The sequence below is a fragment of the Phycodurus eques genome, chromosome 10 (genome assembly GCF_024500275.1).
Source record: "Phycodurus eques isolate BA_2022a chromosome 10, UOR_Pequ_1.1, whole genome shotgun sequence".
NCBI lineage: Eukaryota > Metazoa > Chordata > Actinopteri > Syngnathiformes > Syngnathidae > Phycodurus > Phycodurus eques.
In genome coordinates this window covers 19,816,558-20,018,702 of record NC_084534.1, presented here as the reverse complement: position 1 = coordinate 20,018,702, position 202,145 = coordinate 19,816,558, and the positions used below count along the sequence as shown (strand labels likewise).

Genomic DNA, 202,145 nt, shown 5'->3' with positions numbered 1-202,145 from the left:
CGCAAAACACGCAAGTTACTGTAGGTTCATTCAAGACTCCAAAATATCCAAAGGTTTGAATGGCTGTTTCATCTTCAATTTTCTTCTGTCTACTGTCATCTTCTGTCCTCTCTCGTCTTCTGTCTTCAGGCTTCTTCTGTCATCTTCTGTCTTCGTCGTCTGTCATCAGGCTTCCTCTTCTGTCTTCTCCTGTTGTCTTCTGTTGTCTTCTGTCGTCTTTTGTCTGCTGTCTTCCTCTTATGTCTTCTGTCTTCTTCTGACATCTGTCTTCTTTTGTCGTCTTCCGTCTTTTTCTGTCTTCTTTGTCTGTCTTCAGGCTTCCTCTTCTATCTTCTTCTGTTGTCTTCTGCCTTTTTCTGTCTTCTGTCTTCTTTGTCTGTCTTCAGGCTTTCTCTTCTGTCTGCTGTCATCTTCTGTCTTCTTCTGTTGTCTTCTTTCTTCTTTTGTCTTCTGTTGTCTTCTGTCTTCCTTTTCTGTCTTCAGGGTCCCTTCTCTATCTTCTCTCATCTTTTGTCTTCTTCTGTCCTGTTTTGTCTTCTGTTGTCTTCTGTCTTCTTCGTCTGTCTCCAGGCTTCCTCTTTTGACTTCTTCTGTCTTTTTCTGTCTTCTTTGTCTGTTTTTTGGCTTCCTCTTCTCTCTTCTGTCGTCATCTGTCTTCTTCATCTGTCTTCAGGCATCCTCTTCTGCCTTCTTCTGTCTTAATTATCTGTCTTCTTTATTCTTAATTTTCTTCTGTCTTCATCTTTTTTCATCATTCTCTTCTCCTGTCTTCATTTTGGAGCTTATTTTTTCTTCTTGTCTTCTGGGTTTTTTGTCTTCTTCAGAATGGCCTCTTAGCGAAAACGCCTGCAGACTTAATGCTTTGATGCTTGTTGAACTGAGGTAAACTGACGTCTCGTGCAGCATGTGGATGTCACACATATTGATAGTTAACTTTACTTGATTTATATAGCATCTTTATTAAAAACAAAACGTGACACTATAGCACAGTAAAGTGTACGTGACAAATGACACACAATCCTAAGCATAAAAACCCAAACAAACATAAATACATACGGACTGCCATAGGACCATATAAAACTGATCGAGGAACCCAGGGAAGACAAAAACCCAATGAAATGGACGTAGACCGGGGAGCTAAATCCAAAAGGCGTCCAAGAGTTCTCAAGGTTCCACTGTAATCGCAAAGTTGCTCATGGGTCACTGAGGTTATATGAAAAGGTTGAACAGGTGCCATGTGAGGACACGCAAAGGCCTCAACCTCCAGCTTCTTCATCCGAGTAGCTCACGTGCGCAAAAAGGGGGGTTTGCTTAAAACAGCTGTGTCCAGATGGCAGAGTCCTTCCGCGCAGTGTACAGTATCTTCTGGGCCAGCTGCCGACTCTTCCTTCACTCCTTCAACAGCATCCTCAGCCTGTCCTCAATTAGACCTTGAAAGCACTCCAGCATCAGTGGATCATCCAATCCATAGGCAGCAGCCAGCATCTGCTTCTTAACATTCAGAGGACACACACAACAACCCAAATGCAGATGTTGCCATACACAACTTGAAGTGTTGTTAAAGGTCAATGGGTTGAAATTCTGCAGCAACACAAACAACAAATTTAATTTAATTTAATTTATTTATTTCATTTAATTTTTTCCCATCATTTTGGGCCTGAAATATAATTGTTTCCTTGTGCCATTTATTTATTTTCCATAGAAATTCAAGATCAAAATGTATGAATCCAAACTCTTTGATCATATCCAGTGCATTTGTTTTTGTTCATTGACTCATTGAGAGTTTATGAACCTCTAGATGAGGACTTTGAGAAAGGTAAGACACTTGAGACTGAATGCAATACAACAGACTATTAGAAAAATATAGAAAAATAAGACAATCCACCAATACATTTTTGGAGTTGTTTCCCCCTCATAAAAAAAATAAATAAATAAAAAAAATCTAAACAAATTAAAAAACAAAATGTTTTTTGTTTTGTTTTAAATCCATGGATAGGTGAATCCACTGTACCCGTACAAATTATTTGCATAAAATAAATAACATATAATCACAATATATTAAAAAAAACTTTCCAAATAAATGTCTGTTATCAAGTCATGATATATAATTAAGATTATTCTAAAGTTGTAAAATAAAATAATAGTTGGATTTATAAAATAATTCAGTAGGAAACCAAAAACTGTAAAATACACAGTGCACGTGTAAAATATTGTATGCTACCCAAAATAATGAAACATTAGATTAGATTTGTTTTTTGTTAGATTCATTGGCATTTTATTGTTAGGGTGTATTTTAATGACATTAACTGTGGTTACTTAAAAATTGTTGTTTAGCTAGATTTGTGGGGAATCTCCTAATTAAAGAGTTACTTTTTGTGCAAAACTCTGCTGAAGTGAGGAGATCTCTCAATCATTTTTATTTGAAATCCCAGTAAAGTGAAAATAAAAATGTCTTCTAAATTAGACACAGCAAAGAGAAGAGTTTTGTGTTGTTGACAACCCTGGCAAATTTTAATGATAAAAAAGAAAAATCGGCAAGAATATCAAATGAGGAATCAAAATCTTTCGTTCACAACATTTGCAATCAATATGGTGTTGAAGATATTTGTTGTTTTACCTATTGTTTACCAAGAGTTTCTCCTTATTACCACACTACACACTACACTACAATTTAGTACTATATAGGTCCTAGTCTTTACACGTTTTAAGCAATTACTGTTTCTTCAATCATGTACATATAATGTATTTAGACATAAATCTCTGAATTCCCACTACAGGGTCTTTATAATGTATTCCATGCCAGCTGTGTATACAGTACAGTTCTAGTGTCTCTCCCTGTGCCCCAAAGTCAGGAAGCGAGGGGCGAGCCGTGTACAGGATGTGATTGGCTGGTGGAGGGGGCATTTGTCGTGTGGGCCTGCTGTGCGCCAAGCACAACAGCGGCTCTCCAGAGACGTTAAGCTCGACAACACACACGGCACACAACCCTCACACGCTACTTTGCTACAATCTAAACACAATACGCAGAGATTTCACTTGAAAAATGCAACTCCGAACATGATTTTAACATTTCTTTGTGATTGTGGAATCCTACAATCCCACAGTTTCCATATTTTGCAATGATGACAATATCATTCTTTTCAAATAGCCCGAGGCTTCCACGATTAGCAAAAGGTCCCACTAATCTCCATCGGTCTACAACAAACACTGGGAAACCTGAGGAGGAGCATTCTCAATGATCAGGGCCCACTGATGCTTGTTTGTGTGTGTGTGTGTGTGTGTGTGTGTGTGTTATCAAATTCAGCGGAGGAAACACCTCACTCATCCTGCCATTAGATTTGACCCAAACAAAGCGCTGTTTACTGTTTGTGCCTCCAGTGGCGTCCTTGTTTAAAAAATCCTCTGCCTCCTCCTCCTTCTCCTTAGATGGGATATTCGAACTATGTTTTCCTTTCTCATAAGCCAATAATTCTCTTACAATCGGAATGCAAACACCAGGCAGGCAGCGCAGAGCCACGGGCAGCAGTGAATGGAGGCACGCCAAACAGAGGAAAAGGTCTGGCAATGGCCTGTGACCTCAAACAGCGGTGGCCTCTGCAAACACACTGCAGCTACCTGGGCTGTCAAAGGTCAACATAGCCTGAGAACAAATGCCGTCAGGTTCGATGGGTGTGTGACGAGTTTTCTGCAAAAATAGCCTGAAGAAAGACATGAACTGTGCATATAATACATGCAAAAATGTTGCTTGAATAGGTCAATTGAGACTGTGAACTACTCCAGATAATGTATGTGATGCAATGGTGCTGTGCCCAGGTACCAATTGCACAGCCTGCCATTTTTATATTATATACAAATAAAAAATGTAATATAGCTATACATATAGTATATAAAATAACCTTCAGTCGTCTGGGAGAGTGATTCTGCACCAAACTCATCCAGTCATGGCTTTATAGACTTTTGTGCATTGGGAAACAAGAAAAGTGCCTTCACCTTACTGTTTCCACAAACTGCAATGCAGAGAATTGTCCGAAAGAAGAATTAAGATTAGATAAACAGACTGATTGATCAATTGACAGGTTGCTCCTAATACTACTAAGAGATGGTTTGAAAATTGTCCTGGTAGGTGTAAAGTGGACATTCACTTCAAACAATGGCTATTGTGTGTGCTGGAGGAAGGTGAGCAGGTTTAAGGGGGGGAAAATATGCAGCCAGTGAGTTATCCTCACTGAGAGTGGGGGAGAGACAACGATTCCACTTTTGGAGCTGCTGGATGACTCGCCAAGGTCACTTCCTGCCAGCCTTCCTGTCCATCCCTCAACGAGGAAGTCGTGGTGTAAGGTGCGTTCGTTCCCTGCAAGCTGCTGATAGACACGATGCATCCAGCATGCACTCGCACAGACGCAAAGAGTTGACAGATGGAGAACGTGTGTGTAGGATATGAAGATTTCAGTTCCACCATTACTAAGGCTGTAACAGCTTAACAAGCTGCGAAAGGTCAAAAGGGGCCTTCCTCATTGAGTAAATGTACTGTACATATACAGTATACAAAACATCCTTTTCAGTGTAATAGTCATCCTATACTGACAACAAATCTACGGCAGTAGGATGACGATGTTGTGATAAAAAAAGAAAAAGAGGATGTTGCTGAGGTAGAAGGCTGTCCAGATGATGACCTTTGGCCAAATAATCTTTATTGTCCCTAAAAATAAATGATTACATTACTACATTTAAGTGTAAAATTCAAAGAAGCACATTTTGAGCAAATTATTGAAATTCATCCATCCATCCATTTTCAAAACCACCTATCCTGGTTAGGGTCGCGGGGCGCTGGAGCCTATCGTAGCTGACTTTGGTCGAAAGGCAGACTACACCCTGAACTGGTCGCCAGTCAGTCGCAGGGCACTTATAGACACGGGCAACCAATCGCACTCACACTCACACCGTCACTGAGTGGGAACTGAACCCATGGTGCCCACACCAAAGTCAGGCGAGTGTACCACTACACCATCAGTGACATTAAAATCATTTTTGAAAATAATATTTATTATTCCTATTACATTACCTGTAGGGCGGTACCGTGGTGGGCTGGTTAACACATCTGCCTCACATTTCTGAGGACCGGGGTTCAAATCCGGCCTCACCTGTGTGAAGATTTTTTCATGTTCTCACCCAGCCTGTGTGGGTTTTCTCCAGGAACTCCGGTTTCCTCCTAAATCCCAAAAACGCGCATGGTAGGATAACTGAAGAATCTAAATTGCCTGTAGGTGTGAATGTGAGTGCGAATGGTTGTTTGCCTATATGTGGGATTGGCTGGCGACCAGTTCAGGGTGCACCCTGCCTTTCGCCCAAAGACAGTTGGGATAGGCTCCTATATATATATATATATATATATATATATATATATATATATATATATATATATATATATATATATATATCCTATATGTATATATATATATATATCAACTGATATTTGTACAGTACCAGTGTTTTTAAATAACACTTTTACTTCACTTTCATAGTGTTAATAATATTAACTCATCCAATATGGTGTCAATATTTTACACTATCGGATATGTTTAGTAACACTCCCACAGTGTTAATAATGTTACTTTCAAAAGTGTTGATTTAACTATGAACCAGTGGTTTCCATATAAACTCTGAGCGAGTGTTGAATTCAACACTGACGGTGTTAAATTTGTGTTTCAAATTTGCTGTGCACTAACATAACATAACATAATAATATAATACAGGAGTGACCTATGATAAACCAATCCACAATGTAACATAAAGGCAGATCAATCAGACCACCTGTTTCCATGCAGACTCTGGCAAGTGTGTGGGCCAGACATCACATGACATTACATGTTGACCCTAAACATCATCATGCACACGCGTGTAACATCACATGACTTGAATCAAGTCAGAGTTGCTCCCATGCAGAAAAAAAACGTCAAAATATGACACTCGAGTGTGCTTTCTGCTGTACAAGAAGTGCACGACTTGGCTCTTCTGTGGAGGATTCTGGTCCAATTAGTACAGTATGACTGCTCTGGCGGCCAAGCATTTAGATCAGGGGTGGGCAAACCCACATTTGATTTTTATAAAGGACAGATGGGCCAGGTCATTCATAGATGAGAGAGAAAAAAATAGGTAAAATGTGTATGTCAATCAATATATTTTAACAATCGATTATATATATAATTTGGGGAATATTTTTATTCATATAATTTTATATATAATAAAATAATTCATTATTTTAAAAAGAATAATAATAAAGAAAATACTTTGTTCTATTTTTAATTGTGACATTCATAATTAATGTAATTGTAATTGACTAAACAATTATTTTGTAAAAAATAAAAATAAATGTTTATCATTGCAGGCTCCAGCACGCCCGCAACCCATGTGAGGATAAAGCGGTACAGAAAACGGATGGATGGATGTTTATCATCGCTGTTGGGCAGTATCCTCGTATGTCCCAATATAGTCAACTTGATCTTTTTTCACAAATCGATAATAATGGTCTGTCTCCACACCGTCATTTTTACCCATTATTAACCAATTTAAAGTGTTAGAAATAGCTTGAGAACAACTCTATTAACTCTCTTACATGTTCAACTGTCTGTGAAGTGTTGTAAGACTGTCTCTTCTCTCACAGAGCAGGAGCCGTGCGACAGTATGTCGTCTCAAGATTTAAAATTTAAAGTGAAAATAATTAGGTTCGATAGATTTCAGTACGCCTGTTTTGTTAAAAATGGATCGCTGTAATGCTTCGGTGCCGATTCAAACCCTAACCCTAACCTTATCCCCCTATTAAACTGCTTAGTCAGCTCATTGTTTTATTTATTGCATCACGCGATGGTTTTAAGACATTTGAGAAAGAGTTTGGGGAAGGTGTTACCGCATCTGTTTATTTTTTGTGAACTATTAAAGGCCTTATGTCTGGTCAACGTGATCACAGACTTTGATGTGGACGGCTGGGACTGACGACGTGCTGAATATGTGTCCCACCATTTTAATCAATGACAGCGTAATCAATTTGCAATTTTTTTTAGCATATCAAATTAGCAATTGAACATGATTTGGGGGTTGTTTTGTGCTGATGTTGGTGCATAATGTATATGATAGCAATATAGGGTATGATACCAACTTCAACAATGTGTTTTTTTGTTTGTTTGTTTTTAATTTGGTGAAAAGTAGTCATTTTGGAATTACATGGATTTCGCTCGACAGCGACGAAATGTAAAATTGTCTATTTTACTATTTTTATAATTCACTATTTCCCCAAAAAACTATTCACCAATTTTATAAGATTAAAAAAAAAATCATACAAAGCCTTGTAATCAATTTTTTGGAGGAAAAAATGGCTTTAATAAAGCAACACATTTCAAATTCCAGAACTGTTGCTAATGTAAATGCTCACCGGGCCATACTTTACCCACCCATGATATAAATGTTGCGAATGTCCAACATGGCTTTAACCTTACAAAAACACACTCAATCTTAAATAAGCCGGGCATTTTGTTTGCAGAGTTCATGTGAGCTCACTAGTTTCCCAGATTGATGAAGTCTAGGAGCATTCTCTTCACTTATCTCGTAAATCCAAAACTCATTGTTGGAACTGCTGCTCCATTTTTTTTTGTCACACTTTGTTTTGTTTGTGCACATTTTCCACACAAGCCGGGCCTATTTTTGTTCTCTCCGCTCCCTTCCGCTCACTCATATCAGCCTCATAACCTTTGGCAGGAACCTGAAGCCAATCAATGCCTCCCCATCATCGGTCTGCATGAAGGGTGATGTCAGCTATTCAACACCAGAGCAGAGCAGGAGAGAAAAAAAAACAACAACAGAAGAACAAGAACGGCAACTAACTTCTGGAAACAATTACAAATGTTAGCCACAAGTTGGGCTTTTGTAACCAGTTTAGCAGTATTCTTCCATATGGAAGACCCATTTGCGCCCAAGCTTTAACTTCCTTGCTACAGTATTTCCACATCATGTCATTTCCTCATGATGCCTTCTTTTTTGTGAAATGCACCAGTCCCTCCTGTAGCAAACAAGCCCGCAACATGATGCTGCCACCCCCCTATTTCACAGTTGGGATGGTGTTCTCAGGCTTGCAAGCTTCCCCCATAATGTGCACATTATGGCCAAACAGTTGAATTTAAGTTTTGTCAGACCACAGGACATGTCTCTAAAAATTAAGGTATTTGTCCCTGAGTGCATTTGCTAATTGTAATCTGTCTTTTTTATGTTTCCTTTGTCATAATGGCTTCTTCCTGGCAGAGTGGCCTTTCAGCTCATGTCGGTGCAATGCTTGTTTCCCTGTGGATACTGACACACTCTTACCAGCCAGCTACAACCAGCATCTTCACATGGTTTTTTGCTTTTGTTCTATGCAACTTCATTGATTCTTGCAACATTATAATGAAAAAGACAACTATTGGTATTTATTATGGAAATGCTGTAAAGAAATATTCACAATACACCCTCATGCAGTTGAATAACGTAACCTCAATATTAAAAAGGTCTCTGTTTGTTTCTAGTGCAGTTTTACACCGCTTTAAACTACAACCATGATAATAAACATTGCTAATAGGGAAATGAAAACTGTGTGTGCTGTATGAAGAACTTTCAAAAGAGAAATTATATAATCACATGAACAAGTGCCTAAAAGGTCATCCGCTAAATTCCTTAAAATGGAGGAATGGCCTAATCCCAAATCTAATCACAGTTGAAAATCATCTTGGTGTCGTGGTCTGCATGTGCATCTCAACGGTGAGGTTTGAGCTATTCTGGCTCAGCGTATGAAGATAAACTTGAAACAATGTTACGTTTGCAACAAATACTGTATGCAGTACAATGAGGCTAAATTAGAATGAGGTTGAATGAGGATGCAGGAGATGAGGATAAACATGTTAGGGTCAGTAGGATTGAAACCTTAAAGGGTGACGTCCAAGCCTTAAAGTTTGACGTAGAGGATGTGCAATTTGCAGCCAATACGCTCTTCTCTAATCCACACATCATCTTCTTCAATCGTTCTGCATCTGCTTTTGAACACATGCTATGGATTAACGGAATTAACGGAAGTTTCAACCCTCATCCATCTATTTTCTGATCTTCATTATGGTTGCGGGTGTGCTGCAGCCTATCCCGGCAGACCAACTGACAACTTACCATCCTAATCCTCTCTCGGCTTCTCAGTACTACAGTAATATTAGTCGTTCTTTGCAGAGGATAAAGAATATGTGCCTGTAACTTTTGTTACATTATCTGTCTTCATGTGTTGTTGCACCATTTCTGTTCAGATATCCATTGCTTAAAAGGTAATCCGCCACATAGATGCTAATTGTTAGCCTGTGGGCCTATAGAGTTTCCTCATTGTATGTCAGCATCAAGGTAGCGGAGACTACGTGGTTAATCTTATGTTTAGTTAGACAGTAACCTTCAGGGGAGAGTAGCAATAAACAGCTTGAAGCCTCTTTTTTGAAGAATATTTAGTCAATACATCCGCCAAGCTGTTGTGAAGTAAGATGACTGACCTGCCACCATGCAGCGCTTGTATCTCAAGTTTGCGATCGCATGTCAAATATATAGACTGAAAGAAAAGTACATTATACCAATGTATCATTTTATATATCATTTGTGGTTTTTCATTTTTTTTCAGTGAGTGCCAAATAAATGTTTTAAGTCTATAAAATGTACAACTGCCTTATTTACAACTTTAGTAAAACCACTTCTTTGGTTGTTGTTTTCTTCATAAAATTCATTATAAAAAGCTAATTTGCAAAATCCAATTCAAACTTCACCACAGACAGGAGATGAGCCACAATAAACTGTTTAATGTCCACAAAGGTTGCTGAGTGATGTCTTAACCCAAAAAAATAGAAAAGCCAAAAGAAGTTGAACCTGCCAAGAAACCAGAATGACTCAGTCAAGTCAAGTCAAGGAACGAACAGCAGTAAATCATACATTCACTTGGATTGTGAGTCAGCTTGTGCTTTAGGACGACAAACGATTTTGTAGGCAGGTAGGTTGGCCAACTAAAGAGACTTTCCGCAAAAAAAGAGGTTCTCTCTTGCCATTGCTTCATTATCTTGGCCAGAATCCCAACAGTGGAAATATTTTTACAAGCCATGTGGCTGCAGGCCTGCTTCTTCAAAGGCAATTCTCCTGGTTTGCAGGGCATCAAAGTGAACTTTAGGGGAGGCACACGCAGCATCTGTGTGGTCTTTTGGATCATATTTTTTGTGTTACCGGTAATCTCCTTTAAGCTTTCTTTTTGTGTCCACGATTTGGTTAGTCTTTACTAAACTGAGCCTCGCTGTCGAGCATCACCTCTAAATAACTAGTTTGAGATGACTATACACTTTTGACAAATAATTAAAAACTATACAATACACTAACATTCAAAAGTTTGGGGTCTCTAAACAAATGTATAATAATTTTTGTTAGAGAAAGTTGTACTGTAATATTTGATACAAATTATTATATATTATATACCCTTTAGAAATTACTCCCTTCGCCGTTAATTTGTAATAATAATAATAATAATAATAATAATAAAAACGTTTGACAACTTTCAGATGAGTTAAATAACAGACTGTGTGATCACCAGGCAGTGTGAAAGTAGGAACAGTTGGCCGTGACAATAAATGGAAACATAAATGTCAAACAATCAATTTCCTCTTCTTCTTTTTTTTTTGTTTTAATTGACTTCATGCATCAACCAACCACAGTGACAAATATGTTAACGTCATAGCAGGACAGGACCGATGAACGTCATTGATGTTGCCTGTGACATAAGGACATGCAAGCCCAGGGAAAGCACGCTACATTCCAGCAAATGAGGACATTTGACCCATGTTACACACCCTTATTGTTATATAAACTCTCATTGATGGTGATTAATGGGCTGAAATTAGCAACTTTAAGAGAATTTTGAAGGAATACAGTCAACGACCACAGAATTATGTACACCTACAGTATATAATCTCCCCAACCCCCCACCCCACCAGCAGCATGGTGATGATGATGTTCAGTTCTTCAGTTCTTCCCTGGCTAAACAGTAGCAGAATCATCCAGTGTAGTCACTGGTGGGCCGTGCACTTGGTACCTGGGCCTTGAGGGGGACTTACCCAACTTAATGCACCTCTTATGATCACTTGTCAATTATACAAACTTCCATAACTAAACAAAAATTGATTATAGCAGCATGCAACAGTGCCCTCATACATCATCCGGAGCAGTTCAGAATCAGTATTTATGTAAAAACATGACAAAAACATAGTTACCAGAGATGCTGATTATTAAATGTAATAATGTGTGCAAATCGCTGCAGACTGGTTTTGCATGCATGTACTGTAAAGTGTCTTTGAGTACATTGCTAATATAGTTTAGGTTATATCAGCAAGCACTACTGATTCTGAAGGCCCTGGGCAGATTTGACTGATATGGAAGCACATAGAGGCTGAAATGTGATTGGAAAAAAACAAAAATCAAACATCCCCATTCACTACTGGAAGCAGTGCAGCTAAGAGAAATTCTAAAGAAATGGAGTAGATTGTAAGGAATAAATGAATATAATTTCAGGGACTAAATATTGGAATTTAGGTTGAGTGGTTCTGATCGTGTTTAGGCCACCAGAGAAGGTCTCACTAGCCATGATGGTCCCCCACAGAGCGGCAGGCAGGACGAGCATGCAAGTTGCGAGGGTTGTGTGCTGACGGGGGAATTGAACGATCTCATTCACTCAGTTGTGGAATAAATTCAAAGAAAGAAAGCACGCGTTGCCTCTCAGAACACCTGCACTCACACACTCAGAGTACAATTAGGTTGTCAGATTGATTTTCCAAACGCAGCCTAGATTTAAAGTATGGACGGTTGTCAGATGAGGACAAAGACAAGGAGAGAAGCCAGGAAATGTCAGTGCAAATATCTAGGTGTGCTCACGTGATTAACTCATTCACTGCCAGCCTTCCCAGTTAACATGGATATTTGACTTCTAAAGCCGTCAATGGCAGTGAATGTGTTAAATGACAAATTAATGAAACATTAGGTTTACAAACAGGAGTGGACACTCAGTCGACATGCTAATGCAGCTAATGAGCCGTCTCAATTGGGTTCATTGTGCTTTCTAGGCTACTTTGTGTCAAATTTTACTTAATGATGCAATAGCGTGACGCGACTTGACATGAAGTGGATTAATTGTCTAACTCGCTCCCTGAAAGTAAAACCAACTTAATTTGTTTCATTTTTGGGGGGCAAAGATGATGCGGGTGGTTTGGCTAGTTAACATGTCATGCTAATGGTAAACACCACAGCTTGCTGTTATTTGTGTTGGCAAAGCCAAATAACTGATTAAATAGACTATCAAATCGTAATCTGTTGTCGCTAATTACTGTTAACACCTAAATGGGGCTTGTAGAACTGTTGTATAAATGCAACCTATAACCGAATCACAGCCATGATGACATACAGTAGGCTACAGGGTACATCACAAACTTGTGGGTGAGTAAAGGAAAACACTGAAACACTGGACTAAACTACTACAAGAGTCTTAAAAAATCAACAGTGACAATAGCAGTGTCATCTAGAAAGTGCTCTTTGTGTGATGGGGAGTGTCATCTGCTACCTGATCACTATTGATCAAATGGGTAAAGATAAACAGATGGCCAGACCGCCAACTGTTCCCTGCAACCCACCGCAATTATCCAGCACACACCAGGGAGGCTGGTCAGCGCAGCCGCTTTCCAAAACACAACCAGCCGAGGCACTTCTCAGGAGAGTGCGAGCTTTGACATGCTGACCCTCTGCCTTTTCAATGGCTTCCATTGAGGTGTAAAACAGCAAACACGAGCTCAATGTGATTGTCTTTCAAATGTGAAGATAACAGCACTTCACCTGACTGAAAAGGACCCGAGGCCTGATGGCCGAGAGTCAATAAAACACTCCCCTAAAAAATAAAGCAAAGGGCTGCGGACATGCTGGAGCCTGCAGAGCGGTGAGCAAATGGCTGATGAGTGGTAATTATTATGGATAGTTGTGCCTTTTTATTCATATCCACTTCCATATGCAATATAAGACATGAAGTCTAAATACAGTATATGCGTCAACAGCGACATTTCATGTCCAAAAATTAAACATTACATTGAAAACAGGGGCGGCACAGTTGTTGATTGGTTAGAGCGTCTGCCTCACAGTTCTGAAGTCCGGGATTCAATCCCCGGCCCGCCAGTGTGGAGTTTGCATGTTTTCTCGTGCCTGCGTGGGTTTTCTCCGGGCACTCCGGTTTCCTCCCACATCCCAAAAAACATGCGTGGTAGGTTAATTGATGACTCTAAATTGCCCATAGGTGTGAATGTGAGTGTGACTGGTGGTTGTTTATATGTGCCCTGCGATTGGCTGGCAACCAGTTCAGGGTGTAGCCCACCTCCTGCCCGATGATAGCTGGGATAGGCTCCAGCACTCCCGTGACCCTTGTGAGGATAAGCGGCTCAGAAAATGGATGAATGGATGGATGGATGGATGGATTGAAAACAGGATGAACAGGGTGATGCAATTGACAAAAGGGGTCGTGCACTCTTGGTACTTATTATCAAAAAGAGCTTTTATCACTGCATGCAGAATTGATTAATCAAATGCTTTAAGCAGAGGTCATATTGTCTGAGTGACAAAACACAATGGACTTTTCCGCGTATCGGCCACTGGAGCAACTTATTGACGTGTGGTTAAATATGAGCTTGGATTCCTGTCAACAGTTGAATTGGTGCTTATTTGACACATGCTCATCCTACAAATTACTCAACTTGTACTGAAAATTTTAAGCTAATTAGTCCAACAAATTCACTTCTAATTTATATTAATAATTATAATAAATGCTGTTGTTAATAATGTTGGTGCTCTCAGCGCAAAATAAGTAAAAAAAGTGCTCTCAGCGCAAAATTAAAAAAAAAAAAAGGCAGTTGCATCACAATACAACTTGGCATAGATCAAATTGGACATAAGATAATATTAAAATGATTATAATCGATAAATACAAAGGCTAAAAACTCCAATTAAAAAAAACTTGAATAGAAGATATGAAAATGAGCATTCAAATGAATGACACCCTTAGTAGTCACACAAGTGTCAACTGTATTCATATGCCCCCCCCCCCACCCCCACCCCCAATTCACATTTAACATCAATATGTAACCTTACAATTGCATTGCAATGTTTGAGCCAAATTGCACATAGAAAGCAAAAGTGCTCACAGGTTGTCCAAATGGTCAGTCAGGAAAACACAACACGGCCTTTCATTATGGCTGTTGACAAAATATATAGAACTGTCCAAACCATGCTTATATGACCACACAAACTTTGTTTCATACATACGTTTTCTCCATGCAATCTACAGGCATAAATGGGAATATGTGATAAATGTTTGTGTGAGGGGGGTGCATTATACTTGGTGCTGCATACACCAGACCTGACCTGACCACAGCTAAACAACCCCCTCCTCCCCTTTTATGCAGACACATTGCTGCTTCTTGTGTTTAACAGGAGGCCCGTGTTCTTTGTAGTTGTGCAAACCCAATAATAATCGCTGCACTATTTGCATATCTGTTGTTGACCAATACTTGCCCCTCATGCCAGAGTAGCATCTGCTCCATTTGCACACTGATTGAGGAGTATCAGCAACATTTTCACAACCATTGTCCCAGATTATCGCACTACTTGTCACTTTAAACCGCATACACTCCTTGAAGTCTCGTCGCCCTTTTCACAATGGTCATTGCACCGGACTATTGCAATATTAGTCATTCGAACTGCTCTAAGTGCTAGAGGACTCTGCATCTTTTTGCACAATTGTCAAAAAGAAAAATGTACCGGCATTCCCAGATAACTAGCAACCCTTTACTGCTCAGTGACTGTTTTTTTTTTTTTTTTTTTTTTTTTTGTCAATGTCTTTATGTCTCAAGTGTTCTCTGTCAATTGACTGTCTGTTGTTGTACTAGAGCGGCTCCAACTACCGGAGAAAAATTCCTTGTGTTTTTTGGACATACTTGGCAAATAAAGATGATTGTGATTCTAATTCTGATTCTGATAAGTGGCATCTCATGGATGTAAACATGGCAGATAATCAGAACCACTCCGCTGTGAAGCATGAGCCCTCTTTCCATCGAGCACTATGGTTCAGTTCACTCTGGAGCTGTATACAAAGTGACTGAGGATGGTAGGATAACTGTTTTCAGTGACTTGAGTACAAACGTGATGGTGAAATTGTCAACTATAGTATTCTTTTTGTTTTAAAATAACATCTGACACTTATAAAGTACAAAAAAAAAAAAAAAAAAAAAAAAAAAAACATCAAGTCATTAGGTAAGAGTCTTTGGCCAAGCATCTGTTAGACACGTAAGACATCTGGAATGGCCGTCACACTAAGCTCACTAATGAGAAACCGGCTGCCCTTTCGCCCGCCAGCATTGCCACATTAATTAGAAAATAATGAAACAGAAGGTAAGACACTTTTAATCACTTCCACGTGGTGGGAAAAAAGTTCAAAAGCAAAAGGGTGCACGTAACGGAAAGTTTTATTATTGTCAGTCAGGGAGTGTATTTACACCAACACAGTAAAAAAAAAAAAAAAAAAAAAAAAAAATATATATATATATATATATATATATATATATATATATATATATATATATATATATATATATATATATATACAGGGGCCCTTGTTTTTTTTGCCGAAAGAGCTCCTTTCCTACAGCGGCAATGAAACCTGAAGTCATAACTACAATAAATATTTATATGAAAAACACTTGAAGGCCATGAATATTAAACAATAAAATGCAAAATATTAAATACAGCGGTGCTTCTTGTGCTGAGTGACAACATATTCTTAGGGTGCTTGGGAATATAGTTGCTTGTGACTCGTTCGGAGCCTCAAAACGTCGTGTGCAGGGACCATCCTAAACCGAACCGAAAAACTGTAATGCGTGTAGTTGGCAATGTCACTTTGTAAAAGAAACACCGCAAACATGCACACCAAATGCTAGAAATGTTCTAGGACTGGTGTTTCACCTGCCGTCACAAACTACCCACAACTTTACTATTCAAACACTATGTTCCCAATATGCTATAGATAGAATAAGGAATAAAAAAAGGTTATTTCATGGTTGATGTCACAAATCATCATCGTATCATAATTTTGTCATATTTTTCCATTTTCCCTCGCACACACTGAGTCATATGGATAGGTTGTAAATGCTATGCTATAATGCTATAAAACTAGACAGCACAATGGTGGTGGTTGGATTTGGTTACGGACTACATTTTAACACGTAGCTAGTCAACAGTATTTTTAAAGTAACCCTCCCAACCCTACACGTCTCGTAATGAGTCTGACTTAAAGGAGTAGGAAGAAAACAAACATACTGTGATTCACTAGAGAAGGAGGATTCAAAACTGTTTCTTGTTTACAGTAAACATTAACACAACTGGCGAGTTTCAGACTGTCTGATATGATAAAGATAACTAGAGATGATAGACAGACAGACAGACCTCTTGTTGCAACACAATCACTTCTACACAATCGAGCAAATTCCTAACGGTCAAGCAATCTTACTGAGCGAGAACAGAAAAACTGGCTTTTGAGACCCTTTTTTAAGTATTAACTTAAATTAAATTAAACTTCAAAATAAGAGTTCTGCTTTTACAATCACTGCAACAGATGAACCTTATAAATGTTTGATATGTTCTTGCTGTGTAGCTGGATAAAGAAGACTTGGGAGATTCAATCTAGTTACTTTCATCATTTAGTTTTGGTGTAGCTCTGTTCCATATTGCGTTTATATCTTTCTATAAAATAGTTTGGTGTATTACTCATACTCTTTCTGCTTAATATAGCCTGGAGTGGTTACTTAGCCCCCTCTCATGTCTGCAGCAATGTAGACACCGATGCCATGAAAGGTCATGATTAAGGGAAAATACAGACAGCAAGGCTGTAAAAAACAACCAAGTTAACTATCTTGATAAAACAAGACCAAGCACACAATAACACCGCAATCAACAAACAGAGGCTGGCAGACAACGGGAGGCACAAGCCATCGATGCTGACAGCTGATTAGTCACCAACCTGTGAGCACTATTCATGAGTGATGTCTCCGTCTTCAGTTACAAAGTGAACAATGGTCCAAGCAGGAGCTCCCGGTGGAGCACTGAGGGCCTTGGATCATGTTCTCCCCGTCCCTCTGCTGGCACAGCGCAGGCAGACCACGGATTGAACCACATGTGAGGCAAATCTGTTCCTTTGTTGAATCCCTCTTTCTTTTCCTAAGCCTGTCATTATATGTGCGGCAGATGTGTGACCTTGTGAACATGGGCTCATATCACAAAGAAAGTGGATTTACTTTCTGCGAGTGTCTGACCAACACTGTCCAAAGTATTCCTGTTAACTAAACTTGGGTTTATACTGGATGGTTCAAGTAACACAATTGGGATATGGCAGTTTAAAGAGAAAGAAAAAAAATAGGGTTGACTATCTTCAGATAGGAATCAGCGTGGAAACAAAGCTGATGAGTATTGAATATGTGCCGATGTGAGCGCAGCATACAGTAAATAGATCGGCTATACCAATGTGAACTGCTGTAATCGACAGTAAATACACAGATTAGTGAGAGGTTGTATACACACTCACGTCTGCCCAAACAACAACAAACAATAAACACAGCAGTAAACCTAAAATAAAATATTGACCATTACATGAGTACTTTGCAGTGTTAAAACTGCTAGCAAGAGTTGAATGTAGCCTCACTTCACTAGCTGCCCCATCCCCTTGAATCTCTGACCAAAGCCACACCATTTACTAACGTGTCAAAGCATGATTTAAAAAAATAATGGCATGTGATTAGGAAAGAGTGTAGTCATGATAAATAGTCACGAGGAATGCATATGCGGCTTCAACAAAATAGCAGCGCTAGCAATACTAAGCTAGCATTAGCACAGTAAACAAGTCGGCGTTAGCCACAGATGGATTGTTGGTTAGCATGGTTATTCGTAACGGGGTGTTACTATAAGACTGTTGGTGGATTTGAAGTTGTATTTTTGGGAATGGACAATCAATTAAATCAAATAGAGTTGATAAAACTACCTGTTAAGCAGAAATGTTTCTAGTTCTGCATCAATTCTGAATCCTCTCAGCTGCATGAAGTCCCTTTGCTCTGCTTCTATTTGTTTATGCCCAGTTGTTGGCAAACAAGGGATGGTCATTATTTTTTTTATTTTCCGGAGGTGGATATTCTGCTAGTAGTTTCATCAAACCTCCTGAAGCCCAAGGTAACAAGTCAACGTGAGTGCACAACAAATGATTTGACACCTCGCCAGTCACGCCTTCTGTCTCTAATTGATTGTTTTTCCTGTGAGTGGAGGATTTTTTTGCAAATCAAAGTAGATGCACAAAATATGGACAGACAGGGATGATTTTCTTTCCCAGATCATTTTATCCATGTACTACTATCAAGTCATACTGACAGTTTTAAGAAATATGACAAAAAAGTGATTTTGGGGGGAGGACATTGCCACCTTACTCTTTAAATATAGATATGTGTCACTTAAAATGCACATTTAAATAGACAGTCCAGCCTAAATGTGCACCCCTTTTCATTTAGATTCAACGGGAAAAATATTTTCTGACATGCTGAGCAGAGGAAAACAAAATCCTTGTGGGTGCTCTGCAGACTCCTCTCTTACTGACTATACATAGCCTCCCGGAAAGGCAGGAAATAGCCAGCATTTCTACAAGGGTTGAACAAAGAAACCAGTGTAAGAGTTGACCTTGGTCCCTCCCTCCAACATGGCTAATTCAATAAGAGAGTGAAAGGACAAGCTTGGAAAGAGGGGCATCGGGAAAGCGTGAAAGGCCACCTAGTTAAGGTCAGGTTGTGGAGGATGTGTGAAGATGCTGGTGGCTGTACAGAACTACAGTATAAGTGTAAGAGAGATACAATGTTGCTGTGAAGCTGTAATGGTGGAGCTACATGAACTGAGTAGGTATCAAGCCATAACACACCCTCCTCCATTATGGCCTTGGGTGAAGTTTCTGTGCAGTCACAGCTGTACGGACGCACCATTCATTGGTCTTTGCTGCGCTTGAAACATCCTTTGTGCTCTTTTACATTTAATTATCTACAGTGTGAAGCAAGACCAAGCAATGGAATATTTCAAAATGAAATATAATCAGTATTAACCACCCGGGTTCATTGGTTGTGTAATGGTTCACACAATGTTTATAAAAGTCCATCAAGTGACAGGAGACAGGGTGAGTCCGCTGTGATATGCTTCACTCTTAGCAGGATTTTATGCAAAAATCAATGCACTCTAAATTTGTTGAAATCTGACATATTTTGGGGTTAGGTTTCAAAAAGCCCTTTTTTTTCAGTAATTCATTTTGTGAAAATAATTAGCTTAAGCATGTAATGTAGATCTTAATACTTCATATAGTTTCACACAGTATGTTGTTGCCATAGTTTACAAAGCAAAAAATGGAAAACAAAGCTTTTGGCATGCATTTTGATTGTATTTAGATTTTCTAAACATTGAATACATAAGTTGTTCAAAATACAACAAATTTTACTACTGATTAATGGGAGTTGATCCAGTAGCATGTGTGAATATTGTCGTGACCCATGCAAAAAAAAACACCCACCAAAGATATTTAACATTACCCCACAAAATTATATATATATATATATATATATATATATATATATATATATATATATATATATATATATATATATATATATATATATATATATAGTATTCATGAACTTAGCTTTTTGTACAAATACTGTCCTATTAAACTCTTGTAAACAGCAGCATACCAACTTCCTTCATCTAACAGTATAAATTTATAGAAAAAAATACCGTGTTAAGCCTTTTCCACTCACTGCTCCATGAAGTGATGTTGATCGATATAACACGTAGTTTGTACAATTGTTGAATTAATAAACAGTGTATTTAATTGTAATGTTTTAGTACTCTTCCTCTTTCTTCAATATCCATTTATTGCAAGTGATATGGGATGTTATTCTCCAAACTCCACAAAAAAGAATATCATCCCAACCGATTAAACTGTTGCACAGATGAGGACAGTCTCTCCCTTATTTGTTGACATTACTTCTGCCTGAATACAAATGATAGGAGCAATGAAGGAAAGTCAAATGAGAGTGGTGAGGGGAAACATCTGCTTTAAAGCAATAGTAGTGCAAAGCAGTGCAAAAGTACTTTTTTCCAAAATCAATCAGCTCACTATGGTATCGTGGGGGTGGGGCAGGTTTATGATGGTCTGCGATGGGTGACCAACATCTGGCTGCGCTCCGCGGGTGAACATTGCACCACGACGGCTATGGAGGCTGTTACTTGATAGGAATCAACCGAGACTGGTGAGGGCAGACGTCTGAGTGGTGGTAAAGTGATCCCTTCATACTGCATGTCTGATCACTGATATTTAACAGCTGCACGTCTGTAGCTGCTTAAAACAGGGTCGGGTAATATCTTCTATAAACTCTGGAGAGAATGAGAGCGAAAACAGCTAAACTTGAAAATAAGGGTGTTGCTTTAATTTCTGCAGGATCTAATAATAGCTAACAATCATTTAGTTACTTCCAATGGCGCACAAAATGTCCAATAATAAAGGGGTAGTCCGACATCCGCTCAGCTGAGGCCTTGTGTTGCCACTTTATCAGGTGAGATCATGTCTAGACCAAGCGTCAGACACAAGACCACCAGAGCTTTGGAGAAGATATGCACTCTGTTCACCATCCATGTAACTGCAGAGTACATTTAGCCAGACAACAAATGGCTCATGTTTCATGTGTAATATAGTCAATCTTACAAATGTCAACAGAGGAGCACAGCAAGGATGATAACTTGCAGTTTACACGGCACCGCGTTGATAATAATTTTGTTTTGGGTGTTTGTTTACATGAGAGCAACATTTTGGGAGCCTGAAAATGGGTCTCTAATCCCTCAAATGTAGGAACATGTGTTATGGTCAGATGAAACCACATATGAACTCTTTGGCCATAATTCCAAAAGGAATGATGTAAATTCAACATTGCTCGTCACCAAAGGAACAGCATACCGACAGTGAAGCATGCTTTGGGAGATTTCTTTCTTCAACTGGATGTTTCTGTATGTTGGACGATAGGTATTCTCTATCAAATATATTTTTGTTAATATTTTTGGTTGTCTGAAACAGAGTAATTGGATTTCCATTATTTGATAGGGGAAATATTGCTTTGGATTCATATGATTTGGCTTTAGTCAGACTTTTTGGAACCGATTAATCACGAAAACGAAGATTCCGTTGTGCGTACTCAATGTAATGGCCTCGCCAATGCACTTTTTTCTGCATACAGCTGACTGAATGATTTAGTGGTTGAATATACTGTATACAGTAGCTCTTGGCCGCTATGGCAATTCATAGTCATTCTCACATCCCGTGCCGGCAAATATTGACGACATGAACAGTTGATACGAATAAATAAAATTACAAGTGCGAGCTTATGAAGGCTTTTTGTACACAGGTGTACAGCGAGCTTGCACCATCCCAAATGGCTCCGTCATCGCTGCAGCCATTGTATGCAGCTGCAATATTTTTGTCTTTGCCTGGAACCAAAGTTGAAACCAGAGCTCCACTGTCTCTGAGTTGTCTGTCACTGCTGCCACACATCCCTCCAGACAGACGCCCCACCCCCACCACCACCACCGAACAACGGCCCCTGGCTGACCCTCGCTCACCTCTGAGTCTCGGCGAGTCAATGCCCCGAGTGAGGAAAGAAGCTAAAGGCAGCTCCAGTGTCTCACTCCCTGCTGAGGTGAACCGCTGAGAGACAGACAAGCACTCCTTTGAAAAGATACATTCGCTGACTTATCCTCTTAAAATGAACCTATAAAACATTGCTTTGCTTTCTAATCTGGCTATATTTGTCTTTTGAAGCTGAGGCAATATAGCATAATGACTAAAGCATGGCCACAATCTGCAATAAGATCACCCATTGAGATGGATGTTATTTATCAAAAGAATAAAGTTATTTCTGTCTTGAACGTTGCCCTTAAACTGACTTCATTTTTACAAGCACACACTCAGGCTAAGCGTTTTTTTCCAAAGCAATTTACAAAGCACTGGTAGGCAGGTACAGTGAGACGGCTCATTCATGCTCCCTAGCCAGAGAGGAAGGACGTAAATCTACAGATTTATCCCCAAAGTGGACAGGCTTAAATAATGAATACCGCCAGACTGAATTAAGTGCACCTCACAGGACCTGTCGAATGCGGATAAAAGCTTTGTGAATCTTTTCTCTAAAACCCCCACAATCACTTAGTGTAACTGTAGATGGCTGCGGGCATATAAAACTGTTACTCCCCCTAAAAGGAGGAGTGGTTGGCCCAGCGGGGGAAATATTATTGGACAGTACCAATGGAAAGTGTGCAGGTAGAGTTGCTACAAAATAGCACTGTTACTAGCATTGCACACTGTATGATAATTATGCTTTTGGTAATATACGTCACAGTTTTGAGGTTAGTGGTTCAAAACCCAGCTCCACTCTTCCTGTAGGAGAGTTTAGATGTTCTTCCTGTGCTTGTGTGGGTTTTCTTCAGGTACTCTGGCTTCCTCCCACATTCTAAAAACATGGATGTTATGTTCATTGAACACTCTAAAAGGTCCATAAGTGTAAATTATTGTTTGTCTATACATGCCCCGCGATTGGCTGGTGACCATTCAAGGCTGTACCCCACATCTTGCCCAAAATCAGCTGGGATAGGCTCTAGATCACCCAAAACCGTAATGAGGACAATCACTATTAAAAAAAATGATGGATGAATTGTTTACATACTGTAAAATTAATACTTGTCTAACAGTGTTAGACAAACTACGGCCTTATTTTCTTTATAAAGGCAAATTTTTCTTAATACTGCTCTTGTATTGGATCTCCTGAGATCATACAGATGTACCTGATGTAACGGCTTGCGAGTACACAGATCATAACATCATTCATGAGCATAATAATTAAGTTTACATAAAATTTACAGGCAGAGAAGATGGCACACGTGGAGGAATACCCAAGTTTAAGCCTGTTTTGTCACCACCCTCCCACCCCCCAGATTGTCCGAGGCTCGGGTCAGGTGTCACCTCTTGGGTGACAGGTAAAGTGTTGTGATTAGTTCTGCTTGGGGGGACAAAGAGAGGGGAGGAGCTTTGTGTGTGTTTGTGTGTGTGTGTGTGTGTGTGTGTGTGTGTGTGTTTGTATGTCGGCTAACAGAGTGAGGACAAACTAAAGTGATTTTCGTATTTTCCACTGTGCCGCAGAATGATCATCAACATTATCAGCGTTTGAAAAAAAAAAAAAAAAAGACAACAGCAGATTTAGTGTTCAATCACATTTGCATGCTTCTAGAGAGCTATTACGAAGTATAACATGATGCACATGGTGAAAGATTTAACGTGCAGGGATGTTGTACTTTTTTGGTTTCAGGGATGTTGTACTTTTTTGGTTTTAGGTTAGAGGCAGAGTAATAATGTCCTTGACGTCACATGTGGAACTATTTTACTCACCTCATCATCCAAAGAGGAAGCTGACAGATCACGACCAAAGTCCAATGAAAAACACTGAGCTTATTCTTCTTTTTATGCATACTTGGACTGTATAATATTGAGAACTTGGAGGAGTTTCTTTGCCAAAGCTATTTAAAAACGATTGTTGAAATATGTTCATATCATTATCAAGATACTTCAATCACAGCCATTTTCAAAACTTGCGAAAAAAAAATATTTTGTACGAAATAATAAAAGAAAGTCTTTTTTTCCCCACTTTTACACAAGTTAGGAACAATAAAGAACATGAATTGTTCACAATTCATATTTTTAAACAGAACTACTCATGCTTACGTTTAAAGTGCCTTTCAGAGCACCTTATTAAGTAAACGAGGATGAACATAAGTGCATCTACAAAAATCCACATCTTTGAACTGATCTTCTTAGAAGCAATGGAGGGAACATCCATAGTTTGTCCTCTTTGTAGGAAATGAAGGCTTCAGACCAAAGTGACTTTAACAGTTTTAACAGTGAGAATTATTATGCTACAAATGTTTTACTACCTGCCCGCGGCCCACCCAAAGTGACTCCGTGACCCACTTTGAGAACAACAACTGAATATATGTCTGGCCCACGCAATAATAGTTACAATAGCATCCTTATTGGATGGTCTATTTATTTATTATTTGTTTGTTTGGTTGGTTAGTTGGTTAGTTGTGTGTGTTTTTATTTGAGATCTGTGCATATATTTTACATCAAAATGTCTCAGATTGAGTATAATTGAATGGAACAGATTGTTCATTTTGATATCGTCTCATGCGTCAAATACTAAACAATTAAACGCAGCGCATCCCTTTGGGCGGTTAATTTACAATGTTAATCGCATACATGAAAAGCTTTTTAAGGTCATTATTTGGTGCTAGTATATAGCTAACTACTTAACCTTGATGCCTCCTCGCATATAATAAGTGATGTGGTGCCAAAGTCGTTGTTGCTGTATCGGTCTTCCAGTTCGAATGTGATGGACGTGGCCAGTGAGGTCATCCTTCCGCCTTGGCGGCCCTACAAAGGCGAACCATGCGACCGCTGCTCGGCGACGGCCGCGGGCCTTGTTAGCAAACTCCGTGGTGGCAATCCGATGCCTCTGAAAGCCTCCTACACACATTCCAGCCATCCACAACACCACCAAGTTACAAATGAGGAGAAGATGAAATGCAGCGGTGACATTCATAAGATGACATTCGATATGCACCCGAATTACCTCATATGCCTTCATATTCTGCTCTAGTGGCCCTCATTCAGGCTTTTGGAACTTAGTGTTTTAAGAGCTGGAGCGTGTCCGACTAGAGTCCCTCAAGGGGTCTGATAAAAGTTATTTTTCTGCATGCTTTTCACGCCAACCCCTTCCAGAGCCCCATTGTGAGACAAATTTTTTTTTTAAATAAAAAAAAACAGGTCAAACTATTTAACATACAGTGGATATAAAGTTCACATGCCCCTGTTCAAATGCCAGGTTTATGTGATATAAAAAATGAGACAGAGATAAATCATCATTGACTCCAACTATTGCAAAATAACAGAAGCTCCAGCCCACACTAAATAACTAACTCAATTTGGCGATGAGTGAGGTTGTGTTTGAACACACCTTTTTGAATTAAGGCCAAAAAGTTCAACCTTGGTTTCATTGGACTATAACCCATTTTCCCAGGAGATTTTGCAATGGTCTAATGTCAGGAAAAGCCTCCTAGAACAACTGAACTAATCTTCAGTCAATCAAAAGTGCTTTAAATGATGGCAGGTGTGTGCTGACTCCCATTTACAATGGGTTTTAATGGGATTATTTACTTCTAAACACAGACAAATCCCAGTTATACTGCAAGAGGGTGTGCGCACTTGGGCAAACATGTTATCTAAGTTGTTTATTTTGTTATTATTGGCATTTGAATAGGGGTCAGTATACTTTTTATATGCACTGTATGTATAATTATTTTTTTGTATGAATCCAAAGAAACAAGCAATGACAATGGTTACTGGGTGATTAAAATGTATAGATTTGTTCTTTCTGTGCATTTTAACACGTGGAGTAACATCAAACTCAAGTCAAAGAACATGGTTTGGAAGAAATTGTTTTGTTTTTCTCACCCTAAACATATAATCAGAATTTTTGGACTTCTCAGTAGGGGGATTGTGGAAAAAGGAATGATTCCGTGTCATTGCTTGTAAGAATTTATTCTCTAATGAGGACACACAGGTCTTATAAACATGTTTCCTGGGGATTGAAATTTGGAAATAATAATTTCTGAGAGATTGCAATTTGTAGCTTTCCGTACTCTTCAAAATATTTATGACTCAGTCTCCGGCATACTCACAGAACGCGACTGTTTTCTTCAACTGGTGTCTTTTCCACAAGTTAGAGTGGATTTCAATCCAAAATCCGCAACCTCCCAATGGAAAAAGTTAGCGACTTGGTGGAATTTCAGCTATTATTGTCCCCCTCCTCCCCCCCTCCAAGCTTTCACTGGGAACCTCTGGGACACTGTGGAGGGTCAATAGGTAATTATAGGTCTTAACCCCCCCCCCCCCCCCCCCCCAAAAAAAAAAAAACAACTAAAGATGGCTGTGTTATACCATCACCACTAAGGTGTTACATGCAAAATATTTCCACGTAGGCCCATAAAGCGGCCCTTAAGTGTTGCTACAATGCTCAAATCAAATCAAGACAGTAGAAACATAACAAGAAGCCAGCTAGCTTTGGCAGGAGAAGGTGTCTGGGCATAGCTCGGTTTCAGGTCAGTGAGGACACAGATGTGGTTCTGAAAGCACTCACAGATCTGAGTGCAGCTCCCCTGCTAGGACTCGGCCGCCGTTCTGTCTGAGGCTTAGGCAGAGATGTCGCCGCACCTTTTATTTTTACGCTCACCTTCCTAAAGGCGCTGGACTGTCCACGGAGGCCAAGATTTGTTCTGCAGACGCAGCGATGTGAGAGGTAAGAAAACGGGAAGGAAAGTGAGGGCCTACTGAACCGTCCCTTTGTTGGAGCAGATAAGTGGAAGAATCGCTCAAATGGTGGCCGCTGGCTGTGCAGAATTCCAAGATGGGGAGCGCAAAATCCAAGCTGTCCGTCCAAAAGTTTTTTTTTGTTTTTTTTTTCCGAAACACCAAATGCGTTGATTTTTAAGCAGCATAAATGTATAAATGTTGAATATAAATTTGGTTATTGCGGATATTTTTGTTACCAAAGTGCATGTCTGTATCTACGAGTGTTGCAGTTCTTGGCAGATAAGGTACTTTACAGACTCGGGAGAGCAAAGAAAATAGGTTTACAAGTTAAAACTTTGAAAATGTTGCTTTCATGATGTATATAAATATATTCAAATTATAAATATAGCCATTGTGGACATTTTGGTTTTAAAAGCATGTCTGTAGCTTCTATAGTTCTTGAGAAACAGTATGCACTACGTACCTCTGAAGGTCTACGTATGGTTACCAAAAATGGGGTTATCAGTCATGACTGGACATAAAACTGGACGTTTTGGTCTGTATCTGTTACAGTTCTGGAGAAATTGACATACCAAATGAACTTTAAGTTAGAGAATTTCATATAACCCAATGTAAAAGAAGAACCTATTGATGGCATGTAGGAAACAGTTATAGATGTGTTCAGTGCCTCCAAAAATAAGATCACAAGAGTGTTAAGTTAGGATTTAATTTGAGCTGTTGAGCCATTTTTTCTTTTGCGTTCTCACTCACATATGGCTGCAATTTGCAATACAAGGTGATGAGCTGACTATGGGGAGCCATTGAGGTTAATGTTTCTGGCCTGAGGACACTTCTACAAATGGACATGAGGAATTGGTGATGTCAGTGATGAGCTTCGACAACTCCTAAAAACTAAACTCTTTTGTGTTTGTGTTTAAAAAAAAAAAAAATCAGCTTCAATGGATAACCATAAAAGACAACGTTTCATTGAATAAAGAAAGAGCATACTTTCTGAGCAATATTTGCCTTGGGATACGACCAACCGGCCTCACGGCTCCATCTGACACAACAGGAAGCCCTGTGACCTTCCTGTGGCACGGCCTCACTAATATTGCTATCAGCTGTGTGTTGACTACACAATTTGTACGCCTGATAAAGAAACAAAAGACCAGGGGAGCTTTGAAGCGACCAAATGGTGCAAATTCTCGGGAGAAGAGCGTCTCCCGCTAACCAATTGTCGCTGCGAGACCGCCAAAAGGCACGAGTAAAGTCCTCGTCTCCAGAATCTCACTGCAGTTGGCATCACCGATCCTTTGTCCTTTCTCTAACCTTCCGGGGGCCACTACTGAGTGAGATTTGAGGGACCATGTTTAGGACCCCTAAAATACAAATATTTTAACCAGAATACCCATTCCTGCACAAATTGGTGAGTTTTCAGACACTTTGAGGTCCCCCCAAAGGCAATTGGAGCAAGAAAACACAATACAATGGTGCATTGAAACATTCATATCTTAAATCATCTTTCCCCACTGAACTGAACTGAACTGAAACACCATTAGTCCGTTCATGCAAATTTGTGTGGTTGTTTTAAAGATACGACGGCAAATTCTCTTTTGTTGTTTTGTTTGACAGTAAATATCAACTAGGAGTGGTATTAAAGAGTTTGATGCTTCTTTTGAAGAATTGTTCATGAATTGCCAGACCGCTGCTTGTGGTGAAGTGAGTTGAGTTCACTGCCACCATACAGCGCTCGTATCTCAAATTATTGCTTGCAAGTCAAAGTGAAACATCATCCAAAAGACGTCTCGTATCTTGGGTCACTCATATCTCAAGTCACCAGTGTCATTACAAATATATTCCAATGAACACAAAAGCATGTTTTATATGGAAAAACAACAACTACTAAGGTAGCATACAATCCATAAAAAACTACAGCACTTTTTTATTGTCGATGTACTTGAGAAAAACCTCAATTTGTCGTTCAATATCAAAGTTGAAAACACAGTCAATCAATTACCAGTACAATTATTTAGCAGACAGAATTGCTCAGGTTCAGCCTTTACAGGTCATGTCATATGTTCGGGCCACTTGTTGCTATAGGCAGAATTATTGGCGCGCCATTATTTGTGGAGGGTTTGGTAGCTTGTGCCATGGCACCAGACAGTGCTGAGTCACAAGCAAATCAGTCTAGATTTTCTGTCCCATTAGTGGTTTCCACCTAATCCTTTATGGACTAGTGCTGCCTAATATTAATATTTCCTGATGCACCCATTTACTCTCTGAGGTATCCTTTAAAATGAAGTTAATTGTGATTACCCCATCCATCCATTCATTTTTTTGTACCACTTGCCTCAATTAGGGTGTCAGGTAAGCAGGAGCCTTTTCTTGACTTTGGGCAAGAGGCAGGGCACACCCTGGACTGGTCGCCAGCCAATCACAGGGCACAATTAGACAAACATCCAATCACCTTCACACCTACTGTATGGACAATTTAGTGTCTTCAGTGAAGCTAACATGTATGTTTTTGAAGTGTGGGAGGAAGCCCACGCAGACACGGCAAGAACATGCAAAATCCACACACAGGAGGTCCCAAGCTGGGCTTCAAACCCAGAGCCTCGACTGTGAGGCAGACTTGGTAACCACTAGCACACTGTGCTGCCTCTGATTACATCATGTAAGAAAAAATCCAGTGGTTCCTTTCTAGTAAGAAATAATCGGACGTTGACTTAAATAACAAATTAATCAATGTGGACTGTATTGTATGAGGCCCAGACACGTAGCCGTTAGGTCAACTAGGTCAAAACATTTGCATATCAGCCAGGTTATGACCTTTAACTGACGTGTAACTGTTTGGCCTTATCACAGTTACTCAGTAAGTCTGTGGTCATGAGTGACGCTCTAAAAAGCGTAACAGTATCAAGACAAAGAGAAATGTTGAAGTGAAAAAAGAGAAGTAGAAATTCATCAAACGGCACGAGTTTCCCATTTTCTGTTTCGCCAATCAAAGCTATGACATAATGTATGCGTCAGGCTTGAGTGCACAAATCAGGCATGAATAGAACATTTTTTGGGGGGTTATTATCGAGGGTCTCTTTGGTTCAAAACTGATCCTTGCGCCTCCAGGTGTGACTGTAGCGTGTGACATCACTGTGTGTGCATGCTTGAGCAGATTACAAACCGTAAGAGGTGCTAAGAGATATTCATCAGCGGCGGCTTTCAGGGCTTTGGGTTTTAGACGTGCCCTAGCGCCGGGAGACACGCCGCCGTACTGCAATGGCTGAAACGTGACAGGTGGAAAAAAGGTTGCCAGATTGGAAATTTAGGGGTTTGAAACAGTGGAGATGACATATATGCACTATCGTACTGTTCTGTTGTGGTAACTAAATAACTATTACAAGCCTGCATCTTTGGAAGAGTTGCGCTTGCATTTGTTTGACTGTTACCAGTAAAACTAAAAAAATGACTGGTATTTGATTATATTGGACAGTATTTCGCAATCTTTATGGAACTCATTTTACATACAGAAAAATCTCATGGCATACCACCAAATAAAAATGTTCAAGTTACTCATACATGTCCACAAGTTGTATATATGATGCAGCAAAGTGGGGGTGAAAAATACATTTGAGCTTCACGTTAGATCACCTGAACCAACATCGTAATGATGGCGGTTATCTCCCTCCCTCCATTGCCTATTGCTAAATGAGATCAAGCATATATTTCCACGGGATCTAGTACAAACTGGAGTTTTTCTTCCTTTCACTTCATTAAAGTTTCCACACATACTGTAGATGGCGTCCTGGTCAAAATAATCCTGTTGACATTTACCATAAAAAAAATAAAAAATAAATAAAAACACTGCAATGTCCTGCATGCTGGACCATTAGTTATGCTCATGCCAACCAACTGCTTCTCCTCTCAAGCCTTATCCAAACAGCTATTTAGAATTTATGTTGTTTAATGTAGAAGAGCATAAACTTCGCTTTCACCAGTCATGTTTACCTTTAAAAAGAAATCCAAAAGGCCTTTGTTGTGCAAATGAACACCCACAATACACCTACAGGTAAAAACAAACTTCATGTAAATGGTCCCTTGATTGGGACCATTTACATTGGGACCACTAACCCTAAACCATTGCTGTCGTTTGCACTCCAAATGTACAGTAAAAGTGTAAGTTCTAATGAAGTAAAGTGGTAAGATCGTGGTCTTTCCTGTGTGAGGGAACTTTCTCTCCCGCTCTCCTGACTTTTATGACTAAGAGGCTGCTTCACACCCACTCCCATGACGCCGCCTGTGGGGGTCATGCAACAAACTCAGTATTCTGCAAGAAATCAGAACAATTTATTCAGTTTGATTTGCATAGGTTTTCTACTTATTTAAACAAGAGGCCATAATGACAGTCATCCAATAGAGCCATGTCCAAAATAAAACAAATAAAAATAAGTACATAAATAAAAACACACAGACGTCTGCTCCTCTAGGGGAATACCATTCTTGCATGAGACATTCATTTACTTATCTAGTGATGATTTTGCAAACTTCTGTCATCTTTTAAGTCTGACTATGTGTGGACTCATAGGGAGAAGAATGAAGTGCTGTAGTCACCCTCCAATGTTCTGCTCCACCCGTTTGCCTCACTGCGCTGTGATACAGTGCAGACTCACTGTACACAGCACTACACCGTGGAAACAGGAACCGTCCCCACACTCATACAAGCCTGGACAGGAACATGAGAGTCATGCATCGGGTTGCATGCGAGCAGGGGGAAAAAACACAACAAAATGTGACCGCCACCTTTCCAAACGCTTATTAGGACATGCAGCAGAAAGGTTTTCCATGCAACCCCTGTGCAAAGAAGCATGTTGAGGATCCCTATGGGGGCAATTCTTTGCACGTTACACAACGTGAGCGTAATATGAGCAATTTCGGACGGCTGCTAGAAATAAAGACGAACGAAAAAGTGTAAGCACTGTTTGGTCATTGTGTTCAATCTCGGAAAAAAACTAACAGCTGGATTAGGAGGGCTCCGATGCAATCAGCTCAGACCCCGTTTGAACTTCTTTGATTCACGTTCCTGTTATAGTAAAGCTGAGCAAACCCTCCAGGTTAAGCTCAGCGGTCTACATTAAAATAAACACAAGAAGACTCACTGAAATGACAAATGGCGGCAATAAATTAGAAGTTTTTATCTATAGTGAGCTTTAGTGGCAGGGTAAAATACATTCCGGGGCCTTGACAAGATTAGTCGCTGCATTTTACTGATTAAAGTCAAACGTGTTCCTGTTTGGTAAACAAAATAATGACTTAATACACTAATAAAAATGGAGGCATATTGTAAAATACTAATAGTGGCCATTAGGAACAAATTTATAGCTGATTGGATTACATCACATCCTACCACAGGAAAAGTCAAGTTAAATGGGAAGTATGCGCAACCCAAATAAAACAAACTTGTGTTCAAAAAACACAATTTTAATGACTGGCTCATAATTAATAGAAATACAATGTTAGAAAGCCCTTTAAATGAATGTCTAAGCAGGTTATTTGTGCAAAAATCGTGTGTCTGCTCACTTCTGTACTCAGTGACTCAACTTATCTCTGCATGCATACACTTATTAGCATGCGCTGTTCACGTTTCATTTTGGGGTATAAAGGAACAGATTCAGTGACAATTGTGCATCCGGCGTAAATGGGTCAGTGCCCCAACTGAACCAGCCGGCAGAAATGTTTGTTTCCCTTGCAAAAATTCAACAAAAACAAAGGAAAAACAAACAAACAACAAAAAAACAGCAACAGCTTAGTGAACATGACAGGTGTATGCCAATTGCATCAAGCCCATTGCCATCACCCAAATTCTGTATCCAAGTCAATATCAAGACTTTAAACCCAATAGAGTATGCATTTCACCTGCTGAAGAGGCGTCTGAAGGGAGTCAAGCCCAAAAAAAAAAAAAAAATGAAAGTGGCTGCGATTGATAAGCCTGGAAAAGCAACACAAAAGAAGAATGCTAAAGTTTGGTGATGTGATTGTGTCAAGTCGGTGGAGTTATTGCAACTAAATGATTTGAAACTAAATATTAAGGCCCAGTCACTTTAATATGCTTTAAATGTATCTGTTCCAGTACTTTTGCGCAACAAAATAAATGTGGTGTTGCATTAAAAATAAAAATGCAATGCTTTGGTGCCGATATGAATCAATATAAAGCAGCCACTCAACTTCAAATTGGGGAATGCATGTTTAGGTGTAGCTGTTTATTCAGACATGAATGTGAAATGTTTGCCTCGAAATCTCAGAGGAGGTTGTGGGATGCTTATCTAATAGCACATAAATGTTTTGTTTAATTGCGTGACTCGAAGGGACAGATTGACCAGTCACATGGTTTGATTTCCAATACATATGTCACAAACAAACACAAAGTAAGGGAGAATATTGTTGAGCAATGCAGGAAATGCCGCCTGAATCACAACCATTTCCTGCATGTGGCATCAGGCTCAACACCAGAAGAGAACAAGCGCTCAACTGCAACGCCCACTTTGCCTGGTGTAGTACGCCCTCTGCTGGATATTTTGTGTAGCGCACACTTCATTGCGCAAGGATTAACTGGGTACATTTTGAACTCTTATTTAAAAGAAACAGATCATGCATTTCCCCCCCTACAATTTAATAACATGCCTGTGACATGCTTTTGTCAAAACACCCCAAGGATAAGTCATTGTAACATATCCTTACACCATATTTTTGTCTTGCTGAAAATAGAACATTTGAAAGAGCCATCGTGTCTCACGCAAGTGAGCGATCCCTCATCCGCTGCGCCAATGGCGAGAATTTATTGTGTTTCTATGACGACTAGGGGCGGAGCTCGAGGTGGCTAACTGTGAAGCACATCGGGGATTAGGGTTTCTCTTGCCACGAAATTACACTTGGTCAGTTACTGTGCAGAACCACGTATGTGGCGCATGCAGCAGACACTTTGCCAAACACAAATACGCATGTCGCCCCCATCCGCACCGCGTCACCAACTTCAACCGAGCAACCTGTGCGTTTGACAAAACTCAATGCAGCTCTGCTTAACTTCTGGCTTTGATGTCGTGTTTCCCTCCCCCTTCGTCCACACTGCAAATGAATGGCCTTTGCATGAAGTCACAAGTGGCTAATTTAACCAAGACAGCAGGTAAAAGATTTTCTTGGTTGTTTTAATTTCACACTTGATGGGCGGACAGGAACTAGAGACCCAACTATTGGCATACAAACAATTAAAGAGTAATTTTTTTTTTCATAAAATTTCCTCTTTAGATCATACCTGAAATATTTAAACATACTGAATTGCAAAAATCTGTTGTTGCAGTTTCAAAAAGAAAAAAAAACTCCTGTTACATGTTGCTATCCAACTAAATCTCAACAGCTGCTTCCATCAGGTCCTTCATCGACAAGCAGGAAAAAAGCACAAATTCAGAAATGCATGATGGATCGTGACTTTTGCGGTTTAGCTATGATTATAAGCGTCTTCATGGTGACAAACAGCAACAACAATGAACTGATTGTCATGAGCATCAAACAGTCTCAGCCTGGCAAAGGCTCGATTCAAGCTCAAGCAGTGAGAGATTCAGAGATGAATTCTAGAATGTCAGATGACTGAACATGAAATATGTAAATGTGTAGGAAGAAAAAGTATTATTGTTGCACACATGCTTGATGAAAACTGTGAGGGTAATATCTTTTTTTTTTTACCCCTGCCAAGTGTGAAAGCGCAATAATAGGTATTGTTTTGACCACTGTTGAGTAGTAAATTCCTTTTTTTAATTATTATTATTATTTCCACTAACCAATGTAGCCGAGTCGTGCCTGTGCTGAGCAAGAACCCATTACAACAATCCACACAAAGGTGCAGTTACAATAAATTACTTTTTTTTTTTTTTACATTTCGCATTTACAGGGGGTCCTTGGTTTACGACGGGGGTCCGTTTCTACATTGGCAATGTTACCCGAATTTGCGCCGTACCTAGCCTTTTTTATTATTATTTTTTATTATTTTGCACCGTAACTAGTCTTAGTCAAGTCATACAATATGAAAAGCACTTCTAGGCCGTAAATATAAAACAATTAAATGAAAAACAGTAAGTGAGTGAGTGTGTCTTCTTGTGCCGCCTAACGCCGCATTCTTACAAACTACTTCTGGTTCTACGACACGTATGTATGTCGGGGCGGTCATAAACCGAGAACCCTCTGTACAGTCCACTTGCATTGGGGCCAAAAGGCTGCTGTGACTAACCATATCCAGCAGATGGTGCTGAAGCCGGGTGGGAGTGGAAGCATGTTTGTTGTTCTAGTTATCTGCTCTCTCATGCATCCATTTTTGAGAGCGTTGATCCTCATTTGGGTTGACTGGAGCCTATCCCGGTTGACTGGGTTGGTCACCAGTCAATCGCAGGGCACATAAACAAGACACATATTCAGTCTCACATTCACACCAGCGGACAATTTAGAGTACCTGTGTCAAACTCAAGGCCTGGGGGGGGCAAATCCAGCCCACAACATAATTTTTTTTGTGGCCCACGGAAGCAAATGATATGTGTCCACTTCATCATTCTTGCCATTTTTCCTTCACTTTTTAAAGATATTTTCGCGGCTCAAACATGTAGGGATGTGTAGACATAAAAAAGATGCTAGCCGAAGTAGCATCCATTTTTCAGGGGGGTGTCGTTTCACGCATTCTACTAGACACAGGCATACCGGTCCTCTGAGGGAAATGAAATGAAACAAAATGTTTGACACCCTTGGTTTAACGTCTTCAATTAACCTAACAAGCCTAGTTTATGCCAGAGATTTTGGTTAGGTCTGGACGTACTAAATCACACATTTTTCAAGTTTCTGCCAGACCCACTTTTAGGTCCAGAAGTAGTGGGAAATTTCCACAAACACCAGCAGGGGCTCCATAAAATAGCACAAAAAAAAAAAAAAAAAAAATCATAAAAACAGCACCTTTCTGGGGAATTGATTTTCGGCCATTTTGACTGGTCTGCCTTGCAGACACGACAACTAATATAATCATATAAAAATTGCCCATATGAGTCGTCAGTGCTATAGCAGTTAAGGCAAACAAAATAAAAAAAAACAATTGTAGTCCTTGTCACAGGCTACATCACCATAGTCCCATATGCATTACAATCGCTATATATGCTTCGAATACTCCCCGATGGCTGTGCAGTCACTCCGTGTGTCTTACGTGCTCAAGATCCAGTCTTCGGCAACGTGCACGCGTGAACGCTTCCTCAGTTTGTTTGAGTTCCAAAAAATTAGTGATACGCTCAAAAGGAGGAGGGGTGTTGCAGGTGGTTGGCGGGAGGGATTATGAAGTCCCGTCGCTCCAGTGCGTGGCCCATTCCTTTTTATGGACGCCGGATTTCTCTGTCTGGAACTGGGGCCGCTCCTGGCGGGGGATCTTCACCGCGTGGTACTGAGGCAGTTTGTCTTTGAGTTGGGCCCGTTGGAAGAAACCACACTGGGGTCACAGTCAGAGGGGAAAAAGAAAGAAATACACACAATTAACATGTTGAATGTGTTATTTTTGAGAGTGGTGGTGTCTGCTTTTTCCATGCCTTTTTGAAAGCACCATTCTTAACGAGCCACCCTGACCAACAATGGAGGATAACGAAATTTTACAAAAACAGCCGCAAAGTCAAGAACGCGGAGTATAATACTGCAGCGTCCAGTGTATGCTGTCATTAGCGTAGCATGTGTTCACTTGTATTCTCTAATGTTACGATAATCTAATGGTAAAAAAAAAAAAAAAAAGAAAAAAAACGCACTCCTGCAACAAAGCGGAGACTATCGAGTACAACACAACAGCATCCAGAGGTAAGGCACAGCGACAGCGCACGCTAGCATTAGCATGTTTGTCTTTTTTTATCATTTCTAGCCGAGTATCCTCTAGTGTTACAATGACATAGTGGAACGAAAAACAGACTACTGCAACAAAGTGGAGACTGTGGAGCACAACACAAGAGCGGCCAGCGCTAATGCACAGCAACAGTGCAAGCTAGCACGTGTTTATTTTCGTCATATTCTATGGATGAGCTAGCTTGGGAATGTGTGTTGATTTCTAAATGTGCATCCTCAAATGTTACAATAGTGCAAGCTAACATGAGTATGTATCTTTATATTTGTCATTTATTATTTTTATACAGATAATTGCTGTCTCCATTGTCTCCTCTGGCTCCTAAATGGATCGTCTTTGTTTGAGGTCGCAACGTGACAAATGCAAGTTACTCACAAACTAACTTGTCCATGTAACACGTAAACAAACACATCAGTGTTACGACATGTCAATTATTATTTGATCATTTAAATAATAAGTGGCTGGCTATTTTAAAGCCTCACTTCACGGGTGGTTTAAAGTTCATTTAATGCTGCGAGGTGAAACTCTCATCAAACACGAAAAGCATCCCCAGCCTTTGTAAATCAGTGCTGTTATTCCACACACTAACACATTAAGCACCTGTTGATTGTGGCACCCACACAAACACACGCGCAGGTAAAAGTGTAATTGAGTTGTGAAGCGTGACAGGCCAAGCAAGTGTGTGACAAGTGCAGACAGTTTACAGCAACACACAGCACAGCAGGCATCTCGAAAGCCCACGGCTGCGTGGTGTTCACAAGACGAAATACACTCAATAGTGACGCAGTAATGCTCCATGTTAACAGCAACCTCTGTGATTTTTGTTTTTACTTTGCTTATGAGACTCCTCCCCTAATAAGCGACTGTCCAATAATTGCAGGACTTCTGAATACAACAGTCCATTTTTTTAGGCATTGTCATACTCCGTTGTATAGCAAAGTATGTGTTTTTTTATTTCAAGGTGACTACAAAAAATTGACTACAACTGTGGATCCATTTATTAAATTGTGCATTAATTAATTAGAATGTACCATAATTTTATTCATTTTTAATTTATTGATATATTGTGTAAAAAATGTTATTAGGAAATGAAAATGAATTCAGTTGAAATAATAACAATAACATAATGGCATGTTGGGGTGTCTTTTATCATCTGAATACTTAAGACATTTTTCACTTTATACAATATTTTGTTTTTACCAAAAAAAGATTAAAGTCTCAATTCAAATGTTGATCTGTGTATATAATTGTACAATAATGAAAAATATCATCTGAAATAATTGTATTTACTTGAGTTGGAATTGTCTAAAATTTTGACATCATTGATCTATTATTAAAAATTGTTTTTAAACATAATAATAATAACAATCCCCTGGTTTGAGGGCACAGTATAATGCAAACATAGATTTACAGTTTTAATTCATATGTTGCTCCATATATTGTGCGTAAATTGATTAAAATGTAATTTAATTTTAGTTTCTTGGTTCTTTAATCTATGTATTGATTTATTAGTGCAAAACAAATAACATTTCGGATTCATTTTTAAACATTATCCTACTCATTGTGTGCTGTTTAGCGAGGAAATGTGTCATTTTCACTTTAAATAATAATTTTTTTAAAAATTCCGTCCATAAATTTAAACTGAATGCTGATGTGCATAAATGTGCTAATAATTGATTGAAATTACATTTTCCTTTTTAAAGATGCAATATGAAGCTAACAATGTGTCGTTATGTGGCCAGGCTCTTTAGTAAGCAATTCGACTCTACAGTACCACAGTACAATCAGCCCAAACATTTGGTAAACCCTTATGAAATATCCATCCATCCATCCATCCATCCATCCATCCATCCATCCATCCATCCATCCATCCATCCATTTTCTGAGCCGCTTCTCCTCACTAGGGTCGCGGGTGTGCTGGAGCCTATCCCAGCTGTCATCGGGCAGGAGGCGGGGTACACCCTGAACTGGTTGCCAGCCAATCGCAGGGCATATAGAAACAAACAACCATTCGCACTCACAGTCACACCTACGGGCAATTTGGAGTCTCCAATTAATGCATGTTTTTGGGATGTGGGAAGAAACCGGAGTGCCCGGAGAAAACCCACGCAGGCACAGGGAGAACATGCAAACTCCACACAGGCGGGGCCGGGGATTGAACCCGGGTCCTCAGAACTGTGAGGCTGATGCTCTAACCAGTCGTCCACCGTGACGCCCTTATGAAATATAATCTCAAAATTATTTATTTAACATTAGCTTTATTACTGTGGTTGTAAAACGGTACTGCTTTACCATCAAGTAAAGGGTAGGCTACTTCAGAGGTGAGAACGGTTAGACCATTGCTGTAACATCACTTATTACAGTATTTTTTAAATTTATGTTGTCCTTGAGAACACCAGGCCCCCGTAAACGCAGGCGAGCGTGAAGTAACAGCAACCGTGTGGCAGCCATCTTTACCGCTTAAAGGGAGGGAGAGGGAGGGGAGCGAGCGGGCCCAACTGAAATGTGCTGTCATTACAGTTCCGAGGCCTGCTTCTCCACCTCCGAGGGCTGGATGCCCAAATGGGCGCGGTAGTACTCCGTGTCATAGTGTTGGCGCCTCTCGCTGCGCTTGAAGAAGCCACACTGGTGTGCCAAAGATGGATGGCGCACAGGGAGGAGGTGAAAAAGAGGAAGGAAGAATTTAAAATAGGTGAAAAGGAAACAATGGCTATGATTTCCACCAAGCAACCATTTCGATTCAACACGCCGTTTTGTATCTCACAATCATGATGATCTCTCTGCTTTTGGGCACTCTTCATCTATAAACTTCATAAAGTGGAATGATGGACGTGTTTTCTTTATGGTTGTAAGTAGCTGTATATGATGTCATTACCTTCCACAATATGCAGACCAGAAGCGTTAGCAGGAGGATGCCTGCCAGGATGGCGATGAGGATGATCCACCAAGGGATCGAGTACTGATCCACAAGACCGGGCTCGGGATAAATCATCACTGGAACCTGCAAATCATGAAGACCTTTCAGAGAGGACACCTTGTGAGATCTGATATTGTGTAAATTGCTAGCAACGTGAAAAGGTGATATTCATTTCGTAAAATGTTTCTTTTTAAATATGCAGTTGCCATATAATTAAAAAACTAATTTACAATATATAGAGTTCACTAATTCCTAAATTCAGAATATACAGTATTTCACATTTGAGGCTTGATGTAATACCCCTTCCCTGATTGAATTTTTTTTTTTTATCAATATAAAGTACAGTATATAAAGTAAAGGATTATATTCAAATGTGGATTCTTATATTAAATTGAGCATTATTAAAATGTAAACTATTATTGAACATATTTATTTGTCTATTAGGCAGCAGGCATTGGATTTTTAAAGAATAATTCTAATATAATTTTAAAGGAACTACATTTATAACTCAAACTTTATGCCCTACAAAAATAGCTTATACATAGAGTATATGGTAAATAAAAATAAATTGTTTGAATTGTAATAAGGATTCATATGTACATTCATTAAAATATAATGTAAAATAATTGTTTTATTTTGTTTTTATTGTTATTATCCAGTGACCATAGGGTAATCGAACAAACATTTTCCAATGGACATTTATTTCAATAATTCAAAAAATAATTCACATTACATTTTACAGTAAAATAATAAAGCCGTTAAAAAAATAATGAATTCAGATTTTAATTAGTTGATTGATTCATTTATTTGGCTCATGATTAATTTTATTTTTGCACCACAAAAAAAAGAAGACGCTGTCTATGGGCAAGAGGTGGGGTACACCCTGGACTGGTTGTCAACCAATCTCAAGACAACTCTAAAGATTTTGACATTTGGTACATTTCACAAAAAAACAACAACAACAAAAACAATGATGGTGGCCAAATACAATTATACTTCTGGGTGTATATAAACCTTCATGATATGGGAATTACTGTATATAAACCCACACACGTTTGTGGAAGCTACCTGCGCTGCAGCATCCCTCAGGAGCAGATGTTTGATGGTGGACTTGACGGTGATTTCTGCTCTGACCAGCAGCTCCAGAGCGCTGACTGCCGGGAACTCCTGAGAACACTATAGCCGGGTGGGCACTCGCATGAGGGAATAGCAAAGTGATGTTTCGGCTTTTTGGCCGCCAGAACATCCACGCAAACGCTACCTCGAGGAAAGTGCTGTTCCACAACCTGCCGTGGATCCTGAGCACAGCCTGTCCAGAGAAGCTGTGGAGGGGGCACTGCAAGAGCATGCAACGCGCTGACCCCAGGAGACAATCCTGTCACACCAAAACGAGAGTCAATAATCCTAAAAGTTAGGATTTATATTGTTCCTCCTTCTCCTCTCACCAGCTTGAGCGACTTGCGCCTCTCGGAAGCGGCCACAGCCGGAGAGGTTCGTCTCACGTTGCCCCCGCTCGTCTCTTGGCCTTCGAGATCCGGGTGGGAGCGGCGTGCTCGTCCGGTTTGCTGACAAGCCGAGCAGACAAACATGGAAGCCTTTATTATTTATGACTTCACTTATGTGCCTGTGAATATTCTAATTGATCCAGGTAATTTCATTCTCAGGGCATTAAATCGATCGCAACTGGACTGTTCTGTTTGTTTTAAAAACAGCACTCTTTTGAGGACAAAAATGTGTATATTCTGGACAGGGAAGACGGGTGGTTTGAAAGAGGGGAGAGAGAGGCCATCTACACTTAGGTGGAAGAACCATCGTTTGACAGAGGAGGCAGCTTACGACATCACCTATCTCCCACTTACAATGCTGTCCTTTGGTCCATTCCAAAGAGTCTCAATAATTCTGCTTCTGACAAACAGCACTGTCTCCTTGACCGTTCGGTAAATCCACTACCACTTTACAACTGAATGGAATGTTAATGAAGGAGTTTACACACTACGAGTCTTGTGGAATGACAACGGCTCTCCTCCTTTCTTGCATTTCTAACGAATGATACCGTACATGGTTTGGGGCGTGCCCCTAAATTGGAGCATAAATAGTTGAGTTTTCCACACAAACACTGGATTAGTGCGTCCTAACTAAGCCTTGTTGTATGAACTGATGAAGCTCATTTTGTATTTGTGTGTTCGACTTTTTGTCCTATTCAATGAACAGGGGTGGATATACAGTTGAACCTCGTTCAACTGTATATCCATGATGGACTTCCTCCCATCTTTCCACACTCACCGTTTGATTGACAGGTTGCGTAGGTGAGGGGCCAAGCAGACTCAAAGGGTTGATAGCCCCTGCCGGAGTACAGTGGGATGCCAAATGTCCGTCAAAGTTCAGGCTAGCCGGGTACAGGAGCCACTTGCCATTGGCCAGCTCGTATGGCCACATGATGTTGAGGAAGGCGGAGCCAAGTGTTTGCAGAGCTTGCCCGGGATTGGCCACCTAGGAGGAGGACATATCCTTTAGCCACAGACGAAGAAACTTTGGTTACCTTTTAACTAACTTTTTAAACCACACACCCCTTTCAACATCGAGACAGAAAAGGAAAAATTATACTTAGTATTAGATGTGCGTATTTCAGGCTGAAGTGGTTTTAAGATTGACTCAGTTAAAGTGGAAATGTTGGTTTTCCTCACCACAAACTCAAAGTCCACGGGGCCTGCCGACGTCCTCCAGACTGCTCATGGCGCTCTCGCCCTTAACAGCACCGCTGAAGAAGAGCTGGTGAGGACGAGCCAGCCTGCAGTAACACACAATCGCAAAAGCTGTACACAAACACACACAAACACTTACCCTTGCATGGCTGAAAGATGTTTATTTAGTATAATAATAATAATAGTATAAGTTCGTGTTCTATGGTTATCATCATTCTGGATACATGATACCACCCTGACCATTATATTATCTTTGTAAAAGCAGATTTTTTTTTTCAGATGGTCTCTTCCATTGGGGCTGGTGAGTGTAAAGTAGATGTTACTCACCCGCTGACCGACAGAGGGAGCTCTATCACAACTTTAGCCATCGCTGTGATCGGTGCCAGGTTAGGCTGCTCACTGATGCTGAACGCAAATAAAAATAATAATCAAATCAATACCTGCCTCACTATAACGTGTGGCCATTTTGAAAATGTCTCAATACTACTAAAAGGTACTTGCGTAGTCAGTTGGAGGTCAGCGGTCAACTCAGTGGTTTCTATAGTGATGTTGGCTGTGCTCAAGTTGATGGAGAATTGTAACTTCAAAAAGTGATTAAAAAAACAATTGAAATGTTATTAGGATATCATATATTATTAAAATATATTTTATTGTGTTCTTAAAATCATTTAAAAATACATTATTACTGCTTTTTTTGCATGTTTTTAATTGTATTTTCTGTACACCTGACTGAGAAGTCTACTGTACTACAAATACATACAGACATTATTATTGTTATTATTATTATTATACAAAGTCAAATTATTTTGAAAAATATATACGTAAATATTGAACGTGGAAATAAATGTTACTGTGCTACATTTAAACCATTATTATAGACCACATTCTAATATTGTGTACAGTATTAAAACAAAACCAAATACATTTATTGAGTTAGTTTAAAAAACTTTATCTATATAATTGGGGTTATTTAAAAAATACATTTGTGTTTTTGTTTTCTTCCCAGTTAACAGGCAATCAATTCAGTCACATAGAGAATTCTATTTCATTTAAATGTTTGGATTATAATTACAAATATATAGTTAAAAGCATTAAAAGCAATTCAAGCACTAATTTTGCAAGCATTTTACAGAATTTGAATAAGAATAAATAAGTAAATATAATATAATAATCAATAATACATGCATTCAATCCAAATGACTGAGCTCACCTTGGTGTTTCTTTTCACGGGATTTCCCAGGTCGCATTCCACGTCGGAGCCATTTTGGTTGGCTTGACATCTCATCTGGAAGCGAGTCATCAAAATCAGCAGAAGTAAGCGAAAATGTCAACATATTGCATCCCACTGAACATCTTTAATGATGGCCGCCCCCAAAGCACCTGAGCGGGCACCCTGGAGCCGGCGTAGGAGAGCGTTTTCGGAAGGGAGATGAGCAGCTGAGCGGCGTGGGCGTCGTCGCCGTCCTCCTCGGGGCGCTGCGGGTTGGAGGGCGCGTTGGTCACGGTGATCTCCAACACCACCACGCGCTGGTCGGACAAGGAGAACACCTGCACGTCATCCTCGTCCCTGAGGCGCACGGGCAGGGCGAAGATTAACACCACATATGATAATTTGTGGGAAAACTGCGCACCGCAAACCCCTGCACACACCATTGGTCAGTTGTAGGGCAGTCACTTAGGGCAGCCTTTCTCAAACTTTTTAAACCACACCCCCGTTCGACACCTCGACAGACACGATTCACCTTTTTACCACCATTAAATCCCAATTCAGAATCCTGGCTTGGATTTAACCAAGATGGCTGCAGAGTGGCAAGGGCCATTCATACTTTGGGCTACCTGTTGCTAGGCAGCAGCCAACATCATCCACACCACCCCACTCTGAGTGCATGTTACACACACTAACTTTGGCAGGGGGGTGAACAGGTCAGAGGTTGGAGGTCGCGTTCCAAAGCGGTAGCTCAGCTTCAGGTTGCTCTGGCAGATTTTGTCCAGGCCGCATCCCTCGCGCAGGAAGTTCACCTTCAAGAAGGAAACAGGACATGATGGTGAGTACATATTAAAGACTCTGGACATGAAATGCTGCAAGTGGGACGTTTCAATGTTAACTTCATTGAGTAGAGTAGTAGTAGAAGGCAGTAACCCTGACCTCTGAGTGCATCGTGTTAGAAGGCGACACGTTGAGCACAGGAGCCAGTTTCTCCAGCCGCTTGTCTCCAGAGTGCCTGCGCGGGGGCACAGGTTTGATGGTGTGGGTGATGGCCAATGAGATGGGCCGCAGTTTGTCCCGGATGTTCTCCTGTACATATTACAGAATTGCTCAATTTCATGAATTACTTTGCGCGAAAGGCAAACTACACCCTGGACTGCGCCAGTCAATCACACATTTTGAGACACAACCAACAAAAATATTTTGTCACAGCTCAAGGTGGTTGCCTTGATTCCCTTTAATCATTTCAAGTATATTTTCATAGACTCCGTGCATTCTGAATCTACATGCACCTTTTTAAAAATGTGGGTTTGTAATCATATTATTTTATTGCTTGTTACACCTTGCATTTACATGTTTTAATTGTTTTAATAACTTGTTTGTAATCAGGGCATCATTGGAAAAGAAAGCTTGCTCTCACCTGTCTCTGAATAAATAAAGTTTGAAATGAAAACCATTCACACTCACAGCGTCACTGAGTGGGAATTTAACCAGCAGCGTAAGCCGCACAGAATTCAGGTGAGTGAACCACAACACCGGCAGTGATTTCATTTAGTTATTATTTTTGATTCATTTGATTTTTTCAATTCAAAAGGTTAGAGTATGTTAAAATATGTTTGACATTCCCAGATTGACCACATCATGACATACATTACATTTACCTGATCCCCAAAAGGATTCCAATTTAATTCAATTTAATTTGATTTTTGAATTCTAAAAGGTAGCATACATTAAAAGATTCTTTTTAAGTCACCAGATTCACCAATTCATGACATATTACATTTACATGCCCCAAATTGATTCCAATTTAATTGTATATTTTTTAAATATAATTTAATTTGTCAGCTTCAAAGGTTGGAGTGCATTGAAATATGTTTTTAAATCATCAGATTCACCCAGTCATGACATACATTACATTTACATAACCCAAAATGATTCCAATTTTGTTTTATTTTATTTCTTGTAATTTATTTTAATCACAGCTTGGCTGCACAGCTTCTATTTTCAAATTCCGATCATAATCATACAATATTATACCTTGAAAAAAAATCTAATTCCCCAAGTCAGCCCAACATTACACTATACAGTCAGTCCTAAGAGCTTATCTCCTATGGACTGCAATGATGCTGTTACGCCACAAAATGTAAATTTGGCATTTAATTTAATATTATAACAGTAATACCGCCACCTTTTTGAATGTTTTATTCTATTTTATTACACCGTATCATTATCTCATGAACAGAAAAGCAATGCCAATATGGTATTGTCTCAGACACTTAAAGATTGTCCAATTAGATTGCTCTGATGTCATCCCCTTTTACAGCACACAGCCACTAGGGGTCATATTGGATTGCTATATTGTATGTGATGATAGGCTACGTTGTCCTAACCAGCAGGATAGTCGTTAAGTCTTACTGACATGGAGCTGGAAGGCAGCGGTGGTGCACGCCGGGTGCTTCTGGCGATGCAGCTCCACCTCCTCAGTCTGCGTGTACTCCGGCTCCAGGGAACTGCGGCCTAGGAAGTTGACGCGGTGCGGCAGGCCCAGCTTCCTGCGCTCCGAGTCGGCTTCAAAGCGCACCAGAAGGGCTTGAAGGTGGGTGGTGCGCAGCGAGGGGGAGAGATTGAAATGTGGAAATGTCACGACGTACAATGGGGGAGAAGGACTTAACATTCTCAAAATGGACACTTAGCGAGATCAGGTATTAGAAATTCTGCTTATGCGTAGATTTAAAAAAAATTCAGTTAAAATATCATATTAACCAACAATTATTGGGGTTGCATTGGAGTTTGTTGTGTTGTACTGTATCATACTGCCATGTGTATAATATTATAATAATACTATGCTCTGCACGCACCACAGGTGAGTTACAGAACGGTCACTTAGAGCAGATTTTCAGAAAGTTTGGATGCTATGCATCAGTGCCGTGCAACAGGGGGGAAGGGGTAGGACGGGGGGGTGCGGCCCCAGGCATCCACCTTTGTGCAGGTGTGCCTAATATTGTGGTTGAAAAGAGGCCAGACTCACTTATATGTGGTGAGTAGTGCACCGGGTGGGCCGTGTAGACGAAGCAGGTCTTGACCTCAATGCTACAATGGAAGAGCAACAGAGGAGACCAAAGAGATTAGGAACACACGAGGAGTGAACGTTACAATGTGGCTTGGATCTGTTCTTACCAAACGCCATCACGGCCCTTACAGTTATGCTGGGCCAGATCGATGTATTGTGGGTCAATGGATATTTCCCGAATCACGTGGATGACTGGACGAGACCTTTGTGGACGAAAAGGAATAATCAAAAGAATGTTAAGAGAAGGGTCAGCGGATCTGCTTTTTATACCTGAAGAGCACCACTGAATTATTGAGCGAGCCCACAGCGATGTCTGGATAGTGGTTCTCATCCACGTCCAGGCCACCTGAGATGGAGTATCCAAAACGCTTCACATCAAAGTCTTGGCCATCCAGCACCTAAGATCGATATAAAGAATAACCAATCAGCTGTTCCCTTCCTGAAATTTCCATGATCTGCTTTGGACTCACCTGAGCAGGTTTGGTTTCAATTCCCGAATCTGAACCTCTGTAAATGAACACCTTGCCGTCCCCATCGAATGGAGCTCCAACGGCGATGTCTGCACAATAATTAGATCGAGTTTTATATTTTGTGTAAGTCAGCAGTGAGGGTGCTAGAGCAGAGGTTCTCAAACTTTTTGGGTTCAGGGATCCACACAGGGAGGACATGTCTTTTCCAAGGACGCACTAATAAATTGCCAGCAACATAATGCCAGTTAAACATTTAGTAACTAACACGCGTATTCCTAAATATCCTAGTAGTTAAAAAGTTGCCTATTTTCAAGAAGAATGTCGTAATGGTATAATAACAAATTCATATATTTTTTAGACAAAAAATTGCAAAGTTATGAGCATAGTCATATGTTTTACAAATTGCTGAAATATTCACAACAAAGACTTAATTTGTTGGAGTAAAAATCTTGCCAGATTAAAGTAGAATTTTTCCAAAATAATCTTTTCATATTCTGATAATAAAGTCAACGTTTAACAAGGGAAGAAAGTCATATCTTAACAAGCCAATTTAAAAAATACAGTACAACTTAACATTATACCTTTTTATTCTGGAGAAGATGCCATTATTGTCAAAAAATCGGATTCTATTCTTGAAAAAAAAATACTCCTTTTGTTTTTTGTATTCTTGTAATAATACAACTTTTTTTTTACGACTTTATTCATGCGGGGATGTCAGATTTATGAGATAATATGCCACAATCATATCAGAGGTTTTGATGGCCCCAAAGCTAAGGTGGGAAGGAATAATTGGTTTATGTTTATTTTATCAGCGGATGGTACCCATATTGCATGTATATAAAACTCTTTGTATCAGTTTCAATCGAAGATTTGATCATCTTTTGTAACAGCATGACAGTTTTATACTGTGATGAAAAAAAGTTATGCCTCCCAAGTTGTTCCATCACTTTAATACACACTGTCTGAAAATAGTAGCGTAGATTCTATATCGGACTCTGGAAATGGATTTCTGTATACCCCAAACATGATTGACCCTCACCTCCATATCCGTCCTGGTCCAGGTCGCCTATGTTGCTGACCGTCATGCCAAACATGGAGTCGTATGTCCCATTGAGACGGATGGGCCGGGCCTGATCGTCCCAGTGACCAAAAGGGTTGAGGTACACGTAGACAGCGCCGCCGATCTCTGCCTTACGGTCAAAGAAATTGGGCGCTCCCACGATCAGGTCAGTCCAGCTAAGGACACGAACAATGATTAAAAACCCTCTCAAGACATTCTGGAATAGCCTCAATCAGTCAGTTTCCATCAAGTGGTTTGGTTCAGTTTGTTACCAATCCTTCACTCACTCCGTTTGTTTCTTTTTTTTTTAGACACTCACCACTGCACTGTCGTGTTTTGCATTATTTCACCATCATTGTTTTACCTGATCCCAAACTTACTGCCGCAAACTGAACCATAACGCTTGGTGGAAAGGCAATTTAAGGACAAAAGAGATCCGGCCCCCTAGCTCCTCACCCATCGTTGTTAAGATCGGTGGTCGCCACCGAGTAGCCGAAGGAAGATGCGAGCTCCTCTCCCCAGAAAATGTGCTCGGGGACAAGCCGATAAATGTTGTCCTTGCGTAGCAGCACCACGGCCCCCGTGTGATTAGCCCGCGGTGCACCCGCCACAAAGGTCAGCTCACCGAGGCTCATTATTCCCATGGCCGAGTCCACAGAGAAGCCTGGCCGAGGAGGTGGAAGGGGGTAGTTAGGCTCAGAATTTAGTAGTATTGACCGTGGGGACCTGCTCTACCCTCATCTTCTTCCTAATGAAATGTATGCCTAAAGTGACTATTGATTTTATGTCCAACTCCTTATGGGGCCAGCCAGTGCTTGTCGGTCTGCCGGTATGCGGGGTAATCTATTGAGTTTTAGCTCATGTCTCATGAGGTCTGCATCACTTACTTTTAGTCAAGGCATTTAAACATACTGACTAGACATTAATCCGATTTATAGCCTTCAGCAGGGAGGGGGGAAATTCAGGTGCGACATTAATGGTATAATAATTACACATTTAGATTGTTTTTGTTTTGTTTTTTTTCTTCAAAAATAAAAAGTCAATAGCTTTAAATGGGCTTTGTTTTGACTTGTTATGTGTGGGTAAGAGGGGGTGCACCAACTTTTGGGAACTGTGGTCCCACATTAACAATACAATAACACAATTACATAGGTTTTTACCAAAATAAAAAGGTTGTGGCTACAAATTGGCTTTGTTTTGAAAAGGAAATCAGGACCCGCTGTGGGATGAGTGACATTAATTGGCTACTACTAGTTACACATTGTATACGTACTGTATATATTTTCATTTGTGTGTGGGGGAGAGAGGGTTCACTATGACATGAATTGATTCATAATTACATATTTACCCCACAAAACACTTTTATGGCTAGAAATGAGCTTTGTATAAGTTTAGGAATGGCTCACCTCAAGCATCTACTGGTTGTATACAGTATAGAAATGGGATTTTATGTAAAACAGTTGGCAAAGAGTAGAAGTGTGGTGTGTCAAAACATCATAACAAACGATACAAACAGAAGCAAGCACATGCATTTGCAACCACATGCAAGGGGTGTGAGTGACAAAAAGGGGGATGGCTTGTCAAACACTAAACAGGCTAAAAAAATAAAATGGAAAAAAGGAGGTGACGAGGCCGAGACAAACAGCGAGCAGCTCCAGGACAGCAGGTGTGGAATGTCTGCAGTGAAACGTGATGGGCGTCAGAGGCGCTACTTTTGCCACACATGGTGGCTTTTAACGCAAGCTGGTTACAATGTCAACGACGTAAAACTGGGGAATGGACAAGGATTAGAAATGCTGGTCTTTAAAGTGCATCTGTGTCAAGACCATGCATATGTCTACATTTCTCTTAACTAATTAAACTTCACTTCTTATTCCTGTTATTTTTACCGTTCGTTTACATAGCTATTTTCTATTTTTATTTGCTCCTTGAAGTTAGATTTATGTTTATTTATTCATAAATCATTAGCATCATGTTATTTACAGTATATCATTATATCCTGGCAAGTTGCAATTTGTTTAACACATTGAAATGATTTGATGTAATTTAAAAAAGAATTCAAATGGACAACTTTGAAACATACGTCTTATTTTTTCCATTAATAATAATCATCATCCCTGTCATTATCATCATCATAATTGTTAAATATCAATTAATATAAACTAGATCCACTTGGGATCCAGTAAGTGGTATTAAAAAAAAAAAAGCTACGGCTTGTCGCTTGTATTTCAGTCAAGTGCTATATGAGAATTTAGTGGAAAATCGTACATATATTTATATCATATGTTTATATTAATCACTCTATGTTGACAAGCATGGGATTTTTTTTATTTCAAAACGGTTCAGGTTAGGACGTCATGATCTTATCGCAGAAATTGTAAAAATAAAAACTTTTAAAATAAACTTTCAACTAATGCCTTTTTGTAAATTCTCGTGAGAACCGGCTCTATTTATCAGGCATGCAGGTGTGACATATCATCTTGTTAAGATCAAGGGAGTCATGTGAGTTATTTTTGAAAAATAACGGCTAAAATGTCACATGGGAATTAGTGCTGTCAAGGAGACGACTAAATAAGGAGTGGGGCGGGCGAGAGGGAGAGCAGGCCTGGAGGGTATGTGAATTAGGAGATTTACGGGAGATCCACGCAGTCAGTGAGACGTAAAACCACCGCAATCCAACGTTAACGATGAAAAGGTCCTGTTAAGTCGACAATTGGTCATTAAGCTTGAACGGGACACAGGCAGAAAAATACCGTGAAACAAGGTGATGCTCTTCAAGAAAATTCATAAATTTTTTTGTTTTTAAAAAAACACCTGATACACCAACCCTTGTTAGGGAACACGCTCAAAGAAGCGATGCCAGTTACGCACTGTAAAACCGGGAGAGTCGACGAGAAGCCCAACATTAAGATAGCCAGGAAAAGTCTCTTTTTTTGGACACCACATGCAAACTTCAGATGACAAAGACCTACAGACACAAGAGACAAACTCACTGTTGCTCCAAAGAGACAACCACCCACTGGTGGTGTACTGTAGTGGTTAACTTGATTTCCGTGGGTTCAAATCCCACTCAGCGATGGTGTGAATGTGAGTGTGAATGGTTAGTGGAGGGTGTACTCAGTTTCTTTTGCCAAACGTCAGCTTGGATGGACTTAAGCTAACAGGATAAGTGATATCTAAATGATTGGTGGCTTAAATGTTGCCAAGTTTTGGGTGGTTGTCTCTTAACAGTCAAGGACACAAAAGTCCAACAAAGATCAAAATCCAAACAGTTGCTATTAGCAGAAAGGATTAACACCAAGACGAAGAAAAGGATTTTAGGGCTGCTTCTACATCAGAAAAGATCGAACCGGTCTAATGAACAACACATCACGCCTACAAACCTAAGTAGCTATTATGGGCTACATCCTCAAAGGCTGTGGGCTTCCTGGAGGGCTCCAGAGTTTTGTACAGCAGTGCGTCTTCAACTGGGCTAGCCATGAACAAGAGCCCTATGGCCCAAGACAGGAAAGAAAAGGAGTAGAGAGGGAGAGGGGCCAGCGCAGGTAGGGTGACGGGGTGGTGAAATGTGAGGGAGGTAAGGCAGGTGGTGGAGGGGTAGAGTGAAAAAGAAAGGGGGAGAGGAGGGTGCAGGTGAGACAAGCTGTGATTGGTTGGTGCTATGTTTTGGTGGGTGGGCTGCAGCGGCAGTTTTCCCTGCAAAAACCTCCTGGCTCTCTGGTGGAGCGACAGACCTCTGGGTTCAGAGCGTACCCTGAAATCTCCTGGCCGTCATCGGATCATTTGAGACCAAATATAATTTCGAGTCCAGAAAAAACTCCGGACACCAAATCCTAGCCAGGAATGAGTTGAAAATCTTGAGGGTTTTTGGTCATAAATAACCTTCCAGGAATAGCTGGAGTCCCTGCTCGAGTTGCGGCCTGGGGCCATATCAGAGAGCGGTGTGTGGTGTGGGTACAGTCTGAGCCCTGGTTGCCATCCTCCACCGGACCCTCGCTTCCTCTCCAGCAGTGAGCAGGGAGGGCGACTCCTACCCAGGTAACTGTGGTAGGGCACAGGGATGAGCCGGGCATTAAGCTGTTTCTGATCCGCCACCTCGTAGGGTCCGTCGTCAAAGAAACCGAGGTCGAGCAACGTCTGGTTTAGCAGCTGCACGCGCATTTCACCTGAAATGGAAATGTGTGAGGCCACAACACAGCTGTAAGAAAAATTGTACGCTCCTAACACAATGGGGGACACCATCTTGGCAACTGCACTTTAGAAAATAAGATAACCTCAAAATGGAGAATACGCTCACTTGTATTATTCTACTGTCTAGCGCAGTATTGATCCTGTATGCTGCTGCTCTCAGTCCAATTAGGATATGGTATCATCAATCAATGAGGTTTTTATCATGGATTTCTGTTCTATAGTGGATCACAAGCTGGGCCTACACTGTGTGTTAGTCACATATGGTATGGGGTGTACAAAGAACGATGGGCATCTCGAGACTAGTCATAAAGTCAGATGAATGGCTGGCTAGATCTGCTTCTGAAGTAACAATTCAAAGACGAGGCATCATCACCACATTCAAACTAGATGAGCTCTACTATTAGCTGTGAAGAAAAACATTTACAGTCAGTGTTAGACAGAGAAAAAAAATTCGATGTATGGAAAAGACTTCAGACACTTTTGCCAAACCCTAGACTTTTTTCCTTCCCTGCACAAAGTGGATGCACATTATGCTAAAATCATGTTATAAAGGGTAAACAACAATGGCTAGAACGTAAAGCGTGAGTACTTTGGTCCCTTGGACTGACTTTGAATCGCAAGCCATTTACTTATTCAGTATGAGTTGAAATTTGAAAATCTTACAAGGTATGGCCGGCTTTAAGGTGAAGAGTTACAGTATGTATCCACATTCTGTTAGCTTTTTCAATAATTAGTTGACAGATTTCCAACGATATTCTGTGGGTCATGGAGACCCATCATCCATCCATTCATCCATTTTCTTTACCGCTTATCCTCACTATGGTCACGGTCTGCTGGAGCCTATCCCAGCTATCTTCGGGCGGGAGGTACACCCTGAACCAGTCACCAGCCATCGCAGGGCACTTAGAAACAAACAACCATTCGCACTCACATTCACACCTACGGGCAATTTTAGAGTATTCAATCAACCTGCCACACATGTTTTTGAGATGTGGGAGGAAACCGGAGTGCTCAGAGAAAACCCACCCAGGCACGGGGAGAACATGAAAACTCCACATAGGCGGGTCCGGGATTTCAACCCCGGTCCCCAGAACTGCGAGGTAGATGTGCTAACCAGTCGGTCACCGTGCCAGCCATGGACACCCAATGATTTGATATTTTTTTGCGAGAACACTGGTTTGACGGAAGACAGAGGACATGACCACTTCGTAGTTAGCATTTTGTGGGTCAAAGAAACGCTATAATTTTATATTTACCATTGTGAGAACCCCGATTTCATGGTAGACTATGGACTTGTCCACTTCACAATTGGCAAACGGTTTGTAATCCACATAGCTATTTTCCATTCAACTTTTATCAACAGCACTGCATAATCATAAACAACCCATCAGTCTACCATCTTGATCTTTTCCTGTTTGTTTTTTCTTGTGCACATTTATCAACTAAATTAGGAGAACAGAATCTACCACCATCTGACGCCTCCTCCTCATTTCCTTGTTGTTCTTTCACGGAAATCTGCGGCCTACTGAGTGTCACTCTATTTCAACCCTCTAATTGCAGCATCTTAATCCCTACAGGCCACCGTACCTTTCCAGTTGTACGTCCCAGGAGCCCCAAACAATATGAAGTTGTTGTCTGGGGTGAAACTGACAGAAAGACCCTGCTGGCAGAAGCCAAACTGCTCATGACCCTGCGGCCGACCCTCGCAGAACTTCCACTCTCCTCCGTCCAGGTCGTCTCGCTCTGTCAGGTCTTCACTCAGGACGTAGCAGCGTCCGATGGGATCACGTGTCTCGGAGGGTTGATCCACGCGCTGCCTGAGCTCGTACAGGTGAGCGCAGGTCTGGGGAGAGATAACAGGGTGTTGTGAAGTAGCCAACCATTGTGCTACATTAGAATTTGAACGTGCTTTTTAATCAGGAGATCCTAACATGGCCTTGACTTACCACCACCTTCCCTCCAATGCCCTGGCTCTTGACAGTAACTCCCAGCCACTGGTTGTCTTTGCTCTCTCTGTTTAGACTCACTGAAGGAGAAAAACAGAAAACAGGATGAAAAATATGTCTAGGCTCTGGTCCTGGTGGCAAGGTGTGGCTAGCGTCTGCCTCAGACCAGATCGGAGAGTCTGAGTTCAAATAATTTTCAAAAATCCCAAAAAAGACTAGAAGTTCCAGGAAAATCATGTTGCTCCTTGGCAACTTCGCTACTGTTTCACTGTATCAGAAGTGACCAAATATAATTATGTATACAATTAAAAATATATGAAAAAAAATTACCTTCACCGTCAATATCCACCCTGACACAGTCATATTCCTCGGGTGTAATAGGACACTTAAACAGGGCTCCTGGTCGACTGCCGCGCAGCAAACCCCGGCCTGGAGCCTGTGGCGCCCCAACCAGGATCCTGAAGGAACACAAGTTTAAGGTTTACAATGATAGATGATGCGAGGATGAATCACCAGAATCTTTTGGATGAGATCTTTAACATTGGTCATAGGGCCAGACATCTTTTTCCCCAATGTGTCATCTTCTTCATGTAAACTTGGTCAGTCTACATGTCACTCATCTGAGTTCGCACCACTGATTGGTCTTGGTCACCAAGTGATTGGTTAAACATGGGTCACTCTGCAAGTAAATCATCAGACACAGCTCCACTGATGGGTCGGGATCACCCATCTATGTAAACATTGGTCAGTCTACAGATCAGTCATTAGACACAGTACATCTCCCAATAATGTGTAAGAGCTAAGGAGGTTTTCATTTTTCAACGAAACATCAACTCTGATATTTTGGTCTGTGGTTGATTTTCTACATTTAAATACTAAAATCCCTCAAATGAATCATGACGCCATTCACTGGAAGACATGCAGAAAAAGATACTGTAACCTGCACAAGTGTTTATAAGACAGAAAACATGGCTTCACGTTATCTTGACTGCAGGACAGCTCTGCGTGGGCGCTATCTTGTTTGCACAAACTTGCTTTGCTTTCAACACTCGTCCGTCACTACGTGAAGGCAAGCAAAAGCCTTTATTCTCACTGAGGTGGGCGCTGATATTTTTTTTTTTTTTTGGTGGGGGTTGGGGGGGGCACAGTCGCTGCCTTCTGCCTTATTAGGAGCATGGATTCTTAGGCCAGCGGGCTATTTTAAAAACCGAATGTTGGGCTACATTCCAGCTAAAGCTGTCAGCCATGGCCGATGCACGGAAGCGAGTCGTCAAGAAACAGAGGGGAAGAAGGGCTAAGATAGGAAGTGGGGAAAGTAATGAGGGGAAGTTAAAATAGGAAAAGTAAAAATAGTTAGCCTCAAGGATCAGCTTTTGTTTCCATCTTAGTCAACCAAATGTGACTAAAATGCTCTCTTTGGTCAGGCTTTTGTTCCATACTAAATGACAATATTTAAAATTGAATTCCTATTTAACAATCCATTTTATTCTGACACCTCATCAGTTTAGTTTTTATGTTGAGGTTCAACCACCCTTTGTTAACATGCTAGCATTAACAAGTTATCATTTTTCTGTACTTACTTCTGTTTTGGTTTGCAACTGTGTTCCAACGGGCTCAGCAGTTAACTCTTCAATGTCAATGTGTGAACAGTAGTGTACCAGGAATTGAGATAATTACAGTTACTACAGCATACTGCATGTTATTTTCTGACGGGCCTCTGTTTGAAGGACGTATTGATTTGTATGTCTATTATTTAGATGATTAATGATTCCTGACTTCTAATTGCGTGCACAGCAGCCTTTCGCACACCTTTAGTCTTCATTGTTCAGCTATGAGTCACAGTCTTGTCGTCATTTTCAACTGCCAGCTCATCTTTCAGTGAACCCACATGACATGCACTACTAAGCTATGTAGGGTGTGTGTGTGTGTCTGTGTGTCCGTGTGTTGAGAATGTAACATGAATAGAATTGCACACACACACATAGACACACACTCATTGTTAGCCATTGGCATAGCTGCACTGTACTGTATATTGCTGTCACCACAACCCGAGATCATATCAGACAGTTGAGTGCAAGCTTGGGATTTGTTAGGAAAAACCCACATGAACCGTCCACATTACACAGCAGCACACTCTCTATAACACCGTTCATCCATCTAGGGATTATAGATAACATATCAGGCCCTCACCTGCATTATTTACCCCTTCTTATAGAACTGTACAGACGAGCTGAATGCTCACTGATTTTGCCAGAGCGCTGATGTTCATGCCCAGTTCAAACTAACCAAAAATGATGACATAATTTGTCTGCTCAATGACAGAATGTTGCCTTTGGGGACCAAACCAACTACTTCCGTCACTGCCCATTGAATAGCCAAATGTTGTGAATGTTTTTTAAATCTGAAAAACAGCAAAAACAACTTTTATCAGTGTAGCAGATAAAACAAAACCACTGCAAATCTGGATACGCATGATTTTCATAAGACTGACAATTTGCAAATAGAGTCATTGGTAGTCATTATTTTTTATCTTAAAAAGCTTGTTGGCAACCACGCACTAAGTAAGCTAAGCTAACTCCACGCTCACTGTCTGATGGGTTCCATTAAAACAATGGTGTGTTTTTTTTTTTTTTATTAATAAAGCTTCAGCATTAAAATAATGTAGAAATATGAATTATAAATAATAGTATATGTAAGACAAAATTAAAAGGTAAGAATATATAAAATAAAATATAAAAAGGAATTTAAAAAACTACAAATTGGTCAAATTCATTGCCGTTGTCAGGCCACACAATTGCATGCTCTCTTGTCGTTAGGCAGAGTTCAAAGGCCTCAATCATACTGTAAGTGCCCCATGGGCCAATGAAAAACAAACAGCATCTGTTGGCAAACTAGGGACTGCAAATGACTCCCAGAGCAACACTTTAGAACACAATGTTCTTCATACCCAAAAATTTGGCAATTTTTAAAACATCTGTGTATTAAATATAAAAGAGAAAATTTGTGACATCGAGTGGGGCACAATGCAGAATCACGTCTTGTCGAAGTATATTGTGATATAGAATAGTATCACAAATATCAACTGATTCTGCTAATAATGAACACAACATGTCTGATACCAGATACTGGAAGAGAAACAAATGTGCACTGATAGCAAGACCTGTCCCCCAAATTAAATTGGTGGTAAACCAATGAAGACCAGACCATCACCAATCATTTGCCACCAACAAGTTGTCAATCCCTGATCAATAACTGGGGCTAAAAGCTATTAGCTATAGTAAGGTGAAGGGTTTTCTTCTTAGAACAACAACATTAACAAACATACTTCTGTTTGAACACAGCAAACTTAACACCAGAACCTTGTTGCACTTCTTTCATTCCCACATTGTTGATTGACCCCAACCCTCATCCACCCTCACCACCATGTGACCCCCCGTCTACTCCTCCCCAATCTACTTGCATGATCCCGCTCTCCCCAGTGCAGTCCAGCAGGTCACATCTCTGCATACAAAAGAGTTCAACATCACATGCTCTTACACAAATGTGCTTATATGCATTATTTTCCTGTTTTGTTTTGGAGGCTCACATGCTCACCGATGCATCCATCCATTTTCAACACCGCTTATCCTGGTTAGGATCGCGCGACGCTGAAGCATATCCCAGCTGACTTTGGGCGAAAGGCGGACTACACCCTGGACTGGTCGCCAGTCAGTCGCAGGGCACATATAGACACGGACAACCATTCGCACTCACATTCACACCGTCACTGAGTGGGAACTGAACCCACGCTGCCTGCACCAAAGTCAGGCGAGTGTACCACTACAGCATCAGAGACTGTCTCACCCATGCAATTCTCCTGTATTCCATTGTACAAACTAGACGTAAGGGCAGACGTCTAGTTATACATAAGTGATTTGTTTGTGATGGACAGATGGAAATCTCAGTAATGTTCTGATGGACAGATGGAAATCGAGGTATTGTTTATGCTCATGAGTTGTAGTTACAGTATTAATACGTTTTTTCTGACGGATGGGCAGATCAATGGATAGACTAGTATCAGTGAGTTGCTTCTGACAGATGGACATCAAATTATATATCAAGGAGTAGATTCTGACTGATGGACTGACTTCTAGCAATGTATCATTTAGTTGATTGCCATGGACGGGGACAACCCAGGACACGCTGGAGAGACCCAGAGACAACGTCCGTCCGGCTGGCCTGGGAACGCCTCGGGATCTCCCCGGAAGAGCTGGATGAAGTGGCTGGGGAGAGGGAAGTCTGGGCGTCCCTGCTAAAGCTACTGCCCCCGCGACCCGACCTCGGATAAGCGGAAGAAAATGGATGCACGGATGGATGGTACATTAGTTAGAGATAGCCTTATTTCTACCAGCACAAACTCTTCTGCTTGCTCTCCAATGTTTCCCTTTAATGTTCCAGGAGTGGGCCTTTGATGACTATTCAAGTTTGTGGAACATTAGTTGCACCCTTAGCATTTCCACCAGGATTTCACATTGATGAACCCAGTAATCTCTTCTCTCACATTTAACATGTGTTGGCTGGACTGCAGGTTCTGGATGGCAGCTCTGCAGGATCAGCAGGAGCACGAGGGGCTCTTTTGGTCTCCTCTTATTGTCCCGAGGCAAGAGTGTGACCTCTGCTCTGGATACACAAACACACACTTACAAAGGCAAACATGCAGGCTGCAGACATAACTATGTACCTGAACCCTTATCCACCCACGTATGCACAGCTGGCAAGTCTACATACAACAACTGTATAAACTGGGGTCCTGTGCCCTGACCGCCGCCTGTCCTTAAAACGGTTGTTTTCGGGGAAATCTTGCAACAGAAAGCAACAGCTGAGAATGAGATGCTGTGAATCATGATGCGTGCCACCATGAGCCAAAGACAGAGGGCATGGCTAATGCATAATAAAGCGGGAAAAGAGAGGGACAGAGACAGCTGGCAGTCCATGCGAAAACCCCTTCGGGACACTGTGGTTTACTGCCAGGGGAGGTGACTCAATGCAATGATTTGTTTCGAAGTTTTAAAAAGAATTTTGGCAAACTGCTAAATGTGTGTCTCATGGCACGGATATGGACAAAACATTACAGTACCACCAGAAACCAGTGTTAAGATTCAAAGCAAATCATTTCTAGAAATGGTGGATGTCATTCATCCATCAGCCCATTTTCTTTACCCCTTATCTTGCTCAGGGTCACGGGTGAGCTGGTCCCTGTCCCAGCTGTTTTGGGGTGAAAGTAAGATACTCTGACCTGGTCGCCAGTCAATCACACGGCACATATGGAGACAGACAACCAGTCACACTCAAATTCACGTTGTCACTGAGTGGGAACTGAACCTACATTGCCTGCACCAAAATCAGGCAAGTGAACCACTACGCCGTCAGTGGCTATGGCCGATACCACTGAAAACCTTACAACCTAGCGATCCATTATTCCACCTGGGGTGGTGAAATCAGAGCAATCTGACTCGAAACTTGGTTAAGTATGTTGATATTTCAGCTGTGTGACATCACTGCTTTTCTAAATCTCACCTTTCAGACTAATCTTGTATTTCCATCATGTGTAGACAGTATGGCATAAACTACGTCAGCAACATAGTAAACATGCACATGTAGCAAAGTAACTTACACTAACAACCCAGACAAGTCGAGTATCTAGTCAAGTATCACTTGAACATACTGTACTTCCTTGACACCAACTACTACTTTACTATTACCCAGAGCTTTGGCAGCATCTTGCGTTATCTTAGAGCTTTATAGAATGAGCCCAGAAACAACAAATAGATGAGTTTCTTAGCAAATAGATGAGGCAAGGTTACACACAAAAAAAGAAAAGAGAAATCCACACAAATTTGTGAATTTGTGAATAGTTGATTGCGAGCAGGTCGTTCACAGTATTGCGTAGAGCTGCTAAAAGTTGGAACCGTTTTGGGGACCCTTTAAAATCGAAGGACTAAAAAATGTGCAATAGCTCAGTTTAAAATGAGAAGTAAATTGTATTCTTTGACAGAGTTCAAACCCATCGAATGGTTGTCCTCCTATTACTGAAAGGACAAGACGGTTGACTCTAAGCATTTACTCCTTAGTGCAGTGCTGTGCCCCATGCTGAATTTGGTACCGTATGACACAAGTGACCCCAGCCTCATGTCATCTTTAACAAGCGCCTTATCTCACCAGCTGGCCCTCTATTGATCAACATGTGAATGACCATTTCCTGGTCATAGATGAGGTCATGATTGGCCCTCTGTTCTGTAAAATCCATTGGCATTCTTCTCCTTCTCAATCAATTGATCCATCCATTTAGATGTTTATCTGCTGCGACTGTAAAGTACACTGGTAGGCAGGTCATGGGCATTAGATGGATGACATATATCCATCTATAGTATTTATTATGAATTGATTGTACTCACATTCATACCTATAAACAATTTACTCTTCCATGAACCTAATGTATGTTTTTGAAATGGGGGAGGAAGCCGAAGTACCATGAAAAAAACCTACACAAACATGCGGAGAACATGCAACTTCCAAAACCAAACCTCAGAAATCTGAGGCAGACATGCTAACCACTAGCCCCACCATGCTACCACAATATTACCAATTCATTACAGTTTATGTCAAGTGTAACTTGAGATCAAAACAAAATAAAAAAGCACTATAAACATAAACATGGATGCACAAAAACATTGTTGAGTGACCACTAGTCTGAGACTTATTCTGTAGCTGCTGTTAATTTGGTTAGCAAAAGAGTCAAAACCAGCTCAGAAATCTATGTAAGATTAGTCAATTTCTGCTACCTGTTGAAGGCAAAATAGAAAGGATTTTAGTATATTTTTATGATACAATCATTAATAAATTGAAACATGATTAAAAAATAGAAACCTTTTTATTAAGCTAACGCTAACATTTCAGTTGGATAAATATCATTTATAGACATAAAAAAAACATTTTTTGAGTGATGGCTACATACAAAAAAATGCAAAAGGAATATTTATTATCATTACATTACTTGGACTGCAAGACAAAGCTGCCAAATAAAATTGCGTCTCGTTTAAGTTCCTGGTTTATACAAAGCAGCTACTGTATAGAGATGCTATCATCTGATTGATTCAACCGCGCGCACGCACGCACACACACACACAGACGCACGCAGCCAAACACATTTAATCAAAAGGTGAGGTCAAGACTTTTTCATCCCCGCAGCTCCTGTTTGTGTTAGACCCTCCCCCACGTTAGGAGCATGTGACTGTCAGGGTCAACCTTTTGCTTTCTCCTCAAACAACCTTGATGACACTCGAATAATCAAACAGTAAAAACAACCGATCGTGTCACTGATGATCTCCATTTCGAAAGGATGCAATTTTCTCCTGCTCTCGGTGCAACTGAAGTTGTGTTTTCCTTGCTGACGGTGCTCTCCCTTGACTAATATTCCTGAAAGCTTTCGGGCCTGGCACCAACGCTTCCCGCCGAGCTTTTGTCCGGGTCATGGCGGGCCGACGGAGGAATGGCAGAGTGTTAAATGGACACCCAGTAAAGAGTATTCATGGTGCGAGTCCTATAAATCCTCACTCCTTGTAGGTAAGCAGTGCGGAAAAGGGAGTACTTGGATGTGCTTCCAAAGATTTCACGTGAATGTGCTGCAGGAGATTTAATTAAGAGTTACTGTAGACAGATCATGAATTGAGTTTGGGGGTGTGGGAGAAAGTGGGGGAGGCTGTTCTTAACCCAAGATGGAGGAAGGGACAGGGAGGGCTCTCTTATTGTGCTTTTGTGATGCAAATCAACCAGTCCATTCTGTGCGTGTGTGTGAAGGAATGGTGCAGGGACACACACATTTAAAGGGGTGTCAAACTCATTCTTGTCACACGCCACATTGTAGTTATGGTTTCCTTCAGAGGGCCGTTATGACTGTGAATATGGCGTTGCCTTCAGATACAAGTTCAGTTCGCTCCATGACCAAGCTCGAACACTCGTATCGCAAATCATCTTTCCGCATAGAAATGAAAGTAAGTGCCATTTATCTGTTCTAGACTTCCCCCCCCAAAAAAACGAATGCAGTGTTTTACAATTAGAAAATTAGCACTACAATATTGTACTTCACAAAAACAAACAGTAATGGTAAAATGAAATACAATATAAAGAATTGAACAGTTTTTTTAAATGAAATTCAATGGACTTTGTGCTGCTCCTTCTGGTGTGTACCGTGGTCACCTGGGGGCAGTATAATACAGAAAGACAGTTCTACATAAAGGAGACGGTCACTTGGTCAGTAAGCAGCAGTAATATTAGTGGTTCTTTGTCGTAGATCAGGAATATATGCCTGTTTGTATTGTTATATTTTCTGTCTACATGTATTGTTTTACCTTTTAAGTTCAAATATCTGTTGGTGGAACTCCGGTTTCCTCCCACATTCCAAAAACATGCATGCTAGGTTCATCGGAGACTCTAAATTGTGTGAATGTGAGTGCGAATGGTTGGCAACCAGTTCAGGGTGTACCCCACCTCCTGCCCGTTGATAGCTGGGATAGGCTCCAGCACTCCCACGACCCTTGTGAGGATAAGTGGCTCAGAAAATGGATGGATATCTGTTGCTTAAAGGGTTATAAAACGTCGTTATTGATGCTATTTGTTAGCCCCTCTATGGCATTTTGCATTGTTTGTTAGCATTAAGCTAAGAGAGGTGTGGTTGTTTTCAAAACACGTGTGATTCTATTTATTTTATGTTTAGTTTGACAGTAAACAACTGGGAATGGCATTAGACAGCTTGCGTCCTCTTTTTTTAAAGAATTCTGCACTATCTATCTTTGCTTTTTCTTTGACAGTTTTGCAATGCTTATTCAAGAGAAGAACCAGCCTCAAAGTACATTGGAGCCTCTAAAGGTCAACGTAGATTTCAGCCTCTGAAGCTGCAAAAAACTTGGCCGACATTCTTTGTGAGACCTCAGTTCAATGAGCATTATATGGTTTTACTAGAATTCTTAAAAATATGCCTTGAAACTAGAACAAAACAACCTTTTATCCAAAATAATGACATTCAAAATGTATAAAATACAATATAAAAGCTGTAGTACACATAAAAGGTGTTTTCAAAGCTCATCTACCTTCCCCAGTAATTTATATTTGATATTACGATTTATAACCCGCTGGCGCTGTCAAACACGCAATAGATCACACCTTAGCAATAAGTTTCACTGCAATGTCAAGACGTGGAAATGGCTTCCTTGAATACAAAAGCTGACCTAAAGGGCTCGGAAGATGAAGATGAAGCACAATAGATGTCTTTGAAGGCCACACAGACAAAACAGCACCGATGATTTGTTAGCTGCAGTAAGGCACAGCTTCGCTCGTACTACACTTTCAACTAAACACTGAGGCAGGAAAAAGGATGTAACACATCCATTGGACTGGGTCCAACATACAAACTGATGCAGTGGCAGTGAGCCAAAAACATCTATGAAGAAGGCTGCATACTGTATATCATGCTGCAATGGCTATATGGGTGGATAACGACAGTAAAATGTAAGTGCTTCATATAGACTATAAGGGCTACTAGACTTTCATGAATGTATTTACCGACACGTGTCCTAGTGGTGAGCATATCTGCCTCACAGTCCTGAAAGGTGGAATTTGCATGTTTGCAATGTGAGCGCGAATGGGTGATTATCTACAAGTGTCCTCCAATTGGATGGTGACCAGTCCAGTGTGTATCCTGCCTCTCACCCAAAGTCAGCTCATCCACAGCCATAATGAGGACAAGCAGTATACAAAATGGGATGGTTGGATATATACTTTTCTTAGTAATTGAGTAGATTTTTTAAATCTTTATTTTGATCTCAAAAAGTAGGGTTTTTTTCAATTAAAATTATTTTTTCATATTTAGTTTTTGTATCCAGTGAGGACAAGTGGTAAGGAAATGAATATACATTTGATTCTATCTTTATTTTAATTTTAAAATACATCTATATTTTTATCTTAAAATGTAAATTTTTGCATCATTATTATTCCTTTTAAATTATTTTAGTTTCATCTTTAGTTTTTAGTTCGTTAGTTTAGTCTTTAGTTTTTAGTTAGTTTTAGTTTTCGATAAATGTTATCTTTTATTTATATTTTAAAAGGTCTGATATTTTTATCTTTATTTTCATTTTAAAATATTTTTTATTTTATCTATTATTTTATTTTTAAATTATAGTATTATTATTTTAAATCATTGGGTATTTTCAGTCTACTTTTTAAAGTATTTATTTTGTTTATTTACAAAGAATATATTTTTTTTAATTTTATCTGTATTTTTATTTCAACATAGAAGACAATCTCAAATATTTTGTATCGTTTTTTTAATTTTTAATTATCGCCTTCTTACCACATTTTTGTTGTTTTATGTGTTTATTTGGATCTTCCGTAGCATCTTAAAAGTAAATTAAGTTAAAGAACCAAATAATATATTAGGCTTTCCCCACTATTTAATTGTGGAATGTAAAGCACATGGTTGTTTTCGGTATTAAATTGCTGTTTTAAGAGACTCTTGATATTGGTTGCGTTGAATGTCGGACAAAGTACGATGTCGAATTTACTGTTCGGATTGGCAGCTGGGGGGCTTGAACACAGGGAGTTTCCTGTCTTCACCATGTGCTCAACTATTAGAGGAAGCACTTGTCATCTCAGTATAAATAGCAGATGCACACATAACTCCCACTCAAATGCCCCCGTCGTCTGTCTGACAGCAGCAACAGCAGAGATTGTTAAATTGCTTCGAGATGCCAGCAGACCTCCACCAAGGCCAAGTAATAGAAGCCGGTGCTTGTGCTCACACTGAGGAGATTGTGTACAACACGGCACAGACAGTGCAGTTGTTCCATGCACAATCCATAAAATGCTGGGCATCAGCGTGGGCTTCAAGAAGCCTTCTACAGATTTCACAAAGCTGCTTTGATTTTTACAAACTGTCTTTGTGCTGCCAATAAATGATGCTGCAGCAGATCTAGCTGTGATTAGCTGTCTGCATGTAACTTAAGATCACCATACGTAGTGTACACGCCACGGAAAGACTGTGGAAGTGCTGCGGTACGTGCAGCTGTTTATCTACTTAAGGTAGGCATTTATTTGTCGTATGTACGTCTATTTAGGAATAGGTTGTTTTTTTGTTTTGTTTTAAGCTTCTGAGAGACTCTTTATAAACTTTGGTAGTTACTGCTGTATTTATAGGGATCTATTTCAGGGGGTTATATACTGGGTGTCATAAAAGTTCCTTTTTTTTCTATTTCGTCTCAGGTATCATTTGAACAGATGTGAGGCCATCAGCAATTTACAGCGTAGGCTTTGCAGTTTCTGAAAGCCAATCATTCCCTTGCCCATGGCTCCCCAAATGACATTGAAGAAGCCTTGAAAAATTGCTGCCCGGCAAGAAGTTTTTTCTGTCCGCGACTGCACTTCAGCGCCAGTTTGAGAAGCTTAATAGCTGTCACTCGTCACAATTTACGCTATCCATGGCAAGTTTCTCGAAACAAGATCTGTTCTTGACAAATTACGCAGCGGATGGCCTGCTACTGCCACCACTGATGAAAACACCTGAAGTTGGTACGGGTAAAGCTTTATAACTCTCCGAAACGTCAACTGAATCGAACTTTTTTCATGCTGAGTTCCAGTGCTGGATAGACTTTCCCTGACTTAGCGCAAACACCTGCGGGAATGCCTGCTATAGAAGTTTGGTGTTTTTGAGGTTTTTATTTTCCTTCATAGGGGCACAGTGTCTATTCGAGGGATGAGCACTATTTCAGGATATACAGCACTTCCATTAAAGGACTGGTTGGTTTTCTCTCCTTTTCTAGGCCTCTGGGAGATTGTTTCCATTCTTTGGTAGATATTTGGCAGTTAAATCTTTATTGTATGAGTGTGAACACTAGCATCTAGAGATGATAACTACTTTGGTGGTTCTGATGTGAATAAGGGGGCATCTACATTATTTGAGGGAGGCATTTAGTTGAGTACATCTGATGAGGCGACCTATGGGGTCACATCATCTATTAGAGGGCAGCCACTAACTGAGGAAATACAGGATTGTTTTGGTTTGAAGTGGTGTGCAACTGCATATCATCGTAGTTAGTTAGTGTTACTGTTTGCGTGCATCGGGGCCAAGTGGGAGCTAGGACCCACCAGAGCCAGCCGATGAAGCTACAGTGAAAAAAACTTGCTATGTGCCACCCACTTTGCAATGCTTATCACTGCCACCTAAAGGTCTGGAGTGGAACAGCACCCTCTGACGTGGGTTCTATCAGAATTTTTCAAAAGTCAGACGGGCATGTTTCGGATTGTATTGGATCCTGTGAACCTAATGAAGCGTCTGGTGATAGTTCAGACAAGAATAGATAACTTCAAAGCATTTATCATCATATCATAATCACTGAGTGGAGTGCAGCATGACTTCAGGCAAGAGTCACACACAAAGCTTGGCCACATTCAAAGAGCAGATGAGTCACTGTAGCATCTGATTACAACACTTTGGGGCAAGATGTCTCATCATGGCACTTTTCAGAACGTGTCATCTGAACTGCTTAATGGAAATGTATTATTCATACAAGAGAGTCAGTTTCCCTATATTTGTTTTGTGAATAATAAAGCATGCTCTCAGGATAAAGTCTATTAAGCTACCGCTGAGGTTGTGATACTCGTATCTGGATTTCTGGGAATTCAATCCATAATGTGGCATCTACCTTTGATACGTTTACTTTTAGGCCCTTCTTGTTTTCAATATTGCAGCTTTAGTATCTTAGAGCAGCCTTTGCCAACCTTTTTAAGCAGCACACCACCCTTCAACATTCCAGGGATGGCACTTCGCCTCTTGCAGCACCCAAAAAAAATCAAAGAAAGCCCATTTAATCATGTAAACAGTATCAAAACATGACCTATAAATATAGCCATGTAATTATTTTAGTAGAACACCATTACACTTTTAATCTCGTGCAGCCTGCGATTGGTTGGCGACCAGGCCAGGGTGCACCCTGCCTTTCGCACAAAGTCAGCTGGGATTGTATCCGAGTGACGATAAGCGGTAAAGAAATTGGCTAGATGGATAGGGGGGGGGAAAAAAACACAATATAAAAGTGTAATTATAATATCAGTCCGCCATGACACTTTTAATCCTGTGTATGCCCTGGCAGCCACTCCTGCACTCACAGTTAAAATGTGCCAATAATTAATGTCAAATCATAGTTTTTTTTTTTTAAATACGTTATACATTTTCCAAGATAATTTCTGAAAATGTGCAAAGTCTAATAAGCATGTAGTACTCACTTTTGGAAATACAGCGTTAAACTGCTTTTCTGATTTCTAAACACTTTTTTGGGCCATGGTTTAACAATCTTGCGCACCCCTTTTGGGGCTATTAAGAATCAATTAGGAAATGTCTTTTTAAGCTATGCACTTCATTCCACATCTGGGAAAGATGGTGCAACCCATGTCCCCTGGGGGGAAAAAAATAAAAGCCTATTTGATGATGCTACCCTTTTTAATTTTAATAATTTTCTGCATATATTATTATTAATAATAATAATAATATATAATAATAATAATATATTATTATAAATAATATAATAATATTTGGAAGTTCATTCCATTGCATACCTAATATTCCATTGCATCCTTAATATTGTGGCCAGTGAGAGTAAACACATAGTCAGGCTAAAAATATCAGTGTTTTGTCCATACATAGTGCTGGAGTGATGTTACGAGAAGCATCACCCATGCTACCACTTTCTTGACTCTCCTCAGGTCCTCCCGCAGGGCAGCAATACGACACTTTTGGCCCACGGTCACTTTTTAAAATAAGATGCAGTCATGCTGCTGGACAATATATATAACAGTATTCGTTTTTTCACGGTGGCCTGAGAGGCTGATGTCACAGTGTTGATCTGAGCAGGCGACAGCATGACTGCGGCATGGCTAAAGTGAGCAGTCAACAGTTAAAAAGGAAGGAATACTTCTATTGGGGAAGAGGTCTCTATTTGTTCATATACATTTTTGGGACTAATACATAATAATATTCTGCCATATTATGATCTGTCAAGTAAAAGTGGAGCTTAACAGTAAAAAAAAAAAAAGACTATTATGGAGCTATGCAGAAAAACATTTTCATAGGAATGAGGCAGACTGGACGGATGCACACAACATTGTGGAGTGACCACAAGTCATTGGGTGTGCCATGGTAAATAATCCAGTTTTCACTTAATTTGTCTGAAAAATGCATTTACTACAAAAATGTACCTTTGTTCATCTATCTATGCCAGCAACATATAGTGACAGGCAGAAGAATTAAATGATCTTCCACTAGATGGCTGAAGGTATACTTGTCCATCTGTTGCCATGAGAGACTTTAAGTGTACAATTAGCCATTCACTGTCAACTTCTATTTATGCTTGTATGACAGTTAAAGGTCATTGTATTACTCCCTCCTCTTCAAGCAAAAAGAAGGAAGAGCACATTGATGGGCACGAAGAGGATTTCCATAATTCAAATAATAGGCTCTCATAATCATATTTCTGCACACCGGGCAGATGTCCCACTCCACTGGCTGTATGGCAGGACTTCTAAAGTGATCCACAAGTGAAAGACGGGTGCAGGATTAGGTTGTACAAGCAGCAGGAGCCGACTGAGAACATGATTTTCGAAAACATATACGTCAACTCATGAGTGCGGGAATACTGATGACAATCAATAAACCTCAAAGATGTGTTTTATGAAACAATCTCTAACATCTGCTGATTCATCACATATGCTCCCATATACGCCCTTGACTTCCCGTTCAGTCTATTTGCTGAATGCAGCGCACATTAAATGTGCACATTGAATTACTGGTGTCCTGACAATGGTTTGGCACAACAATGCAGCAGCACAGATCCAATGGCAGCTTTCTTTTCTATCTATTGCTATGCCAGAGATGTATAGTGACAGGCAGAACTATTAAATGCTCTTCCCCTAGATGGCTGAAGGTACAATGAACCTGTGTATCCACCTGTTGCCATTCAAATAAAATGACAGCTAAACAAGCCCAGATTTCATAATGATTAAGTACATTTGTCAGTAAATATGAAAAAGATCATCAGTACTCAGTACATACTATATGATTTTTTTTAAAACCTTGTTTAGTGGTGTGCCCAAAAAAGAGAAGTGTTTTTTTTACCTTTTATTTTTTGCAGAACTTTTCATATATTGAGTGCCTTGAGATACGAGTTGAATTTGTGAATTCATGTATGAAATTATCATTAATCTGTTCCAGCCACACCAAAAAAAAAAAAAAAAAAAAATCAAGTTCAATCCCAGGCCCCGCCTGTGTGGAGTTTGCATGTTCTCCCCGTGCCTGCGTGGGTTTTCTCCGGGCACTCTGGTTTCCTCCCACATCCCAAAAACATGCATGAATTGGAGACTCTAAATTGCCCGTAGGCATGACTGTGAGTGCGAATGGTTGTTTGTTTGTATGTGCCCTGCGATTGGCTGGCAACCAGTTCAGGGTGTACCCCGCCTCCTGCCCGAAGACAGCTGGGATAGGCTCCAGCACGCCCACGACCCTAGTGAGGAGAAGCGGCTCAGAAAATGGATGGATGGAAACTAGCACTCTATAATTTTGCACTTAAAAAAAACATTGACATCTAAAGAATAAAACAGTTTGTGCATCGTGACTAATTCATTGCAGCTCCTGGTGTGTGCGACTTGGGCACCGGGCAACAGTATAATACAGTCATGTAGACAAATGAAAAAGCATTTTGCTCAACTGTAAGCAACTAAAAAAAATGCAGTAATATTAGTCGCTCTTGGCAGAGGATAACGGATATATGCCTGTGAGTATTGTTATATTGTCTGTCTACATGTGTGACTCCACCATTTGTGTTCAAATACCTGTTCCTTAATGCATTATAACACCAGTAATAGTAATCATGATCCCGTCTATTGTCTTTCCCATTATGTGTAGCATTAGGCTAGCGGACTTACAGGTAAAGTTATGTGTTTGTTTTAAATGCAGTACGCAATGTTTAATTCTCTTTGTTTAGTTTGACTATTGTTGTGATGTGAGCTGAATTCACTGCTACCATATAGCGCTCTTATCTCAAATATTTACTCTCAAGTCAAAGCAAACATCATCCAAACGACGGCTCATATCACGAAAAAAACTCATAAGTAGAGTCAACTGTCTCAAGGCACCACTGTACTGTATATATTAACTGTATTTTCACCATGTAAAGCACGTCGTGAGTCCTCTCTGTGATAAGTGCCTTATAAATCAAATTTATTTCAAATTAAACCTCAGAAGAACTGAAGAAAAAGGTTTTCCTTACATAAGTGGAACAGGTGCACATAGAAGTTGTAAACTCACCAGCTGTGAGGCTCGGGGGTGAGCTGCTGGTGTAGAGCGAGAGAGAAGCCAAAAAAGGTCCCACGGTCTCCTTGCTTGTGCAACGTGTGAGTAGTATCCAGGTTGAAAGCCCCCACGTGGTTGAGGAGAGTCAGCAGAGCCCACAGGAGACCCATCCAGGTCCCAGGGTGTCCACCGAGGGCCGCTTCTGCCATGCTGCAGCTTCAAAAGCAGCGCCAGAAGATCTTCCAGTGATTCCGAAAAAGAAAATCTTGCTCCTGTGGCGGGAAATCCTCTTGTTGTGGCTTTTTGGTGCAGTCAGTGTGAAAGGGGGGAGCAGGCTGTGCTCAATCTGCTCCCGCCGGCTACCAGAGTGCAAGTGTGCAGTACTCGCCTCCACCCCTCTCCTCCTCCCCAGTGCACCCGAGGGAGATGAGGGAGGACAAGTGCCTTGAATAGCCCCACTCACTCCTCCCCCCTCCATCCATACACACACACACACACACACACACACACACACACACGCACACGCACGCACACACACACACATACTCAGCTGACAACAACACTCAAAGGACTGCTGCCAAAATACCAGGCAAGGTTGTCAAGGTACTTGGAGGCTATTGAATAGAGACAGAGTGAGTGAAGAAAAAATAAATATGTAAAAATACTCCAGACAATTTTATTTATCTGCTGGCTTCACACGGTCCAGAAGGCTCGTTATATGCCATTCATTGAAATACTTGGAAAAGAGCAGTTGGGCTGTAAAGAAGACGTTTTAAAATTTTTTTTTAAATATTTTCGTTTTTTTTGTTTGTAATTTTAAAGGCACTCTACGACTTTATTCATGTTTTTCTTCTTCATTTTGATCAGGATATTTTTCAATTAATAATGGCTGAGAATTATATTGTATAGTAGTGCCGTGAGATACAAGTTTAATTTGATCGTAACGCAAAACACTATCCTAAATCATCTTCCCCCATTGAAATGACTGAAAATGCCATTGGCCTCCCTGGACTAGATGAGAGAGTCTTCCACAAAAAGTTGGACTCTTGCAGTTCCTGTGAGAGGAGAAAATGGTGGGAAAGGTCTGTCCACACTTTGTTGACTTTTGCAACTTCTTTACATCCCAGTTATGTGTTGTCAGCTGCAGTTGCTCTGCTGGGACCACCTGATGATGACTGCTTGTATGCAGCTGTCACCTCAACTGTTGCACGCAATAAACCGTCATGTGTGACGTTTGTCACACATTATATGAGTATTAATATCTTCACACTTTGTGCAGTTTGATGAGACAAAAATACTTCAAAATGCTTCAAACAAACAGGGCTACGCTGTACTGTTTCATTTTGTGCAATAATTATATTTGTGTTTTTGTCTTTAGTTACAATGTAATCAATTTTAATGGCAATTTTATTGTCAACTACTTCCACACATTTTATTTTTATGACCATAACATATCATGCCCAGAAAACAGAGGCGCTATAATTCATAGAAAAAAGGAAGGGTTGTATATCTTATTCTAAAATTATAAATAAAAGGTAAAATTAAACAAACACAATTTTTTTAAAAATGTCTAACTTTTATTATTTTTATAACACAACACATTTTATAAAACAAATAATGATGGCAAAAAATTACTGCAATTGATAATTTTATGCATTTTTCAAGTTATAAATATTTAATCATATTTCTGTGTATTTTTTTCATAGGTTTTGCAAGAATTAAATATTTAATTGAAAAATAAATTGTATAGTATAGTATAGTAGTAAAACAAATAAATAAAGAAAAATGAGCAGATAAATGTTGGCAATAATTAGAAATAATTGTATTAATTTAATTGTTTTACAAGTAATTCATTCATTTTACAAACTAGCAATATTTTGTTTATTTGATACAAGTCTCCACATTTAATAGTAATACGAATTGTATTTTAAATGGGGATGTATTGTATGGTATTTAAAATATGATTACAAATTTAATTAGATAAACAAAATAAAAAAATATTTTAAAATGAATATAATGCAAGTAAAAGAATATGGAAGTGATGTTTCATTTAACAAAAATAGACTTTTTGCTAAAATTAAGTAAGTCAAAGCATTAAAGATTTAATTAAACGTGGGAAATGAAAAAAATAAAGAAATTAACATTTTATGTGTTTATTTTAATTACCACAACGGTGATAATGTGTTTATTTTTTAAAATATAGCACAATTAGTTTAGATCATTGCAGCTTAATTGGCGTCATTTTTTATGTATGTCTGTATATAATATAAAAACACATTACAAAAATTTGGGGGTCTTTTGGGGGGTACTGAAACTGATTACTGGCATTTCCATTCATTTCAATGGGGAAAGATTATTTGAGATACGGGTGTTTTGATTAACAAGTGCGATCAAGGAACAAATTGAACTCCTAAATTAAGGCACCACTGTATAAGAAAAAAGATGAGAAAGTACAATCCACAATGAGTTGTAAATCACTCTTTAAAAAAAGAAATCCCATGTCAGATTGCGTATGCAAGTGTGTGGGAAAGTTGTGCGTATGACTACTTGGACGGAGGGAGCCAATGCATCCACTTGGGAGTTTTTTCCCACACACAAGCCACTCTTGTGATCTGTTTTGTGACGAGCACAGAATCACTTTTAACTGTCCATGACATTTTAACATTCCCAATTGTATTATAATCAGTTAAGCACTCTATTTTAAAACTTAGATGTGTATTCACCTTCACTGAGTGTATAGAGGGGCGAGGAAAGGGAGGTTTATTGACTTTGTGCATCTACTGTTACAGAAGTGTAAACAGAAATGAACTGCTGTATATTAAAAATTAATTTTCAGAGTAATAATATTTCATTTAAAATATCTTTTTTATTAAATACATTAAGAAAAACTGGATTTAAAAATCATTGTATTTGTTTAAATCTAAACAAATAATATAAGTAATATGTGTTTAAGCTTTTAAAATTGGTAATTTGACAAGTTAAATAAATTAAGAAAAAGTGAACGAACATTTTTTTAAATAATTTAATTATATTTAAATGTTTATACTTTTACTACATTTTAACAATTGTTAATCAATTAAATAATTAAAATAAATTTCTATTTTTATTATTTTTTGTTTTATTCTGACAAAAATTAATCAATTTATTGTACTGCATTTTAATTATTTTCCACTGTACTTCAACATTTCATACTGTCATGTTTTTTTAACTCTATTCATCAGACTTTGAGATCAATGTGGTGGGAGAAAATTTGTTGGCGAACAAAATGAGTACATGAATGAATAAAACTCCTCCAGGTTCAAGAAATAAATAGTTGTTTGAATATTTTGGCAAAATGTAGCATTATTTATAGCATTATATTCGATTGAAAATGGGGTGTATTGTTTATTATAGAGGTAATTAAAAATGTAATTAAATAAAAAATGAACATAAATAAATAGAAATATTTGTATTTTTAAACATAATTTTAAGTAAAACTAAAAAAAATGAATTGTTACATATTTTAAGATAATTATGGCAGATTTAGCTTTTTTACTAAGACGTAGTAATATCAGTCATGTATTATTCCTCAACATACTTGCACGGCATAGAGGAGGTTACAATGTGGCGGCTTCTGATGAAAAAGGCCATAGAAGAAGATCTTGGGGCAGAACACAGCAAAGTTGGAAAAGACCTGAGTAAAGATGACGTGCCACAATCTGCATGACAGCAGTATCCTAATGTGAAGCCTCATTAGCAGTCAGAACACCACCTCAAGGAGAGAGCTTATTTTAGACCTTAAACAGGCAGCACATACGGGCAGGGTAATTTTTCCTCTTTTAGCCCCCCCCCCTCCCACCATCTTTCCCAGTCCCTTCCATAGTCAGCACTATTACTGTATTGATTCATGGACAGAAGGAAGAGAGGAGGGGAGGATGCTGTAAGAGGGTGTGGTGCTTCTCATTGCGGGATTAAATCCAAGTACATCCATGCTTGCTATTTAACTACACTTCCCTAAAGGAGGCTGAGCTGAGTGCAGCTGTTTTCTCACACTGGATGCGCATTTTGGGATATCGAGGAGCAGGGGGGAGTAGCACATCAATCATAAGATGTCAACAATGCTGCAGTGCAGGGAAATATCACCTTGTCCAAATGTGACACTGACAACAAAAGTGGATCAAGTCCAAATAAACATCCGAGTGTTCCTCTGCTGGTGGATTGATGACTTGATGATTTATACTTAGGGTGACAACAGGAAATGTGACAGCATTTTAAACGGCTCGGTTAGCATGCAGTTTACAGTCTCTGTGTCCTTAAAGTCTAACAACAGTGAGCTCTAGTGGTGCATTGGGTCCAATGCGGGCATTAAAAGCCAGGCAAGAGAGTATATATTTTGGGAACTACAACATATAGGACGCAGGATTTTTTTTTTTTAATACAGTTCAACTTTTAAACTATTTAAAAGATGTTTTTTTTTAGAGAGGGTAAATAAAAATAAACAACTAAAATAAGTGTGACACCCTTTTTAACCCTCTTCAATTATATGGCTGTGTTCAGAATTAACCAATCAGCTTCAAATTCATGTTAAATGGAGGCAGATGATCGCACTACTCGTCACTTTAAACCGCATACACTCCTTGAAGTCTCAGCGCCCTTTGCACAATGGTCATTGCACCGGACTATTGCAATATTAGTCATTCGAACTGCTCTAAGTGCTAGAGGACTCTGCATCTTTTTGCACAATTGTTTTTTGTCAATGTCTTTATGTCTCCAAAGTCTGTTGTACTAGAGCGGCTCCAACTACCGGAGACAAATTCCTTGTGTGTTTTGGACATACTTGTCAAATAAAGATGATTCTGATTCTGATTCTGATTAGCGCGGTATTTATGGTAAAAAGATAAAAATAAAAAAAACTACCATTCAGCTCACTCATAAATCATGTTATATGTACATTACACATCTAACAGTTTCAAAAATCACTTACAAACGCTCCTCTGTCGTTTTTGGCTAAGTTTATCAGTGGCCCAACACTGTGTCCATCTGCAATAAATGTCCGTGTAAAACATGGGTTCCGGCAGCGTAAACATGGTCCCGGGCGGAAATGTCTTTTTTTTTTTTTTGTGGTCCCAGTGGCGCTTCGAGACAGAATCTTTGCGTCAACCTATTTTTGAAGTCGACTGAGCCGAGTTATTCGATTTTTTTCTCTAGCCCTACAAATCCGCGACACTGTATAGCATCCTTATCATGCAAGGAACTATATTTGATCAACTTCAAGGTAGACACCTTTAGCGGACATGCTAAAGGTTTAGCGGACACAGTGGCTCCCCACGGGTTAACCAAGGAAAAATGTCTGTTTTGATATTTCACGAACTCTGCAGTATTATTCCCAATCTATGCCTTGATGTCTGTGTCATTGTGTCATCTTTACAAACGCGGCTACACCCCGACCAATTCAGGGTGTAGTCTGTCTTTCGCCAGAAGTCAGCTGGAATAGGTTCCAGCACCCTGTGACCCTAACCAGGATAAGAAGTGTTGACAATGGATGGATGGAATATTTGTGCCTAATAATTTCAGGGAAATTACTAACTTCAGACAAAATCTCAACTTTGTTCTCTCTCTCTCTCCCGTCCACACTGGATGCAGCAAATGCTCACGTTTCCAACTTTAGTCCAAACACACGATGTTCTATTTCCCTTTTCGTACACTTATTTTCCTTCTTTTTATCATTATTAGTGTTATTTTCTTTCGTTAGTTAGACCCCTTTGTGTGTTTCCCTCTAGATCCCTTGTAGATGTCATTAAATATACGATAAAATTCCACTCGGTTGTATTTTGTGTGTGTTCTGAGTTTAAGTAAGCCTTTGTCATCTGGAAATCAAAATTTCATACAGTGTAGCAACCTTCAGTTTACGAGACTGATAAAAAGGTTTCTTGTCACTTTCCCTAAATTGTATCCACGTAAAAAGTGACGTGGTGCCCCTCTCAATAGGTAAAATTAGTTTTATTGTAACAATTAAATTTTAAATTACGGTAAACCGGAAGGGCTCATTCTTTTCTTCTAAATTAATTACATCTTTATTTGACTAATATACGCTACACACCATACACCTCACTAGAAGGCAGTACAGGTATTGAAGAAAAGGTAATGATAATTTGAAAAATTTAAACAAAATTGTAACATACACCAATAATAACAACCCATCATTGTCGTTAAAAACACAATTATTTTAATGTCAATTAGACTTGCCTTTTCCCCCAGACTGTAAATGAAGACGCATTTAAGTGATGCATCACAAATAAGTGTAGCTTGTCTCTTTGCTTAATGATGGATGAGGCACTTTTAAATATAAGCTCATTCACAACTGTATTTATCCACGCTTGCAGTAGGCCATTTTCTGTGCGTTTCTAGATGTACACAAAAATGCTTCATAATACCAAATGATTCCACACACTGATGAGAAGTGTGCTCCTTTCCAAGTCTGTGATTTAGGGGTTGAAACCATAGGAAGGGTTGTAGGGAGGTTGCGAATGTTCACCTGGAAGTGGTGGTTGTGGAACACCTGGAGGGTACGCTGGAGGAACTAAAACAAACAGATCACATCATGTGACGATGATGAAAATTCAAGTCTACAGGTCAACAAAAAATTTTGAATATCGGCAATAATTTTTTATATTACTGGAATAAACACTGGAAAAAGGACCACTTACATAGAGCAAACTCTGTCCCTACTATACAATTTCACACTTATACTAAATATGAATCACCTCCTAATTGTAATTAATTAACAGATAAAAAGAGTACAAAAATATGCTTGGGCAATGATTCACACTCTGCTTCACAAACACATTATTATCTCATTACAAGTCAAAGTAAGAACTCACCTGCTTCCATATATAGGGGAGGTCCCACCAGTGCTGTGGGTATGGTGGGGCCTTCGTAATGAGGCACGACTGCCACGGGTTGGTAGCCTGGATGGGACGACGAATGTTGGGACAGGGAGGCTGGCTGATTGGGTGCAGCGACAAAGGTGGATGTCACATCTACATGAAATGAGATTTTTTTTTTTTTGTTGGTGGGAGACAACAACATGCGAGTGCAATTGTGTTACATGACATTGAGCAGTGATTGCAACCATGTTAGGATCATCCAATATCACTATTTCCCGCCCATTTCATTTTGACCAAAATTATTATAATTTGTAACTATAATTTATGTATATTTGTTTGTCTATTTATGCAACATGGAGTGACAGGCAGAATATAGGAATGTTCTTCCACTAGAGTACCCCGCCTCCTGCCCGATGACAGCTGGGATAGGCTCCAGCATGCCCGCGACCCTCGTGAGAAGAAGCGGCTCAGAAAATGGATGGATGGAAGACAAGGAAAATAGTTTGTTCAAGTATTGTTTAGGTTATTGTAGAAGAAGGGTTTGGTAACAGAAAAATGAAATATCTCAACATTATTGTTTATTTTTATGAACATTTGGAATTTGGGTACAGATTTTATCAGAAATCACGGAAGTTCACGAGCATGATTTGCTTTCGCGGGCCACATAAAATGATGTGGCGGGCCGCATCTGGCCCCCATGCCTTGAGTTTGACAGTATGCTCTAGCACAAGTCTGGAGGTTTTGTAACATTGGTTGCCATATGGAAGTGTGCATAATTACCTCTGCCATTTCTAAGGCCCCAGTTTCATCTGAAGAAATACAGACTCAAAGGATGATGCTGCCACTACAATGCTTTTGATGATGAGCAGTATTGTGTTTGCATCTAACATACCTTTTGGAATTATGGCCAAATAATTCAGCTTTGGTTTCATCGGACCAGAACAAAATCTCCCAAGCACAAGTGTGAAAATGTGTTATGAAACAAAGACTGAACAGGTGTGTGCTGACTCCCATTTAAAATGAGTTTGTATGAGATTGATTAATCCAGAGCACAACCACATCCAAGTTATAAATCTGTGTGCACACTTGTGCAACCACATCATTCCAGTTGTTTAACTTTCCCTGTCGAAAACATGAAAAGGATCAATTTAGTTTTACAGATTATAGGTCACATTAATGGTGGAACAAGTTGTGAAACGATTCATCTTGGTCTCATTTTTTTATATCACAAAAAACTGGCATTTGAACAGGGGTGTGTAGACTTCTTATATCCACTGTATATACGTTTTGAGACATTTTTGTTTGGTGGGGTGCCGTGAGAGTTTTGTAATTTCAAATATGTGCCTTTGCTCAATAAAGGTAGAGAAACACTGACATAAAGAAAACGTCTCACTTTGACGTCGCTGCAAGTTACGTCGTTTCTTGCACTTTTTGTAAAGAAAGCAGCATGGAGCCACAAAGCAGGTGACGAGACCCATGCAGAAGATAATGGAAATGACTGCGCCAAGGATGCTGCCCAAGAGTATAGCAGGCCTTGTGTGCTTCTCAAAGCGAGGCCTGTGCAGATAAACCAGCAGTAGTAGTCAACAGAAGCATTATCACTAAAATTGTAAAACTGAACCTCAAATATCGATGTTCCGCTACAATTATTTTTCCCATAATAATCTGTTGCAGGGTCAAACTGCCACCACACAATTTTTTTTGCGACTTTTGACGTTTCCCAAAAGTAATTTCATCAGCGTCTGACTTCAGAGGTTAAATTGTACAGAGAATAAATATTTTAGTGAAAAATGTTGCTACCTGTCATCGCAGAGATCCTGCTGCTCTTGACTTAGCTGTCTTGTCTTTTCAGTGCAGCAGTATTTATTGCTGCAGGTTCCACAGCAGTACATGCCACCACACTGGCGACCATCGCGACGTAGGCCGCTGTCATCCCAGTAGTTGGAACAGTTGTCAGCTGGAAGGCAAGCCAAGACATATTGGAACCACAAGAGCATTGTTTTGCTTTCATTTCCATAATGACACCCAGGTTCAAAGGCGTAAAGATACACCAAAAAGATAACTCACCCCATGTAGTTGGTATCAGGATGACACATGAAACCAACACCAGAATGGACAAAACGGCCGACTTCATTACTACAAAAACACGCACACACTTTAGCACTGTTTCTGCACATGAATATACTATGTGTGTGTGAGTGTGCATGTGTGTGTCCCACCCAACAGCTTAGTCACCTAACAACATTCCTGCCAAGAACCGGCTCGGTGTAATTAATGAAGGATTGCTACTATTCAATGGTATCAAAATAAAGTGACCAGTGATAGTTTCGTGCATGTTTATGACTTTCAGGTCAGACCTCAAAACAGGGAAGGTAATCGCCAAGGGCCCCGAAATGAAGGGGGCCCCAAGAGACGGGTGACATTAGCCCATATCAATGACAAGACAATGCCACGGCTTTAGACACTGCAACGGCAACAACGTCAGAAATGGCCTGCATAGGGTTCCTTAGTAGCTGTTGCTTGCTGGTGGCTAGTATGGGGCCCCGGGAGGCAGAGGACATCAATGATAGAAGTGTTTTTGTTTATTGGGGGAGGGCGGGGGTCCCCAGGGAAACTAGAAACACCAGTTTCTTGTCGAGGATAGAGTGTATAAAAACATTGAATAATGGAAACAATTTAAACATTAGGCAATCACAAAAAGAAGCTGGAAAAATTGAGATATATGCTTGCCAATTGCACATTAACAAACTTACTGTAGGTCACAATGATGTAGAACTACACAACACCGTATACCGATTGGTGTTTAACAAAAGACACTATCAGTATGATGCAGTGCAAACTGCTAATATAAAAATTATCAGTGTTAAATTAATACCTCTCAGACCGTCAATATGACCAATGAGTGTAGCTGCCTAAAGACATTTCTTCATCAAGTTACAGGACTTTTTAATTCTTGATTCTTGTAGTTTTTTGGAATTAAATGGTTGCAATCAGCGGCACAGTGGCCGACTGGTTAGAGGATCGGCCTCACAGTTCTAAGGAGTGGGGTTCAATCCACGACGCCGCCTGTGTGGAGTTTGCATGTTCTCCCCGTGCCTGCATGGGTTTTCTCCGGGCACTCCGGTTTCCTCCCACATCCCCAAAACATGCATTAATTGGAGACTCTAAAAAATTGCCCGTAGGTGTGAATGTGAGTGCGAATGGTTGTTTGTTTGAATGTGCCCTGCAATTGGCTGGCAACCAGTTCAGGGTGTACCCCACCTCCTGCCCGATGATAGCTGGGATAGGCTCCAGCAGGCCCGCGACCCTTGTGAGGAGAAGCGGCTCAGAAAATGGATGGATGGATGGTTGCAATCAGATATGCTCAGCATTACAAACCAGACCCCACACATTCATGTATGTAAGTATGACTGACCCGCCCCGGCAATTTGCCCCACAGCTAAATAGTTTTCCATGGGCCACAGTCTCGTAATTTAAGATGAACCTAAATCAATCCAAATGTATGAACTTTAACATGAGGGACCCTGCGGCCTATGACTTTATACTTTCCCATAAGTGCTTGATCCCCCTGTCATGAGACTCTTCAAATAAAAGCTCAGAGCAACCGATATAAAATACCCCAAAATATTGCACACATCTTAATTAACAATACAGGACACCTGATATGAAACGTAGGATAAATACTGTATTAATTAAGGCAAATTGCTGGTTGCAAACATTTAAAAGATCTCCACATAATACACGCATGCGTACAAAGCAGATTTCTAATTTATTGAGCTGGCATGTGGTCACATTTGACAGGAAGAAACTCAAGCAATCTGTACGTAAGACAAAGAAATCACACCCTGTGTTGTAACGGGCAACATCTACTAAAATCTAAATAAAAAGGAGGAAGTTACAAAGCTCTGCAGTGTTTGTGTCGGATTTCAACAAAGACTACTGGGTTTGCGCTTGGAGGTCACTTGAGCAAAAGTACTTTCAAGTAAAAGAGGAAATGAAAGAGGCAATGCGGTGCAGAGCACAGGAAATATGTACTTAATCCTGACTGTTAAGTAGTATAGCATAGTTTAAGAAAATATAGATTTTTAAAAGTGGAACACAGAATGTGACAATAAACAGAACTGGGTTGAGTCATGGGTGAACTGCCTCGGTCTTGTCTCTTTCTTGTCACACCCCACATCAGACACATTTCATCGTGACCAGGTTAAAATAACTAAATATTATAAATTCATCATCCCCATAATGTTGTTTTCAATGTTATGTGATTAAGTAGAAGGCACAGCCGTTGCTAGCATCAGTAAAGCAAGAAAAAAGAAATCACACTTTGGTTATTTTGCTACCAATGCATTGCGGGTACATTTGCATCCAGTTGGAACAATTAAAACATCCTAGTTGCACACAAAAAAAGCTTATTGAGGACATGAACACACAGTTGTTGAGCCAAAACCCAATGGCCATCTTGAGCAGAACATAATGAATATTCCCTTTTTCCTGGTAGCTCCTCACTCCATGACAAATAATTCCCTCTATTGTCGTACATTAACAAGGAACTATGAACTTTTTTTGACAATCAACTAAACACTACTTTTCCAAGAGGCATCTTTTGGTCGAGTGCAGCGGTTTTCAAAGTGAGACACGCCACTGGACTGCAGGGCCATGTGCAGCAGCTTATGAAAATAAGAAACATGTTAAGCTAACCGTGGCTATGTTAAAGGCCAAGAGAAAGGAGTTTTACAACAAAAGGATACAATACTAAGCTTTTAAGGTGAATGGTGAACAACGTAATTCCGGGATAGGGTGTGAAAAGTCACATTTGACACCCACAATACTGTGTTGAAAAGTTACAGCTTAATGTGGCTATTATTATCTCCGTATAAAGTTGGCTGGTAATAGAAAAACTTTGTGGTACCATATGTGCAAAAGGGATCTTACTTGAAATTTCACACATTACTTTCAACATATTTTTTAATTGTTACAGAATTATTTTTATTTTTATTTTTAAATGTTAATAGGTTTGTAAATAAAGAACTTCTTGCTTGGTATCACAAAGCATTTTTAACACAAATTTTCTAGATGTTGTTATGCGTTAACGGACACAACCGTAAAGCAAAACAATTACAGCGGTAATAAAATATAATTGTATTTTAAGAGGTTAGGGGAGTATAGAGGCCTCAGCTGTTTCATGTTGTGTAAAGGGAGTCTCACTGTGCCACACTTTGAAAAACCCCAGCATGCCAATCAAGGCCATATGCCGACTGCCACAAAAATGTATTGTAATATAACAATCACACAAAAAAAGGACAACTTTATCGCTGGTTACACATTGTAATAGTACTGGCAAACGACAGGCGCAGGTGACAATGAGTAATGAGGCTAAACGGCAGTAACAACACCAGCACGAGAGAACACTACGACAACAAGTCCAATTATAACACTGAAATATTCAAACATGTTGATGAAGATGGTCAAGACAGTTCGAGCTGCAGTAGCTCACTCTGTAACGATTTGGGGAAGGCTCATGAAAAAGAAAAGGAAATTGGGACTTGCTTCCTGAGAACTGCAAGGCAAACATCTCTTCCCAAAAAGGCATGCACGATCCTTTTGTGCATCTGCGTATATAGAAATGGCCTATGTGAATGTAGCTTGGTAAAATAGACAAAGAGTAAAATTCTTTGACGATGCTACAGCACACTCGAAGCGACTGTTATCCCATCTTGGGTGGCGGCGAGACAAAATCCGGGTTATACGCCGGCTGAGCCAGGTAGTCTATTTGGGCTGCTGGAGCGTTGGCCTGTGGCTGCACGGGGGGCTGCATGGGGGCTGCATGGGGGGCTGCATGGGGGGCTGAAGAGGGTAGGACGGCTGGCCGGGGGTAAACGCAGCCTGGCTGTAAGGCGTTGGGTTGGGAGGGTAGAACGGGCCGGCTGGACACAGGGAGACAAAAAACATAGATTAGCGTCAAATTAACCTTTTGGAGACATTAATGGGGGTCTTATTTTTCTTATTATTGCTTTTCTGAGCAAGTTGAAATTTAAAAAAGACAGGGAGAAAAAAACCACTGTCATTGAAAATAGATGGACATGGAGGGGAAATCTGAAGACTAACATGGCAAAACACATCATAATATAAATCATATCCAAAAAAGACACTCCCAATGGAATATTTTTCAGTGCCATTACTTGTTTTGGTCTCTGTACATCGTTTTTCTACAATGCCCTGTTATTTTCAATACCAAAAAAAAAAAATGGCAGTGTTCTGACTCCTAGGATGCCGAGCTTTATGACCCCTAGTCTGGTCGTGACATTGGTTCAAAGAATTTTTATTTTGAAACAAAATGTATTCAGCATAAATTGTGTTTTATTAGTCCTTATATTGGTGGAATATTATAAAATGGTATCTATGTATATCGTCAGTTGGTGACAACAAAATATTGGAGACTGAAGCATGACTACATTATGATGTTTCAGATGTCAGTTGGAAAACATTTTTGGTATGACCTTGTTTCTTTTGTCAACAGTTTAAGGCCTGCATTATTCTAAAAACTTAACACCAACAAAAGCAGACAAATCTTTATTATTAATTATTGTCCACATCTGGTCACCATCCTCTCATTTCACAATCTACTGTGCCTTTGAGTGTGTGTGGCTTTAAAAGGTGGAGCCTGGCCTGGTGAGTGACGAGGGAATCAGCGAATTAGAGTGTAGCGTTGGCTGTCGGTGAGTTAAGGTTACCAGGTTACCTTGCTAATTGTTAGCTAGTTTGCGTTAAGTGCCTGGGCGTCAGTTGCGGCCGTAGGAAGCGATACAGTTTGTTCAATAAATCGAATGAAACTGCACTGGCGGCTGTGTCTGTCCTTGACAACTTGTGGGTGCATTACAATAATTTTTTGAATAGCGCTGGTAGGCCTTTTTAACTTAGCTAACACTGATTTCTTTGTTGGCCATCTAGACGTGCTGTTGTGGTAAATTAGCTACTTCTACTTTAGAGTAGACATAATGCACTTTAGCTCCTTTGGATATTCTGTCTTTCCTCCTGGCTTGCCACCATTACGCTAATGTATTTCTACATGGAGTGGTGCAATCTGTAGTAACATTAGTTTTAGTTTAACATTAGTGTGGCAAAAGTATTCCACTTCCGAAGCTTCAAGGCAGAGATTTTCCTTCATTTTTTTTTTTTTAATCAAATTACTCAATTTATCGTTTCAGCCCTAATTCCATATCATGTGTGTGTACAAATCCCCACTCACTAGCTTCCTGATATGTTGGCGGTGGTCCGTGTGTGAAAGGCTGCCCTGGGTGGGGCATAGTGGGCATGGACTGCTGCGGGTATCCCTGTGGCGGCATGGGTTGGGCTCCATATCCTGACTGCACTGGTACAGGCTGGTAGGTTGGATACGGTGCCCCCTGGTAGGGCTGTGGTTGCCCGGGCGAAATCGTTGGTTGCTGGGGGTAACGCTGGGGGGTGTTGGTGATCACGGTGGTGTGAGTGGTGGTTGCAATTACAGCTGTGAGGAAATGACAGAGGGAAAAAAAAGACTTAATTTCCAAAACAGTAGCAAAAGCATGGAGACAAAAACTCTAAGTAACAGACAACAATTCCACTTTTTTTACATAAACCTGATGGGTGTTTTGTGGTAAAATAAATCTAATAAGAGGATATGAACATTCTACCACTGCATAAAAACACAAGGGGAAAGGGGCATGTTGGTTGTCCCCCCCCACCACAAACAAACAATTATTTTTTCCATCATGACCACTTCCCATAAATGACGTGGGATGGTCCTGAGTTCCCTCATGTGGTTGCTGTGGAGACTATGAGTCATTCACACATATACACACACACACACACAGAGTAGGTGGAGCTCTGACATTCCTGCTGCACTTTAGCCGACCACTCGCTTGCTTGGCAACAAACTGTGCAGCTGACGGGAAGTGGAATAGTGTGCAACATGAGGGAGACACACACACAGAACATAAGGGACACACGCATGCACACAGCAGCACCTGAAGTGTATACATCCACTTGCAAACCTCTAAGTACTTATTTCCCCAATACTGTATAAGTAAATACTGGTGAGAATACTTTCACGATGCACAAATATACACAAAAAACACCTCATCCTTCAGAAAATTATTGTAAGTTAAATTTCTACCCAGGTTTATGTAACACAAGTTCTAATATGAAGCGAAAGGGAGCAGAGCCAGGAAAAGTCAAAATTCCCAATTTGGAAACAAGTAATGAGAGTCATGTGGATGGTGAGCCAACAAACCGCACGACTCCCCTGATTGCGCTTCTTCAAAAACTAGAAAGACCAAGTATGACTCTGAGTCATTGGAGGGGGTGGGGGGAATCATGTTACTTCACTTTGAACGGTTAGGCAGTTTGACACTATAAACTGCAGGTTTTCACTTGTTCAAAATAACTCTAGAATTCAGCTAACAGATATGACTTGCAGAAATGAATGACCTTTACTTCCTGAAATGCAAACCACTGGTATACATTGGTATAGTTAAAATGCAGTATTGGAATCAGGAACAAAGGTCATTTAAACTGCTCAGAATAAAAGGCCACAGTGTACCATCATCTGACGGCAATTTTTAAAAGGATAAGATGTCAGAGCATTTCTTCCATTTGTTTTGGATTTTAGCCTCGATATTTGCCCGATGAGCTATCGTGGACGATTTCCCAGATGGGCCCAACATATTTTGTCGGGAACGACAATACTGTGACGATACTGTAATCCACGACCAACGATTTGGCCCTACGATAGCCCTACGACGCCAAAAGGAAAAGTCTAGCATGTTTGAGTTTTTGGATGTCTTCCGTATAGTGTGACATATCAACGACAACTCTCCGACAGCGCACCTTGACATCGACTAACAGGATTGTGTATAACCGGCGTGTCGCCTCCCTTTCTTGTCAACATATTTGGTCGCCGTTGTCAAAATGTATTTACGCACACAAACCAATGTTGCTAAGAGGATGATTTGACAGAACGCCGCCATGTGTACGTACAAACGTTAGTGGTAGTATACATAACGTTTTGTTGCCTCAACATACATTAAGCAATCCTTGAATTAATTCCTCTCCCGAGCACCAGTGACGACCGCCGCAGTTTTTCCTCATTTTGTCCACCCCACCCCACACAACACATTGGTATGAGCCATTGTTGTTGTTGTCGTCGCCATGGTATAGGGTGTATCCGGTCCCGTTGACCGGTGACACGTTTTCTGGCTCTGCCTCCCCGACAGTGTTTGATTTGACAAGATAAAGCCCACTTTGCCAGTGACTGACTGAGGACACCTCAATAATAATTTTATTTTGTATGCCAGCAACACCAGTGGATGATTAGCACTGACGGGGAGCTGGCTGACTTACGTCGCGGCTTGCGGCACATCTTGTACAGACAGCAACAGGGACACATGCAGCAGCTGATGAGGACCACCACCACAAGGATGGCACCGCCAATCACGGAACCCAACACTGGCGAGGATTCCATGAACGTATGATATTCACTAATGAAAGAGACACAAAGAAACAAACAATATGAAGAACAATAAATAATAATAATAAATACAAAATGAAAATAACATATTGTTTGTTTATCCATCCATCCATCCATTTTCTGAGCCGCTTCTCCTCACAAGGGTCGCGGGCGTGCTGGAGCCTATCCCAGCTATCATTGGGCAGGAGGCGGGGTACACCCTGAACTGGTTGCCAGCCAATCGCAGGGCACATACAAACAAACAACCATTCGCACTCATATTCACACCTATGGGCAATTTAGAGTCTCCAATGCATGCATGTTTTTGGGATGTGGGAGGAAACCGGAGTGCCCGGAGAAAACCTACGCAGGCACGGGGAGAACATGCAAACTCCACACAGGCGGAACCGGAGATTGAACCCCGGTCCTCAGAACTGTGAGGCTGACGCTCTAACCAGTCGGCCACCGTGCCGCCTCTTTTGTGTTTAATCAAAATTTAATATTTGCAAACATCTGCTTTTGCTTTGGAAAACAATGGTCAACATTTCTGCCTATTTTCTGACATGTCACGGACCAAACCAGTAACTGAACCATAATCAATTCATGGAAAATTCAGTTTAATCCAATATATTACTTAATCAAATTTAACAAAAATTATCATTATTTGCAGCCGTAGTAGGAATAACCTTTAATTGACATGTAGTTGAACCTGAAGCAGCCTCATGAGTAGGGTTGGGCAACAAGAATCGAGAACCGATTGGAACCGGAACTAACATTCCAGTTCTCACAGGATCGGTTAAATTTAAAAATTTCAGGTCCCAGTTTTGATGCCTACAGTCCGCCGACCCTGAAGAACAAACTGGCGATAACCAACGAAGAACACGCACGAGGATGTGCTTATGCCCAACGGTGGCGGGAACAAAAGTGTTTCTTAACTTTGCTAAAATAAATGACCAGTCGCCTCAGTGCAACACTTGGAATAAGATTATATTGTGCAAAGGAGGCTTTCACAATATGTAGAACTCTGATGTGCTCCCTCCCACTCCGAGGCTCAAACTACACCGCGCAAAACTTCAGTGAAGTCAATTGGGTGAGTGTGAAACAATAAAATATATCTAAGGCAACACTGAGGCAGCTAACAAGTAAAACAGTGGGTTGCACTCTTGATGGTTTTTAGCGTTTATTTTAGTCTTCAAACCAATGTTAAGAGTTGACGACAGACACAAAAATAAACTATAAATTATTTTACCATATCGGAATGAATGTAGAAACAGTTGCATTACAAGCTTAACAAACCGCTAAAGGTTGATCTGTCACACCAAATGTTTTACATACAGTGTGGTTAAATTGAACTCATGGTGGGGAAAAAAATTATTACCATTCTTCTTGGCTATCCTCCGTAAAGCGAAGAAAACTATTCGTGCAGCACCGTTTGGAGTAGCAGTTACCACAGCAGTATCCTTCGAAACATCGGATATATGGGTGATACTGGCCGCTTGAGTCCGTGTAGGCCAGACAGTTTGTATCGTCCGCTGTTACAGATCACAAACAAAAAACACAAGGCACAAGCAACAGGTTTTAGTGGATTATGAGCCGATATGTCAGTTATTAGGCTATAAAATGTTGTTCGAGCACTGTCTGGGACAGAAAAGGTCCTTTAAATGAATGATTGTGCAATCTTCAATAAAAGCATATTACAGCAGGCCCAACATTGATCAATACTTGACTATTAATAATTAGAGTCTGAAAAATCCACCTTGTGACTGTACACAAATCAAACTGCATTATCTTCATATTATGCCAAGATGAGTCCGGGTCATTGAAGATAAACAAGGGCAGGGTGGGTGGTGAGTTGTATGTTTGTTCATTCGTTTTTATTTGTTGCAATGCCGGTCCAGTTGGAGACTGCTGATGAAAACTACATAGAGATGCTAACACTGCTAACCTCTAAACTGTTGGTACGTTTAACTTCCAGAACTGCCTCTGTCCACAATACTGGAACACAACACGAAATATACAGTAAAAGCACACTATAACTGATTGACAATTGGTTTATTACTGTAACTATAATTACACTTGGCCATTTCAGTACTTATGAAGTCCTCCCATGTTCAAAGTAAATTAATGACAAATACTGGACAAAATGTTATGATTGAATACTGTGAGGCAGGATTTTTTTTTTTTTTTTTTGTACAGCACTTGATATGTCATTGTACAGGGGTACCTAATGTAATGTCTGGGGTGTGCACTCTGTCTTGTCAGTTTCTCTTGGGGTGGAAAACGAAACTCTGCTGGAATAGCTGTCAAATAACTCCACCCAAAGAAAACGTTGTATCAATGTCATAATATATATATGTGTGTGTGTATATATATATATATATATATATATATATATATATATATATAATTTTCATTCCATATGCGATGTTTCCTTCAGGTAGCTAACGGTAATGACAAAGCTCGGACTTTTATTTATTTATTTTATTGTATTCTTTAAACGCTTCTCGACATACACACGCGAATGGCGCTGTGACTTAACAACAACGACGACGACAACCACGGCGGATTGTCTTAAATTTACAAACTTACCCGACACACAACCGGCCAGGGCGGCACATAGTAAAGCCGAAAGGACAACACCGGGCAAGCCTGACGCCATGGTTGCTCCTTCGAGATGCCAGGATGTATTCACACGGACACACGCAACACACAACTAGGAAGTGAGCTCCTCAGACGGGAGAGCAAAGATCGTCTCTGCTTACACGCACCAACATGTGTCTCACTCTGATGTAGTTCTGCCCTAACTTCCGGTTGATTAGAAGAGTTTCCTAACCTTTACGGAGCCAAGGAGGCACTTATTTTACATTATAAAAATGTCACGGCACACCACCGTTCCATCAAACAAAAATGTACTGAAGTAATGATGATCTCTCAATTTTCACAATTTACCTTCTGCTTCTTCGAGTGGAAGAGCATTTAATTGTTGTCCATCAGTATACGTCACTGGCATAAATGGACAAAGATACATTGTTTTTAGTACTGTTCATAAATAATTATGTAATCGATTATTAATTATATGTGGGGAAATGACTTGGCACTATGTGTAGTGTGCAAATCAACTGTCCATGTTAGTGTATTTTAATACACATTAACATGCATACATTTACAGTGAAAAGACTTGTCAAATAACCCAAAGCGAAGATTTTCTGATAAAAGCGCAGTCAGCATCAAAAGCAATGTTTCATAACCTTAACCAAGGCACACATATTTTACACACAAATATTTTTTTCAAAGTCGATACGTCAGTTAATTATGTACCTTCTGAAATAGTATTTCATTGTTCTGCCTGTCACTATATGTCGCTGAAATAGTTAGTAGAATAAAGATACTTTATTTGTAGTTTTTTTAAATTGACAAATTAAGTGAAACTTCTTAATTTTCCACAGCCTAATTATCTCTCATTGCACACTGATATGCCAAGGCGCAGTGGTTAGAAATCACTCATCTAAGGTATTACCGCCACACATTTTTTTCCTTTTACTTTGGGGGATTTTCCCAACAGCACCGGAGAGGGGTACCAGCCATGGAAAGTGTAATAACCATAAAACCATAAATTTAATCTAGTGTGTCTTAGTTAAGGATTTGGCTGTTCAGTACAAAAAATATATAATGAATTATCGATTAAATACGTAAATAGATAATAAAAAGATAGATGGCCATAGTTACACAAGCACACCCAAACTATGACGTTTCTCTCATTAATAACACAACGCACACATTCATCAATGTTTATTTGTCAGTACAACGTTGCGCGTCTGCTTCACACTTGATGTTTGCGGTTGAAATCTGTTCTCTGACCTCCCTGTGTGCATGATCTCCCGTGCTTGCGTGAAGCAAATTTCTTTCCCAGTTACTATGGCTGCCTCCAACATTTCAAAAACATGTATGTTAGGCTCATTGAAGACTCTTAAATTGTCGAGGTTTGAATGTGAGTATGAATGTCTATTTGTGCTGTTTAGTGAAGGGTCAATGAAGCTTTTGTGAAGCACTTCACCATTTGTACAAATTGTTTCAAAAATGTGATAATTTATTGAAACTTCAGTTACATTGACCTCTCCTGGTGAAAAAAAAAACAAGGCTGCCGTGGATTTAAAACATTTTTGCTTTGAAGAATCTATGATGCAAACACACACTAAGAATGAATACCATCGCTAACCACTAGTGCGTCATAATTTACTTACAGCCGCCAGCAATTGTCAGACTGGAAGACATCTGCAGAGAGGAGCAAAACATCACTGAGCAGGTACGCGAGACCTCTTGAGACAATACTGGCAAGAAGTATGCAGAACAAAACTGCATGTAAATAAAGGCATGTCTATTTAGGAGGAATAAAAATAAAAATATTTTTTTCTACAATAGGTCACAAACATTTCCATCACCACTCGTAATTTTTTTTAATATTTAAAATTGTGCAATTCATCAAACAATTTCTCTTTTTTTTCATATCTACACTTATTTTCTGAGCACAATACTTTTTCCTACTTATTTATTTTTGTATTATTATTTTTTTTTTTACGGCATGAGAAAAATATATGAATGTCTTTGATAAACCCGGAGAGGAAACACGGTTATTATCTTGCATACTGTACTTGGAATGATCTTCCTGGAAATTCTTAAATGAGGAAACAAAAATCGCGAGGATGACTCACGTTGAGCGATCTCGCGAGTCTTCATTCGTCGCTCTTATAAGGCAGCAGCACATCCGCGTCCTTCTTGTTCGTCCTCAGTGCAGGATAACGTAGCTGTCACCTTCCTGGTGCTCATCTCCATTGACAACTTCACGCTTTCAACTTTTTGAGTCGATTTAAGGGACGAAGTTTGTCGTTTGTTTTTCCTGCGAGTTTTTTTTATCGGTGAGTTTTGTAAAAAAAATTAAATAAAATCCCGTCTGTTCTTTACAGCCGCCATCATTCCCAGCCGCTGCTTGCTGTAATAGCTTCGTGGCTAATGGTTGCTTAAGACGAAGTCAGGTCAAACTACAAGGATTGTGTGCGCTCTTTCACTCATTTTCTTTCACTAAAGTTCTCGTTAATATTAACAGTATATATTGGTGTATAGAATAATCAACAGGGCAAAAAAAGAAACAATTCCGTGTGTTATAATCACGTAATATCAGGAAGTATGTTGAAGCGACAGAAAGTCAGATGTTTTACTGCCGCTTAGTCAATGAAGAGGAGGTATAGTCAGTACATTTTCAGCAACTGTTTTTAATATCGATTAGAAAGTAACTGCTTATCATCCAAGTTGTCATTTATGGCATGTAAACATTAAACCATTTACCATTTGGTTATTCTCCTGAAGAACACGTGACAATCACCATGGATGTCATAGTGCGCCGCTGTCCATTCCTGGCTCGTGTGCCCCAGGGCTTCATGCAGCAGCCCAGGAATTCGCTGGTGGTTTATGCTCAGCGATGCCCCATCATGATGGAGCTGGCCTCCAAACCTATGGCCCAATCTCTGGCGCGGGCCCTCTGCTCGTCCTCGTCCCATCACCAGAAGCCAGAGAGCAGCACCGCTGAAGGTAAAGTCATGATCAACTCAGCTACATGATTACTTGCGGTGCAATTTCATAACTAAAGCTGGCGTGTCATTGCACTTTCAGGCACAAAACCAGAAATGGAGCCCAAACTGCCTGCTGGCCACTCAACGTTGCTGTCTTCTGGTCAGGCTGTGGCCTCCAAATGCCCCTTCCTGGCTGCGGAGATGGGCCAGAAGAACAGCAGTGTGGTCCGCCAGGTCGGCATGGAGTTCCAAGAGGATGTTCAGGAAGTCCGCACTGTCCAGAAAGGTGAGAGTCGCTTCCAAAATGGCTTTGGAAAAGAGCTGTCAAAGAAACAATCAACTGTTTTGTTCCTTTCCTTGTTCCAGAAGTGTCCCCAGAGCAGCTGAAGAAGCCATCCTTGGCCAGCCCCAGTGAAAATCTCATGAAGGCCCTCCTCAAGCAGCGCCCCAAGATGGTCTCCCACCTGCTGCAGGACAACTTGCCAAGCAGCTGTAAGTGTGTGCTTGGCGGATATTGTGAGGAAATTAGCTTGTCACTTTCGTCACAACGCGTTGCCATACGGGGTCGCATTGCCACATTCGAGAGAGTTTTCCTCTTCCTGACAGTGTCCCGCTTCCACTACGATGACTTTTTCGAGAAGAAGATTGAAGAGAAGAAGAACGACCACACGTACCGCGTGTTCAAGACAGTCAACCGCCTGGCTGACGAGTTCCCCATGGCCGACGACTTCACGGGCTCCCTGGAGGACAAGAGGGAGGTGTCTGTGTGGTGCAGCAACGATTATCTGGGCATGAGTCGACATCCTCGGGTAGTGCAATCAATCATGTGAGTTTGATTACATAAACACATGTAGTCTCATCTTTCCTACTAGAATGCAAAGAGAGAGGCTATAATTTGAAAGACAGTTGACCCCCAAGGGCAACTCATCCATTGTTTGTGTGGCTGTAATAATAGCTGGTTTTAGGTTACAGTACACCTGTAAAGTTGAAGACAATCCATGCCGTAACACTGGTCAACAAACTGTTGCCTTCATAAAAAATTTAACTGAATAGGCAATTTTCAAAGTAATAGTAATATTCTTAATAATCATAGGTACAAAAAGTTACCATAACCATTCTAATGTGACTGTGGTGTGTAACATCAACTCGTTTTGTTTTAACAAACTGTCACACAAGTTATCAAATGAAATCAACCACTCACGTCGTAAAAATGTTAAAACAGCAAAAGCGTGTATATAACCTTTATTGACCCAAGACACCATTTTACATTTGAAAAATCTCACGGCACACCACCACACAAAAATTCACAGAAGTATGAATACTGAAATAATTTTCTTGTCACAAATTAATGACAAGTTGACTTATTCCGTGCGAAATCTGGGCCTGTTTCAATTAAAGACAAAGCTGATATACTTGCAGGAAGCCATGACTTATTAATCGGTGCACGACACCATTTACACAAGATTCAAATCAGTCAAGTCCCATGTTAACAAAAAGTTAATCAATACTGCCTCTAAGATATCTATCAAAAGTCTACTGAAACATACACAGAAAGTGGTAACCTACCAAAATAAGGGCTGAAAAATTGCAACCGCTCGGTCATCCATATGACTACTGGTGAATGGTGATCATCTCAAACTATCATGACTGAAATTCTTGGTAGCAGAGGACATTGGTACAGAAAAATTGAATAACTCCAAATGTAATTCGTTTTACGGTGTCAGGGTTGTTTTTTTTATTCATTGTGAATTTGATTTGTTGTCTCCAGGGAAACACTACGAAAGCACGGCTCCGGGGCAGGAGGCACTCGGAACATCTCCGGGACAAGCAAGTTCCATGTGGAACTGGAACAGGAGCTGGCCGACCTCCACAAAAAGGATGCGGCGCTGCTCTTCACTTCCTGCTTTGTGGCCAATGACTCTACCCTGTTTACCCTGGCCAAGATGCTGGCAGGTATTTTTAATTACCCAGTCAATTCATACTGTAAGTTTGAAGTTTGCAATGACTGTATTTGTGATAACTTGGGTCATTGCAGGTTGTGAGATCTACTCTGACGCGGGCAACCACGCATCGATGATTCAGGGAATTCGGAACAGCGGCGCCAAGAAGTTCATTTTCCGCCACAATGATGTCTCTCACCTCCGAGAGCTGCTGCGGAAAGGAGATCCCACCAAGCCCAAGATCGTCGCCTTTGAGACTGTCCATTCTATGGATGGTCAGTTGTTCAGTTGTTGTTGTCAATTGTCAGGTGGTCATCCCTGTTTGTAGTGATTAAAAAAAAAAGAAATCTAGTGTAACATTAGGCTGTTCTTTACCTGGTAGGTGCTGTGTGTCCACTGGAGGAGATGTGCGATGTGGCACACGAGTTTGGTGCCATTACATTTGTCGACGAGGTTCACGCCGTCGGTCTGTATGGCGCCAGGGGAGGCGGCATTGGAGACCGCGATGGTGTCATGCACAAGATGGATATCATCTCTGGGACACTAGGTCAGCATGACATTTTTACACATCACTGATTTTCTTCCCCTAAATGCAAGACTGAACAAGTATCTTAAAAGGGTTGGCATATCCTGTTGTTCTATTTGAGATATGGCCTCGGCCGTGTCATCCAATATGCTGGAGGGCTTAAAGGAGCTGCTCCCTGCCCTGCTGTTGCTAGGAGACCAGAGGCTTGAATTGCTCTTGTCATTGTCATTTCCATCTGTGTGCTATTCCAGATAACTGCCTTTTCTAGCTGAGAGTCCTATTGAAGGACTGGGACCAAAAACAAAGAACAAACCTATATACATAACACCAATAATGGCTCTAAACATTGCTTACTACTCAACTGGACAAACATATTTGGACACCTGCGGAGTCTTTACTGCTTTAAAATGAGTCTGCTTACATTAATTGATAAAGTAATGTCCAGTGGATAGTTTCTTCTCTTATTGGGTTCTTACCTCTGTTGCACAAAAACATAAATCATTTGTTGGCTGAATTTCACTGACTAATTAGTAAATCAAAAAGTAGTCTTTTCGCTGCATTGTGGTTCATCTAGCGCAACCCTGCTACATTGCAGATTTGTTTGTGGAATGCATTAACTTTCTATTGGGGAAATTCAGGCTGCAACGCAAAAATCTGTGGTTTGTAGCGGTCATTTTTTTTATAGGCACGACACACTCGATTCCTAACTTACTTTCATGGCCTTGCATGTGGGAAAGGAGAGCCACAGTTGCTGATGCACTTTTCAGCTGTTTATTGAATGTCAGGAAAACAGTAAAACAAACACAATGAACGCACTCACACAGGAGCTACTGTCAGCCAAAGCTCGTGCCCAGACACTCTCACAGACTCACCATAGCTTGAGCCAACCGGCCAACCTCCCTCAGCTCGTCACGTCACACGCCACCCCTCTTAAGGGCACATATCTAACATACAGAATATGTAGAATATATTCTTTACATTTTATGCATGCAATTGTTGGTGTGCTCACATATATTTACAATTTTTGTTAAATGTTTAAATGTTTGTTCTCTTCCAGGCAAAGCCTTCGGCTGCGTCGGCGGCTACATCGCCAGCACCGCCACCCTGGTGGACACGGTCCGCTCGTACTCCGCCGGCTTCATCTTCACTACCTCGCTGCCGCCAATGCTACTCTCTGGCGCCCGGCAGTCCATCCAGGTGCTCAAGGGCGAGGAAGGCCGCACCCTGAGACGTAAGCACCAACGCAACGTCAAGCTGCTCCGGCAGATGCTGATGGACGCTGGGCTGCCTGTGGTGCACTGCCCAAGCCACATCATTCCAGTCCGGGTAAATTCTCATTACATGCCTCGAAATAGCCTAACATTAATTGCGAAATTAAAACTGAAACTTGAGCCTTTTGCGCTACTTCTTAGGTGTCGGATGCTGAGAAAAACACGGAGATGTGTGACCTCATGATGAGTCGCCACAATATCTACGTGCAGGCCATCAATTATCCAACTGTGGCCAGAGGAGAGGAGCTTCTGCGCATTGCTCCTACACCTCACCACACCCCTGAAATGATGAAATACTTTGTTGGTAAGCTATAGTCCTGATGTAATTTACACCTAACGTTTGTTGAAATACAAAGTTTGGTAACCTCTGTCTCTGTTTATTTCTCCACAGAGAGGCTGGTGCATACGTGGAAGGAGGCCGGCCTGGAGCTGAAGCCCCACTCGTCAGCTGAGTGCACCTTCTGCCAGCAGCCTCTGCACTTTGAGCTGATGAGCGAGAGAGAGAAGTCTTACTTCAGCGGCCTCAGCCATCCAGTCTCGGCCCGCGCATAAGCAATCGCTCCCAAAGCTGGCTCCAGACGACTCATGCGTCGACCTACTTTCTCTGTCGCATAATTATCTTTGATACTGTATGTCCTCGTAAATACTTATATTTAAAATACTCTATCATCAAATACTATATACTTAAAAATAAAATAAAAGTTGGAAAGTGTACGTATTCTGTGAATTCTTATTTCTCTCTGTCAAAGGCAGAGTAGTTGCAGTTTACTACTCTGCTAAGAACAAGATGTTCCAACACAACTGTGCAACAGTGCACAAAGCAAGGTCCATAAAGACATGGATGACCTATTAGAACACCTTTGGGATGAATAAGTGCAGAGACTCAGAGCCAGGCCTTCTCATCCAACATCACTGTGGGACATCACAAACGCACCTCTGGGAGAATGAGTAAAAAAAAATAATAATCCATAAAAGTGTTCAGTAACCTTGTGGAAAGCCTTGCCAGAAGAGTTGAAGCTGTTACATTTGCAAAGCGTGGAACAACATTACATTTAACCCAATGGTTTGAGAATCGGACGTCACTTAAATAAATATGCGAGTCAAGGCAGGTATATATATATATATTTATATATACACAATATATATACACACTGTATATAGATGATGGCAGCAGTATGAGTCAAAAACAAATGAATTGTGTCTATTATGCTTTCAGTAGGTGCTACCTGAATCTTTGAGTGGATTTTGTGCCAGTGTAATCCACTAAAGGAGAGACTAATCAGTCTTCAGATTTCTGTGATAGGTTTTCATGATGCTGAAAATAGTTCTCACTGACTATCTTAGTAAGATTTTCTAAATCTTTATAAGTACACAAAAAGATACTTTGGTATCTAATGTCACTGTGTATTTTGATTGTTTGAGCCCCCTTAACTAATAAATGTAGGGTATCTTTTTTCCCACTTCTCATAGGGAGATGTAAGAAAATTGCATCATATGCTAACAGAATTTTTTTTAAAAGGCTTCTGAGTTTCTGGTCTTACACAAAGTAATATATTGTAAAAACAGTATATTCAACTGGACCTACTAACCCACTGTTCTGTGTTTGAGGTGACAATCTTTGGTATGTAACCCCAACTTAGATCCAGGAAATAAAACACCATTAGGGGCTGAACAAAAACAAAAGCAAGCATGCATGCACTGTGCAACACACACACACCTGAACTGGTTGCCAGCCAATTGCAGGGCACATACAAACAAACAACCATTTGCACTCACATTCACACCTACGGGCAATTTAGAGTCTCCAAGTCATGCATGTTTTGGGGATGTGGGAGGAAACTGGAGTGCCCGGAGAAAACCCACACAGGCACGGGGAGAACATGCAAACTCCACACAGGCGGGGCCAGGGATTGAACCCGGGTCCTCAGAACTGTGAGGCTGACGCTCTAACCAGTCATACACTGTGCCGCCTCATCTTGAAGGTATACTACTTATTTAGAGGTCTGCGCATATGGATGTCCATCACGCAATGGATGTGTGTGGATTACAAATAACATTACATTTTCAAAATAATATTATCTTTTTAAAAAATTGACAATTCAGATAAGGGTATAGCCAGCATATCAAAGTGATACAAGGAAATAATGCAAAACAAATCAGAACGGAGGTTGACGCATACAAACTGCAGTGGAAATTAAGGAGCAACACTATACCAGCAAAGCTGGTTTGTGCTTGACTCAGGAATCGCTGTGTTTATGGTTTTTCATCTGACTAAGTAATCACTTTTTGGGGGGCTTCAGCAGATTCGGCAATTTTTGCAAACCTTTGTATCCTGGAGAAAATATATGTATTTTAAGGGTCCTGAACACAACGCCCCCAAAACTGATTAATAGTGACCCCTGTTTGAAAGTTTGGAAAACTAGCCTCCAACACCAGTTTTACTAATGACAAGCTATTTGGTGGACATGTCTATAATAACAGGATGTACAGATAACATTTCAAGGAAGAATGCCTGAAATTGAACAGGAAGTTGGCTATTTTGTTTTGAAGTAGCCATTTTGGACAAATTCCAGACAAAATCTGACGGTCTCCTGTTACGGATTTTGTTCAAATGATCCCTAATCAGAACCGGGGTACGAAACAGATGGGTGATGGTAAATTCCTAAGCTTTTTTGCCTTTTCCATCTGATGTGATCGGAGCATGGCATCAGAGTTTGATGATCATTTGGAGGATTCACTGTGAAGAAGGACGTGTGAGGGCTCGTTCATAGCTTCCCACAGCTTTAATTCCCATTTGCAATCATTAAAAAAGCAAAAGGATATAGGATTATAGTCCTGGCCAAAAGTATTGGACTGGCAAGTTCAATTCCTTTGTTTTTGTTGTATACGGAAGACATTTGGGTTTCAGATCAAAAGATGAATATGAGGCAAAATTCCAGCTTTTATTTCATGGTATTTACATCTAGATGTAAACAACAACTCAGGAAAGAGCACCTTTTGTTGGAATCTACCGACTTTTCAAGTCAGCAAAAGTATAAGAACATGTGACTGATGAGTGTTTCTAGTTGCTCAGGTGTTGCCTTTTAGATTGATTGAATTAAACATTAGATAGTGCTTGCTTGTTGGCTTTGGGTTTCACCTGTGAAAATTTCATTTGCTGTGAAGCAAACATGAAGACCAGAGCGCTGTCTATGGGAGAAAAGCAAACAATTTTGAAGCTGACAGAAAAGAGAAAAACGTTCAGAGCTATTGCACAAACACTGATGTACTGAACAACAGACATCCAACAGGTCGGCCAAGGGTATCAACAGTTGCTTATGACAGAAACATTGTGTGAGCTTTGCAGAAACACCCAAAGACAACAGTCAGTGACATCACTGACAATCTCCACAGGGCAGGGGTGAAGGTATGACAATCCACTGTTCGAAGAAGACTTCGAGAGAAGAAATATACAGATCATACCACAAGATGCAAACCACTCGTCAGCAAAAAGAATCGAAAGGCCAGATCAGATTTTGCAAAAAAGTACAGAGATGAGCCACACGCGTTTTGCAACAAAGTTTTCTGGACTGATGAGACCAAGACTAACCTCTATCAAATTGATGGAAAGGCCAAATTATGGAGAAAGAAAGGATCTGCTTATGATCCAAAACACACAAGCTCATCTGTGAAGCATGGTGGAGGTAATGTCATTGCTTGGGCTTGCATGGTTGCTTCTGAAATGGGCTCACTAGTCTTTATTGATGATGTAACTCATGATGGTAGCAGCAGAATGAATTCTGAACTCTACAAAACCATTTTGACTGGCAATTTACAGAAAAATGCATCCAAACTAGCTTCATCATGCAACAATGACCCAAAACACATTGCCAACACAACAAAGGACTCCATCAGGGGAGAAAAGTGGAAGGTCTTAGACTGGCCAAGTCAATCACCTGAGCTTAACCTAGAAACAAACAAGAACTGAAAGAGGCTGTAGAAAAGGCCTGGAAAAGCATTTCAAATGAAAAATGCAACAGTCTGGTAAAGTCAATTGGGTGCAGGTTTGATACAGTTATTGCAAGTAAGGGTTATGCCACCAAATATTAAATGTTATTCATTTTAATTAAATTTAATAATGTCTATTCCAATACTTTTGCTCACTTGTAAAGTGGGTGGCTTCAAACAAAAGGTGCTCTGTCCTGAGTTGTTTAACACATCTAGATGTAAATACCATGAAATAAAAGCTGGAATTCTGAACTTTTGTCTCATATTCATCTTTTGATCTGAAACCCAAATGTCTTCAGTATAACAACAAAAACAAAGGAATTGACCTTCCCGTTCCAATACTTTTGGAGGGGACTATATATGCTTGCATAGTGCCAGAATGTTTTTTTTTTTTTAATTATTATTATTGCAAAAATATATCTTTGAATTCAATGGCACACCACCTGGAAAGTATACTGTGATGGGCCCATCTGTGTTCTGGTGTTGTGGTTTAACAAAAGCTCAATTTGTAAGGTAAGATACAGACACAACCATTCACAGTGGTCCCTTCCTCATTACCATTAGAGTGCAGGGGGTGAAAACACATGTAAAACTTTGCATTGCATTTCAAAACTCTTTTACACATACAGCAGCTGCAATGTGAAAACAATGTATCCCTTTTTGGAACTTGAGGATCGTCATTCAGGGTGCATTCTCTTTGAAATGACACTTGATCATTTTATCTGATGCACAGAGTTTGAACCGATTTGAAATTTTTTTGGTGAATAGTCATCTCTTTCCGCATAACATAACATCATCTTTTAATACTGTGCAGGGAACTCGTTCATAAAATGTGCTTGTCCAAATACAAATCTTTATGTGCCATGATAGGTGCTTGTGTTTTGGTTAACAATGGAATTCAAATGAGCTCAGCAGTTAACTGTGAACGATGCAGACTATCAAATGAGGGGTATTACAGTCACTACCCATCTCTTTTCCTTCTGGGAAAAGGTGGGCATCTATTTGATGGAGGCTTTAATTTCTCTGACGCACACCAGAGAAGTGTAATTCAGCAGCTTGGTAATAAAGTGCTGCATCCTGGAGTGAAAATAGAATTCAGTCTTTATGGGCACTCATGTGCACTTCACAGTTGGCAACAATCCCTTTTTTTGACTCGGGTCACCAAGTACCACCTCTTAGCTCCACCCCGAGTCATCATGGTAAGGAAACCTGTACTCGCAGTCGTAGCAGTAGAGGGCACGAGGTGAGCAACTGCTCATCTCCATGAGAAAGGACTCCCCCTTCAAACTCGGCTAATTTCAGCATGTGTCTAAAAAGCAGGGGGAAATTGTACTATAACTCATGATGTATTTTGATGAAAGCATGTATTAAGACACATGGGAACGGTTTTAAATTGCGAAAATGCATTATATGTATCTTTTATGGTCCTTCTATTCAACCTCATTATCTCATATCGCGTGCAACGCTCTTTCCTGGCTGCAGGTCTGAGGCCTCCAGGAATGTGACCACGTGAGCCTCCCTCTGAAGTGTTCATGAATTGCACACCATCATCTTTTGCCTTTCTCCTAAGCCCGATAACACAAGTATCATAAAGTTAATCACCTTTTATGATGCCATTTACAATCTACATACTCTTGTGTAAAAAGTGTACCTTTTACTATTACATGCAGTCACGGTTTACAAATCAGGAAATCACACAGTGATTCCTGTTTGTAAAGACAGTAGCAGTGCCTCTGAGGACAAACTGGCAGTTGTATAACTGCCAGTGTCGTAATGGGATAAGGGGGAAAAAAAAAAAACACTCAAGACACGCCTGTTCTTGCTGTATGTCTAAAGTAGAAAATGCCAAAATAAAAAAAGTCCCTGCTAGTGAGCAGTAATTAACACTTCCTGTTACAATTCACAATAATTCCATTGTCTAACAGGTCAAGCGAGCATCTTTCTCATGCTAGTTTGCTTTTTTAAATTGTGGAAAATATGCATTGATGCGTGAGTGCTCACCACTTTTTCAATCATGTTAATTTGCATTTTTTTTTTTTTTTTTAATCATGATAGCTGGGCTAGGCTCCAGCACGCCCGCGACCCTAGTGAGGAGAAGCGGCTCAGAAAATGGATGGATGGATGGATATTTCAAATTGAAGACTCAAAATGGAAATAAAAGGTGATGACACGCAGGTGAATATTTTCCACTGGGTGTGTTTAGCGCAAGACATTTTTTGGGTGCAGCATGAATGTTGAAGCGGTAAGAGGAATGACGTACAAATATACCCGCAATACCTGAGTGTGTTTTTTAGAGGCAGCACTAATATTTTGGTGATTGATTTCGTCAAGACTTTTGAAAGGCAAACACATGTAATATGGTGTTATAAAAAATATATGCCTTTGCTCTTATTGTATAACGTGTATTCTTTGTTCATCATAACCTTATATAATATTTTGTTTTGGTACAAGGATAAGGAGAGTTCACCATGTTTCTCCATCTTTGAAATTGTATTATCACTTTGCTGTGAGACAAAGCAAGATGTCTGTGGTTGGGCGAGAGCGCCAGTTGCATGACGCAGATGATAACTGTGTTTTTATGTGTGTATACATGACCTCGCCTAAGAAGAAATAGGCAGACACTTTTTAAAAACCACCAGGTAAATTTGAACTCTCTCCTTGCTTTTATTAAATTGTATCTCATATTCTCAAAGTGCTTGTCCCGTCTCTTGTCTACTAAAGGGGTAACATTTTTCCCTTGACATACGGCAAAGTCAGTCACCACAACAAAATACAGTATAGTATACACAGTAACATTTCTCACTTAACTGAAGACGCAAGTGGAGGCAGAATACACCACTCACATTAAGACTTTTTGAGGGGAAACAAATGGAATACTCCTCAATGGACAAGTAAGTGGCCTGATGTAAACCCAATACAGTAGCTTTTCACTTAATGCGGATGCATGTGAACGTTGCTGGCTTCAAACAAAGCTCACACTGTTTGATGTATTTCAAATCCATTGCGGTTGGTTCATACAGGTTTGAAACTTAACAGATATTCTTTTGATTATAAATTAGTGGCAATGAGCTTCATATAGGCAAAATTATTGGTTGCTTGTGATTTTGTTTTTAATTTGTATTTTTTAAACCAAGCTCTTGTATTGTGGATCACATTAGATTGAGCGGGTTTCCCTTATGTGTCTGTATCTTTATTGTGGAAATGACGCAGTCTAAAATGCTGGTGAAGCGTTTACCATTCTGTTATAATCTTACATACTGAAGGGGCTTGTGTACGTGTACGGCTCCTGGAATTGGCCACAATGACACCCATCAACCTTCACCCCATCCCCACAGTAAGGCCCCCTTGGCACTCATATCACAGCGTCCTTGCTGGTCTCTCATTGACATAAACTGGCCAGTTTCCAGACTTTCCAGCTGGACATTCCGCACCATCCCTGGCCTTTCATGTTCTTGTTTCAATACACCCCCACCTACATGCAAGGTTAAGATTTTTTTTTTAAACTGTCCATCAATTTGTTTACTTTAAATACAAAGACAAATATATTACACACTGGTGTTGTTATGTGACCTTTGTTATTTATTTTGTGTACGCAACCTTCCCTCCAGTATCAAGGCTGTCAGACTTTGTCCACGCTTGCATGAATTCTTATCAGGAACAAGGATGTACAGGAGGAGGAAGGATACCTTCGGTAAATGGCGAGCTGCTCAAGTCAAAAAGCGGTCGTGCTGTACTGCACACAGTGCAACATTTCTTTCTCTGGTTCCTCTTCTTGTTCACGTTAAATGAAGAGAAAGTCAAATAAGTTTGTTTTAAATGAAAACAGTGAAGAGTAAAAAATGCAAAAGGCCTTGTCAGTCCCAACAAAATGTTTACTAATCAGATACTTTATTTTTTTATCGTAATTGTGTATTTCTTTCTTAACTTCCATCTTTTTAAAATACAGTAGATCATATTTTACCTTGCTACACATTGTTACAGGTTGAGAGGAACATGTATATCTGTTTGTAATAGAAATCCATTATAATGCTGTGAAAGCATAGATCTGTCTCTGTTGCTAAATATTCCTAATAACAGTCGGTTGCTGTTCTTTTATGAACTACATTGCCACAAATGTTTTGTAATTCCATCTATCCCTCTATTATCTATACCGCTTATCCTCACGAGGTTCCTATGAGAAAAACAAAATGAAAAAAAGGGACATATGGGGCCATGTTTTGACATTTAAGCTTACTGATGTTTATTTTGATAACAGAGGCAATGTGTTATGCATGGCTTGAGTTTTTCTGAGGTCACTTATTTCTTTTCTACCTTCAAAACGTCATGAAATTACTTGTAAACAAAAACCTGTCAAACCATTAGGCCAATCATTTCCTCATCATTTATATACAGTACTGTAGTTGGCTTTGTTGTGTTGCTAAATATACACCACTACGTTGCAAAACGAGTCTTAAAACTCATTCTTAAAGCTGTGGAGCAACAAAGATAGTTCCTCTTTGCTCTGACAGCTTGACAGACAACAGGTGTGTCCCAAAATTATATACCAAATTAAACTTTCTTAATACAAAAGACAGAATTTTGTAGAGTTGAAAGTTGCTCATAAACTCAACTGACAATTTGTCAAGCAGAAAAGCTTGTTTCTGAGACAATAAATGGTGTGAAATGCTAACACACTCAAGATAGGAGCCAGACATGAAGGATGAAAACAAAAAACAAGAAAAATGCTTTGGGCAACGTTCTAGGTTAACTATTTTCTCCCTCCCTTCGAAAATGGCAAACTGTGAGCAAGTCCACACACATCAAGTAAATGTTTTTCACTTTGAAGCTCCAGTTGACCTTTTGTTGGTGTTGAAAATTATTCATGAATGGACTTCCTTGTTCATGTTCTTCATTTCCGCCTAGAAACTGGCATTGCTGAAGAGTTAATTGCATTTAAATATCTAACTTGACAATAACTATCGTATCATAAGATTATCTGAAACCTTGGCAATGTCTAGAAGGGAAACTAAATCTATATAGCATGCATAACTGCATTACAAATAATTTGTTTTATGGTATGGATGGTTGGGGGGGGGGGCGAATTTTCAAATTTAGTGTTATTATATCCCAGTCTGTGATCAAACAAAACAAATGAAAGATGAAATTGAATTTTAATGTACACTATAGGTGCAACACGAGTGGCAGAACAATAATTTGTAGCTCATTTGTTGGTTTTAAGTGGTGGGGCAGCACAGCACCCGAGTAGTTAACAGATTTGCCTCACAGTTCAGAGCTTCAAGGTTTGAATCTTGGCTGTGGAGCTTGTTCTGCCCTTTTTTCCTCCACTTTCACCTTACTGGTCTGAAAATTATGAATTAATTGCTACCAATAATGAATCTTTATCTGTATATCTATGCCAATGACATAGACCGACAGGCAGAACAATTAAATGCTCTTCTGCTAAATGGCAGAATGTACAATTAGCCAGTGTATCAATTTTTTGTCATTCATACAAAAGAAAGATTTACACCGATAAAGTAAATTTGTGAGTAAATTAAAATGAGATTATCATGAAATCAGTATCCTCAATAATGTTTTGTGACATTGTTCAGTGGTGTGCTGTGTGATTTTGCTAATGTAAAATATGTCCCTTGACTCAGTAAAGGTTGGGAAACACTGACCCGTGATTCCCAACCAGGGCACAGTAGTGTGTTGTGAGAGTATTAACTAATTTAATTTGTCAAGGTTTCCCAGGAAATTATGCAAATTCACTTAATTTGTCTGAAAATTTATATTAATTACAAATATATCTTTGTTCATCTATCTATGACAGCTATGTATACTGACAAATTAACTAAAACAATTTAATGCTCTTCCTTTAGAGGGCAGATACAATAAACTGATGTACTGTTACCATTCATCCATCCATCCATCCATTTTCTGAGCCGCTTATCCTCACATACAACAGAATAAGTCCTGGTTTCCAACGCATCTAGGCCCAGATTCCACAACGAATACGTACATTTGCGAGGAAATGGAGACAATATCATTATTTTAGTATTCACCATAATTTCTGTGATGTTTTTGGGGGTGGGGTTCCGTGGGGTTTTTCTAATGTAAAACGGGTGCCGTGGCTCAATAAAGGTTGTGTACTACTTTTATGGTCAATGGATGGATGGTGTACTTACTGTATGTGACGCCTTTTAAAGTAGTTTGACAATCGTTTACTTCATTAAAGACATTTTCTATTGTACAACGTATGCGTAGAAGGAAGTGTACACTCCTGACATCTGGCGATAAAAGGCCGGCACTGCATTTTGAAACACCACATAAAAAAGCAACGTTAAAATCGCTTACCAACTGTTAATTGACTAGAATAATAGCATCAATTGAAAGTAATTTATATTATATCAGTAAATTTATTCCGTGTTTTTTTTTTCTGAGGAAAATTGTGCAGCGTTCCCTTTAAGAAATCCGACCGGTAGCGTGGCGCCCAATCGCGGCGCGTAAACTGAAACTTGGTTGTTGTCACCGGCTAGCAGCTAACGGCTAACAGCTAGCCTTTTGCATCTTAGTCGAGCTTCTCAGGGAGTACCGTATCGCTCTTGACGAACAGTTTGAAAGTTGTCACTACGTACCGTGTCGTCCCTGAACCGCGAAATATGACCTCTGCACTGGTAAGGGAGTTTATCAAGTTATCTGTTAGCCCATTTAGGGTGGAAGTTACGTCTGTCATAAGTAGCGAATGACGCGCAGCGGACGAAACGTTTACATTTACAAGGTGTGTATGTGATGCAGTTCTAATTTCTGGGTACACATGTTCATTTGGGGATAGTAGTATTTCGAGTCATGAAACACTAACCAATTAAGTATATTCATGGCGGAAATGCATCATGAACGATATCCCAGAGTCACTTTAATGAATGATTATTTTGCATGTCTGATCTGCAATTACAGGAAACGTTTGGTTAAGGATATTGCTGCCAAAGAAGGCTCAACCCTTTATTACAACCACATTTGCATACACTATTAAAAAACAAATTTGTCTCACTATTTGACATGAAATCAGACTAAACCTTTCCTGTTATAGGTCAATTAGGATTACCAAAATTATTTCTATTTGCTAAATGCCAGAATAATGAGAGGATTTTTTTTGACAATTTTTCATTCCGTTATTCAAAGTCACAAGTTTACATACAGTAAGATTACTATGCCTTTAAACAATTTGGGGAAAACCCAGATAATGTCATTTCTTTTTAAGATTCTGATAGGTTTATTGACAATTGAGCTCATTATAGACATATCTGTGAATGTAAGGTTTATTGACAATTGAGCTAATTATAGACATATCTGTGAATGTATTTTAACTAGGCACCCCTGAAACACACTGCTCATTTGTGTAACATCATAGCATGCCTGAAGGTGCTCCATAAATCTGTTCAATTATAATTGAGTATAAACACAGTGGGAATGTCCAGTCATCATACCGTTCAGGAAGGAAACAGGTGTCCCAGAGACATGCTCTTTGGTTCTAAATGTGACCTTGTTAAGATGCTGGCTGAAGCTGGTAAGTGTGTGTCATGAGCCACAGTGAAAGGAGTAAGGTACCAAAATGGACTGAAAGGTCACTCTGCCAGGAAGAAGCCATTACTTCAAAAGAAACATCAAAAAGTCAGAATATACAGTTAGCAAATGCACACAGCGACAGGTACATTAATTTTTGGAGACATGTCCTGTGGTCTGATGAAACTAAAATTGAACCGTTTGGCCATAATGAGCATCGTTACATTTGGAAAAAGAGGGAAGCTTGCAAGACTGAGAACACCATCCCAACTTTAAAGTAAGGGAGTGGCAGCCTCATGTTGTGGGGTTGTTTTCCTCAGGAGGGACTGCTGCCCTTCACAAAATAGCTGGCATCATGAGGAAAGAACATTATATGCGAATACTGAAGCAGCATCTTAAGACACTAGCCAGGAGGTTAAAGCTAGTGCGTAAATGGTTCTTCCAAATGGACAATGACCCATACTGGTTAAAAAGTGGTTGAAAGAAAACCAAGTCAATGTTTTGGAGTGGCCATCACAAAGCCCTGATCTCAATCTTACTGAAAAATAATGGGCAGCCCTGAAAAGGCATGTGCGAGTAAGGTGGCCTACAAACTTGGCTCAGTTGGACCAGTTCTGTCCAAAATTCATGCCCACTATCCAGTTGAAAGGCATTGGTAGCAAATACTAATAAAATGTATGTTAACCTCTGACTTTAAAGAAAGTTATGAAAAAATCTTTAAAAAAATCATTATTCTGTCATTCAGCAAATAGAAATTAATTTGGTAATCCTGACTGACCTTAAAACACAAAACGTTTAGTGTGATTTCATGTCAGACAGTGAGGGGAAAAAAAGCGTACGTATTTTTATATAGTGTATGTAAACTTCTGGATTCAACTGTACATCAAATTTGTATGTAGAGTATACATGATATAGATGTATTTAAGTTTTGCCTGAAGACATCTGCCATAAAGAAAACAACATTTTAGCAAGTTCGGGTTCAAGTAGTTATGCTAGTTATCGCAGCAAACACAGGAAGTCTGCTAACCTCTTTTCCGGGTTTGGTCACGTGATGTTCTGCATATCGTATTCAAGCATAAATACAAACGTTGTTTTGTCACAAGCAGACATCCATAAAAACTACATTTTACAAAGCATGACATTTCAACAAATTTATTTGTGAGTGCAGTAGCTCTTTATAAAGTTTGAAATAACAAAAACGGTAATGAGTGGAATATTACTCACCCCCCCCCCCCCCAATCCGTTCATAAATCGAATGCAGCAAATTACTAGATAATGGGGAAAGGGGGCAAGGTTCATCCATTAAATCAAATATTAATTTCATTATTATGATAAAATATATTTCCCCAAACTATATTTGAGTTCCCTATTAAGAGAAAACATTCAATTTTGTAAATTCCTGGTTTATTCCCATGTAAAGTGTCAAAATTCACTGAATTTTGCAACCAAGTTGGTTGGACGTGTGTGATTTCAAAGGACGTACATTTAGTTCATTTTGGTCCATGGTTCTGATTTATGTGTATATATATATATATATATATATATATATATATATATATTTATGTGTATATATATACATATATATATATTTATATATATTTAAAAAAAAAAAAAAAAAAAAAAGCATGCGGGTCATTTTGGTGTCAATTCTCGACGCCATATTTGTCAAAGTGTCTCATGATGATGCCGAGCTCCAGCTCTACGGTGCCCATGGCCGCGGTGTGCAGCCTGTATCTGTCCGCCCCGCTGTAGATGAGATCCGGGCTCTTGAGCTGCGGTCCACCGCCAACAAACGTTCGCGATAGCTCCTCCTGCCAGGAGCCGAGGGGCCTCCACGTGCAACAGCTGACTCGATGGTGTCCCGGGCTGGAGGGGACGTGGCAGTAGCCGTATCCGAACAACTCGCACCGACCGAAAGAGTCCTGGTGCCACACCTGGAGGTGGATCTTGGGCCAACCTTGGAGTCCCTTGGTAGTGTAATGCAGGTCAATAGGGTGGCACCAGTACGCCATGTCTCCAGTCTGAGGGCTGTCCACTTGAGTTTGACCCTGCTTCAAGCCGGAGAGAAGACGCCACGCTCCGCCCGTATGAACCCCCCATTTGCAAAAGAGACGGTTATGAGGGAATCCCGTGGCACCAACCAGCTGGCCTATGATGTGCAGCTCGGCCATGCCACGAAAAGAAATCCACCCAGGCGTGGCAAAACAAGTCTTTTTAATCCTTTCCGCACGCGAGCTATGTCGCTGCTAGCGTCGCAGACTCACGTCTCCTTGACAACACTTATTTACCTAACTCGTGTTGCCCCGCGCTTTGATTGAGAGGTAGTACAAAAAGCTCCCCTCGCATTTAAGTGGGTTACTGGTTACTTGAGTCGTCAACTTTGTATAAAGAACCTGTAAAAAACATCTACGGCAAAACGGTCTTGATATCGCAATGCTGCGATGGATGCACAAAGCTGGGCCGAAAAGACAAACGCCAGGGACAAACAAGTGTGGCGCAGCTACTTCTTCTTGGCCGCTTGGAAGCAAATCCAATCGGAACAGCGCCACCATGCGGGTATAAGCCTGATTACGATCGTCAACGTGCACTGAGCTGCTACATTAGGCGCACACATTTTTTTTGTGAAGAAATGACAGATTACTATGCGTCAGACAAGTACCTTAAACGAAGGAACACGCGCGTGCGTCCGTGCCTGTGCGTATGCCTACTAGGTACGTTGTGTTCCATGTAGATAGATGATGTAAGAGATGACGTACACATTGGAAAACATGTTTTCTTTAGTAGTAGTAGTAAAAACAGCACCAAAAAAAGAGAGAAAATAGACATAAAAATTTACACAAAAAGAAATGAGTGAATAATTAATCATTCGTCTCAGGTATCCAGGTAGGTAGGTAGGTATAATGTGCAAAATACTCAATAGTGGCAACAAAGGAGGTATAATGTACACACAATACAAATGAATGATAATACGTTATTGGACATTTGGGTAAGCAAATGGAACACACCATCTCTAGAACTGGTAAGGTTACAGGACATTGCCTATTGCATTCTCTCGCAAAGGTGCGCTCCATGCTTCTTGCCTAGATGCCCAAATTCATGGGAATAGTAAACCCACAAATTAGTATTATATGCCCATCTTATACCTATTTTCTGGCCACAAATTAGTCTTTAGTGGAGGGTGTCAATGCGTTGCTCAAAGGGCCAGTAGTCAGGAAGCAGACTAGCATCCCTGCAACGACTACTTTCCATTTTCATTTGTCTGCAGCAGAAGTCAAACCATGACCCTCTGGTTCCAAAGCGCAAGTACTTACAAATATATATATATGCCATTGCCGCATAATAATACTTAATTTTTATTGACGCGGTGTGCGATAAGTATTAAGTCAAATTAAAAGGATGGCTAAGTGGCCAGACCAGTTTACAGACGTGTATGACATTTTCAGACCCATTTCAGACGGTTAATGCAAAATCTTTCATTGTTTAGTCATTAATGCTAAAAGTCAGGTTATGTAATGTGTAGCAATATTTTAATTTGTCTCTCTATCCACATAGCCTGATCCGACACTTGAGCGTAATTTCAAGGGTCACAAGGATGCTGTGACGAGTGTGGACTTCAGCAGCAACATGAAACAGATCGGTAAGTGCTCTAATTTCTCTGCACATCTATGAATCTGTGCTCTAATTTGACTTTTCTTATGTTTTCTGACACTTGCATACCAAACCTTATTCACGCCCTGCATTGTCATTCTCCAGCCACAAGCTCCACTGACTGCATCGTGATGATCTGGAACATGAAACCTCAGAGGCGTGCGTATCGTTTTGACGGACATGAAGACTCTGTCACCTCGATCCAGTTTTCTCCCTCAGGACACCTGGTAGCCTCCTGCTCCAAAGACAAGACTGTACGCCTTTGGGTGCCCAACATGTATGTTTTGTTGTTGTTTTTTTGCCTGGGTACAGCTCTGTTATTTCTTCAATTTGTTCTTTTATTTATGCATGCACCTCAATGATTTGGACAGTACAAAGAAGAAAAACAATAATTTATATTTAAAAAAAAAATATATTCTCATATTTGACCCATTGTAAAATAATAGTGAAAGTAAAGTAAACCTTGAAGACACCTGAGAGCTACGTAATGGAGAGGCAATACTCATCACCTAGTGGTGTTTTATTGGTATAACTGAAATTAATAAAGCCATTGATGCTTACCGGTAGTTGTATTGCTCATATTGTACTGAGTAGCCAGGCCCTCATGTCTGTGTGTGTGTGTGTGTGTGTGTGTGTTTTGCAGGAAGGCTCAGTCAACCGTATTCAAGGCTCACACGGCCACTGTGCGTAGTGTGAACTTCTCCGGGGATGGTCAGGCTCTGGTCACGGCGTCCGATGACAAGACAGTCAAGGTCTGGGCCGTTCACCGACAAAAGTTCCTGTTCTCCCTCAATCAGCACATCAACTGGGTCCGCTGTGCCAGGTGTGAGTCTTTTTTTCAATTCCAAATTGATCTTTAACCTCATTAAGTATGTACATTTCTTGTAGGTTTTCTCCAGATAGCCGCTTGATCATTTCCTCAAGTGATGACAAAACCATTAAGCTCTGGGACAAGAACAGCAGGGAATGTATTCATTCTTTCTACGAACATGCAGGGTGAGCCCTTTTTACCAGAATTTGACCGAAGCAAAGATGTCGCTCTTCATTTATTAAGTTCATTTTTATTTCCTCTATCCTCTAGTTATGCAAACCATGTGGATTTCCATCCCAGTGGAACATGCATCGCTGCAGCCAGTACTGACAATTCAGTGAAGGTGTGGGACATTCGATCCCTTAAGATGCTGCAACATTACCAAGGTAAAGAGTCAAGACACCTTGCCATTATTTTAAGTAATCACAGCCTGTTAATTGTCAGGCTATAATCAACAGTGTCTGGCTTAGTTTGTATTCATGATGTCTTTCATTGTCATTACATGAAATGTTGACAAGGCCTGTTTGTCTGTCTACCGCTCTGTTGTTTTAATTGGCTCCCCTTAATGGATTTCAGCTGTGAGAGCTAATAATGGATAATGACATCGGTTCGGGAACAGTCATTCTTGTCCCCTCCTCCGCTTCATTATGTTGATTAAGTTCACAAATTCCCAGACTGACATGAGAAAATGACAGGTTGATAAAATATGATACTCTTGGTTTAAGTAGCTTAATTAAAATGTATTCTGTTTCGGTTGTTTTTTGGGGGCCGCATTATCTGGAATGTGAATGTAAGCCAGGAGAACCTCCAAAGTTCAAATTTGAACAGGGGTGTGTAGACTTTGTAGCAAAACACATATTTGACCTGACTAGAAATGTTTAACAAATCACTTTAAATGTTGAGTAGTTTTACTTAATTGTATTTGTTGTTTTATTATGACATGGTTAACTATACTAACTTGTATTAATTTAAGGCATGTTCAAATAGTATTTAAAACATCACATGTACTTGAGTGTGACAGTTTGAGCCTGAAACAAATGAATTAATTGTTTGAACATGATTTTAATGGGATAAATTGAATTGACATTTGAACAGCTCTGAAGTTAACCAGGAACAGATTGTGTTCTGCTTTGGTTGTTTCCCCTTGTTCTCTATATACACTCAGCTCCCACAAATCTAGGTACACATGTAATGTGATCCAATACAACTGCCATATCAAAATTGAATGCCTCAGTTTTGAGAGGTAAAATTCTAACCAAAAGTGTATTATTGTGCTTGTGGTTTGCATCATAAAATTATAAAATAAAATAAAAAATAAACATTTAAAATCATAAATTTTTATTTGTTTTTTGTTTTACACCGTTTTGTGAATGCAGTTGTTGACAGCTGTCTTCTATCATCTTTCAGCCAAAAGAGGGCGCCTGTGGTTCATGGAAAATCTGCTGTGTTCATTTTGTCTCTGTCAAGACTCAAATTACTACAGTACATGCCTACATAAATCAAATGTGATTATCGGAGCTTGCCATCATCGTTTGTGTGAATTTAAACATGATTTTGAGCCAGCATTGAGTCACAATGTGAAGAGCATAAATACAGTAGACTACATATAAAAAAAAAAAAGAGGCAGTTCTGCTAGAATCGGTTGCATACGGAATTGGTTTGAATTATGCAGGTATGTTAATTATGTACAACAGGCTTCTGCAGTTTATGTAGTGCCTGGTTGGCCTGCCTATACAAGTGTAATCGAGGCTAGCAGACGTTTCACTGTTCAGTATTTGTGAACGTGAATTAATATTATATGTGCTACTTTTGTACTTGTGTGTGAATGTGTTCTCTCTAGTCCACAGTGGGGTGGTGAACAGTTTGTCTTTCCATCCATCTGGTAATTTCCTCCTCACCGCGTCTAACGATTCCACAACCAAGATATTGGACCTTGTGGAAGGAAAACTGTTGTTTACACTGCACGGACACCAGGTACAATCATGCAAATACGAACCAAAGTTCTTAATATCCTGGGAAAATCTTGAGTTAAAGGGACTGTAAAGTGAGAGTATTCTCAAATAATGCTGGGCTTTAAGAAACTGGAAGAAACATTCTATTGGTTTTACTGCAGTTACATGTACAATTTAGGACTCGGGGGTCACCAACCTTTTTGAAACAGAGCAACTGCTTTGGTGCTGATTAATGCAAAGGGCTGCCAATTTGATGCACACTTCTGAACGAACCAATTAGCTTAAATTACCTTTAATTATGTTACAATAAATTATATTCATCTATGTGAAGACGCTGCACGTTAATGATTTATTATAATAACTGATTGAACAAAGGAAGAAACAAATGTCTACATCCAACACTTTCTATAAAACTGCAGTTTTTTTACATTTTCAAGTGATGACTTCTACAACATTCAGAGGAAATCACAATGTCCCATCACAAGTCAGCTAAGGGGATTTTTAGAACAGGCCTGTCGGCTACTTGCGGGCTACCTGGTGCCTACATGCACCAAATTGCTGACCCCTGGTTTAGGTGGTCATGACAATTGTTCTCCATGTAAACTGGCTGCATGTTTTCTTCCTCGAAGTGTGTATACAGTATGTTCATTTACTTTTTTACCCCTTTTGTATGTGTACAGTTTATTTTAGTATTTGCCAGGCAAGCAGCCCACTCATAATGACTCATCTCCGAAACAGGACCCTGTTTTCTTCCTCTGTTCGTGTGGATCCTATCCTCCGCCTCCTCCTCCTCCTCTTCTTCCTCCTCCTCTTTTTTCAGCTCCTTCCTTTTGTCCAACGTTTACTCTGTCTGTCTGTTCTTCAGCTTTGATATTCTCACTTTAGGCCCGACTGGATTGGCAGGCCCAACAACCAGTGGAAACCTATCGATCTAACACATTTTTGTGTCCTGTGTGTGGTCCTTCTACCTCATTTGCCACTTGTACACTCTTTGTTCTGATTTAAAAAACGAATACATCATATCCTCCTTCTCACACTTCTAAAGTTGTCATCTCATGCACACATTCTCAGTTTGTCTCATTGTTCTTTTTGGCTCAGCACTGACTCCATTCTGTTGGAGCTGGCAGCTCTCACAGTACAGTAGAACTACTAAATTCATATGACGCAGATGTCGTACGATTAAGAAAAATGGGCTTCTAAAAAAAAGAAGCAGGAGTCAGCTGGCTTTAGGCCATCTGTTTTCCACTGTTGTTAACTTCTTTTTACACTTAAATGGCAGATGAGAACAGACCCTCACGACCGACACTGGATAACGGGTGTCCCCGTATTCAAGGAGCACAGTGGCAAGTCAACCTGTTCTCATGCAAATAAGCCACACGGTTGCCTGTTCGGCGTACAAATCTTCTCTCCAGGCTGCTCAGTACAATATGGCTAAGTAAATAATAATAATACATAATAATCATAACAAGAACAGAATGTACAGCGGCTTGGATTCTCTCGGTCTATATTTTTGTCACTGTGATCATAGATCTCAGATTATAATGACAGTTGAAATGTTACTCAAAACATTGCCTTTACAATTAACAAAGGTTTTAAGGTGAGCGAGTGTGACCCTGGAATGGATTCTTTCAATTTCACTTATGTCTTAAGGGAAAATCATTTAAAATCAGAGGTCTGCGTCCTGGAAAGGAGAGGTTTCACTATATTAGTTATATAGTATAATATATATTATATATAGTATAATATACATATTATATTATCGCTCCTGTCAGTATGGGCGCTAAGGTTAATGTGACTGCTTCACTGGGGACCTCTTTTGATGGTGCTTCTACAGGTTGCGCATCAGAAATATAGAACAACATACTTTTTTTCTGACTGACATAAAATCAGAATAAGCTTTTCCTGGTTTAGGTCAATTGGGATTACAAACATTATTTCCATCTACTAAATGCCAGAATAATGAGAGAATATTTTTTTTAGGCAATTTTACAGTGCTGTGAAAAAGTATTGGCCCCTTCTCAAATTCTTACATTTTTACTTTTTGCATAGATCACTTTAAGATCATTATACAAAGGTAAATATCAGACAAATATAACCCGTCAACTTAAAATTATTTTTTTAAAAGGTGATTTCATTTATTAAGGGAGAAAAAAATATTCAAAGCTATTTGACCCTGTGTGAAAATGCCCCCCTAAACCTAATAACTGGTTGAGCCATCAGCACCAACAAGTGAAATCAAGCGTTTTCTATAACTGGCAATGAGTCTTTCACATCTCTGTGGAGATATTTTGGCCCACTCTTCCTTGCAGAATTGTTTGTATTCAGCAAAAATTGAGTGTTTTCATGGATGAGCGGCCTTTTTAAGGTCATGCCATGGCATTTCAATAGAATTCAAGTCTGGAGTTTGACTAGGCCACTCCAAAACCTTCATTTTTTTATTTTTTTTTTGTAAATCCATTGAGAAGTTGACTTGCTGGTGTGTTTTTGAAAGTTATCCTGCTGCAGAACTCAAGTGCGCTTCAGCTTGAGGTCACAAACTGATGGCTGAACATTCTCCTTCAGGATTTTCTGTTAAAGAGCAGAATTCATGGTTCCATCAATCACAGCAAGTTGTCCAGGCCTGAAAGAGTCAAGCAGCCCAAGACCATCACACTACCACCACTGTTGGTTGTTATGATGTTCTGTTTCTGAAATGCTGTGCTACATTTACGCCAGATGTAACGAGACACACATCTTCCAAAAAGCTCAACTTTCGTCTTGTCAGTCCATATAATAATCTCCCCAAAGTCTTGGCAATCATTCAGATGTTTTTTTGAAAAAGTAAAACGTGCCTTTATGTTCTTTTTGGTTCAGAAGTGGTTTTCGCCTTGGAACTCTGGCATGCATGCCATTTTTGCCCAGTCTCTTCCTTATTGTTGAGCCATGAACACTGATCTTAACTGAGGCCTGCAGTTCTTTAGAAGTTGTTCTAAGTTCCTTTGTGACCTCCTTGATGAGTCATTGCTGTTCTCCTGGGAAGGTTCACCATTGTTCTATGTTTTCTCCATGTGAGGATAATGGCTCTCCCTATGGTTTGCTGGAAACCTAAAGCTTTAGAAATGGCTTTTGAAGCCCTTTCCACACTGATAGATGTCAAATAAGGTCATGACACAGCATTTCAATCGGATTCATGACAAGGCCACTCCAAACCTTCTTTTTAAAATTTTACTGAATTATTATTTTTTTTAACCCATTCAGAAGTTAACTAGCTGGTGTGTTTTGGATCATTGTCCTTCTGCGGAACCTAAGTGCGCTTCAGCTTGAGGCCACAAACTGATGACTGAACATTCTCCTTTGTGATTTTCTGGTAAGGAGCAGAATTCATGGTTCCATCAATGACAGCAAGTCGTCCAGGTTCTGAAGTAGCTAAAGCAGGTTAGTGGTTAATGAAAATGAACTCATCTTTCAAAAAAATGCGATGAGAATGTTATTTCATGATTTAACAAGGGGGGCGGTTGCTTACTCACACAGGGCCAGGTAACTTTGAATAGTATTTTTTTCCTTAATGAATAAAATACATTTTTAAAATGCATTTTATAGAATTATTACTATTATTATTTTATAAATACGAATTTGAGAAAGGGGCAAATACTTTTTCACAGCACTGTATATCATGAGCTGTGCCGTTTTAGTGTGAATGATAGAGTTGTGTTCAGGCTCTGTACTGGATAAGGCTCGGAGGCAGGTATGAGTGTTGGTAGGAGTAAAGAGCTGAAGAATGTACGTATCATTGAACGTCCACCCGAAGAAAAGTACAGTAATGTGTGTTTGTCTAGCCATGGCAAGTGCCAGCCTGGCAGCAGGCATTAGTCAGAGCAGAAGCAGAACATACTGTCTGTCAGGTCGTCGCGTTGCCATAGTGACACTGTCTGCTTCGCTCAGGTGCTTCTGGGAAAGCGTTCCTCACACAAACCGGCCTGTCTGGGTGCCTGCCGTGCATAGGACACAGCTCGCTTTTTATTATTTCCACTTGCCTTGTGTGTGTTTCTTTTCAATTCCTTTGTTCTGACATCCCCAGGTGATCATTGCTGGCTCTGACCAGAGTTTGACCCCTGCCCACCCGTGTCTTTGCTTTCTTTATTTGTTCCCTGTGCTCCCATGCAGGGGCAGGAGTTAGCAGAGGAGTCGTCAGGTGTGACAAAGATAGCATGTGATCTTGTCTCTGTTTCTCTGCAGGGTCCAGTAAATTGTGTGGCCTTTTCCAGAACAGGAGAGTACTTTTCCTCTGGAGGTTCTGATGAACAGGTGATAAGTTAAAATCTAATCTGATCTATGTGATCTACCCTTTTAAGCTGCATTTTATAGCGAAAAAATATCCCTAAAACCATTAATGTACATCCTGTTTTTGGCAAAATACACAACAATTTTGCACTCACATGCAGGTGATGGTGTGGAAGAGCAACTTTGATGAGAGCGGTGACACAGCCAAGGTGCAGCGGTCCAACGCTCCCACCCACCAGGTGCCATATTCCATTTCTACTTTATTTTGTTCCCTCCTTAACTTCCAAGTCTATGGTGAGGCATTTGATGACATTTTCCTGATTGTCTATATGGAAAATGAATGATTACTTATGGTATTTCTTAATTTCTTAGTTATTTCTTAGTTTGGCTGTCTGAATGTTCTGAACTCCCATTTTCACAAAATGGTCATTCTACGGTCTGAAAGAATGCAGACCTTCACGACATGTTGTCCCTCTTTAGAAACCCGTTGAAACAAAAATTAAACAGCGCTTACAGAATTACGTCTATACATACTAATAACCTTTAAAAATGCCAGACAGTGTCACAAAATGCAGAAAACGTTTTAAGATAGTCATATTAGGGCTGGGCGATATGGCCTTTTCACAAAAATCTGATTTCCGATTTTAAGGTCCTATATTTTGGCTATTTAATCCTCCATAGAGTGACTCTCTAACATGGACTTAGTATAAAACTGTTAATTTCACAAACACCTTGGTTTTGTCATCCAGAAAAGGCGCCTCTGACAGCTACTTCTGTTTGATGCAGTTTTGTATCCACTTTGTTTGTCTAAGACTTTCCACTTTCCTCTGATTGGTTTTCTCCATGTAGAAGACCCACTTGTGCGAGCACAGTGTTTATGTTGACAGCTAGGGAGTGGAAAGGGAAGGCAGAGATCTTCACTAGTGACGTAGATAAGCTTGAGAAAATCGAATTACCTGATTTCAGCCCTCTCGACAGAAAAAAAACATCTGGAACTCAGGAATGCGTGGACAATTTTAATTCATATTTCCCATGTTTTCTGAGGCACCATAGAGACAATATTACATCCCAAGTACTACAAAAAGTTGGTTTGATTAAAATACGGGATCTTTAGTCATCATTTTCTCGCATTTCACTTATAGAAAAGGCAAACGACAGTGGCATGATGCAAAACAAGTTTTGCTTTTCCACTGCTGTGATTTCTCCTAGAACCAAGGAACCTTTTAAAAAAAAATTTCATTAAATTCCCCCCCAGCATTGACTTGCATGAACTTCAACAGAAATAATAAAAATACAGTACTTGTTTATTTATTTATACTTTAAATTTTACAGATAACATGAAAATAAGTGTTTCCTTTTGGGGAAATATTCCCTGTTGTCAAAATATATAGTTGATCCTAAATAAATTAACAATTAAAATGCTCTCTCACCCTCTTATGTCGAGTTGTAGAGGTAAGGTAAGGGGACCTAGGCATAATATTTGCAGTTTGAAAGCACATACCTCGCGTCAAAAGTTTTCAAAATGTTGTTATATCGCTGCTGTATATAATATGTAAATACCCATGTTTTTGGCAATGGTCAGCATGATAGACTCCATAATTGCCTTCCACTGGGCTCCTTTCTTGACTTCGAAAAATGTGAAAATCATTCCGTTCATGGTGTCTGTTTCTTAGTGGGAATAAAACTCACTAGTCGCTTTTTCGAAAAACAGTCGCTGGAGGGGTCAGAAACGTTGCTACTTGGCCAATGACAGTGCTTTTGTAAATTTGCTCCTTTCTGTTTGCTGCCATGTTCAGTGCAACACTGGGTGCCAGAGTGGACAGACTTTGAATTACAGTCTCCACTATTGAGAAAAAAAAAAAATTGGCTTGACAAATAAACTTGAATTAATTGATCGAAATGTATTAATCGGTCTGTCCTACTGTGTACAATAATAAGTGTCACATAGTCATCTATTTACTATTAAGTGGCTTACACCTAATTCTGAAATGTTATCAAAGACAGGTATTGCTACAGATGTTTGCAAAACAATTTATATGTGGCAAAATGTTTACATACAATATAAATAGTATGCTTACATATTAACATAATCTCACAAGGTTCACATACAGGTTCATGCAAATATTTACCGCTAGAATAAAAATAAACATGGTACCCACATGGTACAGATGCCCTGGTGTTTTCATGCCGCCTTTCCCCAAGCATATTGCAGCCTTTGAAGTGTGGTGTATTTCACTTCCGTACCTCTCATGCAGGGTGACAAATATCTATCTGGTCCCGCACCTTCACTTTGATGTGTAATATTTTCATCCCCAGTTCCTGACTTTATGAAGTGATTTGTATATTAATCTAATCTCTGTTTTTATTATGACAAGATTCTTTAATGTGATATTCATAAACAGTAGGTCGTGTAATGACAACGAGGCTCCCGAAACAATTCTATTAGTCCTCTGCCAAGGCAAATATATATGACCAAATGAAGTCAGTGTTTGCCTAAAATGAAATTTGTTGGTTTGCTTCCGTCCAAGTAAGGTTGATGAAAATATGAGGGGCAGCCAAAAAGTAATGAGCCCAATTTTCCTGTAGCTTTCTTTATTGCAATAGAAAGGCAATTTACGCATAGAAATAAAGCCCAAAAATTATGCCCCCTTTTTCTCAGCACCGACTGTCCATCGATGCACAAGGGCACATATGCCAGCGTCATACAATTCACTAGGGTTAGGTTTGCTTAACTCGGTAGGTTGTTTGCAAACACGGCAGTTGCAGACAAGGCATTGTACGCCCGTGTCAAAAGCCTGCTTATTGTAAATACATAACTCAGTGTGAACGGCGTTCTCTCACAATTCATTTTCGTTCAGAGTTTTTGCAGCTACCGAGGGTTTTAGTTTTCCCTGCGAATTGAATTGGTGCTGAAATGAAGCATTACCACACCGTACGTATGAAGTGTTGATGGTCAATGTGCCCTGCAATTCACATTAATTCTCACAGCTAGCAAGCTACCTTCTTCATCAATGCACAAGCCGCCAATCCTACTTTGGTTGTGAGGCCGGCCGGCGACATCGCTGGTTCAACCCAGGGCTGTAGCTAGTCATCTGGGGGCCGAAATATCTAAATAGCAAATGTTGAAGCCATAAATTGTTGAATGACTATGATTATACAGCAGTGATTTCCACCCTTTATGGAGCGAAGGCACATATTTTACAATTGCATAATCTCACGGCACACCAACAAACAATAATGTCACAAAAAGTAGATACACAGTAATTACTGTATGTACTTCCTGCCATCTAATAGAAGAGCATTTATTTGTTATGTCTGTCACTATGCCTCACTGGCATAAATAGAGGAACAAAGATACATTATTTCTTGTAAATGAATCATTTTTTGAGCAGTTAAGTAAAATTTTATAATTTCCCACCGCACACCTGAAGATCGTTCACGGCACCCTAATGTGCCACGGCATAATGGTTGGGAATCACCATTATAGAGTAATGATTATGTTGTGCAATTGAACAGTATAAATATTTATTTTTATCCTATTACATAATAAACTGCAATAGTTGTCCTGCGGTAATGTTCGTGACGGAATTTTCAAAATATGGAAATTCAGACAAATTGTTCTGGAAGTGAATTTATGTAGTTTGCCAGCTCTGTTATTAGTAGGTTAAACTTAATTGGGATCATTAATTTTTGTCTGCCACTCATACTTCCTTTTTAGTTTTTGTGTAATGGTGCTATTGTAATAGCGAAAAGAAAAACCTTACCAAATGTTATCCAATGTATTCAATTGACATTTCTGTTTGGATACCACCCCAAACGTCAATAAATGCTAGGTCAATTATGCTGAAAATATCCAGACAGAAAGACTTATAAGCCATTTATGTACATGTCTATTTTATGTCGGCAATGCAGCACAACATCATTAATTCTATTTAAAAAAAAAAAAAAAAAAAAAAAGTTATTTTCTAGTTGCACAAACATGTTATTGTGTGTGGCATTGATTGCAAACTTTAGCAGATGAGTATAATTAAATGCCGTAACTGGCTGTGGTATTAAACACTGCCAGTGAAATTAATACAAGAACACGACATACCTTCTTCGGCAAAGCTTAAAACAGAATATTCATCAATTTATTTTCCAAAGCGCTTGTCCTCAATATTGTCGTGGGTAAAATTAAGCCTATCTCATCTGATTTAGTGTAATGTATTTGTTTTTTTAACTCCTTTTTCAATACTGGTGTTGTATTGACAAGTTGCATGTGGCCCAACTACTCATAGCTGACATCATGTTCATCTTTAGTCAGCAAATTAGGGAATCAGCAGCACCTCTGCCAATAGCAGCCAAATAGTGCACCCCATTTTGCTTCAATTAATCAATAATCCACACAATGTACATTATTAACAAATCAATTAATTATTATTGCCATCCCTAATTTCTGAATAACTGATTAAACTTGCACTAGTGAAAGCATTCCATCATTACATGTAGATGCACAGTTGTACGTTTCAGGATTTCTCCTCCAAGTTGACATTTAAAGTTGATCCTAGATGGGAAGATCAGCGCTGTTTGTAATATATTACGCACACTCTCAGAGCAAATAATGGACAGACTATTTTCTAAAAAGGTAAACAAGGTCGTAGGGTATTGTCGCTATTAGTTCTGTTTAAATATTTAAATGATTCGTCAGATATCTAGTTTACACTTAAAAGGAGCCGTTGTGTTTTTTGGGGGGGTGGGGGGTGGGGGGTGGGGAGCTCAGGGAACGGTTTAGATTTCAATCATTTCAACCTGCTGCAGTGATACTTACATGAACAAGGGCAACGCCAAGGTCCTCGCATGCACAACTTTCACCATCCTCCTTTGTCCTTGCCCATATTGATTGCCGCCCCCAGAGCCACACACAAAGATCAATCTTTGTACTTTTTCATACCCGATTGGTCATCTGCCTCAACAAGTGCGCACATGTGCAAAAAAAGCAGTTTTACAGTATTTACTGAGATTTTGTCTTGCCACTTAGCTGGCTTATGGAGTTGAAATGCGAGAGCAGAACCAGAAAGGGAATTTGAGAACCAGATTGATTAAGAAGGGTTATACTTTACATACATAGCAATACGTACCATGTAATGCATGATTTTTAAATTTTGGGCCATACAGTTGAAACCAGATGTTTACATACACTATATAAAGCGACCCTTTTTCTGACTTTCTGACATGAAATCAGAATAAGCTTTTCCTGGTTTAGGTCAATTAGGATTACAAACATTATTTCCATCTACTAAATGCCAGAATAACGAGACAATATTTTTTGGCAATTTTACAGTGCCGTGAAAAAGTATTGACCCCCTTCCAAAATTCTTATTTTTGCATAGTTTCTCCACTTTAAGATCATCAAACAAATGTAAATATCAGACAAATATAACACAAGTGGACTTAAAATGCTGTTTTTAAATGGTGATTTCATTTATTAAAGAAAGAAAAAACTATTCAAAGTTTCCTTGCTCTGTGTGAAAACATAATGGGCCTCTAAACCTAATATCTGGTTGGGCCATACTCGGCTGCAACAACTGAAAGTGTTTTCTGTCACTGGCAATCAGTCTTTTACATCTCTGGAGAAATTTTGGACCACTCTTCCTTGCAGAATTGTTTGAATTAATCAAAAATGGAGGGTTTTCGAGCATGAACGACCTTCTTAAGGTCATGCCACTGTATTTTAATCGGTATCAAGTCTGGACTTTGACTAGATCACTCAAATCTTCTTTTCTTGTTTTTTTAAGCCATTCAGAAGTTGAGTTGCTGGTGTGTTTTGGATCGTTATCCTGCTGCAGAACCCATGTGCGCTTTAGCTTGAAGTCAAGAGACTGATGGCTGAACAGTCTACGTCAGGATTTTCTGTTAAAGAGCAGAATTCATGGTTCATTCACAGCAAGTTGTCCAGGTCCTGCAGGAGCTAGCAACCCAAGACACTACCACCACCATGTTTGATTGTTGGTATGAATAGAAATGCTGTGCTACATTTACGCCAGATGTAACAAGACACACACACCTTCCAAAAAGCTCAACTTTCATCTCGTCAGTCCATATAATCTTCTCAAAAAAGTCTTGGGGAATCACTCAGATGCCACCCCCCCCCCCCACCCCCCCAAAAAAAGGTATGACAATTGTATGTTCTTTTTGGTCAAGAGTGGTTTTTGCCGTGGAACTCTGCCATGGATTTAAATTTTGCCCAGTCTCTTCCTTATTGTTGTGTCATGAACACTGACCTTAACTGAGGCAAGGGAGGCCTGCAGTTCTTTAGAAGTTGTCCTGAGTTTCTTTGTGGCTTCCTAGATGAGTCATTGCTGTTCTCTTAGGGTAATCTTTGAAAGCCGGCCACTCCTGGGAAGGTTCACTACTGTTCCATGTTTTCTCCATGTGAGGTTAATGGCTCTTCCAGTGGTTCGCTGAAATCCTAAAACTTTCGAAATGGCTTTTGTAACCCTTTCCAGACCGATGGATGTTAATTACTTTATTTCTAGACTGTTCTGAAATTTCTTTGGATTGTGTCATTTTGTTGCAGCATTTTTAGACCTTTTGTCTGACTTGATTTTGTCGGGACAGATTCTGTTTGTGATTTCTTGATTGAACAGGTCCGGAGGTAATCAGGCTTTGGTGTGGTCAATGGAAAATTAACCACAAATTGTGATTAGCCACAATAAATTCATGAGGTAACAAGGGGGGTAATTAGTTTTTTACACAAGGCCAAGTAACTCAATAGTTTATTTTCCATTTCATTCATTCATTCATCTTCTGTTCCACTTATCCTCACAAGGGTTGCGGGTGTGCTGGAGCCTATCCCGGCTCTGTTCGGGCGAGAGGCAGGGTACACCCTGAACTGGTTGCCAGCCAATCGCAGGGCACATATAAATAAACAACCATTTGCACTCACATTCACACCTACGGGCAATTTAGAGTCTTCAATTAACGTACTCTGCATGTTTTTGGGATGAAATCACCATTATATTTGTTTAATATTTACATTTGTTTGATGATTTTTAAACAAAGTGGGGAAACTAAGCAAAATATAAGAATTTCAGAAAGGGGTAAATACATTTTCATGGCACGTTACATTCTTCAAAGTCAGAAGTTTACATACAGTAAGATTACTCTGGCTTTAAACAATTTGGGAAAACCCAGATGGTGCTTTAGTTTCTTTGTAAGCTTCTGACTTATGGACAACATTTGATTTAATTAGAGACACACCTGTGGATGTATTTGAACTAGGCACACCTGAAACATACTGCTTCTTTGTGTAACACCATGGGAAAGTCAAAAGAAATCAGCCAAGATATCAGGAAGAGAACTGTGCTCTTGCACAAGTCTGGGTCATCCTTGGGTGCAATTTCCGTATCCCGGAAGGTGCCATGTACATCTGTTCAAACAATTATATAAGTATAAATACCAAGTGAATGTCCAGCCATCATACGGCTCAGGAAGGAAACCGTGTCCCAGAGATGAATATGCTTTGTCTTCATATCAACCCCTGAACAAAAATAAAAGACCTTTTAAAGATGCTGGCTGCAGTTCTAAGAGTGTGTCATTATCCACAGTGAAATGAGGACTGTACCCACATGGGCTGAAAGGCCACTCTGCCACGATGTGCTTTTATGGATTAGTTTTTTTTCTCATTTTGTCTCTCTTAGGTGAGGTATACCTATGATGAAAATTGCAGGCCTCTCTCATCTTTTTAAGTGGGAGAACTTGCACAATTGGTGGCTGACTAAATACTTTTTCCCCCACTGTACTTTTAAAGTGCAAAATAACAAATAATGTTCAATTCAGTTATTTTTATTTATTTTTTTTACTGTTAGTATATGGTGGGAACAGCATTTGTTTCCTCCACATGTGCGGCAATACACTTGAACCTCTTGATGCAACTGGGGTATAGTTTTATTGACAATGTCGTGGCAATTAGGATTCATGTAGTGAGGCTCGAGGTGCTTTGCTGTCTCTGTGTTTTTCCTTCATTGTTAGGATCGCTATTCCTGCTGTGCATGTCTTGACCTCTGAGGGGCAGTGGTGCATACAATAAGATAGACACTTGAAGTAACAAAAGAAAGTAGTAGTCACGATCGAATATTGTTAATAACTCATTTTTCACAGAGTTTGAAGAATACACTATATGCCCAAGATTATTGTTATACTGCCTGTTTGTATGTGTTTATATAGCATTTGGGTAGCAATATTCATTATTTTGAGAGATTTAAGTGCCGCGAATTCTATGCTAATTTTCGTTAGCTCGTCAATGGTGTTTTTCATACATTGTGTTAGCTTTGAGCTTGTGATTTTTGTGAACAAAAAACAAAAGAAACAAAGGCTGTGATGTATTTGAACATTCAATAGGTGCAATTCTTTTATGTGTTTTTAGTTTTACAGTGAACTTCAGCTGCAGTGTCAATAAACTACTTTAACCAAGCAATTACTACTTGACACTATGTTAGCACCTTAGCAACCTGTTGTGATCTTGTAGGATCTACATGGCGTCCGGGTGCTACTGAATAGAAGTGCTGGAGCGGAGCATGCTAAGAGTGGTAAAATCGAAGATTTTAGATCCATTACAAGCTGATACCCGTTTTTTTTTTGCTGACATTCAACCAATTTCTGATCTCAAAGATCAGATCGGTACACCCCTAGCTATGTACATGCATTCTCTGTAAAATAATGGTCTGCTCTTAGCTCCTTAACCAAAACCAAGCAAAAGGGTGGTGGGGGTCTTAAGTGAAAAGCCAATTGCCTGAAATTATATTCATGACACTGCTAATGGGCACACAAAGCACCAAATGCAGATAAAATCTTTACTTCAGTGCTGAAGATAATCAGACCTGTTAGAGGAGCTCAATAGAAGCACCCGTATTAGCCGATTGCATGAAACGTTATTTAGCATCAGGCACGCCATCAGATTGGCTTTAATAAAAACGAAAGCAAAACTAATTGAAACACTACATAAAGCTTCTACTTAGGACTTTAAAACCAAGTGTTTTTTCTCAGACATACATACTGTACATGGACGTATGGAACAGCATTGAAGCTATTTAGACTACATGTCTACAAACACGTGATACATTTTTAAATAAGGTTAATTCCTAGACTTTCATTTATCTCTCTTTTTATGAATTGTCACCTGGAAGTTGCAACAGTAGCATCGATGCCAGCTGACGCACCAGAAAAGTGCCAGCTTCCTCGGTTTTGCTATTCATGTATTATTTATCCATTCAGAATTCATTATTTATAGCGCCTCTTTCATCTACCACGTGTGTATGTCTCCTGCGAGGAAAAGGAAGAAGAGAAAAATAATTTACTCTCTTGCTTAAAAAGTAGTCTGATACAAATGGATTTCACAAATACTTTCTGCATTTGGACATAAACAACCAACAAGCAGGGTTGTTCTAATAACGTGAGGAAAGCTTTCCTCTCTTTGTGCTGCCATGAAGTGACTTGAAGTGGGGTAATACAATGAGCAAAATGCGTGAAAGTGTTCTGCCACCAGAATTAAAAGCTCATCAAAATAAAATCCTATTCTTTTTGTATGATCTAACCATAATGAGACAATTACATATGTTCAGACATTCACTAAAGTTTCTCACTGAAAGACCTTAAGCATACAATATATTTTCAAATATAACTGTTTGTCTGAAGTAGGAAAATAGTTTGGTTGGAGACGCACCAAAAGAAACTTACACGTTTGCACTACACAGAAATACACTAACTATTTAAGGGAATAGGTTCACTCCACCCACCCAGTTTGTATGACCTACTGGAGAATAAGTGCTGACCCAACCAATGAGCTATTTTTTAAGACCTCGACTCAGTATTAAAATGATAAGTCCCACTTTCAAAATGGCATATTAAACACTTGGCTCACCACTTGCTAAAGAACAGAAAGCCCCACAAAACAACACTCAAGATTTTCATATTGAATTGGCAGGACTTTAAGCCTTCCTGTCTGTGTTTTTAAGTGTAACCAAGGTGGTTTGGAAGATCCCTCCCTGCAAGGCTCAGCATCCACCTACAGCCCACTATGGCCTTAGGTTACAATTAATTTAATCAGGAAGAGATTGACTAATGAGAGCGACACATAGAAGGAAAGGTTTCTCACGGTTTCTGGTACCCCCCTTGGAATCATATCCACAGGGAATTCTAAAGTAGCTCATTTGATATGCTGATCCATTTATCTGCTTGTATGTGAGACTGCATGATGGTTTGCCAGTCATAGGTACACCACCAGAAACAGGGAGGCCTGTTTGTTCAACACAATAAGTCAAATAAGTCCGCTTTAAAACAAGCTCTTGACCAGCCAAAGACTGAGAAGGTGTGTGGTTGCAGTTGCAGTGTTTCCGATTTGCTCAGTGCTCACCACAGCTGAGCAGGTCTTTGCTGCTGTGTTAAAATAGATGAGCGTGTGTATGTGTGTGAGCACCATCTATAGCTGACAGGCAGATCAGCTCTCTCTTATCACATCCACACCTAATCTCCCCCGCCTCTCCCCTTCGTCTCTAGCTTCACATCTGGGTCTTTCTCCCACTCACGTGTACAGGCAGATGAGCTGCACACTTGCAACAGGCTTCCCTTCACAGCTCAACACACACACATGCACACTCCACTGCACGGCACAGCTCTAGGTTGTGGAGGGACAGCGAAGACTTCCATAGGTTCATGAGCTTCTGTTCCCTTCGCCATTGTTTTCATTGTGCTGCTATATAGAACATGCAAATGACTGGAATGTCGAGAACTCTTTGAAGTCACTGGAACCTTTGAAGGCCCTTTCTAACTTGCTGGTGATGGTGTGAGGTCCAAAATCTTTTAACTTGAAAGATATCATGTAGAGGAGACTGCAGCGATACTGGCTTTCTGTGTTGATGCTGCTATAGAGTCCTGGGCAAGAAAGACCGCAGTAAAAATCTTACTGAGTGGAAAGACGTATGTAACAATAATTATATGGATAGGCTTAAGTCAGGATAGAAGACAGCACAGAGCTAAACAAGCAAAACCAACATCACTCCCAAAGAAAGGAAGATGCATCTTCCCTGACATAGTAGAATGGTTTAGTCAAAGACTCAATGCGAAATTACATAAATTGAAGTGGATAACTGGCATAATAAATATGGCAAAACCAGAGAAATGGAATTTAATGTTGCATTGAAAATCCGGAAAAGGACAGTCAAGGAAATGCATATTCGAAACCAAGCCCGACTAACCAACTGCTTTCAAAAGATCTTTTATCAACCCAGATGCTGCATCATTCGTGTAACAGTCTGTTGTGAATTTTCAGTTCAAAAAAACATCTGCCAGTGCTAAAACCGAAATTTTCTTTGTGACTGCTTAAGACCTTCTCGACCGTAAGGTGCATATGGCCTCACACAATATATTAGAAAAGTGAAAAAATAAGGCCTAATTATCCTTAAAAATTCACTTGGTAGTAATAATAACAATAATAATAATAATTTATAGGTGCCTTTCCGTGTGGAGAGGTAGAGCTGGGCGTCATGCGTATAACAGTGGAAATTGATGTTATATTTACGGAAGATATTGCCAAGGGGAAGAAGATAAATGATAAACAGAAGGGGACCAGGAACAGGACCTGTGGAACACGGGATTTGAAAGATTTAAGATGGATGAACTGAGTGTGGTTAAAGAGGTAGGACATGAAAAAGTAATTGGATGTGTCTATAAATCCAATTGAGGTAAGTCTGGCGAGGAGGATGCTATCCGAAATAGTGTGAAAATCTGCACTTAAGTCTCGGAGAATGAGAATGGTTAAGAGAACAGAGTTTGCTGCCACGACAATCTCATTGAAGATTTTAAAACAGCGCTGTCTGTATTTTGGAGTGGGCGAAAACCAGATTGAAATTGTTCGTAAAGGTTATTGTGAGACAGGTGAGCATGAACCTGAGATGCAACTGTTTTTATTAAGATATTTTGGAAAGGAATGATAGATTAGAAATACGATGGAAGTTATTGAAATTAGTGGGGTCTGTGCCAGTTTTTTTTTGTGAGTTATATTGCAGCTGATTTGAGTGATAAAGGATCATGGCCAGAAGTGAGGGAGGCATGTATGATGGCAGTTATTGAGGACAGAGAGGGTCAGGAGGCTTTTACCAGGGCATTTTGGAGGGGTTCTAACTGACAGGTAGAAGGGTTGGATTTCTGAATGAGTTCCGATATTACAGCAACAGAGGGAAGTATGAAGCTTGAAAAAGTAAGGAGAATGGCGGGGAGATGAGGAGCGAGAGGTGTTGAGAGTCAATTGTTGGTGAATCATTGTTACCCTCAAAACATGACATTAACGAATGTCAAAATTCAGTTGAGTGTAGGTGAGGGCCAAGAGAGTCAGTTGGTTGAAGAATGTTCTTCACGACAGAGAACAGAGCCGCTGTATCCCCTGCACCAGCTGGAATGAGACCAGCATAAAATCAAATCAATTTATTTTTATATCGCACTTTTTATACATTCAAATGCAACACAAAGTGCTTTACAGAGATAAAAACTAGACAATTCAAATAGAAAGAAATATACAAGAACCCAGCCCTCCCATCCCCACATATAAATGCAAAACACACCCACACGAACACACATCCACACGCACACACAAACACACATTGATTGAAGGCTGATTTATCTGAAGACAGGGCATCCTTGTAGAGGAGCATGTGGTTATTGTTCGTTTCTTTGTGAATAGTAAGTCCAGCTCTTTTATAGAGTCTTTCTAGTTGGGGGCATTTTTGATTTGATTTGGCGCAATTCATGTGTGAGTAAATGAAAGAGTCCGGGTTTTTAGGGGAGCCAGTGTATTTAAAAGGCTCAGAAGACCATCATTATAAAAAGAAAGCAGTTCATCTGTAGTAGATAAAGATTTTATGTTGGGGAAGGAATTGATGCTTAAATACTTAATAAAATGCTGCATTGTTGTCCAATTGTGTCGAACCAGTAGAAGAAATGAGAAAAATAATAACAGTTATTTTGACTTGATATTAGCTCATTTGTATTCAGAAATGCAGCTGAAAGATCACTGTAAAAATGTTTTATACTTCTAATATAGAATATTAAAAAAATGTGTGTCACTTCAGAATGTCACGTTGTACTGTTCCTTAATGCATTTGATAATGTGAATCACATCCCAGTGCCTTGGTAGACACTGGATAATAACAGATTGAACATGCGTGAGACATAATGGACCATTATGTTGGGCTGCACTTTTCACGATCATCCTGTAAACATCACTGAGGGAACTTGAGGACGTGTTCATCTGTTCAGTAACGCCTAGTGCTTAATGCTTAAGCTATTTAGGCTGGCATGCCGAAACCCATACTTCCTTTTCTATATCACTTGTGTGACTAGTGCATTGTGCCCTGTGGGCATTCAAGGAGCTTTTATAATACAGTACAAAGTCGACAAAAAGTTCATCCATGGAGTGCGACAGTCACTGTAAAAGGTTTACTAAACTTGCATGGGATTAAATGCCTCTCACTGCCGCATTTCCAACCGATCTGCGATTGACTGGCGATCGGTCAGACTATGGATGAATAAATGGGTGATAATCACTGATGAAATTGCGCTGGCTATGTACTCAGGTTTCTGATTTGTTGGTCTGGTTGTGGGTACTGGACAAGGGCTTCTCAAGACAAAAATAAAGCCTTGCATTTAGGGAGCAATGCAATGGTGTTCCTGTTCCATCAAATTGTTAAAAGAAATGTCGCTGGATTGTCCTTTTAGGAATGGCACACATTGTAGCATTTCTTGTTTTTCTGTGTCTTGGAACATGTGTACATGTATAATGGTAGTGCTAGCTGCGTGAAAGCATGGCAGTGAGGCCGGCTGCATGACTTCAGAGCTTTGGCACCTCAATAAAATGCCCCCGGGAATGTTATGAGTAACACCTGGGTAGAAAAGAGCCTCGTAGCATTCAAGAATTTTTCAAGTTTCCGCATCCTTTTGTATCAAGTTGTAAAATCGAGCCATGCGCTTGTGTCACAGCTTGTGTCTGTCTCCTCTTATAAAACAACTTCTCCTCTTGTGTGTCAGTATGTGTCTGTGCTTGTGTAGTTTGTAGTGCAGCATGCAGGGCCCATTGATGGATGGCTGCTTTCGAATCAAAGTTTCATTCGGCCCTCCGGAAATTTTCCACTGTTGGCTTTTCCACACCAGGTGATTCATTAGTAGGGGTGGTTACTATGTGTGCTGAGTTGGTGTGCATACAGTTTGTGTTTACATTTGAGCACATCAGGGTTTTGCCTGAATGTGTGTAAGGAGACTGTAGTACAACAAAACGTACAACTTTCTAGACATGGCTGTGTAAAAATGTAACTTTAAAATGTAAGAAGGTGCTTTATTGTTCTATTTGTTTGGAATCCAGAATACAAACGATTAAACAAGACTAAAAAAGCAATTGATAATCAGTACAGAAAGATATAGAAGAAAATGTCTGATTCCAATTTCAGAAGAAAGCGATGTAAACTGAATACAGATGTGAAATCTTGAGGGGGGGCAATGGAAACAACTGAATGTTAATAAATCAGAAAGTCACATGCTCTACTGTTGCTGAATGCATATGATAATGTGAATCATATGCCAAGACTTTAGTATTCACCGGATAATGAAAGATTATACACGAGTGAGGCATAATGGACGATAATGTTGGGCTGCACTTTTCACGATCATCATGTAAACACCATTGAGGGAACTTGGGGACATGTTCATCCCTTCAGGGGCATTATAAGGATATGTAGATTTCACACTGAGCTGTTTTACACAAGATATTTTGGTTGGCCTGCATTGACCCCCTCTTGAGCATTGACGCAGCTGTTGTAGTATAGTACAAACTATGGACGCACTGGTACTGCTTTTTCAGACCGATTCCTTATATTTGAGTGCTCAGTACTTGATAATGCCATTATGTCTTGCAATTGTGAAGAAAATTTTTTATTTTAGAGAAATCTTGTTCAAAAACACAAAATACAAACTTTTCTTGAACATAGCATACGTTTCATTCAAATATGACACTTTTTAGAATGCCTAATTCTCAAAACTGACATTTTAACATCAAACTTTTTCTGTTTTTGTTGCCGCATATTTCACTTAAACGTAGCCTGCAACAAAAGCTCTTTCGGTTATGTGGCGTCTCAGTCTATTCCATTTGCCCGGAGGTTTTATGTCGGGCTGGTAAAGTGGTATCGGTATGTAGTATGAGAGCATTTTTCGAGTCCAAGTACTAATACAGACCGTCAGTATCGGCACCGATACGGGTATTGGTATCGATGTATCCCAAATCCATGATATAAATCTCCAAAGGTTAATCTAGTCTATTGCACTAAGCAGATTTGTTCTTTTGTGTGAAAGCAGTCATTTGACACCCACTAAAGAGCAGCATACTCATGCTCTCAGTTTTAAGTCACTTAGACATGTTGAAATAGCTTACCTCTATGAGTTATGCCTGCACATGCATTTGGTTCTAGAGTGTACCTCCATTTCCTGTTTGGGTAATGGTTTAGATGTCAGATTTAGAATTTGGTGTTAGGGTTTTATGTTGTGGTTTAAATTTAGGGTTAGGATTTCAATTTAAGGTTAGGGATTCAAGTTAGGATTTGGGTTTGAAGTTTGGGTTCAGGTGTCAATTTAGGCTTTCAAGTTAGGCTTAAGATTTCAATTAGGATTTAAGTTAGGGTTACAGTTTTAAGATATGGTTTTGGATTTCAGCTAGTGATTGTATTTCTCTCTCCTGTGTTTTTAGACCTCGGAACCAGCTCAAACAGCTGCCAAAATAGGCCGCGGTCACAGTGGAGCCAAGCATCCCAACACCCACAAGAGTTCGAGCACCAGTTCCACCTCCATCAACGTAAAAAGCCACGGCACGGCTCAACAGTCGCTCCAAGTGCCCCACACCCTGGAGGGAACTGCGGCCCCTGGTCTAACCAACACACTTCAACACATTATGGGTCAACTAGACATTCTCACCCAGGTAAGTGGATGTCGGGCTCATCTTTCATGGCATACGGCATGTATTGCACGACCGACTCACACAGGGGGGTAACAAAAGCTTCCTTTTACTTCTGAACTTGTAGCTCAGAAATGACTTCAGCAACAGGGACACGGAAATTATTATATAACCCCACGTATGGTGCTTAGTACTGCATCCAACTGGTTGATTAATCACATTTAGTTCAGTTCAAGCAAACATTACCACCCAAAAATTCCCATACAATATGGATTTTGTTGTAATCCTCGGTTTTTATTGTAACCAGTAGCTCCTCTGTGTTGTTTCATCCATGTTTAAATCATGAATTATGGCTCCTGAGATGATGTTAGTAGGTATTTGTTGAGACCCTTTCATAGCTGCGACTGTCTTTCAGCAATATTTTATAGTTGACTGCTTCGCAAAGCTTTGTTCTTCTCATCGTGGTGTTCCACCTACATTGTCCAAGTTTGAAAATATAACCACATAGGTACATGAACATATCCCAAGACTCAGTGTAACCCTGTTAAAGAGAGGGAAGTTAATGAAATGTGGTAAAACCTAATGATAATGTACATAGGCTTGGAAGTGTCGCTATTTTGTATACATGGCGGGGGAGGGGAGCACCACAAATAAAGCGTCAAGTAAATTGAGTGTCTACAAATTCCAAGCTGGATGTTGGTGAATGAGGACAATCAGCACAGGAATCTTTGGAGTAAAACATGGGTGATCATGTGTAGAAACCTGCATGGAATTCTGTAAAGAAAAAAAAATGCGGCAAATAGCTTAGAGAGGCAGGCCGCAGCATGCTTTGTCACCCTTTTCACATTTCACCACTAATGCAAGTCTGAAAACTGAACACCTAAAAAGACAACTGGAATCTTTGACACAATGAAGAGTCACGGGATACACTCTGACCTTGGCTGTCATCGCATATCAACCTGAGAGGAGAGGTTTGGATACATTGGATGGCCTTATTCACTACAAATTATCTTTACTAATTTACAATACAACAGCCTCACATTTGCCTCATTTAATGTTAAATAAGGCAAATGTGAGCATATTATAACAACCAAGCTATTAGGACAGCATGAAGAACTGCCAATACTTATTTTCTTGCTTCACCATTCAGCTCTTCGTAAGTCCCACAGTCAAGGAATCGGAGGGAAGCGAATGAATTATTCAACGTATGACAGAAGCTTCCAAAGACACACTTTGCTGTCTTAGCTGTTTTTCCACTTGTTCACCCACCGCCCCACCCATTCGTCAGTTGTCTTTCCCCCTTCTATATGTACAGTACTATATACAGTGTATATTGAAGTACTCTCTATACAAGTCCTTTTCCTTTCCAGCTGGAATACATTTTGAATGTCGTCCATCAGTCATCATATTAAAGCAGTGCGTGAAAGTTAAGCTGTGATTTCTAGAAACATTCCAATATATTCCAGTGATGTAAAATGAGAATAATCCCCTTTCTCTCATTAAACAGTTGGTCTTCCTGTGGAGAAGCAGTTGTTGAAACTATTAGTGTTACGATCAATATCAGAAGCCCCTGAATTGGGCATCTTTAGCCCAACAATTTAATAATATCCATCCATCCATTTTCCATACCGCTTATCCTCACCTGGGTCGCGGGCGTGATGGAACCTATCCCAGCTGGCTCTGGGTGAGAGGCGGGGTAAACCCTGAACTGGTCCCCAGCCAATCACACAACTCAATAATACGTCATGCCAATGTCATTGGTTTGATTTTTTTTGTCTTGGTGAGTTTACAAATGGTAAGTCCTTTTTACCAAATGATCTACATTGGGGATAGGTTATTAGTAAAAATGAAAACCAGCCCAAACGTAGCAAATCTCTTTCACGTTGCTTTGTAAAGACACTGTAGTATCTTACCTACCTCCTTTTCGCAAGCCTTTTGAGCTTAATGCCCTCGACCTACGCTAACAAGCTAATGTTAACGATTTAGATGATGTCTAAACAAGACCAAGCTAGTTGAAAGCAGGATTTTCTTTCGGATGTTGAAAAGTTTCATTCAAAGACCACATTGTGGAAAGAATCTCCATTCACACTAACAAAATATTAAATTTTACTATGCCACACGCCGCATATTTGGGTTGCGAATTTGAGTTATAGGAGCCGTGTCTCTGCTGGTCGTAGACTTCAGACGAGGGATGAAACTAACCCGGAGTGAGTTTTTTTTTTTTTTTTTTTTGTCTCTGCTGGTCGTAGACTTCAGACAAGAGGGATGAAACCAACCCATAGTGAGTTGTTTTTTTTTAACCCGTCCCCCCCGACATACTGCTTTTTAATCTTTATTTCTCACTTTTATACTGAAGCAGTTTGGCATCAACACCTTCTGCCTGTCTTTTGGGTTAGACGTACCAAAGCGATGAGAGTTTACATGTAACACAGGCCAGTAATGCTGAAGGCGATGGGAAGAATAATGCATTCGAGTGAAAAGAAAAACTGCTGGGTATAAAGATTTGGTTCATATCCTATATAAAAACTATGTGCCCGTATCATGTTGCTGCAGCCTAGGGACACGTGCACAATCACACACGTACTCACACATACAACATTAGTAAGGCTGAGGACTGAGGGGTCATATCAGGTTGGTAAGATCAACAGGGTATTATTGAGCTAGAGAACAGAGACTTGGAGAAAGAGGATATACACGCCTTTACTCTGCTTGAATGGATTGAATAACAGGAGATGCCTCGTTTGATGACCCCGAAGAAAACTCCCCTCACCCACACATGCTCTACATCTGAAGACCAAAAGACTGTAGACAGCCGTTTACTCATCATTTGTCAGGCTGTCAATTATTGGTGGTTTTGTTGTTTTTAACATCAACAACACATTGAACGTCCTTAGGAGGCATGATGCCCCATGACTGTTTACAGGCCTGTTGAAGTTATCAGTTGTCTGTATATATATTATCACGGAGCTCATGATAACACAAGTTTATTGATGATCAGAATAAAAACCTAATGGAAAGGTTTGTCAGCTTTTACAGGATGGTGTTGGGTAGCTACTTGATTGATCATCCTTGTGTGTTTTTTGGACATACTTGGCAAATAAAGATGATTTCTGATCATAAAGGGGCGGCACGGTGGCCGACTGGTTAGAGCGTCAGCCTCACAGTTCTGAGGACCCGGGTTCAATCCCCGGCCCCGACTGTGGAGTTTGCATGTTCTCCCCGTGCCTGCGTGGGTTTTTTCCGGGCAGTCCGGTTTCCTCCCACATCCCAAAAACAATGCATTAATTGGAGACTCTAAATTGCCCGTAGGCGTGACTGTGAGTGCGAATGGTTGTCTGTTTGTATGTGCCCTGCGATTGGCTGGCAACCAGTTCAGGGTGTACCCCGCCTCCTGCCCGATGACAGCTGGGATAGGCTCCAGCGCGGCCGCGACCCTAGTGAGGATAAGCGGCTCAGAAAATGGATGGATGGATGTTCAAAAGGTACACGGGTGGTCATGTCTTATATAGTGGCACTTCAAAATTTGACTGCAACCATTCTGTCCCATGGAGATCATTTATACGGCTGTTCCTTGAAGGACTAGGCCGGTCGAAATTATATTTGGTCATCTTTCAAAACAATACTTTCATATTGAGATCCAATTTTATTTGTAATTAGTTCCATGGCCCATACTGATGCCACAATGAAAACTGCATTTTCTCCACATGTAGTGTTTTAAGTAATAATCTTTACTGTCATACAAGTGTAACGAAAAGTTACATTAATTTAAATTCTGCTAAAAACAGTCACTCTTTTAAACCCTCTCGTAACACTGACAAATGAGGTGAGTCAATAAGCATCACTAATCTAATTTTTAAACATTATCACAGAAGTGTACATTGAATTTAACCACTAATGTAAAGTCAAAGAAGAAGAAGAAGAATCACCAAAATGTTATGCATGCACACGAAATTTGCATTTTACCCATCACAGTGAACACACACACTTGTTAGTGGAACACACTGGCTCTAGCACGCCCACGGCCCTAGTGAGTATAAGCGGTATGGAAAATGGTTGGATGGATGTAATGTCAAATGTTAAAATTGTAACTTTCTAGCCATTTTGTCTTTGAAAATACATTTCATACTTTGACCAGCGTTCTGGGCTATCTGTGGGAGATATCACAGTGGCCCAGTACTTCTTGGACTTCCCTGGAACTCTGTCTGCTCTCATGTTCAGCCTGTCTAAAATGTTTTTATTTGTGCAGTTGGAAGGAATAACAATGGAGGTTAGCCCATGTTGTCTCCAAGTCCATGTTTTTAGTTAAACCAGAGACTCCGAACCTCACTTCAGCCTTACTTTTGGGTTTTTACAATACCATTGAAGCATCACGCAGATCCAAATGCAAAATATGGGCTGTGGTTTTCATTTTTATTCCATAGATCTCAATTTGGACAGCTTCTCGCAACAGTAAAAGAGATCCGAGGCCCCCACTAGTCCGCCAAAAGCCTCATGGAAAGGCTCTGTTGAATATCAAACCAAAAATCACTGAGCAAAAATCTGATTAGGATTAGGGCTCATGATATTCATTCAGCATAGGACAGTTTCATAACACATAATTACTTTGGCAAACATGTTCCCTTTGCCTTGTGTGGAGTATTAAAAAACTTTAAGGGTCCACTTCATTTAATTTGTTCAGTTATGAGAGCACAAGTCTTTTTATGCAACGTTACTTAAATTATTCATCACGTAACTGTTTTTTTCCAAAACTAAATCAACAAAGGAGATTTAATGCTTGTATTTTATCCTTGACCTAGAACATAATTGAAAATGACAAGTGATCGACTGTTTTTAACTCATTCAAACCCATCCGTTTTCAGAGCAGTTTCCCATAATGTCATCCATTTTAGAGCATTTTGGCTGATCTTTCAAAACCCACAGAATATTGTATTCTATGACAATGTAAGCCCCGAAACTACCAAAATAGTAGATTCTCTTGTTTCACCAGAAATAAGTTGGTTTATACCTCTTTCATAATCAGCAGTAGAACATAAGTTAGTTTTACCAAAAACACATGTTTCTGACTAAAAAGTGAAGAAAACAAGCTTTTGATGAAAAGACATAAAGTGGGGCAAAAAAGTATTTCGTCCGCTACCAATTGTGCAAGTTCTCCCACTTAAAAAGATGAGAGAGGCCTGTAATTTTCATCATAGGTATACCTCATCTATGAGAGACAAAATGAGAAAAAAAATCCAGAAACTCATATTGTCTGATTTTTAAAGAATTTATTAGCAAATTATGGTGGAAAATAAGTATTTGATTACCTACAAACAAGCAATATTTCTGGCTCTCATGGACCTGTAAATGGAAGACATACAAGACCACTGAGAATCTCCCTCGATCTGGGGCTCCACGCAAGATCTCACCCCGTGGGGTCAAAATGATCACAAGAACGGTGAGCAAAAATCCCAGAACCACACAGGTTGGACTTTGTGAATCAGAATCAGAATCATCTTTATTTGCCAAATATGTCCAAAACACACAAGGAATTTGTCTACGGTAGTTGGAGCCGCTCTAGTACAACAAACAGTAAATTTACAGAACACTTTGGGGACATAAAGACATTGACAAAAAACAATTGTGCAAAAAGATGCAGAGTCCTCTAGCACTTAGAGCAGTTCGAACGACTAATATTGCAATAGTCCGGTGCAATGACCATTGTGCAAAGGGCGCTGAGACTTCAAGGAGTGTATGCGGTTTAAAGTGACGAGTAGTGCGATCATCTGGGACAATGTCGGTTGTGCAAATGTTACAGATACTCCTCAATCAGTGTGCAAGTGGAGCAGATGCTACTCTGGCATGAGTGGCCAGTATATGCAAATAGTGCAGCATGGCGAGACAACTACAGTGAGTGCACAAGTAATACATAATTGGCCCCACAGAAATGTGACAACGAACTCAAGTAAAAACATTGCCAGCTTGTTGTAATGGAATTATAGGTTAGGTGACCTGCAGAGAGCTGGGACCAAAGTAACAAAGGCTACCATCAGTAAAACACTACGCCGCCAGGGACTCAAATCCTGCAGTGCCTGATGTGTCGCCCTGCTTAAGCCAGTACATGTCCAGGCCCGTCTGAAGTTTGCTGGAGAGCATTTGGATGATCCAGAAGAGGATTGGGAGAATGTCATATGGTCAGATGAAACCAAAATAGAACTTTTTTATAAAAACGCAACTTGTCATGTTTGGATGAGCAAGAATGCTGCGTTACATCCAAAGAATACCATACCTACTGTGAAGCACGGGGGTGGAAACATTATGCTTTGGAGCTGTTTTTCTGCAAAGGGACCAGGATGACTGACCCGTGTAAAGGACAGAATGAATGGGGGCATGTATCGTGAGATTTTGAGTGAAATCCTCCTTCCATCAGCAAGGGAATTGAAGATTAAACAAGTCTGGGTCTTTTTAGCATGACAGTGATCCCAAACACACCGCCCTCGCGACGAAGGAGTGGCTTCTTAAGAAGCATTTCAAGGTCCTGGAGTGGCCTAGCCAGTCTCCAGATCTCAACCCCATAGAAAATCCTTGGAGGGAGTTGAAAGTCTGTGTTGCCTAGCGACAGCCCCAAAATATCACTGCTCTGGAGGAGATCTGCATGGAGGAATGGGCCAAAATAGCAGCAAACCTTGTGAAGACTTACAGAAAACGTTTGACCTCTGTCATGGCCAACAAAGGGTATATAACAAAGTATTGAGATGAACTTTTGTTATTGACCAAATACTTATTTTCCACCATAATTTGCTAATAAATTCTTTAAAAATCAGAAAATGTGATTTTGTGGATTTATTATTATTATTATTATTATTTTTTTTATTTCCCTCATTTTTTTCCTCTCATAGGTGAGGTTTACCTATGATGAAAATTACAGGCCTCTCTCATCTGTTTAAGTGGGAGAACTTGTACAATTGGTGGATGACTAAATACGTTTTTGTTCCACTGTAAGTCAAGCATAACAGTGACTTTGACGCTAATATTTTGTGACACCTTAAACTATAAAACAGCAAAAACAAGACTGATAAAGGGCTTTTGATTGCAAAATAATAATTTATTTACAGATATACAAGTATGAAACGGGCTGTGAGCGACGCTGACTTACTTGAACATTAGTGGCTTTTATACATGCCATTAGTCATTGACTCTTATGAACTGCATCATATTTTCTCACGATCCAAATAAAATATCCAAAATATCTGTATCGGGCCACCATATTATTTCTAAGTAGAACAGTTTGCACTCGTGTGTGAGAATTTTGTTGCAAAAAAAGTTCAGCTCTGTAACGTTTGTACGTAACAAAGCAGCAGATAATGGTTCCATTTTCTAAAGATTTTAGTTGGTAGTTTTTGTTTTTAATGCAGCCAATCTTGAAAACAAGCTCTTTTGTTTGAAGCTTTCAACAAGACAGTTTGCAACACGTCGACGTGTTCCTCACTTGCTGTATCCAAAGTCGTGAACTTCCTTGCTGTACTGTTTGTCACCAGGCAACACAGGGGAGACATTCACAATCATGTTAGTGTTTTCAGCTTCCTTGAGATGATAATTTTTTTGCAGTCGTTGTCATAAAAGTGCTGCCCGATTGATTTGTGATCATTAATACACTGCCTGCTACAATGAGATGCTGTTTTGTCTTGTCTTTTGTGTCTTCAGGCGCCACTCAAAATTCAAAACACAAATCAGTCAGTCAGCGGCCAAAACAAAGAAAATCAAATGAAACCAAAGCAAAATAACAGACAGATATCCTTTTTGCTGCAGTCACAAATAATTGAATCAAGGAATGGCGATGCCTCGAACTTGCAAGACCACTGGCATCAAGATGTGCCTGGTTCATTTAGAAAAGGCCTGGATACTTTATGGTCTGTTATTAACCTTAGTTGTAGTCTAGGCTTATGACAGGTGTAACAGAGATGTGCACAAGCTTTTTACGTATGGTTGAACTAATTTTTATCATGCAACTCAGACCGTGTCCAGATAATTTGAGTTTTATGCTACAGTGGAACCAGAAATACAAATAGTCTATCTGGTTACAACAATATGAATAATACAATTAATTGAGTATCAATTATCTACACAAATTTATTTGACCAAGCAGATGCTAACTTAAATACGGTGACCACTGTCTTCAGTATTCACAATTTCACTTATTACATTTTTTTTCTGTGGAATGTATTCTCAGCTACAGTATATGCTGAAAAAAACTCACCTATTTACAGGTTTTGTGCACTTTTTATAACATTCTAAGATGCCAGAAGATGGTGCCAAAAACCCTGCCTAATAGGAGAGTAATATTTGGTGTCAACGGTGTTGTTCTTAAGCGCGCTAGCTTGTCATTGTATGTCGGGGAGGAGAGAAGCTAAGTTTAGCCTGGGTTATTAATGTAAGTTATGGAGAGGCTTTACCACATATGCATGTACATATTTTTTTTTTTTTTATAAATTAAGTAATCCATAGGCCATTTATTCTTAGGTTTTTGTAAAATGAGTTTGAAATTTAATGTGTTCGGAGCACTATTTGTGGTATACAATATTTACAGTTTAATCCTTTAACATATGTAATTGGAAACATTTTGGGGTGTTATCAATTACTCTGTTTTTTTCATTTTTTTTTATTTTTGTTTATTTTTTTATTTTTTGCTATGGGCTCTGTCCTCATGAATAAGGGGTTTTACTTTACATTCATGACTTTATTTTAGCTTTATTTAGTTAAATTTTCTAGTAGTTAGTGCCTCTTGTGCTCTTTTAAGAATCTGTAAATGTCGTTTAAAGAGAGGTCTGTATAGTTAGTAATAAGAATCATTTATTTGTGCTGTACAGATGCATGAAAACTGCACAAGTACAAATAAAGATAAGCAAATGTTAATACGTATTGAAGATTTATGTGATGTAATGGCTAGTCAATTAATGGACATTTAAATGATATTTCCTATGAGAAGAATTGTTTTAAAATCCTAGCAACTTGAATTATTTTTGTCTTTGCAGTTTTCAAAGTAGTCTGCTGATTACATTGACCTTTATTGCATCTCTTCTGTCTAGTGCCAGGCAGAAGCAGACCTTTTCTAAGCAATATTGTCTCACCCTCACGACACCTCCAACGTACACAAACTGCCTCATTCACGCACAGACAATTGCGGCCATTATTTTTCTATCACTGTCAGACTGTTGCTGCACATCCTTGTCTAACATGCCTCCTCTGTCTATCCCTCTCCTTCCTTCTCTCTCTTCATCCCGTTTCCCTTCATCATTAACCTGCCTGTCCTCCTCCTTGTCCGTCCAGACGGTGTCCTACTTGGAACAGCGGCTGACGCTGACCGAAGACAAGCTGAAGGAGTGTTTGCAGAACCAGGGGGCGTCTCACGCGCAAACGTTTCCAGACGAGACGAGCTGGACCCCGGTCGCCCCATACTGAGCCTCGCCGCGTGATGATTCCAACTTGTCCTCGCAGAGACAAATGTTGCAGAGGTGGTTGCTTGCAAACATTACTGACAGAGCGTCTCTTTTCTGCTGATTGTGTTTTGCAGTAGGCAACATTTTCATAGTTACCTATGCGAAGCACATCTGTTTTTGTTTTTGTTTTTTTTAAAGCTGTGTTTGTGTAAACTTGGACAAAAATGCAAACATCAAAGATGTTGGCTCATTTTCCATTCTCTTTTTTTCTTTAAATTTGAGGTGGTCTCATCTCATCTTTTAAAAGTAACCTTATCATATGAAGACCAATTTTTGACCAATTTTCACATTTCCTCCTGTCTGTGTTATTCCACATTGTTGACTGCGTCCATATTTATGTTCTTTGAGGCCACTTTTTCGTTCTGCGCCACATTCCCCACAAGTCATATTTGCATTTTTTGACTGTTCAGAGTTGCCAGGTGTGTTAATAACATGGCTGTGACATAATTACATACAAAAAAAGAAGGAAAAAAAAAACAGAATTATAGCCTTAACACCTTATATCTTGACTTGCCCCTTAAAACAGGCTGGCCCTGTCTCATGCAAGTGATCGACTATATACCCCGGCCCATTATACTCCTGGGTCAATGGCGAGTCCATCTTTTGTTACTGTGTTGACTTGCGAGAACAGAGCGAGTGCCAATAAAGACAGAAAAATAATTTGTACTCGTGGAGGTAGTAGCATTTCGCACACTACTATTTGTTTATGAGGCATTTAAAAAGGTGCGGTTAGTATATTTCTGTTGGTTTTCTACAATTTGACAACAACATGACTGTTACTATTGTAGCCAAACCATCTGTTTTTGTGCCTTATCTGTTTTTGTTTTGTGTTTTTAAATTCCCTCTCCTAGCTGAAATTAAAGAGAGTCCAGATGGTATTTCATAACGCTTTGCAAGTCCATTTGTTGTCATTGCTATTGCCAGAGCAATGATGTCACCAGCGGTCACGCTTTAAGGGGACCGTTTCCTCCCTCGATTGGTCCCTAGAGCCGTAGCTGTTGTTCGACACATCGTGACTTTTCTGTGTTTTGTTGTCCTAGCAGAGATGTGGACAGCGTGAGTCGTGATTTTTGTCATCCCAAGCGCCTGGTGAGTCACTTTCACCTCCTCCTTTGCCAGATTTTTGGAGCTGCCGTGTATTAGGCCAGGCTTCCGCCAAGTGGTACACATCAGCTCGCCAAGTTTGGTTTCCTTTGGGGTGCGGTGTGTAGGCAGGGTAGTAGATCATCCAGTGACACCATACACATGCTTGTTATCAAAGTTAAGGTAGACTTTAAAAATAATAAATAAAAAAATAAAAATTTACAGGGTGTCTGCAGATCGTTAAAAAGTTGTAAATAGGTTTTCTAAAATGAAGACCTTAATTATCCTTTAAAAAGTTACATTTCATCCGAAGGTCTTAAAAATGCCACAGACAAACACCATTATCATGTTTAACTATGTAAAGAATTCCAAAACTCTTGACTAATGTTTTATGTAGAGGGGGATGTCAGGTGCTGCACTTTATGGACTTTGCTATTTGTAATGTGCTCATATTTTATAATTGTCTACAATTTGACTTCCTCATCCCCTCAGGTACCCTCTTTTGCTGTCAAGAGTGGTTAACTTCTTTTTACACTTGCTTCACAATCACATTTTGCCTTTGTAATTCCTTGAAGAGAAAAGAGTGTTTGTTTGTTTGTGCAATAAGTTTAACTATTAACCATAGATGATGTATTATTACACTTGTTGATGGCCACAGTTTTACCAGAACGGATTGTTTTATTTATGTATTTTAGTTAACGTGGAGAAGGTCAGTCTTCCTTTTTTCAACGCAATCAACAAAAAAAATTGTCTGCATCTCATTTGTAATTGAAGTAAAACATAATGCTGACCACATCACTGTTCACCGTGCCAGCAGTTTTCCGCCTGCTAGTTTGTTTACATATTTCTTGGTGGGACAAGTCAACCATAGTAGCGCCACCTATGGTAGTTAAGGTGGACATGCTTTAGCCAATAGTTTGATGTCCCTGTATACCATGACAAGAAAAGTCAGACTTCAAGTCTGTAGCGGTAGCACCAGGAAACCCTGCATCAAACCCGCCAGTGACTTGAACAAAGAGGCAACACAGTAAACAATAGAGGACATTTTGTTTCTTCTTGCCATGTGGCTGTTAATCACTAAAGGAAGACAAGCTTTCTTTGACAAATGGTGCGTTTTGTTTTCTTGCTTTTTCATTGTCTGTCGACCAATCAACCGATTGCAATACTGTATGTCTGGTCCACCCTTTAAGCGTGGTGTACACATACCAATCTTGAAAATTTTAAAGACCCGAGGGGGAAAAAAAACTAAATCACCATTGTGTTTTTACTGTTCTTATATTGTGTGGTACAGTACACTTGAGATGACCAACACAGCACACCACACACATAATGATATAGCCCCCGACAGTCTCAATTTTCTTTTTTCTGTCGTAATACCATGAGTGATCTGTGATAGGCATCGTGGTGCCACAGGGTATCCAGATGCCTGAAAATAAACAGAAGAAAAATTATATCTTGTAACAAATACAGTTGCAAACTCTTCTTTTTTTAATTGGAGTGAATACATTTTAAAGCAACAACAAAAAAAGTCTCGTCAATTTGACAAAGAGAAGAGCTCGCTCTATCACAACAATTCAGTACTAAATTATTTTCCGTTTGACGTCACAATCACCAAGCACATGGCTCAGCTGAATTGGGTGTTGATCGTGCATGAGGTTTTTTGGATGGTACATACTGAACAAGTTTAACATTTATGATTGGCAGCCCAGAGTTCTCCGAGCAGATCAGGTATGAAAATCACTCTTGACACACCCAACACCACAGGATAATTGGCCAGGATAATCTTTCAGAGACATTCAATCAGGCCTTTGCTGACTTTGAACAGAAAGGGGGAAAATGCTCAATTTCTGCCAGTACCCCTCTTTAGGTACTGTGCTGTGGTTTGTAGACTAACAAAGGTTTCAAAAAAAAAATTTGGTACCCTTAGCAACTTCAACAACAGAAACAAACCAAAACTTTTGTCGTGAAAACTGAAAAACGCAGATCCTCTAAATCCTTTGTTTCATTCCAGTATTATACACAACCTGGTTGGTTTTGTTAAGATCAGCGCTTTTATTTTTAGTAGCCTCAATGGAAATGAGCCTGAGGTTACACTCACAGACACAAACAGTGATATATATATATTTTAACTCATGGAACAAATGACTTGACGCAGAACACGGTGGTCTGAGTCCCAGGTCAGTCCCGAGAGCGGCGTATGGCGTCATGAGAGGAAGAGGGGAAACGTATTAATGACTGACTTCTTTTAAAACAAGCCAGCGCGGCCTCTCTTGCACCCGTGGAAAAGGAGTATAACACAACCGGAGTTCTGGAGTTGTGCTGCCGGACCCACTCTCTTCCTTCCTGTCTGGGGCATTCTCAGACACACACACACAGAAGACATGTCTCCCTTCAGTAACTATGGGCCTCAAGCAGATGGCTTGCCAGGAGCTCTTGGAGAGGATAGGGTTCAGCCATTTCTAGGTGCATGGCCTTTATTCAATTAGGGACACGACTGTGAGAGCCACAATACACAACAAAGTTACTGTACTTTACAGTCAGTTGAATTTTTGCATTAATATCTTTGTCTTTTGATGTATGCACTCCTGTTATTTCATTGTCTTCTTACACATCTGCTATATTTTTTTTAACGGGCCTGTCTTCTGTCTACAACAGGTTAGTCATTTTAATGATGGTGGTGGTGGGGATGTCGGTGCTTTCCTGACAAGTGTAGGTGTACAAATGTCTGCAGAAGTAAGTAAAAAAAAAAAAAGAGAAAAAAAAGAGTCTTGAGAGTAGGCCTCTGTAATATGTGGTCCATATGTGGCTTACAAGTGTGTGTGTGAGTGGGAGGGGGGTTGGTGAGTATGAGGAGAACATCTGGATATATTTTTCCTTGTAAGCTGTGGTTACCGCCACTGCTCGCGTGCGCATGCATGAGTGTGTGTGTGTGTGTGTGTGTGTGTGTGCGAGCGAGCGAGCATGCATGTTTTAGTGTTTCCCTGGTTCAGTGTGTCAGGGCTTGGTACTCTCCCCATCTTGTTCACTAAACTGGCATCATTTAGGACATTAGAAGCAATTTGTGGGCCCCCTCTTGGTTGCCTGGACCCAGCAGGTACCGTTTGTCGTTCTCACTGCGGAAGAAAAACAACGGATTTTTTTTCTCTCCTCCCCAAACACATCAATAGCCCAAGTGTATTCTTAGATGTACGAGTTCTAGTAGCCACTTATAATTTGTCTCTCAGACCAAAACACAGGAATTGCAGCTGTGTTTTCATTTCTTTTTTTTTTTTTCATATTTTTTTTTTGGGGGGGGGGGGGGTCAGATGGGAAAAAAAAACCAGAATGAAACGAGTACACAGTAACACAGAGCTGCGCTGCACGTTAATTGCAATGACTGCGAGCGCCAATTTGTCATCCAAACAGCAGATATAGTTTGGAACCGCTTATGTCAAGCATGGAGCAATTTTCCATGAAAAATAATCAATGAAATAATTCTTTTCAATGTCAGACCATCAAGTGTAAAAATAAAAATAATATATATAATATATATTAAAATTATGGAAAATTCACTTTGTAATTGCATTGACAGTGTACAAATGGTTGTGGACTGCCGACCCACCCATCAAGGTTGAAATTTCACAACCAAATCTTTTGTTGGCTGCCTCATCCAGAAAATGTTTATGTGAGCAATAGATTCCAGACACATAATACCACCCCCACATAGTTTCTCCAACCATAACTTGGCAGCTATAAGCTAGGAGAAGATCCGCCGCTTCCAGGTGACGGCCAGACTGCACTGTGGGAAACACTGTCATGTCTAAGCCAAAATGTTAGCTAACAGTGTTAGCTTCTGATAAGTGACACATACAGTACTTTTGATTGTTCAGTAGTTATCGATATGGTAGTTGGAAAAGGGTATTTGTGTTTGGGAATGCGTCTACTGCAAGGATGGGCTAGACCAGCAGCAATGGAGGGGGCGGGGTGAGCAGCGACTCTTTTGCAGTAGACCTTCCTCCACAAAATAGGCTAATTTCATTGTTTTCATTTTGTTCGACTGCAAAAGGAGCCACTTGGATAGGGCTGTGAAACTCATTTTTGTCAGTTATTGTTTCCATCGGAGGGCCATTCTGACCGTGAACCCATATAAATGTATGAGCGCCTCATATTATTACATATACACAACAAATTGATGGATAACTAGTTTTGAAATCAGTAGCCAGTATAAAAAAAAAAAAAAAAAAAGTTCTGCTATTAATTAATTTAGTTTAAAAGGGGGATTAGTACCAAAAAAAAGTGACAATACCTCAACATTATGGCAGAACCAGTGCCAGACCAGCACCAACTCTGTGCTGGTCCCGAAGGAAGGCTTCTATTAGGTCAGCGACTGAGGGCGGTTACCACATGTCCCTGGCATGAACATTCAGTTGCCGTATTACAGCAAGAATCCAGCGAACTCTTGCATACAGTCACTTATAGACATTACGTTGATGGCATACTGTGGCTTAGTGTGAGGCCAAATACCGGGACAAAGCCAGTACTGTCATTAGCTCAGGGTGAAATGGGTAAGAGACACTCGTGTTCAAAAGTTTGGATTTTTACACTGTCATCGTATAAGCAAAAGGTCAGAACGACACTTTTTCTCAGTAGTTTAAAAAGAAGTTAACCCTTGTAAAAACAATGAAACATTGTACCTTGTATAACAAGTCACAAATTACTGAAGATGGTGACTCTATAGTCTTGATTTGGATGAGAAAATTATTTTAAATATTGTATCACAAAAAGGCCAACGAAAAGTGAAACTTGTAGAGTTTGCAAAAATGCGACTTTAGATTTTGCAAATTCTAACAACCTCAGGGGGCTTTCCGCAGATTTATGATGTCTGACACATTGCTTTGTGTCTTTTTTTTTTTTCATCTGTTTGTTCTCACTCTAAGCAATAGGGAGAAAATTCCACCTGGGATGAAAGAAGTGTGCGCTGGTGGCCACATCAAAATGTCTTTCAAAGTGGTTGCATGTGCTCGGAAATATGCAGAAAGGAGAAACACACACACACACACACACACACACCACACAAAGCGAGAGACCTAATGCGCCAACCGCACTTAGAATAATTTAAGACAGGAAGTAATCTTTTTTTTTTTTTTTTTTTTTTTTCCCCCCTTGATGAGAGGCCTGGATGATGTGGCATGGCAATCATGTCCCCTTTTATTTTTTAACTTTTTTTACAAGCTAACAGCTAGCACCACTGAGTGAATGTGCCCCCTTTACCAGTTAGAGACCAGGTGTGGAAAAGGGTGAAAGTAATGACATGGACACATCACATGCTGAAACTGTTTTTATTTTGGTGTCCCTTCAGTAAGCAGGGAACCATATTTGGTTAGAGCCTATTTTTTAAAGAAGCATGACTATAGTGATTAAAATTATGATGAAATATTGTAAATTAGTAATGTAATTTAGTTTTTCGAATTATGAGCCTTTGCTTGCTTGACTTTTATTAAAAAAAAAAAAAAAGTTTTTGCTTGTATTTTTAGCTACTATTTTAATTACGAGTTAGCTTCAGATATGCTCTTGCTAGAGGGAAGTGGAACAAAAAGAAAAGACACACTCAAAAATGCACTTTAAACTGTTTATTGAACGGGACAAGCAGCCAAACATCCATCCATCCATTTTCTGAGCCGCTTCTCACTAGGGTCGCGGGCGTGCTGGAGCCTAGCCCAGCTGTCATCGGGCAGGAGGCAGGGTACACCCTGAACTGGTTGCCAGCCAATCGCAGGGCACATAGAAACAAACAACCATTCGCACTCACAGTCATGCCTACGGGCAATTTAGAGTCTCCAATTAATGCATGTTTTTTGGGATGTGGGAGGAAACCGGAGTGCCCGGAGGAAACCCACGCAGGCACGGGGAAAACATGCAAACGCCACACATGCGGGGCCGGGGATTGAACCCAGGTCCTCAGAACTGTGTGTGTGTGTGTGTGTATGTATGTATGTGTGTGTGTGTATATATGTATATATATATATATATATATATATGTGTGTGTGTGTGTGTGTGTGTGTATAAAAGAAATCCTTCTCATTATTCTGGCATTTAGCAAATAGAAATAATGTTGGTAATCCTCACTGACCTAAAAGTTTAGTCTCATTTATGTCAGACAGTCAGGGGGAAAAAAGTATGTGTCTTTTTATAGTCCTGGCTACAAACATTGGCACCCAGCCAATGTTTTTGAGCATGACTTTACACTGTAATTATGATTGACAAATGTAACCAAGTAATGACACTTAATTTCAATTAGTGCTACCTCAAAAATATGCCTAAGAAAAATCCTGTGAGACTTGTTGAGCAACTCTATGATTAACTCCACAAGTGTGTTTAGCTTATTGTTTGGCTCTTTCTTTCTTTTTTCAGTTATTATGCTGCCTATCATTATTAATATTCAGCAATACCTATAAATGTTTCTTGGTGACAGTATCACTCTGCAAACACCTTTGTATCCCCTCTCAACTACGCGTCTGTCAGGGGTTTTCAAAGAGTGAGTAATTTCACTTTATTTTGTTTTATTTTTACGTTGTTATTTGTTTTTTATACAATATGTCCTATGGTAGAACTTGTTTTTAAATGAGAACAACTTGGAAGCCAACCAGCGTCACAGATTTTGTTGCATTTTGGAGGTTTTGCTGTATTTACAAAAGGTCCAGTTCAATACAAGTCTGGTTATGTATGCCACTAGTCATGTGCTATTTAAAAGTATTTATAAGTGTTAAAAGTTACATGGTGTGGTGTACACCACGTTGTGACATCACTGCATGTTTTTAAAGCTGGAGAAGCCTTCTTTTTCCTCGTCATCTCGTTTTGGAACAGATCTGGATTTGGCCAGATTCCCTAGTGCCTCATTTCCTGAACACCCCCCACCACCACCACAATCCTCCCCCAACCCTCCACGCCACCACTTCAGTCCACTCACCGTACCCTCCTCCGCTGTGGAGACTGAGCCACGCTTGTCAACAGTTGCTGAGGTTTTTGGCGCTGCGCTGCTCTCAACCCACGCCTGGGCTTGTGCTCCAAAACCATCTTTTCCATTTGGTCTCTTGGAGTGAATGGCTGGAGGCAGTACAAATACAAAGCCATTCACACGAACCTCGTTTACTCAACTTCAATGAACAAAAAAAATAAAATTCCCCTATGTTTAGATTTATCAACTATAAAGTGGGGATGGGCGGCTAAGTCTACTTAAAAAAATGGAATGTCCGTCCCTCATAAACGAGAATAGAATGCATGTTAGTGGGGTTCTTTTCAGTAGTACTGTGGGGCGATTATTATTTGATTATTCCATCAATAGGAGAGTCGATTCTAAAAAGATTAGATAGTAACAGCCTACCATAAAATAAATTAGGGTGACTGTACAAACTAAACTACCAAAACAACACTCACACAAATAACAATCTACTGTACCTAACTTTCCTTTCACTTCCTCTTCCACAAGATAAATTGGGCACACCCTGGACTGATCGCCAGCCAATCGCAGGGCGCATATAGACAAACAACCATTAACTCTCATCGACCTGACCATGAGGCAGACTAAATCGAACATCCACCCATCTATCGCCTACAGCGCTGGTCTACATTGTGCCGGCAGCATAGCGAGCGACACGACAGAACAAGGAACGCCTTGGACTGGTCGCCAGTTAATCACAGGACACATAGACAAACCAGTTCTTACTTGTCAAACCTGCATCTTCTAACTGTGAGGCAGACTCAACTAAACAATAAGAAAAATAAGTCAAATACTGTTATCAGTACTTTCTATTTTGGCCATTAAAAAGAATAATTAAAAACCACTGCGTATATCCTTGTCCAAGCAATACCAAACGTGATAGATATATGTAACTGCTACCTTTCACTGTAAAATTTGAGGAGGCATGTTGCTTTTTTACAGACTAAGATTTGCCGTGCTGCTACAATGTATGACTTAAGCGTGCCTGAAATTCGGGCCAATCAGTCACACCATCAAGAACGGCGGGACCATGAGTGAAGAAACACCTTGCGAGAACGAATCCCTGAGACTATTTTTTCTCTCTCAAAAAGAGCGCATTTAGACACTAATATGTCAGTACAGTTGTGTCAACTGTGTTCCCGATTTAACGCACTTAGGTCCACTCATTTATCTTGCCCTGCCGCTTAAAAGCACTTCAGGCGGCAAGCTGTGCAAATGTGCTGGCAGACTTTGAAAATTGATGACCCCACTTGACAACGAACCCAACCCATAAAACAAACCGTCCGATAAGTCGGCCAGCACCTGCTTCCCTCCCTCCACCTACGCCTCACCTCATCTGCTCACCTCGCTAAAGGTCAGCCACTCGCTCACGTAATATGAAGCAGGGCTGCCTTGCAACCAAAAGAAAAAGCTATGTTGCATTAATTGAAGGTATATATTGTTCCATGTTATAAATGACCAACCACAATTTCTTAATCTTCATTCAATCAAATTCTCCACTTAGCGTATTTTAAAATAGTTAAAGATTATTGGTTTAAACAAAAATATACACTATATTGCCAAAAGTATTCGCTCACCTGCCTTGACTCACATATAAATTTAAGAAAAATCCCATTCTTAATCCACATGGTTTAATATGACATTGGTCCACCCTTTGCAGCTATAACATCCCAAACTCTTGCGGGAAGGCTTTCAACAAAGTTTAGGAGTGAGTTTATAGGAATTTATGACCATTTTTCCAGGAGTGTATTTGTGAAGATGTTGGATGAGAAGGCCTAGCAGCTCTCAGTCGCCGCTCTAATTCATCCAAACGTGTTCTATAGGGTTGAGGTCAGGATTGTGCCAGTCCGGTCAAGTTCATCCACATCGAATTATCTCATCCGTGTCTTTATGAACCTTGATTTGTGCACTGATGCACAGACATTTTGAAACCTCTCCAAACTGTTGTCCAAAATATTAGCCCTTGAGCTTCAGTGAAAGGAGCGCTGAATGATTCAGCATACCGAGAGATTTGAGACATTCAAGAATATACATTTAAAAAAAAAAAGAAAATTATAATATTATAATGTAATTTTATTATGTATAATGGTATTATTGTCATTTACTGTTGTATTCTAAAATATTATTGTTAATATAGGGATAACAGTAACTGTAAAAATAATAATGGTAATAATAATGAAAAAGAACTATGACTAAAAGAAATATGTACACTTGTATAGAGAATTATTGTGCAAATCCTTTCCAGCCCAAAAAGTTAGTAAATTATTTACAAGTTGTTTTTTTAATTTTATTTCTTTTTAATGTGTCCAATAAAGGATTAAAAGAATTACCAGTCAAAACAAATAAAAGGAAACAATTACAAACATCTCTCATGGGAAACATGGATGTCAATTTATGCTCCAAAATAATGTAGTGGAATAGTGTATGTACTGACGTGTTTCTTTTGTAAAGACTTAGAAAGGTTTCAAGCTAATGAATTTAAAGGTGAATTTAAACACATTTAAAAGTTTTTTTTAAACATGTATTTGTCGGTGCACTAAAATGAGCAATTGAGCAACATTGTTGTGTAATTTAGTGGTGAGGACATTATAAAAGTGCTGCATGAATGTGGAGACAAGTGTTCATTAAGAGTGGCGCTGGGGACCATGCACCTTTGACTAGGCCTTAGCTCCTTTAATTGTCATGGTAACATAACAAGGTGAGGTGCTATATTTGTGTTTTTTCCCTCCTGCTTGATTTGATTCTGTTTTTTTTTTTTATATAAATGTTGAAATAAAGGCCTCAGTCAATAAAAGCAGCAACACAGTCAGTGTTGTTCTTAGTGTCTGCAGGTAAGGTGAGTCACTCTCTCTTTATTAATAGTGAGGCCTTGATGGACACCTGTATTTAAGGTCATTCCGTGGTTTCTTTACTCACTCTCGGCTCTGTGGTGTCACTCACATTCAAGTAAAAATACTCATGCCAAAAGGTGACAATACACTTGACAGTTACATAGAACAACAACAAAAAGTTTATAATCAGAAAAAAGAATTACTTTCATAGTATGAGATACTGTATTTTATTTCTTCAGTAGCCACCTGACTGTGTTATAGGCTAGTCTGAAAACAGCAACTAAAGAAATTCCCTTTAGCTACTGGAATAAATAAATAAATAATAATAAAATAAAATAAATAGCTAATAAAACAGATTTTTAGCCTTATAGCATAATTGCCCAAGTCATTTTAACTTACTGTCATTATATCAATGTAAAAATAGCAATGTGCTTGTTAAAAATTGTTTGTATTTTTTTTTTTGTTTTCTTTGTGTTGATTTTTTAGTCAGCCAGGTCATGATAATCGGCAAAGGTTGAAACGAGGCAACTGGACTCTGCTTGTTTGTTGAATTTGTTGTTTTAAAAAATGACTTAGGATATTAGACAAACAATATTGAATAGCATTTTGTTAACAGCAATATTGAATAGCATTTTGTTAACAGCAAGTTATTCCCTAAAATCACATTTAAAGTCGCTGGTCGACCACCATGTCGTTGTAACAATGAATGGAATTTGTCTGTCTCCATCATAAAACCATCTCTAACTGTACAGGTCATAGGTCAACTCATGCTCATAGGTCAACGCCGCATTCTAATAATGTCCAATACATCGTTTTTTTTTTTTTTTTTTTTTTACAAAAACTCTCTGTAACTGTACAGACTGTGTTTTTTAAAGGGGAAGTTTTAAATTTTCAAAAGAATTTTTTTTGGTGTCATATTTGTTTAAACCGTTAGCATGACTTGACAGTAGTACATGAGAAAAATAACTGTCATACAAGTCGAAAAATGAGCTCAAGTCTCAAGTTTGAACTATTTCCATATTTTGGTACGTCACAAGAAAAGCAGGGCTCTATGTTCGTCGACGGCGCAGCTGCCCTTCAGTATAAAAACTGGTGCATCTTGATTTTTGTGCAAGCGCAAAACCTGCGCATTTGTCAATTTGGCAGCACAGCGAGGATGATTCATGGGTGAGTCGAATTGACTCGCGAGTTCACTTAAAACGAAATTGTTTTCGCCTTAAAATCAAAACGAATCAGAGTAGTTTTTTTTTGTTTTGTTTTTTTAAATTTTGCTCAGACAGTTTTTTCCTGTTAAGAGGAAATATCTTACCTTGCAATTACGTCCTTTGTTTATGGCCAGCCACCACCATTTTGACTTAACTGTACATGTGCATACTACTTTGCAGTTGAGCACATGGAGCACAGAGCTGTTACCCCGAGACGATAATATCTGCGGAATGAAGCGTCCCATGGCTGTGCCTCAGGAGCTGCACGGATGTTCATGGCAGACGTACTGGCAGATGATTGACGAGAGCTAGCAGCTAACGAGCTGGCTAGTGAAGTAGATGTTCCCAGCGACCCAACGTGGATTTACGCATTTTATGGCACAGACCACAGCCATGATACGGCAAGGGATCCTGGTTAAAGTAAGCCATTTTAAACTTAAAAAGCATTTTGTCAACCGCTTCTCCCTCGAAATTTGGGGAGGAGCGAACGATATTTGGACAGGATATTGATATGAGGTCTGAGAACATATTTAAGTCGCCAGCAGTTTTCACCAACTCATTCAGTATGTACTAAGGGTACCCCCTAATGTTCAATGCTCCAGTCATGCATGGACTGCTGTGTCCTCTTCTACATATAGAGACATCTCCATGAGTGACTATTGGGCCACTTTCAAAGGGAATGAATGGAGCCAATTTGATTGAACAGGTTTGAAGTAGGATGTGATGACAACCACATCACCTCAGACATCATACTTTTAGTTTTAAAAGTCCGGGTGTCGCCTGACTCCATGCAGAGTTACGCCAAGCACGGCGATAAATTTGTGCAATTTGTGAAAGCAGAGTGGTATTTTTAGTTTGTTCGTTTTCGGTGGCGTAATTGTTGACCGTAAAGCGGTTTGATAGGGTTGAGGTCAGGGATCTTGAGTTCTTCCACACCATACTCATTTAGGTGTGCTTTTTGTGCACCTTGCTTTGTGCACTGGGGACACAAAGTGGTGGCTTCCCCAAATTGCTTCTACCGCAACGTTGGAAACATACAATTGTCCAAAATGTCTTGGGTTAGATGATGAATGAAGATTGAAGGGTTTCGACCCACTTCCTGATTGGTAGTTTTAGACAACATGCTTGTATTCATGGGAATGGGCCCTGAATGGACCATGAAGTCTTACAAAATCCCATATGAATATTTATAAGTATGTTGAGAAAGATGTCATACTTTCCTGACCAGACCACTCTGACAAATGTTGTTGAAAGCAATCTTTATTTAAAGGAGACAATGATGGTTTTTTGGCAATTCAACATACTTCCCGGGGTTTTTTGATATGTTCTCTGACTTTCGTCTGTCAAAATATACAAAGAATAAAGAATTACAGAAAACTTGTCATCCACTTGTCACACTCAGTTTTAGGGTTGTCTCATATAAATGACCACTAAACACCCCGCCCCCTCTGTACTGGGTGACCAATAGGGGCTGACACGGGAGTGGATTTTGACTCGTGCCCCCTCCCACTTCCACAGAGATTGGTCCCACTCCCTCCCAATACCGAGTAAGTGTGTTAAAAAATCCCACTACCTCCCACTCCCATAGAGATTGATACCATTCTCTCCAAATCCTGAACTAAAATTTTACAGTGTGTTGTGGTCTGATGAAAGCAACGTTAACATTTTGGCGCTGTAATCCCAATAGGTATGTTTGGCACAAACACAACACTACTCTTGATAACAGAGAAGGAAATTTTATTTTTTCTAAATAGCAATAAATGGGCTGCAGTAAAAGGGGAACCTTTTACCTTTTACCAGGGCAAAAGCGCAGGTGCTCGAGCACCACTAGGGGTCTATGTGTGCATGTGCCTCCATGCTACACGCTACATCCCTCGTGTCAATTTTTGCTAAGTGAGCACGACCTGCACTGCGCAACCCCTCGCTCTGGTTTAGAAACTTTTTAAAATGTAAAATACCTCCAAATAATGGAGGATGATTTTTTTTGTCAATAAAATGGTCAAATTCTGTCAAGAAATTCCGCTCGCTTTATAAATTCCCCGCTGTGTGTAATGAAGAAAGTAAGAACTCGTTGCTCCTGCCCTCAGATGTTTGTCATTGGCTGGCTACAGCCAACATGAAACGAGGTTTGTGATTGGCTGACCTTAACGTTGAATTGAAAGGCAACCGTAAAAATTGGGCTTGACGTGCAGTTGCAAACGGGGAAAATCTTTATCATTGATTTTGAGATATTAATATCTTGAACCTCACTGGGGAGGGATGGGAGTGGAAACCAGTGGAAGTCATGGTTTAATAGTGAAATTCAAACCCATCCCGTGGGAATCCTGAAAGAAATGTCAGCCTCTAGTGACCAATGTCGAGTGCGCGTCTGTTACCATGACACCCTGGGTCGTAGCTAAGGGGTTGGGACCCGGCACATGGTGATTCCTAGGCCAGAATGTGAAAGGGGAAAAGAAATATTGGAAGACCTATTGTATTTTCACTCATGGATGCAGCGCTTCTTCACCAAGCCGTCACATTACACTTGTCAATTAATGTGCGTATCCATGTATTTGGTGCATGCAGCAGGCACATCGCCAAACACAAAAACTCCCTACTGGTGATCAGAATCTAACGCTGATAATGCTGCTAAGTAATCCGTGCTAACGTTGCAGCATTGCTTACCTATGTTCTGTTTACGCGATAGTGCTTCTGTGTAGTCAGGCCATCAGTTGAAATCTTCACTCAGCCTAGCTGCCAAATCATGGGCGGAGAAACTTGGAGGCGTGGAAGCACTATTATGTACATTTGTTACTATTATGTCATAGTTTGCGAAATTCAGAACAGCTTGCTCACAGACACATTTTGGAAAATAGGCAGATAAATAATTTACTTGGTTGTTTAATTTCATATCTTGTCTACTTCTACAGTGAAAAAGTAAATGTTCCATATTATGTCCCCTTTAAAACCAGGAAAGGTATTTGAAATGTGTTCTCATGATTTTCATTCAGTCAGCTCCATAGTGCTTATATCATCACATCCGTGTATGTGCGTGTGTGTGGTTTCCAACAGCACTTATTCCTCCAGCGTGGGGAGTTTGTCTCTTTTGTATTTCTAGTTTGATCTCTCGTAATGAATTCAGTCAAGAGACTATTACCGTCGAGAGAGGGTTCACGTTGGAAGCACGTGTTCATATCATCTTCAACAAACACACACGCATACTCGAGGAGGATCTCTGATGTTGCTGAAAATTTCATAGCTTTGAATATTCTCCCTTTTAATTCCTGAAGACTTCAGCGACATTTTGCCCCTAAGTCGCACTCGAGAAATTATTTTACCAGCGAGCTGAAAAAAAAAAAAAAAGAGAGAGCTCTAATATTGATCCACTGCGACTGGTGTCGTGCAGTGAATGAAGATGTAGACTCTTACGTTAGCGTCTGCCACTTGCCAGCTAGCCATACTTTATACTTGGAATTGAAAGATGACCAAATCAAAGTTCAAGCAACGCCACAGAATGGACCATGGTGATGATACGCAGCAAATATCACATCCGTACTTGTTACTGCACATGGGTTCTGATAAACACTTCTTCAATAAGAAAACAATTCAAAGTGTGGTACTAGTATCACTGGTGGTATGCGAAAGAATCACTGCCTCTGTACAGTTCAGTTGTATTTCACTTTTTAGGACAACACATTTGCATTTACCAGGTACTTTCCACTGTAACATGGTTTCCAGTTGACTACCGTCAAAGTGTATCAGTCAAGAATTCGCTCCTTCTTGGATCGCTACGCTACTTTTTTATGTAATCCCCGCTAACCCATCAGCGGCTAACGGCTGGAGTGTTGGCTCATCACTTGAAAACTAGTGGGTAGGCATGGTGCCACTGTACTGTTTCATACTACTGTTGTTGTTTTGCTCTTTTCGCTCCGTCCCCTCTCAAAAATTGTGCTGTCTGACTGCATTTCCAATGAATAGCCATCACATTGTAAAAATAACGACAACGGGAATATATCAAACTCAGGAAGGGGAAGAAAAAAAACAAAACTGTAAACCATATTCCATGACCACGGTGTTGAACTTAATGAGGTTAAAAAATAGACTACTTTCATAAATTAATTTTGCTTGACAGTTTTTGCACAAAATCCTCAAGTCCAATGCAGACGTGCTCCATATGTTCGTCAGCCTATAGGCGCTGCTGGAACAATACATACAGAACACACATGCTGTGGCAGAGCATGGTTGTGCGTAAAGTACAAAATGTTCCCATTGGTTTGTAGACAAACGCTAACAGAACTTGTTGTGTGTGTGGACATGAGAGCCCTGAAGTTTTTCCTCTGTCTTGTTTGTGTACTTGCGCGTGCGTGCGTGTGTATGTGTGTAGTGTGTGTGTTCACTGGTGAGTCAAGAGAAGCATTGTCTGCAGCTGGTGCATCCCCCCAACCCCAACCCTGCTCTGTGCAGCTGTGAGGAAATCAAACGCTCCTCTTTCCCCCCCACCTCCTCCTCCTCCTCCTCTGTCACAACCTGCTGATGTTCTATGAGGTCACTCATGGTGGAGCCTAGTGACGACCCAATGACACTGACCCCATTTAGAAACATAAGATCGCCTAAAATCACTTCGCTGCTGTGGATAGATTAGCACTTCAGCTGGTTAGTTGAAAAAAAAAAAAAAAACAGCGGGCAGAAATGCCGCCCTCAGAATGAAGGACTTTGTTGCTGTGTAACTGCATAAACAAAAATAACACCATGTCCATCACATCAATCCAGGATATGACATGTCAGTGGTGGTGGACTGGTGTGCCACAAAACCACCAGGGGAAAATATGGAAAGTGATAGATATAGAAAATGGAAGCCACTTTAAGAAAACAAAACAATCCAAAAACTATATTGTCAATGATGAAACGGCTGAAATAGTGGCTGTCTATCGGATACAGTAGATGCCATGCACCCAGTCAGAGATAAAAGTGATAACGTCAATAATTTTACTTCATACTCATTCTATTGTGTACACTCTGTCATTAAAGAGGGAAGTGCTTAGCCTGTTTGAGTTATGTTGCTAACCAAAACAGCAACCCCTAAACAGTGTAGTAGACGCCTAAACAATAAGATCAGAAAACCTTCTTCAATCGTATTTCCTCAAATTGTGTCCGCCTCTCTAATTGTCCAGTCCCCAGCCAAAGGAAGGAAAACATCGGACATCCATCCATCCATTTTCTATACCACTTTATCCTCACAAGGGTCACTGGTGTGCTGGAGCCTATCCCAGCTATCTTTGGGTGAGAGGCGGGGTACACCCTGAACTGGTCGCCAGCCAATTGCAGGGCACATAGAAACAAACAACCATTCGCGCACACATTCACACCTATAGGCAATTTAGAGTCTTCAATCAACCTAGCATGCATGTTTTTGGGATGTGGGAGGAAACCCGAGTGCCCGGAGAAAACCCATGCAAGCAGAACATGCTAACTCCACACAGGCGAGGCCAGGATTTGAACTCCGGTCCTCAGAACGGTGAGGCAGATGTGCTAACCAGTCGTCCACCGTGCCGCCAACATTGGACATTTCATACTGTTAGATAATTCATGTGTGACTCAGAGAGCAAAACAGTTTCGTTATTAAGGAATCTTTCTGTCAGACAAATCCATCAAGGACCTCTTGATTCAGGATCCTTCAAACGCTTGCAGTCTTGCATAGAGATGGTCCACCCTAACCAATCTCACAAGGGGAAAAGAAATACACAAAGTTTTAGTCACTGATGAATGCTGTGTGATTTTGAATGGTCATTTCATCCGTACCTCCATATTAAAGCATATATATATTCCTATATCAGTGACTTCTGGGTGATTTGGTTGGCACCTTGTCTACAGCCCCTTATGGCCTGCCGATAGAGACAGGTGTGCTCATCCCTACTAAATGAGTCAAACTGTGGCCAATATAAAACCTTTATTAACTGTACAGGAAACGGTGGACTATTATGTGAGCATATGCTCGCCGGTCCACCTGCCTCAGATAGTTACTTTAATTTTTAACTTGACTCAAAATCTTTTAACGCAGCCGACAGCTCACTGTTATGACGAGACAAGCCGCCACCATTTGTTTTTAACCAGCTGCTGAGTTGACACATCGTCCGTCGTACGTACATTGTATTCCAACCAACCTCCCACCTTTGATGACGCGCGCTGGGCTAAAGTTAAAAGTTGCCGAGCGGCGGTGGTGCGGCCGCAGCAGTTGTTGTGCAGCGACGCGGTCACGCTAACTGCCGCTCGTAGACCAGCAATAACCACGTCCACAGTTTTGACCGCAGTCCCAAGCCACAGACATGCAGAGCAGCTGCCGCGGCCTCGAGTTGTACACGATGCTCACTTGGACTGTTTGACCCTTTAAATGGCTTGCAAAGTGTATAATGACAGATCATCTCTGGCCTGTAGCTTCAGTGGGCCGTGACTCTTAACTGTACTAGGGGAGGGCGCCCCTTTTACAAAGCAAAGCTCCATCCCGTAATCATGTCAGTGATTCCCAACCACGGAGATCATCAGGTGTGCCCTGGGAAATTATCAAATTTCATTTAAATGATCGTAAAAAATATTATTCATAAACTCAACTCAACTCACTTCACAACAAGCAGTAGTTTGGTAGTGAACAATTCTTTGAAAAAGAGGCTTCGAGCTGTTTATTGCCACCCCCAGTTTAAGTTTACTGTCCAACAGAAAACAAAAAGAATTACACATTTATTTAAAACACCACATAGCCTTGCCTTAATAAAGTCTGTTTAGCTTAATGCTAACACACGATGCAAAACGCCTTTTGGGCTAGCAAATAGGTGTCGCAGTAATAAACCATTGAGCAACTTATATTGAACACAGTGTGTTTATTATACAGCCTACAGGTGGCCAAGACAAGCACACCAGGAGTGACACAATGTCCATTCAATTGAAGCAAAAACAAACGTGGCAAAAACAGTTTTATTCTTTACATTCTATTTAATTACGTCATTACTGTGTGTTTTTATAAAGAATATTATAGAGCTTTATTTTTTTCATTAAAAAAACATTACATTTTTGTTGTGTTTTTTTGGGAGACTGGAATGGATTAACGGCATTTCCATTCATTTCAGTGTGGAAGAATTATTTGAAATACCAATGTTTCACGTTACTAGTGTGGTCACTGAACAAATTGAACTCCTATCTCAAGGCACCACTCTACTAGAGATGCTGCGGAAAATTACTGGGTCCACTCTATCCCCTTGTTCTGTGTTGGTGCCGTTCATACAAAACAAAAGAATGTCGGATATTGCAAGCATTGCGAAAGGAGCTTATGCCTGTAAAAAAATATTTGTCTTTGTAATTTACAGAATGGGGGTACAAAGTCATCACGGAATAGTGAACATGATCAGATCTTAAGAAATTGTTTCTCTACCATATCTTTTATTATAACGTCACATCAGATGTATCAAATTATCTGAATCCAGGTTGCCTGCCTTCGTTGGGTTCTGTGTTTGAGGCAAAATGCCGGATCTTCTATTATAGTCCTGATACCACAATTTTGTGGAAGTTCCGTTTAAAAGAGGGTATTGCAGGGTGAGGAAACAGCAGACAAAAAAAAGTGAAATATACAAATAACAAATAACAGCAGAACCAACGGACCAATCGTGAACCCATCTCTTTGGATCCTTTTGTGTAAGTGCTTTGAGTCACCACACATCATTTCCGCATCACTTCTCTCTCCATGATCTCACCTTTGATCCCTTAATATTTTGTGGAACCAAATAACTATAAATAACTCATCTGACATTAGCGGATCGTAAGAATATGTTTGTTTTCTGAGTTTCAAGCCGCGAGCGATGCCGCAGTTGCTGCTATTGATAAAACAAAACACCAGTCGGTGGGTAAGAAAAGACAATGTCATTGGCCTACATTGAGCATTATTAACTTCATTCACTAGTAAACTGCGATTATACAATTTTATTATTTTTAAATAGATTCATATATATCATGTACTGTATATACAGGGGGTGCAAGCGTACATTCATTCAAGAGAAGAATGCTGAGAAATTGGTAACAATAAAGACTTCTGTGTCGAAGCATGTTGTTGCAGTGTAGAAACTAGACTACAGGAATATGCAAATGTGATTGAACAAATTGCATTTGTTGTAAGATTCAATTAGTGAACTTCTATAATGTCTGTTTATATTTAAGCTGTAGAACAGGGGTGTCCAAAATCGGGCCATTTGCGGCCCGCTGCACGTTTTTTATTGGCCCACGGCAGAATGTTCTAAAAATGAAACACTGCCAGCATGAAAAGATTATGAGGAAAAAGTAAAAATGTTACAAGGTAACAGACTATTTTTTTTATTAATAATAAAAATGTACACTTTTTATATTTCACTATGTTAATGTACAGACAAGTTTAATAAAAAAATATTTCACAATGTCCTTTCTTTAAAACTATGGTCGCCCGAAGATAGCTGGGATAGGCTCCAGCATGCCCGTGACCCTAGTGAGGATAAGCGGTAAAGAAAATGGATGGATAAAACTATGGTAAATTTAAATGTTAATAAAAGATATCACACTATTTTGGAATAAAAAAAGTTTTGAGTTAATGTCACTCTAATACTAATAACTTTTGGCTTCATCACAGATAACACCAATAGAGATTTTGTTTTCTTTAAATATGATTATCTGCTTAGCTTATGGGTCACCAACAACGCTCTTGCTAAAACTAGCTCACCAGTGATGGGACATTGTGATTTCCTAGGAATGTTATAAAAGTGGTTATTTGAAAATAGTGTATGTCACATTGGCCAAGAGCAGTGACAATGCTCCAGTCACGCACGGATTGTTGCGTCCTACTCCGCATATAGAAATAGACATCTCCATGCGAGACTATTACGCCGGTTTTAAAGGGAATGGAAGAAGCCGCATCGATTGGACAAGATTGAATTTGAATGTGAACGTGCCCAGACCAGCACAGGCGTGCCACTGTTAAATGTGCTGGGGGTACGCCAGACCACGGAGTTACCAAAACAGGGTCTATCTAGCCCGTCTCCTCACAGAGTTACACCAAACAGAGTGCTGGATTTGGGCTAGTCACGAAAATAGAGCCTGTAGTGTTTCATTTTGACATTTATTGGTTTCCTCCATTGTTAAATTATTGTGAGAAATCATTAACATGATTAGTGTCTTCAGAGATAATATCATTGTTAATAATAACATATAATTAAAGGTAATTTGAGCAAATTTGTTATTTCAGAAGTGTATATCAAACTAGTAGCCCTTTGCATTTAGCAGTAAGAAGTAGCTCTCGGTGTCAAATTGGTTTGTGACACTGGATTTGTTTGTTGACCTTTCATTGTTTGTTGTTTGTTGTTTTCCTTCCGTGTTTCTGTATGTGTCCCTCGGAAAACATTGAACATTCCTGCTTGTACGGCAGGCAGGTCGATCCTCCTCGCAGGGGACAGCCAAGCTCGTAGTGAATGGCCGAGAAGCTCGGTGCCTGGGCCCCTTTAAATCTGCACGCCCCGCCCTCTCTCCCGGAGCTCTCTCCCCAGCCTCATTAACTGCTCTGCGCTCAGGCGGGGAACCAGAGCCGCTCTTCGGGTCAACAGTGAGCCAAAGCGAACCTCCGCCCTGGGCCCGGACAGCAGCCCCCAACACGGCCCTTGGGTTCCCTTTTGATTTTATTTTGAGGGGGTTCTGCCTTTTTGATTTAAATTAGTATTTGTATTTTGTTATTTGTTTTACCCGACTCGGGAACTCGAATGGACGTCTTTGGGCTGGAGGAGTGGGAGGAAGAAGCCTCCGCGTGTTTGAGTTGCCTGCCCGGAGCGGAGGGGCATGTCGGATCCGTGCGTGTCGGCAGAGTGGAAGTGGAGGTGGCGCCGCGAGGATAAAGTGAACTTTAGCTCCGCGATTTCTCCTCATTCCCTCCCTCCCCCGAACAGCCTAAAGTCACACCAGCGGATTCCCACACACAGTTTCCCCGATGAGAAGCCCTCACCCGCGGAGAGGCTGCGCGATGGTGACCGTGACGATGAGTAAGAGCGCCGAGTGGCTGCAGGAGGAGTTGGAGTCCGGGGCCGCCGCGCTTCTGCTGCTCGACTGCCGGCCGCATGAACTCTACGAGTCGTCGCATGTCGAGGCGGCCATCAACGTCGCCATCCCGGGCCTCATGCTGCGCAGGCTGAAGAAGGGCAACCTGCCCATCCGCTCCATCATCCCCAACAACGAGGACAAGGAGAAGTTCGTCAAGCGCTGCAAAAGCGACGTGGTGCTGCTGTACGACGAGGCCGGCCCCGAGCGACTCGAGTCCGGGCTGGGGAGCTCCGTGCTCGGGCTGCTCCTGCAGAAGCTCCGGGACGACGGCTGCAAGGCTTTCTACCTGGAAGGTGAGTCTTGAAGTGGAGCCGCTGCTTGTTCCTCGTCAACCATAGGAAATTCATTTCAACAATCGTTTTCAAAATTTCACATTTCATTTAGTTAATTTTAGTTAAAGTATGACCACTACACATTAGTTTACATATTTGTCCTATTTATTTAACATTAAATTATCTTTATTGTGTGGTTTTAATAGGGATGTTCTGAAAGTCACTGTAAACTTATTTTATCACCAGATATTTCAATGTAGAATACATATGGACCCCTCCTATTCATGTCTGCACTTTTTAATTAACAGTACTATATAGGTGGCACAGTGAACCAGTGGTTAGCACATGCCCATCACAGTTCTGAGGTTGGGGGTTGAAATCTGGGCTGCGGCCTTCCTGTGTGGAGCTTGCATGTTCTCCCAGTGCTTTTGTGGATTTTCTCCAGGTACTCTTTCCCCCCACATTTCCAAAACATGCTTCTTAGGTTAATTGAAGACTCTAAATTGTCCATAGGTGTGAATGGATGTTTTTTGGGGTGTTGTCTTGGCTGATTGGATGTACTCACCCAAACGTCAGCTGGGAAAGGCTCCAGCGTACCCATTTCCCAAATGAGGATAAGTATATGTACCTCCTTTATCATGTATTAAAGTCTGTTAAAATACACACACACAAAAAAAACCCAACAACAATTATGTGGTCAGTGAATTTCCGAACACCATGTATAATAGACTTTTTTTATTGACTGTTTTTGTTGAAGTATTAAATCCATGCTCTGGATTTAATAAATCCATGCTCAAATTTGTAGTATTTACATATTGGTCATTTTAATCTATTTCTTAAACCAATGATCTACCACATGTAATTGCTTCATAAGGTGGTTATAAAACCGCCAATAAGATGTACTGCAGATTGTGCATAGCCAAACAAAACAAAATTGTGGGCCTAAAAATGTTTTTAATTAAATGCATTGCAGCCATGTTTTTCTCCTTTAGTAAAGACAGGCTTATTTTTTTCATGAATGAACAGTGGAAACAAGTCTGCACAATGCTCTTATGAAATATCCTTCAACAAACAAAGTCAGCTTAGTTGAAGATGAACGAATTGTGTAATTACCGATAATAATGCCACACGAACCGACTTGCAGATGTATGAATGTGTGTGTGTGTGTGTGTGTGTGTGTATGCACCACTGGAGCCACAAGCTGCATGTGTCATTCACAAAAAGTCGACTGAGCCAAGCGAGCATCCACTCTGCTTCTCACAATGGAGCACATTTGTCCAGCTGTTTTCTCATCTCAGAGCTTTGGCGTCTAAGTAACCCTTCGTATGCTTCATTGGTTGCGTCATTAAAAAAAAAAAAAAGCCAAATAAAAAGCAAAACATGGCAAAATTTGGACTTCCATACTATACCTGCATAAAGTACGTACCTTGTTATAGATACTGAAACGATACCATGGCAAAAACCTTTTGACGGTAAGCTATCATCTTTTTCGTCACTGGTACGCTTTGGTGGCGGTGTCATAAAGAAGCCAAAGAAAAAGCAACAAACGTGTGAAGTGAATTCTTTAACATGGCAGACATTTTCCTATGTCGCAGGAAGAGCAAGTGCCTGTTCTATTTTTATCATCGTCACCCATGTCACTGTTACTGTTACCGTCAAGTATTAAGACTGACTTGTTAGATTATAATCCTCAATAAAGATTTTAAGGACCATTTTGTGAAATAGGATAATTTTATGCAATTCACACATTTTAGTTTATGACGAACAAAGACTTAAACTGTATGCAGTAAAAGCAAAGCAAATTTATTTATATAGCGCATTTTATACTCAAGGTAACTCGATATGCTTTACATGATGAAAAGCATTTAAAAACAAAGAGAAATAAATGGATTCCAAAAAAACCCAGTACAATTAAAACTGCGTACAGTGCAAGAAATATCATTTAAAAGTGGAAATGCTCTAAAAAGCATGAGGAAAAAAAGAAGAGTTTTTAACCTGGAGTAAAAAACATTGAGCCTTGTGGCTGATGTCACTTCTGCTGGTAACTTACTCCATTTGTGTGCAGCGTAATAGCTAAATGCTGCTTCACCGTGTTTGCTTTGTACTCTGTGCTCCACTATTTGACCTGAATCTGTAGATCTCAGAGTCCTACTGGGTTTATATTCCATGAGAATTTCTTGTGTGTGTTCAGGACCTAAACCATTTAGTGATTTATAGACGAGTAGCAAAACTTTAAAATCTATTCAAAAGCTGACTGGGAGCCAGTATAAAGACTTTAGAATTGGAGTATGCTCTGACTCTTTGTTCTGGTCAGAAACCGAGCTGCAGCATTCTGAATGAGCTGCGGCTGTTTAATGCTCTTTTTGGGGAGTCAAGTCAGAAGACCATTACAATAGTCATGTCTACTTGAGTTAAAAGCATGGATGAGCTTCTCCTGGTCTGCTTGGCACATGCAAGCCTTCACTCTGTTATCTCAGGTTTGTTGTGGTTTAATTGAAGAAAATTGCAGCTCATCCAGTTATCTGTTTTAGACAGTGACACAACATCTCAATCGAACTGTAGTCATTTGCAGACACTGCTAGATATTACTGTGTCATCTGCATAGCTATGATAGTCAAAATTAAAGTTCTGAAGAATTTGACCCAAGCGTAGCATATACAGGCTGTACACTTATGTGGAGGGCCCCGTGACTGGTTTTGCATCGAGCCCCCCAAATGACGTGCCTGGTCACAGGAAGTGTTCGTTCACTTCATCTTTTTTGACATCACTGGTACTCGTCTGTAGTGGCATAAAAAAATAGGCCAAAGAAAAATAAAAACACTTGGTAAGTCCTTTACATGCCACAGGGATTGTTCTATGCTTACCATCTCACATCACCAGTACTTTTTCTTTCTAAAAGCTCATCTTGTCCTTTTTCCTCCGCAGGAGGTTTCAATAAGTTCCAGTCGGAGTTCCCCGAACACTGCGAGACCAATTTGGACTGTTCGTGTCCCAGCAGCTCCCCACCGTCCTCCGTCCTCGGCCTGGGAGGCCTCCGCATCAGCTCTGACTGCTCGGACGGCGAGTCGGACCGTGAGCCGGGCAGCGCCACAGAGTCTGAGGGCAGCCCGCTGCCCAGCAACCAGCCGGCATTCCCTGTCCAGATCTTGCCATATTTGTATCTGGGCTGCGCCAAAGATTCGGCCAACCTGGACGTGCTCAGCAAGTACAACATTAAGTACATCCTCAACGTGACGCCCAACCTGCCCAACATGTTCGAACACGAAGGGGACTTCAAGTACAAACAGATTCCCATTTCGGATCACTGGAGCCAGAATCTCTCGCAGTTTTTCCCAGAGGCCATTTCGTTCATTGGTGAGTGTGGCTCTCCTTTCTATACACAGGACCATCAACTTTGTCTTTGTCATCTGCTGAGTTAATGAAAGTTGCAAATGACAACTTTAAGAAATAAAGTTACAATTAAAGTAAATATTTGTATAAAAAACACTTCTACGCCACAAATGTAAAACAATCCAATGTGAAAGGGTAAGTAAAGCGGTAACTGAGCACTACCTTTTTGTGTCACGTATTCATACACCACGCTGTTGTCCATCACTCACCTATGCTAACGTAGTGGTACAGTAATATTCACAGTAAATATTTGTATGAAAAACTGTTGTAGGCCTTAAATATAAAACAATCCGATAAGAAACAGTAAGTAGAGTGGCAACTGAGCACTGCTTTTTTGTACCATGTATTCTTACGCCGCGTCATAATCTATCAGTAACCTATGCTAACGCAGTCGTAAAGTAAAACTAATTACAGTAAATATTTGTATGAAAAACACTTGTAGGCCAAAAACACACTATATTGCCAAACGTATTCACTCATCTGCCTTGACTCACGTATGATTTTAAGTGATGGCACAATTGAGTGAGAACAGTTATTCTGGCAAATAAGAAGTCATTTGTTTGTAGTATCAGTGGCGTTTTTTTATATGGATGACATGGGCAGTCGCCCAGGGTGGTAATCTCGGAGGGGCGGCACAACACAAAGCAAAAAAATCAACGGTTCAGTTCGTAACTCTCAAAACACTTCACAGCACTCGTAAGTCAAGGTACCACTGTACTAACAAATGTAAAATAGGAGCATCTCAATGTTCTGAACTCTTGATTCTACTCCCGCACCTTTCCATAGCTGACTGTAGAGCACTCCATTTGAAGAACGTGTCTTCAAAACACGATCAATACCACACTATTAATCATTTGATTGATCTTTTTTTTTTTTTTTTTTTTCTCTATGTGCGATCAGTGTTAAACTCACTTATTCCGCATTTGCTTGCTCCGATCAGTTCACTTGACTTCAATCATAAAAGAATGAGAGAATCCCCTCTCTGGTGAGATTGGCCGAAAACCTTTTTTTTTTTTTTTCTGTTTGGCTAAGATTTGCTCCCATCATTTGTTTTTTGGTGTATTTATGCATTGTGAGAAGAAGAATGTTGACTTATGCCAGAACCTGGTGCTAATAACCACTGTTGGAGCTCGCAACGCATTCTTCTTAAAGCTTTCAGCTGTAAAACGGGCCACGAAGTGAAGTAGAAGTCAATGATGACATCGTCAGACTTTTAAGAGTCTGCTGTAGATGCTTTTAGCGAGCCATGTGACCATTTCCAGTCCCCCCTTTTTTCCCTTAAAGTGAGCAGACATCACGCACAAATTAAATTTGGTGTCCACAGAAGGCGTCTGGAGGCAGTAATAAGAGAAGCTCATCTAATGGCCTGAGGGACAGACAGATGCAGCTCTCCTTTGAGAGGCAGTGAGAAGTAGCCTCTGGAATAGCATCTTTTACGCAAAGAATCACGCAAAAATAGCACATCTGAGCCATAGCAGAAGACCTGGAATATATTAATCTTTGTCTTTAGCACAGAACCCAGCAAAGCAGGATATTACCACAAATCAGATGGTAAACTATACACCCCTGTCCCAGCATTGTGGAATAAAACTTTTATTAATAACTCGTGGCAAAAACAACCCTCCCAGTCTGCTCAGTAACACTCGAGCAAGTTGTGGCAACATCGGCGTAACACATCCTGTTAAATGTCAGGCCTTCAAAATAAATGTATAATAACAGTGTCACCACATTTTCTTTGGCCCCATGGTGGTTTATCTACCCGTCACACTCAAGTAATTTTGTGCTTGTTTATTGAGTGCAACTGCTAAATAAAGCACTGTGGGGCCAACAAAATTGTGGTGAAAATGTTGTTATACTTCATGCTTTTATTTTGAAGGCCTCACTTCACACGATTCGTTACGCCAATGTTACATGAGTGATGTCGAGCAGACAGGGAGGGTTGTTATTGCCTTGATTTGTCAATAAAAGCTTGCATTGTGAAGTATGCCTTCCTGTCCGTTGAACCCTTGACTTACGAAATGCTTCATCGATTCTATGAAATAGCACATTTTTTGTACGACAACTGAGCAGATGTACGAGAACCGGGACCACGTTTTGTCGAAAACCTAATGGTTGGAAAACTACGGCATACAGAAACCGAGGTTCCACTTTATTTGTGTTTTTTTCATGTTTTTTGTGCTCCTTCAAGATGGCTCAAAGCCCTGGCTAAAAAGAAAGCAGTAATTGGTGTCAAGGAAGTATGTTAAAGTGATGCATCTCAGCTGAGAAACTAACATTTTAGTACTGTACATCTAGGAGGCACTAAGTTTAGCCTGGTTTTTAGTGGAAGTTACGGAGCGTATTCGTTGCATGTACATTCGCACTTCCAGACTGAAAAAATGTCTTCTTTTTTTTTTTCATTTATCGATTTATTTTTTAATCCATCCTCTGATCACCTTTATCTCGCTTTTTTCATTTCAGACGAGGCCCGCGCCAAAAAGTGCGGCATCCTGGTGCACTGCCTGGCCGGCATCAGCCGCTCGGTGACGGTGACGGTGGCCTACCTGATGCAGAAGCTCAACCTGTCGCTCAACGACGCATACGACTTCGTCAAGCGTAAGAAGTCCAATATTTCGCCCAACTTCAACTTCATGGGCCAGCTGCTGGACTTCGAGCGGACGCTGGGCCTGAACAGCCCGTGCGACAACCACGCTGCGTCGCCCACCAACGAGCAGCTCTTCTTCACCACGCCCACCAACCACAACGTGTTCCAGCTGGACACGTTGGAGTCCACGTGAGATCAGTGCAGGAGGGCCACCACATATTTTTGGGGGGGTGGTTGAGGTGATCCTGTTACTGCGGTAACCACGTGGCTGCGCTGGAGGCGCTCGCAGCCGCTTTAATGTATGTTTTAGCTCCAGGAAGCTCGGAGCCCGGGAACGTTGAGGTCGCAGACGATGCGTCGGAAGCGGGAAGTTTTTAAGAAAGCCAAGGACAGCTTTCATCAAGCCAAGGAGACTTCTTCATATAAAGATTTTGGGGGGGAACACAAATGTGCCGCACTTATGAGGCGACAACCTCCTCGCAAGCGGAGAATGTTGGGTCTTCGGAAAATCTTCGGAGTTTTTAAAAACCAAGGAATTAACACAAGTATTTGTACTGTATGTGCTGTTTGTATGTTATAACAGGAAGAAATGTCTATATGCATTTTTTTGTATATTTTTTTTGTGTGCTTGTATGCACAAATTTACATCATGTATCGATATAAATATATATACAGGCATAATAATAATTATGGTATCTTTGTCCAAAAACAGTGAGATTGTAAAACTAAAGAGAGGGAAAAGCGGGGAAGTCATCTTTGATGATCGAATGCAGTTTGCACAGTTGTGTAGCCAATGGCTTGCTGGCACTGACATGCAGCCTCTTCAAGAGAAACAAGTGTCGGGAGGAGAGGCCGGTCCTGAGGTGGTCCGCTAAAAGGACCAAAGCTTAGGCTTATGTTTGATTTTTGACCAACTCCAGTTCACACTTAGCTGCGTCCTTCCCCACGCCGTCCTTACCAGAAGTACCGGTTGTTTGTTTCGCAACTTCCTGCTTTGTGTCATTGTGCCGTAGCGAGGCTTTGCCAAACCGGTTTTTCTGACCGCGCCGACTTTTTATACTTTGGAGTCAGAGAGGGTGGAAGCACTTAGCTTTATCTTAGCAACCTTTGGCAAAGAAGTGCCTCCGTTCTTGTGTATGTATGTATGTACAAACCCCTTTTTACACCGCATGTTAAAGCCAGGTCTGGTTCCACACAGAATATGGTTGCAAAGCCTTGGAGGTTGTATCAGAGCTGCAACAGGAGTCCCTTTGGAATTAGTATAGAAGTCATAAGAGTTGGGTCAGTGAATGCCATAATGCTGGGACGGATGAGTGAAGTTTTAACATCCGACCTCACTCCCCACCACCATGTTGTGTTAAAAGCCATTTGTCCGTCAAGTATTTTTCTACGTAACGCCAGACTGATGTCATCTTTTGCTGTATGCTGTGTAAAAGCGAGCACCGTTACATCTGTGGATTCTGTGTGAAAAGCTTGTTACGGCTCTGATGCGGCCATTTTGCTGGGTCTCAGTAAAAGAGGCTCTTAACAGTGTATAGTTGGAAACTGCACTTACTATAAACATGAACTTGGGCATGGAACAGGCCCACTGGTTTTATCAAAAAAACTTTGTCTGAATCACCCGTAAGCCTTGAGTATATATTGTACGAGAGAAGTATTCAACCTAATTGGATATAAATAAATATATATATTACAGCGTGAATAGTAAACAGATCTATATTGTTTTGTATACCTGAGCATGCTGCGGTACTGTATGACTCAGCCACTAGTTGGATGTTGCTTTTTTTAAAAACAAAAAAAACAAAAGGAACGGGGTCTTGTTGTTAGTTTATTAAATGGAGGATTTTTCTAAGACTAAGGTGAAATCCCGCTGCCCCGTCGAGATGGACGCCCCTTGTTTTTAGTAAAGGGAGTGAAAGACCGAAGAGCTTTTGTCTGAACGTATGCTGAACCTCACGCAAGAACTTCTGTATTTTTTCATATGTATTCATTCATTTATATTGGCCACCCATGTTACACGATTGGCTTTATCTTAGCATATCGCCGTTATCTAGATCACAAGCTTCCAAACTGGGAAAAAAATTATAATGCTGTGATTTGAACATAAATGCTGAGAAAGAACATCTTTCAACGTATTACAGTAGTTAAACTTTAGACCGTAGAACTGAGTCAGCATCAGGAAATTAACTTCTAGTTTTTCTGCGTGATATTAACCCCCAAAAGCTACTGTGTTGATTGAACGTTCCCAGGAAAGATGTTTGTTGTGCAGTGTTAGCCAGTTCAGCTGTGTCATGCTAACTAAAGCTAATGAGTATATTTGAATATAAATGCTGAAAAAGAACATCTTACCATTTATTCCAGTCGTTAAATTTTGACTTTACCACAGACATTGGGTCTGTATTTTCTCTTGTGGCATTAGCTAGTTAGCCACGTGATGCAAACTAAAACAAACTAATATTATGATTTTGAACAAATGTGTTGCTTTTGCCCCCAAAAATCTGATCTGAATCCACTCCAATGGTGAACTAAGACGACAACGGCAATTTTTGTTGGTAGTTTCTTGTGTGGGGTGCAGTGTTTGCAATCGGAAACCGAATAATTTGTATTTAGCGGTCAGTTGTGAGCAGGGTTGGTCTCAGTTGGCCTTATGAGTATTTTCTAACACTGACTGTTGAAAGCTCTTTGTATCTCAATTTTTACAAAACCGCCGTGTTAAAAAAAAAAAAAAAAAAAAAGTCATGTGAATCTGATTGCGGTAAGTTTTTATTATTTTTTATTTTTTTTTTAAACACCACCACAGGTCACACATGTCTTTATTACTCTGCAATACATCAGGACTCTTATTTTATTTTATTTTTTATTTTATTTTTTTTGGGAGAAACAAGTCCTCAAATATGTTTTTCTTTGTACTATATTGATGGAATTATGAGCGCCATCTTATTGACGCACTTGCCCAAACTTTTTTTTCCTCTCTCTCTCACTCTCTCTCTATGTAGTCTTGTCATAACCAAAATTCCGTGTGTCACTTCACACTATGGATTGGGCAGAATCAAATGTAATTTCAATTGGCCTATGTATTGAATGCTAATAATTTGCCGGTCAACTAACCTTGGCTATGGCAACATTATCTCCACCGCTGTGGAAACACGAGTTGAGAACCATGAAAACATATTGATACACCTTTTACAATTAATTCATTGTTAACCTTCCCCCAATCAACAAAATTTAATCAAATGCCCATCAAGCGCCATTTCCATCTTGTTTAGTTTTAATGTGCTCTATGCTGTTCCTGTGGCCTTTTAATGTTGATATATACAGTGTGTGTATATATATATATATATATATATATATATATATAGATAGATATATATATTGAATATGTTATAAAATCATATGCAAATGTAACCCCCCCAGCCCACCCCTCCCCAAAAAACACTTAACAGTGTTGGACTCTGTTTCAGTACGCAGCTTTCATTTTGTAAAACTGTTGATTCCAAGCTGCTTTTCCTGTGTGTTTTATTATTATTATGGGGGGAAAAAACATGTACACGTTGCCACATCACGGGAACGGATGTTTCTGTGTCCTTAACAACTTGTAGCCACATCTGGGTGTCAATGTGCTCATGGGGGAGGGACTATTCAATTATATAAAAGGAAAAGTAAATGACGAAAAAAAAAAAAAAAAAAAGGTTACCTCAATGAGGGAATTTTCAGGGATTTTTGTTGTTTTTGTTGGGACAATGCGCCTTTGCATCATGTTGCATTGAATGGCCGATTTGTATTGTGCTGTTTTTAACACAACATGCAGGCTGTGTGGGCGAGGGAAGGAGGGAGGGCACGTTGAAGGAAACACCATTTGCCCAATGTATTGTACTGTACACTATACTCAAACCACACCACACTTGTTTATACTGTAATAAATGTTGACATATTTTTTTCGTTAGCATGTTGCCGGCCTCCATTCTTTCCACTGACCTATCTGCGCATAAAGTTCTTAATTCTTTTGAGTGAAAATAACACACACACACACGTCAGTCCTGTCGGTCAACCAGGAAATAGTCTTCTCCCTAATTAACAAATACAGTGCACAGTGCAGTTCATGTATTCAATTTTTTTTACACTTTCTTTTTTGCATTTGGGTCACAATGGAACCATTTCCCCAGCCGAGGATCCAAAATGGTATAATCTTGATGTCATCTTCCATGAACCTAACACAACTTGCTGGCTGGAAAATACTTGCACTATAATTTTTTTTTCACTTTTGAATTAAATTGAATTTGATTTGTGATGAAACCACACCCCACCTTCCAGAATAATCAGTTGGTACACTCTGTCATCTTGTGCCATTGCCTATGAACCAGGAAGTAGTCTGATAGCTAAAAAATGACAAACTACATTTTTCTTTCTTTCAGTTTTTGAAATCTATCTGTTATGGAACCATTTTTACCCACCCCAGAATCAACAATGGTACAGTCTTGTCTTTTTATGCCGTCTTTCATGAACCAGGAAGAAGCCTGCTAGCTAAACTAACAAAAGGACAAATACAAATGTATCTCTGTGCTGTTTCTGTCTTGTTAAAAAAAAAAAAAAACATTCACCCCCCTCATGATGAAGAAATGGTACAGTTCCTTCTGTCTTAAATAAGCTCCGACCAAACAAAAATATAGTGCTCCGCTTTCCCCCCCATTCCTGTTAAAGGAATTTACCTTTTTTGCCGTTTGGGTCACAATGTAACCATTTACCCACTCCGGAATCAATGATACAGTCTTGTGTTAAATCATTCTCCACAAACCAGGAGGTAATATGTTGCTCAAACTATAAACAGATACAGTATATGACGTGCAAAAATTGTTTGCCTTATATTTTCTTTTCTTTTTGTGTGTGACTGTTTTAGTTGTAAGCATCCCCCCATGCCCCCGAAAAACAAAAATGGTACAGTCCCATCTGTCCCGCATCATCCTCCCTAATAGGGGCGAATCACCCTCCTGGCACTTTTAAACATTATTCCTTAAGTATTCAAATGCCTAGATACCACTGTTAATTGACATTGTTTTAGTTTTGAGATAATTTTATTTGTTGGCCTATCCGTCTTTCCCAAACGAGTTACAAAGTGCTGAGGTAAGGCAAAAATCTGCGAGTAAAGGCCAAGATATAGTAAATAGAAATAGAAAATATGCTCTTTATTTTCAATGTGGTGACTTATAAACTCAGAACAAGAAATGAGGAAGAAGCTGCCAGGTTGTTGAGTCAGCATTCCAACCCTAGACTCCTTTTTATTTAGTCAGTGTTTGTCATCCTATTTCCTCTTTTTGTGCTCATACGAACGTTTCACAACTCATCCCAAAACAAATTGGCCTTCATAAAGATAATCATGCTTTATTAAATAACAATGTTGATTATTGTGCTTGTAATTTGCAGTGGTGTTACATTAATTGTGCCTTACACCTCTCCTTCAGGTGATCAGATCATGTTGAGTCTAACAGGAAATGACTACGAACACCACCATCCTGTTTGCCGAACGAAGAGGAGGATGAGGATGATGATGGCTGTCTGGTCGCTCCCTGGTTACCTGGCAACGCGATGACAGGGGTTTCCGTCCTCATGTCACACAGGTAACGTCTCGGCCGCTTAATGCGAGATAATGAAAGCTGGGAATTAATTACGCCCGTGCGGAACAGGACCGAGCGAGGCGCAATATCTCTGGGAGCTAATGTCGATGCAGAAAAAGAGTATTGGTGATATAATGGAGGAAATCTGTGATGGTAACCATAGAACAGGAACTAGAACTTAAGTGTCACATAGAAAAGTGTGTTGTGATGCCACCAACGAAAGCAAAGCAAAGGAAATGTATTTATATAGTGCATTTCATACACAAGGTAACTCAATGTGCTTTACATGATTAAAATAATTTAAAACAAAGAAAAAAACAGCTTATGAACATTTAAAACAAAGAGAAAAAGAACAAAAGTACAATTAAAACAGCGTACAGTGCAAGAAATATCATTTAAAAGTGGAAATGTTCTAAAAAGCATGAGAAAAAAAGAAGAGTTTTTAACCGGGAGTTAAAAACGTTGACACTTGTGGCTGACGTCACTTCTGTTGGCAACTTATTCAATTTTTGTGCAGCATAATAACTAAATGCTGCTTTGGACTCTGTGCTCCACTATTTGACTGTCTGTCGATCTCAGAGAAGAATAATCATCTTTTATTCTCATGAACATGCATGCATGCATGCACACGAAATCAGAGCCCTACTGGGTTTATATACCATTAGCATTTCTTTCATGTTTTCAGGACCTAAACCGTTTAGTGATTTATAGACCAGTAGCAGAACTTTAAAATATATTCTAAAGCTGATTGGGAGCCAGTGTAAAGACTTGGAGTAATATGCTCTGACCTCTTTGTTCTGGTCAGAACCCGAGCTGCAGCATTCTGAATGAGCTGCAACTGTTTAATGCTCCTTTTAGGGAGTCCAGTCAGAAGACCATTACAATAGTCTACTTGATAAAAGCATGGATGAGCTTCTCCTGGTCTGTTTGGAACATGCAAGCCTTCACACTGGATATGTCCTTCAGATGGTAGAAGGCAGTTTTAGTAATTGATTTGATATGACGGTTGAAAGTCAGGTCGGAATCTATCAGAACCCCGAGGTTTCGGACTTGGTCTTTGGTTTTTAAAGAGAGTGACTCCAGGTATTTACTAACAGCAATCCCCTTTTTTTTTTTGCCGAAAACAATTATCTCAGTTTTGTTGTGGTTTAATTGAAGAACATTTTGGCTCATCCAGTTATTTATCACAGTGATAGACAGTGACACAACATCTCAATTGAACTGTAGTCATCTGGAGACACTGCTAGGTATAATGTAACTGTGTGTCATCTGCATAGCTATGATAGTCAAAATTAAAATTCTGAAGAATTGGACCCAAGGGGGGCATATACAGGCTGAACAAGAGGGAAATCAAAGAAAAATGTGTGATGATAACCATAGAACAGGAAACTGAACTTACCGTGACATGTATAATTAATTAAATATCAATTCTATATGCAAATTAAAATTTACCAAGATACTAATATTGTAGCATGATTTTTTTTTATTTTATTTAAATGAACAATAGTTTACTTCCTGTTAAACAAGTATGGTACTAGTATGGATAATAATGCTAAAATGTCACTTTAAATATGGCCTGTACAGTTAATAAAAGGTTAGTTTTAATTCACTTCATATTATTTCTTAGGGGAAGCAAGATTGAAAGTCAACCAATGTCATTGTATTTCAGAGTGTCTGTGTGTGTGTGTGTGTGTGTGTGTGTTGATTGAAAGAGGCATTGCAACACTTATTGAGAAGACCCTGAAAGAAAATGTGTGTTTCGTCAGGCAGAAAAAAGGGAAACGCAAAGAGGAACGTGTGTGTGCGTGTGTGCTTGTGTCCCTTCCACATAAACAGCATTTGCATTTTGTTCTTTTTTTTTTTTACGTTGTTGAATGTTGTTAACTTAGACATATTTTACTGAGCAATTCAGACACACATTCATACACAAATGGACAGCTGTTGCCATGCAAGGTGCTGCCAGGTCCACTGGGAGCAAATTAGGGTTCAGTGTCTTGCCCAAGCACACTTGGACAGCAGTTGGAGCTGGGATTCAAACTGCTGACCCATCGGTCACTGGACAACCCACTTTACCAACCGAGCCAGAACCAGTCAGTATAAAAATGGAATTGGTTAAAATGAAAGATGGAATTGATTAAAATGAAAGCAAATGTATTTATATACCACATTTCATACACAAGGTAACGCAATGTGCTTTACATGATTAAAAGCATTTAAAACCAAAGGGGAAAAAAACAACTTGTAAACATTTAAAACAAAGAGAGAAAAATCAAAGTACAATTAAAACCGGGTACAGTTAAAAAAATATCATTTAAAAGTGGAAATGCTCTAAAAAGCATGAGAAACAGGAAGAGATTTTAACCTGTACTTAAAAACATTCACATTTGGGGCTGACGTCACTTCTGTTCACTTCTATGTAAATAAAATAGAAATTAATAAAATTGAAGTAAAAAAAAACTGTCCATGAAAAGAAAAAAAGTATAAAAGTTAATGAAAATAAATAAAAGTGAATTAAAATTAATAAAAGTGATAAAAAACTGTTTAAAGTAAACTAAGATACATTAAATAAAGCTAAATAAATCAAAAGTATATCAAACAAAATAGAATAAAAGTAAACTAAAGTAAAATGCATTTAAATTTAAGTTAACTAAAAGTAAATAAATAAAAATGAAGCTAAGTTAAATTAAAATACATTAAAATGAAAGTACATGAAGATCAAACTAATTTAAATTGAAATATATTAAAATAAATTACAATAAAATTAAATGAAAATAAATTAACATATTCATAATAGTAATAATATTATAAAAATAAAATAAAATGAAAGTAAGTTAAAGTAAAATACATTTGAATTTAAGTAAATTAAAATAAATTAAAAATTACAATTGCAATAAATGGAAGTGAATGCAGTCTGATGGTGTCCAAGTTCTTGTATTGGATCTAATTATATTGCGCTGATGTAAAAATAAATTAAAACTAGAGCTGCACGCAGCTATAATCGGGCCCTCGCACCCCGGCCCCGTTGGGGTACTTGCAATTTGAGGTCCTGGCAGGTTGGGGTACTGGCACGATGAAGGGCTGCAAATTGCCACCGGGGGGTAGGTTGTACATCACGCTTTAGGACATATGCAAAGTTATGGCCCATATTGAGTAAATGTGAGCCATACAATAATGGGGGATGGCCCCCAAATGTCCCCCAGGCCATAGGTTGATACCACTGCTGCAGGACAAAGGCAAAAGTATGACCGTTGCAAAAATGACCGGCAGCACAAAATGGAAGGACCGGCTGCAAATGACCTCTGGGCCATAGGTTGAACACCACTGCTGTCTGAAACGCAAAGCCGTGTAACAAGTTATATTGAGAAAATGCAGGCCATACAATAATGGGGGATGACCCCCAGGCCATAGGTAGGACACCTCTGCTGTTGGGCAAGTGCATACAAAGCCTTCTCAAAGGTTACATTCAGATAATGCAGGTCACACAATAATGGGGGATGTCCCCCAAATGTCTCCCAGGCCATAGGTAGGACACCACTGCTGTTGGACAAATGCAAAGCCTTTCCAAAAGCTTATATTTACTAAATGCAGGTGTTGAAAGAAGGTAATGAACTCTTAGGCCTACCACACTACTGTATGTATCGTCAGTAATGACGGTCTGACTTGTAACTACTGTGAATGTTACATTTACAAGGCCGTAGATCATTTTCTGTTGAGTTTAGGACATGGGTTGTAATTACAATTTTGTTCGTGTAGGAATTTCCGTAGGTGTACGTGCAACGTAGCGCAAATAGGTCTGATAAACTGTCACCATGTTCTGTTTTCGCCGACCTCAGAAAAGCTACGGTTGAAGAGCCGCCACCGGCATTTAGTAAGTCCGACAAAAAAGATTTTGATAGCTTTTAATGTCCCAGGTGTTGAGATGGTACTGACCAAGTTTGAAGTCAATCGGATGAAATCTGTAGGACAGGTTCGCAAAAGTGTGACACCTGTAAATTTTCCAAAAGTGTACCTTTAAAAGGTACTAGGTCAGTTTCTGTTGAGTTTAGGATTTAGGTTGTCATTACAATTTTGTAGAACTCGGGGTAATACACGCACCTGCCAGGTACCTGGTAGGTGTAGGTGTGACGTACTATGAATAGCCCTTTGTTGAACTGCATCAGCAGCCTTGCGAAAAAGGGCAAACCTTACGGTTACAAAGTCAGAGGTCACTTCCTGTTGGGTTTAGGGTATCAGAATCAGAATCAGAATCATCTTTATTTGCCAACTATGTCCAAAAAACACACAATGAATTTGTCTCCGGTAGTCGGAGCCGGTCGAGTACGACAACAGACAGTCAACTGACAGAGAACACTTTTGAGACATAAAGACATTGACAAAAAACAGTCACTGAGCAATAAAGGCTTGCTTGTTATCTGGTAATGCTGGTATATATATATATATATAATTATATATATAATTTTATATATATATATATATATATATATATATATATATATATTTTTTTTTTTTTGCTTTCGGTTTACTTTTATCTGAAATTACTTACTGTTTTCGTTTCATTTCAATTTACTTTTCTTTCAATTTATTTTATTTTACATTTATTAGCATCCGAGCATGTACACCTGCGAGGTCCCTATTGTTTTTGTAGAAATTATTATTACTTTTCTTATTATTATTGTTTTAGTCATGACAAACAAAGCCATTTTTGCACTAAATGTGCACGAAAACTCACGAAATTTGGCACGCATATCGGGCCTGGTGAAAAATTGGATAATTTCACGTTTTTGAACGTGGAATTAAATCCAATCTGACAGTGTACAAGTTCTGATCTGAATTGTATTGCGCCAGTCTACTTAATAAAGTGGCCTGACAGTGCACTCCCAGGCCTTCAAATGTTGACGTGCAGAGCATGCGCAACGTTGATTCAATATAGTTACTTCCTGAGATAAGTGGTCACAGTGTGTTCACTATACAAATTTACAGCGGAGTGAACTTTGACTGACTGACATCACGTCTGACAAAATGAGCGCGCCTATAAAAGGTGTGAACATAATGACACTCCGGCTGGTCAATGCATACACCGATCCACGCCTGCCAGCGTCACTCGTGTGACTTTTGACGGTGTCACACAGGAAGCGCGTGGGCGTAAAAGGCGTCATGTGATAGTTTGACTTTGAGCCCGGTGAGCAAACACACGCTCACAGCGGCCTCTTATCTCGCTGACCCTCTTGCGGGTCGCTATCTTCGAGGCCAAAGTCGTATTTGCTTGATTGGCCTTGTGAACAGACACCGAATGAGCTTACAATAGGAGCTGCTGTACTTCCTTGTGCTTGCCAAATACACCCTCTTGATAAAAGTTTTGGGACATCAAAGGAAGTGAAAATGGAAGAAATTACATCGCTCCTCCATTTTGTATGCATTTTGGCCTTTTGGAATGGTGTACACATTACATGGGTCACATGAATTCTCAGTAATAATCTTGGTAATTTGTTTTGAACTCCACTTTGACTTGACATACGGTAAATATAAAAAGTCTACACACCCCTGTCCAGATTCCAGGTTTATGTAACATAAAAGTTGAGACCAAGATAAATCATTTTAAGACTTTCTCCACCATGAATGTGGCCTGCATAATTCATTTAAAAAAAAGTTTTTAAATTTCCGAGAAGGTAAGTAAAAATACACAACTGAAATATTGTGGTTGCATAAGTGTGCACACCGTCTTGGAACTGGGGATGAGACTATGTTTAGAATTAATCAAGCACATTCAAACACATGTTAAATCACCAGTTAAAGTGCCTCTGATTAATCCTGAATGACGTTCAGCTGTTTTTGTAGGCTTTTCCTTACATTTCTTTTACATCCTAGCAAAAGCCTGAAGGTTTTGTGCTAACGTGGACTGCTTTTTGGAACTCTTCCTAATTTCCCCCACTTTGACAAAGGCCCCCAGTTCCAGCTGAAGAAAAACCTTTTGGAATTATGGTCAAACAGTCCAACCTTGGTGTGATCCAACCGTAACACATTTTTCCACATGCCTTTGGGAAATTGCATGTGCGTTTTTGCAAACTTTGGAATCAAAGGTTGAACTTTTATGAACACAATCCCTGTGATGGACCTGCGATCTCGGCTTTTAAGGCATGCCTTCTGTGGACTTTGCTTTGTGTCATGCTCCAACAACACTGTCTCTTTCCTTCCTGACTGCCATCGTCCTCCTTCTCCTTTTCTTCTTTGACCTTCCGTGGTGGTAACATGATAGTTGAGAGAGGACGAGGTGCACGAGTGGGCTAATAAAGTGCAGTGCACATCCACTCGAAGGTTAACGAGTAACAACAACATTGGGGCAGTGATAAAGACTTTTTTTTTTCCAGACCCCGCACACGTACTTACATTTGAGTACTCGCCAATTGGTGCTGCCAATACGAAGCACCAATACTTGATAATACCTTTACGTCTTGCAATTGTGATGAAAATGTGTTTTATTATAATCAAATATTGTTTAAAAACACAAAGCACGCCCAAACCGTTCTTGAAAATGGCATAAGTTTCACTCAAATACAATATAACACTTTTTAGAGTAACAACTTGTCATTACTGACATTTTAATTTCCCACTACATGTTTCTCGAACAGACTTGCCACACAGTTCCCTTAAATGTAGCCTGTAACACAACACAAGGCATTTAAAAAAATAAATAAATAAATAAATAAATACAGTGGAAGGGTCACTAAAGCGAGAGCGTCTGCCTCACAGTTCTGAGGACCGGGGTTCAATCCCCCGCCCCGCCAGTGTGGCGTTTGCATGTTCTCCCCGTGCCTGCATGTTTTTTTTCTCCGGGCACTCTGGTTTTCTTCCACATCCCCAAAACATGCATGTTAGGTTAATTGACAACTCAAAATTGCCCGTAGGTGTGTATTTGAGTGTGACTGGTTGTTTGTTTGTATGTGCCCTGCAATTGGCTGGCAACCAGTTCAGGGTGTACCCCGCCTCCTGCCCGATGACAGCTGGGATGGGCTCCAGCACGCCCGCGACCCTAGTGAGGAGAAGCGGCTCAGAAAATGGATGGATGGATAAAAATACACAGGTTTAGCAATATAGTTTATAAATATATACAATATATTGATTAAATACAGAGAATTCTTGTCTGACTGACATGAACTTGCCTAGCACCAGAACCTTTCTGACTTCCCAGTTTTTCTGGAATGCAAGTTAATCTAATTACTTCCTGACTACTTGAGTATTTCTCCTGCAAACCTTGAAAGTTTAACCATATGTAGTGCAAAATCATTACATGCATAACGTCTGAGATGAAAGCACCGCCGTAGCAGCTATATACCGCTTTGTTTCCTCTCTTGAGCGAGCTTCCCTGCTGACCACTGAGTGAAATCAGCACACGGTCCGGTCGATGTGGGCTCGGTGCATCTCGGGTCAGCGTAGTTTGCGGAGGCTGATTATGCAAGTTGATGGGTCATCCAAGGGGTTCAGATAAAACCGCCTGAACTTACCCGAACGGACCAAAAACTGCTGCACTGAAAACACACTCATTTTAAAAAACTATCATTATATTATGAAATGAAACTCTCTGTGTTTATATAGAAAACCTTAATGTAGGGGTCCTCAATTCAATGTAAGAAGTCCAGTTATGAAAAGTTCCTCAAGCTCTGGGAAGGTCAGAAAATAATTTCTGTAGCTCTTGTTCTCATTAGGGTCACGGACGAGCTGGTACCTTTCCCAGCTGATTTTCGGCGAGGGGCGGGGTATACAGCCAATTGCAGGGCACATATTGACAACCAACCATTCCCACTTACGGTACATTAACAAGGAGAGAACACGCAAACTCCACACAGGAAGGCTGGAGCTCAGATTTAAACCCCAAACCTCAGAACCACAGTGTTAACCACTAGCCACACCGTGCCTCTCTAAAAAAATGAAAAAAAATACAATTCAAAAGTATTCCTACAATTTTTTAGCATGATCTAGACACTGAACTGGACCATTTCTTAAAGGGCAGATATTATTATAGAAAGTATTTTTTTCCCTTTATTTTTTACAAAAATAGTTGGGTCTTTGGATTGGCCCACCACCATCAAGTGTGATATTCAACAATCAGGTAAACCTTATCTGCCTATTTCCCAAAAATGTGACGATGAGTGAGTTCTGAATTTTTGTCGAACTGTAATTTGGTGGCTTGTGATGAAGTGCTGCTTCCTCGAGTGAAAATACCACCAATGCTTTCACTGTCTTTAGAGACTCTCATTTTGTCTTCACACCCTGGACTTCCTTTATGCAATTAGTAGCTGCTTGCCTACTCACAACCACGTAGCTCTGCTTTCAGATCGGTATGGAAATGTATGCCAAACTCTGAGTTGGCCCTACCGATGGATGGAGGGGACGCGGCGAGAAGGGGCTTATTTGGATGAAACAGGACCGTCCGGGCTTAAAGAGAGGCTGTCAAGTATTCTGGAATTGTCAATCCTTAAAATAATTAGAAAAAAGAATATCACAGAAATATTATTAAGACACCTCGGAAACTGTTTTAAAATGTGAGAAAAATGTGTAATATGTAGTATAAAGATATGTTAAATAAAGCTTTTAAACAATGTACCCTCGAGTGCCTGAAAATTGAAAAGAAAAAAGTAAATACAGTAAATATGAAAGGACGCAAGCTAATAAAATAGACTAAAACTAATTAACGACAAGTAGTTTTAACCTAAATTTTCTTAGATGTTGCTCAACGCTTTCCCACCTCACACACACCCACTCTCTCGACTTGCAAAGCTGCTCTAAATAAAACCGTAATGACCACAAAACATGGATGTGTAAGAGTAGGACATCCATAAATCCTCTCAAATTACATTATTATTTACTATATATTACATATGAACATAAACACATACCTCTATATATTACAATTAACAGGTCTGCGTTCGTATCCAGACTGTCTTTTCAGGAGGCTACAATCACTCACAGTCTTTGTTTCTGTCACAGTTCAGCCTGTCCCACTGAGCTCCGAGACTATTCTGCTTCCTTCCTGTTGCCATGGCAATGGAAGGGGCTATCATCAGGCGGATTGGGCTGCGAAAAGTATTTTTATCTCCGTCTCACCCCATCGCTCTGCCTCATATAGCGACGAGCAGTGTTGCCACAGTTACCTTGAAAAAAGTAACTTAGTTTACTGATTACTTGAGCTTTAAAGTAGCTTAGTTACCTTACTGATTACTTGATATCCAAAGTAACTAAGTTAGATCACAAATAACTTTTTAGTTACTTTCACCAGCTGCCAAGTGGCAGGAATATCACTAACACTAACACTAACGCACACACACACAAACGCACGCTCACACACTTGCTCCCATCCATCCATTTTCTGAGCCGCTTCTCTTCACTAGGGTCGCGGCCGTGCTGGAGCCTATCTCAGCTGTCATCGGGCAGGAGGCGGGGTACACCCTGAACTGGTTGCCAGCCAATCCCAGGGTACATAGAAACAAACAACCATTCGCACTCACAGTCATGCCTACGGGCAATTTAGAGTCTCCAATTAATGCATGTTTTTGGGATGTGGGAGGAAACCGGAGTGCCCGGAGAAAACCCACGCAGGCATGGGGAGAACATGCAAACTCCACACAGGCGGGGCCGGGGATTGAACCCAGGTCCTCAAAACTGTGAGGCTGAACGCTCTAACCAGTTGGCCACCGTGCCGCCCATTTGCTCCCATAATTGTAATTTTTTACCTCCATGACGATTTGAAGTCATGCATTTCTTTGCACTTTTATATTTACTGCACCTTCACTGTGGATTCTATTATAAACAATGACTTCCCAGTCATTTTCCTCAATACATTAGAATGGAAGTGGTCAACCTCTTTGGTAAAATCAGACTGGACAGATGGGCTGCTGCTTCTTCAAGTCGACAGCTATAAACAATTGCTTGCTAAGAATCATTGTTGACTCAATAATAACTATTATTGTTTGAAGAAGTAACTGTAATCTTGTTACTTCCCTGGATACAGTGACACGTTAGATTGCTTGTTACTCAAAATGGTGGCCGTTTTAGAGTAACGTGTTACCGGCATCACTGGCGACGAAGGACCGCCGGCAACTTTTTCGGGTTTTCACATCGCCTTTGGCATTGCGAGAAAGTCGCCCTCCTAAAAAAGACGACAAAACAATCAAGAGATGTGAAAAGATGCTTTTTTTTTTAAAAATACACTTCTGAAATAGACAACTTTTGTAGCGCTAGGCTTTCGTTCAGTGAGTATCCAAAGGATGAGATCCAAAAGTGTGTTTTGCATTTTCTTTGGATTTGTTTGTTTTCTTGTGGTCACCACACTTCAAGTGTGATGGTAAAGAGGAAAACTGATATAACCATAGAACTGGAAGAGGAGTTTAGGGCCATATTCTACCATGTGCATGAAAAAAAAGGCGCACAGTTGCACACTTTTCTGGCTAAGCACAGCATTCTGAATAAATTACTTTTATTGGCTTTATTTCATACAGAATAATAAAAAAACAAAACATTCATGCCAGAGTGGTTCACACGTCCCGACTGGCTGACTCCACATCCGCTGCACAAGCTATTTTCAGATTTAAAGTGTGCTTTATCTTTGTCATGGATTAAGATTTACAGGATTTCCACGCAGCTTCAGCCTCTTTGGAGTTTCCGTGTTCATTCCCAGCTTGTGTCCGGCAGGTGAGTCAGAAGTCTGGACATGAGAAAATGTGTAGATGGAAAATGCGCAAGTCCAGGCAAGTAAAAATGAACTTACGTGCCAACAAGACAATATGGCCCTTATTGCGTAGCCATATTGGCACACTCTGTCCTGGCTGCTCAGTGAAATATGATCACCAATAACTTTCCCGCACTCAAGGAGTTAAACCGTAATTTAAGATTTTCCAGCAAATCTTGAGAGATTTCAGCTCAGTAAGCATAATGGATTCGCTCTAAAAGTGTGTTTTGCCATTTCTTTGGCTTCCATGTAACAACACCACGGAAGGGTACCACTTATGGCAAAGAGAAAACCTGTGATGATAAGACGGAAACTGAACTTATTGCAACATACAGAGTGACACACATATTTTTGTCATGACTGTTCAGTAAAATAACTTAACAAAACTACAATTATATGTAATAATAATCCCAGGCAGCACTCTTCCTTGTTCTCACGGAGTAAAACGATCATTTGGGAAGTCATGACAGACTTCCGCTCAGTCAGCATATAAAGTAGTATCCCCAAAAGTGTGTTTTTCTTTTTCTTTTATTTTTGTACTACAAAGAAAGGTACCACTGATGGCAAAGAAAACAACTGTGATGATCACCAAAAAACCACAAAGGAACCTTCTGACCTGGCTGCTCAATACAATATGCCTCCCAGTGTCCATCTGCAGGTCGTAGAATGGTTGAGGCCAGTTCCAGTTGTTTGGGTGGAGAGGACTTTGTGGGTGATTTAAGAAGCAGCTCTTTAATCCACTTATTTCTTTCCCAAAGCCATGGAAAGCCTTCTTCCTCCTCTGGCCTAAATGTGAGCCAGCATGCCAACGCTTTGTGTGAAGGCATGCGCTGGGATGCAATTGTGTTACGTAAGGTGCCAAGATTCCCCTCAGAGCCGACTTGACACGTACGACTATAAGAATGCATCTTAATGCAGCTGCTCCTGCTGATTCCAATCTACATTTCAGATGTGTCCCTCTTTTGTGGCAACTGAATTCTCACGCAAGAGGATTATCAGGTTTTTAATGTTACATCTTTCCTCACGGCCTCTGGCGATGTGTGCTGTAACCCGTTTCAACTGAGTCACCTTTTTGCAGTCAGTGTTTAAGGTACAGTAAGGACGACCCTGAGTCCTTCACGCGAGACTGTTTATTCATAGTGCTTTTTTTTGTCTTTTTAAAATAGCTGCTCGGCTGAATAGAAAGAAGCGTATCATTGCGTAACTGCCACCCACACTTGGCACAAATTGCCCCCCACCAACTCCCAAATTCATGCAAAATTTAGATGGCTCTTGGATATACAACCAGGCATCAACATCCTACCTGCAGAGGAGCTGGGATCAAGATCCGTGGGCCTTACAGGATAGTTACGGGCTTGTCCTTTTGAAAAGTTCAAAGACAAGAAGGTGTGTGGCTTTACTTTCTATTTTGTATCTGATACAGGTCCATGGTGGGCTTCCTGTTAACCCATGTGTTCTTTCTCAACGAGAATTGACTTTAAATAACGTTCCTTCTTTCACTAATGCTAGACAAACATTGAATAACCACGACCCTTTGGTGGTCTTTTGGCTATTACTGCGACTGCCAGGAATGTGCATCACGTGACAATTCTTTGGAGATGGCTTGAGGAACATCTTGTTTCAATTTAGGAGGAACCAAAAAGTATCTGAGGTCTGATAAGATTTCAAAATCAAGGCTTTATTGTAGGAGGCCTCTTGATGCCTTGGGGCTCAATATGATTTTGTTTCTTCTGGGAGGTTTAGGGTTTCTCCTTAACTCTCAGTTGATGTTCCAGCCATCCAACTGTTTGACTTACCATACTTGTCAATAATCATCTCCTCGAGATCCACCCAGTGATATTCCGAGTCCCAGACCAACGGTGAGACATTCCTCAACCCCTAACATACACCCACCCACAGGGTGTCCACAGTCTACTAAGGGGTCTCCTCCTGGTTGACTCAAGGATGTGGACTGTCTCAGGAGTTTTTGCTGTTATCTGCAAACGTTGATTGATATTGCATTATAAATCAGCATGATAGTCTTGTGTGGGTAATCTGATTTTGAAAATAGCAACACAAGATGACAGCACTGACAGAGACCAAAGTTTCCATTTTTGAGATTTACCAGTCACAATTTTGAATCCATCATCTTTGAACCTGGTAGCATGGTAGTTTTGTGGTTGGCACAAATACCTTACAGTCAAGAAGGCAACAGTCATTTTAGGTGTGATTGCATGCCTGTTAGGTTAATTGAAGAATCTAAATTATCCACAGGTGTGAACTTTAGTTTGAATGGCTATTTGTTTATATGTGCCCTGAAATTGGCTGGCAACCAGTCCAGAGCGTACCCTGCCACTCACCCAAAGTCAGCTCGGAAAGGCTCCAGCTGGCCTGCGACCTGAATGAGATCAAGCAGTATAGAAAATGGATAGATGGATCTTTGAACCTTGACAATTTTCCTGTTTTAGAAAGTGGTTAATTCTAAACAATGTTCAAGCTTACATTTTGATATCACATGTGTCAAACTTCTTGCTTTTACAAGCCACTGTCACAGTTGTGGAGCTGAAAGTGGAAATCTTGGGTTGTGTCCAAACATGTCTTCACGATGCTTACCAGATCAGTTGAGTTTTGGGTACGTTACCTGCCACGGCAAACCTAGGCGGTTTTCCTCAGCCCCCGACGATAGCTGGCAGGGTCAGTTGCTCTAACGGAGAGGCACTAATGAGTCGGATTGTTCTCTGGAAAAGAGTAGTTTCTTGTAGTTGGGATTCACAAATGATAAAAGGAACATTTTGGTATTTCTTGAGAAGACTGGACACAAAGCCATCCCATCATCAGTACCAGATCATTTTCCGTAAGCCTTTGAATATTCTCATTCATTCAGGTAATTTCATTTTCAGGGCATTGAATCAATCGCAACTAGACTGTTCTGGTTGTCTAAGAAGAGATTTCACCTCTCATTCGAGCATGCTTCATAAAACAAGGCTTAGATATTAACAAAGCTCATAACTAAGTACTCACAGTATTTGACTGGTCTAAGGTCATTGGTCTCTCTCGGTCATAAAGCAAGGCAGGCAGAATCAGAAGTCTAAAGAATTTAACCATTTAGAAAACAAACCCTCCAGAGAGTTGCCAAGAGAATGAAAGTCGCTGCCAAGGTAAGTGAATCCCTTCACAAGCCCACACTCATAAAACCCACAGATACAGGACATGGAGCAGGGTCTAAAAAAGTCTTTGAATACCTGGATTTTGGTCTTTAACCAAGCATTCCGATTGCCTTCTCAGGTTCTTGAGGACCTCAATTGACTCTACAACTGTCATCATCTGCAAGATCGGTAAGTCTCTCAATCCCACTTCAGTCACAAGGTAACAGAAGTCGTTAAAGGTGACAAACTGTATTATGCTTTTTTTGGACAACTTAAAACAGTTCCTGGGTGTATTAATGGCACTAGGTTGTTGTTGTAATGCAGGTGTCTGCAACAGAACATCATATCAAAATATCATTAATTATATGACACTCTTCACACTTCTTTTTTCTAGCCTCGCTGAAATTAGCCTGTTTTGAGGAGGCAGGATTGTTATGCAAATGAGTCACTGCTCACCCTGCCACACTCTACTGCGGGGCCAATGCTAAGTATGGCTTCATCATTGTCATGTTTTTATCATGTCTAGGAGCAGTGCCATTACATAAAAGCGAGTGTAAGCCCTAACCTTTACCAAAACCCAAACTGTAACCCAAAAATTAGCTTAAACCTAACTCCTAACCATTAACCCTAGCCCTAACCCCAAATCTAACCAGAGCCCTATCCCATATACCTAAACCTTAGCTTGTCTGCAACCCTAAAAAAAAATCCCAATACTTTCGGCTCTGTGTATGTGGTGCATGCAGCGGACACATTGCCAAACACAAATACCCCCAATAGCGACTACGTTTCATCAGGCAGTTTTATCAACTATGTCCCCGGAACAAAACTCCCATCGTTAAATCAGTATCAATTCCACTTATGTGGAGTCAAACGTAGTGTCGACTGCATGTCGAGGGCTTAATTATGTGCCATCAAATCAGCAGGGAGCACAGCTCGCCATAATCACCAATGTTCTCTGCACATTGACATCTTATTAGCGTGTCACTGGGTGTTCTCATTGCATTCATGCACTCATCTCATGCCTCATTTTGTTTCATGCTCCTTACTTACACCCAAATAGGCCCCCCAACCCCCGCCACGCCACCCCCACCACCGGATGCTTTGCCACTGTCCGTCTCACCTCATTACAGTCCATTATCAGCGGGGAGAGCTCAGATGCAGAATCTGGAATGTCAACAAGCTGTTGTCTGCAGGAGATACATGATAGTGTGTGTGTGTGTGTGTCTGTCTCTGTGTGTGTGTGCGCCCGCTAGTGCACTTAATGAACAGCAACATCTATAAATTCAATGGTCAGTCGGTGTCTGTGCTGCTTATTGGCAAAAATTATTCTCAGCTCGGTTTGGCGGCTGAACTGTGATTGTGCAACCACAACACAACACACATGCACACACTCACACAAACGCACACACACACACACACTTTTTCTGTTCCACTACTGCCAAAAACATGTTGAGAACTGGAAGGACAGTATCCTGGCGTGTTTTGGCATGCCGCTTCTACAACTTGTATGTCTGAAATTTTAACTTTGCAGTATAGGGGAGTTCACTCTGCTTTGTTGAAAGATTTCTGGTGTGTCTCCCTGGTCCTGCCGCTTGTCCAAGCAATCATACGCGTTTGCAACACTAAATACCGTTAAATGTGTCCATGTTTTTGAAGGACACAAAATCCTCATGTTCTTCAAAACGACCTGTCAAGGGTTCTTGAGAAGAAAATAAAATGCTGTTTTTTGTGTACTTTTGATGTGAGAGCTTGGCAGCTTCAGTATACTTGCATTAACTTCGGTTCCCAGTATGCATTACGCCATTCAATGCTGAATTTTTGCCATAATGAGGATGTTAATCATTATCGTTCAAGTGTGTTTTTGTTACCCATAGTTCGCTGAATGTGTGTCTTAATTAACTGTCAGCTTACATTTATGTTGCGCTTTGTTTGCATGGAACCCCGACTATGTGTTGGGTGCAGTATAATAACCTCCCAGTCAGTTCCATTGTATGCTAAACTAAGCTGAGATAAGTGCTACTTGGCATTTTGCCATATAATATGCTAGTGTGCTCTTCCTGGTAATTACATGACAAAGTCTCCATCCCATAAGTAAAAGACATTCAGTTTGTGTATGTATTGTATGACACACCAGCACCATAAAACAATCATGGCTGACAATGTCTCTAAGCAAACTAGGTACATAGGCTTGCCTTTAAATTTGTTGAAAATACAAACTGTTTCCTATTCTTGATGATATTCCTGATGGAAAAGACATGGTGGAAGAGCGACTAAGCGAAATCTGCCATGTAGTGGTGTGTGTTGCAATTAAAACTGATCAGGTATAGTAGACGAAAGATACAGTTTATATACAGTACATACATGCATTAAAAAAACATATTTCTTTTTTGTTAATCAAGGGGCCATTCAGAGTGTGACGCGGGCCATGGGCCGCCAGTTGACCATCCCTGATCTTGGCCGAATAGACACACTGTACGTAACGTCAAGTGGAAGATTTAGGGCTTAGAATGGCCAGGGGAAAATGTAGCTTCTGTGGACACTACTTCCTTATGTGATCATGAAAGTAACTTCATTACTGAAAAGCCATTTGATGTTGAAATCAGCAACATTGCAACCACACTACTGAGAAATATAGTTACAACTAATAACGCCACTATATTTAATGTTGCAACTGTCCAAAAGTGCATTGTAGTACATAATAACTTAGCTTATGGTCTAAACTTACTTGCCTCCAATCATGCGGTCCAAGGCTTGAATTGGGGCAAATATTTATTTTCGCCTCAGTTGAACAGCCGTTAGTTTTATTCACCCAAAAATAAATAATGAGGGTTTAAGCACAAGACAAATGCAGTTATTGGCGTAAACAAACAAATAATGCCCTGGGAAATATCTCTTTGTTGTGTCAAATCCTCAACAAAAGATCAGCCAGCGAGACATAAACAGAAGCCAAACAATACTTCTGCTTTCGCCACCAATTTAACAATCCCTGTGTCATCACATCCCAGCCAGGTTCCTTCTCACATTCTTATGCAAGCCCATGAGTCCCTTGATACAGTTTTTTTTCTCTCTCCAAACATTGCAATATGCTTCTGGTCTACTATTACGACATTTACCACTTCCTCATCCCTCCCCCGCCGCCAGGATGTTGAGGCAGGCTCAACTCAGTTTCGACACCAACACCATCAGTGTCCAGACTGGATGGAAAATACATGAAAGAAAGAAAAGTCAATAGGTTGTCAACATGGAACATGAAACATAACCTGAGACAGAGTGGTCTGTCTCTGTGGGAAAGTCTCTGCCTGTCTTTGGCCCCCAAGTGACAGATCCCGTCATTTGATCAGGGGGGCGACACATTCCCCTCGTATCAGATGACTCGGATGTCCATGTCCGCTTCCTGAACCTTTCAAACACACACATACTCAAACTGTACACATAGGGTTTCCCTAACAATGTATATACGTCAACTCCTACATAGTAAATTGCAACCAAACTAACCTTAGAACAACGCTTATCCATCCTAAAATGTAACTGCAAACAAGTTACGTAAGGGGTTGTGAAACCGGTGCATTGGAAGACTTTTTATTTTTTTATTTAAGAAAACCCTTCTCTGAGTTCTCGAGACCTTAACACTTCTGGAATTAGGGTTAGCCCTACCCCCTGCAGTCACAGCTATTGAGTCAGGTCAAGTCAAGTTTATTTAAATAGGCATTAATCACAAAAGGGCTTTACGGGCCCACAGTTTACGAAAATCAACGACGTCCCCTGCTCTTGACCCCCCCATCCAGGCAAGGCAAAACTCATTTAGGGGAAAAAAAGGAAGAATGCCATGAGAAGAGATCACAGGTGGCGGAACCCCCTTTTAGGATGATCAGGGTGCAATGAATGCCGAGTGGGCAACATTAATCACATTATATCATGCTGTACAATGTTAGTTAAAACAGAATTAGAGTCCATTTAATGAAATGAAGTACGGAGAAAAGTTTTTCCTCATGACTTTCCCCAGTCGGTCAAAAAAAAAAACGCATCCAGGGAAATGGTCCTCCTCAGATCTTGTCTCGGTCGGTCGATGCAGAATCCTGACAGCAACAGCCTCGGTTCGATCATTACCATTTATTCTCGTCTCCAAGTAGGAGAGAAAGGTGTGTGTGGGTTGGGGTTGGGGAGTTACAGTAAAACACACCAAAATCCAGATGTCCGAGTGTGAGTTACGGCTTTGAATGACAATGTACTGAAATACCAAAACTAGATTTCAAAAGTTGTTTGCGATTAACCCTTACTTAACCCAAACCCTAATCCTAACCCTGAATCCACACCCTAATCGTAACTGTAAACCTAAACCTAACCCCAAACCTAATGGCTATCCTAACCCTGGGTTGCTTTTGTAATCTTTAAATGTATGAAGACATTTTTTGAGACACCCTTGTATGTGGCATACACCTGAAACCCAGAGTGTACTCTCCCCTTCCGTCCCTGTTCTCTGGCAGCTGCCCACCATATCAGGTTGCGGCACTCAACCTGAAAATAGATGCCACGGCCATTAGCGTCCAACTTCATAACCGCCGTGCTTCCTGTCAAGATAATGACAGCCGTCTCTTGTTTCACAGCGACTAGACGAGGACGAGTTTGTGGTCCTCGAGTGTGAGGGTCATTGATTGCAAACAGACAAACATTGTTGTGCAGTTAGTGGGCCGCTAATCCCTCGCATCAGCGCAGATTTGAGGCTTGTTCTGTCCATTGAGTTGTATTCTCTAGTCATATCTCTGTAAAGATTACATAATTACTAATAATTTTGACATGTGAGGGATGAGATTTGGGAGTATGGAATTCAAGGCATTTCAGTGACTCATCACCTGAAAGAGGTGATCCACCCGTTGATTAACTGACAAGCTATCTGAGGTCATGATGGGTGAAAAATCATTAACTACTCTACGGCGGAAGAAGAAACACATTTTTATAGAATCACACTGAATATGCCCCTGGTCACTGTAGTTATATAATATAAAAAGAGGAAACAGGTGAGAAGTAAAGGAGCATATGGATATTTGAGAGGTTCTCTTTTGGTGACAGACACTCTACATGCTATGATTTTTAGACACTGGTACTACATGTGAAAATATATAGTTAAGTATTATTGTAAAACATAATATTTACTGTATATACTGCATTGGCATGGCAGTGGCCAACTGGATGTCGCTTCATACCTGGAAACGTAATTTTTGTTGCGAAAGCGTGTGATATGACATGACATTTTTGATTGGCCGGTACATCTGCGACGTTGTGATGCTGTTCACCTGCGATTCAAATTTTCAAAGTAGTGGTCAACGGTCGGTCATTCATGAAAACTAGTTAGAGAACCCTGCTTACTGGGCCATTTCGAACAGAGGACAAAGTGCTTACACTGCAGCTACGCTTCCTGTCTGGCCTTGACATGATGTGCTTCCGTGTAGTGCGGCTGATTTCCTTGATTGAATAATTTCACACTTGGTGGGTGGGCAGGCACTCCAGAGACCCAACTATTTGTATAGAAGCAATTAATAAGCCAATTTTCCATACTGTGCCCCCTTGAAATTGCCAAGTTTACTACAGTATTAACATTGTGTCACGGTTTAGGACAAAATTAGCCAGTGTCAGTGAGTTCTCTCCATGACTGATTTGGGAGGAAAAGGTGAATAATGCTGTAGTCTGACTTGTCCGGGTGACTCAAAATCCGTCTTCCATGGAAATGAGGCTCTGGACAGGGTGAGTAGGCGTTCATCAGGCCTATTTCTGCTTTGAGTGCCGACAGACGAGCTTGAGTGTTTCCTGCCCCACCCCCCCACTCACACACATTTGCACACTTCATCACAATAAGGCGTGACCCCGGCTGTCGCCATGGCAACAGAGGCACAGTGATAACCACTGGGGTTTGCATGTAAGTGTGTTTGTGTGTGGCAGCAATGTTGGGATTAACCTCTTCGGATAAGCAGTGGCATTTCTCTTCTGGGAGCCACAGGGAGAGATAGTGGAGGGGTTTTCACCGCGGGATTCTTTTGATCCCCTGCGTAAAAGATGAAGCGTGGCGGCATCTGCCAGCCTCGCTATTGAGAGCTGTCCCCCTGAGGTGAACAAGGCTCCACCAAGTGTTTGTTCCACAAAAAGCTGTCCCCGATGAGGAATGAACTTGAGCTGTGATTGGCTGGTGACCAGTCCCGGGAGTACCCTGCCTCTCGCCCAAAGTCAGTTGGGATAGGCTCCAGCTCACTCGTAACCCTGATGAGGACAAGTTCCATAAAAAAATGGATGGATGGGTGGATGGAATAAACAAGAATGGTGGAAAATGCACATTCCACATTCAAAACATTTTTCCACATAGGAAACAATGCAAACTGTTGCCATCATAAAACGTCTATTAACTGTACATGCAACATTTTAAGAAACGTTTTAACATGTATTATAACTATCCATCCATCCATCCATTTACTATACCGCTAATCCTCACTAGAGTCGCAGGTGTATTATAACTCATCTAAATAAAACTAAAATACAGTAAAGCTATTCACTCTTTGAAGACTCCTGTTCCTTGGAACAAGAGGGTGTTTGAAGAGAAAATGATAGTCAACATTGCTGTGTAAACATCTTAATGCTATTTGCATTAGCACATTAATTTGTGTGTACGATTGGTAATTAATTGATTTTATTGCTCATTGTGCTCATTGAGCAGTCAGACCTTTTCTTTACGTCGCGGTAAATCTCATTTCCGATCCTGTGTTTATCTTTTCCATCACTGGTACACTTCTTTGGTGGCAACCCAGCAAAATAGCTCGAGAAAAAGCAAGTTAATTCTTTACATGCCAGAGGATGCAGGATTTTCAAATTCCTGTTTTAGCGACACAAAAAGCCAAAATAAAATAAAAAATACAGTATATGTAATATACAATGTAATTCTTGCCAATAGAGTTAATTAATTTGATTTTTAATTATTTTTTCATTCATTGAAACAAAAAATGAAATATAATTAATCATCTCACATGTGTTATTTATGTAATCTTTATTCGTTTTTAAATTAAAATAATAACGTGAATTAGTTACATTACTTATCCAGCCTATGTGCTATTTAATTATTTATCTAATTTGTCATTATTATTGTTGATTCCAAAAACAAAAACAAACTCATGATCTCATCTGTGTTATTTATTTGTTATTTTAATTTTTTTCATGAATTCCAATGAAAATAATGAAATTTTATCTGTGACTATGTATTAACGTTTTATTACTAATTGTTTATGTAATTATGAATACATTTCTACTGGGCGACAAATCATTTTGTTATGTAGGGAAACACAGTGCATTATAGTATGCTGGTGGAAATTTTCTAACTGATTTGTTCCATGGTTAAACCATCATAAAACCCTTATTAACCGTAAAAGCGTTTCAAAATATTTGAACATTCTTAACTGTCATACAAGTGTAAAAAAAAGTAAACCACTGTTTGTTTACTTATTTTACTCATTATTATTTTCAACCTAATTAACGCTATATTGTACTGAGCAGCCAGAACAGTAATGTCTATTGCGGGATCTGCTGAGTACAATTGCCTTTTTGTTTTTGCCAATGTTAGTATGGAGCTCGTTACATGGCTTGGAGTAATGGTCCAGTCACTCTTCATTAGTTCATCCCCGGACCATCAACCTGGAATAAACTAGCGGATATGGGTAATGATTCATGGTCGGGGTCTGCTTGTGGTTCCTGGCGAATGCCCTCAACGATGATGTCATGCTCTAGCGTATCAATTGAACTCATTACTCTCTCTCTCTCTCTCTCTAGTTTCCCATCTATTGTCTATCTCTCTCTTTCTTCTCCCCGGTACCTCATCAGAAACCAGATGCTGCCACTAAAACAATAAAACTCCCATCCAGAGAGTCATGAGAACACTTCGTAATCGCACGGATCAATAATTTCCAGTTAGGGGTAGCGGAGGTAGCGTTGCTGGATGCCGCAGTGGGAAGAGAAGGGCTCGGAGTTGGATTACATTTAAAGTGCACAAGAGAATCGATCGTTTGTAGAAGCTTTTGGCAGCCTTCTCCTTCTCTCGCGGGATGTGCAGGCCAGCTACCTCTTGCTTCGGCACAAAAACAACAGATTGAGTTTTACATTCAAAAAGCATTACACACCTCATCAGATTTTAACAAGGTACCCCAAAAAAAAATTATGGGGAGAAATCATACAGCTTTTGTGTTAGCACAGGCTTATTACTTGTGTGTACCTTGTGTTTCAAGCTGTTTTTGAGTACACATGAAGCTGCCATCTTTAAATGACTAACATTACTGCTGTTGCACGTAGCCCACTAGCCCGCATGATGCTACATGTTCAATTAGCTAGCGCTACAGGATATTTATCCAGTCTGTTGTCTTGTTTTGGTGACAAAAAATGTTGCTTGTTGACACACTGTACATGAACACTCCCTTTGTCAGTTATTCATGATAACCGTCACTTGGCACTATACAAATACTATAAACACAATGACTAGAAATAATCCAGTTAAAAAAAATAATAATACTGGCATGCTTGCTGACGCACGGGCCCATGCATAATGTACAATGGATTTAAAAAGTCTAAACACCCCATGTTCAAACAGCAGTTTTTTGTAAAAAAAAAAAAAAAAAATAGACCAAGATAAATAATTTCAAAACTTCTTCCACCATTAATGCGACCTATAATACGACTGCGTTTTAGGGTCACCAAGTGAGAGACTGGGTTTGCCCCAAAACTCTAACCCCTAAAAACCTTATTGAGACTTTAAATTTCATCGTGATGATTTTAGACTTCATGCTTTGGGGTTTCTTTTCTTCAGCTGGAGCTGGGGCCTTAGAGGTGGAAGGAATGATGAACAGCTTGGAATACCAGTCAGTCTTCGCACAAAGTCTTCAGACTTCTGCTACAAAGGGGGGAAAAAAAGTCAGGAAATGTCTACTAGAATATCAGAACTTTATTTGGGGTTAATCAGACACACTTAAAATGGTGGCAGGTGTGGGCTGACTCCCATTTAACAAGTTTGAATGTGATTGGTTAATTCTGAACACAGCCACATCCCAGTTTATGAGGGTGTGCACACTTGTGCAACCACATTATTTCAGTTGTTTATTTTTACATACCCTCTCGAAAGTAATTGAGCTTCACAGGTTATTGGTTATTTTAATGGTGGAAAAAGCTTTTAAATGTTTTCTAATCTTCGTCTAATATTTTTAAATCACAAAAAAATTGTATTTGAACAGAGGTGTGTAAACTTTTTACATCCAATGTATGTGACATACTCTTTCTGCTTTTGCCAGAAAAATTCCACAGGATGCGTTATGAGTCGGGCACATGCAAACTCGATGTTCTGTACCTATCATATGATTAATGTAATTACCCTTTTCACCTGGTATTCATGATAACACCGCCACATTGCACGATAGAAATAACCACAGTGACAAGAAACTATTCACAGAGTAAAAAAGGTCGGTCACTCATGCGCAATTAACAATGTGCCATATGATAACGCCATTCAGTCCGCTCGCCAGTTAATTAACAGAATGTTATACCCTATACTCCTCCAGTTCAAATCTAATATAGTGCTTCACCTTTATCTAAGATTTCCTATGAAATTCTGGTTCGATGGCAGTTTTGGACACCATTGATGTTGTTGTATGTGACTTCATTCATAAGAGAAATGTAGACTGAAATGGGCCTTTGCTTTGCTATACACTATTTCCTCACTCGCTTTGTGGCCCCTCCCAGCCCTGTGTGGCTTTTACTTGAATGGTATATGAAGCAGTAGCGACTGAATGAGAGATTAGCCAACGCTGACTGCTTCCTTTCTGCGCGCACGCACAGACACACACACACACACACACACACACACACACACACATGCACACACACTAGTACAGAGTCTGAGGGAGTATAAATCCCACTATAACACACATATGCACATACAATACACACACAACTCACACGCAACACACACACACACACACACACGCTAAGATGTGTGCTATTCATTCATTAATGGAGCCACATCACTGGCCTTCACTCTCGCTAGCGTGCAGAGTGTATTCTCGCCCTGTGTCACGTGACACTTTCCACACCATACAGCAGAGTGTGTGTGCGTGCATGTGCGTGTGAGTGTGTTTGTCACCATCAAGGATGTTGGCGCGCACACGCACACAAAAAAAGAGATGCATTAGCCAGCACACGAATGCGTGCGTAATTGTGTTCCGTGCCTCACTTTCTCTCTCCGGCCGCCATTGCCTCCGAGCCCCGCCCCTCCTCTCGTGTGGATCACATGGCCTCTGCAGAGGCGAACACGAGGCAACAGCAGCAGCCGTGCAGGGAAAGAAGAAGAAGGAAAAAAAACAAACATCTAAATCTTCAGGAGTTTCCGGCGAGTTCACATCTATCCACTCAGAAACTGAGAAAATGAGAATCAGTGCAACAAATGTTTTCTCAATAGATGATGCGCTAGTAAGCTTCCTCTTTACACTATATCGAATGAATATGCCCATCCATTCATTTTCTATATGACTTATCTTCATTAGGGTCGTGGATGAGCTGGAGTCGATCCCAGCTGACTT

At 40.1% G+C, this 202,145-nt stretch overlaps 7 protein-coding genes across 8 annotated transcripts; 3 read left to right on the top strand and 4 right to left on the bottom strand.

Moving 5' to 3' along the window:
• Positions 1–33,228: 33,228 nt before the first annotated feature.
• Positions 33,229–70,797, bottom strand: itga7 (integrin, alpha 7). The gene is given in 26 exon segments (XM_061688375.1): positions 33,229–36,068; positions 39,340–39,465; positions 40,450–40,548; positions 40,643–40,756; positions 40,827–40,946; positions 41,665–41,871; positions 42,066–42,089; positions 42,091–42,169; positions 42,411–42,488; positions 42,585–42,664; positions 43,294–43,368; positions 43,464–43,650; positions 43,987–44,102; positions 44,230–44,379; positions 45,710–45,879; positions 46,319–46,380; positions 46,468–46,563; positions 46,631–46,758; positions 46,831–46,919; positions 47,870–48,066; positions 48,347–48,554; positions 51,925–52,056; positions 53,669–53,924; positions 54,028–54,107; positions 54,358–54,485; positions 70,412–70,797. Coding segments are annotated over 26 exon segments (3,348 nt in total). The 5' UTR covers positions 70,606–70,797; the 3' UTR covers positions 33,229–35,915.
• Positions 70,798–76,505: 5,708 nt separating this feature from the next.
• Positions 76,506–79,449, bottom strand: LOC133409002 (protein shisa-5-like). The gene is made up of 5 exons (XM_061688465.1): positions 79,330–79,449; positions 79,063–79,219; positions 78,656–78,819; positions 77,257–77,415; positions 76,506–76,955 (listed from the first exon to the last, which is right to left on the bottom strand). The coding sequence occupies exons 1-5, from the start codon at positions 79,394–79,396 to the stop codon at positions 76,861–76,863; spliced, it is 642 nt and encodes a 213-aa protein (XP_061544449.1). The 5' UTR covers positions 79,397–79,449; the 3' UTR covers positions 76,506–76,860.
• A 1,563-nt stretch (positions 79,450–81,012) lies between these two features.
• Positions 81,013–89,471, bottom strand: LOC133409244 (protein shisa-5-like). The gene is made up of 6 exons (XM_061689020.1): positions 89,336–89,471; positions 88,125–88,278; positions 86,641–86,777; positions 84,509–84,766; positions 83,112–83,186; positions 81,013–83,076 (listed from the first exon to the last, which is right to left on the bottom strand). The coding sequence occupies exons 1-6, from the start codon at positions 89,403–89,405 to the stop codon at positions 82,967–82,969; spliced, it is 804 nt and encodes a 267-aa protein (XP_061545004.1). The 5' UTR covers positions 89,406–89,471; the 3' UTR covers positions 81,013–82,966.
• Positions 89,472–91,501: 2,030 nt separating this feature from the next.
• On the top strand, positions 91,502–96,761 carry alas1 (aminolevulinate, delta-, synthase 1). Its single transcript, XM_061688954.1, has 11 exons — positions 91,502–91,659; positions 92,108–92,329; positions 92,411–92,596; positions 92,677–92,802; positions 92,917–93,136; positions 94,079–94,263; positions 94,346–94,525; positions 94,633–94,797; positions 95,834–96,102; positions 96,189–96,351; positions 96,439–96,761. The coding sequence occupies exons 2-11, from the start codon at positions 92,125–92,127 to the stop codon at positions 96,597–96,599; spliced, it is 1,860 nt and encodes a 619-aa protein (XP_061544938.1). The 5' UTR covers positions 91,502–91,659; positions 92,108–92,124; the 3' UTR covers positions 96,600–96,761.
• Positions 96,762–106,549: 9,788 nt separating this feature from the next.
• On the top strand, positions 106,550–144,934 carry poc1a (POC1 centriolar protein A). Of its 2 annotated transcripts, none has more exons than XM_061688946.1 (11): positions 106,550–106,690; positions 111,129–111,213; positions 111,330–111,501; positions 111,868–112,047; positions 112,113–112,220; positions 112,306–112,421; positions 113,876–114,009; positions 118,203–118,271; positions 118,409–118,486; positions 134,008–134,235; positions 143,515–144,934. In XM_061688946.1, exons 1-11 carry the CDS (start codon positions 106,676–106,678, stop codon positions 143,644–143,646), a joined length of 1,317 nt encoding a protein of 438 aa, XP_061544930.1. In that variant the 5' UTR covers positions 106,550–106,675; the 3' UTR covers positions 143,647–144,934. The 2 variants fall into 2 exon arrangements, with proteins under 2 accessions (XP_061544930.1, XP_061544929.1); XM_061688945.1 differs by having other exon boundaries at positions 106,550–106,794.
• On the bottom strand, positions 109,187–110,219 carry b9d2 (B9 domain containing 2). Its single transcript, XM_061688947.1, has one exon. The coding sequence runs from the start codon at positions 109,745–109,747 to the stop codon at positions 109,220–109,222; it is 528 nt and encodes a 175-aa protein (XP_061544931.1). The 5' UTR covers positions 109,748–110,219; the 3' UTR covers positions 109,187–109,219.
• Positions 144,935–165,309: 20,375 nt separating the features above from the next.
• dusp7 (dual specificity phosphatase 7) lies at positions 165,310–176,042 on the top strand. The gene is made up of 3 exons (XM_061688697.1): positions 165,310–166,146; positions 169,051–169,479; positions 171,976–176,042. Exons 1-3 carry the CDS (start codon positions 165,744–165,746, stop codon positions 172,290–172,292), a joined length of 1,149 nt encoding a protein of 382 aa, XP_061544681.1. The 5' UTR covers positions 165,310–165,743; the 3' UTR covers positions 172,293–176,042.
• The last annotated feature ends 26,103 nt before the right edge of the window (positions 176,043–202,145 follow it).

Bases quoted from the DNA above. Each gene is read 5' to 3' on its own strand.
- b9d2 (XM_061688947.1), bottom strand. From the start codon at position 109,747: ATGGCCGAGCTGCACATCATAGGCCAGCTGGTTGGTGCCACGGGATTC.
- dusp7 (XM_061688697.1), top strand. From the start codon at position 165,744: ATGAGAAGCCCTCACCCGCGGAGAGGCTGCGCGATGGTGACCGTGACG. The intron at 166,147-169,050 runs GTGAGTCTTGAA...TTTCCTCCGCAG, and splicing joins CAAGGCTTTCTACCTGGAAG to GAGGTTTCAATAAGTTCCAG. The intron at 169,480-171,975 runs GTGAGTGTGGCT...TTTTCATTTCAG, and splicing joins AGAGGCCATTTCGTTCATTG to ACGAGGCCCGCGCCAAAAAG.
- LOC133409244 (XM_061689020.1), bottom strand. From the start codon at position 89,405: ATGGCGTCAGGCTTGCCCGGTGTTGTCCTTTCGGCTTTACTATGTGCC. The intron at 84,767-86,640 runs GTAAGTCAGCCA...ATTTCCTCACAG, and splicing joins GATGTGCCGCAAGCCGCGAC to CTGTAATTGCAACCACCACT. The intron at 83,187-84,508 runs GTGAGTGGGGAT...CCCTGTGTCCAG, and splicing joins GCCAACATATCAGGAAGCTA to CCGGCCCGTTCTACCCTCCC.
- LOC133409002 (XM_061688465.1), bottom strand. From the start codon at position 79,396: ATGAAGTCGGCCGTTTTGTCCATTCTGGTGTTGGTTTCATGTGTCATC. The intron at 79,220-79,329 runs GTGAGTTATCTT...CTTGCCTTCCAG, and splicing joins CCTGATACCAACTACATGGG to CTGACAACTGTTCCAACTAC. The intron at 76,956-77,256 runs GTGAGTTCTTAC...TGTTTGTTTTAG, and splicing joins TCCCCTATATATGGAAGCAG to TTCCTCCAGCGTACCCTCCA.
- poc1a (XM_061688945.1), top strand. From the start codon at position 106,759: ATGACGCGCAGCGGACGAAACGTTTACATTTACAAG. The intron at 112,422-113,875 runs GTAAAGAGTCAA...TGTTCTCTCTAG, and splicing joins GATGCTGCAACATTACCAAG to TCCACAGTGGGGTGGTGAAC. The intron at 118,487-134,007 runs GTGCCATATTCC...CTGTGTTTTTAG, and splicing joins CCAACGCTCCCACCCACCAG to ACCTCGGAACCAGCTCAAAC.
- alas1 (XM_061688954.1), top strand. From the start codon at position 92,125: ATGGATGTCATAGTGCGCCGCTGTCCATTCCTGGCTCGTGTGCCCCAG. The intron at 92,330-92,410 runs GTAAAGTCATGA...TTGCACTTTCAG, and splicing joins AGAGAGCAGCACCGCTGAAG to GCACAAAACCAGAAATGGAG. The intron at 94,264-94,345 runs GTATTTTTAATT...GGGTCATTGCAG, and splicing joins CCTGGCCAAGATGCTGGCAG to GTTGTGAGATCTACTCTGAC.